Below are 288358 nucleotides of genomic sequence, written 5' to 3' on the forward strand. Positions count from 1 at the left end.
GATTGATAGACAGAAGTCATAAAGAGTGTAATTACCATCTCCAGAGGCTGTTCCCACCCCCTGACTGATGTGTGGGGATAACCAGCTGGGCTCAGACACACCAAACACACAGGGATCCCTCAGGAATGAAGAATCCCATGGCTGCACTGAGTCCTGCAGCTCCAGAGCTGCCCTGAGAACCTTTCTGCTCCTTTCTGTAAGGTGAGTGGGGAGCTCCAGCTGCTCATCTGAACTGCAGCTTTGCCACCCACTGCACGTGTGCGCAGCAGGCTGGGTGTGCTGCCTGAGGGACACCCCACTGGGAAAAACCATAAAGTACCCAAAAAATAGTCACTATTTAGAAGTATTTAATCATAGGAGGTATTATCTGAGATAAAGGAACACATTGCTCATTAATATTCTGACAATAGCAAAGAATATTAAAAAAATCTTTTTCTTTTTGAATCACCAGCTCTGTGCCCTTCTCCACACTGCCCCTGTCACACCTCTCTGCACTGCCTGATCCTGTCTGTGGGGCAGCAGTGCAGCCCTGCCTGTGCCCTAAGGATCTCCCTGCTCCAGTTACCACTGGGAATGCAGCAGGAACTCCAACACCTCGGTGTGAGCAAACCTGCAGGCTGGTGCAGAGCTAACACCCCTCACACACCCCTCCTGGAGCTGACACCACACCCACACCACAGCTTTGGGAGGGTGATGAAACACTGCAGTGCCCCTTCCCCAGAGTACCCACACGGGCAGACTGAAGCTGAACATCCCTTCCTTCCACAGGAAACCACCACAGACTCCACAGACCAGGAGCTGCAGGTTTCTGTACATGTAAACATCACTTCTGTTCTGCTGGGAAACCAATCCCTGCAGTGTGGCTCAGTGCAGCTTTCCTTAGAGGAATGTGAGGATTTTCTGCTGACACCTTCACAGAATGTCAGGCTGGAAGGGAGCTCAGGGATCACCTGGACCAAGCCCTGCAGGTAATGCTGCAGTTTGTATCAGACACCTCAGCACCCTGGAGAGCTGAGACTTCAGAACTTGCTTGAAACTGAGAATCTTACCAGTCCTTTCCTCCAGCTTGGCATACTTGGGCGTGTTGCACATGTTGCACTCTGATCTCCTGGCCCAGTTGACATTACCACAGCTTCAGGGGCAGAAAAGAACAAGAAAGAAAGAGGAAACATTTTCCTTCCCATCAAACAGCTCAAGTGTTGTGTTGCAGAACCAGCATCCCAGTGCTGCCCAGCCCAGCCCAGGGCAGAGGAGGAGGAGGAGATCCACCAGAAACAGCTGAGGTTTGGGGACAACCCCAAAGTGTGCCAGCAGCTGGGTGCCCTCTGCTGCCACCCAGCCTGAACACAGCCCCAGAGCCACCCAGGTGCCACCCTCAGACACCCCAACTCCACCCCCAGAACCTGAAACCTTCCCTGTGCTGCACAAAGCTCCCTCCATAAGGCAAAGCACCCAACCAAAGCTGCCCTGTCCTGCTTTAGGTCCTGAGATCCTTATCTGCCAGCTGGCAGAGACACCACGGGATTTAACAGTAACTGAGCACACTGCAGCAAACCTGTGACTCCTACCTACTCCTTGCTCCTGAGCTTGGGAAGTGCCTCAGCTCACCAAAGAACACCAGGAGCTGTTACCTCTCTAGTCTGGGATTTGTCTCCACTCATGTTCATTCCCAGCCATGCTAATTAGGCAGCTGCTGCCCAGCACACAGGAGTGAGCAGTGTCCTGGCAGCAGAGCACTGCTGATGGGGCAGCTCTGATGGAAATCCTCTCCTCTCCCTCTATTCCCTCTCCTCAGGTCCCAGGGAATTCCAGCTGCCAGGCCACCCCAGGGAGCAGTGTGTGAGGCTCTGGGCAGGCTCTGCCCTCCCTGGTTCCTACGTTTTACACTGCCAGTCGTTTGCACTGAAGAGGCCTCGGCTCTTCTCAGCCAGGGTCTTCCCTATTTCAGTGCCTCCAGCTTTCATCATTTTGGCCTCCGTTGTTTTTTCTGGAAAAACGGACAAAAACAACAAGTCAAACCGCGGCTCTCCCGATGACTCAAAGGGTTTAATGCTGTTTTGTCTGGCAGAGGCAGGAGCAGGCAGGGATCCTCACCTCTGCCGCATCTGTTGCAGCTGGTTCTTCTGGCGAAGTTCACATTCCCACACCTGCGAACACACAGAAACAGAGGGAAAACGCGAGTTAACACCGCGCTGGGGGGGAGGCACGCAGGGAACCGACAGAAACCCCCTTTTCTGTGCCACAGCGACTCTGCCGGGGATCATAACGCCGGGTTCCTCAGGAGGGGGCCGGGAGATGGGGAACCGCGCGGGGCAGGGACAGAGGGAGGGCGGGCAGAGGCCCCCGGGACCCGTGTGGCGCGGCCCGCCGTGCCCCGGCGGTGTCCGTGGTGTGTGTGGCGGGGGTGCCGCGTGTGCCCCGCGTGTGCCCCGCGTGTGCCCCGCGTCCCCGCTCACTTCTTGTCGGGACAGATCCAGTCCCCGTCGCTCACGCGGAAATTCTTGGTCGACATCTTGGCCCCGCCGAGCCCGGCCCAGCGCCGCACACACACAGGACCCGGGGCCTGCGCCCACAGGGCTGCCCCGCCGCGCCTGAGCCCTCAGCAGCACCGACACGGGGCGGCCGCCGGGCAGGGTTTTCGGTCAGGCAGCGACGCGGACGCCTCGGCCCGGGAGAAGGATGGAGGCGCCAAGGGAGCGCGCCCCCTAGCGGGGGGAGGAGGCCGCGCGCGTGCGCAGTGCGAGGAGGCGCCGTGACTGAGGGGAAAGGGCGGGAAGGGGGAGGGAGAGGGAGCGCGGACACGCGGACACACGGACACACGGACACAGCCCACGGGGGACATCCTGCCTGCCTGCGAGTGGGGTGGGGTGCAGCCCGTGATGCGGGTCTGTTAGCCCAACGTGGCCGGGCTGGAGGTGCGGCCCAGGAGGGGACCTGAGGTGGATCCGGAGCGGAGCAGTGCGTGAGGAGCCGGGGAGGCTCTGAGGGGAGCTGAGGAGCCTCTGTGAGGGGAGCTGAGGAGCCTCTGTGAGGGGAGCTGAGGAGGCTCTGTGAGGGGAGCTGAGGAGCCTCTGTGAGGGGAGCTGAGGAGCCTCAGTGAGGGGAGCTGAGGAGCCTCAGTGAGGGGAGCTGAGGAGCCTCAGTGAGAGGAGCTGAGGAGCCTCAGTGAGAGGAGCTGAGGAGCCTCTGTGAGGGGAGCTGAGGAGCTTCAGTGAGGGGAGCTGAGGAGCCTCTGTGAGGGGAGCTGAGGAGCCTCTGTGAGGGGAGCTGAGGAGCCTCTGTGAGGGGAGCTGAGGAGCTTCAGTGAGGGGAGCTGAGGAGCCTCTGTGAGGGGAGCTGAGGAGCTTCAGTGAGGGGAGCTGAGGAGCCTCTGTGAGGAGCCCAGGAGCTGAGGAGCCCAGGAAATGAGGGGCCCAGGAGCTGGGTGTCTGTGGAGCTGAGGATCTGTGGAGCTGAGGATCCCTCCTCCCCGGGCGGGAGGGAGATTCCTTCCCTCAGGCCCGAAGGTACCCCCGCAGGACTACCCAGAGGCTTTTAAATACCAATAAGGCAGAGCGTGGGTATAATTGTTAATGTTAGGGTGTGCAAGGGAATCCGTTATTTAACAAACACACAAACTTTATGATGCCAAAGCCCCCTGGCTTGCAGGTGGGCTGGCAGGGCTCTGGCTGCCATTCCCCATCCCTGCTCTTGGCAGCTGCTGCTCCACACCCTCAAACCACCTTTTCTTTTCTTTTCTTCTCTTTCTGGACGGGCAGTGCTCTGGTGAGCTCTGTGGCACTCAGGTTGATCAGCACTACCCAATTACCTGCCTGCAGTATGTGTGTTTATAGCAAATGTTACTTTCCTGGCAGTTCTGATTCCCTCTCCTGTGCTGTAGACACATCCTGTGGAAAAAATCATCTGGATCCTGGCTTGGGGACTGGTTTTTATCACATCCACTCTCCAGTTTGTGAGCAGTGTTGCTGCTGTTTATTTATAAAAGTATAAAGCAGTGTGAGCACACTGGAAAGATGGCTCTGGTTTGTCTGCCACAGGAGGTTGTGTGCAGATCCCAGTTCTGAAACGTCCAGAATCATCAGAAAGGACTAAACCTGCATGTTTCCTGCAGCTGGAAGAGATCCCAGGTGAAGGGCTGGGCTGGAATTCTGAACGAGGGCTGTGAGAAATAGCAGGGTTTCTGCCCCAGGATGAGGAGAAGTGGGAAGTACCAGATGGGAAGGAGATGGTAGCTGGGCAGCAGCTCCAGGCTCACCAGCTGGGACTGCAGCAGTGCCCAGGCTGGGGCAGGAGTGAAGCCTTGGGAAGCTTTAAACCTCAGCTGGCAACTTTATTTGTTTCTCCCAGTGACATTCCTTCAGCGCACTGCCCCACCAGCCTAGGATTAAATGAGATCTCAGAGTCCTCCTGCTCTAGCAGAGGGCAACAAATCTTCCTCAGTCACTTTGTCAGCACGGATCTGTAAAAGGAAGTAAATAAAAAGGGCTTGAAAAAAGCTGGAGATGGGGGCTGCCTCCTGGAGAGCCTGGAGGAGCCTCTCCTGCCATCCCGTGCTGTGCAGGCAGTACAGCAGGTGGCACTTCAGCAACACACATTTCTCCAGGTCCTGTTGATGCAGATTAAAAACTTTTTTTTTTCTTTTCTGTGGAATTCAGAGGAGATATTTAAAATATCAAGGTATTGATAACTCTGCTGGAAAAGAAAAAAAACACCAAAAAAGAAGGCAACAGTATCACCATGCCTGACTGCACTGGAGAGTGGATGGGAGACTGGTTTTGAGTTGTAGATGGACCCAAGACCAGAGCAGGTGGTTCCTTCCTGTGCCCTTTGGGAAGGAGCCTCTCCTGAGGAGCAGGAATATCAGTGACATCAAGGGAGACAAAACCCTCTCCAGACCCAGGGCACAAATAAATGGATGAGTGATGGAAAGTTTTCTTCATCTCTGCATCCACCATGCAAAGGAAGGGTGGCAGCAGAACATCAGTGCCTGCTGGCTCTGGGAAGGATTGTGTTGAAGCTCAGCAGGCTCAGGAGAGGCATGGATCTGGAATCCTGGTTCCTGTGGTGACCATGGAATGAATTCTGATAGTCCCCAGGGTTGGGTCTCTCTCCTGTCTGCAGCCACCCCAGGAGGGGCAGAGCCTGTGCTGAAGATTCTGTGGCCTTTGAGGGGCATCTCTGGGGCTGCAGGGATGGACTTGGACAGGGTAGGGTTAGAAGGAGCTTGAAGGGTGCCTCCCTTCACCTGGAATGAGAAAATCCTCATGCTGTTCAGGTCAAAAAAACCCAACTGACCAAACAACCAACAACAACCCAAACCCCACACCATTATTGATGATTCCAAGGACAGGAATTAATTCATAATCCCTGGGTTTCTCTTCAGGGAGCACAAGACAGAAAAAGTTGCTTTTTGCCTTAAGATATGGAAGAGCACATGCACTGTTTTAAACATAAGCAGAGGTAAAACTGTAATTCACTGGAAAATAATTTCAGGCTTAAATATTTGAAAGGCTGCCTGGTTAGAATGAGAAGAATATTAATGTGGTGCTGCTTTCCTGCTGGAAGGAACCCCCAGAGGAGCCCTGGCCCCCACCTGCAGCCCCAAGTCTGAAGCCATCACCTGCACTTTGCAAGCTGGAGTTTTTCCTGTCTGGGCAGAGAGAGCATTTCTGGAACTCCCCTTTGTTCAATTTACTGCAAAAAGTGGATATATTAAAAGCTGGAAAAACAAGTGGGGACTGGAAAAAAAAGTAGAATTATCTTTTCTGAATAAAAGCAAGGCCTGAGGGAACAGTGGGAGGACACAGCCTTGTGTGCCACTCAGGGAGTGTGTGGGATGTGCCCTGTGTTTAACAAACCAGCAAGCTCCACTGGAGGGATTTCCCAGACTCTGATCTGCTTTCCCTGTGTCTCTCACAAAAAGTTTTGTTTCAATATCTGCTCCCCACCTCACGACAGCTTATGGAGAATTTCACTGGATGCCTCTGCAGCTGCAGCTCTGGGCAAGGAGCTGGCAATACCCAAGTAAAGGAGCAATAAATACATCACCATCATGGTGACATAATGGAACTGTGTGAGAACCCTCTCATTGCCCTGTCTCTGCACAGCCAGTTCCTCCCAACAAGCCCAGAAAATCAGTGTTCTGAGGAGAAATGAAGTGGTACCAAGGGCAGCCCAACCCAAGCCAGGTAATTGAGTGAAGGTTTCCTGTGCTTCCTGGCTCTGCTCTTCTCATTCCCCTCTCTGGTACCACAGCTGCTCTTTAGTCAGCACCTGGGGACCCTGAGAGGATTTTCAGCATCACTTAGGACAGTTTTGGTGCTTTGCAAGACATCAGAGCCAAACCCATTCCAGCTCTAGGAGTTCTGGCTGCTTCCCTCAGATGCAATCTGTGTGGGGGTGATGGGACACACACTACAGCACACCCCCAAGGAGTGTCAGACTGCTCAGAGCACATCACAACCTGACAGGCTGGGTGAAACAGGAGTGACTGTGTGTTTTGTTAAAAAGTGCAGCTGCTGTGCAGCCCCCAGGCTGCCCCAGAGAGCACAGGGAGTGCTGGAGAGCAGGGCTGGGATGTGCCCTGGCCTTTCCCTTTGTCACCTGGGACACGTGTGGTGATGGACACTGAGGTGTCACCCAGGCTTTGGAGGTAAGATCTTCAGAGTGTGGCCTCTCCAGAAGGTAAGACACTGCCTGTCATCCCATAATTTAATGGTTATTGAACAATTCGTGTGCAAGAGGACATAAAATCATGGAATAACTGCTTCAGGTAATAGTTTAAATACCTTTGTTTCAGTAAGAGCAGAGTTGGCAAATCCAACTGATTTAATCACTTCTCTTAGAAACGTGGATTCACCAATCCTCTTCAGAGCTGGGATTTTAAAAACTTTCCTCCTGGGCCTCCACTGGATCTCCATTGCTGCTGTTGCTTGGCCCCTGGCTGTCCCCCCTCCACCCCAGAGGGCTGTGCTGGCTGTGGTGGCTCTGGTGGCTGTGGTGGCAGTGGCACAGGACTGTTGGTGCTTTCCTGCAGGGCTGCTCTCTGGCCATGCTGGATTTTCCCCCAGGGCCTCCCCTTGTGTGTCTGTGCCCAGCCTGTGAGTGAGCAGGGCTCAGGGCTCAGGGCTTGCCGCAGCCCTGCTGCTCCTGCAGGAGGTCACCAGTCCAGGCTCTGTGTTGGATTCCTCTCCTCAAAGGATTCCTGATGCCTTGCAGGTGATCTGAGGCAAAAGTTCTCTAAGCAGCAAGGTAATTCTGCATGTTCAGCCCCTCTTTCAGATGCCTTTCGATTTGCTCTGTGATTCAGTCTGGATTTTGTTTCCTGCCCCTGTGCAGGGAGTGTCCCAGAGCCAAGGTGACAGGCTTTGCTCTAGTGAAGGCACATCATGCCTGGCCATGGCTCCTGAATGGGCTGGAGGGAGCTGTAACATAATGTGTGCATGTTCTATTCTAGAAAAGCCTCTTCTCTTTTTTGGCACTCTGTTATTTGCTGTTCTGCCAGACACTCAATAATTTTACATGTCATTAGTAAGGCAGTGACAGGAAATATTTTGCCTAAAGAGCGTGTGGAACCACCTCAGGTCTGAGAGGAAAAGTGTGCATTACCTTTCCAGCCTGCCCACGTGCTCTGCACGAGGCCCTGCCTTCCCCTCCCAAGGTGTAATTTAGAAATAGCCTGGAGTTCCAGTTGTCAGACCTGCAGGGACAATGAAAATGGATCCTATTTCATCATTACCTTTTTACTCCAAAACAATAACAATACATTCTCTAACCAAGCTCAGTGTTGTTGACAACAGCCTTTGTGATATAGGAACATTATTTTCTCCAGCAAATTTTACCTGTCAGACAGTTGTTTTAGTTCTAGTGCTCCTTCTCAGAAATAAATAAGGGCTCATGATGCTCTTCACTCTCTTGACAGGAAAATCCAAACATGTATTTGCCCACAATTTAGTTGACATTTGCAATCCAGGTTTGGATTTTCTTTTAGAGCCACAGGAGATCTGCTTCAGGTTTTTAAACTTAACCTCCAAAGCAGATGTAAAATAAAGTCATTTTCCCCATCATTTAGGAGAGGCAAGAAGAGAATGGTGAATGGCAGTGAAGGATCAGGGCTCTCTGAAGCCCTGGGGGATAATGGCCAGGACCAAGCAGTTAAGAACAGATTGTGAAAAAGCTGAGATAGAAATCAGAAAATGGGGTCTAGGCATGCAGGAAGGAAGGTCTGTAATGGTTTCCCAAATAAAAGGGAGGAGAAGGACTCTTAAGTAAGATGAGGTGGAGAGGGTTGTTTGATTTACCAGAGGACTTGCTGGAAAGGGAAACTGGTGCCTGTGCTGTGAGAACTTGTGAGCATCACAGACACCCACTTCTCCTGGGAATTTGAAAGGGGTTGGATCACTGTTTTCCTACACTGTGCTGCATCAACATGATGCTCAGGGTCACCTGTGGAGGTCCTGGAGTACTTTTTGTCCTCTGGGCAGGAGGGATTCCAGGCTGTTGCTTCTCCCAGCTTTCTGTGATGAGCTGATGGTGATGCTGAGACCTGGAGTCAGGGGGAAAAGCTGCTTGGTTCACTTCTGGGCTTGCAGGGTTGCTCTGTGTGCTCTCACCACCAGACATGGTGGGATGGCCAGCTCATCTGTGGGCCACCCTAAGGGCTTGGGCCTGGGATCAGCTGCAAAAGTTCTTTCAGCTCCCATAATTTACAGCACGTGTTTTTGTTGGGATACGTACTCAGAAATCTATAGCAATGAGGAAATCTTTTGTCGGTGCACCTGGAAGCCCACCACCCCCTGCATCCTGCCAGGCTTCCCTGTTCCCAGCAGGACACGTGCTGTGGAAAGGGGCAGCTTCTCCCATGGGTACCCAAGAAACTGCTCTGCAGTTGCTGGATTTCTCTCACTTTTTATTCTGCTCCCCTCTTCTATTTTTTTTTTTATTTTATTTTTTTCTGACTCGTCTCACCGTTGCTCAGGAAGGGTGGCAAGGATTCCTCTCTGGAATCAGAGGACTCTGTCAGACAAGAACAACCCTAACAACTTGTCACTTGTTCCTGTTCCTTGGCAGATCATTATGTGGGCATCCTTCCTCTGGCACCTCAGTGTCTCAGGGAAGCAGAAAAGGCATTTCCAGTGCTGAGACGTGGGGAGGAGGTGTGCAGGGGCCAGGGAGGTGGTGGCAGGTGTGTGGTGCTGGGGAGGGAGGATGGCTAATGGGCTCTGAGCAGGGAGAGCTCAGTGCTCCTGAGGCACTGCGAGAATAACAAGCTGGAAAAGCAGGGATGTGCTCCAGACCTGCTGCTTACAGCAAGGGGATGCCTTGAGGAAAAAGAGCCATAAGGAAGCCAATATTTCTCATTTTCAAAGGGTATCTCAGAGGACTGTGTAGGTGAGGTGCAGAGTGACTAACACCCCAGTGCCTGTAATTACCATTGTTCCAAAAAGCTGATTTTATTTGAGCATAAGGCACTTAATGGGCAAGTGCAGGGGAAATAAAGGCAAGGCATGTAAAAAGGAGATCTAATATAGATATATATTTTAAAAAGCCGTGTTGGAAAGGGCTCATCCTTTAAGGAGTCATTGTCAAGCAAAACAAGATGTGAGTGACCTTTCTTCTGCTCATCTCCCTCTGCTCTCCTGGCTCTGTGTGCCAGCAGTGATAATTAGTGTGGGGCTGAAGGGTCCCTTCCATTTCCTCAGCTCACCCTCTCCAGGAGCATCTCTTGCCGTGGCACCCCAGCAGCAGCAGGGGCTGGGGCTTCCCTCAGACCTCCCTGGGGGGCTTCAGAGCTTCCCCAGCTCTCTGGGGGCTGTTTTGTGGCCTCCCCAGAATCTCCCGAGCTTATTCACAGACTGTCCACAGTGGAACCAGCAGCACTGCACTGCAAACTTGGGCATGGAACTAGTGAACCCTTCCAAAGCAGTTCTTTTTGATCAGTAGGGTCTGATGTCTGCCTCTGCATAGGGGTGTTGGCCAAATTATCAATTACTTTGCCATTTTGTCCCTAAAACCCGAGCCATACAGTGCATTCATGTCCCAGGTGGAGGCAATGTGCCAGTACTGTATTTAAAGGGCAAGGAAGACTTCCAAAAGAAACTGAACCTAGAAGGTTTTGCACTAACTTTTCAATATTTTGATATGTATTTTTGTTAATGGACATGGAGTTGTACAGGCTTAGGGCTCTGTGAATCCAGAATCAGTCTCCTCTGGTTTCTGAATGGTGTCTTTACAGCTGCAGTTCAGTTTTGCTCTGTTTTTTGCATCACACTGAAGTTGCTGCTTCTCCAAATTCTCTTTTGCCATAATAATAATAATTTTAAAAATTAATAATTTGGTTCAGGTAAGGAGCTGAAGACACCCATGGGCTGAGCAGCCAGGAGGGTCCTCCAGGGTTTGCTGGGTCATTTCCTAGAGGTGCATCCCTGCAGCCTGATCCTCAGGAGGTCCAAGGATGTCCAGGAGTGTTCCCTCACTGCCAGAGAATCTCTGAATTCTCATACACTGCTGCTTAACAGCCAGAATGCAAAAGCAATTTCATGTCCTCATTTTTAAAGCCAATTCTGCTACAAATTTGCACATTTCAGTGAAGACAGTCTCTCTTTTTGCAGAACACTCAATTACAGCAACATCAGACACAGAAAGTCATTTTGACAAGTGTCCTATTTACAGAGAAATGAATGCCCACAAAGCAGAAAAATTCTTTTTTTCCCCCCCTCTTCTTTATTCTATTGTAGAATAGAACTCTTGAGTAAACTTTATTTTTCCTTGAATTCATACTGCAATTTCCCTTCACACCATGCTTGGAACCAACATCCCATGCCAAACCAAACCAAGCCAAGTGAATCCTGGCTCAGAGCCCACTGCAGAGAGGTCTGGGGCTCCTGGTCAGAGCCTGGAGGGATTTCAGTGGGCTGGAAGTGCTCTGCACCTCCACAGGAGAGAGCTCTTGTTCCCCCAAAGCATTCAGAGATGTGTTAATCACACTGTTCCAGGAGGTTGGGTCAGATCTTGGGTTCAGACTTGCCTTACAGGTGCTGTTTGCCCAGCAGTGAGCCCTGCCCATCCCACCCAGCCTCCTCTCTGGGCTCCTGCACCTCCAGATTTCCCTCAGCCAAGAGCTTTTGCTCTTGTTCAACACACCCAGCTCTGTTTCATGCAAGTAGAAACAATTTTTGTCCTTATTGTGCTAGCAACTCTGCTTTTTTTGTTAACAAGAGCAACGCTGAGTGCTGTGCAAGATCCTGCGTTGCTATGGTTATAGGAGAGCCATTCCCCACATCTCCCTGAAGTAGCTGGAAATGAGGAAAATCCAAAGGACACTCTGGAAGTAATTCCCAGTTACACGAGGTGTTCAGATGCTTCTCCTGCTGTCAGGAGGAGTATGAAGGTGGCAAACTGGCTTAGTGCCACCCTCTGCCTTCTTAGTAATAGAAAATTCATTTGCAGCTGGAAACTGTTCAATGAGAATGACCTCCCAGGAGGCAGCCAGCTGGCAGCTTGGGGCTTTCATTTCTGCCTGCATGCAGGTTTCCCCCCCTCAGGCTAAAGCCATCCATGGATTCCCTTATCTCCCCTCTTCACTCACTGCTTTTCACTCTGCCTGCTCGTAGCCTTCTCTGGCTCTTTCCCAGCTGTGAGGACAGTCCCCCAAAGTCCCCAGAGTCCTTGTTCCCAAGGAGGCTCTGAGGTCCCTCCACACTGGGCTGTGACATGGCTCCTGTGGTTCCTTGGGTGAGGGACCCTGTGCCCATCCCCTCCCACCCTGTCCCTGTCAGCAGGACATCCCAGGCCACCAGACTGGGCACTGCTGGTGCCAGCTAATGGTGAGTGACAATTCCATCTTTAAGCCATTTCTCTGTTGGTGCTCTGCACATCAGGTGTCACAGGAACATGACAACTCTTGTCAGGGAAACGAGAGGCCTGTGACAGGCTTTCAATTGAATTTCTTCACCCAGCACTCCCAGCATTAACACTGTTGAAACAACTTCATTCATTATTCAAAAAAGGGGAAAAAACCTCACCCCGGTGAGATCCTGACAAAATAGAGAATTTTTTTTTTTTTTTTGAATCCTAAAACTGCACCTGATCCTTGTTCTTCAGTGCCTTCAGAATAACCTGCCTGGGTTCATTAAGAACCTCTTTATTTGTTGCCAGAGAATAAGCTAACCATGGGTCATCTTGCCAACCTGTGGGAGTCACTTGTTTGCTATGAATGATTCATAACTCAGGCTGCCTTTTAATAAAATGCTCCTGTTAAATTCTACATATGCTCAGAAGGAAGAAATAAAAATTCCTCTCTATATTTTCACTAGAATTTATAATAAATGACAGCCTGGAGATTTATTTTCCTGCCTGCATGTCCCTTCTGCAGAGGCACCACACTTGTACACAGGCTCCTCTTGGCTGCCCACCAGCCCTAAAATCACCTGCAGAGGTTCCTCCCATACCAACGTTTTACAGTGACAGTTAAGTCTGACTTTTATCCTGTATTTTAAAATATACTGAAAGGGAAGAAGAGGAAGTGAAGGCTCCAGGAGGTGGCATTGTTCCTGTGCCTTCTTCCCTGGGAAAGAGCAGCAGCAGCAGTAGTGGGACGCGTGCCTTCTCCCCCTGCCAAACACAGTCAGTGGAGCTGGGGAGGGCACTCTGTGTGTTCAGGAGGAGACTGCAGGAGCTGGGGGTGTCTGGTTATCAGGGATAACTCCAGCCTCCTCCCAGCTGCCCCTGGAGCTTTCCCAGATGGGCTGGGGGAAGGTGCTCACACAAAGCCTCAGCAGTGGCAGTGCCAGAGCCTGGTGCCTTTGTTTCCTTCTGTCCCTCAGCTGCACAAATGTCCCCTCTGCCACCCTCAGGACAGAGGGCTCAGCATCCTCTCCAGCAGGGGCATCCTGAGTCTCCTTTGCCTTTCAGTATGGAATAGTTTTGGAATAGTTTGTTCTGCACCTTGTACTGTACCCCTCTGGTAAAGCCAAACATCAGCTGGGTGAGCAGAAACCTGCTTTTCATTTTAATAAATCTCTTATCTTCAAGGCAAAGGTTTTCTTGAGGAGTATTTTTCCCCGTGAGGACAGTCAGACCCTGGAATGGTCTCCCAGGGCCAGCGGTGGATTCCCCCACTGTGGAGAGTCTGGAGTCTCAGCTCAGTGGGGTGCTGGGACACCTCACACCAACAATCATCAGAAGGGTTGGACCAGTTGCTCCTCGAGGTCCCTCCCACCCTGACACTCTGTGGTTCTGTGATCCATGCACCTTCTTTTGTGAGCCCTTTCCCCAGCACCTCATCATGAGAAGTTCAAAGCTGCAGTTAGAGCAATGGCTCAGGTACTGGTGGGACAGTGGGGACAGCAGAACCACAGCTTTTCCTTCTGCCCCTTCAGCACAGAGAACTGGCAGGCAGTGTTGGCTCTGCCTGTTCCATAGATCAGCTTTATGCAGAATTAGTATTCTGCATGGGACCACAAACCAGAAATTGCTGTGGCAGGTCCCCAATTAATCCTCTGTGGAGCAAAACGTACTGTGCTTGAACTGTCTGCTTAAAGCCCCAATTAACAAATTGGTACCTGCTCAGCTGAGAGTGCTGAGTGATGGGGTACAGAGCCTCTTTGGGAGCACGAGGACAACAAACAGCAGAGCTTCACACACTGCAGGTTGCCCAGGTCTCTGCTGAAATAATTAGCTCCCCTTTTCTCCTATGTTTTTAATTTTTAAGACTTTTTCTCCTGCAAAGATTTTGGTCTTTGCCTGCGTGCTGCCCAGAATTTGATTTTAATAAGGATTCACCCCTCTTGCTCTGCCACTGCTCTCCAGCTTCACTCCTGGCCACGAGGGTGCAAACAGATGCCCACAGATTCCTGCATCTCACCTGAACACTTTCTTCAGGGTTGCAATTCTTTGTGAAAAGATACCCAGTCCTGACTTGCAGGCCTCTGGGGACAGAGAATGAAGCACTTCCTGCTGCTCTGTTTTCAGTAGTTGTCTTTTTTTAAGAAGTGTGTACAATCCTATATATAGTTTGTAGTTATTTGGGCTTTATTTTTTGCTCATTTGATCTAGATATCTCAGAAAACAATTTTTTCTCCCTGAAGCCCCTGTGGGTCTCCTTGGTTAGTGTGGAAGGGTGCTGTAATGTGGATAAAATAGGAATCAAGAGTACTCTAGAGAATTAATAACCACCCTAAGTGCTGGTCTCATTCCACTGCCTGCAATCCCACTGCTGAGGAGAAGTGACTAGAAAGGAAAGGTCAAGGTGTTGTGGCTTGTTTAAAAGTAAAGAGCTAAATAGAATACAGGTAGATGGGAACGAGGTCATTCCAAACTGATTTGGAGAGCCAGGAGGAAGGGAGCTGGGTGGAAGTTTCATGGAGATGCTTGTGAGGGAGCTGGTGCCTCCCCAAGTTGCATGGCAACACGCTCAAGACAAAAATAAAGCATCCATATGGCTTTGAAAAATCTGATTTATTTCTGAGGTAAAAGAGGGTGGGTTTTTTTCTCTTTGTTTAAGGTTAAAGTCTCCTGAGCAAAATGAGTAAGTCCACTGACAGTGGAAAAAGTTACCAAGCTCTGAATCTTTCAAGGATTCCTATGAATAGCTGGTGCACTCCTGTTCCTGCTGCCTCTCCATCTGCTCTGCTCTGCACTGACCACTTCCCTCCCAGCTTGCACACACCTCAGCCACCTCCTGGTGTAAGCCATTCTTTCAGATCTGGGGGCTCTTTTCCTATTCTGAATTACTGGAAATGAAGAAAAACACTTCCCCAGCTCCTTCCTGTGGAGATGGGCTCTCAGGGCATGGTCTGATGCCAGCGGGCTCCTCAGGACACAGCTGGGGTTGTTGGTACAGTTCCTGCAGCATGAGGAAAACATGAGATGTCCCCTCACCCCAGGCTGGTGTGAGCTGGTGTGGTGTCACAAGGGACTCCTGTGCCTGAGACACTGCAGGCTGCCAGCAATAAGAGCTGTGAATCATTCTGCTTCCCCCCTGGGACTGTCTGGGCAAACAGCTGTAACAATGGCAGTGCTGGCCTTGGACAGGACGAGAGGAGCAAAAAGACACAGCAGCTCGTGGGGAGGGGAAGTGTGAGCCAGACCTCCATCTCAGCACAGAGACAGACAAGGGTGGATGTCAGGGTGGGGTTTGGGTGGTACCATCCCCAGGGACTGGCAAGCACCCTGCTGGCTGCATGGACATGAGAAATTCCCATCTCATTCCTGAGGCTTGGAGCTGGGCAAGCTCATGGACATTGGAGGTTCACAGGACTGCCCTCAGCTTCCTGCACAGGGTTTGGTTCAAGGGGAGGACCTCTTGTCCACAAGCTGTCTTTGGGCACTTGGGATGGGGATACATAAGGAACATTAAGGTGGTTATAAGTACCTGCTGGATGTCTTGCTGTGTGTTGAAGAATCACAGAATCAGCAAATGGTTTGGGCTGGAAGGCCCAAATGCCTCTGAAGTCATCTAGTCCAGTCCTACTGCCAGAATCAGGGACATCTTCAACTGGATCGGGTTGCTCAGGGCCCCATCCAACCTGACCTGGATTGTTTCCAGGGATGGGGGGCACCTCCCAGCTCTCTGGGCAGCCTGGGCCAGGGTCTCACCACTCCTCATAGGAAACACTTTCCTTACTCCAGTTATCCTTTGTGCAGGGGGATGGAGGTGTTGCTGCTGCCGGGGTCAGGTGCTGGTCACCCTTGCAGTGGGTGTCATGGCCATGCTGTGACTGTCCCCTCCAGCCCTGCCTGCACAGCCACTGATGGACCAGAAATATTCAGTACAGGATACTCTGAGCTGTGAAGCTGCAGGTGCAGCAAAGCTGTGGGGAGGATCCGTGTAAGGGCTGAAGGATTCAGTATTCTATCTACTGAGCAAACAACTGTCTATAAAAACTCCATCTGTAGCTTTTTATGAGATGTTGGGTTGGTTTTTTTTTTATTTTAAAACCACTGGTTTGAAAAGTACAGCTACTCTTGTTGTGGAAGATGGCTTCATACAATTAAATGGCAAAGTGGATTAAGCCATTGATAAAAATGTAAATATTTGAGTAATTTTAGGTTTCATCTGAGAACATTCAGGAAAAAAACCCAAAACCTTGTCCCGTGCTGTTCTTCATGTTCCATTCCTTATGCTAAAATGCTTGCCAGTAATTACTCTTTTTCTCTTGGCCCATTCTTCCTTTGTTTCCATTTCCCCTCTCCTTTCCCCCAGCTCCAATCCCTCCTTATGTTCAGCAGCAGCTCTTCATCTGAAGGGGAGATGCTGTCACATCTCGCTCTGAGCCAGGCACCTCATCAGCTTCCAGCACTATACTTTACTGGAAAGCATGCCTACTATTTCCTTTTCTCCCTCATAAAGGCTTTACAACACTCCCCAGTGCTCATCTTATCTTTCCTTGGCTGCAGTTTGTAGGATTCTTGACATTTAGGCAGTAAAATTCCAATCTTTAGATCAATTCGTGCTTCACAGATCTTATTAAATTACCAATGAAGTCAATGAATGGCTTGACTTCTGCTAGAAGCTGTCACACTGACCCCATTTTTCTTTCCTCCAGATTTGTAGCGGCTGCGATTTTATAAACAGATGAAATTTTATCTTTTTATTTTGATCAGAAGCTATGTAATGAAAATAATTTATTTTGGCTGTCTCTGGCAGTAGGCAGGGCAGGGACTCCGTGGGCTCCGAGCTTCCGAGGAGAAGCCAGGCAGAAGATGGCTCCTGCTGAGGGATGCACTGGGGGCTCTGAAGGGGCTGAGGGGTGACAGGAAATCTGGCTCGAGGGAGGCAAAGCAGTGGGAGTGACAGGGAATTACTTTATTATTCACACTTGGGAGGAACTTCAGACCTGGCCCTGACCCATCTTTGATAAAAGCTGTTGTATTTCCCCGAGCCATCTGCTTCTGCAGATCAAACCCTCTGTACTTGATCTCAGACAACAGGAACTGACACTTAGAAAGTCAAATAGTCACCATTTTTCTACAGCCCGTGCACCACAAGTGAACTCCATGCTGTTGAAATGCAAAGATAAACTTGAAAAGAATTATTTTCAGCATAACTCTAGCCTAAGTGAAGTATTTTCAGCCAGAAGTATCCTATGTACTCAGCCTTTTGCTGTGGACAGTTTGAGTTTTTGTACCTTGCTGTGTAAACTCACTGCATATCATCTGGGTTCTTACGGGGTGAGCCTGGGGCAGAGCAGCTCATACAGATGTGGGCAAAGGTTATTTAGGGAGACTTTTTGTAAGACTGGCTTGGGTTCCTGTTGCATTAGGGTCCCTTTCCATCAGCAGATCTGTCCCTCTTCTCCCACAAAAGCTCGGGGTTTGCCGGGGCAGCGCTCCCTGTGTCGGTGCAGACAGCACCAGTCCCTGCTGCTGATGCAGGAGACATTTCTGTTCCTCATCGTGGGCTGTCAGATCCAAGGCATCATGCAAATGGAGTGGGGCTCAGCAATAATTCTCATCTAGCTGGAGCAGAACTCCCAGAAATATTTATCTTGCTAGGAAGAAAACACAGCAAATGATGTGGTCGCTGCTGCAGAAGCAGTGAATGTGTACTGGGGTGTTAGCTGGGACTGCTCACAGAGCTGACTGATTGCTGTGCCCACTTGGTGCACAAGGGTGTTGCTGGGTGTTCAAGGGAGCTGTCTTGATACAACAGAATTTTGCAGATATATACCCTGTAATTAACTATTATTATGTATACCAATACATACTGATCATTAATTACTCTTTCGGAGGAGATAACAATCACAGCCCTGATTTAAGAGCATGTCTGTTTCTCTGTGTTTTCTCAGTGACCTCTGATATTTCAAGGCATTAAAATATTGATGTTCCAGTAATTGGCTGTTACTGCTTTGCAAACCCATTAGCTACTTGATTATGGTCAGGAGGGTGAGGGGCTGAGTCACAACTGAGAACAGGAAAATATATTTGATGCACTCGAGTCAGATGGGTTGAACTTTGATTATGCATCATCATTTGCAGTTGCTACTGGTAGCATTAACTTTGGGAATCATTCTGTTGCCTAGAAATTAGTAAAAACAATGAAAATAAATGTTGTTTCCAGAAGACCCTAAGCGGAACTGGAAGGGTGGAAACTGATACATAAATTGTCAAGTTTATGAACTGCTGGTCTGAAAAAGATGGTGTAAGGGTGAGTTCCAGGTCTGGAATCCACTCCGAGTTCAAGCAGGGTGTGGGGGTCAGTGCACACAGCAAGACCTGCACTGCTACCTGCTCAGCCAAGTCTGCTCAGGTTTTGAAAACTTTGTAAATTTATTATTCTCAGCCCTAGCTCAAACACAACAGTAGAAAAGCCATTTTCTGTGCATTAGCTGCTTGCAACAAGCTGCTGTATGTTGATTGCATTACAGGTGAGATTCAAACAGCAGTGAATTTCACTTGTACAGGGAAAGTCTTTTAGGAATTAATTAGGGAAAGTCTCAGGATGTGTTGAAAGGAGTTAAAATGAATAATGAGTTTATTTTGAAATAATGTGTTGATATTTATCATAAACTGAGGGCTTTCCTAATATAGGAATATAGAATCAGGAGGGTGGTGTGATATTCCTGCTCAGACTGTTTTAAGAAATCAGGTCAGAATTATGATGAACAAAGTTCCAACATGAATGTTCCCAATCAATCAGTGATCAGTTATAGACAAACTGATTTGTCCAGCTTGGATCTCTGTGGCTTACAAAGTGTTTTAAATCCAACCTCTTTCCATTTGGCTACTCGTGAGGTTCCTTACAGCACAAGAGGGTAAGTTTGGAAGTTTCCTTACAGGCTGAGGTGACAGCAGTGGCCAACCTGGCCGACTGCTGGAAAATGGATATTTCTGTCCCACCATGCTGAGACAGAACTCTTCATCTCACCAGATGAAGCAGCTCTGAAGAGCAAGTGATCAGTAGTTAATCCATTCCCCAGACTAAATCTGCTGCTTTGGGCTTCTGAAAAGATGCCTCAGAATGTTTATTAATTTTCTTTGCTATGTGTTACATTCTTGTTGTTTCGTTTTATCTGTATTTTTTTCATTAAAATGAAACTCATCTGCATATCCTTTCTTCCAGGATTAAGCTCTTTTTATTTTATTTTCCCTTCAGACTGATTGTCAGTTATGTTTCAACAGCTCCAACCACTGATGGATTTCTGCTCAGCTGCCTGGGCATCTGTGGCAATGAAATATGAATGTGTTTAAACAAAATCCAAAGGCTCCTGCTAGGGTGGCAGATATCCATGAGAAGAGTGTTCTGGAAAATGTTTGCCTGTTCTTCAAATGTAGCCTGACAAATGATTCAAGCTAAAGATCATTTATCCCCCAAGAAACTGCAGACATTATTCTTTGGGTCTTAGTGAGGGAAAAAAAAAATCCTCCCTTCAAAAAATCTTTATATTTTGAGCTTCATTCTCACAGGAGTCAGAAGATACAAATCTGGAGACCTGTAAGAAGCAAAAAGTCCTCCTGCAAGGCATGACAGACACTGGCTGGTTCTGAGCTCAGGGAGGGGAGGAAGGGCTGAGGAGGGGAAGGGATTATTTCAGTGTGTTTTGGTTTCAGCTGCTTATGATTTAGTGCTCTGTGCATGCACAGCAGATACCTGGGGGTGAGAGACTCTGTGAATACTTCTAGAGATTAATGTCCACATCAGGCTAATACAGGTAAAGTGAAGCCTTTTCTTTTTGCTGAGAAGAGATAGAGTAGCTCCCTTCCAACCCAGCCCACCCTATGATTCAGGGATTATAAGGCTAATGTAGGATAAGAAAAGGGTTTTTCTGAAGAAAATCCACACTCCTGTGCTTTCTGGAATGCCAGAGCCTCAGAAGACACCGACAGAGCTACAAACTAAATTGTGAATTCATCATCCAGCTCACTCCATAGTAACATTATCATGGAACAGCTGCTTTTAATGTTTAATAAAAGGTATTTATAAATTACTGTAACAAAACTGCTTACTCTGGATGACCTCTCATGGCCTGGGTCATTAGCTGTCATTAGAAGCAGTTCACAGCACCCGTTTGGCATGCAGAAATGCTGAGCAATGCTCTGTATTCAGTCCCAGCTCAACTTCAGCTGCTCCTTTCCACCTTCTCCTTCTTCCCCACCCAACTCTCAGAACTCTCCAGCACAGGAGGCCTGTCACCAGGTGCCTCATTCCCTCACACTGTACTTCCTATAGCTTTTAGAAATTACAACAAAAAATCAATGAAGAGCTAAAAAATACATGGCATTTACCAGCCAGTACTCTCCTTTATTTCACCTTTTAATAAGAGACTACCAGATTCCTCTAATAAGGTATCATGTTCCTGCAGCCAGTGCTTTGCAACACCAGCTTGTAATTTTACTCATGTTGTGACCTTCTGTGCCAAATGGGGAACAACTCCTAAGCCTCCTCTTGCCCTGCAGGTGGAACTTGTCTCATTAATGCCCTGTGGCAGCCTGGAAAGGACAGGCCATGCCCTACCCCAGGCTCACATTCAGCACCGTGATGGTGTTTGTAGAATGCTTTTAGAACACCAGTGCTTTAGAACACTAATGGTGTTGACTTGGTGGGGTGCTGGGTGCTTTTGTGTGGTTTTCCCCACCAACACAAGGCCTGGAAGAGCGGGAGAACCAGAAATGTTAACTCAAGGTGATGATTTACAGCAGAGAAGGATGGCAAACATGTTTATCCCATGCCTTCCCCCCCGGGACTGCTGCCTCCTCTGACACGGCTCTGGCTGCACGTGATGACAGAGCTGCCACCACCTCCAGCCCGGATGCAAAGCAGGGATGTGTGAAGATCCCAGGCAGAGGATCCAAAGTGGGGAGGGACAACAGGGGGGGTTGCATGCAGGAAGCATGCAGCATGCAGGAAGCATGCAGCTTGCAGCAGCAGGCCGAGCAGCAGGGCTTGCCTTGGGGACAGCGCTGATCTGGGGCATCTTTAGTGGCAGGAGCATCACAGAATGGTTTGGGTCACAACAAACACTGAGCTGGCAACTGAATTAGTTTATGTTTTAATCTAGGAAACATATTTTTCGACGAGGCAGGATCTAGGCGAAAGGCTCTGAATAAATTCAGTGTTTGTGTGTTGCCAAGGCTTCAAGAAGGCTTCAAGAAATCCGAGTGAGAAAAAGAGGAAACATTTTGGGGTAGGCAGCTCCCAAAACATTCACAGCAAAATGACAAGTCAGGCATTTCTTGTCTGCACTCCAACTGGCCAAGGACAGATATCTCAACAGAGTAAGTGTTCCTACCAGCTGGCAGGAAAGGCAAAACCACGTTTCCCTTTGCAGGGGGACAGACCTTGCCCTGCCTGAGGATGGCAGCTCCTGGCCAGGCTTTCCATCCCCATCCCTCTGTGCCTTCTGCCCACAAGTGCCAGGGTTGCAGAGCAACTTTCTCACTTTTTTTTTTTTTTTTTTTTTTTTTTCCCATTTGGAGGAAAGCCTCCACTCCATCCCAGTAGCAACAACCCATCTAATCTCATTCAGGATTTAATTTATGACATTTAAACCAGAGGATGCAACTTGCCCAGGTGTCAGGGTGAAGGACATAACCAGTGCACTCAGACATTCCTGATGGAGGATGAAGCCAGAAGGCAGCATTCCACAGCTCTGCCCCTCGTCTTCCATCCCTGCTGGAAGAAAACCTTCAACTGAGGGTTTGCTCTGGCTTCATGGTGAGACCAAGAGGAGTCCTGTCCCCCTGTCCCCCTGTCCCCCTGTCCTGGCAGAGGGGAAGGTGGGATGAGTGGAGCTGAGGGAGAGGTGTGTGCTGGTCCCTGGGCTAACACTGCCTGCTCTCACCTGCCCAGGTAACCAGCCTCGGGGCACCAACTCTGCAGAACTGCTGCTTTGTATGGAAGTAACAACCCACAAGCACCTTTGCAATGCCAGCTCCCAGGCTGGTGTATATTTATTCATTTTCATATTTAAAAAGGCACTGAGCCCCCGTGCCAGGCACACCACCAGCCAGTGCCTGTCTGTGCCCCTCCTGCAGCGTGCCAGGGAGAGCAGGAAGGCTCTGGGTAAATCCAGGTCCTGTTAGACACTTCACAGCCTGTGTGCTCATTGTACAGCACTTCACCAGGGCTTTATCTTAAAAAGAGAATGGAACACAACACTCAGGAAAATGGTTTGCTTACAATCAGCAGAGAATTACTATTCTGGTGCCGTGCTAATACATTGTCATACAAATGCCAAGGCAGCCTGATAAGAGTTCCACTGTTGAAGTTGAAGGCTTCTGTTCTGTCTTGAGATATTTGGACTATATTGTTATTCTTAAATAATTTCTATTTATAATATGGAGAGCGGGTCTGAATTGAAGACAATCTTATGCTTTTTTTTCTTCTTCTTCTGTTCTGGTTCTAACTGTTCAAGGCCATTTCCAAATGTGTAGTTAATTAATATAGTCTGAATAGTTGGTATTTTTCAGTAACCAAATCCAATCTTCTAGTGGGTTTCAGTAAATCATCCCTGAAAGCTTTTTTTTTTTTTTATAACTTAGATACTGGTTTTGCACAGCATCAATCATTCCACTCTTTGACAGGAAAAAATGTTTTCTGAATCTGGCTTGCTTTACTGTTCTCTATTACATAAATGAAATGATTAATGGAGCAAGAAAAGGAAAGCAAGAGGGAGGAATTGTCTGGTATTTTTTAGAATTATTTTTTCTTTATCCCAAGATGCACATTCTTTGGTTTCTTTCTCCTGGATTTGTGCATGCAGATTCATTGATGGCACTGGCTCGGACAGCCAGGTGGCAGAGGGCCACAGGAATCCTTCATCAGGGTTTGCCTCCAGCTCTCTGCAGCTACAATGGAGTCAAAGATACTCAGAGAAAAGGAAAAAAACCAAACCTGTAGCAGACTCTGGGCTGTGAGCTCTGGCTGCCACGCAGGGCCTGTGAGCCCACAGCACATTGGTGTAGTTGGGGTTCTGGTACTGGCCTTACACCACCTGCTGACACTACAGTTTTGTGGGGCTTTTCAGTGTAGACTCTTAAAACAAGCAGGCAGCACCAAGTGTTGATGTCTTGCAGGACAAGCAGCGTGCAGAGGAGCATGGCTGGTGGTATCTGCTGGAGAGAAAAGGTCTGGAGGAGAAAAATCTTAAAAGTAACAACTGGCTTTGGTATAGCATCTTTTCTGGGCCAGCATCCCTATTTATCATAGGGATATTCTTGAAATATTCATAGAAACAATTTTTCAGCTGTGTGTTATCTATTGCTGCTCCTTTTATGTTTTTATTGCTTACTGTGAGCTGCTGCTCAAGAGAAAAGAATTAAGTACATGGCAGAGTGATTGGAGCCCTACACACAGTTCCTGTGTGATACACTGCAGTATTTTATGATTCCTCATAAGTATTTCTAAATATCAGTGCCTTGCAGGCTGACTAAGAGAAACTGGGTTTGCTTTTGTTGAACAGGAGTACATCCACATTATAGAAACGGAGGAGCAATCATATGGGTGTGGGGAAAACTTATGAAGTCTGAAGGCAAGGAGCAGCCTGCTGTGCTTTTTAACCCTCGTGTCACCACAGCTCAGAAACAGAATGCAGGATGAGAAGCCAGAGGTGAATGCTGCTCACAGCCTGTGGCTCAGCCTGACCTTGCCCTCATCTCCTGGCAGAGCAGGTTAAACCTTTCCTCCTCGGAGCAAAGCAGCAGTGGCAAAGGCTGTCCCCGTTTGGTGGGGAAGGGAGGGCAGTGCTGGGGTGCTGCAGGGGGGCAGGAGCCTGTCCCACACTGGAGATGTTTTGTCTGTCCAGCCTCCTCCTGCCAGTGCCTGGGGTTTATCCCTGCAGCCACGGGGAGGGGGGATGCAGAGCAGGAGGAGCTCTGGGACCCAGCACCAGGTCTCTGAGGTTTGGAGCCTGAATTCCTCAAGGCTGACCCAAGATGCAGCAGAGGGGAGCAGAAACTCCTCCCTCGGCCTGGTAGGAGCTCAGCAGGCACCAACCTTGGAGGGCTTGCCAGAAGCTGCCGCTTTTCAGGGCAAGCCTGAGGAGCAAAGCTGATGCTGAGCAGAGGTTTTGTTTGCTGTGTCCCAGCTGCTCTCTGGAGCAGACACTGAGGAGCATCTCAGCTCCTCCTGCCCACCCTGCACTACCAGGAGTGGTCTCTTCAATTCCTCAGTTGTGGCTTTTTAGAGCAGCTCTGTTTAACACAAAATTGTGATCAGGGACCAGTCCATCTGAAGGGAAATCTGAATCTTGGGCAGCCGGGATGAGGAAGAGGAAAACGTTCTCTGATGGGCAGCCCAGTGCTGTACACTTGTAACACTTGATTAGGAAATGTACTGTGCTCATGTATGAGTCTGAAAAAAGAAATTCCATTTCTGGTTGTTGTCAAGATAGAGAGAGAAAATCCTTTTCTGGAACAAATGAACAAAAGAAAACAAAAACCAAGGTCACAGCTATCTATAACAGGAAAAAAATAAAGCAAGCAAGTCCAGTAGGCATCAAGTAGCTGTTTGGATACAGTAATGTAATGAAACCAGTTGTGCCCGACCTATTATTCACTATTCACTATTAACATTGTGAAAATCTCTTCCAGGTTTTGGAATAGGAACAATTTCATCCTTTCTGACCAATCTGCCAGGAGAGGCAGAGCCTGCAAAGCCAGGAGGTTCCTCTTGCCTCTTGTGAAGTGGTGGATGTGGTTTGAAAAGCAAGGTGATGGCTTCCATTTCACCTTCAGCCTTTTGGCATATGGAATCTGGAGAGAAAAAAATCACTAATGGAAATTCCTGGGCTGTCAGCTGAAATAAAATGAGAGGCAGAATATGAAAAACATCAGGAATTTTCTTAATGCTGAATATAGATAATAATAAGGGGGAGAAAGTGCTAGTTAACAACTGGGCACTTCAGATGAATGTCACCTAGGTTGTGGGCACTCATTTGCTGCACAGATTGTTCTGACAAGTCCCATTCTGGACAACATGTAAGAGCAGGGACTTGTGCAGTGTTTCAGAGCTCAAGGTGCATGGGCTGGGCTGGGAGTCCTTGTAGGTGCTTTGGCTCTTGTGAGATTGGGACTTGAAAGTGCATTTGTTTATCTTCAAGCACTACACAGGGCAGGGCCCCATAATTTGCATTTCAAACTTGGCAGAAGGAGAGGAATAGAAATATATAAGGCAAATTTTACCATTATCTCTGCATTTCTGTGGTTTTATTAGCTTTACTCAGTCTGGAGTGTCTCTGCAAGGCTGTTTTTCAAAGATAAAACTAGGAATTCAGATTGCTAAAGCAAAATGTATTGATAAAATAAGGGAAAAAGTAATTGGAGGAAAAGCACATAGCTGTGCATTAAAACAGCACCCCAAGACTATGAGCACAAAGCATGTATTCTTCATTGTGGGGAACACTTCCTGATGAGTCAGTCACAGTTTTTATCAGTCTAAGACTGCTTCTTGTTACTCCTATCTTGTGTTGGAAGTAAATACCCCTCTTCTGCTCTAAGAAAAGAGCTTTGAGGTGTTTTTTAATCCATGGCAGAGGGGTTACAAACGTGTGCATGGGCTCTGAATCCAGTTGGTGTCTCCTCCTAAAATTCTTTCTAAGGACAGTGAACGTTCCTTTTGACTCCTCTGCCAGCTTTAGCCATGTCCAGGTGCATTTAGGTTTACTTAAAAGTAAAGCAAAGTTTACTCTGCACTTTCAGGAAGATTCTGGGGTGTGTAGGTTCCTCAGTGATGAAGCCTGAGAAGTCAAACATCTCTCATACTCCTCCACCTTTGAAATTTCACTCCCTGGAACACATCTCCTGATTGGCATCACAAATCATTTCTGAAGCTTTTCCATTAATTTCTGTTATGAATTTCACATGCAGATCATGCAGACACAGATCAGTATTTTGGGAGTAAAGTGGCTTGAGCAAAAGCCTGACTAATACCCCTTCCTTCCAGAAGCTGAGATAACTCCTACCACACCAGACCATCCCTCCTGCCCTCCACACATTCCTCTTCAGCTCTTCAGGGAAAGCACCATTTTATTTGAGCTGATTCTTTCACAACCTAGAGAGTATAAAACTTGGTCTGCAGTGGGAGAGAGAAGGAACAAAGTCTCAGTTATTTTTCTCCTTGAAGCTCACAAAGCTTTTTGTTAACAACACACTTTTATTTGGATAAGGGATCTTTACCCTTTTATAGGACAAACCTGTTCTGTTCCCATTTCTCCTGCAGCAGAGGGGCTGTGTTCCATGCTGGGAGGACACAGCACACAGCAAGCACAGCATGGAGACACCAGAGGGCAGGAATCTGGTAAAAGGGTGAGTTTGTGGTCACACTGAGACCTCCCCACCCTCTACAGAAAAGTAGAACAGTAAAATTCTCTTCTCAGTCCCAAGTTTGCACTGGGGGCTTTCAGCCTGTTCAGCCTGTTCTACTTTCTTTCAGCAGGTGAAGAAAATCAAATTAATTACCTATAGGTGCCCAAGTGTCTCAGGATGACCCTAAGCTCTCCTCTCTGAATATTCTTTAACAGCTCACAATGATTTAAGAAGATGCCCAAGAGCTGGGGCAGCTGGGGCAGCAGGCTGGCAGGGATGTGAAGGGGTGAGGAGGTGCTTGCTTACCCAGCTGAGGACAGTTACACAAATTAGGGGCTTTGTGCAGGTGCAGCTCATAGAGATAAATGGCAAGAGGCTGATTGGGGCCAGTCCTGGGGAGTTCTGGGGCTCAAAAGGAGGAGAACTTGAGGAAGGAACAGGCACCTTCCTGCAACTGCTGGTAGGATTCTGATTTTTTTTTTTTTTTTTTTATTTATTTATATGATTTTTCCTAGTGAATTTTGGTGAATATTTGGGGTTGCGTGCTGCTGGTTTGTGAAGGGTTTTGCTTTCTGACCACTTCAGCTTGGTTATTTTATGTGTTGGTGATTTTGTGTTTATTACTTGAGGGAGCTTTATTGGGGTGGTTGAAGCAAATGCTGTTTATGAACTGGGTCATGACTGTGGCCTTGAGAATGAAAACAGAAGTGTTATGATTTAATAAGAAAAACTGTCATTAGGAAGTCCTCTGTGTTGCTTTAGTGTTTAAAAAGGAGAGGTAAAGCATTTCTAGGTTCAACAGAGCTCTTTGTTTTCTCTGGCTGCAGTGGGGCTGGGTGGGAAATGGGGGCTGGTGTTGAGAGATCTGCTGCTGCTCCCCTGAACTGGGGAGCAGCTCTAACACCAAACCGTGGGAGCCCTCCCCAGAGCATCCTCCTCCTTAGTGCTGTACTTCCCCCAGAAGCACAGAGACCTTGCTGTGGGTGTGGGGAACGTGTTGAAGTGAGGGGCTGCTCAGTACTAAACCCGCTGGGCTGTTATCCTGAGCTTGGTAAGGGCAAACAGTTTGCAAGTTCAGGTGCCTCCTGCTTGGGCTGCTGCCTAGACCTGGGTCTGAGGCAGGTAATGTGGAACCTGAGCACACCAGCTGGGCTGACTCTTCATTTTCCTGTGCTCACCTTTTGCTGCAAGCACAGGAGCTGCAGTGAGAAATTCTCAATGTAGTCCTCAGCTAAAACACAGGGGAATATCTTAAAGGGTGATGGTTTCCTGGCATGATGCCCTGCCTGGGGCATCCTGGGTGTCACCTTTTTAGCTCATCTTGGGTCTGAAAGTGGTGGGGGGGAGGAGGCCTGAGCACAGGTGAGTGCAGCAGAGAACTCTTCACCTGCACATGGCCCAGCACAGGAGGGCCCCCCAAAACTGGATCCTATGTAAATGTCAAGAAGTCAGGTAGAGGATCTGGTCCAGTTATGCCTAGAAAATTACATGAATGTGTATTTGGAGAGATTGTCTTTCCCAGGCAGGAAAATGTCTGCAGGGGAGGTCAGTCAAGGGGCCAGCAGGCACTCTGATTTTTGTTGTGTTTTTCTTCTGAAGTACCAGCACTTGTGTGCTGATTCCTGCCTGGGTTTTGGGAAGCAGTTGGGTGAGGCAGAGCTGTGGGTTCTGCTTTCCATGCAGTGCTGCAGGAGACATTGGGTTCATTTCCCCAGGGCCCAGGTAAAGTGTAGCAGAGGTGGAAGCAGTTGGTACTGACCCAGCTGGGGTCCTGGCTTCATCTGGAACCTGGTTATTGTCAAGGTGGGACTGCTGGAGGGTCAGAACTCCCTTGGGTCCATTGGAGCTAGGAAGGGGCAGGTTCAGTTGTGAGACACCCAGCAGGTGGGATCCTTCCCCAGATTATTGCCCAATGAGTAGAGAATTAATGCTTTGGAAAGTGAAACTGTGAGGGCTGCTGCTCTGGGATGGCTGCAGCAGAACTGCTTCAGTTCCCTTTGGGGCTCCTGGGGATTAGCTGATGCTGTGTTATTCCCCAGGGATACACACTGTATTATTTATTGCTGTCATCAGGAAGGTTCTAGTGCCATAAATAACTTCGCTTTGTTTTCTGGCTCCAGATTAGCACATTAAATTAGATTTCACTGGAGATTGCTTTTCTTGCAGTGTGTCCAGAGAACATGTGTGTAAAGAGGCAGCTGCTTGGATGACCTTGTGTGTGAACTTCTTTCTTCTTTGCAAAAACCCTCAAAAAGTGGTTTTATAAAGAAGAGCATAAAGTAGGTTCATGGAGGACACAAAGCAATATGAGGCTGTGTTTCTTTCTTGAAGGCTCAGGTGGTGAACACCCCCAGCTTTTGTAGTCCTACTGCCTTCAGCTGAGTGGGAGCAATCTCTAACAGGGCAGGCAGGGGGCTGAAACTGCTTCTGTGGAGATCTGGTGCAGGTGAGCACCCTGCAGAGCTCTGCCTTGCTGGGACGATGGGCAGGCTGCTCAGGAGCCTGATTTTTCCCAGGGCTGTGGAATTGCCCCAGTGTGGGTTCACCTGGGGTCCCCATGTCTGAAACAGGGTCTGTTCTTGGTGCCTCAGCCTGGCAAGGGAGAGGGACTCAGCACTGAGGAACAGCTGCCTCAGGAATGGTCTTGTGGTAAAAATGATGGTGATGAATTAAGATCTGTTATGAAACTACCTCAGGGGACACCTCCCCCAGCCCAGGGTGCTCCAAGCCCCATCCAACCTTCAACACTGCCAGGGATGGGGCAGCCACAGCTTCTGGGGGCAACCTGGGCACCCAGGGGCTCAGCACCCTCACAGCACAGAATTTCTCTCTGATCACTCAGGGGTGTGGTGGTTCAGATGCAGAAAAGTGAGCTCATTCCCAGGGTGCTGATGGGTGTTGTGGCTCCTGAGTCAGCCTGGAGCTGTGCCAGGAGGAGCCATGTGGGGGTGTTGGTGCCAGAGCCCTCCTGTCAGCTCAAATCCCAAGTGCTGATAACTTGGAGCCTTGTGTGGTCTCATGTGACAGCTGCTTCGTGCTGGTGCCACCAGTGTGTGACACTGGGAGATGTGGTCACCTCCTTCTCCTCCCAGCCAAGGAAGCCCTGAACTTGTGAGCCCTGGGGATGCCCCAGGGCTACTGCAAAGCAAAAGTGCCAGGGAAGGGCAAGAGATGTTCCCAGGTCGGGGCCTGGCTGATCCTCGTGATGGATGGGACTGGCTGCTTGTCTGCTTGTGTTCAAGGGGTGATGTAAATGCACAATCCCACTGGTGTTCTCTGCAAAACAGACCCCAAAGGCTGCTTGCAGTAAAGAACTTTCATCCTTCTCATCTTTGTCCTACAAGGGAGAGCTCCCATTTTAAGAGGCAGTTCCCTGGCACTTGTGCAGGACTGGAGGAAGGTGGATGTTGGCTTGGTGGTGAAGTGGCTGAGCACTGGGGAGCTGCCGGGGTCCATAAGGCACTGGAGAAGGGAAGATGCTGTCCAGAGGTGAGCTCTGGCACTGGGTGGCAGAGAGGACTCCTCAGAACTCTCCCCTGCAGTATGGGAGGTGTGATGACCCCCAGAGCAACCTTTGATGTCTCCTGTCTGACAGGAGGGGTTCTGGGCTACCCCAGCATTACAAACAGTGACTGGCATTGTGGTGACCTCAGAAACAAGGCAGCTCAGCAAGACAGTTTGTTTTGTGCTTTTTGTTCTTTCACTTTCTATGCTTAAAAAACCCCACTACTCTTTCTGCTTGGTTATCTTAGAAAAATGAGTGTTTCTACCAACAAAGTTAAAAATGGAGTGGGGTATATAAGACATCAGCAGATTTTTATTTTTCTTTTAAGAAAGAACAAGAAAATGGTGTAGCAGCAAGATTTGTGCTTATTAACAGATAGTACCAGGGCTCCAGGCTGCATTTATCAGGCACAGTGACAAAAGTCTCGTGTGGGATTTACCACTGCCTCTCACTGGGGAAAATAACCAGCAGCTAATGAAGCCTGAGTTTGTTGAAGCAAATCAAATATCCCATAAAAGATCCTAGTTGGCATTTCCAGGTGGATGTGAGGCTGGGAACCAGATGAGACATTAGGAAGAATTTCTTTCCTGAGAGAGCAGTGGGTGTGGGAGCAACCTGCCCAGGGAGGGGCGGGAGTCACCAGCTCTGGTGGGATTTAAACCCCGTGGAGATGAGGCACTTCAGGACATGCTCCAGAGGGCATGGTGTTACAAATACTTGGTTTTGTTTTGGTTTTTTTTTTGGGGGGTGGGAGTGATATTGACTGTGGGACGTGGTGATCTCAGGTATCTTTTTTAACCATGGCAATTCTGGGAACTTTATTTTAGCCTAAATCTGCTATGGGATGTGTTTTGGGAGAGTTTCCTCCTCCATGTCTGGAAACTCCTCTGTCCTGTGACACCCCATGGAAGCAGATGGAGCCTGTTGTCAGCATTTAACTCGCTCTCAATCAAGGTGTTCAAACTACTGTATTTTAGCTATCACCACTAAAAATCCTCAAAGCCCCCACTGCCATGGGTTGTCTTTTTATTCTCCATTTGCAGATATCTTTGAGAAAAACCAAGGCATAAATTTAATGTTTAGTAAGGGTAATAGTTAGGATGCTTTAGTAAAAGATGATGATTGAAGTGTTCCTGCACACTTCTCCCTGCCCCAGGACTGAATGTACAAGTTGTTGTCTCTTCCTCACAATGTGCAAGCTCAGGGGTGAGGAGTCTGTAAGAGATGTGAAGAGTAAGTGTGGGGGGGACACACAAAAAGAGGTTGCAGGCTAGTCTTTAATCCACTGGGGACATGGTTTTAAGGTGACATTCTTTGCTTTCCATGTATTAATTAAAGCATAAACTGGCTGCTGAGCTTATCTTTACCAGTAGGAACTATTAATATTCCTTTTTTTTTCTCTTATTGGTTTTTCAGCTAAGGCACAGAAATGCCAGCTGAGCCAATTAGCTTTCTAAAGTTTAAGGCTTATTACACATGCTAAGAAATGAAGTTCTTGAATGTACAGTAATGAGCTACCTTAAAATGCAAGAGAGTGGGCAGGTGCAATCAATCAAAATAAATCCATCAGTGTTACTGTCTTTAACATTTTATTGGTAACTATAAAGTGAAAGGAAAGTGGCAGTGATCAGAATAGAAACCTTCTGATTAAAATTCAATTTGTTTTGCCTTGCTGTAGTTGAGCAGACTCCATTCAGCAGGTGAGGGTGAATGCACTCTGGGAAAAGCAAACAGAATTAAATGAAGACATCATCTGATTCAGATCCGGAAAATAAACCTTGTGCTTCTCCCTGAAACCAGCAGCCTGACACTACCCATTAGCATGGGGAAAGGAGTGAAATAAACCTGACAATGGGAGAGATTGGGTGTTTTAGATAAACATTTTTGTTGTTGCCCGTGACAATATATTTTTTTCTCCTCATTAACCTGCAGACAGAAATTAATTCTTGGGGCTGCTGTAATGCTGTTAGCAGGAGTGCCTCTGGGATTCAGCTCCCCAGCCCTTGGCAGCAGTGCTCCCAGGGTGCTGTGTGTGACACAGCATCAGCTCTGCCTGGGGTGGCCAGGGAGGAAGCTGAGCTGCCTTCCTCAAGCTGATTCCACCTCCAGGTGTCTTCACCAGGTGACCTTGTCCAGGCAGAAACTGTGATTTGATCCAGGGAAGCCTCTTTCCACCAAATGAAGATTTTAAAGAACCCCCACTGGCATCCCCATGATTAATATCTCTGCTTCTGATAAATCTTCTTAAAGAGAGGCATTGGAGTGGGAGCTGCTCTGCCACCAGACTTGGTGCAGGAACCCCTCAGCCTTCTGAGGCAAGGCCAAAGATGCTGCAGGGAGGAGTGCTGACAATTTTGTGTATCATTTCCCAGATGTAATTAATGCTATGTTTCATGGCATAATTAATGCTATAATGTCATCTATCAAACGTAGAACTGCTTGGGAAAGTGCAGCATCACCACCTTCAGATCCTGTGCTGATCCCTGTGAGTATTTGTGTTGGGTTTGCCTCTGTTCCCTCTCAACTACCCATTTATCAAGCCAGACTCATTTGGGATGCAGCTGCTCAGCATCTCCTGGGGTCCTGCAGATCTCAGTGTGCAGCCTCATTCCCACATCTCTGCCATCAGCTCCCACCAGAGCAGTGTGCAGTTATTGTGATGTTCCTCATCATGTCCCTGAGCTGCCACTGGGTGCTCTCTTCTTCTCCAGTTAATGTCTTTTACCCCCCAGGCAGCTGCAGTTCAGTGCCAGGTGAAGCAGTTCCTGAGCATGCAAATGTTTCTACAACAGTTTTAGACCCTCTTGAAGTGAAAGTGGCTTCCTAAGACCTGTTATGTTGTTATTCTGCTTCTGCAGAAACATTCAGATCTCTTCAGTTTTATATCCTTCCTTACAGAAGAACAATGTCAGAGAAAAAGGCCATGATGGCTTAAATGCCCCCATCACCAGAGCACTGCATCTCATCTCAAGTTCTGCCTCTGCAGGGGACCCTTCACTGGGTCCTCTGAGGCCTCTTAGCCTTATTCTCCCAGAAGCTCTCTGCTGACAGCTTGTGCTCTTCAGCACTTTGCTGTTTAATGGTAAGAAAAGCAATGTGCAGAAAACAAGTGGACTATCACCCAGGGATACTGGTTAATTCACTACAGGCACCACCCAGGAAATTCAGGAATTCCTTTTTTCCCTGAATACAGTACATGAGTGAGAAATAAATGCCCTTTCCCCCTTTAAAAAAAAAAAAAGTAACAGTTAGGAACAATACAGCCAAAATGTTTTATTTGGGCAATACAAATACAATCAAATCAAAAATATCACAGATTTTCATACATTAGTAAGAAGTTACTGTACACTTGAACAGTTGCCATTTTTACAGCTAACAGAGCTTTACCTTTATTAAAATGTATTTTCCTCTCACATAAAATATACACTTTTCACTGACGTATTTTACATCATACACCTCTCTGGGATAAGAAACAGTTCACACACAATGCACGACAGAGGCCATCTTCTCTAACCCCATACAAAATATTACATAGAAGCAAGAAACACTGGTATATCCTACTAGGCTGCAGCCCTCAAATGCCATAGTCTGTTGCTACTAAAAATACTACATGCATCATCAAATGCTGTACACCCTTAGGAGTTTGGCCTTGGCAGGTCTGTCCTGGTTCCACTCTGGGGTGAGTGGCAAGCACTGACTCATGGCTGGCTCTCCCCTTGTCTTCACATCTGCAATTAAACCCCCTGGAAGGATCTTCCTGCAGCCAGGACAAAACCCCCATGGCTTGGCAGTGGGACCCCAGGGCCACCAGCTCTTGGCCCTGCACTGCTCTTACATTGCCCTCCCAAGCAGTACCAGGGGAGGAGAGGGGGGAAGGAAAGTTGTGGGAAGGAAGGAGCCCTCCAGGTGCAGGCACCACTCCTGCCCCTGCCCATGGGAGCTTCCCCAGGGAATACCAAGGACCCTTTGTTCAGCAGAACAGAGGCAGGGAATGAATAACTGGTCCCTCCAGGCTGGAGCTGAGGTTTGGAAAGCATTACAGACTCTGTTGACTTCAGGTTGAACTAATTTTAAAAAGGTAGGAAGATATCTTTTAATCCTGGGAGAAGTTCTGGTGTTGACCTAAGGAACAAAGTGGTGGAAAAGTGCTTTTCTGCCTCCCATTGGACAGCAGTAAGGTTACAAGGAAGCTACTGAGCTACTTCAGAAAAAAAAATCCCTCTATTTTAAAGAGGCTTTTTCTTTAATTGCAAAGAGGAAGAGCTGCCCAGGTACTGAGACACAGACTCCATGTGCTGCAGCATTGTTCTGCTCATGTTCTTCCCTCCTGCTGCCCAGCCCCGTGGCTCCCATGGGACAGGGAGCTGCTGAGGTTCTGGAGGAGCCAGCCCAGCCCTGGGGTCCAGGAGCATCCTCCCCAGCCTGGTATCCTGAGGCTCCTTTCAGCTCCTTTTGCACAGCTTGTCCTATCCTGCTGCCAGGACACTTTTCCACAAACCCCCTTCCTCCCAGGAGGGCATCCCCTGCCAGCATTTCTTCTGGGACATGTGGAGAGAGGGTGGTTTCTCTCCAAAAAAAAAAAAAAACCAAACCAGTCCTCAATAAATAAGGCATCTGTTTAATCTAGTTACTGTAAACCACTTGTTAAAAACTAAACCCTTGCTGTGTCCTGTCATCTCCAGATGATTTATTTAGAAATGAATAAACAAGAGTAATATATATATTTATATAAGTATCCCTTTCTAAACATAACACAATGTACAACCTTGGCAACCTGATTCTGGAAGAAAATACAATCCTTAACAGAAGCAATGTGAACGTAGGGAAAAGCAATTCAATCATCTCCCCTTTGTGCATTTACTGTCAGAGATGGCTTTATCTTCTCTGGGGCTAGTGGCCACCCAGAGGGGAAAGGCCACGGTTTGCCTTACACCCAGCCCAGCTCCTGGGGTCCTCCTGGACCCCCCAGGTGACTCTGTCAGGCTTGGAGGGGCTGGATGGGATGGGGACAGATTTGGGGTGAGGGATGCTCTGACCTGGCTGCTGCTGGAGCTGGGGCTGTTCCCAATCCCTCAGCCCTGGAGCAGCTTTAGGAAAGGGCTTTCTGTGCTCTGATGGATGATGCTTAAAGGGAATTTGATGCACTTGGGTTCACACTTGTCACGGGAATCTGTTTGGTGGTTTGTGGTTTGGTGTGTTTGTTTTTGGGTTTTTTTTTCCCCAGCAGTGCAGGGGTGAGCACTGTGCTGTGATGAATTATGTTTCCTTGGATTCACTTGGCTTATGGTGCTATCAGCTCTGAGCAAGCTAGAAAGCAAACAAACCCAGGAGCTGATCTTTTGACACAGGTGCTGTGTGCTGGGCTCCAAGCAGAAATTTCATCAGCAGAAGACAGATAAAGGTGTGATGGGTGTCATCCATAATGTGAAATCTGGCTCTGAAATTCTGTGAATGGCACATTATACAGGAGCACTTCCAAGTTCTTGGATTTACTGTGTAATTTAGGCAACAAACTGATTTGTGAGAGCTGCCCATGCACAAACACGGGCAGGAGTTGGCTTTTACCTACTTGCTACTTGGTTTGGCATAAAATCCAGTGTTATTTGCTGACATTTGCCAGTACCTCAGCTAAATGTTCACCCATTACAAGTAGCTTGTCAGGGCTGGGTTTTGCTTCAGTCTGATCATCAGTAAAATCAGAACAAATTTATTTAATCTAAACTAAACTGAGGTTTGGGGCCCTTGTATGAAAGGGCTGATTTCTGGAGCAGTTGGGGTGAGTGTCTGGGTACCCTCTGCACACACAGTCCTGTCTGGAGGCTTTGGTTTCCATCCTGTGTGTCCGAGGAGGGGAGCAAGCAGTGTGTGCCTTCCCTGCAGCCAGGGCTGCTCTTGGCAATGCTTTAGCATTTCTTACTGTGAACCTCTCTGTTTTACTGAGCCCCTGAATGGGAGTCCAACACCTCCCCTTGCAGGCTAACTAATCCTCTTTCACATATTTTCCAGTAATAGTTTATTTTGCAATAGAAAGAATAGCTGTTGAAAAATCTTTGCTGAATTGCAAAAAGTTCTTGGTTCTGTTTCGTTGGTTTGTTTTTATTTTTTTTAACATTAAAGACACTATAATGAATGGAAATCCATTTGTTTTCATTCATCAGTGTTAGGCAAAATGGACCCCCCTCAGATTTTCAAAGGCAACGTGATATAAAGGGGTCCCATCAATCAACAGAAGGGACAAAGCCTGACTACCCCCATCCTGAATTCTTTCCACCTGGCTTTTCTTTGCTTTTTTTTTTTTTTTTTTTTGGTTATTGTTGTTGTTGTTGTTTTAAGGCCTATTTTAATAAAGACTCTTTCAGTTCACGTTTGCTCAGACTCTTCTGCCTGGGAGTCCCATGGGCTGTGCTGCATCAGCAGGAAAGCTCCAGCTCCCTCTGTCAGTGTGCAGGGACTTCCACTGCAGTTTGTCAAACAGAACCTCAGAATAATTTGGGTTGGGAGGGACCTCTAAAGCTCACCCAGTCCAACCCCTGCAGTATCAGGGACACCCTCACCCAGATCAGGGTGCTCAGAGCCTCCTCAAGCCTCACCTTGAACATCTCCAGGGATGAGGCCTCAACCCCCTCCCTGGGCACCCTGTGCCATTTTTACCCTCATGGGAAAGAGTAGGAACACCAAACAACTCTTCCCTCTGCCCACAAGGGATGAGGTGATGGAGTTGGGGTCTCCAGCCCAGGTGTCCCTGATGGGGTGGAATTGCAGGGCTGGTGCCTGGGGACAGTGTCACCCCAGAAGGCTCTGTACCCCACCTGTCCCCTCATCTCCCACCTCCCCAGAGAGGAGGTGTTACCCCAGCAGTGGTTCCCTGGCACTGATCAGGTTTCCATGGGTGTAGGATTGTCCAGATGTACTTTACCTCCAGCAGCTGACATGGAAGCTTTCTGTTCTGCATGGCTGAGTCCTGCCAGGCTTCTCCTCCCTGCTCCTTAATGTTTTTTTTGACCTTATTTGCCTGCTCAGTGGCTTTTCCCACCAGAGCTGGGATCCTGCTGCTGAGTGCTGTCTGGGTGAAGGAGGAGGAGGATGAGGATCCCTGCTGGGTGATCCCTGCCAGCCTCCAGCTCTCCCCTCCCCAGCCCTGCTGCTTCCAGCCTGAGGATGAAACCCCAAACCTCACACCAGGTAAAGGTCAGACACATCAAACCTGTCCAAGCAGGGGCCCTGCCTGCCTGGGACTGGGGAGAGGAGACCCCAGTCAGCATGGCTCAGCTCCATCCCATGGCTCAGCCCAGGAATCAGGCCTGCCATGGGAAGCACCCAGGGTGCTGCTAGGATGGAGCTCCTGCACCTGGCTTGGGATCAGCTTTAGCTTTGTAACCTGCAGCAGCTCTGCTCCCAGCTGCATTCATTTTTCTGAAAGGGAGGCATTAGCACCACTGTGACTTTGCTTCTGCCTCTGCTTTGATCTTGTTTTTTGAGCCGTGTAATCGAGAGCTGGAGCCTGATAGCTGAGATTGGGGTTTATCTGTCAAGCTTTTTTTTAAGCTCTTAGAAGCTAACAGGGAGATTAGGTTGTGAATATGGGCTTCATATCCTAACCCCTTATGCAAATCAGTTTAACACAGATGACAAGGCTGCTCCCTGGGTATAATGCAAAACACACCATGTTATTATATATTAGACCTGCTCTGTAACACAAAAAGAGTTAGAGGAGCTTTACTGTGTCCATAAGTGTTCAGAATTCATTCTTCTTGTCCTAGAAATGAGCTTTAGCCTGTCTCTAACAGAACTCATCCTGTCAACTGCTTGTTTTGCATAAGCAGAAAGAATTTAGACCTTTTCCATTGATTTGCTACCCCAGTTTTTATTGGAAATGCCTGGGCTGATTCTTACAGGATCACAGAATGTCAGGTTGGAAGGGACCTCAAGGACCATCTGGTCCAACTTTCCTAATGTTATCATGGATGTGAGGTGTCCCAGCACCCCCTCGAGCTGAGACTTCAAACTTTCACAGTGGGGGAATCCCCCATTCCAGGCCTGACTGTCCTCATGGGGAAAAACTTTCCTCCTGTGTTCTTGCTTCATTCCCTTCTCCTGGAGTTTGGCCCCTGGTCCACAGAGCTCAAATCGAGCTGCAAACCCCCCAGCTGGACTGGCATTGCATTTAAATCTGGGCATCTCAACCTGGTGCAGGTGGCTTTGCCCTGCACACAGGAGGCAGATGAAATGCAGCAGGGAGGTGCTGGGTGGGTGTACCTGAGCCCCCTGTGAACACAGCTCTGGCCTTACAGGGTCCTCCCCAGCTGGCTCTGCCTTGGGGGGGTGGCTCCCATCTCCATGGGGTCCCCCAAATACTGCATTTTGTTGTTGAAGAAGAACTGAGAAGCAAGTATTGTGCAAAACCTTGTTTGATGATGCTTTAAGATAGTGGGGGGGTTGTTTTGTTTTCTGTTGGGTAGGGTGCAGGACTGAACGAGCCACATTTCCCCAGGTGCCAACACGTGGGGTGTGACAGAGCAGGGGCTCCTCTGGTGCCAGATCTTTATCTGTATTTATCAAAGGGGAGATAGAGGAGTGGAGCACATTGTTTGACTCACTATGGTGGTGATGAAATACAAAAATGGTAACTGCTGAGTAAATGTTAATAGACAGCTGTGTGCTGGGCATGGTGAAAGAGCAGTACCCATTAAGGAAAAAGGAAAAAAGACATCAAATCCCTAGGAAAGCTGTTTTCCCTCTTGTCATAATGACCAATGCTGGTAACAGGATTTCTAATGGATGTTTTATACTCTCCCCTGAAAGTATCTTCCTAATGAAAGTCTCCCTCTGTCATATTTTATGTATTTATTTTCAGCATATAAAAATGTGGCAGGCATCCTGTCTGCTGAAATGTGCTTGTAATTGAGCTTCAAAAGCCTGGGCAAGCTGCTTCACAAAAGGCACTGATGACAATTGGCAGCCCAGCCCCTTGGAGCTCCAGCACTAAGTATTGACATGAGATGGAGAGGAGAGTTAATTCTGAGAGGAGTGGGGACACATCTCCAGCTCCCCTCCTCAGCCAGGGGAGGGCCCAGCTCTGCAGCTGCCTCTGCTGCTCAGCCCCAGCACTCAAACACTCTGAGCCCTGCAGCCCAGCCCAGGAGGGAGCAGGAAGGTGGCACTGAGCCTGCCAGCAGAGCAAAGGCTGTAACTAAGGGTCAGCCCTCTGCAACACTCCAAGTGGTGTCTGGCCATGTGGGCTGTGGAAAGCCACCAACCAGCACATCACAACTGAACTTGGGCAGAGTTTGGTCTTGTTTTGTTCTATTTTTTTAAACTAAATTTCAAACGAAATAGGCAGGCACAAGGCAGCTCCATGGAGAGCTCCAGGGTGCTGCCACCCAGGCTGGCTCTGGGGGGTCTCAGGCAGGGATCTGCTGGAAGAGAGAAGGAGGACAAGAGGAGCTTCATTCCCTCTGTTGTTTCACATGGGAGGAAGTTCTGACTGATAATCTCATTATCCACAAACACCTTCCCTGAGAGGGCTGCTCTGGCCCTGCAGCTCCTGCCTGGGAAGGGGTCAGTGGCTCTTGGAGCACCCAGCCTGGAGCAGCACCCTCCCTCTCCCTCCATATTCACAGGGTTCCATTCTGTACCCTGCCTCTTTTGTTACATAGATTAAGGTTTCATACAAAATCTGTCCTTTAGCTCATGGACCTCCCTTGGCAATCAGTGGGCATGTTATACAGACAGGTGGGCTTAGAGCAAGTTATTAATGCAGCAATATTATTTTATTTATTCCAATTTCACTGCTCGTAGCTCTGCACAAAGCCAGGACTGCTTCATAGTTCCTAATAAATCACCTTAAAAACATGCTTTCATTACTTGTCTGGATGTACTTTTGTTTTTCTACTCTATTTTTAGCTCTAATATATGCAGTATCACTCTGGTGTTATTGCCATCTTGGCTTTTTTTTAATACTGAGCTTTATGTTGCAGGACTTATTTATTCTTTTAAATTGTCTTATCATATGATAATGTACTGAGCCTTGTGCTCTGGATCACCAAGGAAAATATATTTGTGGAAGGAAGAACAGATGGTGCTGAACCAAGGCGTTTTTTGGGGTGCTGCTGTTTACTGCTCTGCAAAATCCTCCCTGCATTAGCAGAGGAAGGGAAATTGAAGTTAGATGCACCAGCAGCCTGGGCACTTCTGCTCCAGGCTCCGTATCATCCTGTATCCCTTAGGCTTCCCAAACACTGCAGTGTGAAACGGGAGAGGAAAAAGCCCAAGTCTGTCAGGGAGAGGGATAATCAATAGCTGCAAGCTGTCTGTGATTACCAAAGCCAAGGACCTGCTCAGCCCTGTCCCAGGGAAGGTCAGAAGGATCTGGGCAGCCCATCCCTGGTGCCTGGCTGTGCTGGGGACAGTGACCTCCTGTCCTGCCCTGTCCTGACCCAGGCTTGTCCTTTCAGAGCAGTTGGCCAGGGTGTAAGAGGTGTGGAGCACCCCGGGCTGGGGCAGGGGGGTCTGCAGGCTGCAAGGAGAGGGCCTGCCTGCCTGTCCCCAGCCTGTCCCCAGCCTGTCCCCTGCCTGTCCCCAGCCTGTCCCCTGCCTGTCCCCAGCCTGTCCCCAGCCTGTCCCCAGCCTGTCCCCTGCCTGTCCCCTGCCTGCCTGCTGGCACCCCAGGCTGCTGAGCCCAATGGGAGGTTCCAGCCCAAGGCCCTACAGCAGCTGTGGGGTTTGGCAGCCAGAGGAGCCCCGTTCTGGCTGTCACTGTGTTGTTCCCATGCTCTGGCACCAAGCACCAGCATAGCAGCCCCAGCAGTGCAGGGGGCACGGGGGCTGGCAGGGATGGTCAGGTCAGTTTTGAGGCAGAAGTGCTGTGGAACTGAACTCTAAGCTAATTTAAGTGCTAGGGGTTGGTTTAACTCCAAGCTGTTCTGTACTTCACCTAACTTTTCATCCCAGCCCAGGGCTGATGTGTTACATGACCCTGGCTCCACCAGGGCAGCCAGCTGGGACAGCACAGACAGACTGACTGCTCCCATCCTGCCACCACCCTGCCAGCTGTACCATGGTTTTTCCATGCTGCTATCACACAAGATGCTGCAGAACAACAGCCCTGGCTCTTCAGCTTGCACCTCTTGGATTATTTCAATATTCACATCACCTCTTTATCCTACTACATTTTAAGACTCTGTTTATGGAGAAGTGCTCACAGGATGTATTAGCATTTGACCAGAATAGGGTATTTAATTCAGCATGCAAGCCTTGACAACGAAGCATATATTATGCCTCCTACACAGCAGTTACTGTCATTATAGTCGCCTACAATATATTAAGTTATTTTGTTGATGATTATGGATGAATATTAGTGAAAGAACTTTGTGCAAAATAAAACCAGAGTTGCCCACCACCCGGGAGCCAAGGAGAAAGGGGCATAAACAAATGGCTCAGCTCACAAATGATAAACTCTTTGTTTTGAAGCCAATTTTAGGAAAATGAAGGCTCAGATCAAGTCATCTGTTACTTGTTGCAGCATGGCATAATCCTGATGCCTTCGAGGTTTTCTTCTGCTCTGATTTCTGCCTCTGCCCCTTTCTGAAGGCAGCCCCAGAGGAGGGACTCAGACCAATGCCTTTTCCAGCCCATGTCAGTCTCTTGACTGAGTCAGCAGGGTAAAAGATCATGTCATTTTGTAGGGCTGCTGCCTTTGTCAGACAACTGTTTTCTCACTCCCATGGCTCACGAGGGATGAATTAATTCCCCACAGTGTGCAGATGGCACCCTGTGGGATGGGACCGCAGTGGCTGCTGTCCCTGTGCAGTGCTGGGGTTGTCATGGTGCTGCCCGGGCTGTTTGTCAGCACTCGTGGCATGGTGACAGAGCCCTGGGCTGTGGGGAGGGTACTGGGGACAAACTGGGGAGGCTCTGGAAGATTCACCACCAGCCTGCTGGGTCCTTGGTTGACTTGATCTTCTGTGGTCCTCATCAATGAGTCCTGAGGTTCCTGCCAGGGTGACAGCAGTCCATGGTATTACAATCCCAGCCTGGTGTCTCTCTGGCTGGCTGGTTCTTGTGGCCTGACATAAAACTGAGCAGAAATTAATGCAGGGAGCTGGGAGCCGGGAGCCAGGTGCTCCTTCCCTGCAAACCAGGAGTCTCTTGTGCTTTCTGACTCCATTGTCAGCCCCACTTGCACACCTGCCATGCAGAATGATTTTTCTTCCATTCCTTACCCCATTTGGTTTATCCCTTCTCTTCCCCTCCAGCCCTAAGCTGACATTTTGCTGAGGTGAACCTTGCAGTGCCTGAGCAAACCCCAAAAAAACAGTCCTGTAAAGCAGCAGAAATCACCAAAACTCCTGTCCTGGGGCAGGGGGTGCTCCCAGGTACCCCCCAAGCTGCAGCACAGGAACTGGAGCCCTGGTGAAGTTTGGAGGGCAGGTAATTATTCAGTGTCACCCATGACAAGGCTGGTGACTTTCTTTACTGTTATTAATTCAGTGATTTTTCTGTGGGCATTTGCTGCCACCAGAAAACTCTGAGCCTTAACTTAGAGTCTGTGCCACTGACCTTGCTGCCTCTCCTGCCTCTCTCTGGGGATCAATACTCCACTTTGGGAAGGCAATTAAAACCTTCACAGTGGTTGAAGGCAAAACCCAACTTTTTCTATTCCGTTTCCTCTGATCTCTGATTTCTACAGACACAAGAGGCTTCAGCTCAGGATCCCCCTTCTCTGTATGTGGGCTGGGCAGCAGCATGTGTGCAGCACATCACTGGCTTTATTTTCTGTGCTCAGAGCACTAAAAGTTCAGGATACCACTGACTTGAAGCAACTTTCCATTTATACAGACGTGTACCATGAGAAGAATCAACTCTATTGCCTATACACTGCTTTACATCTCCCCCAAGCACGTGGCAGCTGGATCTGTTCCAGCCCTGGGAACTCAGGTGGAGGGAGAAGGAAGTTCCCTAAAGCTCTGTCCCTGGGCACTGTGCTCAGCCCTCACCTGGCTCAGCTTAATTCAGGAGCTCTGCTGCAATCCATCCCTGGGAGACAGCTGCCCAGGGAAAGGTCAGCAGAGGAGACTGAGCCCTTCCCCATCCCCCTGGCTGTGTCCCCACCATCCCATCCCCACCGTGCCTGGCTGTAGAGGTTGTCTTGGAGGAGGTGGAGGGGGACAGGGTCTGGCTGGAGGAGAAGGGATGCTCGGGGAGGAGGGGCATCTGCTGGTGCTGCTGCTGCTGCACTGAGCCTGCAGCTAAGCCAGGAAACACCTCTTCACCATCTGAAGTGCTGGCTTTTCACAGAATCACAGAATGATCAGACTTGGAAGGGACCTCTAGAGATGATCTGCTCAGCTCTCCCCCCAAAGCAGGATCACCCAGAGCACATCCCACAGGAGTGCAGCCAGGCAGGGTTTGAGTATCTCCAGAGAAGGGGACTTACATCTTCTCAGACCAGTTCAGCACTGAGTGGTTTCCCAAGCTCAGACATCTTCCTTTGAATTGTTCTGTTACCTGCTTTACAAATTTCCCTTCCCCCCAGCTGCCCTGAGATGCTGGGCAGAGCTCTGTCCCCAAGCTGCCCACGCACACGGGGTCAGGTGTGAAGTTTCAGTGGGTGTGCAGGTTGCAAACAAAGGCCACTGTGTGGGTCACAGGTTTTTCCAGGTAGCTCCTCATATTCTTAATGTGTTAATTACTAAATCTTCCATATTAAATATTCAGGGACACTTATTTTTGAATACCTCAGGTTTAATTTTGGTTCTTTGAAATTTTAATGTCTTGCTTTAATATTTAATGCTGCCCTGACACGAGTACAGAAATCTGAAGTCTGTTCTTTGAATGAAACAAGTCCTGAACTTCTTTATGGGAAAAGCTGAGACAGAGAGGTGGGGAAAGGCTCTGTCTTAAAAGGATGGAGCTCTCTCCCTGTTTTCCTCTCTGTGTCAGGCATTGCAGTGTTTCCAAACAATTGTGTTCTTTGTGCAGCAGGCAGAGGAATGCAAAGCATTTTTCTGTCTTCCCTGCTAATTATCAAAAAGCTCAGATCAGTCTGGGTCCTCTGCATCCCCCTCAGGCCCTCAGTGCAGGGGGATGTGATGCTGGGGGCAGCAACAGGACAGGAGCCTCTGGTCCTTGGGTGCCTGCTCAGTGCTCGTACCAGCTCTCATTAAAGCCTCTTCATTATTAAAAGATCTTTAACATGTATTACAGTGTAATACCTTCAAATGAGAAGCACTAGAAGTTTTTTTACTTTTTTTTTTTTTTTTTGGTGGGGATTTAACTGCCTAATCACCAGGCACCATTAATTTGTGAGCTGCATTTGAAGTGAAATGAGCAATACAGGCATTGGGAATATTCTAAGGATCTCCATTAGAGTCAAGATGCATAAAACCACTTGGAAAAAAAAAAAGCTGCTGGAGTTTAGTGTTTAAAAGATACAAGAAAGGCTGTAGCTGGGTGAAAACTGCATTTGTCTTTGGGTTCATTCTGAGGACAGAGTCTGAGACTTGCATGGAGGATTTTGCTGCTGTCTTATTTACAATGCATGGGGAAAAACACCAGCTGAAGGTGATGGAGCCAAGTTGCTGGGTGCTGAGTGTCAAAGAGCAAGGAGAGAGGTGTGACCATGCAAAATGATTCCCACCAAGGCTCTCTGGGAAGAAGAGGGGCATATAGTGGGGCTGATTGGGAAAAGCAGTTTTGTCCAGCTCTATGCCTGCAGTTTGACCCCAGCTCCCTGTGCATCCCCTGCCCCTCTCCTGCTGTGCTCTGACACCACCAAACAGGGGGCACAAAGTTCAAAGCAGGTACAAGGAGTCTCCTGGCTCTGCTGGTACCACCTGGGCTAGACCAGGACATCACCCCTGGTGCCCAAGTCTCCCTCTGTGCTTCCCCATCCCAGTGACACCAGGGTATTAGTTATGGTTAGGAGGACACAGGGTCACTGGAGGCCCTGGAAATGCTGAGTGTCTGCACACACCCTCCCAGCATGGGGGTGGTTTGTAACCACTCCTTGGCAGTGCCAACAGATTTTAAGGGTTCTTTGTGGCCTGCATCTTTAGTGCTGGACTGGATGATGGTTGCAGGTCCATTTCAACTGAAATAGAAGATTCCTGTCTTTATTAATTGAGAGGACATGCATCCTGTGGGACTGATCTGGTGTTTTCCTGGAGCTGTGGTGGGAGGGGAGAGGAGAGGAGAGTCCTGAAGACTCAAGTGCCCTGGTTAGGTGCCTGCAGCAGGCTCTGCAGCCAGGCCTGAGGTGGGGTAAAGCTCAGCTTGGCTTTTAGAGCATGAAAAAAGTGATGGTGTAATGAAACTTGAGCTGAACTCTGCCCCTGTGTCAGCTGTGATAAAGGCCCCTGGGCTGGGGATTTGTCCCTGTGAGAGGAGATGGAGTTTGGAAAGTGAGGCCAGGTGGGTAAGAGAGAGATGAAGGCCTGAGGAGGTTCCAGAGTGGGGGCTGCTGCTGGGATTCATTACCTCCAGGCTGAATAAGTGACTGTGATTCCCTTTGAATGCAAGAGCTCTGCCAGCTTGCAAAGGAGCAGATGTGCACACAAGATGGATGGTTTCAAATAGTCAAAATACTGTTTTTTGGGGGCTTATTTTACTTCAGTGATTATGTTTTTTCATCTAAAATAAATCCAGATTGTGCATAGTCTGGAAAACAAAATAACAATATTTGGAGAGTGGGAGTGTTTATTTAACAGGTGGCTTATTTAGCAAATGGTTCCCTCTTATAAAAATAATATTCCTGTAGTTTTCTGCAGCAGTGACTCAGAACATACGAGAGCAGGCAGGCAGTGTTGGGGGTTATTACTGGGTGTGGGTTTGGGTTAGGTTGGTTTAAGGCAGAACATCTGCAGGAGGGGTTTGGCTCTGGGCATTTGCAGACATCACTGAGTCAGAGCTGGGTGCTGCTCCTTGGGGAGCTGTTCCCCTCCCTCCTCTTGGGGATCTGGTGATGAGTTTGCAGGGACATGGAGCTGCCTGAGGAAGGGGTGTTGGTCCTGGATCAGAGGATGCTGAGGGGAGAGCTTCTGGCTCTCTGCAACCCCCTGAGAGGAGGTTGGAGCCAGGGGGGGTCGGGCTCTGCTCCCCAGGAACAAGGGATGGGACAAGAGGAGCTTTTGGCACAACTCAAGTTGTGCCAGGGGAGGTTTAGGTTGGAGCTGGGGAAGAATTTCTGCCTGGAAAGGGTTGTCAGGGCCTGGCCCAGGCTGCCCAGGGCAGGGCTGGAGTCCCCATCATCCCTGGGGGGGTTTCAGACCCTGGGGATGAGGGACATGGGGCAGGGGTGGCCTTGGCACTGCTGGGGGAAGGGTTGGACTCAGTGATCCCAGAGCTCTTTCCCAACCCAAATGGTTCCATGGTTCTGTAACAGGATGTTATTCCTGCTATTCCCAGGATGTCTCCCGGGGGGCAGGGGCTGAGCATGCCCCCTCCCAGCCCTTCCCTTGGCTCATTTTATCAGCTGCCTGTGGTCTCACCAGCCCTCACACCTCAGCTCTGCCAGGGGCTGTGGGTTTGCAGCCAAACCCGTGTCCCCTGTGCCTGGTGCCAGAGGAGCTGCCATCCTCACCCCCAGGAGCACAACCACCTTCCACTCCAGAGTCAATAAATATTCTTTCAGATCCCCCAGGCTGGTGCCCCAGCTGCACTGAATGGAGCTGGGAGTTACTTTAGTAGCAATATTTGGAATAGCAGAGGGAGAATCACCCACAGATTTGTCTCACTACCTCCAGCAGGTGTGGGTTTTCTTTTCAGGTGGCTTCTCCCTGTTTCTGACAAATACAAACTGCTCTGTGAGGCTTTTCTCCTGTACTTGTCTCATTCTTATTAACCCTTCCAAGGGCTCTGGTGCAGTGCTGTGCAGCTGGCCTGGTTCTGAACAATACCAGCACCATAAGTGGGGGTGGTAGGGGTTGGATTTTGGGCTTTTCTGCCTAAAGAAGGTGGGAAGGGGTTTATTTCCAAAATATTTTTAATTTGCTGGAATAATAATGAACTTTTCACAACACTCAGGTGTTGCTAATAGTGTGAGCTTTAAGTTCAGGTAAAATGCCTTTAATGAGGAAGCAGTCATTTAAATTGATGAAACACACAATTATTAAATAATTATTAAACTGTAAGAGCCCTGATTCTTGGCATTGATTTTAAGGCCCCATCCCTGTATTTACTGCTGTTCTTTGCCATGTGCAGCAATGGTGTAATGGTGTCTGGGTGGGAGAGGAACTACAAGTTGAGTAAGTCTTGGGCAGGGGAGATGTTGGTTTGTTTTGTGTCTGAATTGGCCAGATCCCTGGTTATCAGTGCTCAGGAGAGAGAATTGTGCTCAAGGGGACAGTGCTGGGATGCAGAGCCTGACAGTGATCACTGCACATTGCACCAGATGGGAAAATAATTACTGTCAGCAAGCAGCAACTTGATGAGGAAGCAAAAAAAAAAAAAAAAAAAAAAAAAAAAAAAAAAAAAAAAAAAAGAGAGAGAAAAAAATTGTATTTCAAGATCAGAGTTTGTCAGAAAAATGAAGAGCCTGAAGCCCTGAGAGGAAGGTGCTGGGCTGTGCTGGGCTGTGCTGGGGCTGCCAGGGGCCCTGGCACACGGGGACAGTTCCAGCTCCTCACCTGGCACCTGCCTGGCCTGCCCAGACACCTCCACGTTTCAAAGCCCAGTGCAGAAGGATTTCAGTCAAAAATTCTCTGTTCTTCTCTTCATTAACCTTTACCAGAGTGCTAATTCTGTATTCAAATATAAGGTCAAAGCCCCTTAGCTGAATCTTTTTCAGAAGACCCAAGTGTCTGAGCTGGAGCCTGCTGGGGAGCAGTGCCAGCCCAGGAGCACTCCCTGGTGCCTCCCTGCTGCACCTGCCCTGCTGAGGGACTCAGGGTCATTAACTGGGGGAAATTAATTTTTAAAATGTACTCTCTTACGCCGTGGCCTTTCGCAAGAAGGGTGCTTAAGGCACTGAAACAAAGACCAAGCCACTCAGCAGAGCTCCCATGAGACAGATGGATGTGCAATGAAGTCTCGGGTGTCTTTTCCACTCCATCTCATGTGGTGCAGGGAGGGGAACCAGGGCTGGGGCACTTCTGCTCTGCTGTGTCTGGAGACACAAACTCCAGCACCACCTGCCAGGCTCAGGGATGGTGCCAGGGATGTGTCCAGCTTGGGGAGGAGAGTTTTCCTGGGTCAAAAAAGTCCTCCCAAAACTTTCAGGTTCTGGCCCTGTTTGAGCAGAAGGTGGGAGCTCGGGGCACAAGGTGTAACTCACTCCCCATCTGTGTCCCCTCAGCTGGGTGCTGTTTCTTTTAAGGTCCTGTGGGTTAGGGGCTCAGTCTGAGGGCTGCACCCTCCTCCTCTTCCCACCCCCTGGCCTCTCCCTTCCCCATGGCTGGGGAGAGAAGGAGATAAAGAGATGGGGACCAAGGGATGGGGCCAGCAGTGTGCCACCCCCAGGGAGGGCAGAAAGTGCCAAGTTGTGCTGATGCCTCGATGGGGATGATGATGATGATGATGATGGGGCAGCAACCAACCCTCTGCCAAGGATGGAGCCTGACCCTGAGTACTGAGCATCACCTCCCCTGTGACAGCACAGCTGGTTTGGCAGCCTTGGAATTAAATTAACGTGAGAAAAAAAGCCCTGACAAAACTAGAAAAAGGCACAAATAGCAGAGGAGGATGCTACTTGTTCACTTTTCCAGGGTACCTGGAGGAGGGAATTGCCACCTTCCTGCATGGGGTTGGTGCTCACCAGCAGCCAAAGCACGAGGCTGCATCTGCAGAGACTTAAAAGATTGATGCAAATCACCCAGCAGCAAACTTCCAAAGCCTGTGACAAGCACGTTGTTTAATTTAGCTCAGAATTGCCTCAAACTCCACATGGATGCCTCAGCAGCTTGTGTTCTGCTTACTGGGAGCAGGATGGGAACCAGAGCCTGGCTCCAGGGAGCAGCCCAGGGGAAGATGTCCCAGCCCAGTTTTCTGCTCCTAATACCCAGGTAGGAAGGAAGGAAGAACACGTGCACCCAGCTTGCTACATGCAGTTTAGAAATGATTCATAGGGACTATGATCCTTAATTTTTGGCAAACAAATGTTAAATCCTCTTTATAGAGAAAACAGCAGCAAATGAGATGCACTGTTCCCCTGGCCCAAACTCCCAGGCTCCCTAATTTTAAAAGCTCAGAAGGAGTGAATTTGCAGCAAGTTACTCCAAAGTACCTACTTTTCTTTTTTTTTTTTTTTTTTAATTTGCCTTAATGTAATAAATGCCAAAAGGTCAAAGCTAATGAAGAAAAGAGTGAGTCCAGAGTTCTGTGGAAGAACAACCCATTGCTTTCAGCAATCTGCTCAAATGAGAGAAGAAACCCAGTTCCTGAGCACTTTAAAGCTTTCATAGCCTAATGAACCGTGCAGCCTCCTGTGGCTTCTCCAGAGCCCAGATCCCTGCTGGCTGCTGGCCCTGGGAGCAGGACCTCAGCTCAAGTGACATCTCAGAGATGATAAGCACCTCTTGAATGGCTGCTCCTCCCCAGCCACCCTCCAGAAGTGGCAAAGTCTATTTTTTTTTTTTTTTACATGAGAAATCACAACAGAGATGAGGCAGGGAAGAAGTGTCCCTGGCAGCTCCCCGTGAGCTGCTGCAGGGCTCAGGGGGATGCTCACTCGGGGTCCCCATCAGGTGTTGGGGTTAGTGGCAGCTGTGGGCTCATGGCCAGACTGGTTTGCTAAGAGGCAAAGCTGATGGGATTGCACATAAACAGCTGTGTGGAACGTGCCAGTTGGGTTTGGGCTGCAAAGATACCATGGGGATGGATGGATGGATGTGTGTTACAGAGACCAGATTTCACCCTCTGGATACCAAGTACAATGTATATCATCATTTTAGGCTTTTAATTTTTTTTTTTTTTTTTTTTTTAAATCTGGCAGCATGGAATAAAAGCAGAAAGGGGTAGTGGAGGAATAACAAGAACTTTCATTCTCAGCAGTAAGAGTGGAAACCCGTGTGGCTGGAGCCCGTCCCCTCCTGGCCTGTCCCTGCTCTGCTGGCTGCAGAAATCACATTTCTTCTCCTAACGGGGCCGAGGTTTTCCTGCCCCGGGGGCTGAGGGGATGGAAAGGGCTGGGAGGAAAATGACTCCCAGCCGTGCTGCTTTTCATCCCTGTTTGCGGGTGGGTTCCAGGTTCCCCGCCTGGGAGAAGCGATGCTGGAGCCCGAGCAAAGGAGGGGTGGAACCCTGCTGCACCCCTCCCATCCCCGGGACAGCCATCGATTCAGGGCATCACTACAGCAAATTCTGGGGGTGATGAGCAGGGTGCAGCTCTGCAGCCCCCCCCCCAGCTCGGATGGAGCCCAGGGGGGGTCAGGCAGGGCAGGGAGGGGTTTGGTCCCACAGCTCATCCTGGGGATGGGGTTTACACCCCCCAGCGCCTTCAGGGGAATGGCTGAAAGCAAAGTTCCCGGGAAGGGGGAGATCTGCTCAGCTCTGGGGTTTTTAAGAGGGGACTGCCTAATACAAAGGGACCTTGGAGCTCTTCCTGAATGAGGCATGAAGCCGGCAGGGAGTGATAGGAACAAACAGGGATGGGCTCAGTGCTGCCCTGATAAACCCTCCCCACCCTTGCTGCTGCTGCTGAAGATTTTTGGTGCAGAAAATCCCTTCCTAAGGACCCTGAGTGCCTCGTGCTGCCCCTGGATTTGGCTCCTTGCAGCTGAGGAGGTTTCTGGCCACAGCATCACTCCCTCCCTCCCTCCCTCCCTCTCTGCTCCCAGAGACACAAAAGAGGAGTGAGAAGCCCTGCCCCGGCTCCCAGGCAGCTCCTCCCTTCCCTGGCAACCCTGGTTCCTCTACTCTCAATATTAAGGCTGAATGGAGACATTTTAATTCCTGGCTTTTAAGATTAATAATTCTCTATTTAACTATTTTCTTGTTTTAAAGAGTTTAGTGTTGCAAGCTGTAGCCTGGCCAGAGAGGTGGGAAAACCCCTTTCTTTTCTCCAAAGAAACAAACCCTCTGTGGCAGGCTATGAAATATGGATTATTTACCTCCAGACTGGGCACGGGCTTGGCCCAGTCTCAGAAGTAAATGCATATTTAGTCTTTAAGGCATATTGTTTTATCCATGGAAATAGTTATTTTGGTATATGCATCCTTTGTAACACAGTTACTAGGGACTAAGGGAAGATTTTGGTAGGCATCGTGCTTGTCATTGTTGGTCTGGAACGTTAGCTCTGAAAATGTGCAAATCAACAGCTTTCACTGGTGATGGTCTGTAACACTCCTGTGTCTTAAAAACAGCATGGTTTCTAAAAAAATATATAATTAAATAAATACATATATTGAAAAAATTAAAAAAAGCTGTCTGGCTATGAAGGATACATTTCCTGCCAGGCTATAAACCCTCGAGGAGCTGCATTTGCTGAAGAAGCTGTGAGGCATCCTTAGTTCTGTACCAGATCAGACCAGGACCAGCAGCTCTGTCCCCAGCTGCCCCTGTGCTGTGGCCCCTGCAGACCTCAGTCACTGCACCAGCTCAGGGGGTGACAGGCTCTGGGGGGCTCCCCACAGGGACAACAACCTCAATATAAATATTCAGGTGTACTGCTTGGAGCTCAGCCATTTATTTGTCACGTTTGAAAGGTGGGAATAAATATAATAATATTTGCCCGACAGAGATGAACGCTATGGGTTAAATCCTTTGAAGAAGCATAGGACATACCTCAAACAGTTGCCTAAAGCAAAGACACCCACAAATTAAAGGGCAGGTAGGGTTTGTAAGATGCTGTGTTCAGTTTGCAGCAGTCTGCACCGTCCCAGCAAGGCCCAATCTGCACAATTCCCAGTTCCCCCCATGGAACAGATTCACCAAGAACCAAGTTTCTTTATTTGACCAACACCACCTACAGCTCCAAACCTGCCAAAATTCAGGCTGTTCAGCTCTCTCTCCTCTGCCTGTTGGGTTAATGGGTGCCTGAGGCTATGCACTGCTCTGTCCCTGGGGGCAGAGGGCTGAGCCCCCAGGGCAGCTGAACACCCCCCCTCCCATCCCATCCCACCACCCTGAGCCCTGCACACACACACCCCCCACCCCTCCACACTCCACACCCAGGCCTGACCCAGGGCAAACACTGACTTTAGCTAAGGAAACACCATTGGCACCTAGAGATGTCTGTGGGCTTTGTTCTGTTCCTTTTTGGGCTCAAAAATAAGGCTGAAAGGTTGGACCAGGGGGTCCTTGAGGGCCCTTCCAACCTGGTGTCCTGGGGTTCTGTCAATAGTAATGTCCCCCCAAATTGGAGTCAAAATTCAGAGATGGGACTGAATGTCTCATCCATGTTATCCACTGTCTCTACCTGGTACAAATGTAAACAGTCAGTTATGTTCATTCTATTCTGTTGCTGGCCACACCAGGTTCCAGCTGCCAGGAACCCCTGCCCTGAAATATGGCATCAAAATCCAGAACCAGATCCAGCCACAGCATAGAAAGAGCTCTTGGTTTGAGATGAGGCATCTGAGTTGGGCTTTGTGTATCCTCTTTCCTTTCCTTTTCTTCATAAAACTGCACTGCCACGATGCTTCCTGCAGCACCACTGTTTCTAGCCAATGGATTCTAACACAGAGCACTTTAAAGCTGCAATACAAGAGAGATCGGAGTGAGCAGGGCTGGGAGCAGTGTAATTTGGGTGGGGTTTAGTCTGTCTCCTCAAGGAATGGATCTTCTCATGCTATTCCAGGTTTTAAAAAATGCCACAGTTCTGAAGAGTGACTGCTTAGCACATGGCTGTAAAGAACAGGGTAGGAACAGGGCAGTCTGTCACCAACCACACCCAGGGGGGTGACGGGTGTGGTCTGCAGACAACAGGTTTTGGCTCACACCCTTGCCCTGTAGCTACACCAGACTGACTGTACCTCAGCTTGGGAAGGGAAGGGAAGGGTGTGTGGAGACTGGGGAGCTCAGCCCCTGCCTTGCCAAAAAACTGGGGAGTCCCTGAACTGAACTGGAAGCTGTGCAGTGCCCCTGGGGTGTCCCTGGCCACAAGCACCTGGGTTGTACTCTAACTGTTCTCTAACTGTACTCATTGTGTCACCTGATGGAGTTTGGATCCAAACCACGGGGCTGATACCATTGGTGATGGGTTTACTGGCTTTGTCACCAGTAGCTGTGCTGTAAGGAAGGTTTACTGGGGTCCCCAGGACAGCTGGCACCCAGAGGCTGTTTGGCACAGTGGTGCCCAGCACTTCACACTCATGGTGTTGGTAATTCAGGTGTAAACCCTCAGCAGCCTTTGGGTGTAACCACCACCTGGGGCTCTCTCAAACACATCAGTGGTGTTTGTTCTGTGCCATCCTGATCCTCCCCTGAGGGCCAGGGGAGAGATCCTGATGGGCTGCAGGACCAGGGCATGGAGTCTGGGGCCTGAGCTGCCCTGGAGACAGGGTTGGGCAGGGTTAGTGCAGCAGGAGGGAAGCCCTGCCTGGGGAGATGATTCCATCCTGGATGGCAACATGCACTTCAGTACAGTCATTGGAGCAACCTCGTTTTAATATAGATATATGTATTTTTATATATATATATGTATATATATAAAATTCTGCTCGATACTTAATGTATTTTCAGATATCTAATATTTAAAAGCATCCTTTATCATTGCTAAATTAGCCAAACCAGTACAAAATTAAGTGCAAGAAAAATAGGGATTCACATAGTTTTTGCCAGTCATACAAAAGGGAGGCTTGAGCTTCTCACATTTACAGCCAGTTAGGAATTTGGATTGAGGATGACTAAAGGACTTGCTCCTACATTCAGAAGATGTCTCAAAATAATTCCTGTGCTCTGCTTTGCAATGGGAAAACCAGTTGTGACAGAGGTCAGCTCCTGGTTAGTGGTGGATGGAGAACAGAGGAAGGAGTTGGTGCTGTCCTTGACTGATTGATTGCCTGACACTTAAGTCTGAAGCAGGTTGATGACCCCCTGGAGGTGGCAGAGGGTTTTTTTTTTTTTCCTTTTAGCCAGTGGCACCTTTGTCCTCCACTAGAGATTTCTTATGCTCAAAAGGATGCGTTAGCATTTCCCAAAAACATTCCAGATTGGTTGGAGAGGAAGAGGAAAGGAGTGTTTTATGAAGGCACACCCATGCTGACTTTGCAGGAGAAAGGAAAGAAAACCAAAAGCAGTACTGCACAATGCAGTTATAATACAAGGCTCATTCTTGAAACCTGAATATCATGCTAGAAGAAAATCTAGATATGTGTAATATTTTGAAGACATTTTTTGAAGGCAATAGTATTTGATTTTTTTTTTTATCAAAAAAGAAAAAATGCTTTCGTGTAAATGTGGATAGAATGCTGTTTAAGTAGGGAACTGAATATTTGTATTGCAGCCTTAAAGAAGCACATTTTTACTGCAATATATCCTTTTTTTTTGTAAACTACGGCCTGCCCCTCGGCAGCCCATGACTGAATGCTTTTGAAAACGTGTAGATTACAAACATGAAATCACAATTAATATCCTCTAAAAGTAATTTCAGAGCTTTTCACGTCTTAAAAAAGGACAATGTGTACTGCTTCACAAGGTAATGCAGCTAATCAGAAAAAAAAAAAAAAAAGGAGTAGAATTAAAGTATTTACATAATGAGCAATTCTACAGAAGGCGATCATCCCCGTGTAAGCACCGCTGATTATATCCCACGCTGCTTTTAACAAACTCTACCAGATTGGATCCAGTCATCAGCACTTTCAGAGAATCCTTAAAAGCCTTTTATGGGTCTGTACACTTAGTGCAGAATGATGTTCTTCAGGTAGAATATGCTGGTGAGGGAGGACAGTGTCAACACGAGGTACCAGCAGGAGAAGAGGACTTCGGCGTCACCGGTGATCCCGTACTGGGCTGTACTGGGAGCTGCAAAGAGAGGAAAAAAAAAAAAAAAGGGTTAAGTGAAAATTCCCACTCCTAGACCTCCACATTCTTCATCTGCATTACTTGTTCTAAGAGGACAATTAGGGCAGCAAAATCCTCCCTCTGAAAAACAGAGGGAAGGCTGGAAAGGCAGCCCAGCCCTCCTGCTGCCCTGCTGGGAGGCTCTTCTCTTCCCTTCCCATCCCTTCCCCTCTAGAGAGAAGTGGTCATTACTGCAAACATTTAAAAATGGGAGCCCTTAACATCAGATGAGCACTTCACATTTAAACATCTGAATAATTTATCTGCTTCAAAGTTACTGAGCATTAAGATCCCCCCTGAAATCAATGAGAGGTGAATATATTTAGACCTTTGAGAAAACAGCTGGGTTTCTGTCTGACTTCAGAAGCCAAAGTTTGACAATTTTGCTTAGCCAAGGAGGTTCATATTTATTTTCAGTCTCTTTAAAGAAATTGTATTTACTTGCTTTAATACAAAGCCTTGCTCAAATTCCTGAGTACATATTACACTAAGTACATAGGAAAAAAAAAGTTGTAAGAAATCAGGGAGGAGCAACAAGTGTGGAGACAGTCACTGGCAGCACCTGCTGGATGTCCAGGAGCTGCCCAGGGAGGAAAAGGTGATTTTGGTTTGGAAAAGCCCCAGGCAGGAGAAGGCAAAGGCCAGAGAGCTCTCATGTCAGCCTGCACTGAGCTGAAGCTTTAGATGATGCTATTGGGCTGTGCAGCTGCTAAATAAACCAATAAATAAAAAGATCAACACCACAGGCTTGCTTTGGCTGGCAGATTTCTATACAGAATTTCTCTCAAATCAAATATTTTTCTTGTAGCTGATGCATGAAACCCTCACCTCTCACAGATGTGTGCAGCACCCTGTGCTCTGTGGCTGCACACTGGCATCAGAGCTTGGACTTCCCAGACTACATGAGTTTAACAGAGATTATTCTGACCCATAATCTCTGGGCAGGTCTGGTGCCAAGTGCCCTGTCTAGGAGCAGATGTTGCTTCTGTCCTGGGCACTTTATTGAGATACAAGTTGCAGAATTTGGATTTTCTTTTTACTAGACTGAGCCAATATCAGAAACATGGTGGATGCTGAGCAAGACTGAGGCAGCTTAGTGCCCACATCCTGATGCTCAGGGCCCTTCCCTGCAGAGGACAGAGGTGCTGGAAAGGCAGGAGAGGAACAGAAATTTCCAAGCTCCTTCCTAATGACCCATCTTGGGTGAGCTGGGGGTGCTCAACCCAAAGCCTTGGCTGCAAAAGGAAGAAACCACTCAGGTGGTGACTTTGAAAAACAGGTGAGAAGTGTGCAGAAAGAGGGGAGGTCACCTCAGAGCTCAGGGCTGGTGAGGGGTTGGATCCCACGTGGAGGATCCTGCCTGAAAAATAAAGAACTAAAGCAGCATCCCTGAGGGCAGGCAGAGGGATGGAGGGTGTGGGTCAGGTGCCAGGGGGAGGATTGCTTTGGCAGGTTGCAAATTTCAGGTCTTGAATTACAAGCCTTGAATTTCAAGTCTTGTTCAGCTTGAACACTGAACCATGAACATCCCTTCACTTTCTGTACAGCAACCCGAGCTATGTGCTACCAGGTCCTTTTTCAGCACCTGCCATTTCATTAGGCACAGAGTGTGTGATAATATCAAACCCCATTCATTCTGCCCCTCCCTGAAAGGTTCAGGTAACAACAACAAAAAATTAAATTGTAAGATGAAGTTTAATTTTTGAAGCTTAATTTAGTGACTTATAACCATGACTAACTGCAGGACAGGGCACTCTCTTCCCATTAAAAAGGAACTTTCTGTGATAAGTCAGTATGACAAATCAACATTTAATTTGTTATGAAAGCCTGGCCAGCAAGCTGAAGCCTGGCATAGGTGGTATTTCATTTTATCATATTAAAAGTTTCCCCAACGTAAAGATAATTCCAACTACAGTGGCTGTAAATGAGAGTGGAAAATTATGTAAATCTGCTTTCCTGTGTGTGAACCAGTCCTATCTTCCTAAAGCTTATTAAATCATATCAGGATTGTTCCAGCACAAAGGCACCAGGTGAATTAATGGGGGGAAAGACACAGCCTTGGGTTGATAATACAAAGAGTTACAGCTCCTGAGCTGCCTCACCAGAAGTTGTTGTGAAAGAAACCTGGAGGAGAAGCAAATCTGGACCAGTTTAAGTGACTGAACATTTCTGGGTTTGAATGAAGTGCCCTAAGGGCTGAGCTCAGGTGGCACAGAGATGCCAGTGGAGGGCACGGTCTGGTTTTGCTCATCCATGGGCAATATATTGCCCCCCACTGAGGAGCCAGGGTGTGGGTGCTGTGGCTGGGCCTGAAAAACAAGATTTCAGTACAAAACTGTAATTTAATTAGCTCTCAGAGATCCTTTAAACCTGCCTGTGGCCTTACAGTAAGGAATGAAATCCATCTGTGCTGCATGGCTGCCAGGGTCACTGAGACTCTGAATGGGCCTGGGCTGGGCTGGGGAATTATTCCCCATCCCCTCCCTGCCTGCTCAGAGAAGAAATGGTTGAACTATAAAGGAAGATGCAAATGGAGCAATGGGATGAGGGGGAATGGCTTCAGACTGCAAGAGGGGAGATGGAGAGGAGCTGGGAGGGAGAAATTCTGTGCTGTGAGGGTGCTGAGCCCCTGGGTGCCCAGGTTGCCCCCAGAAGCTGTGGCTGCCCCATCCCTGGCAGTGTTGAAGGTTGGATGGGGCTTGGAGCACCCTGGGCTGGGGGAGGTGTCCCTGACCATGGCAGGGGGGCACTGCAGGAGCTTTAGCTCCCTTCCAACCCAAACCTGTCTGGGATTTTGCACCATGTGCCCATGAGCAGTATCAGATCTCCCTTAATACACTGAAATTAGGGGTAGATCTTTGTGAGCAGCAGGGAACATGAGCCCAGCAAAGGTGCCAGGGGGGGTGAGAGATGGACCTGGTTGTGTGGTAACTGATGGGACACAGGGAGCTGCAAGGCAAAGGGGACAAACAAAGCAGAAACTTTCTCCACATGTCTGTGGCCCACGTGTCAGGAGGGCAGTGCTCAGCATCCTCCCCAGCTGTCAGAGCATGACCAGTGCTCCAGGCCCCTGGGTGTGTGCCTCTGGAGTCCTCAGGCTCTTATCGACCTCTCCTTTTTCCTTCTAATTTAGTGATTATGCTCCATAATCCTGATGTTTTACAAGAGGCAGCAGTTGTGAAAATACTGGCGTGCGTTCCCAGCCCCGATCGGATTATGCTGAGACGCCTCTCCCGGTGGTGAGCAGAAAGGAACAAAGTAATATTGTATCACTATCTCTAATTAATACAAGAGATTAGGAAGAGTACTATGCAGAAACGTGCAAAGCAACATTTCCTCACGCCGAGGACTGCATTAACCAGAAATAATTATAAGCTTTAGTGCTGATGCCGTGCAGACAAAAGCAGGGACCCCTTTAGGTTGTCTGAATAAGCAAGACTAATTCTGTTAAATGGATTATGCAGAGAGATGTTAATAAGCATTTCATTTAACTGTATTCAGGTTAATGATTTATTATGGGAAAAGACTTAATATATAGGGTTTTGTGCAACGTTTAAAATATGCAGAGCGGGAAGGAATAAACTGACTCAAGGTCAAAGCAGGAAGGGAAAAAAAGACGAAAAAAAGCTTGGGCTGTCAAAAATTATTTTTTAAAAGGAAAGACTGTAAGATAATGGGGCTCTGAAGGCTTGGTTGAGTCCTGCAGATAACATCTCTAAATATTGTTAGACTTGAAGCTCGCTGGGGATTTATAGTGCTGGAGGAATGGGTTGACAGTCCATAGCAGACTGAATTAGGGAGCAGTGGTTTGTCCTAGGGGAGGTGATCTGCCTGAGGAGCTGGGATGAGCTCACCAGGATGGTGACCAGAGGCAGCTTTGTCAAGAAGAGAAACCTCACTCTGTGCCCTGCAGGCCAGGGCTGGAAGAGAGCTTGACCTGGGGAGAACAAACCCTCCCTCTGGGGTGTCAGCAAACACCCACTGGTGTAGCCTGGTGCAAGTGCACCCAACCTGGAGGGGAAAGGCACAGAGGTGGGAGATGCATGGGGGATGCTGAACAGCTCAGCATGAGAGGGGAGCCCCTTGGGCAGTGTGCGCCACATGGAGACTGTGACCATGCTGATAGCACTTGGGTGGTGCTGATCATTTAGAGGGATGTTGGAATGTGTTTGGAGTGGGTCTGTGGCAGCTGGGAGATTTGCTTCTGCAGATTTTTCTAGCCTAGAGTTGAGACAAAGATAGCTGAAACCCCCTGAGGAAGGAGACAGGGAATGGTGCAGAAGTTGTCCATCTCTGCTGGGATGGATTTATGCAGCTGCTTCAGCTCCTTCGAGGGGAGAGCTGCAGAGGACCCAAAGAGAGGTCCTTAGAAAGGTGGCTTTGGTGTTCTCTGTGATGTGAGCTGGGCAGCAGACTGGGCAGATGAGAGCCCCCCAGCTGGGTGGGGGGGTGATCCACAGGAGGCTGCAGGAGCCCTCCAGCAAATGGCTTATGCTGATTTCTTTTTCTCATTTCTAATTGAGATGAATAATGCAGTGTTTTTTGAGTCTTAAAATAGGAATACAGAGAATAAAAGATTATTGCTTTAGCTGCAAAAGCAAAACCCAACTATTTGTTGCACTGAAATATTAAAGCTTGTATTTTAAATATTTGAGAGCTGTTCCTCCAGCAGTGTCTTGCAGTGAAATGTTACCCCTGTCTGTATGCACAGACACTAAGTAAGAACCAGTAACATCCCAGTCATAAAGGCCTTGGCTGTGATCAGCTCAGTGTCTAACCACAAACTGGTTCTTTCCACTGATCCTGAGTTACACTACAAAATGGGATATGTACAGGACTGAAAAGGAAGTGAAGCCAGACTAACCCAGGCACCCAGCATTTCCTAATTGTGGGGATCATTGCCTGGGAGCTGGGGTTCCCTGGCTGTGGGGACACCCATCCAAGGAGGCAGGAGAAGGGACACTCTCCCCTCCCTGCCCTTGCACAGGCAGAGTCACCCTTCCCATTCCCCCCTTCCACAATAACAAATAACTCATGCTAACTATTGGCAACAGCCAAGTTCTAATTTAACACCAGCTAAAAATACACCCAGTAAATGTAAATATTAAGCAAGATGATTTTTTGCTTGCTTATTAACGTGATGGGACATGCCAGACACATCCTGCAGTTGTTCAGAGCAGACCTGCTCAGAGAACACTTAACAGCTGCATTTCATTAAGCTTCCAGAAAAAGCCAGAGCAGAACTGATGGAGGTTGTTAACCATGTGCAAAAGGTTCTTCAGTGTCTGAATTTCTGTGTTCAAATAACTCTCTGGAACAAAGCATTTCCTAAGTCAGCAACTTCTCAGGAGTTCTTGGTGCAGGCATCTCCATGCAGATGGCAGGGGATGGAAGCACCTCCAGCCCCCTCCCCAGCAACCTGCTCTGTTGCCAACAGAGCTGCTCCCAGGGCTCCCCAGGAGTGTCCCATGCTGAGGCTCAGCAGGAGCCAGCTGGAGATCTGACCATCAGTTCCCATCAGGGAACCCCAGAGTACTTTGGGTTGGAAGGGACCTTCAGGGTCATCTCCTTCCATCCCTGTGGCCATGGGCAGGGACACCTCCCACCAGCCCAGGTTCCTCCAAGCTCCTTGTTATTTGAGGTTTTACTTAAAAAACCCCAAATGTGGCAATGTTTGTAATGTAATGTGTGTAAAGTTACAGATGGACTGGCAAATCTGGGCAGGTTCACTGAGAGAGGGTAAGATAAGCTTTTAATTCCAGTGAAGTGAAGGCTGTTGCCAGAGAGTACTGCAGAGGCCAGGAAAGAACCCTTCTCCAGGGAGGGAGGCACAGGGGTGGGGTTTTACTTCTCATGCCAGAGGGATGGCTCTGGTCCTTGTGTTTCCTGAAGCAGTTCAGCATCTGGTTAGAGCCCTCCCGAGGCTGCTAACATTTTCTGTTCAGCACACACCCAGCCCTGAGGTGTGAGGAACCAGGCTGGAACTCCCAGCACCACATCTGAATACAACTGAGTGCAAGCACTTTATACTGCTCCCGTTTCACAGCCAAGAAAAAACATTGTTAAAACTTTATTACCAAGGTGTGATTTGTTTCCAAACTCCCTTTTTAAAGCCTGGCACAGGGCTGCCAGTGGAGAAGTCCCCATTTACAGGCAATTATCACAGAGTGGTACCTGAAGTCCCTGTAGTTACTGCTCACTGCAGTCAGGAGGAATTGCTGCTGCTGTACTCAGTGTCTGTCAGGCTTTCCCACTCCCTGTTCCTGCATTTCCACACTCCTGGATTCAGGGACCCCATGAAAAAGTGGATGCCTCTGTCCAGATGAGAAGTGCCACCACATGGGAACGAATCCAGTGTCTTTGGGAAGTACAGAAGGCTGGCTGGTGGCCTCAGCCTTGTCCCTGACAGAGGGGACACCAGCCCTGGGGGGAACCTTCTGCCTCCAGGGATCAACACCTGATCCCTGCCTTCAGCTGGAAAGGACACAGGGGACATCAGCTGAGAGCTTTGGGCATAGAGCTGAGGGGTGGCCCAAGGAAGCTGTGGCTGCCCCATCCCTGGAGGTCAGGATGGAGCAACCTGGGCTGGTGGGAGGTGGAACTGGATGGGCTTTAATATCCCATCCATGATCCTCTTGTGTCTGCAGAGGCAGAACAAGGTCAGGAGGTCTGAGCTGCACCAGGTGGGACCCAGATTGGCCACGGGGTCAAACTTGGCCCTGGGTTGTGTGGGAAGGATGAGGATTGAAGAGCAGAGGGTATAAATATCTGTCACAAATAACACTGGACACAACTTCTTTTGCCCGTGGGAGGAGGTATTTCTGTGTGTTCTCTGTGGGTCTTTAAAAACACTGACTCCAGGAATGCAGCATAAATGGCAGTGATGGAAACAATTCCTTGCTGGACTCAGAGCTAGAAGGGGTCCCACGTGGGGAGCAGGAGAGGCTCCTGGAGCTCCCCAGCACTGCAGGGCTGCAGCTCACATCCAGCCCTCTCCTAGGAACTGCCTCTCAGTTCTTTCCTCTGGCTCAGGGACATGCCTGGGGTATGCAAACCGCACAGAAAACTTTAAACAGATCTTTAATTCTCAGAGAAAAGCGAGCAGAACCTATAATTAGCATTTGCCTCTTGGCTTATCAAACCCAGCTCTGCTGCACCCTGCCTTCTGAGGCCCCTCATAAATATTTTAAGCTATCTCTCAGAAGCAGTTGGTTGTCTTGCACTGGGAGCAGCCAGGGGAAGGTTTCTCTACAGCTGCACTGCTGAACAGGGAGGAAGTTTCTTATTCCTCCTTGGGTGAGCTCTGTCTCCTCCTGGATCTCCCTGCCCTCTTTCCACAGGCTCTGGTTTCACCTCATTACACCAATCACCACCACCTTCTCCTCTCCTTCCTCTTGTCTCTTTGCGTCACAGAACAACAACAGATCCAAACAGTTTACCTAAACTTGCAGTTTTGACCCACACCAGGGCTGTTAATAGTTAAAGGGCACTGATATTTCTAGGGCTTGAAATAAAACCTGAGCTCCATTTTCTTTGAGTTTGCCAACTTCTTCTCCCTCTTTAGATGTGCTTAAAATAATTTACCAGAGGATTATTAAAAAAAAAAAAAAAGTAGAGATTTTTAAAAATATTATTTCATGTTTTATTGCAGCAGTAATCTCTTTCATATGGTTATCTCCAGCGACTCAAATAACTTTGCCTTTAAATTAAAATTCTTACTTAGCCCAAAGGCCAAGCAAAGAGTGCTTGCTGGGATCAGATCCACCCTGCCTCTCTGGAGCAGAGATAAGAGAAGCTGAATCACTGCACACCTCACAGCACCAGGTCCCAGCAGCCACTCTGGGATCAGCCAGAGGCACTGCCTTAGAAGCCATTAGCAGAACAGGACAACACCCCAGGACATGGTGACAGTTCCAACCCAGGAACCTCCCAGGGGAGCAGCACTGCTGTGTCCTCTGCTGCCAGGGAGGGGGTTCAGCAGTGCAGCCCAAACCCAGGCTGGAGCTGTTCCCACCAGAGCTGTGCTCAGCAGGGAGGGAGGGATGGATGGATGGAGGGATGGAGGGATGGAGGGATGGAGGGATGGATGGATGTCCCTGGGATGTCCCCAATGCAGGGAGGGGTGACATCTCTGCACTGCCCTGCTGCTCCACACCACATCCATCCTCACCTCAGACACTGCCAGGGATGGGGCAGCCACAGCTTCTGGGGGCAACCTGGGCACCCAGGGGCTCAGCACCCTCCCAGCATGGAATTTCTCCCTCCCAGCTCCTCTCCGTCTCCCCTCTCCCAGCTCCAAACCCTTCCCCCTCATCCCATCCCCCCAGGCCCTTGTCCCAGGTCCCTCCCAGCTTCCTTTTAGCCCCCCAGGCAGGTGTCTCTCCCTGGCAGGTAACCACCCTCAGGTGTAGTTTCTGAGGCTGATCAGTTCTGCAGCAGAGCCCTGGAGTGGGCAGGTGAGGAGCTGAGCCCAGAGGTTGGGGGCAGAGCCCTGTGCCTGGGGGGGCTCCTGAAGGGAACTCTGGCAGCCTCCAACAACTGCTGCTCTGACAATGTTGGCCTCATTTGTAAGTGTCACATTTGAGAAAAGGAAAAGCATTTTAATGAGACAGAAAAATTTGACTTGGGAGCTAATTACTTTAATTTGACAGAATTTTTGGCTCATCTGCATACTTGACAATTATTTACAAATTACATTGGTAATTAGAGGCTGGGTCCTGTGCTGAAAAATTGTAAATAGCTTTGAAGACACTTGCTGATCCTTCCAACTTTTAGAGGAAATGAATTTATTAGTAGTTAATATGTAAAATATTTGTACTTCTGACCTTTTGTAAAACATTCTTTCTGTATTTTAAATGACTGGTTGTCAGAATCATTTTCCTGAGAATGAAGTGTGACATTGTAAATAAGCTGGTGAATTAAGCAGCATATTAAATCTATGTATTCACTGGCAACCTCTCATACTTCTCATATATCATGAAGGTTTTGTTGGTTCTGCTGCACTGAGGCAATGTCATACAACATTGTGAATGTTCATTTTTTTTTCACTGAACTTTACAGTTTCTGGACGGTTTCAGCATCATTCTTCTGATCCTGACAAAGGATATTGAGTTAAGCAGGTTAGTACATGATTTCTTGCCTTTTTTATTTTTTTGGTGAGTGTGTCTGAAAAAGGAACTTTTTTTTTTTTTTGCTGGAGGAGCTGACAACCTTTAAGCAAACCTTTCAGTGAGGTGGCTGGCTGATGAGTTCTAAAACTGCTTTTTTTTGTTTTGTTTTGTTTTGCTTTTTTATTCAGCTCTTCTGCTGATTTTCTTAAGCATCTCTCTGGGGTTTCTCTTGGTGATATTTCTGCACAGTGTCTGCACTGCTCTTGTTTCACAGATAAATTAGAAAAAAGGAACCCGTGGCAGTCTACTGCTGAACCCAGCTAAGAGCCAATCACTTAATCATCAGCAGAGATTTTATTGTAATAAGGTGAGGGATGAAATAAATAACAAAGTGGAACAGTTTACTAATTCTGGCAGAGTTAAGGTATGGTGCCACCTTGAATCACAACTGCCCAGCCTGGGCTTATCTCCTGAGCCTCTCTTGTATGTCAATACTGCTTAATCTTGCTCTTTGTAACAGAGCACGTCTGGAACAGAAGGACACTGATAAGTCAGATACATAAATCTACAGCTTGCTGGCATGTGAAATTCCCTAATATATATTTTTATGAAGCTCCCAGCACATTATGTGCTCAGCAGCATAAATAAAGGAGCATGTTACCCCAGCAATTTTACATTTACTGCATTAGTTAGTAAGTGCAATGCCCACCCTTGCTTTCCTATAATAAAACCTGCTGAGCCCTCTCATGAAAGATGATTGCAATTTCCACTGGCCTGGGTACGCCGTGGAAAAACATCACTCATCAAAAGCTCAGCTATTTGCTCTTAAGATACATGAGTGTTTTTCTCCAACACTTGACGTGACATTAACAATTCATGAAAGCTGAGAGTGTTCAGATGCTGCCTGAGTAAAATTGTTCCCACTTTTCAAGTTGATTGAGGTCTGTTCTGAGCTGGACTCTGCAGCAGAAGGGCTCTCAGGGCCTGAGCTGAGAGCTATGGATGTGCTGGGAAGTTGGGTTCCTCCTCCCAGACTGACTGAGAACCTCCCCCGTGGGGGGTGAGCAGTATTTAACTGCTTGTGAACTTTAATTAAATGATTTCTCACTCCCAGCACATGGTTTGCCATCTCACAGCCAAGTCCTGTGTCTTTCCCAAGGGGTGGCTCAAGGCACCCATCCCCTGTCCCCACCACGGCCACCAGGATCAGTGCAGTCCCTTCCTTTTGTCATGAGCATCCCCTGACTGTAACAAATCCTTTCCCCAGCAGCTCTTAGCAAAATGGTTTGCTGTTTGGTTGGGGTTCTTTTGTTTTTGTTTTTTTTTTTCCCTTCCAACAACTTCCACGTTCCTTTTCCATGCACAAATGCCACCTGTAGCTACTCTTACTCTGCCACCCCAATACCTCCTCTGTGCCCACAGTTCTCCCAGGTGCCAGTTCTAGCAGAAAGCAAGGACAAGCTCCCCAGCCATCCACACCTCCCAAGTGACTGTAGAAACGAGGCTTTATTTGACTTTGTGTGTGACTGCACAGCTCTTCCCCTCCTTTCTGTGAGCCTCAGCACAGCCTGCTCAGCTCAGGAGATGCTCTGCAGGTTCCACAAGGCCCATGTCAGGGTAGGAATTTATACCCATCCTCTGCTGCCCTGAGAAGGATTAATCCTGAGGCAGGGAGCCTCCTGCCTGGGCAGGGCCATGAGCTGCTGCTCCAAAGCTGCTGCTTCCATCCTGGGGCCACCATTTGGGAGCTCAGAGCCCTCAGTGAGCACCAGGTGAACTCCAGCCACAGGACACACCCAGCACCCAGACAGCATCTTTGGGACTTTGTTCCTTTTCATTAATGTGCAGATTTTTTTTTTCCCAAAGTGCTTTCAGATTCCCAGCCTGAAGCAAGGGTATGGGTTTAGAATGCACAGTTCCAGTTCTCTTTATCTGCAGTTCCCTACAGTGATGTTTTTGGAGGGGCTTTTCTGCAGAGCCCAAAGCTCTGCCTGCCCCGTGCTGCTGCTGCCAGAGGAGGATTGGTGCTCAGGAAGCTTTGCACACACCAACCTTCCCCACCCGCTTTTCAGCTTAAGCCAGAGGATTTGGGAAACATTATGGCTCAGCTTTGCATATATTATTAAGCAGAAGAGGGGGGAAAAAAGCCCAAACCAACACATCAGCTGAGCTTTTTTCAAAGCTGCCTGGGAGCTTTAGTTGTGAAACTCCCATTAAGACTCATGGCTTTGAAAATATCAATTAGTAAATAGTTTGGTGGAGACAGCACAAGTGAAAATATGAAAGTGTAGAAACTCTTTGGTGTGAGGGTGCTGAGCCCCTGGGTGCCCAGGTTGCCCCCAGAAGCTGTGGCTGCCCCATCCCTGGCAGTGTTGAAGGTTGGATGGGGCTTGGAGCACCCTGGGCTGGGGGAGGTGTCCCTACCATGCTCATACCTGCCCAAAGAGCTGTGCTTTTGGGGAGACCAAGAGGTGCCTTTAAAACCACCTCTGGTATTCTTTGAGACATGGGAGAAAACCCTTTTTCCCCCTACTTTGCACAGTGTGTAACATTTAACTACCAAACTCCTGCAAGTTTCTACAGAAAGAACTTTCCAAACCACGACAAGAGCCCTGGGCAGGGCTCAGCTGCACTTAACAGGCTGAGGATTTTTTTTTTCTCTCTTATAAAAGGTGGCTCCTTCTGTAGTGTCCCATGAACCACGGGGGGGTCTGTGTGCTGGGGGGACACAGGAGGCTGCAGGCCAGGAATCCTCCCAACTACAGCACAGGCACTGCTTACTCCTGACATGTCTCTATAACCAGAGAGCTTTTGCTTTGCCAGGTCACTGCACTGCTCAACTCTCTGTTTGCCTGTTACCAAATCCAGTCCCTGTGAATTCCTGTGCCTGCAGAACCCACTTGTTCCCTGGATTGCCTCCACATGGCAGAAATTTCATCCAGTGTGGGTTTATATCCTGTGTTTGTTGAATAAGGAGGCTGAATGGAGGCAATCATTTCTGCTGCAATCAGGGATATTAAGAAGGGTAAGTTCTACCAATTTATTTAGTTATTTATTTCCCCCCAGATTCAAAGCTCTGTATCCCTGAAGGGTATAAGCAAGACAGAAATGGAAGCTGAGTCATGGACCTTGGACAGTCAGAAGCAAGATGTTAAGGTCAATCATCTCATCCAGGTGAGGACTGAACATCCCTGCATCACCCAGTGCTGCTGAAGCCAAGAAGGTGCAATACAGAGGTGGGTAGGTCTTCTTCCTAATGCCAAGAGGTTTTTTTCTTACAAAAATGTCAGATTCAGGTGTTAAAAAATGGTAAAATGTGTTGCAAAACTTTCACCTTAATGAAAAGCATCTTTAAAACTTTAACCAGATGGCTCCACAGGTTTTTTTGGGTTTGTTTCCTTTTTTTTTTTTATTTTGTGGCACTGTAAAATTCAGAGGCTCAGTTAAAACCAGGACTTTATGAAAATCATGCAGAGGAACAGGTGCCAAAGCAGGGGAACAACTACAGAGTGCCCTTTCCTTGTGAACTCCCCTGGATTAGCACATGGCAAGTGGGGTCTGAGCTGTTCACGTCTCTGTGTCCTCAGGAGGTGTGAGCTCCATCTGAAGCCTTGCTGCTCAGAGCTGCAAGCTCCTGGTGCTGCCACCCTCACCCTGAGCACTGCCCCTTGACAAGAAGTTGTTTATTTTTACATTTTTGACATTGGGGTCATAAAGTCTCACTGGCAGCTGTGCCTGGAAGCAGAGAGGTCAGGGTGCAGCAGAACACCCTGCAAGTGTCTCCAGTCCATGCTATAAACATGGAGCCTGGCATGGAGCTGGGAGCAAACCAGCTTGGGTTTATTCATCACTCAGCTCCACAACCAACCTCTGTCTGCTCCTGGTCTGTTCAGGTCACCCTGGGTGTCCAAGGACTGCTGCCCTCCAACTCCCCTCCAAAAGTATTTCCTAGCCTGAGCAAGGGCTTCAGCAGTTGTTGGTCCTGCCCAGCAGCAGCCTGAAGCCCAGGCAGCCCTGGCCACTCCTCAGCAGACACCACAGAGCTCTCTGTAAACCTTCTGTGCCTGTGACCCTGAAGGACGAGGGCTTGGCCCAGCTGTGTTTTTACCCACAGATTTTTGTTCTGTTCTCTTTGCCCCAGAAGAGACTTTGGGAAGAAAAACCCAACATAGAGTTGTTCTTGGGTTGATGGCATGCTGGAGAGCAAAGCTGGACAGCTGAACAAAGGCCCCAAACCATTCTGAAAGCCCATTTGGTGGGGTATTTAGTGAGGAAAGATGTGGCTGCACAGAGCTGCTTTGAAGCTGAGATCCATGCCAAGGCAATGCCTGTCCCTGGGGAGCTGGTTTGCAGCCCTGGCTGGAGGGATGATGCTGGCAACCCCATCAAAATGTCCACCTTGCACAGCTACTCCTGCTGCAGCTGGCAAGAAGCTGAACTTTCCAGTTGGTGAGAAATTCAGACAGTGAAAAGACAAGAACAGAAGTGTTGCCTGGAATGAGATGGGGAGCCTGGAAGGAAGCCAGGGTTTTTTTTTTCTTTTTTTCTTTCTCCAACTCAAAACTCAACAGGCTTTTATTTGAATTTCTTTAAAACTGACATATTCATGGAGATTTCAAATAGGCATTTTCTGACAAGTCCCCTATTCCCCCAAGCCTTAACAACCCAAGTTAGTCAGATCCCTTCCAACCAGCTGTAGCTGGAGGCTCTTTCATACTCTGCACAGATCTGGGACCCTCCCTGAAGTTACAGCTATGTACTTATATATACATTTTCCATTTCTGCACATGGCTACAAAGCTCATCTAGATGGATATATGCATATTTATTCCTGTAAGAATTACTGCAGGCAGCCAATTCTGGCTGATAAAAACCTTCACATAAAACATATCCTTATGTGATAAATAAAAACAAAGACTGCTCTCTTTTTGCTAATGAATCACTCTCTGGAATCTCCTGCTTCTCTCAATCAGAACGTGTCCTTATACACATCTTTTAGAGCAGCTTTGCCATGTCCTGCAGTGGTGCAAGCTGGAAGCTTTGCACTGGGGGGGTTTCTTGCTCTTAGGACAGCAGCAGGGCCTCAATCCCAGGGCAGATCCATCTGGATGCTCCCTGTGTGACAGTTCAGATATGCAAACATCTGATTTCCTGGCAGATGAAGAATCCACCTGGATTCCATGACCATTCTGTGACGTCTCTGGATCACTGCCCCCAGAGCAGACACTCCCAGGGTGTCAGGTATTATCACCACCCCTGCCCAAAATGGGGAGATGACTCCAGGACATGGACTGAGATGGTCACTCATATTATCTAGCTTGATATTCAATAATCAGAGTGATAAAAACCATTATCTGTCTTTTTTTTTTAAGCTAAGGCTAATGGTAGGGAGCCAGCCCTGTGCTGAGCAGAGCTTTTCCTTGCTCCCTGACACAAGTGGAAAGCTGGTGCCATCTACACCCTCAGGAGTGTTCAACACAGAGCCCTGGAGCCAGGCAGTGGGAGCATCCCCAGGGAGGGGGCAGAGCCAGGGCCTGGGGTCCCAGCAGTAACCTCAGCACCTGCCCACCCAACCTGTTGGGCTAGAGCTGTCCCTGTCACTCCGGGCATTTCTCAGGAGCCCTGGAACTGTGGAGTCTCAGCAGAGTGAGCAGTGTAACACACCCTGGGACACCCCAGCAGTGCTCTCTGTGACACCCTGGGCTTGGCTGGGGGAATGAATCAGTGGCTGTCAGAGCAGCTCCTCCTCTCAAGAGGGCTTCTTGGATTTGTGGGAAAACTCATTACTAGTGAAATCCCCCAAGCCAGAAGGCATGTAGGCAATAACAGAAAAAAATAATATTCTTGTGTTTTACATACTAGTTTAGAGAGCAGGAATCAATGGACTGAAAATGACCTATTTCTAATCCTATTCTTTTCAGCTCTCTTGATATTAAATGATGCATCTATTCAGCAAGCAGTGAATAATGTACTTATGATTTACTGTGTTCAAACAGTCTTCTGAAATGATACAGTCTTTAAATATTGCAGAATGTCACTGAGCACACCCTGGGAGTTATTTGCAACATGCCTTTTTACTTAAACAGGAACATTTACCTAATTCCACAGCTTTTTACTTTGAGGCTGCAGCTTCCACAGAGTGATTTAGAGATGTTCACTTGTTTGCACCAGCAGCTGAGTTAATACTTTACAGGCAGTCACTTCCCATAGTGCAGCTGGTGTGCAATTCCAACCAGTCCTGGTGTGAGCCCCTGCCCTGCTCAGGCAAGGATGCAGAAGGCTTCCCCAAGATAAACTCATTTTTTCCCAGCAGAGAGAACTCTGCTGGAGTTCTGCAATGCATCAGGAATGTCCAGCATATGTTAGGAACATAAAGCTTTGAAATAATTAACAAATAAAATTGGTATATTGATCTTCCTTTAGAGACTAATTAGCTGTTTGCTGCTTACCTATCCCCAGCATGTAACCTCAGACATGCCTTCTGTCCCTCAGCTGGACAAAGGAACCTCTGGGGTTTCTTCAGCTGGGGGTTGGAGAGCAAGACCCCTGCCCAGGGTGGGGGTTTGGGAGGCAGGGAAGCAGAGTCAGGAGTCAGAAGCTCTTTGCACAGACAGACATCTCTCTCTCTAATGCAGTTCAGAAGTTACACCTGCAATGATCCAGGATCTGTTATCCTAGACCTTGGTGATCTTTTTTGTAGTTGTTTAGTTTTTTTGAAGAAATTCCACAAATTAGGGAAAAAAGAAAACCTTTGGAGTGTTGGCTGATGCAGAGGAACCATCAGCTGTTCCTCAAGGCTTGTCACCCTCTGGTGCCTCAGGCTTCATCTCTGCTCCAGTCTTTTCTGCACCAATTTATTTCCTATCCAGATGCAAAATCTCTAGCTTGAGGCAGGAGAGGCTTTCATCATGTAAACAAAATTAATGGCAAGAAATAATGCCATGAATTCTGAGATTCAGAGCCCAACCCTGTGGATATTCCTTCTGTAAATCATTTATTGATTAAAACGGGAATTGCAGCTGCCTAAGAATGGAAAAACTGGGGGGGCTGGCATGTTCCTTGTGAAAAACATAGAGCTTGACAGGAGGGAGGGACCCTGTGGTGTTGTGGCAGAGTAAAACACAGAGGATCTGCAGAGAGCACATTAGGGAGAAGTCACTGAGGCTCAAGGAGTTGTCCAGCATGCCCAGGGTGCTCATTTAAACCCAGGCTTTGGTTCCTGAGAAAATGAAATAAGTGATTAAGTCCTTCCTGCTCCACCCCCAGTTTTTATAAATGTTCCTAATAATGTGTGGAATCATTAATTAAAGAAGATTCCTCAATTTTTCTCTCTGACCTGTCACTGTTCCTTGTTTAGTCAGTGTTAAACATTCAGCAGCATCTTCAAAGGCATTTCAAGGCACCACCTGTGAACTAATTACAGTAAGGGATGAAAGATTTAAAGTAACTACAGCTCCTGGCAGTGGCTGACAAAATAGATACCAGCTGTGGCCCCAGTTTTTAACTTTTGCAGCTAATTGTACAGGCTTTAAGCACTGTCACTTGGAAGTGAAAGAATAAGCTCCCCAGAGCAAGCAGCAGAGGGGGACAGGATGCAGGGCTGGGTTTGCAGTTTAATGGTTTAAGTAGTTTGTCACCTGTCTGCAAGGGGAGGAATCCTTAAGGGCCTTTTGTGTGTGTGTGTGTGTGGGTTTTTTGGTTTTTTTTTAACCAAAGTGGTCTTGGTAGGTGAGATAATGTTGTCATGTGGCTGATGAACATCTAGAAAATGTCACAAAACATCTGTGCTGAAATTCTGCACATGCACCTGATAAATAACTTCTAACAATAGAAGGTCAAAACAGTTGATTGGAGTAATTATCCTGAAGATGAGCAGGGAAATGAAAGGTGAGATGAGAGGGCTTTTGTATGCAGCAGTTTCTGAGCTGACAGAGTTTGCACACAGAGCAGGAAACATTGGGCCCTCCTCACCACCTGCCTGGGAGTCAGGGATATCCCTGGGTGAACCAGTGACAGCAACAGGGGCCTCAGGCAGCACCAAGCCCAGGTTTAAGCATCTCAAGGTGTCAGTGACAGTTTCCATTTACACTCCTGCCTCCATACACACTCAGGTGTTGTATACACTAAAACCAATTCAGAAAAGAAATGCTGAAGGTGGTTTGGGGACAGGGTAACGACTGTGTATTCAGCAGAAAGGGGAGGGGGGCTCATCTTCAGGATTACTACAGCTTCTTCATTTTCTAAAAAATAAGAAAAAAAGACAGAAACAACTTCCTAGCCTGGACTTTAAGAAAGATCCTGGGAAACCTCACCAGTGATGCCAGTGCTGACCACCCCATGGGGCATTTTTACCTGGATTTGTGGGAGCCCCTGGGCCTGCAGTTCTCCCTCAGCTTTCTGCAGTTCCATGTTGCCTCAGCTTGGGGTTTTTTTCATAACCTGTGGCTCAACACTGAAACACTGGAGGAGGATCTCTCCTTCCTGCAGGAAAGCCTCCTGGGCTGCCCTTAAACCAAGTTACAAATCTGATTTCACTGCCATAAGCAGCTACTGACAAATAACCTGGCATTTCAGCCCAAATCTGCCACCTAACACACTGTCTTTCTGCTGGTGCTGCAGCACCCATGGGACTCACTTTCTGGCACTGGGGAAACTTCTGAGTTGCCTCTGCAGCTGCAGAACTTCACAGCCCTCGTGCTGGCTCTGCCCAGCCCTTTGCCAGGCTGCAATCAGACAAGAGGGTGATCAGAGCATCATTTAATGATGTCAGGCAAAGGGAACATTTCCCTGGCAATGCCACTGCTGCCACCACTGCTGAGCTCCAGGAGGAAGGACTGAAGCCTAAATTTTTATCCATTTTGAGAGCTTTTCTTTAAAAATAACCCTTCCTGTTGTCTCTCAGGAACAGATGTTTTTCATTTGCAAACTGATCTCAGAGTCCTTTCCTCAGTCAGTTCAAGTTGGATTAGCTCATGTAGTTTTCATCTAGTGCAACATCAGCTTCTTCTCATTTTTTTCCTCTTGTGTGTTCCAAGCTTTCCATGTTCTCAGTTTCAAACTCTACATTAGGAAAGGTTTAACCTCTCAGTTTAACCCCGTGCTCTGAGAATTGAGGCAGGGAGCATTAGAAAAGGATGGTATTCCTTTCCACCCCCCCCATCTCCATCCTGCTCCCAGAAATGACACAGGGTTTTGCTCATTTGCCATGAATTCCTACAGACAGCAAGAAGCCCAGTGCCTGTTGGAGCCATGTCACCTGAAGGTCAGTTTGTTCAGGTGTGACCAGGCTGTGCCCCTGTGCTGTGGCACTCAGCCCCTGTGTCACTGAGCCCAGAGAGCAGAACCCATCCTTCCCTGAGCAGAGCCTGGGACACCATCAGCCCATGGGCCTCTCCAACCACACCACTGATAAACACCCCCAGGCTGAGGTCCTCCTGTCACCACAGCCACCACAGCCACTGCTCTCTGCTTCTTCCTGGCTTCTGCTGCCTACAAACCCATCCCTCAGCTTGCTGCTGGGGTGTCAAAAGCAACTGTGAGAGGATACCAGGGGGTGAAGTGTTCTTACAAGCACTGTCAGCTCAGCCCTCCCCTCTGTGAGAGGCAGAAGCCCTCAGAGCCCTTTGGAAAGCTGAGTGCAGGGGAAGGGCAGGCAGGCAGCCTCTCTGCAGAGGACACCAGGGATTGCCCTTCCTAAGCCTTTTAATTAAAAGCACAGAAGATTTATGCACTTGTCTATTCTGCTGCTGTTAGGTTCTAAGGTGGGTGGATCATCTGCCTTGTTTTCCTCTTGTAATGCTCTGTTTAATCTGCATTTTCATCTGGGGAGTAGGTGACCTCAGTCCCTCTGGCCTCCCCATGTATCCTTTTTAATTCTCTCTTAATTTGCAAATAAAGGTTCACTCCAGGTGCAGGTATTGCTAGAGGACAACTCTGCTTTGTCTCACAGAGGATCCTGACAACACTTCCAGGACTCCTCTTCTTGGAAGACACGTGAGCTCTGCACACCTTATCCCATGCATGGGACAGACTTACCCCTTCCAAAGCCTCTGAATCCCAGACTGGTTTGGGTTGGAGGGGACCCTGTCCCATGGGCAGGGACACCTCCCCCAGCCAGGTTCCTGACAGCCCCGTCCAGCCTGGGCTGTTGGTACAGCCTGGCCCAGGGCCATCCTCTAGCAGCTCTGGGCAGGGCAGCCCCTGTGTGATGGCTCCACCAGGGGTGTCCTGCTGGGGGGCAGCAATGGGAAACCCAATAAAAAATGAAAATGGGGAACCATCATGAATGGCCAAGATGTCTTCCCAGCCCCAAGCAGAAGGGCAGGCTTGTCAGCTCTCCAGGAACACCTTCTGGCACCCTGAAATGAGGGGGACCTCAGGAGGAGGTCTCAGATCCATCCTAGGGATCTTTGAGTGATGAGACAGCAAGAGAGAGTTGTAAGATTCAAAGCACCACTCACACCTACAGCACCACTAGGGAGGAGTCAGGTCACCAGGAGCAGCAAACATCCACAGCCTCACCCTGGGGCAGAGAATGAGGAGGAGAGAAACAGAGGTCTGGGGAGGGGTCTCTCAAAAGGGGAGAGTTAAGAAGAGGACAAGATGTGAAGCCTGGAGGGAAGACAAAACCAATGGAAGCACAAGACAGGGAGGAGACACTACCACAACCAAGCTGCCCCTTGACATGGCACCGTGTGAGTCCCTGGGGGAAGTACCCAAACATACTTCATGAAGGTATGTGGATACTGACCTGGGCTTGAGACAGGACTAGAGGTAGTAGGCTCAATAATTTCTACAAAAAGGGAAAAGGGAGAAAAAAAAGAGAACATTTGGGAGTTAATCACACATGGAAGACAAATACAGAATGAGACAGCAAACAGTCATGCAACAGACAGGACAATTTCAGCTCCAGACTGGGCTGGCCATGGTGACAAGGATGCAGCTGGCCATGCTCAGTGCCTCTCTCTCAGGACTCCCCACTACACCATGGCACCAGGACAGGACAGTGGCACCACCACACTCCCAGTGTGCACACAGCTTTGCAAAGCCACCCTTGGAGTGCTCAGAAACATCTGTCCTGGCAGCTGCTGAAACCTGCCCAGAAAAAGGGCTTTCTGCTCATTTCATGGGATGGAGTTGCTCAGCATGACAGTAAGTCAAGGTAATGATTTTGAACAAAGAATGGTTTTAAGAAACAGACTTGTGCTTTAGCAAGCATTTGGAAACGTGTGTCTTTCTAATTATTGAAGTCTTTCTAGAAGAAAACATTTATCAAAAACATCAAAAGCATCTTGAAGATGTTTACTTCACCTGGGGCAACCAATACAAACAACAGGGAAAGTTAGGAGAAGAGCACAATTCTCCTGCATTCAGCCTAATGAAAAAATCACCTGTGGCTTTTCATTATAATTTGACTTTAAAATTCATTATTCTGTGCCTTTTTATTATCTTTGAATAGTCCCATGCAAAATGAAATACTGGCCCCAATCAATCTTGCACAGAAGCAAGCGACCATCTCAATGGAGCAATTCAATACTCTTAATAAAGGAGATTTAACAGAATTACCAAGCTCAAAAGACCATTGACCATATCTTGACTATAACAAGAAACTAATGGAAAAAAAATATGAGCATGGTGACAACAGTGGATGTGCAGGTAGGAGCTGAGCACGCTCACCACGAGCATCCCATTTGGCACTTTTCCCCTACAATTACTTTTTCAGGTTAATGGGATGCAAAAAATGATTCCAAGTGAAATAACAGCTAAATATTTACTCACACAGAAAGTTATGAAGTTTCTTTACCAAACTACTGGGAATTCTGCTATTACAGATAAGTGTTTCCAGTCCTAAAACATTCATTTGCCACACATACAACATCGTCCCTGGTAAATCCAAACCACGTTTTAAAAATAAAATGGAATCTCAATGATTTTACTCCAACTTCACCATGTTATTTGAAATGTCAAACCCATGAAGGCTGGTGACCTCTTGAGCAGTCTGTGACATCAAAAAGCCCATGACTGACTGCCCTGCAGCCTGGGTATCCTCCTGGTGCCTTTCACAGACATTAAACAAAATGGCAGAGAGGGAGGGAAATGAGCACACGGTGCAGACTGGAGGACTGAAGTGGTTTCAACAAGACTGAATTTTTAAAACAACCTCCCAGGCTTTGTTACACGGGCATGGATTAGGAAAGTGCTGTAGCCATAGGGATGTGTCTGTGGGGTTTGGATCCATTTGCTCAGGAGAGAGGCAGAGGAAGGGTCCTGGCTGCTGCTCCCTGCCTGGGGAAGGGGCTGGGCAGAGCAGCCCCCCAGGGCACAGCTTTAATGCCTTCCAAATCTTTGTGTTCTGAGGAGCTGATCCTGCTCCTCATGCCTAATCACTGCCTTTGCTTCCCTGCACAATGAAGTTGTTTTTCTGGCTCCCCTCAAACAACAGGATCTGTTTCTTGTGAGTTTAGGAGTCAATCTCTCTTGTTGCTATGGCTGCCTATAAAGGTTCCTCTTGCTGCAGAACAACAACATTCTTTGCAACAAGAGAGTAAATTATCATAATGGGTACAATTTTTCATTAAAAGGCAAAATACCATCCCCAAACCAGCTGGGAGTTCCCTGGGATTGTGCTGCTTCTGCAAACATGGGATCTGGAGTGAACTGTGGGTGCTTAAGGTAGCAGCAAATCCCACACTCAGCACCACTGAGGCTGGAAGCAAAGGTGGTAACACCATGGATTATTCTTGCAAAAATCTCTTTTTTTTACATGCATTATTATCAAGGAACTGATATAATTCCAGTTTTGAGTTCTAAAACTCTTCCTAAATCTTTATTCATTAACTTGTTCAGGTCTACAGAGAGAAAACAAAACCAGCTGGTTTCCTTAGGAGCACACCAGGCTGATTCATTAAAATTAAACTATATTAATGACTTCTGAGTAAGACTGGGAGGCAGGGATGTGCAGGGAAGAGTGGCTTTATCTCTCCTTCATTTTCCTGGGACCCCACTCCTACCACAGCAGGACTGCTCAGATTTTCAAGGGTGGTTGTGGGAGAAAACCCAAACATGAAAGTAGAATAGAAAACTTGATCCCCAGACTTCTCTGGGAAGAGGGGCCAGAACAGCTCCAGCTGAGCAGCACACTTTGGGAAGAGCTGATAAAAGAGAAAGTTTAATTTTTTCCAATGTGTGTACAGGCACACCTTTTCCTGACTGCCTTTTAAGGTTCAGGCCTCTTGACTAGCACTCTCCCCACCCTGCCCACCCCAGGACATCTTCTCTGTGCAATTTCTGAGGATGTGTCAAAAAAAAAAAAAAAATTCTAAGGAGATTCTAAGAATCTAAGGAAAACATATTCTAAGGAGAGCATTTTACAGGAGCAGGAGAACACTTGTTTCATTTCAGCCTACATCAGTAATATTTCAAGTTGGCTGTAATAATATTGGAGGAATTAATAGTACATTGTACAGGGAACAGTGTTGGAGGAATCAACAACTGGTCCAAAATGCAATTGGCAATTAAACGTAAACACATTAGTTTAAAAAAATTATCCTTGTAACTGGTTTTATTTATGACCTTTGATAAGTAAGCAGGCTCATTGAATCTAATCTCCCCTGGGCTTTATCAGCTTTGTTCAAGATTAACGATTTTCTTCTCTTAAATGAAGGGCTCTAAGCCTGGGTAAGCCAGAGGGGGTCTGAGCAAAATGGCAAAGGAAAAACATATTTAATAGTGAATCTTTGGATGGGAGGTGGAAGTTGATTGGGGAGAGACCTGACCTTGATTTATTCTCTGTCTTTAACTCACCATTTATACCCTGCAATTACAATCTGAGTTGTTAAATCTTAATTGCTGAGTAATGGTTTATTTTATTTAAATGGTTTGTTCCTTTATTACAAGATGATCAGTATTTAATAGCTTTGTGTCTAGGAGACGATAAAAAAAAATAATAATTATTAACCTTGAGCTTGAGACCTGAAATTGCTGGGTAGTTTATTCACCCCATCCCTCAGCAATCCTCACTGCTCCACACCTGCTCCAGTTTGGGTTTGCTTGAGAGCAGGAGATTTTTAGTAACTGTTCCAAAGTTTTGAAGCCTGTAGGAAGGACAGTGTAGGAGTGTGTTCTTGTGAAAGTCCAGTGCATGTTATGTTTCAAGAGGACTCAGTACAATCCATGTCTGTGGAGTGCCAGACCCCAGCACCACTCCTGTTCTCAGCTGGCACCTGGGAGAGTGATGGGAGGAATTCAGTCTTAATAAAAATTCCAATGGAATTTGATTTGCTTATGAAAAACCAAAGAAAGATATTAAGATGACACATCATTTAAACTCTGGAGTCCCCTAAACTTCACTCATCTATCTATTTATCTACCTACCTACCTACCAACAGTATGAATCATATTTTATGTAGGATGAACTCATTTATAGTATGAAAAAAAAAAAAAAAAAAGAAATGTAATTTGACTGTGAGGGGTGTGAACCACTTAGAAGCAAAAATTCTATTTCCATTGCAAACATCCCAAATAATATTTAAAATAAAGGTCACACATTTGATATTCTTCTCAGTAAGAGCACACAGATTCTGTCCCCACTGTCACAACCATTGCCCTCCTATTTCCACAGCAGTGCCTCTGCTCTGAGGCAGTGAATAAACTTTATACATTTATCCTGAGCAGAGGGCTTCTGGCAGACACCCCCATTCATGTTCCAGTTTGCTTTTTGAGTCTCACAAACATCTAAGGTCCCAACAGTTGGGGGTTTTTGTTTGGTTTTGGGTTTTTGCTGGGTTTTTTTCCCCCAAGAAACTGAGGCCCTTTCAAATGCAGAAAGAGATGTTTAAAGCACCCTGTTCCCAGCCCAGGGAAACCTGCTGCAGTTTCCAAAATGCCACAAAAACTTTTGCAGAGAGTGACAACCTCCCACAGCACTCGGGCACTCTGAGGGATCCCCCAAAAGGGCAAAAGGAAAGAGCTGAGTCCTGCTCCAAGACACCTGGGAGTATAATCAAATATAAAAGATACTGAAAAGCAAAACCAGTTTGCCATCTCCACTGGCACGGGTCAGAAAACACCCAAACCCCCAGGGACCATCAGTCAGGGTGTAGGAACCAGCCAGGAAGACTGCTGGGAAAAAAACCCCAAACAACCTTAAAATAAATGGCATGTTTTAAATTAAACAGAAATGGAGGAAAAGGAGCAGCTCTGCTGACGTCAGAGAAAGAAGAACATTTCCTGAGTTTTCTGAAAGCATTTCTCTAAATGCTTCATCAACCCAGCCTGCCCTGAACCAAGGCAAGAGCTCAGCTCTGCATCCCCGGGCTGCAGCAGGGACAGGGACAGACACCCTGCACCTGTGTCCTCCTGCTCCTGCCAGGGGCCTAATGATGCTGCTAATGAGCAGGGCACAGCAGACAGAAACTGCTGCCTTCCCCTCTCCCAGCCACCTTTTAATTGTGTTTACATCCCAGGAGCTGGGGGACATACAGTGGTTGCATTTAGCTGTTGAAGTCAGGGTGTTACAGGGGATGAACTGTTTGCTCCTTAGTCCTGATTTTCTGTTTCAGATTTTTTCCAAAGAAAACCAATGCTTTTCTGATTCTTACAGCTCTTGAGACCATAACAAAGTGTAGGAAAAGTGCCAAAGTAGCCCCATCCTTCCAGCCTGCTCTGTCATTCCTGTGTGTAAGGAGCTCATGAATAATGTAGACCTAGAAATCTGCTGGTGTTTTTGCTGTTCAGAAACATATGATTAGCATTGCTCTGGCTCCCAGTAATTATATTCTTGTTCTCAGAGGTCATTCTTTAAATCTGCACAACTGCCACTGTATTTCTGGAAGTAAATAAGGCAAAACAGACATTAGAGCTGGGACACGAGGAATGGCACTGCTCTGCCCCTGAGCCTGCTGATGCTTTTTAAACAACACTTTGGCCAGGTTCATGGTGACAAACAGGTCTGTGAATTTTCTCACACTTGTGCAGATGCCCAGCTCCAAAAACCAGAGCTTGGGTGCAGGGAATCTCCTGGCAGAGCCTCTCTCTGCCAGCGTGCTGCTCATCCATGAGGCTGGAGAGCATCACCCAGTCATGCTTCAGCTTCCTGGGAACACCAAGGGACAGAGAAAGAGAAGCTGTGGCTGTCCCACCCCTGCAAGTGTCCTGTGCCATGGTCAGGGACACCTCCCCCAGCCCAGGCTGCTCCAAGCCCCATCCAACCTTCAACACTGCCAGGGATGGGGCAGCCACAGCTTCTGGGGGCAGCCTGGGCACCCAGGGGCTCAGCACCCTCACAGCACAGAATTTCTCCCTCCCAGCTCCTCTTCATCTCCCCTCTTGCAGCTCCAAACCCTTCCCCCTCATCCCATCCCTCCAGGCCCTTGTCCCAAGTCCCTCCCCAGCTTTCCTGGAGCCCCTGGAAGGTGCTCTGAGGTCTCCCTGGAACCTTCTCTCTCCAGACTCCCCAGGCCAGGAGCTGGTACCTGTGCAGTCAGGGTCCAAGACACCCTGGGTCACAGCTCACTGAGATGCTGTCCCTGCCCAGATGGAACCAGTGGAACTTGCCCTGCCCACCTCCAGTTTCACCTCCTCAAGGCTTTCCCAGCTGAAAGTCTGATTCTTGCAGCTCTGGTAGTCCTAGCACAGACAGCTCTTTGCAAAAGAAAAGTCTCATTTTCATTTTGGTGACATTTTTGCCTGCTTTGTGCATCACCCCTGTGCTTAGAGTAACCCTCCCCTTCTCCACAGCCCTCATAGGTACGAGACATGCTGAGAACCAGACACTGCTCAGCTGCTCTGGTATTTGCTTTCCCTGGCACAGCAATTTGTGAAGAAGTTATTTAATAATTACTACGTAATTATAGTTCTTCTGATCCCTGATGAACTGAAATCTGCAGACAATGCCTATCAAATGAATCATTACCAACCTCTATAAAATACAGAGTGAGATGTGCCAACGCCGTGATGGAATTCACAAAAACATCTACAATTTCTGTAGAAAGAGACTTAATTACACAGGAGCCATGGCTGCACGGCTCCATCCAGAGTGGAGGGAGGGGCACAGGATTGGATGTGAATTCAAACTGTCCAAGAGCAAGCAAGCCACAAAATGCTACTAATCAGAGGGAAAAATAGGAACATGGTGGTGAATCTTTACATGTATTATTCCCCTCACAAAGGACTCACAGAGAGGCACAACTGGTTTTCATCTGGTGGGACAGGAGCTGCCCAGTGCCTGGCCAAGCCATAGAAGTCCCAAGGGAAGGAGGCAGAGCAGGGGAAGCATTATTGCCTGGGGAGCCTGCAAAGGCTGAGCCCCAGGAGCTGGCTGGGGCACAGGGCAGCCACACACCCCCTGATGGTTTCAGATACACAACCTCTGCCTCTCAGAGCAGGGGAGTCAGGTGTATCGGACTGGGAGAGCTCTGCCACAGTCAAAGTACCTAAACAAAGATGTCAGCAGAGCAGTCACACTATCAGATGACTGACTGTTAACATGTTGGGGTCAGCTCCCTGCCAAGGGCAGAGAATCATCACATCCTTTGGCTTGGAAAAGAACTTTAAGGTCATTGAGTCCAAATGTTACCCCAGCAGTGCCAGGGCCACCCCTCAGCCATGGCCCTAAGCTTTGTCATGTCCCCCAGACAAGGCAAGGCCACCTCCTCATGCAGCAGCAGCACAGCTCTGCTGTTGTTCTTCAGAATGCCAGCCACTTACTCATTAATTACATTATTCAGCTAAACCAGCCCTACTGGATGCAGCAGACTGCTCTGAGATGAGCAGGAATCCAGTTTTTAAACTCAGCTCTGGATTAAGAAGGTGAAGAAAGATCCAGAAACACCTTCAGCTGTAACATCACAGCTTGGAAAACATTTGAGTCTCTTGACTCAGAGAAAATGTTGTTAGATCCTTACCCCAGAGTGGATTTCTGCAGCCTGACAGACATTTCCTTAGTTCCTTGAGGACAGCTCAGCAACAGCAGCAGTGGAGGAAAGGGGCTGGTGCCAGATGGACCTTTTCTTGAGTGAATAAACAAAAGCTGTACACATCCTCATATCCCCAGCAACTGAAAAAACATTTTTCAGGATAATGATTCCCCTGAGTGATCAGAATTTAAATGATCAAGTTCTCAGGTTTGTGTTTCACCTGTGAATAACTTCTGTGAAATCTAAATACTTCCTAGTTGAAAAATCTGAATGCATTTTCCAGGCCAGTGCCTGAGAGAAGGGTCTGGAGCAGTGAGAGCTCCTCAGCCCCCAGCAGGATTCAGATGGCTGTGGTAGGTGCTTGAAGGTTTCCAAGTCAAGGTTGCAGCTTTGTTTCCTGTGACAATTTGCTTGGGATGAAGGGATGCTGAAAAACCCAGCATAGATCTGAAAAGCTGAAACACATGGCTGCAAAGTGTGTCCAACACTGCAAGCAAGCCCTGAGCACCCCCTGCCAATGGTTTGCAAACTCCTGTGCTCAGTTTGGTGTTTACAACCCAGTCACAACCTCGACACAGAAACCTGTAGGTGGAGTTAAGGATAACCTGAGTTCCCTGTTCTGGATGCTCACTGAACACCTCAGCAGTCTGTGACTCCTGTGAGTCAGTGAGGTTAATGAGTGTTTGTACTGCAGGCTCCCTGGAAAAGCTCTCACTTTGTAATCTCTGCATCTATTCTTAGTTTTCTTGCAGAAAAATAAGACTTTTTTTTTCTCTCCCAATTTTCTTCTGTTCACAAACTGTTCAGAGGCTTCAGAACATGTAGGAGCTTGCAGGAAAATGAAAATAGAAGCTTTGCAAACCATCTCTAGCTCTTTATTTTTTATTTTAGTAATCTCTAAGTTAGAGGGCACTTGGCACTGGGGAAGCACAGACACTTTTCAGATAATGTGTTTGGTTTCAAGAAACTGCTTTTGTTAAATAACCTAGAATTTATGTGGTAAATCATCTCCATTATGGCCTTCACCCACCTTTTGAACTGCCCTCTTGTCCTGGGGACATGGTGACAGCTCAGGGCTGGGGCTGCTGCCACACACCTGTGCCAAGGGGTATTCCCAAATACTTCAGTATTGACCTGTTTAGATAATGAAGTCTTGGGTTTAAAAATCTGTTCTCTGGTTTTCATGAAAATTCTTGATATCCTTGATCAATAGCTAATTCCTTTTTAAAGCCTCATGACTCCTGGTCTCAATTACTTGTTATGAAAATAACTTCTAATCTTAATAATATTTTAATAAGTGCTTTGTATTAAGTTCTAAAATTGCCACTGATTAGTGTAAGTGAAAGCTCTCTTGGGCTCGCTTTATGAGAAAACCTCCTAATGCACCTTCTCAGGCTAACCCGAATTTCAGAAAGCCTCTTTGCCTTTAGCAGATAGGCAGAAATCAGCATTAATCTCTTGACATGGGAATTTCTTCATCCTTTGTTTCCTAGCACCCCTTTATGGACCTCTCCCCCACTCTGCAGAACTGTGGGGGCCCAGGCTGAAGGCTGTGTTCTGGATGAGTTGTGAAAAGCATTCACACCATTCCACTGCAGCACATCCACTTTGCATCCCATTTGTTACCCGTGGTGTTCCCTGGCTTTCCAAGGTTGCTGAAAGGTTTCTTGACCTCAGGGTTTTCTACCCCTTGAAAAGCCAAGAGCAAGGAGAGCCCTGCCCTCTGGGGGCTGGGGCACAGGCAGCTGCTGCAGTAAGTTCCACCAGCTGACCTGGAATGTTTTAATCATCCCAATTACCTGCTGCCCAGGATGAACATGAAGACATCCTTTAGCCTGGCTGCCTCCTGCTCTGCAGCAGGAACAGGGCCTGAATGCTCTTGGCTACACTTGTAATCACACAGCTGGAGGAGAAAAACACCATGTACCAAAACCTGAGAAAAGGCAATCTGAGTAAGGATCCACTGGGGTTGGGTTTGGAAAACCAGAAAAAAAACAAAACCCAGAAAACCAACAAGCCCTCAAATATACATGGGTACACTCTCAGGCTTTTAAACTTCCTTCTAAATGTCAAGGAGAAAGCAATGTTATGGGCTGGCTCGGGTTCTTCCTACCTGGTTCCAACTCAGTGATGGCTACAGGAGAATTTCAGCTTGATCAGAACCTTATTAAATCAGTAAATATCTTTCCAGCTGGCTGCAGCAGTCCTTGAATAGGCTCCTCATAAGTACAGGAAATATCATTTTAGTTTTTATGTGTATGTATATATCTCTGTATCCTTTTTTTTTTTTTCATGGTGCAGAGCAGCCCTGCTGGCTGAGACATAACAGAACTATGAAAATCTGTTAGCTGTGCTTTGCAGGCCAGTGTTGGAGAAATAAAACAGTAAAAACCTTTCCTGGGTAATTGGAAAACTGTGGACACAAAGGGGATTTCCCTGGAGATACATTTCTCTCTAGAAATGTCCAATTTGGAAGGTCAGGCAAAGCTATTGAGCAGCAACCTGTCACCCCCCACACCCACTGCCACACCACTCCTGTCAGCAGGATGGAGCTGCCAGGGGCACCCACGCTGGAGGAGCAGCTGATGATCCACCCAGGCTCTGCATGAGAGCTGAATTCCTGACCCTGCAGCAGCTCCAGCCCCGGGGACATCATCTGGGACAAGGCCCAGGGAGGTCCATGCCAGGAGAGGTGAGCATGGCCAAGCCACACAGCCCAGACCTGCACCAGCAGAACATTATTCTGGGAGAAGCTCATCCTGAGGGAGGGCTGGGAGGTGGAAGGTGCCCAAGGAGCAAGCCTGGCCACCCCATCACCTCTGCTCTCCACCCTGGTGGTGCAAACACTTGTATTTATCAGTAGAAAAAGTTAGGAACATTGGGTCATTCCTTTGCTCATTCCAGGAGAGGCTTTTATGGACTTGGAGACAATTATTTTACTGCAGCACTGCCCTTCCCTCCCTCTGCCCAGATCTCATTTCTCCCTTCATCCCCTGGTGACCATGGTGGGTGGAAACAGAAGCTTCAGCTTGGCAAGGAAACATCAGGGTTCAGGAAGGAGGGAGCTGCTCCTGGAGGAAGTGTGGCTACTGCCTGACCCCCATGGGCCACCAGAGGCTGAGAGGAGCAGGCCCAGCAGCTGCCGGCAGCTACAAGCAGCCTGTCCTTGGGCACATGGCTGAGGTGATCTCTGGAGTCCCCTTCAGCCCAAGAGTTCCTTTGGTTTTCCTGCCTTGGCACAGCAGGAAATGACCACGTGAAGCAGATTCCTGGCCCTGTGTGTACCAGGTGTGTCACAACCTGTCACAAGGTCATCACCCCCTCTGCAGGAACCTCCACACCTCTGGGGCTTTCACAGAACCACAGAGTGTCAGGCTGGGATGGACCTCAAGGACCAACTGGTCCAACCCTTCTAACATGGTTTACATGAGGTGTCCCAGCACCTCACTGAGCTGAGACTTACAACTTTCCACAGTGGGGGAATCCACCACTGCCCCAGGAGACCATTCCAGGGTCTGACTGTCCTCACAGTTCCTGTGCCAGCAGACACAGGCAGTGCTACACCAGTTGTACCCAGTGCCACAGGGAATGTGCACACACCATTTACAGTGAGTTCATTTACATATTTGAAAGATTTTTTTTTTTTTTCCTGCCATGAAAGCCAATGTGTGAACCCCAGCAGCAGAGCAGTGTCCTCAGTGCTCTGTAGGCAGGGCCCAGGACACAGTGACACGGTGACACAGTGACACAGTGACAGCACCATCAGCACGTACAACCCCAGGGCACGGTCTGGTGCTTCCTGGCCTGTAGCAATGTCTGAGACAAGATCCCAGGCATGTTGCACTAACCAGGAGTTCACAGTTGGGTGCTTATTCAATAAAGTAGCCCTGTTTATCTGCAGCAATTAAATTAGCACAGAAAACACTACCACGTATCCCCCCACACCTTGCCTGCTCCTCCTCCTCCCAAATGTCACTACTGACCTTCCCTGCCTCTCTTCATGATTATTTATGGGTTTGAGTAATTGCTGACAAAATCTCTGAGATTGCTGTGTACACCTGAACATCACCAGCACCTGTGGCTCAGGGATCAGCCAGGGAAAGGAGACATTTCTTTGGCAGCTGCTGGGAAGGGACACAGATACTTCCCCTTGGATGACAAGTTCTCTTCAGATGGATTATTTAAAGCCTTCCTAAAAATACCCAGGAATGTATCAGAGCTGCTCTTTAGAAAATAAAAATACTACCTTTCCTTGAGAACAAAGAGACAGATCTACCAAAGGCATGGTGATGGTGTTCATGCTCTCTGAGTGATGCCTTACACCACCCCAGACTTTGGTGGGTGACCAGAAGAGAGCAGGCACACAGCAGAGACTTTAAAGCCTCCCTGAGCAGTCTCTTAGGGGGGTGATGGTTTCCCAGAGGGATAATAAACTCTACCTGCTGACTACAAACACAGAGCTTCCACACCCTGCCTGAGCAGGTGCTGCAGCAGAGCTGAGCCCCAGGCCTGGCCCAGGGGCTCCCTCCAGCAGCTCCTCAAGGCCTTGTGGTGGCCACATCTCCCCCCACATCCCAGTGCAAGGAGCAGGGATGGACACCTCCACCTTCCAGAAACAGCAGGGAGAACAAACCTTCTGCCATGGCTCAGCTTTGAGAAGGGAAAGGAAGAAATTCAGTACCAAGCACAGCCCCTGGCCAGAGAGAACAGAGACACAGAGACATCCCCTGAGGATGTGGCTGCTTGAGCAGCACTGAAGCCATCTGGGTTTTGGCTGCTTGAGAAAAACTTTTGAACAAAGCCACCTTGGAGCCAGTGGTTAATGATAACTCCCTCCCCTCCCCATGGCCTTGCAGACTGGGTTGTAGAATGATGCCTTTTGTCTTGAATCAGAATGGTGCTCAGGTAAAAGCAAAACCTGCTTTATGAAACAGGGCCTGTTCTGTTCCCCACTGGCTCCTCATCTCTGGGCACACTGTAATGCCTTGTCCCCTGCCTCTCATCAATCACAGGCAAATCAAGCAAACCCACCCTTTATTTTCAGGAAAACACCACGTTCTCCTCAAGTACCAGAAATTCTGGGATGAGCCAGCACAGGCTCAAACCTCTGAGCAGCTGGGCCCATAGATGGCAGGATGGGACTGTCCAACACCACTCCTCACCTGCCTACTCTGGGAGGATCATGTCTTTCCCAGGCTTCCCCACAAAAGATCCCCAACCAAACACACAAACCCAGCGTGTTTGGCTGGCACAGAAGACTTAGCCATGAATAATTAGCAAATTGCCATTCATTATTAATTTCCTGGAAACACTGCTTCTCTGTATTCCCCCCCCAAAGGCTCAGGATTTCCATTTTACAGCTGCTGAATTTATTATTAATAGCTGGAGCTTAGACATGGCCAACAAGTCTTCAGTTAGGGATGTGATAAATTTCATTATGTTCTCAGGATCTGGGCTGCTCATAACTCCCCAGACATGAGGGTCTTATGCAAAGTAACCTGGCCATCTGTCCCAGGGACAGATGGGGCTCTGGGTGACCTTCTGCTGGCCAGTGGGCTTCTCCTGGGTGCTCTGGCCCTGGAGGAGCAGCCATTCCCCAGAGGAGGAGTTCTGCTCCCTCCTCCCCAGGGACATCTCTAGGTGCAGCCCCTTGCTCTGTCATCCCCTTTGCTGGGTCCTTGTTGCAGCCACACAGAGTCAGACACCCTGGTGCCTTTCTGTTAGCTCAGGGCTGCAGTAATGGACCACAGAATGCCAGAGCCCTTTTGGTAATAGAAGCAATAATCTTTCCTCTGGTGTCCTGGAGGATCAGGAGGCAGGCATCAGTTAGGGGGAATGTGATTTGCTCTCTCCCTGAGAAAGGCTCCCAGCTGTGCACAGCTCCACAGCCATTTGTATTTTATCCAGGGATGTGCAAAGAAAGGAAACACAGATTTATTAACTCTGCTGTAAACATTTTACAGGGCCAGGGGCTGCCCTAATGGTGCTATTCCAGCCTCACCTGGCACTGCACCAGCACCCCCAGGGGTTTAAAATATGCTGTGGAAGAAGACATCAATATTTCTCAAGCAACACGATGATAAAATTGTACTTAACCTGATAACTGAATATCAGACTTTCAACCAACCAGTAACTGCTCCCGCTGAACCAACAGAACCAAACGCATGCAGGTGTTTCAGAAGAGGAATTGAAGGGTTAAGGAGCCCAGGCTTAGTAAGTTGCTATCCTGCAATTAATTATTTTTTTCCCTTAGAGATGCTCCCTCTAGATTACACGAATGCAAACTATGAGTAAGACAAAAAACCTACACCAAATACCAAGTGATCTTCATTTCCATCTGAAATCTAGATCACCACCTTTCAGAAACCTCTCCTTGTTTTGACTAGATTAAAATAATAAATTGCAGTATAAAATGAGTCATTTCATCTTGGTCTTCCAGTCCAAGCTCTGAACTAACATCTCCCCATAACCACTCTGTGAGGTCAGGATCAGACCCACACTTACAGGATGTTCTCAATATCTGCATCTCCACGTGTGTTTCAAGGGTAGTTACAGGTACCTCAGCAATTAAAAACTGATCAAATCCTGGCAGCAACTAAGAGATTGCTCTGTTCAGAATTAAACAAAACCTCCACCAAACTGCAAATGCCCCCAGTTACTACCTCCTTCTGTAAGAATATTCCTTTCTGTTCACTTCTGGCATTTTTTTGTTTGAAGTGCAGCATTGTTTCTACTTGGCTAATTATCTCTCAAATATTAAATATAATGTCAGCTGTGGCTTCTTGCTATTTTCTGCTTACTCCATCTCTGCTGCAGTAACTGAGAACATCCTGACAACACGTGTCATGTAGGAAGTACGTGCAGAAGGAAGTTTCCTGGCTGGAAGGCAATAACCCCAGGATTTCAGCAACAGCAGATCTGCATTTCCACTCAATAAGAATATCTTTATGTAGAGAAAAGTGTGTAGGATACATTCTAAGTTTATCTTTCAGTTTTATCACTATTTGAAGAGATCAGCATCAAAGTTCAACCACAAACACCTTCAGATGCCACTGACAGATGGTTGGATATTCAGCAACGTGAAATACTACAAATTCACTGATAAAAATAGCTTCCAAGCAGGATATTTGAGACCTGGTTTAGGTAACCTCTGTGCTGCAGACCTCCATGCTTTGGTTTCCCTATTACAATCCTATTGTCTTTTCCAACAGATTTGTCCTCGAGCCCCGCGACTGCCATGCCCAGAGACCCAGGACCCACACAGAGCTGCATGCTGCCTCTCACCCCACAGCAGGTTTGCTGGTAGGGTTTTTTTTTTAAGATTCAGAACTCACTGATAGCCCCCCAGAAAAGTGTCTCCACTCTCAGACCACAAACCCTCTGCAGCCTGGAGTGAGCAGCCACGTGCTGAGGAACGCACCGGTATTTATACGCCTTGTGTAAGAAACCAGGGGGGAAAAAGAAAACTAATTTCCTTTTTTTGCTTGTTTTTTTGTTTTGGCTTTTGAGTCCATGTACGTGGAAACAAACCCCAGGAACATTTGCCACATGTCCACGTTACTTACGGTTGAGAGGCAGGCTGGCATTGGTCGTCCCTAGCTTGTTGGCAGCGACACAAGTATAGTTGCCAAAGTGCTCTTCTGTCACATTGGTAACAGTAAGAAGGGATCTTGTACTATAATTTTTAATAGTAATTCCTTGTTGACCATTGATCAGTCTAGAAAGCAAAAAGAAAATGTCTGTAACTCATCTACCACAAGCAATAATTTCCTTTTTTTTCTTCTTTTTTCTCCAATTAGTTTTTTCCAGCCCTATTGGGTAGCACGGGGGCAGAACAGCACGTGGGTAAGTCTGGCAGAGTGGGGTTTTTCCCCAGACTCCGGGGTGGCCCATGTCCTTCACCCCTCCAGCTGGAGGCAAGGAGGATGAGGCAGCCAGAGCTGTGCTAGGTAGGCAGGATTGTGCCCTGTTCCCCTTCCAAACCGCTCTGGGCAACAGCTCAGCAGTGAGGGCAGTGGTGCCCCAGCAGCACCAAGCTGGGCAGCAAGCAGGGACTGCAGGGCAGGGCAGAGCCAAACCCTGCTCTGAGCTCCCCAGCCCTGACTCCTCAGCCCTGGGCAGCTCTGCTGGGGCTCCCACTGCTCTGCTGGGGTAACCAGCCAGGCTCACAGCAGGTAAACCATGGCTGGCCAAGCAGTGAGGTGGGAACCATGTCATTAAATACTAGCTGATTACTCCTCATTCCTTTGGTTTCACTTAAAGAGCAGAGTTATGGATTAAATATATGATTTTTGTTGGCTATGTTGAAAGATATCATCATCTGTCGTGGGAATGAATGCAATTTTTCAGCATGCATTTAAGACTGGAAGCCTGTCATTAATTGCACCTGTGGGCTGACTGCTTCTCCTGGTTACACCAGTGCCTTTCTCCCCAGTTCAGCAGGAATGGGGGTTTCCTTTCCCTGCACAGCCCCTGGTGCTGTAAGGGGCTCTGCTCTGTACAGCCCATCCTTGAGAGGGGCTGTGGTACATCCCATGGGCACACAGGATTTGGTGAGAAACATTAAAAAAGGGATTGAAATGCCTGGTTGGGGCTGACTCTGGGGGGGTGGGGTGGTTAGACCTGGAAATGGTGTAACTGGCAGGGGAGAGCTGTGCACACCTAAAGCCATGGCAGGGCACCCCAGAGTCAGCACTGCTTGGCACAGACTCTGCAGTACTGAGGGTTCCATTTGCAGCTGTACAAAGCAGATGTTTTGGGGTGACCCAGTGCCCTGTGCTGCTCTGGGTGGCTCAGCCCAGCCCTGCCTTGGTCACCTCTCTGGGTGTCACCCCTGAGGCTGTCAGGACATGTTGAGCTGCCTGCAGCCCCCCTCACCTCCCTGCCCTGTACCACTGCCACGGGCACTCGGCTCCTTTTGACTCCAGAGATGATGCCTGCACAGCCAACACAGCTCCTGCACCACTGCCAGCCCCAGGGCTTCCTCCCTTTGCTGTCAGGTTTGAATATCTCCATGCTATTATCATATATTAAGCCATGATAATGGCCTTTGTTATTTCAAAACCTAAGTCCTGTTTGCTTTGTCGAGGATGAATATTTTTAGAAAGGTGACTTTTGTGGGATTCATCCCTGTGGCTGTTTCAGGCCTGAGATCTAATTTCTGTAAAACCTATGGCACAAGTCAGGAGCAGCCCAGCCCAGCCCAGCCCCCTCCTCTCCACAGGGACCCACTGAGCAGCTTTACAAGCCACACACTTTTGTCATTTTAAGATGCTTTTACTAACTTTTCCTCCAAATTTCCAGTCCACTCCCAGCTCAGGGTACCCTCAGCCCTGGCTCTGCACAGCCCCCCAGGGTTACAAGGATGCTCTTTGGACAGACAAGGTACAGAATGGCCTAGAACCTGCTCAGCCTGGCTCAGAACCCTGCAGCCCCCCTGGCTTGGGCAGGGACCCCCACAGCACAGTGTGCTTGGGAAAGCTGCCCCAGAGCAACCCCTGGGGGCTGGGCCACTGGGTTGAGGACCAGGAGCTGCTTTTCTGGTTAGGTGGAAGGGCTGCTCCACAATGAGCTGATCCCCCAGGCCAGAAAACCAGGGGTTGGGATTTACACATTTATCAGAGCAACAACAGTGCAGTTTGCAGAGCCAAGGGGCTTGTTCCAGCCACAGAACAGACCCTCAGGGTTTCCAGTCTAACACCAACTGTCCCTTTATGCAATGATTTGTCCAGATTCATTATTTTAAAAAAAAGTCCCAATCCAAGACTAACCAACAAAAGGGATGATCTCTGTTCTGTCAGCAGAGGGTACAGCAGGGTGTGCACTCCCTGCATGCACATGTATGGAGTCTTGGAGCAGGATCCTGCAGGATTCATGCAGATTCCACTCTGAACACCCCTGGGAGCCCACTGGTTGCAGTTTGGCATTAAAACAGGGACTGAGTGTCCAGGGCTCGTTCTGTGCTGGCTTTCCATCAGCCAGAGGGAATGGGACATCCTGCAGGGAACACCCAGGTGTATGTCTCTGCCTCTTCCCTGCAAGGGGGGGAGGATCTGAGACCCCCAGCACCTTTGCAGTCATCTGTCTCACACATTTGGCAATAGCAGCTTAACAGAAAAGGAGGGACTGTTAAATTTGAGCAGTAACACCACAGGGCAGGACACTTCCAGCTGATTAGAGCAAGCCACGGGGGACACCAACTGAACCAAAACACCAAAGCACAACTTCAGTGTCCTGAAATGCTCTGCTTAGCCTCTCTGGCTGCTGCTGTGGCCCTGGATGCATTCAGGAGGAAAGGAATTGGTCAATGTTATGAATAGAAAAGTGATTATTGCACTGGAAATGGCTAATTGAAGCCTGAGTGCTAAAACCTGTGCCACGACACTTTCTACATAAAACATATTTCTGCTGCAGCTGCCCCCAGACACGTGTACAACATCATGTGCATCTTTGGAAATAGGATGCTGATGGATTTTGCCAACGGAATGAAAAAAAAAAGAAAAAAAATTGCTGTTATATATAGTCAAGATCGATTAGATTGTTTGGGAGAATGCTTTAGGGCATGGTCAAAGGGCAGTAGTTATGAGGGCTCTGAAAGCTCTGGAAGGAAGATGAGCAGCTAATGCTCCTAAAGGGGAGCAGCTGGCCAGGGAGGAATGAGCTGCCAGATGGCTCTCTGTGAAAAATGGTCATTAATATTCTTGTGTCAGCTCCCAGGTTTAATGGGATGTTCAAGCTGAGAAACCCAGCACTTGGGAGCAAGGAAATTCCAGAGGCTGGAAGGTGTGTATGGACACACTATGTGGGAACATCCACTGCACAGAACCAAGCTCTTGGATATGCTAAAGCTGTAAAACTACATTGCCTATCCAAAAAGAAGAATGTCTGCCTGTTCAAGGAGCAGCTTTTTAAAATGAAGATGACTGAGAGGTGCCTGTTACCCCTGATGGCCTGAACGTGCTGCTGGCTGCAAGCAGAGCAAACCACAGGGGTGGGTTTTGGGGATGCTGTGATGTGCAGCAGCTCTGCTGGAGCCTGTGGGATATAAACCTGTGGTCCAGACCACTGTTCCCCAGACGGGTGAAAATTCCCACAGACTGAGGTTTGGTTGAATGTCATGAACCAACCTTCCCAGCCCCAAAACCCTCAGCAGGAAACCTATGTAAATGGACTTTAAAAAACCCCCACCAAGCAGCCCTTTTAGTAGACTTTTTAGTGCCTTTCTGGCTATTACACTGCAAAGGCTGTAATTACTAAAGCCCATTTAAATGTTAGGCTCATTATTGGAATGATGGCTCTCACAGCCCAGCCACACACAGCCTGATGGTGCCTCAGCTTTGACCACAGAACCTACCACCACGAGAAGACTGAGAAACTCCCCCAGAAGCCATGCCAGAGGGCTGTGGGCAGCCCATACCTCCCAGAAGCCACCAGTTAAAGCTCAGCATTCATTCCTGGCTGCCTGCTGGGCTTAGGTCACTCTCCCACCGTCCCCCACAGCAGGACAGCAGCCCAAGGGGAGCCCAAGGTTTAGCACTGTCCTCAGCAGAGTTGGGTTGATGGTTGGACTCAATGGTCTTAAAGGTCTTTTCCAACCCAAATGGTTTCCATGCTTCTGTACTTACTTCCTCTCTCCTTTGTACCACTCAAAGACCGGGGCAGGAACTCCTGCACCTTCGCACCGTATCAGTCCGTTCCCTCCAAGCATCACACCGCTGGATTTAAGTTCCTGAATTGTGGGGGCAACTGAAAAAAAAGAATTGTAAAATGGACATTGGCATCTGGACAGGCAGATCGTTCAACGCCGCTTCTCCTCGGGGCCCTCAGCCTGCTGCAGGGTTTCCAGCCTGAGTCCTGTTCAGCCACGGCTCCTTCCAGCACTGTGAGAATGATCCCACCAGCAGCCTGACACATACACATGGATTGGGTGTCTGCTGGTCTGAGACATGAAGAAGCACCAAACCCATACTCAAAAAAGCCTATTTGCCAACTCAGCTACTCAGTGTGTGTGACTCTGGGTGTTAGGGCCCTACAAGATGCATCTGAAACCTGGGAATTGGTGAAAAGCTCAGAAGGCTCAGCCCTGGGGCTGGCTCAGAGGTCACAGGTCCCACCAGGAGATCCCCCGGGGAGGAGGGGGAGGGCAGGGGACAAAGGGAACCTGGCCAGCACCTCACCTGCACTGTGTCTCCTGCCAGTGCCTGATGAAGCCACAGGCTCAGATGGCCTTTGGGATCTTGCTTTGCACATGAAAAGAACAAACTTACCTTCATAATTACCAGCCAGACATAAGCACTCCATAGCAGCTGGGCCAGTATTACACTGGGTATCCAGTGGTTTCAGTGATTTTTATAAAAATAAACATTGTAAATAGCATTAAGCATTTCCACCTTAGAACTGCAGACACCAATACAGATAAAAAGCCATTGTCAGTTCTTCCACTTGCCAGCAAAAGGCAACTATAAACTGAAAACAAACCACAACAAATTCCCCTGGGAAGAGCTCATCAAAGGGATGGTTGAACAACCACTGCCTTCTCCCTGGAATTCCTTCTACGTTTTCTGTTCTTAAACAGTAATTTATGTGCATCATAAAAATGCTATAAAAGCCCAAACACAGAACTTCTAAATACAAATCTGTTTATTATTTCCCCAAGCAGTCTTCCAGCTGTTGCTTTAAGGTGGTTCCGTGCAGGTGAAATGCTCCTTCCACCATCCTGCCTCCACGTCAAGAGATGCTTCACCTCGCATGGGATTGCCCCAGAACTGCTCCTCCCTCACCTCCTGCCCTGACTCAGACAGACAGACAGACAGACAGGGAGCAGTGTCCCACAACTGGCATCACCATCCCTCTGCCCCATCATCACAGCAATCCAAACCACAGCTTCATTAACTTTCAACCAGGAACATGAAGGTTACAGTGGGTAACAAACACAACCAGTTGGCACCACTGCACTGGAAAAACTTTGTGTTACTCCATGAAAATAAGAGGGACAAAGCAAGAGTCCCCCCCGGGGACACAGCAGGGTGTGCAGCCAAGACTTTTAAAAAGTGGCTTTGAATGAGCCTGAGACACAAAGAGCTGGAGCCAGTTCCATTTGCTCTCTGCTCCAACAGCACCCAGGGGCACCAGCAGCTACTCAGAGCACAGCAAAGCCCGTGGATATTAATACTTCTACTAATTGTGCAGCTACTGAATAATCTGATGAATCATATGATGCCTTTTCAGGCAGAAGCCCCAGGCACTGTGCTCCCAGTGCAGCTGGGAAGGGGATGCTGGCCGGATCCCAGCTACAAATCACAATCCCAGGCTTTGCTGCCTGGTGAGGCAGAGTTTTGTTTGGAAAATACTAAAAAAAAACCTTCTTAAAAGGAAGTTTTCTTAGGTCTCCCTTTCAGCTTCTGTTTGTTAAGAACAAAAATCAATACTCTCTGCTGTAGGAAATCCCCAGCTCATGCTGAGAGGCAAACCCACACTGCAGGCAGCTTAGGGTCACCTTTCTCTTCGATTTTTCATTGTCAGGTTATTTTCTTGTTTTTAGTACAAAAAGAGACACAAAGGAACATTTCTGGGCCTGGGATTAGTAATGTGCTGAGCCGAAAATCCCCCGGGCCCTCCTGTTCCCATTGGTGTGGAAGACTGAGCAGCTCCAGCTGCAATTACAGCCCCAAATCCCTGCTGCTGCCCAGGGCTGCCTCGGGAAGGGAGGAGACAAACACGTGTGCTCCTTGCACCTCCACTAGTTCATATCATTTTAAAAAATGTTTTTCCACCTAGTCAGCAAAGGCTGGTTTGGGAGGAGACATTTTAAACTGATAAGTCAGGCTGCAGCCCTGTGCTGCTGGAGCTGTGGGGCTCTTCTCTTTAAACCATTTTGAGGTCTTAGCACCCAGAACTCTGTACTGCTCTACACACACCCCAGCTGGGCAGAGGAAAGCTCACCAGGCTCACTTCAGCTCTGACATCCCAATTCCCTGATAAATGTTGGCTTCTGGTGAAGCACTTCCCAACAGCAGAGCTGTGCAAGGATGGCCAAAGCTCCCAGGAGAGGAGAGGATGGGGGATAACAACCTCCCCCAGGCTGGGGCTGCTGAGGAGAGATTGGGGAGGGCTAGAACGAAGGTACAGAAAATAACATCAGTTTGCCTCCCACACAGCACCCCAAGAAGTTGGAAAACTCCTGGAGCAGATGGGACAATGGTTCCTTCCCCCACACTGGGACTCTGCATATCCCAGCACTGACCACAAGGGCCTGGAGGGATGGGATGAGGGGGAAGGGTTTGGAGCTGCAAGAGGGGAGATGGAGAGGAGCTGGGAGGGAGAAATTCTGTGCTGTGAGGGTGCTGAGCTCCTGGGTGCCCAGGTTGCCCCCAGAAGCTGTGGCTGCCCCATCCCTGGCAGTGTTGAAGGTTGGATGGGGCTTGGAGCCCCCTGGGCTGGGGGAGGTGTCCCTGACCATGGCAGGGGGGGCACTGGGGGAGCTTCAGCCCAAAGCAGTCTGGGGTTCTATAATTTCAATTCTGCTCCATCCCAAAGGCAATCAGGTGTCCTCCAACCCCCCTGGCAGGCTCCCTGCAAGGCCTGGAGCCCCCCCAGCATCACTGCCCCCGTTGCAAGAGGTAAATCCTGCACATCCCCCCTGCAGGGCTGCTGAGGGATCAATGGCCAGGATAAATATGGGATAGATGCTGCCCATCTAGGAAAACGTTTCCATTCAGGAGTTTAATAACGAGGACTTAGGCTATTACAGAAAATCGTTTGGTGTCATTAGTGATGCAGTCCTGCCCTGCTGATGGATCAGAGAGATGCAGAAGTCCTGAGCAGGCAAGAAACTGAGCAAGGGATAACTACAGATGGACACAAGCTTGGAGGCCTGATGAAAGTATAAAAAGGTAAAAAGAGAGAACAGCTGCAATACATTTAAAATAAACTAATTACAGCTGGGAAAAAAAAAAAAGGAGAAGTTTTGGTTAAAGATTCAGCACAGGAGAATGAGAGGCTGGAGGGAGGCATGGGAAAGGCAAGGCTCCAGCAGCCCCTCCACAGCCCCCAGCAGGCTCTGCCCTCCCCAGGGGAGGTGGGAAGGGGTCCCAGAGGGGCTGCAGGGGCTTTGGGCTGCTTTGTTGTAAATAACAATAATAATAACAACAACAATAACAACAGCCACTACCACTACACAGGGGAGCAAAAAGTAACAACTGGACTCAAAGGTGCAGAGTGAATCCCTTTCTCCTGACAGAGGAAGGGGGTGATAGCACAGGGAGACCCCACAGGGGGAGATCTCAGAGAAAAATCAGAAGATGCTGCAGGAAAATGCAGCAGTGATGCTAAAAAAGAAAACCTGCTGTCAGATTAATAATTTTAAGTGTATTTGCTCTTTTTTTATACCTCCTAAATAACAGTTACATAAAATACAAGAGGAGCCCACCCCATGATTATCCCTATGCCAGCAGCACTGCCTCACGTTGGCTCCTTGCTCAATCCTCTCCCATGGCACATCCCTGTGGAGCTCAGCACTTAAAGTAAATGCTTCATTTCTGACTTGAAAATAAATTACTGCAACTTACTTAATATCAGTTTCTGAAAGACATGTGAAGTGCTTCGCTGGGAAAGGCTCTTTCCAGTGGGTGCTCCTGGGCTCAGCTGGGGGTTTGCTCATCTCATGTCTGTCCCTGCACGATGTGGCTCAGGAGGTAAAGCAGCTCCTGACCCAAAATACACATTTATTATCCCCACCAGAGGGATGTGATGGGGAGGTGCTGAACGAGGAGGACAGAACCCAGCAGGATGCAGGATGCCAGAGTTGGGTGTCCTGGGGTTTGGTTCATTTCACGGGAGTCACAGAAGCAACAAATGGTTTGGGTTGGAAGGGACCTTAAATCTCCCCCAGTGCCCCCCCTGCCATGGTCAGGGACACCTCCCCCAGCCCAGGGTGCTCCAAGCCCCATCCAACCTTCAACACTGCCAGGGATGGGGCAGCCACAGCTTCTGGGGGCAACCAGGGGCTCAGCACCCTCACTAAGAAACCTTTGGCCAGAATCTGGTTTAAATGTCCCCTCTCTCAGCCTGAAATCACCCCCCTTGCCCAGCAGGGACCCTCTGCCCCACTTGGCACCATCAGGAGCTGGGGTGCTGGTGGTCACTGCTGCAAGTCCAGCCAGCTCCTGTGCTCCTTACTGAGGGTGCCAGAGCAGCCCCACACACCATCAGGATTGAGGTGAGGGCTGTGCCAGCCCTGGGGACCTGCAGGAGCTCTCAGGATGGAGCAGCACCTCAAGCAACCTCCAGTGCTGGTGCTGAGCTCTCCCTGCACTCCACCTCTCCCTGCTGTGTCAAGGAGAAGGGTGGGACCCCAATCCCTCCCTCTGCTCCCTGCTCCTCCCATCCCACCAGCCCGGGGGGCCTGAGGCAGGAATTCTGTGCAGGAATACCCGAGTTCTCCTACTTGTGTTCCAGCCATCAGAGCAGCACTGCTGGGAGCAGGGGCTGCTGCCCAGAGACTGTCACTGTCACTGTCACTGTCACTGTCACTGCTGCTCCCTGGCTGCTCAAACCAGAGACCGAGCACACAAAAACCTCCAGCTACAACAGGTTTCATCTTTTAACATTTTAATGAGCTTCGGGACTTTTATGCATATTAGTTATGTTGCCCTAATTACTCATTATAATTCTAATGTGCATTTTATATTTAATTACAATGCTTATAAAGATTTGGTATGGATAGTAAATTATTATAACTAGCATGTGCATAATGATTGTGGAGCTGAATTTATTAACTTTTACACTAGCATTCAGGGCTGGCAACTTCCAATTTCACCTCTGTGATTACCCATATTGTCTGATTAAGCTAACATTTTTGCGGCATTAATTGTAAATGTCAAAAAAGTCTTTTATTTCCCCAGTTTTCATCAGACTTTAATTTGGCATCCTCACGTAGCTCTTTGTTAGCAAAATTGCTCTCCAGTGTGTAAAGATAAAGACTTTCAGGTAAGAGAACAGGTTTTCTGAGATCTGTTTTCTGCCTCAGAAAAACAGACACCAGCAATATTAAAATGTATTTTTAGATATTAATCCACCCCCACACAAAGGGTTTTACCCATACAGCAACTCAGCTTTAGAAGTCAAACGGTGCTACTTGTACTTTACACAATTAAGATGCTCTTCCAACAGCCCAGTTTGTTTCATTTTTCTAACTTGCTCAGAGCAGCAACCCCACCTATTCCCAAATTAAAGAGGTGGTTTAATAACCACCTCTTCACATCAGAAACTTCTCCAGTGCGTGGCAACACTGGAGATGAGCCTTCAACAACCACTGGGCTGAACAACTAATGAGCTTGGGTTTTCCCCTCTCTTCTTGATGATTTATTGAAAACAAAACAAACCAAAACAGCCTGAATTCAGTGGGATCTTGAGGGGGACACACACATAAATTTTACATGCAGACACCCGAGGTCTCAGTCAGAATGCAGCTCAGCTCCTGCTTTTCTGGATGTAACCCAGCATCTCCCTTCTGCTTTCCCTTCCCCAGTCAGGATTTGTCTTTATAAACCAGAAACCTTTAACCAGTGATGAATTAAGCAGTGGTGTGAACACCTCACACTGCCCATCAAAACCTGAGCGGATTCACAGCCTTCCCTGTGTGTAATTCACTGAATTTCCCAAACAAATCCTGCCTCTCCCCCAGCTGCACCTGATGGGTTGGGATGTACCAGCCCAGCACAGCCCCTGCCTGCTGGGCAGTTGCTGTTTTGGAATATAAAACCTGAGAGGAAAGCTGAAAATCTACAAGTAATGGTTACGTGGGAGGAAGAAAAAAAAAGCATAAAATACAGCAGCAACACAAAATAATACTTAAAAATAATAGTCTAGCAGACAGAAATTCCTCACAATGTGTTTTACAAGTGTTTGAGTGACAGGGAAGAAGAGGAATAAGCTTCATAAAATCAGTGGAGCAAACAAGAGCCCTGGAGGGAGCAGGGTAAGGAAGGGCTGGCAGGGCACCAGCAGTTGGCTCGTTGTCCATCAGGTGCTACCTTACTGCTTCATCTGAGTCATCCACCCCTTTTCCAACATAATTCTGACCTCATTCCCAAGAAGGAAGCTCTGCAGGGGTATTTTTATTCCTGATAAAGGAGCTGCTCCAGCCCAGGAACACAAACCCTCCTCTGGAGCAGCTCGTGGTGCAGGTGAGAGCAGCCATGGGCCACCTCCAGCACCCACCCCACGTTGGGCTCCCTGGGCTCCTCCTGTGTGACACAGACAGAGCCACATCACACCCTCTGCAGCCTCTTCAGACCTGGATGGAAGCAGCTTGGGGGGGATGCTCCTTCTCACCCTAACTTTTTGCAGAGGGCCTTGTCCTGTTTGATGGAACAAACCCTGCCCCCACCCAGGAATTAAGGGTATGAAGAACAACCTGGGCAGGGACCTGAAAACACCCAACAGGGCTGGGGGAGGACCCCAGGTGAGGAGCAGCCCCATAGCTGCCTTTGGCATCATGCTCACCCTTTCTGCAGGAGTGACTGAAACCTGGATGAAGACAGATGGAGCACTCCCTGCATTTACATACAAGACTTGTTGGTAATTTAGAAGGAGCAGATGCACGGAACATAAAGAGGGAGAGAAATGTTCAGTGTTTGGCATCGTTTGATAGGGTGGAGTTGGTTTTAATCATTCATGGGGCAGTGCAGCTTGATTCAGATTCAACTGAAGTTTTTATGAGGACTTCAGTGGGCTCTGAGAGATGCAAGGAGAGAGAATCTCACAGTTTGCAGAACAAAACAATAAAAGTTAAACCCCACACACACAACTTGAAAGAGCCCCAGTGTAACACAGAGAGCTCTTGTCACATAATCCCTCCTTTGTGCTCCAGCTCTTTCCCTGCTGTAATCTAAAGGAAAAGTTGTCATCCATGCTTGCTCATCAGCAAAGGATGGCCCAGAAGCTGTCATTACCAGAGTCACCAGGCTGGACTTTGATGTCTCCTGGCATAAAGGGTGGTATGGGCAGGACCCAGCAGAACCACTGAAGGGGTCTATCAGAGGAGGGCTGAAAACTGCCTGTGTCCCAGGAGACAGCCTGCAGGAGGGGCAGAGCCTATTGCTGGGCTCTGGGTGCCCCTAGGAGCTTTGTGCTGAAGGGCAGGGCAGGTCTCCTGGGCTAGCAATGGGGCAGGGAGCAGGACAGATGAGGAGAACTTGACTCCAAGCCAGGTTCCTGCTGGAGATGTCAGTGTCCATGTGCAGGAGCATGGGAACACCTCTGGGCAGTGCTGGAGGACCCAAGCTGGCCTGGGAAGGGATGCTTCCCTGTGGGACAGGGGCACCAGCATGGCAGGACATGGGGGGAAGGAGGATGAGGGGCTGCCATGTGAGTGGGCATCCCACCACAACTAGGGGCCAGCAAACCTCCCACCCTCAGCAGCTCCTGCTGGAAAAGCTTCTGCAGCCTTACCAGACCCTCACGCTCCACTGCAGCTCCTGCACCCTGCAGTTTATTCAGACGTGTGTGTGTGGAGCTGAAAGGGGAAAAAATGAGTATCAGCATCCCCAAGGGGCACTGAGGAAGGGGGAGGAGGAAAGGGGAAGCTTTCCTATGTCTGATGCCAACCCAGAAGGAAGAGTTGGCCGGCAGCCTGGGTGCGAACAAACACGCCAGCGTTTGCTGGGCTATTTCTCTCCCTCTAAGGAAGATAAAAGCAATGGACTTCAACAAATTCCAGGAATTACTGAGTAGATCTTTTGGCAGCAAAGCTGAGGAGAAAGTGAATTAAAGCAAGCTGGTAGTTTTCCAAAGGAAGAAAGTTTGAGACAGAAATGTAAGGCTTCTGGGAGTAGGTCAGAAACACGGCCAGGGGGACCTGGGCACATCCAGGAGGACAAAGCAGCAGAGCAGAGGAGGCAGGCAGGGCTGGGAGGATCCATGCCATACCTACACCAGCAGCATCACAGGAAAAAGGGACCCTGCTGCTCCCCAGACCATGGGGACACTGGTGGGGGTCAGTCTCTGGACCCCCACCCCACTGAAAACTCAGCAGGATAGTTCCAAAACCTGAACACAGAGCCAGAGCAAAGCCAGAACCCACAGCCCTAGCAAGGAGCCTTTTGAGGACCCTTTTCTATTATAATTGTGTACCCTCACCAGGGGTATTTGTTCTCACCAATGTGCACCTGCAAGTGCCAGATGTCCAAAGCTCAGGAGCACCACCACAGGACATCCTCTGCCTCCCCCAGAGACCAGTGGGCAGCAGTGAGACATCCCCTGTGTTGCTGATGGATCCGTGGGAGCTGCTGCCCTCCTCAGGTTATCTCCCAGACACAAACACGTTTTGTCCCAGTTCCAACACGTGTTGGGGACAGGAGACATGCCAGGTGACTGACAATCCCCTCCCAGCAACAGGGCTGCATCCAAGGGCTCAGAAAGGATGGTTCCATCATCCTTTGCCTTCTGTAGATCTTTGATGAAGTTTATTGTCCTCATCTGCTGATCTGAGGCAGCCACTAGCTTACAGGAGGCTGTTCCCTACCTGCTGGAGCTTTGCCTGCTCCTGGGGCTGGCAGGTGACCACCCTTCCCTTCTGCTGAGCAGGGAAGGCAGAGGGCTGGGAGGAGAGGCTCAGCAGGCACCAAACCCCTGCTCTGGGGGCAATCGTGTGGTCCCAGCTGACACTTCAGTAGTTCAGAAAAGCAGAAGGGATGGGGATTAGAGGAGCTGGAAGAGCTGATTTACTGGGGATGCAGCACATCACTAGACAGACAAGCCAGCAGGAAAAAGGAATCATCTCTTCCCCATCTCCTCTAGGGGTGAGGCAGGCAATAATCAACCAAAATTGCAGCAAGGGAGCTTTAGGTCTGGGGAGCTATTGCTGGAAGAGATTGCTAAAGGAGACTGTCAAGGTGCTCTTCCTTTTTTTTTTTTTTTTTTTTTTTTAATTTTTTATTTTATTTTATTTTAAAAGAAAAGGTTGACAAATTGAATACCACCATCTGCATCATCAGCCCAACTCCTCCATTCCTTCTCTGGGTAGAAATTTTGTGATCTCAAAGATCCTGAGATTATTAAGCATCAGAACAGTTCCTATAGCAGCACATCCCTTGACTCACTCCTGTAGCTACTGGTGTTGTGTCTAAGGTTAGATGTCATTTTATAACAGAATGAGGAAAAAAAAAGAATTTATGCTCTTTGCAGCTTCAAGAGTAATGAAATCTCCAGGCTCCTGCTCAGCTCCAAGAACAAGGTAAGTACTGAAACTGGATGTGGATTTCAAAAAAACAATTCAAAAGACAGAAGTAGAACTTTTTTGCAGAAAACTTAAGCTCATACACTTTGGATCTGATTTGCTATATTCTAGATACATAACAAAGCAGCTAGGTGTACTCACCAAAATGATAATTCTAAGGACAGAACTCATTACTACTGTATAATAAATGGAAGCATAAGTCAGAGTTAGCACTGAACAGATTGTTTGGGGTTGCAAAGACAGCAGCTGTCACAGCTTGACAGCTTTCTTGTTAGTGAATCAGCTTTACTGACAGTCTTTTTGATTGAAAACCACTGTTCACTGACAGTGTGTTATAGCTGATATACATATGTAGCTCAGGAAGAATGAGAAAGAGCCACAGAAGGGCTAGAAGCTATTGCTCTATATTAAAAAGAAGTGAAGTTTACATAAAGGGCTTCTTGGTGTCCCGTCCCTCCCCAGCAATCAGAGCAGATGTAAGGTGATGGGAACAGGACCATCTCCCCTGATGGGTGACAAGTACAGGCAGAGGCAGGCCCATGGGGGTGGTTCTAGCTGAAGGCAGCAAAGCCACAGAAATAGCTGGTTGCTTTCAAACACTCTCAGGGAAAGTTGGTTTAATTGAAAACAAAGTTTAGAAATAAAATGATGGAAATAAAAGTCAGGGCAACCCTGTCAGGGGCTTCCCAGACCCCCTGCTGGAGTCTAAAAAGAGGGATCTGTGGGAGTAGATACATCCATACCACGTCAAAACAGAACCTGCTCACTCTGAGTCACATTTTGATTTCTGACAAGCCCACCTGTGTCACTGGTTTGGACTGGCAGCTCCGTGGGACTGGGAGCCTTGGCTCTGCCTGCCACAGCACACTAAATACCTGTGCCACCAAAACCTGTGGTAGAGGAGGGAAGAGATGGAAGCAAATGAGTCTCCAGGGTCTCTCCCTCTTCCCCCACCTGTATTTATTTGTAAGATTGTCCACAGAAAGCAATTTCTTCCTGTCTGGTGCTATTTCAGCAGATAAAAGCCAATGAACCGGGTACAGTGGATGTCACCTCCTATTCCAACATCATTACTTAAAACAGGGCACACCCGGTGCTGGGCTGGGGAAAACCAAAGCTAGAAAAATAAGAGTCATTTACAAACACCAGACATGCCCAGGGCTTTGCAGTTTGTTCCTGACCATCATTTAATAGTCTGATTTCCAAAGAATGCCACGTGCTCCTCAAGAAGAGGCAACAGATCCTGGCAAACCAGCGCCTGGATGCAGCCTGACTTTGCAGAGGGAGTCTGGGGCTTCCCCACTGAAACACTGAACTGCTGCATTGAAGGATAATTCCTGATTAGCTTTTCTCCTGGAGAGTCTCTGTTGTCATTAACAATTCCAGGTGCCAAAGCAGGGAGCACCTGAACTTTGGGACATTTGCTATTGAACAGACTTTAGTTCTAAATATGCCGGAGATGGTGCATTTGGAAGGGAAGTTTTCTGAGTTGTCAACTGAATTTTTCAGTCTAGAAATGACTGTTGTGATCTCTGTGCAGAGTGTGCAACAGGCAGCAAGGCAACCAAAGCCACATGGCCCTTAACATCACTTGCCTTTGGTCTGTGGCACCTAGCACAGCCGTGCCCGCGAGGCAACGGAGATCCCATGGCAAGAGCTGCTGCCTGCTCCACAGCTCCAGAAAAGGTCACAGCAGCCTCAAAATAGTTTGTTTTCATTTGAGAAGAGGCAGAAAACATGAAGAGAAACAGCTTTATGAATTATAATGCCTGAAGAACGATGCTGGCAATTCTTCTTTCTTTTGTGTCAACAGCACAGCTTTGTTTTCAAGTAGCAAAGCAGAAATAGGGCTTCTGGAAGCTCCCCGAGCTCAGCTCTCGTTCCTACACCACACACTTGCTAATACCAGCCAAATTGCAGAAGTTATTAAAACCTAATTTAGCAATCCCACCAGGGGACAAACAAGTTGTAGCAATATCATTACAGCCTTAGCCAGGACTGGATGTCTGACTGAGGTGCTGAGCACAGCCCGGGCAGGAGCCAGCGGGGCCGTCACGGCGCGGTGCCACAGCCCTGCCCGGGCACCCACCACTCACACTAAGGGGCTCTCTTGGCACAACCATTTCAAAGCAGCAACAACTGCTGCTGGGAAAAGAAAAGTTGAAAAAACTAAACAAATAAATGGGGGAATCGAGAGTTTTGCAAGGCTGACACAGAGTTCAGACTTGCCAGTTCATGGCCCCCGTTAGTGTCACCAGCGGCACTCAGAACCCCTTTAGATTGTCACCTCAGAGGCACCATGTGTGCAAGGGAGAGGGAAGGATAAGTCTTAGGCCAGCACCACAAGGAAGAGGACAATTACCAGGAGAAATATTGCTTTACAACATGTTGACTATTATGAGAAATATTTTAAGTAATTGTTTTGCTTGAAGAGCAATCTGGGCAAGTGAACGCTCCTGGAAGCTGAAGAGCTCTCCATTAATTTTGGCTCCAGTTTGGAGCTGAGCACAGCCTGCTGTATACTTCAAATTGCTTCTTGAAATGCAGAAGCTCTTTAGAGATGAGTCAGCTTCTATTAAGACTTCAATTGCCCTGTGCTGTGTTCAGCTGGTGTTTAAAGTGGGATCACCTGGAGGCTGAGGAGCAGGGAGGAGGCTCCAGGCAGGACTGCCTGCCCAGAAGGAATGCTTCTTCATTAATTCTTATTTTTTGTTTTCACCCCACTAATTCATGACCTAGTCCCCACTCTCACCAAGGGCCAGAGCCTTTACCTGGTTCCTTTACAACAACCATCAACACCACCTCCATGAGAATTCCTGTTTGTATTAAGGAGCACTTTGTGGATGCTCCAGGATTTGTTACAGCCCAGTCTCCCAGAAGTGCATAAACACAATGAACACCATTTACTGCTACACCATAATTAAACAATATGTAGACCTGTAACTACTGGCTGAGTGTAAATACATTGCAAATTGGTACAGTTATTTTTATTTCAAGGACTCATCTTCCTGGAGACAAGGAACAGAGATTGCTTTCAAATGGGTAATCATGGCAGTCCTCAGAATTAACCACTGCAGCAAAGACAAATAATCAGCACTCACAGGCTTCTGGAGCAATAAATTCCACATTTGAATAATAGAAACAACCTTTTAATAGCAGGGCCAGGCACGCTGCTTCCTAAGAAAACAGCACTGGAAAAGGCACATGGATTAATAGCTCTGCACCTCCTCAATGTGGTTCACAGACTGGTGCTGGGGACACCCTTCAGGTAGTGAAGGGAGAACCTGAGGGGGTTTTTTTGTGTCTTAAGCCCATCATTTGCCTTTGCAGCCAGAAGCTGGGTCCCTGTGGCAGCAAGGCTGGTGTTACCCTGGTGCAGCATCTCCTCTTCCACTTGGAGGGGCCAAGCTGTGTCCTTGTCCTGCATCCCCACGTGCCACTGGTGAGGCTGAGGCCTTTGTGGAGAGAAGGGGCAGCTCACTGCCCAGCCTGCTCTCCTTACACCCCTGGCAAACACAGCCTGCAGCCCTCCATACCCCCAAAGTACCCCAAAAAGCACTTGGAGGAAAAGAAGATAATGCTGCTACTACTAAGAATAATAAAGAAATCAATTGGCAGAGTTAGGCAGAGATTTTCTTTAAGAAGCTGAAAAATGTCCTCCTAATCTGCTGGAGGGATACCTGCAGTACTAATACTCTAAGTTCTTCTGATACAAAAAATTGTTTCATGTTGCCAAAGCCCTTGATTATGTGCTGTGGCAGCAGAATGCCATCTACATGAAGGAGCATTATAATCACTTTTGTCACACCTCAACACGAGCCACATGCTTTCCAGAAACCTGCAGGAACTGTGCAGCAGTTTGCAGAACCTAACAGTAAACTATTACACAGCAGAAAGAAATCAATGTTCATTTAGGAGCCAAATTACACTCGAGCCAGAAACCTCAACTATATTGTTTTAATCTGACTCCTGAAATGGTAATAAAGATACCTGAGGGACATAAAATGGCCTTACTTTCATAAGAAGCTTCTTTCCCCACCAGAGAGGAGAAATACATTCTCACTGAATCAACAATACTCTCTTTATTTTGCACTGGTTACACCAGAGATACTGTGCTGGCAGCTCCTGGTCTGGATGGCTGCCCCCAAACCCAAACTCTGCTGTTATTGACTTAAACCTCCATCATCAGCAGAGATGAATCTCCTTTAGCAAAAGAGGGTGGCTTTGTGTTCTCCTGTACTTGCCCCACCAATACAGAAGCTAATTACAGACAATGTCTCCACCCCCAGGTGATCACTGCAGGAGAGATGTCCTCTCCAGCACACCTCTGGAGGCCTTCCCACATCTATTTCCTTCAAGTAGCAGCTGAGACACAAAAGTGATAAATACTGATCTGGAACCTCTGCCCAACACAGAGAATTTCTTATTTTGAGCTAGATTAACATGTAACAATAGCAGAAAACAAAGGCACGAGCCCCACTGATCCACTAAGAGACTCGAGTATGAAGCAGCAGTCAGATTCCCAGGAATCCCCAGTGCCATTTAGAAGCCAAAATCCCATTTTTTAGAGGTAGCCTGAGAATGGAGGAAAACGTGTTCCAGAGAAGGCACCAAAACCACACTCCGGAGTGCTTTTAGCTTCTCAGATGTAATTCTGGTCCTTCAACAGGGGATTGCAAAGTTCTGCCTTCCCAGGCTCCACACAGACATGGACCACTCCAACCAGTCAGGGGGAACTGGGACAGGAAACACATACTGATCAGAGCAGCTTCAAGTGTGAGTCTCCTCCAGCTGGAGGATAAGCAGCCACTGCACCACCACGAGAAGGTCTCTGTGTTCCATGGTCAGATATGAACACAGGACTTCAGCTCATGTGGTACAGCCCAGGCTGGCTGAAGGTGCTGGGTACATAACTGGGTACAGGAAAGCTGAACTGGTCAGTGCAGTGTTTGTGTTGGTTTAGGGAAAAACAAAACAAAACCACATTATGGATCAAAATACATTTCTGTAAACTCCAACAAAATTATTCCTGCTCTCCTAAAGCAAATGCTGACCACAGCCTCCAAATTCAGTCAGGGATACAGGCATGAATCTGTGTATCTTTAACTATTAAGAATTAAAAGACTCAGATATATTTATTTATGCTTAACAGAAGCCTCCCCTATCTTACACCAGAAACTGTGGAAACTGAAACTGAGAATTGCTCTGAGTTACTCTATACCCAAGCCAAGGAGGACTGAGACCTTCTGAGAATATTTGGGCTTTGCCTTTTTATTTCATAACCATTCACCCTGATGGAGGAAAATTTTCCATGCTGAATCCACATAAAAAAAAACCCTTGCCAAGGAAGTGTTTCTCATAGGTCAGCAACAGCTCACAGCAGGACCCTTCCTGGGAACAGCAAGTCCCAGGAACCTGTCCAGGCATCAGGAGCCCCAGCACACACCCTGTCCTGTAACAGTGCTCCCAGGAGGTGGGAGCTTACAGAGATAACTGGGTTAGAGGGGCTCGTACAGTACGTCTGAATTCAAAGTGAAATCAGAATATTATGCATAATATTATGCAAAGCACCATAGCAACAGTCAGGCAGGCTTCTAAGAAATGCTAATGAGCTAAGCTGTGCTGCCAAAACCCTAACCTGTCCATGGAAAAACTAGGAGCACAGCACTTAAAATTCATAAAAGAAACTCACACATTCCTCCTGTTAAAAAAAAACACCAAAAACCAACAAACCAAAACCCACAGCATAAACCATCTCAACTCATCAGGGCAGTAAGAAGGGGGCACACACCATCCCTTCAGCAGACACCTGGGAACCACCTGGCTGCTCCTGGGAAGCCCAGCCCTTTGGTCCCGCCAAACACAAAATGCCACAGATCCAATAACCACAGCTTAGTGACTTCTATTTGAAACACAATTAAACAATTCTTTTTCCTGTTAAAACAGGGCAATAACAACGCAGCAATACTTAAGTGCACCAAACTGATAGGCATCCAAAAATATACCATCAGTTTATGTAACTGTCAAAAAAGAGCTGGGTGAAGGAAATGCAGAGCCAGGATGTTAGTCCTGAGGTGTGGGCAGCTTCCCCCAGCCCTTCTTGGAAAAGGAGAAAGCAACAGGAGCCAGGGAATGACAGCCCAGGCCATTATTGCCAATCCTCATAAAAAAGCTGTTCAAGCAATCAAAGATGTGAAAGCATCTGGAAGATAACAAGAAGATGAACAATTGCCAATGGGTTTGTAAAGAACAGCCTGTGCTGGGTCATCACTTCCTGCAGGGAATGGCAGTGGATGCCACAGCTGCACTGAGCAGGCATTCAGCTTGGCTCAGAGCTGCCCTCAGAGATTGCTTTGGGTTGGAAGGGTCCTTAAAGCTCCTCCAGTGCCCCCCCTGCCATGGTCAGGGACACCTCCCCCAGCCCAGGTGCTCCAAGCCCCATCCAACCTTCAACACTGCCAGGGATGGGGCAGCCACAGCTTCTGGGGGCAACCTGGGCACCCAGGGGCTCAGCACACTCACAGCACAGAATTTCTCCCTCCCATCTCCTCTGTCTCACTTTAAAGCCATTTCCCTCATCCCATCCCTTCATCCCAAGTCCCTCCCCAGCTTTCCTGGAGCCCCTTCAGGCACTGGAAGGTGCTCTAAGGTCTCCCCATTGCAGCCTTTTCTTCGGGCTGAACACCCCCAACTCTCTCCCCATGGCTCCAGAGCTGCTCCAGCCCTCCCAGCAGCTCCTCACATGGGCAGACATTGCCTGGAAGGTTGTGCCCATTTCTCATGGCTCTGCTGTCCTCTCTGCTCAGCTGGACATCACTCCCGAGCCTGCTGCTGGGGGGTTCCATTAATGCCATTATCAAAGGTGAGATCCCTGAGGCAACCCTGAGGAATGGAAGACAGCACCAAAGAGCAACAGAACTGCTGCAGGCACAAGGCAGCAGCACCGCCTTCAAAGCACCCTCTGCCACAACAGCTACTTGGGGTCCTGGCTCAGGGATGAGCCCCATCCCCTCTCCTGTCCTGCCAGGAAGAGGCCAGGGCAGCCAAAGTCCCCAGCCCAACCCCACCAGAGCTCCTGCTGCCCTTCCTCAGCTCAGGAACAGCCACTGCCACCTCCCCAGGAAGTGCCAAGGAATTTGGCCTTCAGCTTGCAGCAGGATGGGCTCATAACTGGTGAAATTAAATTAGTGTCTTTTAATTGCAATGAATAGCTTTGTTCCTACCCAAAGTTGCCAGATCTGAATTCAGACAAGTCTGCAAGATCCAGAGTTGCTGGAGGTAGAGAAAACCAGACCCTTGGTGCACATCAAGTGAAGAAAGGAATTCTGCAGCACAGCTCTGCTTTACAAGTCCACACTTCCCATTTATTCAGCTGACAGGTTTGCATTTAAACAAATGAATGCCAGTTTGCTGTGCACACACATCACAGTCCTCATCTCCACACCCCTGGAGGTTCTCCCATCCAGGAGCAGCTCCCAGTGCGGCTCAGCAGGGCAGGATGAAGGCAGAGGAGAGCTGGAGAGGCTGCAGTCCCACAGGCACAGCTCCAGACCAGCTTGCAGATGACATATTAAAGCCCTGCTAATCCAGACTGGTTCACTCAAAGTGGGGTTCAATATAATCATCTATAAACCAGTATTTGCTTTATAAAGTGTAATGGAAAATCCTCATAAGATTTCCTTGTGAAATGAAATTGGATTAGAAGTTATCTATTTTAACTTGCTCTGGTACAGCATTCCTGCTGCAGAAACCACAATTTATTTCTTCCCCCACCTCCTCACAGACTCAGGCAGACAAATGCACCACAGATTCTCAGGCCACTGTTTTTAAAAGGCAAATTATGGGGAACAGATGTGTATTAAGTAGAAAATGCAGATTATGCAATAAGAAGCAGTATAAAGAAAAAAAAAAAAAACAAAAAAAACCCCAAGCCCTGTAAAGTCATTAGAGTTGTAATTTATGTGCTATACAGAAGCTGCTTGTTTATGTATGGTTGGAAGGTGCCCAGCCAAGAAACTTGAAATTCAGAAAGTAATTTAAACCTGGTAATTTTCCTGTACATGCTTGGGTGACTGAGCAGCCCCTACACGAGATGAATATCCATATTCAGAATTGTGCTGATAGCCCCCTAACTGCTCAGGGCTCATTGATACATTCTATTAACTGGGCACAATAAAAACCTTGATTTATTCTGCAGTTATCAGGTCTGCAGTAAAGAATGTTCCTGTTAATAACAGGGAAACAGCACTGAAAATGGGCAGGAAGTGGCAGTTTGGGATTGGATCCTCATCACTCCCTGTGCATGGGATGGGGTGGGATGGAGGAACACCCAGGTGGAGCAGGGATTCCCCAGCCTTGGGGGTGAGGAGATGCTCACCCACAGCAGCACACAGCTCTGCACACCCCCTGGGGACCCAGAGGCACAAAGCCACAGACATCACATCCCTGGTGAGCACTTTGTGGGGCTGAAGGAGCAGGGCTAGGACTCCTGGCCATGGCTTCACTGAGCTGTGAGCAGATGGACCAAGCCATGCAGGACATCCCTCAGCAGAAGGACTGAGGAGCACCAGGGGGGCAGGAGAGGTGGAGGCTGTGGAGCTGGTGCCCAGGGGCAGGGCCTCACCACAGGAGCTAAATCACCTCAGAAACCAGAGAAATAAACAAATGGGTTTTGGGGGGTTTTTTGGGGGGGGAGGAGGGCTGGAAGGAGAAAGCCCTGCTCCTCACTAGCTCCTTAGGCAAACAGATATTTTCTTAAAAGAAGAAACAGGACTGAAGAACATTTGACAACAGAAACTCTGCCCAGCCCAGGGTAAGAAAAGGCCCTGATGGCATCTGCTGTTATTCTGTATTTCTCGTTAAGATCTTTCCAGATTTAAAACTTTAAAATAGATTTGACAGACATTCCTCCTAACGAGTGACAAGCAGACAAGCCACAGCTCTCCTAAATGAAACGTTTAGCTTTGACTGATGGAAAGCCAGCCTGCCAGGCCAGCTCAACAGGCAGCAAACGGGCAGAACTCTGCTGGTTTGGGCACACGCAACACCCCTTTTTGAACAGGGCTGCCCAAACTGAGGTGCTGGGACAGAAAGCCCACCCCAGCAGCATCAGCCAGCTCCATCACCAATGCCAAGAGCCACTTTTCTGCATGGTCAGAAGGGATGAGCATCAGCAGCAGGGAGCAGATGTTCTGAGTGCTGCTGCACTGTGCTCATCTGGCCAGGGGACAATGTACCAAGCCAAGAGAAGTGCATTAGCAATTAGCTGACTACCACTAATCATCCACGTGTGCAAACCATTTCATGCTGTAGCCAAGATGCTAGTTTTACACCACTTGATTTTTATTCCCCCCTCCGTTTTCCTCTACTTTTAAGAGGCATTAAAAAAAAAAATTAAAATACTCCACATGTTCCCAGTGCAGGCTTGAAAGCTTGCTGGGATCTGGCACAATTCCACCTCCATCCACACTACAGCCAAGCACACTTCCAGATTGGCCTTGGTAGAGAAAGATCCACTTGGACACTTTATTCAAGTGTTCTCTGAGTCACAGAATCATACAACCCCAGGTCAGAAAGCACCTCAAGGGTCACCTGGGCCAACCACTCTTGGCCAAAGCTCCATCTAGACCAGACAGCCCAGCAGCCTGTCCAGTGACATGGGCTGGAGACCTCAGAAACCCCTGGTCAGAAAAGGTGCTAAGGCAATTCCCAAAGCAGGAACATTTACAAACCAAACTGATCCCTGAGTCAGAAGCACCTTCCCAGTGGCAAAGCCCTGAGGGGCAGAGCAGCCAGGCCCAGGTAAAGGGCCACCTCGATGGTCCCCGAGATGGCTGCAGAGCACAGAGAGCCCCTCTGGTCCCACACCAGGGAACTCCTTGGTGCCCCTCAGCTCTCCATGGAGCTCCACCACCACCTAACCCCCAAACCCAGGACTCGAGAGAGCTCCTCACCTCCTCACAGCACCCCAACTCCTCACAGCCTGCTCAGATCAGGACTCCACAGCAGCACTCCCAGGGCTGAGCCCCAGCCCTGCAGCCCAGCAATGGCTGTGCCCAAAGCTGAGCACAGGGCGGCCTCAGCCTCCATCTCTCTCCCCCTTCCTCGGGCACCTCAGCCCCACACACCACACTGACACCTCCAGGGCTCTGCCCTCTCAGCCACGAACGCCATATTTAGAGATTAAAAACACCTCAGGACTTACAGTTTACTGTCACTTTGACTTTTTTCACGTCCGGGACCGAGACGTCATTTTCCGCACTGCACTCGTACTCCCCGGCCTGGTCCCTGGTGACCCCGTAGATGTCCAGGTACTGCCCGCTCTCAAAGGGCTTGGCTGCAACGAGAGCAGGGACAGAAATCACTGGAAGCACAAAACACCTCAGCCTCACCACCAGCTGGAGGGACCTGGGGGAGCTGCAGGCCCCAGGGGCACCAGGCAGAACCCCCCGGGTTCCAGGCCAGGCTGCAGACCCCTCCCCAGCTCCAGGCCAGACCCCACACCCCTCCTCAGCCCCTGGGGATGGCCAAGGGTCCCTCCTGCCCCAGGGCTGCCACCCGGTCCTGACCTGAGGGCTCCACAGAAGATGGAGCCCAGGCCTTGGGTGCAGAGCTGCAGCAGCCATCAGGGCTCATGGGTTGCACCTGAGCAGAGAGCTCTGAGCACACAGCAGGCAGGAGCAGAGCCAGGGATTGGGCCAGGGAAAAGGAACCAGAACCCAGGGATTGGGCCAGGATAAAGGAAACAGAACCCAGTGATTGGGCCAGGGCAAAGGAACCAGAACCCAGCTGTGCAGCAATCCCCCCAGCCACACATTCTGACTCCTTTAAGGAAGCTCTGCACAACGTTCCTGTGACAGATTTGCTCCTCTAAATGAACAGTTTGTGTTCCATGACTGGTTCTGTAAAGGCAGCAACACAGCTCTTAGTCACACTGGGCTGAAGTAAGATAAAGTCACAAAACCATGGAACCATTTGGGTTGGGAAAGAGCTTTGGGATCACTGAGTCCAACCCTTCCCCCAGCAGTGCCAAAGCTGCCCCTGCCCCATGTCCCTCATCCCCACATCCCCAGGGCTCTGAAACCCCTCCAGGGATGATGGGGACTCCAGCCCTGCCCTGGGCAGCCTGGGCCAGGCCCTGACAACCCTTTCCAGGCAGAAATTTTAACATAACTTATGCTGCAAGATCCATGTGCATTTGTATAGTGCTGTAAACCCCATGTGTGTTATGCAGCTCATGAACAATTTAAAATATTAAAACTGAGCCCTTTTTAAACCTTCCCATCCCCAGAAATTTTGCACCTGGCTCACGTAAGAAAGCTTTCAGTAAATATTACAGATAAATATTTTTCTTAGGGAAAACACAAGATACCACATTTCATCTTCCCTATTTGCCTGCACAGTGTTTCATCTTCTTCAGCTTGTTTTGAGTTGTAGAGATTTCCCATGGCTGTGTGGGAGAACATAAATCGTGTCATGTAGAATATATACCCATAAGTAAATGTGAGTGTATTTAGGTTCTGTTGCATGCACATCCAGCTCAGAAAGAGGCAGTTCCTAAGCAGCAGGGAGAATAAATTGTGTCTGAAGACACTGGTGACTGAGGATAAGTGTCAGGAGCAATGCAGATTTCTCACTGTTTTTTTGGGTGATGTCCTACAGCCCGGGGTACCACACCTCCCTCTGCCCTTCTGCAGACCAGGTGCATTTTCTGGACCTACCAAGATGTCAGAACATGGCAGGATGGCTCTGCTTGCCTGAGAGACAACAAACTTACCAGACTTGGTGTCTGAGAAAAAGAAATCTCATTAGATTATCAACCAGAGGTGGGGTCAGCAAAGATCTTCCATCAAAAATGGGGAAAAAAGTTGAGTGTTTCAGAGGTGGAGACAAACAGGGTCACACTTATGTGTGGAATTTATGGGTACAGACATATGGGTTGCCTGGTGTGGGCAACGTGGGTCTCAGCCACTGACCAAGAGGCTGTAGGTTGGTCCTACAAGAGCAGGTGTCCCAGCTTGCCTCATTCCCTAAAATCACATCAGTTTCTGCCTCTGGGCAGAGCAGATACCAGGCTGAAAACGTGCTGGAGATCCCTGGTGTGCTGATGGTGTGGAGCAGTTCTGAATTCACAGACTTGATGGCAGGGTACCTGTGCTCTGCTGCCTGCAGAAGGCAGAGGCAGCAACACCTTCCCTCTGCAGGCAGCCTCCCAGCCCTGCTCTGTCCAAACCAGCTGGGGACAAGCAGGACAATGATCTTTTAAGAAGAAAGCTGCAGGATTTAAACCTCCTCTCATCTTATTTATAATTCATGGCACTTAAATGTAGGGATTTGGATGGGGATAAGTGTTTTCAGGAGGCCTGGGGTGGTTCCTGGAAGAGGCTTTGGGGGCAGGAACCCCAAGGGTTGCCCCAGGGATGTGGTCACAGCTTCTCCATCCCTCTCCTGCTGCCTGCCTGGAAGGGATGTCCCGAGAGTGAAAACAGAAAAAGGGAGCATCTTGTTGCATTTTAGAGATTATCTGTTATTTTTCTTTAAAAAATTGGTGCAAGCCCCGAAGTTTTCATGCTCTGTTCAAAAGATCAGAACCTCCCAAAATAGCTGTGAGGGACCTGACAGTAATGGAAGGGGAAAGAGGAGGAAACCACAGTGGTTTGGGTTGGTTTTGAACATTAAAGATTCTGTTTCACTGAAATATTTTCTATGATTCATAAATTGCTCACTCAGAAGTGCAATATTTCTCAAATAAAAATGATCTAATATCTGAGGGAATAAACTAAGCAAGTATTAAAACTCTAATTTTCATAGCATTTTATGAGTTATTAATGAGTTCATCTACTTTTATTGAAAAGTGAGAACTACTCTCCATTTGTTATAAAACAGTCAAAAAATCTATCCTTATTTCCCTGCAATACTTTCACATGGTTTTAGCTGGAACCTCCGTATTTTGCTGAGATTATAATTTTGCTCCCATTTGTCAGTTCCTTCAAAAGACCCAATTATGGGACCATCTTAGTTTGAGTATTGTCCTCCTGACAATGGTATTTTAACAAGAGTTTTTTCCTAGCCTGTTCAAAGACTTTAAGAAGACATGAAGATTTCTAGGAACACCTCCAGTCGTTCCTGAAGCGATGCTCAATCTTCTGGAACAGCCCCAATAAAAATGACATCTTTCTGAGATGCCTTCCTCAGAACTTCCTGACCGGACAGTGGGATGTCACTGGACCCTGAATGTCACTTAACTGGATCCTAATACATTCATATGAAATATTAACCTCCAAACTTCAAGTCCCCAGATGGCTTTAGCACAGACCAACCCATCTCCTGCTGGGGCAGGAGCCAGCAGTGGGAGTTGGTGTGTTTTGGATGTCCAGCCACCCCAGCAGAGCTGCTGTCCCCATGAGGAGGGTGCCCCAGGGATATCACCACTCTCTGCAAGAGCCCAGGGCCCTGCTGCTGGGGTTCCCACCAGGCTGGGAGATTCCCCCACTCCTGGAGGTCCCAGCTGGCACCCACCAAGCACTGGGCTTGTGTGCAGTGGTGCCTGAGCTCAGCCAGCAGTCAGGAGCTGACACCAAGGCAGGAAAGGAAGGGGTGCTCTCTGTGAACTCACTCCAGGAGCAGGATGGGGAAGCACTCTAACACACAGAGGCATCTGAGCCCTGAATTGTTATTTTTGACGAGAGTAACGTGCTGGCATCAACAGCACTGCTCCTGAAGCATCTGGTGCCAACAGCCCAGCCAAGAGGCAGCCAGCAGGTTTCTCTGGTGGCTCAGGACAGCTGTGAGCACATCCCTGTCCTTCCCTGGGACAGCAGCTGCCAGGAGCTGAGTGCAGTGCAGAGGAGCCAGCGGGAACCCTTCCTACCCCTCTGCTGCACAAATAAAAACCTCTCCAGTTCTGCTGACTCTCAGCCCGTGGCTGCTGCTGGTCCCTGCCCTGGTGTCTCCCTGCAGGTCCTGGCTGCTCTCCAGCCCCTCTCAGCTGGGCTGCAAGGAGCAGATGTTCCTGGGATGGAGCTGTTGCCTGTGAGCTGAGTGATGATGGCAGGAGGGAGCCACAGCACTGCCACTGCTCATCAGGTTCAAGTGCTGAATTCCTTCACATTCTGCTTTCCCAGCACCTAGAGGGAACCAGCCTGGCTGGCATACAGCATGGCAGCAAAGCTGAGTGGGAGAGGGGAACATCCACGCCAGGCAGCCCAGCAACCAGCAGCCACTGGTTTGAAGGCACCCAGCACAAAGCAGCTGGAGAGCAAGAGGTCTTTCTCCATGGTGGGTTGGAGGATCTGCTATTTGGGCTTTGGATTATGAAGCTGGGTCCATGGTGAGATCCTTTGGGTGCCCTGCTCAGCTCCCGGAGAAGCCAAGCAGAGAGTGGGTGAGGGCAACTTACAGGCCAAAAATGACATCATGTAAGATTGCAAAAACATAGGGGAGCAGCAGTGGTGTGACAAAACCCTCACCAGCAATGACATCTGCCAGATATTTAGAACTTAGGAGGATGAAATTAAAAGGTCAGAATCCTCTGTTCCTAAGGCTTTTAGTTTTAAAACTGTTTTGAAGCAAGAGATGGAGCATTCTAAAAGATGAGCTCACACCCTGTACACACACAAAGCCCTGGAAATCTGATAATAATTCTTGTTGGTTAAGTACTTCCAGCCTGGAAATCCAGGTGAAGAGTTCTTCCACTTGAACAAAACACTTCTTATTTCTGTCAGGTGTGGGTCACACCTGACAAACAGTGGCTCTCCAGCAGAAAGTGCAGGTGGAACACAACATTTGACATTAGCTGTGCCTACAGCAGGTGTAGTTCATTTCTCAGCATTTAGCTGGAAGGTTTCAAACAGCCTCTTTGCTCCTCCCCACACCCTGCCCCAGTGTCAGCTTTCTGGGGCCACCACCTCAAGATGTTCAAGTGTAAGGTGCAGCTTTCCTTGGGGCTACAGAAAAATCTGTTCCTTTGCATGTGCTAAAACAGTTCTTACAGGCTTTTGGTTGCAATATTCTTATTCCAATGATATTATCATCATCATCATCATTATTATTGTTGTTGTTGTTATGTTTATTATTACTACTACTACATTTTTTAATGCTTCAGCATGACTACTCTCTGGAAACAGGGCTGAGTGAAGAACAGGAGTGTCCTGGTGCCAGGGGTTTGCCCTTTCCCTCGCCACAGGATAATTTTTGTTCAGCTAAACTCATCATTTCTGGAGCCCTGCTCTCCCAGCACACTCATGCACACAGCCAGGGTCACCTCTAGGAAAATAACTCAAAGCTGGGCTGGAAGCAATGGGGATAAAAGTGTGAGAAAAGAATAAGGAAGAAGGGAAAAGAACTGGAAAAAAACAGTGCAGAATGAGCCAGGATCCAGGCAGAGGGGAGGGCCGCAGGACACAGAGATGCAAGGAAAGCAGGAGATGCCTACATCTCAATCTTTTTCATTTTTCCTTGCCTGCAGCCACAGGCTGTGATCCCAGCAGCTTTTCAAACCCAGCCCTGGAGCACACACCCGTGCAGACCAGTGTTAAAGGCTGGAGGGTTCTGTTCCAGGCAGACCTGAAATCTTTTAAAATTCTGGCTTCATTCTTAAACTATTGATGCTGCACTTTGCTCTTAAATGTCAGAACAAAATAAGTAATACCTGCAATTTATTCAGATGACATTTCAACAATAGGAGAATCTCAGATTACAAACTCCAGGCCTGTGTTCCTGCCAGTGCTGCAGGGGGTGGGCAGGGGCTCTGGAGTTCCATGAGGGGTTTGTACAATTAATATTTATCTAATGAAAGCATTTACATAATGACTGCGAGTTAAATGTGCACAATAAAGATTCCAGGCCAATAGTTTAGGTAGTAGGTGAAAAATCATCTCTGAATACATTTTTATTTCTATGAAAGGTTCATTTTTCTCCCTTGTTCAGAAAAATGGGACCCGACTTTATCCAAGGAAAATGATGCAGGTCATGATAAGCTTTTGGAACTAGTCTACACTGAATCATTTGTATTCACAGAATCCTGTTTCTTATCTTTTAGCAGCAGCTTTGACAAACTGTTTCAGAATATCCTAAATATGATTCATTAATATAATTTAGTGTTGCATTCTAGATGTGAGGCTCACACACAAGGCTCATTAGTGCCACTGGGAATTACAGGAGAAAACTGGTAGAAATTACAAAGTGCAGATGAAGCTTATGTTTAGATAAAGGTAATTTGCTGCAGACAGAATCTAAACCATTAGAGAAATCTGGTGCTTTCAGCTCTCTTGCATTTTGTTTTCTAATAAATCCAGGCTTCTTGTTTGCCAGACTGATATCTCATTGGCTTTGAGAGCCATTTCTGTCTGTCTGTGCAGCAGAACACCCACCTGAGGGTGCAGCATGACTGAAATGGAAAATTTCTCCTTTATTTGGTAGGCTGGTGCCCAGAGCACGTGCTGCAAAGTCTGTCTTTGCTTCCACCCCATTTTAGAAGATTTTTGAGCCAACAGTTATTAGGATCCAGGGTCCTCCCTGTCCTGTCCATTACTGATCAGCAGACACCAGGGCACACCCCAAGAGTGGGGCTGGGGTCCTGTACCTGATAAGGGTGTAAAGGGATCCAGACTCTCCTCAGAAGCAACAAGATCTCATTGAGCCACAGGAAATTCCATTAAAACAAGAAAAAAAAGCTTTTTTTAGTGAGTGCAATCACAGATTGCCCAGTGCCATCTCCATCTTTGGAGATATTGAAACCCAGCTGGAGAGGCTGTCAGCAGGAGCTGGTCAGGCTGATCTCCAGCCCACCTCAGCCAGGCTGTGGTTCAGTTCTGTGACTTTACCTTTTTTTAAGCACCAAATTTGTTAAGCCCACAGTTGTGTTTCATCTGACCTACTGCTCCAAGACAATCCACCAAGCCACCCTCTCAAAGAAAGCCCTCAGCAAGGGCACACCAGCATTGCACCCTGAGCCCTTGGGTTGACTCTATCCCTGGTTAGTCTGTCCCTCAAAATCTGTGCTCAGTTCTCAGTGGGGTGAATGTTAAACCTCTGCAGCTGGAGGCTCACTTTTCTCCTCTCAGTCCTCACCCTCAGTCCTTTGGTCAAGATAAAAAATACAAAATCAGTGGGGGTTCACTTGAAGCCCCTTCTCCAGCCTGAGAGCACTAACTCTCCTTTTCTGCTTTTTTTTCCTCTCCAGGAAAATTGTATCAGCTCCTTTCTGTAGACAATCTGATGCTTTAGGCTATTACTCTGAAGTATCGCCATGGTTTCCAATAAAATTTTATTTGACATTTAGTTAAAATCCATTTTTTTTTTTTGCTAGGATGGAATTTTTTTCCGTAGTCCCTTGATGGGCACTTCCAGCAGAATTCATTGTCATTGTCTTAAAGGTCAAAAGTGGTTTGGTTTTTTTCCAGATCTTGCTTTGTGAAGCAAACAGTTACTGAGGATTATGAGACACTGCTGTAGGCTGTGCCAGTCCAGGGAACTGTTCCTCCCTACCACCACACAGGAGCTGTGTGAGCCACCAGAAAGACCTTCACTGCAAACCCAGAGCACAGCCCCTCGAAAAGAACCAGCCCAAGGGCAGGTGCCTCTCCACCAAGTCACTCACCTAAAGGTCTTCCCTTATTATGTTATGAGGAATTATGTCAATATTAAAGAGAAACTGTGCTTTGAGGTGTCATTCTGTTTGCAGCTTTCCATGCCCATAATTTAATTTGCTCAGTGAAGGTGTTTTGATAAGCCACGCCGTGTTGGGGCATAAGGGTTCACTGGGAGTCACATTAAATTCAGCCACCAGTGGTTTTAACTCCACTCCTGCTTCCAGAGAGCCCTGGTGCTCTTGATTATTTCCTTGGTTTGGTTTTAAATGGAACTGTTTGATAAACACCTGGAGCCTGTTACAGCTGGCTTTAGAATACCCTCATTTGTTGGGGTGCCTGTACTTCTACACCCTCGTGCCAGAGCAGCACTGGAGCTTTCACCCAGCTCAGCTGAAAGCTGAGGAAGGATTTGATTTCCTAAAAGCCTGGTGGGGCACAGAGTTGTTAACACCAAGTGATGGAAAGAGCTGGGGGAGCTGCAGGGGTGTGGGTGCACTCACCAGAGGGGGAGATGTGTCTCCAGGAGATGGAGGGCTCAGGCTTCCCCGTGGCCAGGCACACCAGGGTCACATTGCTGCCTTCATTCACCACAATGTCGCTGGAAATGCGGAATATCTTGGGGGAAACTGGAATGAAACAAGGAGAAGGTTGTAAGGGGAAGGCTGGGGAAGGAGAGCTGGGATGCCCACCCCCAGGAGTGAGCAAACACAGGCAGCTATGGAACCAGGACCATGGCAAAACCTGCCCTGGGGCAAACACAATGATTTCCATGGGGTGTGCAGAACCCCAGCCATGGATTTCCAGTGCTACAAACAGGCAGGCAGCAGGAGTGCCTCCATTTAGTGCACAGCAAGATGTTATTGAGTTCCCAGGAAACTGCCCCTGATGGATGCTCTTCTTTAAGAGGAGGCTGAGCACCCTTCTGACAGTTTGAAAAGATGATGAAATTAAATTTTTCTTGCACTTTTAAAAAACAGTGACACCTCCTACATCCACTCTGTGTGGCCTTGGAGAGTCCTCCTGCCTCGTGGAGAAGACTGCAGCACATTTGCTTCTGGTGCTTTGGGTTTCTCTCAGGCCTGCACTACAACCCACCCCCCTCCTTCTCAGTGCCCTCTCCTCACAAAGAGCAGCAGATCACCCCTCAGATCATCCCTGGAGCCCCCCAGCACCCCCACCTCTTTCCCTCTCCCCCTTTTCTTTTAGGATGCCCACCAGCTGTGGCTGCCAGGCATGACTTTTTTTGGTGAGGGAGAGCTTCTCCAGAATGCCCCAAAGCCCCTAAGTTCTTCATCCCAGTGCTGGGCTGCACTCCCCACCCTGTTTTGCAATGATAACCTAATTTTTTTTTCCTAATTACAATTTCATAATTAAGCAATAAACGCAGCAGGGGGAGGAGAGAAGATGCTGCTCTCAGCAGCTGAACTGACCCTTTCTTTTGAACTGGAAATGATGTGCAGCCCAATCCATCTGTGCAACCACTTCTGCAAACACCAAGGTGCCCAGGGGTTTGCAAACCACACCCCAGAAGATGCTGCCTGGAGCCCCAGCAGCCTGTTCCTACAGCAGAGGGGACACAGCAGCTTGGGGCATGCTGACTCCTTCCCATAACAATTCCTACTCCTTCCCATAAATCCCAGAGCCAGACGTTGTCCCCCAGAGGGCAAATCAACACCATCAATCCTCCTCCTGCAGCTGGCTGGAGGCAGAGCACACTCACTGCCCCATCCCTACCACCCCAGCCCCCAACAGCCTCATGTAATCCCCTCGTACAAACCCTAATTCAGCATTTTGGAATGGCATTGATAAGAGACCAGACTGGGAACATAGACATCAGGCCCCCTGCATCTCATCAGGGTGGCAGAAGCTCCCCCAGCCCCACCATGGGGGGATCCCCAGCCCCTCTCCTCCCCAGCTTTCCTGCCTGGGTCTGTAAGACACAAGATTGGAGCTGTGAGTGGGAGAAGGTGGGGAATTTTCCAGACTTACAGATTAAGTGATTTTACTCTTAAGTAAATGTTCCTCTTCAGTTAGGCTTTGTTCATTTTCTAATTGATTGGGCTCTTCTTTAATCTAGGTTTTATAGCAGGGAAATTAAATAAACTCTAGCAGAGATGTCTGTAAGTCTGATTACGATGACAAGGAGCAGGCTGCACCATTTATGCATTTCCAAACTAGAATTAGAAAATAAATGAGCACAAGCCATACATTGCCTAAGATAAGAGACACGTGAAGACACCAAAGCCCAGTCCTGCTGCACAACACAATCCTCTGAAACTACACAAATAATGGGATGATCTACTACTCAGGAAAACTTGTAGATTCTATGTTTAGAAATGATTTCCTAGGAAGATGATCTATCCCATGACAGGAGCTTGGCTTCCAGAGTGTTTCTGGAACCTCACAGTTTGAGACAAAACCATTTCTGACATATTGGGATGCTGCTTGCTGACCAATAGGGATCACTGCATTCAGATCATTAAAATCTGTGGAGCTGATTAATTATGAATAGAATACAGATACATAATCACAATGGAGAGTTAATATTTAATAAGAATTAAAAATGTTCCTTTTGCATACGTAGTTCTTAGCACTGTCTCTAAAGACTCTGATCTGTGAGCGGATTTAGCCCTTAATATCTGCAGGGCTGAGCTTCCCGTGCAGATTAAATCCGTGGCAGAGCTCCTCTCCACTTTGACAGCTACAGCCTCTCACCCAGCCCACACAGCAGCCATGAAGGTCAGGAAAAGAATTAAATGTAGCAGTGAATAAATATTTATTTGGTGCCTGGATTAAAGGAATACATAAGAAATGTTACTAAACATCCTGGAGAAAAAGCTTTGCATTGCAGTGAAGCTGTGTTAGGTGTTGGGAAGGCAGCCTGTTCCATACATTGCTTGCCTAAATTTTGATTAACTGAGAGAAAAATAAGGAGTAAAAAGAGAAACGGGGAGAAGCAAAGGAGAATTCACCCTGCCAGGCAAGGCAGCATCCCCGGTGTCCCCCCAGGATCCTGGTGGGCACAACCCCTTCCCATGCCCTCCCCTCCTGCAGGATTCATTCTGTGCCAGGTTCCTGCCCATGACCAATTACAGCACAATTCCAGCATTCTCCATTATTCCCTTTCCCCAGCCCTTTGCTGAGAATACTTATGGCCCTCTGCTTTAATAAGCAATTTGTCAGCATTATAGGAGAGAAAAAACAACCCCAGGGAACACACTTTAAGAAGCTGTTTACCTCTCTGGCTTGCGTGGAGTTTTGCTGCAATATTTACCAGAGCTCACATGCACTGAATAAACACAGCCCCTTGACTGCAAGTGCCACCAGCAGAGTGTGACACCAGGGACACAGCCACGTGTTCCATTTCCCTCGGGCTGCTTAGAGCACAGAAAGAAATCTGTTTCTGTTTCTGAAAGCAATTAAAGCAAAATGGCAGAGGCAGGATGGGCAGAGAAGCCTCAGTGCCAGCAACCAACAGTGCAACAGAACCAGAACCTCAGCAATAACCAGCAGCATCTTCTGACACCAGCACCACCATCCACCCTGCTGCCACCCAAGTGCCATCATCCGTGGAACCATTCCACCAGCTCCTGGGTGACAACAACCCCAAGGCCTCCAGGACAAATGAAATGGAGACACTGGGCACTTGCTGCCCTGAAGGACCTCCCAGTGACCTTCACAGACCCTGCCCTGACCTGCAAAAACCTGCCCACAGTGGGGTCTGCCACCCAAAGTGAGGGCTGCCTTTGCTCCCAGCCTGGTGCCCCAGCCCTTGCTGTGTCTCAGAGGGAGAAGGATGGGTCAGGATGTGCAGAGCAGCTGGGGAAGCTCTGGGGACGGCTGGGTGCTGATCCAAGTGGCTTTGCAGGGTCATTTGTTACCATGAGAAGTCAGGAAAACACCACCTGGGCTGCACCCCCAGCAGAAATCCAGAAGAACCACCCAGAAGAGGAGGAGACCAGGATCTTCTGGGGCTCCCAGCCATTTCATTCCCTGGCTGGGGCGTCCTCTCTGGCACTTTGGACCCTCTGATCCCACCAGCCCACAAGAGGTTGAATGACTCCTGGTCCCTGCTGCCCCTTCACTCACTCTCCAGCAGGACCCAGGCCCTCAGCAGGAGGTGCTGGGGACATCACCCCTGTGATGGCACTAACGTTGTGACACCACATCTGAGAGCCTGTCTTTCAATGTAGATTTTCCCCCAGGTACCCAGGGAAGTTGTGCTGTTTCCTGTACACCAGCCTTACCCAGCTGTTCGGGCTGTTAACCCAAGACAAGCCCTCACCAGGGCTGATGCTCTCTAGCAATCCATCCCCCAAAGCAGGGCCAGCAGGTCCTGGCTTGGTTCCCCTTGGGTGGCCCACAGGGATGGGAACAGGGGACAGGGACAGCCCTGGCTGCTGCAAGAGCCATTCCCTGAGCTGGCCCAGGGCCACTGGTCCATCACCCTGGGCTACCCAGAGCAGGGGGGGTGCTGCCTGTCCCAGGGTCACCTTCCTCTGCATCCTGCCTTAAGGACAAACAGGTCAGGGACCTCTCTGCCCCTCCTGCCTGCTGCAGCTCCTGCAAACCCACATTAACACATTGATTTCTCTCTGCAGACAGAATAATTTATTGCTTGGCTTTCCAATCTGCATATTGATTTCATTAGCTTGCATAATATCTAGAAATCACTAACGTGACATAAGAACTGGATTATTGTTCTTCTTTTTATGGCTTGGACATAATAATTAGTTTTTTATGACAAATACATGGCAAAATTAGAACGTGCTTAGCAGGGTTATTAAAACCAGGGCTGAACTCCATTTGCCACTGATTGGGAATCCATACAAGTGTTCAGTTTGCAATCATCAGATCCCTGGCATCTGGGAAAGCTTCTGCTTTACAAATGAGCCCAGTTTCCAAAAGTTTTCACAAATTTTAGCATATGCCCTTGCATGAAGACTCCTTGTGGAAATAAAAACCTAACTTCCCATTCTTTCTTTTTTTCTGTTCTTCCTATTTGAGGCAGGAGGGTGGAGCAACCTGTGATGGCATCACCAGGCACATCCCTTACACGTGAATTGGGGGGGAAGAAAAAAAAAAAAGGAACAGCTAATCAAAGGAAAGTTTCTGTGAAAGAAAAACAATCCCAGGTTGAAGAGTGGTGATCAGGAATAGATCATAGGTGTGAACTAAAGGTGAGAAGAGGGGGTGGCATTTATGGACAGCAGGTTCTTCACAGGTGGTTTGACCATCAATACCTGTCACCAAGCAACCCCAAATCCTGAAGTGGCACCTGGAAGCTGCCAAGGCTGCTGCCAGGCTCATTAATGAGCACAAACAGATGGAGTTTCTCTCCCAGAGCTGGGATGGCTGCTGACCCCCAGCAGCTCCTCCGTGGCGGGGACCCAGCTGGAGGTGGCTGCAGGTACCTGCAAGTGTTGGTGCTTGTCCCCCACCCCCAGCCCAGCCACAGACCCATGGGGTTTGGGAGGGGACATCACACACCCAGGGGCTTCAGACTGAACACCAGAGATGGCAGATGCTGGGGACCCCAAACTACAAGCAAGAGGGTGGCAAAGAATTACAGAATCATCATGGTGGGAAAGGACCTTCAAGATCCATCCAAGTCCAACCATCAGTCCTACAGCACCTTAACCACTGAATTATCCCCCAAAGTGCCACAGCTGCCTGGTTTTTGAATGCCCCCAGGAAACCCCCCTGGCAAGGGAGCTGTGCCCAGGTCACTGACAGTCAAGTGGTTAGTGACCAAAGTCACCCCCTCACCATGCAGAATTCCAGAGTCATCACCATTGGATGCCTCAGATGCCCCAGGAAGCAAGAAACCATCTCTCTGTTTTAAAGTGCCCTGAATTTTTTCAAGATTTCAAAATGACTCATGCCTCCAGAAATCCTCCACCTCTGGCAAACCTGTGCAGTGTTCTCATCCTCAGGCCTGTAAACAAATTCCATCCCCTACACGGCTCTAAATGCCACATCTAAAATACCTGATTATAAAATGGAAAAAACAATGGCAAACATCACAGAAGAGATTTTTTTTCCAACAACATAATTCATGTAGTTGAACACATTGCACCCTAGTATTGAACTTAAAAAAAATATATAATTGTGCTTTTTAGAGCTGTAAAATAATTTGTCACCACTTGAAAAAAAGCCCTTGCTCTACTTTTACATGTTTTTTTATTTTAAGAATTCATTATTTGCTACACGAGAAAAATTACTGCCTCCTCCTCTGCTCAGCCCTGGTGAGACCCATCTGGAGGGCTGGGACCAGGAGTGGGCCCCTCCTGGGAAGAGTTTTACCAGGGTCCAGATGACACTTGCATCAAGCAACAGCAGATGAGCAAGAGCAAATCAACTGCAAAGACTTAAATCTGCTGAGCTTAAAGCAAAATTTAAACTGCTGCATCTGAAAGGCTCTGGGTTTCTTCTCAGAAACCCTCTGTGGTGCAGACTCATCCCAAGCACCTAGCTTGAGGCAAGGGCAAGGAAGGTTTTCCTTTGGGAAGATCCTGGAGCATTTCCCAGGGGTGTTTTCAGTGCAGCTCCAGGAGCAGCTCACAGATCCCTGGAGCAAGGTGGGAGCCCAGGGGGTGGGATGGTCTCACAAGACAGCAGAAAGCACACACAAAGCCCAAGCTCCAACCTGGCTCCCTCCACCCACCTCAGAAATGCAGGTAACCACCTGGATGACTGCCCAGGAAGCAGCATTGTTTGTCCAGCTGAAGTCTCCTCATTAAAATCAAATATTGCCCAAAGATAATCCACGTTTTTTGTCACGCTTAACAAAGTAAAACAAAATCATCAGCTCAATATTCAGTCAGTTATGAAATACCCCCCAAACATCCCTGAGTTCTGGAGTAAGGCTAGCAGAGGTTTGGAATCAGTCAGGACTCTCCAGAAGCAGAGAGCAGCCTGGGCTGGGGTGGCACAAACCCTCATTCAGGTGGCAATCAGTCCCCAGCTGGGAAAACTAAGAATAGGTTTGGTTTTTCTTTTTCCTTTTTCTGCATTTACATGATTAGTTCCTTATCAGCAGAGTGATTGAAGAGCAGTGCCCAGAGGTCCCCACCTCCTGCTCATTAAGCACACTCTGCCTGGTTCTCAAGGGACACCTTGGCACTGCTGCTGGGACAGAAATTACGGGTGGGCTGTGAAGAAAAATGGCTGGATCTTGAGTCATCATTTATTTCCCATTCATGCCAACACTGAAGTGTGAGGAAAGCCTCATATGAGTACTGCTTTTGGGAGGTTTTGATTAATCTCTTTCCCTCTCACCTCTTGTTAACAGCACAGCCCTGATTGGTATAAGCCAATGTAACAGCCTTTATGTTTTAACCAGAAAGTTATTGTCATTATTATCTGTTATCAGAGATCAATTTCTGCTAGACCAGCTTGAAAATCAGTCTTAGATGATAGAAAAAAGACCCTCATTGCCACAGGAACATACCAATGGAAGGAAAAAACCAAATAAACCCCATGTAAGCAAGTGTTCCAGCTCTGTATTCACTGTGCTCCTGCCAGCAAGGAGCTATCAGCTCTATCACTGATGGATTTTTCACTTATCCCCAGAATTTAGCTAGAGACTAAATAAATTGAGGATTTTTCATAGTTTAGTGACATTTAGAAAATGTAACAGAAATGAGGCTAAAATATCAGGTGGGCTTTTCATTTAATACACCCTAACAGTGCTTCTCAGGGACCATTTTACACTCTCATGCTGCTGCCCCCAGTGCTGGTGTCCCACCCAGCTTCTTCAGAGCTGGGAAGTAAAACAGGTCAGTCAGACAGTGTGTGATCTGTCTGAGAGAGCCTGGCCCCAAGCTGGAAGCAAACCACCCCTTCTCCAAGGAGGACTGAGAGGTGTCTCCAACCCAGATGCTTCTGGAAGCAGCATCCTGGCCCGAGCCCCAGAGTTTTAGCAGAAGCCCCAGAGCTTCACCCCCACCCAGGTCCTGCTCTGCCAGGTGGGCAGGACACTCCCTGATGGGCAAAACTTGTGATGATGCTGAAGGTCCTTTGAAAGACACCCAAGGCAGGTTGCTCTCTCCCAAGCAAATCGAAGGGTCTCCTTCTCTTCCCCACAGTTATTTTGTCATGCAACCATTTCTCCAGCAACGAAGCAGCAGACTCTCTGCAGATAATCATTCTTCAATTTCTGATGCCATAGATTTTCCCTGTTTTCTGTGACTCACATTGTTCACTCAGTAAATGCAGAGAGAAGGGAAAGGACAAGCACTTGTTCTCTCTGCAGCCCTTTCATCACTCTCCTACATTTTTTCATTACTGTACCCAATTTATCACTGAGAAAGTACAGAAAGAGAAAAGCCATATTCTGTGCCTCAAGATGGGTTTGTTATCAGCAGCTTGGTGCTTTGTAAAGCAGAAGAAATGTAGAAAATAAATTCGCCATCTCTATTAATTGATTTGTAAAAATCTCACTTCAAATCAGAAAGACCTTTACTGAACCAAAAGATCTAGCAACCTGTCATTTTTCTCTCAAAGCTTCATCTCCTTCCCTTTAGGCAAGGCATTCCCAGGCACACTGGCAGCAGCAGGAGCCCCAGCACCATTTCCCCCTTGGAGAGGTCTCTGGGTTCCACCAAGGGAACACTCGGAGGGGTGATGCCACCCTAACCCCCCAGGACAAGCCCCAGCTCCTCCTGCAGCCCCTTCCAAAGGCTGCTTACATGCTCACCATTCCAGCTGTGCTTTGCACACCAGGAGTTAATTAAGTCCTTTTTTGCTGACTGTGTAATTATTCTCTTTAACTTTTCTACACACAACTGAAATTGGTTGTGGTGAAAAGGAAATCACTTGATTTAGGAAAAAAAACCCCCACCCTTTCCTGATCCCTGCTACTGAGAGCACTGTGGGGCAAGGATGAGGTGGTGGTGTTAAGGCTTTGTGAAAAAGTGAAATAAAAGGCAAGGAGAAGAACAGGGCTTTGCAGGCACCCAGCCCCCAGAGCAACATGTGCCCCAGGGGGGTGGGCAGGAGGCTGCCCAGCTTCAGAGGGAATCCCTCCTCCCAAATAAAGGCTGTGTGGAAAGGGAATGCACAGGAAAAGGACACTTTGGAAAGGATTACTGTGGACATGGGGATGAGCTTTCCTAAAGCAAAGGTCAGCTCTGCTGCTGGAATGTCCTCGGGGCACCCAGAAGTTCCAGAGCAGGGCTCCCATCCCCCAGAGGTATCACAGGCTACTTTCAGCGAGCATCACTCCTCAATCAAACCACAGCTAAGGATTCAATCATGAAAATGTAAAATAAAACATGATAAAAAAAAAAAAAAAAAGCAGAAAAAAGGGGAAGAAAAAAAAAAAAAAGCAGTAGCCTACTGGCTAACAGGAAAATTTTCCCAGCTGGTGACTGATTGCTGTCTAAAGGAAAGGCCTGAGCCACAGACAGTTTTCTATTTTAGTTGCATTGTTTAAGCTAATTTAGCACACACAGATCCGAAAGTGCTCTGAAAAATCAGGGATTCTTTCCCTGTGGCTGACAGACCACTGGCTAGGTGATTAATTTAATTATTTCCTAGGCAAATGATGGCAGATTTACTTCTCATTTTGATTCTGAGAAGGATTATTCCCTGCTTCAGCCCCTCCCACACGTGCCAAGGTCCAGGGGCTGGTGTCTCTGCTTCTGGGAGAGGAATAATGTGAATAATGTGGGCTTGGGAGGGGTTCTGGGAAGCATCATCTCAGACAATCAATGCAGCAGCAGCAATCTAGTTTGATTAATGAAGTTATTCCAATCCATTAAAAATGTAACTAAAAGTTCTGTGCAAAGGTTATTCTTGAAAATCCTTTCCAGTTCAGTCAATTCAAACATCTAGTATATCCACAGCTGGCATGCACTGCCATTTTCATGCTGTGTTCTTACAGAAAATGGGTACCCAAAAAAAGAATGGTTAAACCCATGAAAATTATCAAAGGTAAAAATAATCCAGCACTCTATCTAATTTAAAGACTCCCCACTATTAACTTTGGGTGGCAGTTTGTCAGGGGAATGCTCACTAAGAAAGGACAAGAAAGGAACAACTGGGTGGGATGGGATCAACAATTATCATTTAAAACACAGTCTGAATAAACCTGCATAAACCAGAAGGTTTCAAGGTCTGTAGAACATTCTTGGTGACCTCTGATTACCCAGGCAGTGACAGGAAGAGGACAACAATGCACATCCCAAACCCTACAAACACATCTGCCCCAGGATCTGCTCCCCCTCTCACCACTGACACCCATCCCTCCAGGACTGGGTTTAACCACCTCTGCTCCGTGCTGCCTGCCTTCAGTTTTTGGAAGGGAAAGCCAGGACTGGCTGTGTGACCATCACTCTGACACCAAGCTGTGGTTCCCATCTGCTGCCTGACCTTTCCTAGAGGGGGAAATCAGGCTGGTCTTTCATAATCCTGCTTGAAAAATTAACATTGCTCGTTTGTCATCTATTGCCATTTGATTGTTTATGAGAGGCTCCTTTTTTCAGCATGTTAATTCCAGACTTTTTTTTTCCAGGGCAAAAGTTAATTTCACTCCCTTGTATTTTGCAGGCTCTTCTGTTTATTGCTTTTTAAAAAAATACATACCAAGTTTTATGTCCCCCCAGTTTTCCTAAGCAATTTCACAGAACAGAATCAGAGAGTGGCTGAGGTTGGGCAAGGCCTCTAAGATCATCAGGTTCAACCATCAACCCCACACCACCGTGCCCACTAAACCATGTCCTGAAGTCCCACATCCACAAGTTTGTGAACCCCTCCAGGGCTGGTGACTCCACCACTGCCCTTGCCAGGGTTCAGAGGTCTCTTCACTTCAGGGGGGTCAGCAGAGGACAGGACCCCCCCAGCTGCTCCTGGCCTCACCCTAGCATGGTGCTCAGCTCACACACATCTCCTGCAGCCCTGGGACAGGTTTGATCTCAATCACCATCCTGACTCACCCACCTGCTCCTGCACACTGAGCACAGACCACTTTTACCCAGGAAAATGGCTCTCTGGTGACACCAGATCTGTACTGAGCAAGTTTCCAGTGAATTGACTCAGTTCAAGTGAGTCAGGGCTTGCTCCCTGAATTAAGTCTGCTGCTGGGTATTTATTCAGTATTTATTTTTCTTCTCACTACGTCGCCTAGAAATTAGTAATGATTATCTAACATTTAAACTTGGAATTGCTTTCCAGGTTATTAATCTCATCTGCAGAGCTGCCCCGTGGCCCAGCAGTGTGTTGTGAGCACTACGATTTCATCTTCATGACGCTCCAGTGACACGGGGAGCATCAGCACTAATGGGGATTAATGGGATTATTAATATTCACATTTTACAGACAGCTAACACCAAATTAGACCCAAACTGCTACCTGCCCAACAGTTCTGGGTACCTGAGCAGAGACAGTGCAGGCAGCAGGTCCTGACACAGTGTCAGTGTCCAGCAGGACCCTGCCGTGGGCTTCAGGGGTATTTTGACATTTACACACAAAAAAAGATAAAAAATGGCCCCAGTTTCCTAACTTTGCAACGTGAGTATTATTTTGATGAGGCTTCTCTAAACAGTATCAGCAGCAAAGAAGTGGTTTGACCCGACAGCTAGAGCTGCTCCAGCTCCAAATGACCCAGAGGGCTCTGGCCAACACACTGCTGTTTGTTCAGCCGAAACAGAGGGAGAGTTCATTTCTGAGGCAGCTGCAGAGCTGCTCTGCACGTCTCCAGTATTCCTGCCCTGAGCTTCCTGCCCTTTGCTGTACTACCTGTAAACCAGGAGATCCCTTCTGGAGAAAAACACAGGGAGTTTTTCTGCTGTATCAACATGCTCAGCCCAGCGTAGCCGTGAGATGATGACAGGAGCACTCCCTGAAACAGCACTGTCATTTTAATTCAATTTACAATGTTTTAAAGCAAAGTCCTGCAGCATTGCCCAAGCATCACCTCCAGACCATTGAGTGCCAAAAGAGCTCCAGCTCCCTGGTAAGGGATTTGATTTGACTAAGAAAGGTCCAAGTGACAATTTTACCACCATTTCAGCCATGGAGCCACAGCAATGGATTCAGCTGCTGCTTCCCATGTTACAGTGACACCTCCACTGTGTCAGAGCACACAATTACCATCCTGAGTGTCTCTGCTTACAGAAATCAATAAAAATGAAAAATGTGAAAGGATTCTAGGGGCTTGTCCCTATAAATTACACTGATTGTGTAGGACTCCAATAACAATGGATAAATCAAATCTGTCCTGCTATGCAAAAGTACCACAAGGACCACAGCCACTGCAGCAGGGCACTTATTCCAGTTAACATGGACTTCCAGAGCTGAGAACTCAGAGTCCTGGTTAATTAGGGCTGCAACACCTAGCTAAGGACAGGAGGAAATCCATGAACTCCTACGTGACACAGAGGAAGGCAAGCAGGGCTTCTGTTTACCTTTTCTCATGCTACTACCACATTACATGAAAAAAAAAATGCCCTCAAATAGTAAAGCAAATTAAAGGGCATGAGGAAGAAATTAAAAAGATGCAGCATGTAAACAATGATTTCCACAAGACCTCCCAGAACTACAGAGGAAGAAGGGAAACCTTGAGTGGCAAAGCAGTCAGCACCCCCCTGTCTGCAGAGGGAAACACCATGGTTTGCCCTGGCTGAAGCTGTTCCCATGCCAGGTCCATCAGGGTGGGCAGGAAGGGACCTTCCTCACCCAGATGCACCTCTTTAATGTAAAAATGCAGATTCTGCTGCTGCAGGGTGTCTGGGGTGTGCAGACCCCCTGCATGGAGGGAAAATCCACCCTTGGCAATGCCAGGGGAGCATCCCCAGGTGGGAAGTTGGCACTTCCCTGCTTGTGTACAGAAATTAATAGAAATTCTGACTGGCAATTACTCCTGGCTCACAAGAGACTCTGTGTATCTGCTCTAAGTGGAGTCAGGATGGAAATCAGTCCCCTCAGCTGGAGGAGGGCTGGAATGTAATGCCCTAGCACAGGGCTGAGCCAGGAGCTGTAAGGCTGAACTCAGGTGGTCAGTCTGGATGAATAGTACAGGTTTGTTTAGAAGCAGATGAATTCCTAAATTTGAAAAGAAATAAAAAAAAAAAAAAAAATCAGTTCACATACAGCTGAGACGGGGACTCTTTGGCTTTGAGGATTGAAATGAAAAATAATAAAACTTCCTTGGGGAAATGGAAATGGTTTGTTCAATCTAACCCAGCCCCTGGTTTCTCTTCCAGGGTACAGAATCCTGTCCAGCTCCAATAAATGCCACCTAGAAAAGGACAACTGAAAAGCTGAAGGCAGGAAATGCTGGTGCCTGAAGAGTGACTCTGATTATCTGTTCCTGTGGGACATTTTAGGGTCTGTATCCCTGATGGCCCCTGGGGCTGCATGGTGTGATAAGTGATGATGCTGTTCAGGCCCTGGCTTTTCAATCTCAGCACTGACTGCAACGGGAGCACAACTTCAGAAACTGCTGTAAAAACCACATTCTTTTTGACAAAAAGGACCCAGTGCCTACAGTGAAACCTTCCTGGCTTCACCTTATTGTGTCAACCTCAAACTTAATTCCTGCTTTTCCATCTCCCCAGTCTGGGCCAGCAGACCCACCTGTGTTTTGTTCACCAGCACTATTAAAACATTCCCTGCAGTGTCCCAGGGACAGACTTCCCATTTCTTAACATCATTTAAGCTACAGAGGTGGCTTCTGTAGGAAAGCTTGTTAGACACAAGATATCCACCACGTGGAGTCATTTTTATTTTAAACCAAGCTTCTATACCCTGGGGATGCCTGATGGTAGAAATAACCAAAATCTGAGGTCTCTGCCATTCCTGGGGAGAGGCCACAGTGGAGAAGAAGCAAATCAGCACCTTCCAAGGGCTGAGTTCAACACAGTGTCAGGAAGGAAACTGCAGCAGCACCTGAAGCAGAGAGCAATGGATGCTGAGCTGGGACTGGGGGTGTTCTGCAGCTGACTGGCACTGAAGAGCCACACTGCTCACACTGCAATAGGTGCCCTATGACCTCTGCTAAGGAGTCATGATTAATATTTACAGACTGGCACTATCCCTCCATTCTGTTCAGCCTGTTTCACAGCAAGGGGCACGAGCTGTTCAGGACAAGACTTCTCTGGCCTCATATTTAAAAACTGTCTTACTGGAACAGACTGGTTCAGCTGGACACCTTCAGCTCAGCATCCTGACCAGCAGCAGGCACCCCAGAGGCAGGAGCAACAGCAAACACTATTTCATGCTATCTTTGCACGGGAGTGATGGAGAAGGGGCTCTGCAGAAAGCAGTTTAACTTGCTGAGACCTTGTCACCTGCAAAGGGACACAGACTGAGGGCAATGAGCCTGGGGCATCACCAGGTGAGAGGCTGTTAGCACCCAGGCTGGGTCTGGGATCAATATGGGCAAAATATTTGAGTGTGCTAATTACATGCAATTCACTCTGAAAACATCTTCCCTTTGAAGTCTTTCAAACAGAAAGATTTTTTCCTATAAAACAAACCTTTTTATTGCATAATGGAACTGTTGAGTTAATTATAAGTTTTCTGCCAAAGATCTATTTTACATAAGAAAGCAAATCTGCCAACTATTAAGGAAATTTTCCAGTTTTCTCTCCCGGATGATAGAAAGGGAAATAATGTCATATTTTAAATTCAAAGTGGGGATGATTAAACTTTCAGCCTAAATAGAATAAGAACATTTCTGAATCCTGAGGACAACAAAACGAGTAATCTGCTGAGGACAATATACAACCAGCTTAGAGTCCTGTACTTTAGCTCTTACTATCACAAAGCCTTACAAGCAAGCAAAAAATTAACTATTTGTTTTGTCTCACAGTAATGTTTGCAGCAAAGTTGGCCTTTAGGCAGGTTTAAAAATCACAGGCTTTTGAGTGCTCTTGTTTGATCCAGCTCCCAAAGGGCCTTTTTATCCATGTAAATCTGGGCACTCAACATTCAAGTTCACATCTCTCTTGTGAGATTTTTGTTTAACTTTTTCCTTTTAAATGAACATATTAACCCGAAGGGATGAATGTTCAAAACATCAGACAGAAAAAAAGGAATGCTAGAAAATACAGTAAATTAACAGATTTTGTATACGCATCTCCTTGAGCACAGTTTTCAAAATGTACCCATGGGGCTCAGCTATTCTGTTTGCAAAAATCCTAAGCTTTTATCTGAATAGCTAAGGATAAAAGATCTGTGATAAGTAGGTATAATAGAAGTCAGAGTCACATTATAGGACTGTATTAACAATCAGTGCTATATGGTTTTCATTTTGCTACAGTTTTCTTGTATGGTGCAAAAGATCTTGCACCATTTATCACCCTTGTTACAGCTCTGCAAATTACAATATGCAAGAAACACAGCCCCAGGAATTTCAGCCCCCCAGCCACACATTCTGTGACTCCTTTAAGGAAGCTCTGCACAACGTTCCTGTGACAGATTTGCTCCTCTAAATGAACAGTTTGTGTTCCATGACTGGTTCTGTAAAGGCAGCAACACAGCTCTTAGTCACACTGGGCTGAAGTAAGATAAAGTCACAAAACCATGGAACCATTTGGGTTGGGAAAGAGCTTGGGGATCACTGAGTCCAACCCTTCCCCCAGCAGTGCCAAAGCTGCCCCATGTCCCTCATCCCCACATCCCCAGGGCTCTGAAACCCCTCCAGGGATGATGGGGACTCCAGCCCTGCCCTGGGCAGCCTGGGCCAGGCCCTGACAACCCTTCCCAGGGAGAAATTGTTCCCCAGCTCCAACCTAAACCTCCCCTGGCACAACTTGAGTTGTGCCAAAAGCTCCTCTTGTCCCATCCCTTGTTCCTTGGGAGCAGAGCCCGACCCCCCCTGGCTCCAACCTCCTCTCAGGGGGTTGCAGAGAGCCAGAAGCTCTCCCCTCAGCATCCTCTGATCCAGGACCAACACCCCCAGGGCCCTCAGCTGCTCCTGAGGGGTAATTCAAATGCTGAGCACTATCTGGTGAAAAGACAGCTGTGAAGACAAACCCTTTAAGAATCAGAATATTCTACCAAAGTAAGGAGGGGCAAACACATCAACCATGACTCAAGGAAAAAAAGAAACTCTGAATTTTTGCTTTGTAACCAAACACATTTTGCAGGGTATTTTAAATGGAAGTGCCACAGAAGCATAACAGCAACTTAAGACACTGCTTTGGGTCTGGATGAATCCCATGGTTTTCTCCTCCTGCCTTTCCCCCATCTATCCCTGGCTGGCAGCTTCTCCCAGTCCCCATGGTGATTTCCACTGGTCACCAGCACTCCTCCCTGGCTGCCTGCTGGGAATCCCAAAGGGATCCCAAAGTCTGCAGCTGTAACTGACCCACATGTGGGGGTTATTGAACAGTTCCCACTCATCACTCCTGTTGCTGAAAACACACTTGTGTAACTGGATGAATAACAGCTCATGGAAAAAAACCCCAACCCCACCAGCTCAGGAAAGTCACTGCCATGCCAGACACCCAGCTCTGCTGCCCTGAACTGTGTGTAAGACGTGCAAGAATGCTGTAAAATTAAGCATTTGGAAAATGAGCACAAGAACAGCATCTTCCTGCCTGTTTGCTTCAAAGGATGCTCTGATTTTCCTAATTGCCTGAAAGAGGGCTTCGATTTACTGTTTGCTCCAAACACTGCTCTAATTTAGTTTACCCTGTGAGTCTGCAGCTGTGCTGGGGATGCTTGAGCTGTTCTTCTGCAATTCATTCCCTCAGTTCCTCACCTGACATGGTTTATGTCTTTGTAGACTGGACTCAATACCTTGCACTGGATGAAGACTTAGACATACTGACCTTCAACATAACCACATCTCCTGGCTGGAAACCCAAAAACACTTTCTTTGTTAATCTATCCTAAAAATCTGAATCATCGCTGTAATTATCAATTAGGTTGGAGAAGGATAATTTAGATTTCCCTATGCCATAAATATTATTTTTTTCTAAAAGTGAAGAGAGAAGCATAGTTCTAGGACAGCTCCAGGAGCTGCTTGAAGCATTGCCAGCAACACGAGAAGCAACTTGACTTCTTTTTTCAGTTTTACTCACAAAGCCAGGGCTAGCTGATTATGTCTGGTGCTGTAATTAACCCCTGATCCATCTGCTGATTGAAGACCACTGACTCCTGACCAGCAAGACCCACTTTGTCACTTTTGGGTGCTCATGCCTCCTGGGTGGGATGTAATGTCATCAAAGTATTAACAGATATTAATACTTAGTTATCCATTAGAAATACTTTTGGTCTGTTCTTTCCTTCACGGGATTTCAAATTAACTCACACGTTCAGTCACCACCAAAGTGCTCTAAACAACCTGTTAGTGATGTGGCAACTACTGCTTCACGTACCATGCCTGGGCAATTCCCAGATGGAAATTGCAGCTCCTCAATGACACCAGGTGAGCCACTAGAAATGGGATATTCTGGTCCCTGTCCTACAGCTAAGGGCTCCCATGCCATCCACACACTGTCCCAACCCTGGGGCACTGCCCTGCAGCAATTCCCTGGTCCTGCAGCTGCTGCTCAGATCAGCTGCTGTAGGACACCCCTTGGGGAGGGCTGGGGAAGAGGCTGGAATCCTCTCCCCACAACCACTGCCAAGGGGCAGCCCTCTTCTGACAGCCCAATTCCCAAAACCAAAGTCTGAGAGATAAAACCTCAGTGTGATGGTGTTTAATGACAAAAGGGGGAAGAGCAGCTTCCCTGCTCCCCCCAGCCCCTGCCAGTGCCTCGGGTTCGGGCACCTCTGCACTCCCTGTCCTACAGGCTTTTCAGATGTAACAGCTGAAACAGTTCCCTTTACATCTTTATGAAAGCTGCACAATCAAAGCTCAATTTTTTTCAAATGGAGATTTTCCAGGCAGGAAACATTTAATCCACATCCTTTAAAGCTTTCTTTCAAGTTTCTTACAATTCACTATTACAGTCTGAATCTGCCACTTCACTTTCCCCTTGCTTTAAACCCTTTCCAGAATATTTCCTGAATTAGCTCTGCAAGTTCTTTTTAAAAAAACTGCATTTAATTTTGCTCTTTCCAACCGGTGGATTTTACTGCTTGTGCATACCAGATATTGTCATCATCCTCTCTTACCCCCTCCTAAGCTATAAAATCAAAATTAAGCTGTAGAGGATTCCGGAAAGAAGACAGTATATGAGAGGAGATGCTTTAATAAATCCTTCCCCGTGCTTCTTCATTCCTGGTAATTCTCCCATAACCACGAATCCAGCACAACTCACAGAACAAAATATTTCTCTTCTGCCAGTGCCCAGCACATAAACTCAGGAGATAGCATCCAGGAAGCTCAAAGGGAAGAATCACACCTCTGTGCACGGGAGGGGGGGATTTAAAGAGCTAAAGCACAACCCTTGTTTTTCCCTTCAGTTCATCAGCTAAGCAGGGCAGATGAAGTCTCAGCAGAAGACATACCCAGACACAGTAAATCCTTGGCAAGAGGCTGTCCTCTCTGTGAGCAATTGGCAGCAGGGGCCATTACTGTCACTGCAATGGGCCTCGCTCTGAGCGGGAATCACTCGTTACAAGGAGGAGAGGAGTGAGGACTTGGATTTATTCCAGCACTGAACCCCTTGCTGATACCTAGAGATGGTGCCTCTGGGGGAATGGAAAGAAGGTCCCACCATTTAGTACTGTGTGTTTCCAGGCAAATGCTGGGAATGTTTCCCAGTGCCTCTGGCTGCTCTGGAGGCACAGGGCTCTCCTCCTCTCACACCCAATATTCTGTCTCTCTGATGGAGCCTCTGGTTGTCAAAGTGCTGCAGGGCTGTGCACTTATTTCCCTCTTTCATCTGGCTTTCCTCATGAGATCTTTCCATCCCTTCCTGCTTATGGATTTTTATTAATGGCCTGGACACTGGAGGCAGAATATCCCTGCCTCTGGATAATTTGGTCAGCTTTGTGAAGAGCTGGGCACGCTCAGGGGCCAGGCACCAGCTCTCACTGGAGCAGAGCAGAGCGAGCTGCAGGGGAGATAAATCACAGCCCTTTGCACTGTCCTGGGTGCCAGTGCCAGCTCGCAAGGACATGGTTAATTTAAAAGCAGGTACACAAGCTTCCTTCACCATTTCTTCAGAGCTGCCTACTCCTGGCAGCCCAGCAGCAGTGGGAAATGCAGGCTGAAAGCTGAATGTGTCATGGAAGGAAATAAAAGCAAAACTGAATTCTCCTGCTGTCAGCTCCTCCAGCATTGCACATGGGAATGCAGCACGGCTCGGTTCACTGCAACTCTTCTATCAAAGTCCTCCAAAGAGCACTGCTCATCGCTGCTCACAACTCCAACTCCATTTCTGCTGCTGCTTGGCCTAGTTTCACTCCTACAGCTGAGGCTTCTTCAAAGAAAAAATGTGTGGGAAGAGGCTGACACAGAAAAATGAATAGCAGAGTATCTAAAACAAAACCAAGAAGAAGGAGCTGCTCTGCGTTAATGATATTTTATGTTCCATTACTACACTTAGCCATTTCTTACTGGCAGAAAGACATGTGGGGAATGCTATTTGCATTTTCCTCCTCATTTCATTTTACTTCATTCTCTTTCCTCTTTAGCTCTTCAATCACCACTCTTTATGCTTCTTCATCCTGGGAGGTGCTGAGTGACAAAGGTCACACTGTAAATGGAACTGCACACTTAGGACAGTAACCAGGAGTATGTCCCCTCCATCTTGCTTGTGCTCATAAAATGCTTTTTATTTCATTTACAATTGCTCATCATCTGTCTGTTAAAATTATAGAAAACCTTTTGCATTACCTGTCAGCAAGTATTTCTAATGACATCTAACATGGAGCAGAACTGCTTTGCTTCTCTAGGAATCCTCCACTCCTCTCTGAGAACCATTTCAACACAACCCAGTTTGGGTTAGCAGTGTTTCCACAGCACAAGCTACTCCCAGCTTCTGCATTTTCCAAGTGCCATTATCCTTCCCAGGCAGGTGAGGATGAGTATGATCCCCAGAGGAAAACAGGTCACAGCAGCTGGACCAAGATGCAGGAGCAAAACCAGAAGAGAAGTCAGGCTGTCTCACTCCCAGATTGCAGGACATCCTCATAATTCCACTTCCCATTTCAATAAAACTACAAAACAATTCTTTTCATATTTTCAAAAGGTGAACTGCATCAATTACTTTGAATAGATAGGAGTTATTTTTACTATATTAATATAATTGCCTGCACTGGTACTTGGAACAGTATTTCCAGTGTTTATAATTACAGTTACTTAACCTTCAAGATAGCCAGGTGAGGAGTTAAAAGGCAGCTGGAATTTCATTACTGCAGCAAAGGAATGGGCAATTCTCAAAGCTTTGCTGTTAACCAAGCAAGGTCATGTCACACAGCACAACAAAAACCAGAACTGCTTCTCTCCTGATGCTTCCATGATGCTCTTCTCTCTAGTTTTAAGAAAACTGTGAAGGGTTTGTCTGTCTTTTTTTTTTTTTTTTTCTACTCAGAAATTACCCTAATGCCTAATAGAGTTGCCCTGAAAGGGAATTTTGAATTACCAGACATTTATGTTCAAAGTCAGGCAGCAGAATTCCCACAGAACCAATTGCAATGCATTTGTGGGGCCATCTAATTGTACAGACAGTGAAATTATTTCCTGTTGGCACCCTGGAGCCTTGAAGAAGATATTTATTACTTTAAATAAATGCTTGATTCTGGAAGGGCAGAGGGAGCTGCTCCTGGAGCAGGGATGCTGCAGGGAGAGTCCTACCCCTTGGGGAACCTGGAAATTCAGCTCTGTTTCCATTGGTCTCGCTTTTTAAACATTAACTGGAGTTGACAAAAGGTTTTTATCAGATTATAGCATTTCAGCTGGGATATTTAGTGTGTCAGATGTTATTAGGTTTAACGAGGCTAAAAAGCAAGATGCTGACCTGAGCCCTTCCCGTGGAGACACAGCCTGTGCAGCTTCTCTCCTGTGGTGACAGGACACAGCCCTGCCACTGAGGAACCTCTCACGTGGCTCTCGGGTTCATTCCTCACTCTCTGTCCAGTCTGGTTTTACAGAAACACCTTTCACATACAGATCCATTTTCTCACTGGTTACAACAAACAGAAACCCTGCCATGGCATGCTGTAGTTAGAGTCTTGTGAGGAAGAATTCACTAAAAAATGTCATGTGCCAGAACTTTGACCCTAAAATAGCATGTTTTTTCCTCAGTCTTAAGAGGATCGAGATAAGGATTTCCAAAACTCTTAGGAATTCATCTGAGGATAATCAATGGTTTCACACCTCCTGAGCAAGACTTCACTAAACATTTAGATCAAAACTCTTTTTGCAAGGTGAATCCAGCATGTTCCAGATCTGCCCTGCATCAGGTGGGGAATTTTCACATTGCCTTTTGGATCTGGGTGATGAAAAAGAGGACACTGAGTAAGAGTTGCAGAGATGGCTCTACAAGGCCCTCCAAGGCTATTCAGCTGTCTCTGTTAACATCACTCCAAGCAAAAATTAGGCTTTTAAACACAGGACAGGTTTTTTTTTTTCCTCCTGACAACTGACAGTGTAACAGTACAGAAGTTGAAATAACTGGAAATCCAGTGAAAGAAGAAATCAGATAAATCACAGTAATCACAGTGATCTGTGACAGGCAGCAGAAAGCTCAGCACACAAACAGCACACGGCTTACTCAGGGCACAGAGTTCCAAAAACACTTGCCATGTGGAAACAGTGGCAAGGAACAGCAAAATAATTACTATCTGACAGCTTTCCCAAGCCAGCCCAACTGCATTTTGCAACCATAGGCCGAGGAAGAGGCGTTCAGAGAGGGAGGAACAGAGCCCCTGGTAAGGGCAGTCAGAAGAACACGTACATATATTTAACCAACCCCCTGAAAGAGTTATAAGCCAAGTTCTGTGTCTTTACAACAATACTCCTGCCATTCATCACCATTACAAAATAACATTCTGGAGGATCTGTTCCAATGGAACTGCAGTTGGGTAAAGTAATTGTAATTAAAATCTCTGCAGTGCTGCACTCCATTTTCAGAGGACAATTGTGCTTCTGAGCTACTGCAATGGAACAAACCATTCCAGTTCTCCTCTTCTGCACAAGTGTTGGCTCTCCAGTGAAACTCTCAGGATTTTTGCCAGTTTGGAGTTTGGTGGGTGCAGCCTATTCAACAGAGTAACAGATTTGATCTGAATTTGCCTTAAAACCAGCCAGAACCAGAAGGAACCCACCACACAGGGTGGGCAGAGAGAGGAAAAGTACCTAACAAACACAAAGCTCAGACTTTTATCAATCTACCCTTTTTGCCATTTGCCTTAGCTTACCTAAATTGCCTTCTTTAACCTAAATTGTTGGGGTTTTTTTTGCTCTGGCCTTTATTTTTTTCCTCTTTCTGCTTCTGGTGTTGCTGCAAGGGGTTGCCAAAAGCCACCGTGGGCTCTGCTGGACACACCTTTTGCAAGACTTTAACAGGTCATGAAACAACTCATTCAACTTAATTCAAATGTAACAGAGCTCATGTACCTCGGACCAGAGAGCAAATGATTATTTTGTGCAGATTGTCCTTTGCCTGCAGATTTCAGAGGATGGAAATTTCAGGCTTCTAATGGCAATTCCCTTCCAGCCACGGCTGAGAAGCAGCTCCAGCACTGCAGGAGTGAGAGGTTCAGAGCAGTACAGCCCTGTTCTGCTTCAGAGAAAATGGTCCTGATTTACATCCTTGTAAATGAGATCACCTGCTAACGCAAACATTTCCATGATTTAAGCCTTTTAAAGAAGGGGAAGAGCCATTCAGACATATTTTAGAGCGAGAGAGCCCCTGCAGCTCATATGAATGCTAGGAGCGGAACAGATGTGGGAGGAATCTGATGAATGGATTAAAAAAAAAAACAAAACACAAACCCAAATCCTGCAGAAAACTTTCTAGTAGGTCATTAATGATGCACTACTGACCCTGGACTCAGCCCATGGTAACTGCAAGCCCAAGAAGGGTATGAGCTGGGTGGGTGGCTGGGCTGGGGGTCTCTGCCATGGAACCAGCATCCCACAGACACCTCCACTTCCAGAACCATTCTGATCAATCCTTTTGCTGCTGCTGCTGAGCAGGGACAAGACAGTGGCTGGCACCAGCGAGTTAATTTTGTAATGAAAACTGACAACCTGCTTGAGAGCTGGCTCTTTAAAAGAGTAATGGATCATCAGTTTTAGCTGGGAAGCAGTTGTTATATGATTTTAGAAGTCTTTTGCATATTTATCTTGCCCCACTTTAAATAAATTTGGGTGAGACTTATCTCGTTAGCTCCAAATGCAAGTCCCTCTTGGCCTGATTGAGGAAACAAATTAGACTTTGCAAACATTGCAGAGACTAAATCAATACATTAATATTTAGGGGACATTAAGGAGGTTTATTAAGCAGAAAAAGGGCCTTGAGTATTACTTTGGAAATATTATCCGTGTTTAAATCAAAAAATACAGGTTGTGGTTTCTGAGGGGGTCTCTAAGAGGCATTTACACAGATAAGGGAGTGGTTTCCATGCAGGCCCTGCCAGGCCTGGGGGAGCTGCGGCCTGCAGGCCCCAGAGGGTTCCAGGGGAGGCCCAGACACCCCCAGGCTGGGACAGAAACGAAGATGTCAGGGAAACAATGTCAGACAGGGTTTGTGCCACCCATCCCCTGGGGTCAGGACTGACAGGAGCTCTGACACAGCAGGAACCAGGCTGCTGGGGGCGGGCAGAGGGTGAAGCAGAGGTAGGGGGGAGCATGGCGGGACAGGGGAATGACACCGACTACTGACACCTCCGAGTTGCATCCATGGACATCCATCACACAGAGCAAAATACAGCCCTGAAAAACCATCCCTGAGCCCAGGCTGTGGCCGCCCATCCCGGCCCTGCTGCCACCCGGAGCCCGGCCAGGCTCCTCCTGGTGAAGGGGATCCTGTCGTCAGGTCCCTCAGCCCCTCAGGCACAGCACGGACACACACCTCACCCCCAGCCCTTCCCCTCACCGCTCCTGAAAACACACCTCTGGCTCACTTGTACTTGCCTTGGCCTCTAACACTGCTCATCCTTAGCTGCTGTGCTTGGTATCTTTTTCTTAAGTCCGTAAAAATCGGATATTCACAAGAAATTCTGTGCTGTGAGGGTGCTGAGCCCCTGGGTGCCCAGGTTGCCCCCAGAAGCTGTGGCTGCCCCATCCCTGGCAGTGTTGAAGGTTGGATGGGGCTTGGAGCCCCCTGGGCTGGGGGAGGTGTCCCTGACCATGGCAGGGGGGGCACTGCAGGAGCTTTAAGGTCCCTCCAATCCAAACCAACCTGGTTAATTAATAAACATATAACTCTCCCCAAGCTCTCCCTTCAGCACATTAACCAGACCAGGCTTGCTCAGACACAGCCTTATTCCTCCCTCAGCCTGGCAGCTCTCCCTTGGCAGCCTTTTGCACACCCTGCTCTGGCCCCTATCTCCCAGGGGTCACAGAGAAGGCACCTGAGTGACCCTGTCCCTGTCACCCTGTCCCTCTGACCCTGTCCCTGTCACCCTGTCCCTGGGTGACCTTCCCGTGACTGTGTCCTGACTCACAGGGAGACTTTGGGCTCCGACCCATCACTGCCAGCAGTAATGTTGATTCTGAGGGACAGTGGCAAACACGCCTCCTTGTTTTTGTAAATCGAAAAGGAAACACAGCTGGGAGGATGCAGTTTAAACTTTGACAGAATCGATGTCAATTAGAAATGGCAGAAATTGCAACCTTTGGCTGGAAAACCTGTGAGCAGTTCGGCGTGCGCAGAGGTACTGGGTTTTGTTACTTCACTGGGACAAACATCTGGTGTTTAAATCCTCTGCAGTTCAGGACTTTGCAGGTCAAGCATCTGGCACTGAGGTAGACTGAGTCAGTTATTAACTCCTACTTTCCAAATCTTTAATTAATCCATAGTTCTTACTTCCTTTTAATAAGGTCACTGAAATAAAGTTAACTGGATTATCATCCTCTCTTTCATGTGACTTTTCTTTCACTGATGTAAATGTGGGCTTAAGACATGTCGGGCTTTTTCCTTCTTTATGAATTATTTTAATGAATGATCCTGAAGGTCTCTTTCCAACCCAAATCATTCCACAGTTCTGTGATTAATTTTCTTGGTACAAAAGGTTTTTGCTGCATAGTAAGTAACACCCTAAAAGTGCCTTGGTGTTCTTGTGAGGGGTTTGGGCAGGGATGGGGGAGACTGAAGCTCAGCTTTGACCTGAGTCTGACTGCAGTCACCCCCCTGGCCCCAGCAGCTCCCACTGCATCCCCCTGGGATGGAGAGGCTGCTGCTCCCCCTCAGCCAAGGTTAGTGCTGGGAATTCACCAGAACACAATGGGGTTTCATTCATACAGCATGTCCTGCCATGTTGCTTAAACTGCATTTTGGGATATTGTTGGAAAGAGCCAAAAAAATAGATAAGGATGGATTTATGGAGTGTACCATGGGAACTGCCAAGGACAAGCAGTGGCCAGGTACTGGCTGAGCCAGGGAGGCTGGCAGAGGTGTCCAGCCTCTTCACTTCTCTGTGCTTTACTCATGGAAAGTGAGGCATCCCTGTCATAGTATAATGTATTTATTCTCTGAAACACAAGCCCTCAGCCCAAACAGCAGAAGAGGATATTCAGGATGACAGCTGGCTGTGTGTGTGCAGAAGGAGCTCATGCACACACCACAAGAGCTGGATTTACACATTTACACAGCTTTTCAACTGGAGCTCACCATCAGCCTCCACTCATTTAATGGGTCTGAGTCTCCCTCCACAGAGCACAGCCAGCAGGGCAGGGGAATGGGAAAGGGCCAAGACTTTCTTTCCAAATTGCCTTTTCCTTCTGTTTTTTTCCTGTGCTGCTCTAGGTCTGCTGATCATCATTTATTCATGATGTAAAGGGAAACCCATCCCTTTGTTGGAATGATTTTACTTTGGCAAAAAAACCACTCTTCCCTTCATTTCCTTTCTCCCCAGTAGCAGTTGTTGTTTCTAACCCTGAAATGCAAAGTCATGATCACAACTAAAAGGAAACATAAAATTGCTTCCATAAACTGTTCTTGTGCTGCCCCTGCAGCAGGAAGGGCTCTACCAGCAGGTGATGACAGGGGAGGAGTGATGTGCTGAATTACCCTGCAAAACCCAATGCTGACCAAGGTGGGAGCCCACCTGAGTGGGATGAACCATGGGAGACTGATATCTGACCTGCCTGACCCCCCTGCATGCCTGGTAATTATTAATATCTATAATAATAGCTGCATGGACAGAAATGCTCAGTCATCACCAGGGGGATGCAGCATCCTCCTGTGGACACAGGACCCTTCTCTCCAGGGAGCTCAGCAGCTTCCCTGTCACGCTAAATGCCAAGAGAACTAGACTGGAAAAACTCAGGGGTAGTGATTTTTTTTTTTTTTTTTTTTCCCAGTTTATCTTGGAAATGGCTCATTTGTTCTGCCTGTGCTTCACAGAGCTGGGCTTTGCTTCCTACACGAAAGGAAACTGAAATAATACTGGAGTAGCTGAATCTATGTATCTATACCATGGCAGTCGTGGTTGATGCAGTCACTTCCCTCCAGCTTCCCAATCCAGCAGCACACAAACCCTTCTGCAGTCCCTGAACAAGCCCCCCAGCACACAGGACATTCATGGGACTTCACACAACCACCCCCTGAGGAAGCTTCTGGCTTACAGAGGCTGTAGAAATGGCTGTACTAATAAAATCATGATCTTCATGCACCAAACACACTCTGCTCCCACAAAGCAGCAGTCTGACAGTCTTACAAACCATCGGGGTCTAGAGGTCCAGTGGTTAAGAATAATTAGTTTGAGAAGTGCTTCACACAGGTAATTTGTAAGGGATTGTGGTGTGCCATAGGAATTAAGTTTGCCATTTAAATTCTTCAGGTTTACATCCACTGCTTTAGTACTCACAAAAATGCAAAAGAAAATGTTAATGATGATTACACCAAAGACTAATAAGTTAAAGCCTTAGGTTACGCTTTGCATTTCTGCAGATATAAATGCAGTTGCTTAATAATTGTGCATATTTTTAACTATTGCCTTAATTCTCTGTATACTTGTAGTTAGCCTAATTAATTTTAAGCTCCTGTTTATATGTCTTATATGTGCAATTAATTACCAACTTTTTTTTTTTTTTTAGCCCCTTGCACAAGGGCATTAACCACTATGGAGATAACCTAAACTAGGAATTGTTCACCCTGGAACAACAGAATAAATATCACCTCCATGTGTGTAAACTTGACTCTGTGGCTCTGCAGCACTTAAACCAGAAAACTGTATCATGGAGAAATTGTTCTGGCTAATAGTACTGGGAGCTTTCTGTGAGAAAGGAAGAAACAGCTTGTGGGCTGGAAGAAAATGGTTGTGGAGATTCTTCTGGGCTAATGATCTTGCAGAAGCTCAGAGTCAGTGGCTTGGAGTCTGTGGCTACACACGCCCAAGGAAAAAAAAACTTGACAAGGAGCTGAGCTGACATCCCCCACCCACACACCTGGATTTTTCTGACACATCTGGGATAATGCAATGGGTTCAAGCACCTACCTTGTACAGTTAAGTGCACCTGCATGGTCCTGGGGGTGTGCTGAGTCTGCACAGAACAGGTGTATGGGCCATCATCTGTCACATCCACGTCCTGGATCTGCAGGCTGTACTCCCTCCTGTTTGCTGTGGCGATGGACACCCGAGGATCCACAGACCACTTGTCACCCCCAGCAAAGATAATGCTGGAACGGTTGAGCCAGGCACCTTTGGAAGCTCCATCTTCCAAGTAACACCTGGAACAGAAGGTGAAACCATGAGAACCAAAACACAGGAACTTTGGAATACATTAACCTGCTCTTGATTCTCAGACTGAGAGCAGCTACAAGGTGTTGAGTTGAACCTCAGCACACAAATCTTTTGTTAATTCCCAAACCATCATAGAGCCAAAAGCCTGTGTTACAAACACACGATAAACTGGAATGTATTTCTCTGTCCTCCCTTTCTCATTTTCCTGCTGAGTGTCAGTGGAGCAGGAGGTAGAAATCCTTAATTATTTCTGAGCTGGACTGCATGGTTTCATGGCAGCACCCCTTCTCCCCAGCAATGGGTCAGGAGCAGCCCCCTGGCCCTGTGCAGACTTAGTGCCTTTCTCCTAACACACAATAAACTTCAGAAAACAATAATGGCAGCTTAGAACCCAAACTGATACTTGTTTTCAAAGTGCTATGAGGTTTTTCATTGCTACTGATGTCCAGGCCACCATGTTTCACACAGACCTACATGCAGTGCCCAGGGATTTCCCTGCTGGGAACAACCACAACATCTAAAGCGTAGTTCTACAAAGGATTTTTAAAAATCCCTTTCATAGGGTGGTGACTCAAACAAGGTGTATTATGCCACACTCAAGCTTTTTTATAATTAGAGCAGTAACTAAACCCAGTGGTTACTGGGGTGCAAGAGTCACCTGGGTGGAGCTGGGTGAGTAACAGCCCTGCCACCAGGAGCAGCCCTACTCCAGGCAGGTTCTTGTCCTTCCAAATGTTAGCTGAATGACATTTCTCCAGAAAGCAAAGACTGCACTTTTTAAAAATGAGTAAATAGTACAGCTTGAGAACAAACCCATGTATATCTGAGGAGTTTGACAGCATTTCTACACAAATAGCCCAGGGGTTTTAAGCCTGGCCCCGGAGATGGGAAGGGCACAGGGAGCTGAAGGTTTGGTGTCAGCCCTACAACCTCTCAGAAATGAACCAGTGGAGAAACACAGAGAACAAGGCATGCTGAAAATCTCATTTGTAACCCATTTCACCATCTGGAGGATCAGAAACCCGGCTGGAGCATTAAAGGTCACTGTTAATTGAAAATCTTCTCTGTAGATGTGCAACCAAAAAAAAAGCCACCCAGGCCCAGCAGGTGATCAGGCAGGGCAGAGGAGGACTGGAGAGAGGAGATGAGACCTGAGCAAAAGATAAATGGGGATGGGGAGAGGGCATGGGAACAGGACTGGAAGGAACAGCCTGTTTGGACAGTCCCTCTGGGTGGCTGAGAAGTGAGGGGACAAAAGGACAGTGTGAGCATGCAGGAGGAACCTCATTTCCATGAGCTGATGGAAGAGACTGAGCCTTGTCTGTGGTGAGGTTAAGGACACTGAGCTATGGCTCAAAAAACCTATGAGTTTTCCACAGAGGTGACAGCCCAGTTTATGGGAAAAGGCAGAGCAGGTAATGGAGTCAAAGGCAGAGGAAAACCTCCAGGGACTCATGCTTGAGAGCATGAAACTGCAAATCCAGGAGTATATGGGGTTTGTTTAAAAAAATCCAAAAGTGATGCTCTGGCTGGGAAATCATAACCATATCATCGACCTTCAAGAAATGTAGAGAGTGAATCAGGCAAATTTCAGGCTAAGCACCATGCCCACTATGGAATTCAAGGCTTTACAACAATGTTGAAAGTTGAAGGAAAGTAATACAAAGTGCAACAGACTAATGGGACATTTTTCTTTGATAAAAAGGGGTTTTTTTACATGAAGGAAACCCAACAGAAGAAGAGAATGCAATAGATCTCATCTCTTTGATAAAACATTAAAATAGCACAACTATGGAAACTTAGGTGGGAGAAAATGGTGATTTTGTGGCTTAGACATATGGTGGTATTGTTTAAGGGGAAAAATGACATTCCCTTTAGGAATAAGAAACGAGAAGCATCAGGCTGAAATTCTTAGAAATGGATCATGAATATAACTGTTCATTTAATTAATGATCTCGACATGAAATCTGAAAGGGTTCTAAGAGAAGCTGCATGTGATGCAGGACAAAAAAAAAATCAGAGTTTATATAGCAGAGAACTGGTATGTCACAGGCAAGCATCACTTTGAGGACCAGAGTGTGGCTGACACCTGTGAATCCCTGCAGGAAGAGTTTGGTGGGGTCTGGTCCCACTCAGAGAAGACAAGGAGCCACTTTCAAAGTCTCATGGATGTTTTCAAATCTCTTCTAATGAACAGGAGACTGGGGAGAAGCAGAGAAACCTCAGATGTTTTCTACAATGCGTTTCTTTTCTGCTGCTGTTTCTGCATCAGCTGGAGACAGTCTGTCATGAATGAATATTTTGGAAGGTAGCCTGAAGTGTCAGGGACCATTTCCCATTTTACTGAGCTCCCCCTTTGTTGGCACGCATGCACACACCAAAAAACTTGCAGGAAAGCATTAGTGCTACAGCTTCTTCCCACAGGAGAGAAAACCATCCTCCTCCTCTCCCAACACACAATCCCAGCCTCAGACTCCCTGCTCTCTCTGCAGCTTGTCAGAATAAAATCTAGCCTAGCTTGAAAACAGAAGTTGAAAAAAAAATATCATGAAAGTTGACAATTTTTGTTATTAATTAAAGACCAAAGAGGAATTGTCATCAGAAGCAAAGCAAAGCTATTCATCTTGTATGCTGGAATCACATTGGCTTCAGACAATACTGCAAAATAGGGTTCACTGAAAACAAAGTAAGCATTGTACCTCAGAGGAGCTCCTTCAGTACCCCCAGCACTCTTGTCTCTACCTTCACTCAGGGCCATGCAGGTTCCCCAGCACAGTGGGAGGGAACTGATGGGAAAATGTGGCTGAGCTGGACTGGACTGACCCCCCACATCCCAGACTCAACAGGGAATGTGCAGATCTACCCCATGGAAGCAGCAACCAAGTGCTTCCCCTCAGGAATGATCTCTCATCTAAGGAATTGAAGCCCTTTCTGCCTGCACATCACTCCTCAGTTCTGCAGGCACAGCTCCTGCTCCCAAGTGTTCTGCAGACCTTCACCCACCTCTGCTCTGCCCACAGCAGGCACTGCTTCCCCACGGAAATCAGGACAAATCAGGGGCTTTCCCCCTTCAAATGCAGGGCTGGTGCTTTGCTTTGCTTTGCTTTTTTCCCTTCTCTTTATGATTTTTTATGAAGCAGCAGTTTTTCCGTGCAGGTGCAGTGTGACAAGCCCAGGCTGCTGTGTATGGAGCACATCCACACTGCTCCCCGAGTACAGGGAATGATTCCATGGATCAGGGCACACAGATCCCCAGGAGCAGGGTATGGAGGTGCAGAGTTCTCCACAGTTGGTCACCACCCATCAATGGTGGAAATTCCAATGCAGTCCAACAATAAAAGATGTCTTACAGTATTATATGGGATTCAACTTACTGAGAAGATTATAACCTGTAAAACCTGCAAATATTGGTAGCCTTCCCTCTCCTCCTTCCCCTCTCCTTACACTTTGTTGTTTTTTAAACTTCCTGCACATCGTGGCAATGCAATTTTAAAAACCTATGCACAGGACCAGTTCTTTTTAGGAGTTAATAACAGCACCGCAGCACAATTAAAGCAGGCATTACAATCATTAACTAATATGTGACTTTTGCTCTTTTTACCTTTACTTTGCTTGGAAAAGTATTGATTAAACTAGAGCTGAACTCAGGAGATAATTATTCTATTTCTAAACTTAGAAGACTGGATAAAAGAACAATTTATTTTTTAACTGATGATTGTAATCAGAAATTCTCTACTCAACAAGCATAAAAAATAGATTTTAATGTTAGCTGTCACATCTGGCTGGAGGCAATTTATTATTTTCCTGATCATTATTAACGGGGATGAGCTTCTGTAATTTGTAAGTACAGAGAAATACAGTCTCACCCAGCTTCCTTAAAGTTTTTAATCCTCTCTTTCTGACACCTCCCACTTCCCCAGCTCTCTTCTCTATTATTTCCCCATAATTAAAGCACAGACCTATTAATCTTTGTAAAAAAAAAACCCACAACAGTTCTTCCCAGCTGCTTAATTAAAGCTGCACATGGTTTCTTCTGCTTTCTTCCCACAAGCACCTTGGTGGCACAGCCAGGGTTGGAGATACCCCCTCACTGCCCCTAAAACAACCTGTGTGGGGTTGCCCAGAAGGCTTCACCCTGTTCTAGGTGTCACGTGGATGTTTCCATACATCCCTCGGGTCTTTCCCTGCTCCACACATCACTTGGATGTTTGATGTCTGGGAACAGGGGTTCCCATGCTTGCTGGGGTGACACCTTGGGTGGGACTTCAAATGGAAATCATCTTCCTCCAGGTAGGACCAGAAGCCACCATTATCCTGCACTTCTTGTGCAGCTACTTGCTTGGCTTGGGTTACAAAGCTAAAAGGAGAAGTAAACTTTTTACTGTCTGATAAATCCATAAATTCAACCCCTGCAAACCTTTAAACCCCTCGTCCAGCCCCACGGGGTGCTCCCACCTCATCCCTCTCTGCTCCACTCCCTCCCTGGGTGGGACAGCAAGGATGAGGAGCCAGGGGCAGTGCCACCAGAGTCCTGCAGAGCCCACTCTGACTCCCTGTCCTTCACAGCACCAACCTCAGGGGGTATCACACAGGCTCCAGGGCAGAGCAGGACTCACCCCACTGTGGGATCTAACCCGTGAAACCAGTGAAGCTCTCTGAATCCCCCCAGGGTTCAGCTTAACAGTTCCCTCTCCATGGGAAGGTCCTGGAAGCCTTTCCTTCCCCTGCAAACCTGGAAGAGTTGGGCTCTCATGTTTCTGCAGCTGGGTGCCAGCAGTGCTGGGGGTGCTGTGGGTGCCCAGGGGATGGGTGGGTGGCAGCAGCCCCCGTCCTGCAGTGGGTGACTGCTTCCCAGAGCTGATGTGAAGCACTGAACAGAGCTGTTCTGCTTACTGCAGCATCTTTCCTTCTCAGTGAAATTGCTCTTGGCACTGAGTTACAGCTGCCTTCCTACACCACAGCAAACACCTGCAGGAGCCCAGCACTGCTGGGGTGCTTTCTGCTTGGAGGAAGATTGGCTCTGAGCTCAGCAGCAAGGGGAGAGAATCACCAGGGCCAGGGGTCAGCCTGAAAAACACCCTGAAGCTCAGAACACAAAAATTACACATCCCAGTGCCAGAACCAGAAAAATCACTCCAGAAACCTGCTCAGGACTCTTGGCAAAGCCTTTTTACTGCCAATCTGGGAAATGCCTCCTCTAGTTTCTTCTTACAGAGCATCTGAAAACCTGGCACACTAAGGAACCTTCTCTGCACAATAAAAACAACTCGGGTGCAATTAGAGGTGACCCTTTTACTTTTGTGATCAGCATCAGCTTCCTCACTTCTATTACAGCTCAGAGCAGGGGATTCTTACTGCATGAAAACCCAGGGAGCTGCTTATTATCATTACAGCTTTTTTTTTTTAAATTATTCCCAAAGCAGTCTCAGACCTTTGGGGGACCTGAGGCACCCATGGATGGTGGCCAGGCTGGTGGCCACTGAGCCCCAGCTGTCTCCATACCTGAAGCTCCGGATCCCTCCCCAAACGGGGTGTCCAGAGGTGTCAGGATGTCCCCAGTCAATCAGCGCTCCGCGTTCGCGCAGCTTCCGCATCCTGCGTTCTCCTGCAGAGGGAGCCGAGCGTGTGCGGATGGGACCGAGCCCCGCACGGCGGGATGAGACTGGAGGGGAGGGCTGGCAGGAGGGCTTTAACCCCAGTTTAAAGCCCGGACCTCTTGGCAGCCAAAGATCAATCGCTTTGCTTTGCCTGGCATCACCCCTCGGGGCTGAGATCCGTAGAATCGCGGCGTGGTTTGGGTTCCCCAGGCCCAGCACTCCCAGGCATTCCCAGACATTCCCAGACACTCCCAGACATTATTCCCGTGCCTGCAGCCAGGGATTCATCCAGCACCTCTGGGATTGCCCCCTTTGCATGGGGAGCTCTTCCCAAACCTCCTGCCCTCCTATCTCTCCCTGCTTCCTAAACCAGCAGCTCCGAACTGGAGATCTGCAAACTCAGGGAGAAACCAAGATAATTCTTTAAATATTTGCTGACTCGCAGGCTTTTTTGTCCACAAGAACAGATAACAGGATGAGCTTTTTATCTGCCTGCAATAGATGGGGATCCGTGCTACCTGCATTTTCATGAGTGATTAGCATAATTAACCTCCCTGATCTGCTCCAGGGGCACTTCCACCACTCCAGAGCATCCATGTGTAGTTTATTAAGCAGGAGAACCCATCAGATTTTCTGCTCTGTAGCTGGCCAGGACGAAGCTGCTGGAACAAAAGCCAAGGCAGAGGGAAAGCAGAGAGCAAAGCAACTGGAGAGAAAGCAGAATCCCTCTTCTTCCCCACCCATCCCCAGCTCTCCGGGTTTATGAACTCATCTGCCTTGAGATGCTTTAAGAAATTCCAGGAAATCTCTCTGCTGGCAAAGCATGGAAGCAATCCCTACAGCTGAAACATTTTAAATTGAAAACGAGCAGAAAATTAGTTATTAATAGCAAAATTGTTTATCGTGCTCCTTCTCCAGCATTTTAAATGCAATTTGCTCAGCAGCTGATGTTATTTGAATGTTAAGCTGTATGGGTTCCAACCTCAGCACCTGCCAACCCATCCAGTCCTTCCAGGCCTCTCACATCCATCATCTCCACCAGCCATGGCCATTATCTGTATTTCCCTCCTGCCACACAGAAATGCTTTTCTTCCATGGCAAGGACAGAGAAACCATTAGTACCACAGCTGCACTAAATTAACATGTTTTTATAATTATCTTCATATTTAAACAAACAAAGCAGTGTAACTTAAAGCTAAGGATTATTGGTTATTAATTAATCACTTCTGGGAAGCACACAATCTTTCTTCTTTGCAGGCTCAGAAACAACATCCCACAACACTATTGGTTCTGGTAGTCTTGGTTTCATTTTCAGAGAGTAACTCCCAGCTTTATCACATTATTTGAAATGTTAAAAAGGGGCTGGCTGCTTCATTTGCTGTTCCTTACTTCCTACCAATTTGTGACACAGAAACACTGACTTCCAGAAATTACGGTGGAGAAATTTGCCAGTTCCTTGGAGACAAGTCACTGCACAGTTTTGTCCTTGCTATTTTGCACTGAAGGGAGAAGGGTCTCTGAAAACCCAAGAGCCAGGCGTGTTTATTTTATAGGGAGAGGTCAGCTGTTCCTTCTGATGGTGAAAGCCAGCCCAGATGGCAGTGCTTCTCCCCATGGTTGTTTTTGCCACACAACACTGTAACACAAATTAAAGGAATAAGAAGCAACATAAGCTCTGAGACCCTGGCAAGGCAAAGGATTGTGCCTAGAGGATGAGGAAACATCAGGTCCATGGAAATACCACACTACTATCCAAATGTTCAGCAGCACAGCGTGCTATTGCAGGATTCCAGCATCCAGAAGCATAGAACTGAATTAAAACAGCCATGATACTGATTAACAGGGTTATTTTCATTGCAGAGCAGTTCCACCAGCCTTTATTTTTAATGCAAAAACAAAACAAAGGTTTCTTCACAGGCACAATAAGCACTGACAGAAAAGGAGGGCTCACAGCAGGAGGTGGTGGCAGTGACACACACCAAGGGGCAGGAATGGGCCTGGGGTGGCTGTCACTCTGCAGCCACACCAACACCCTCCTTGGGTCCCCATCCCTCCAGGTCCTTGTCCCAAGTCCCTCCCCAGCTTTCCTGGAGCCCCTCCAGGCACTGGGAGGTGCTCTGAGGTCTCTCCTGTGGGTGCTGCCTACACCACTCCAGGGACACGGTGACACAGGCTACAGCTGCTGGAGATTTATTATTAATAACAATAGTAATAAAGTAGTAATAAATAATAATAATGTTTGATGCTTCACATTTTCTTCCTGAGTAGTCTTTTTTTTTTTTTTTTTTTTTTAATTAACAAGGCTTAATGAAAAACCCTCCTTCCCAAGTGCAAACAAGTTGGGCTTTAGCATTTCCATCCAATACAATCTGCCCCAGCAGCAGACAGGGCAGGAGCTGCCTGGGTGCTGGGTGACCCTGCACTGGATCAGCACTGACCCGGGGCTCCTCTCCCAGGAGGAAACCCCAGCCCTGCCACGCTGGGTTTAAGTAAAATAATAGAGCTAAAGGCAGATGCAAAGCTACCTGGAGAGGTGCAATTCATCACCGAGTGTTTCGTGCCATTATCTTAAAAACATACAGTGTAGTAATCACTTGAAGTAGTGATAACACATAATTGTATGCTTCTCATAAATTATAGGTGAATGGGAGTTTCAGCTAATGAGTGCCAAATAGCAGCTCAGGAACAGCAGTGATTACAGAAGATGCGGTGATGAATGCATTTATTATTGGGGTATTACAAATCTTTTTATAGCAAGAGATGGCAAGTTTATAAATAAATAACCAGCCACAGAGGTACCTGCACATCTAACCACGGCAACTAAGTTATCACCCTGCAGCTTAACCAGCCTGCTGCACAGAAACGTTTTAAAGCAGAGCCAAACCAAAGAAAACTGAAGCCCTACCCAAACCCTGGCACCCCCACACCCCTGGCACAAGACCCACTGTGGGAGGACTCAGCAGCAAAGCAGATTTCTGCGGGGTTCCTCGTGGGAAAGCATCCCAGCCTCAGGAAATGCTGTCCCTTGGGGCTCCTCCCAGGGAGTGGAGCAGCCCTGATGCTGGGGGAGCTCCCTGAGCCCCATTTCTGGGGGTCACCTCCTCCCACAGCCACCCAGCCCAAACCAGTAAACACTGAGGATGAAGACACAGATGGGGAAAGGTCCCTGGTGGGCAGGAGCATTTCCAGTGGGCCAAGTGGCCCAGGCTCCTGCTCCCCAGGCAGAACCAGTTCAGGAGCATGGGGCAGTGCTGGGTTAACAGCTGGACCTGAGCATCTTACAGGTCTTTCCCAACCCAAAAGACTCCATGATTCTCAAATGTTTCTGCCAGTGAAGCTGCTGCTTAGAGCCCACCCTTACAACTGGGCTATGTTTGGACTCACTTCTCTTTGCACACTCAGCACAAGAGGAACTGCTCAAAACCCAAGCAGAAACAAAGCAAAAATCAAACAAAAACATTGATACCATTGGAGTGTACACAGCAGTGGCTCCCCTCTGCCCACCTGGAACTGCTGTGTCCTGGGGGTCCCTGAGCCCCCTGCCCAGGTGCTGCCACTCCGGGTTCGCAGGGTTGGATCTCAGGGTCCCTGCCCCATGGTCCCTGGGATGCTACCCCTGCCCTGCCCTGCCCCATGCAGCAACCCTGGGCAGTGGGTTGGTGTTTGTGTGCTTGGAAGAATGGGAAGCAAATACATTAAAACATTTAAAAACCACCCAAATGGAAACATTCTGGCATTCTGTACTGCAGGTTGGCACTTGGACAATGAACCCCTCTCCTGGCAGCTGCTGCTCTGCAGCCTGAGCAGGGGTGGGGATTTCATCCTCCTGAAGATCAGGGCAGGGGCAGGGGCAGGGCAGGCACCCTCCATCCTCCTGAAGGTCCTGACAGGAGCTCAGCCCAGGTTTAACTCCTCCTCCAGACTCAGGAGGATTTCTGGCTGAGGTCCCTGCTCCTGCCTGGCAGGAGGGGTGACACATGCAGACCTGCAGCTGCCAGCCAAGGCCACTTCCACAATTCCATTGTGAAAATATTTGAGCAGGTACCTCTCATCCCTCTGCAGAATGAAAATAAACCTTAAAAAATCTCAAAGGCTTCCACAAAATAGAATTTCCTCCCCAAACCAATAGCTAAATAATTCAATTCATGTGACTTCTACTCAGGCTGATCCATGATTTCTCCTGTGCTTGCCTCCTGGTACATTTAGATGGCTGATATACTGCTGTTTGCAATATTAGTAATAAATTTGGGGGAAAAAAAGGCAAATTTAATTGTGCTGCAGCCCTATGGTATAATGAATCTTTCAGGATTAATAACTCCTTCCCTTTATTTAAAAGAGGAAGAAAAGGTGCTGGAAGGAGCTGTGCTGGCTGATGCAGACACAGGACCTGGCACAGAGATGTCTCAGGCTGCAGCTGCCATCCACAGCCCCTGCTCACCCATCATTAGTAGTATTATGAAGCATCTCCTAGGGCAGATGTGGGGTCTCAGTGTGGGGCAGGTACTCAGGGCCACCCCAGCCCTGCAGGGAGAGCCCTAGGAGGGGTCTTGGGGGGCTGGCAGTGCCCTTCTCCATCATAATTCCTCCTCACATGTACGTGGTGCTGGTGTAAGCAGGAAGGAACTTGGGAAAAGGCCTCACCAGCCAAGGAACCCTCCTGCTGGGCTCTGCTCAGCACCCAGGTAGATGGGAAAGTCCCCACCAGAGCTTCCCAGGGTCTGGATCTGCAGATCTCCAGCCCAAAGCCCAGGGCTGCTATCCTGGATTGTCAGCATTTAAAGGCTGTATCCTGGATTCAATCCCTTCTACACTGCTCACAGTTAAGCTTTAAGGAAGTCTCACCATGCAAGATAATGGGAAAGCTTCAGATAAAGTGTTTCCTAGGATGGCAAATTACAACAAGGAGGCTTTGAACTCGCTGGCAGACAACAAACCTGCCTGAGATCTTGGCTCAGGGGGTGCTAAGTCTCTCTAGAAGAAACCCACTGAACCAGAGGCTTCCTGCCCCTCATCTGGTGGTACCAAACGTGAGGACAGTGCTGCCCTGTGAGCCTGGGCTGAGCCAGGCAGGAGCATGGGCAGCACAGCAAGGCTGGCAGCAGGCAGGCTCTTCCTCTGGCAAAGAGATAAAACAAGAAGATTTGGCTTCTGGAGGTCTTTTAAACTGAATGGGTTGTGATAAATCTGAGAGGACGCCTTGAATATATTATAAGGTCTGCAAATGCTGTGCCTTAACTTGGTGTAGTTTTTTAAGCACTTTTGAAGCATTTTCTCATTTCTCCTGCTGGATTTCCACTTGACTCACTCCCTGTGAAAAGAAGTTCCCCAGGAGGAAGGCAGCTGCTCACACACACACTTCCCTCCCTAGTCCAGCCTGGAGAACACAGCCCACCACCCCTCAGTGTAGTTACTATGGGATAATCACAGCCACTGATCCTGACATACTGAGCATTTCTGCTAAAATCTCCCACTGTCTCCCACCAGACTGTGGAACAGGGCCACTGGACCAGCACCTTGGCAAGCCTGCTCCTGATTGTTCCTCTGGATTCTAATTTAGAACACAGAAAGAATCAAGTGGGGGAAAAGGTGCAATCTTCCTGCTTTCCCCAGGCTGCAGATGAGCTCAGCAGGGGCAGAACTTCACCCCAGAGCTACAACAGCATTGCCTGGGGGAGAGCAGCACCCAGCACCTAACACTGCCCCAGCCTGAACAGTGCCCACGGGCAGCATCCTGGCCATGGACTGCTGGACTGTCTTATGACAGAGAATCCAAGAATCCCAGACTGCTTTGGGGTGGAAGGACCCTAAACACCCTCTCCTTCCATGGGCAGGGACACCTCCCACTGGGCTGCTCCAAGCCCCATCCAACCTGGCCATGAGCACTTAGCACCGAGCAAGCTTCCAGTCAGCCTGGAAGTCATTCCCCAGAATCATCCCAGCCCAGGGTGGGAGGGATGGTGAAAGACAGCTTGGTCTAGCTTTTTGTGGGGAAGGGAGCCTTGGTGGGAAGTGTCAGTTTTATTTTAATTTCACATAAATTGAAGGTACCCTTCACTGGGTGCAGAGAAATGGCATCTGCCAGCATCCCAGGAAGGGTGAGCAGCCTCTCCAGACAGACACACACTGACTGCAGCTGTTCCCAGCATCACTGGTGCCATTTCCATCTCCAGAGGTGACCTCCCCCTGCTCCATCCACAGGGGTTTGGTGCATCCTGACAACATCTGCATAACCACTGGGTAACCAGGAACTGCTCTGGAGCACATCACCTATCAACCAGCTTTTCCATGGCAACAACCAGGGGGAATTCCTTTTTTCTTGTCCCTCCATGTTTTCCCCTTGAATTTAACATCCAGCCTCCTTATTTGTGTTCAAAATATCTCCTGTTCTTTCCCCTTGTAAAAGATATGGAAAGCCAGAATCGCATCTTTCAAAAGCTGCCAACTTCCCATCAGAACAAACAGACTTTTATCAGAGGAATCAATTATTGATAACCTCTGTCTGAGGTGTATTAAGCTGCTGAGTGCATTCACCAGTCAGGTAATGACAGTGGAGAACATGTAATGCACATTCGGATTTGCATTTAGGCAGAAGAGCCACGAACTTTTCTCTGTATGTTTTTAGCTTAAATTATGTCTTATTATGCAGTTCTGACAAGTAAAATGATTGCTGACCAGAGAACAGCCGAGTACACACTTGGTTTATAAACAGCAGCACCAGGAGCAGCACCAGGAGGCAGAAGCAGGACCTGAAATCCTCTCCCCTCTGCCTGCCCTGTTCCTGCTGGGACTGAGCAGCTCTGATGAGAATCAGGGACACTGCTCAGGGAGCAACATTACCCTGCTTCATAATTCCCTGGACACACACAAACACCTCTGTTTGTCAGTGTTTACTTAAATTAATGGCAAAAATGTGTTTCCTTCCCCAGTCTCTGGGGCAGGCAAGAGCTGGTGGCCCAGCACAGCCTTTCCTGAAGGTACTGGGAAGAATCCAGTTTGGCTCTGGGAAGTGAGCTGGATTCAGAGTGCTGGGGGTGAGAAGAAGGCAACCAAACCAACCCCAAACCTGACCACTTTTGGGGCAGAAATAATGGCAGCTCCAGGTAGAACCTCCCCATGGCACTTGCCCAGACAGATCCCTCACACCAGCTCCCTCTGACCCCCAAGCCCTGACTGAGCAGGAGCAAAGGCTTCACCCTCCTACCACCAATATTTTAGAAGCAGGCCCATTTTTCCATAAAAACCAGGGGCAAAGATTTTACCTGAGAATAAAAACAGAATAAAAAAGGTGAGGACTCCCCCCTGGCACTGCCAGCTCTGCCTGTGTGCTGCTGAGTGCACTGGAAATCCATAACTGGATTTATCAGTTGTTCCAAGAACACAATATTCCAATTGTTCCAGGTGGAATACAGCCAGCCCTGGAGGTGAGCTGGTTGGAAAAGATTTGCTCTGCACCTCTTCAGTATTAAAAAAACACAAACCAAAAGCCCAAAACATTTGGGTTGCACCAGCAGAGACAGGGGGAGGATATTAATCTGAGAGCCACACAGGAGTGAGATTAATCAGCCTGTCTCTCATAAGCAAGATCTGCAGAACAAAAACCATTCCCATAAAGAACACACACACACACACACACACACAGGCATTAACCTCTTTTCCATCTCTTAGAGCCACATCTTCATCACAAGATGTTGAGATCTGGTTCCTTTTTCAGGACAGCCAGGCCAAAGTCAAGAACTCAGGCTGATCCATCAATAGCAGAGACAATAAACTGAGGTTTCCAGGGCAGAACCCCCAGGGAAAAGCCCCTGGATGGGCCCAAAGCCAAGCACATGAGCCCAAATACCACACTTTTTTTTGCCTAAAAGGATAAAACATCAAGAGACTGGACCCAGCCCCCTTGTTACTGCCACAGACAACGTTTGTTTTCATTTTGCTCTGCAGGTGTCAGGATGATGCTGTGCTGGACAACTGGTACTGCTCAAGATCAGAACCTTCATTGATTTCACTGTAATGATACAGAGGTGGCTGCAAGAAGGTTGTGGGTTTGGCTTTTTTGGGGGGGGTTGGTTTGTTTGTTTCATTTATTAAAGGAGGTAACAAATATTATATAAAATCTGATCAACCAGAACAGGCTGTCCTCATGTTTCTGAGCAGAGACCCAAGGAGAGCCCCAGGGCTGCAGAACTGGGGGGGTCTGGGAGAGCCCTGGGGTGTGCAGGGCTGTGCCCCTCTGCCAGGGTCTGATGTACAACAAGAAAACCCATGGCATGGCCAGGAAAATCCTACAGCACCAGCTGGAAGGATGGGACCAGTCCCACAGAGGGTGGAGAGCTGGACCCTGGTGGGTTTTAGCAGTAACCATGTTTGGCCTCTTGGTTTTGTTCATCCAAGGCAGAGAGTTTAGGCAGGTAATTGCACACTAATTACATATTTGCAGATCACTGTGGAAAAATAATGACCTCACTTTTAACTGTAACACACACTCAGCTCAAATTAACAACAGTGCAGGCCCTGTGCTTGTAAGAAGGGGGGAAATTTGGCTTAATTATTTCCAGTATTTTTAATACAAATTGTGTTTGTGTGTAGAGAAGTGTATTTATGGCTATCCATGTACTGGAGGATAATGGAGGGCTGACTCTGGGCACTGCCACAGATGCCTGATTGCATATTTATCTATAATGGACACTTCAGTGAAATGACCCAATAATTCTGCTGCCCAGACTTACTGCAATATTGCGTGTTAATTGCTAGAGTGAGCTGAAAATAGATCTTAAAATAGGATGTAGGTGGTTAGCCCCGGGGGAAAAGAGGAATGAAAGATTTCATTAAAAAAAAAAAAAAAAAAAAAGAAAAGCAACAGATGAGCTGGAGAGGCTGCAGGAGTAGATGGGGAGAAGAAAAGCTGCAGGGATCTGGGGAGCTGCATTTCCCCATCCCCCTGACAAGCACTGGTGTGGTGTAAAGGCTGAGCAGCACCTGCCCCAGGGCCATGCTGCTAAAAGGACTTTTTTTTACCAAAAAATACTCTTTCTCCTTAAAAGCAGCAACAACTGCTGAACCAGCACAACAAAGACCCCACCAAAGCAGCACAAAACCCAGCTGCAGAGCTCACAGCCCAAGCAGGTCTTCCCCAACATCCCCCCCATGTTTCTGAAGGAGCCTTCTCTTAATTGTGTTCACATTTGTGGTCCAGAAATTAAATTTCTTACAGCCCCTTAGTCATGTGTCAGCATAACTAAAATTCCTGCAATATTTATTCTCCTCTCTGGATAACCTTGTCAATCTTAATTATAGCTTAGGGTAGGCAAACCAAATTGAATGCATGGCTCCAGATGAGATGTACCATTGTTCAATATGCTGCTGTAATATATTCCATACTTTTAATGCACCAAAGCATTTTAACTGCTGCTGCACACTGTGCAGACAGTCATTTGAGCTCTCAACCACATTTATTTATTTAGATTCCAGCCTATAAAACATAAAATAATACATTTCCAAGACTGTAGGTGCCCTTGACAAATAATTAAAAATGCAATTCCACAAATTCTCAAATAGCACCAGCACATGGAAAACTTTTCCCAGCACAAAACCCCAGAAACATCAAACTTCTTCACCTGAAGTTTTATTTCCTCCTGTCCCCCATTCCCACCAAGCTCCTGGCATTCACCTCACAGACTGAAATCCCCCTGGTGCCAAAGGGAGTGATGGATTCTCCATTTCCAGGAGTTTTCTGCAGAGGGTTCTGCCCGTTCATCATTTCTGCACCAGGGGGTGATGGTTTGAGGGTCCCTGCACACCCAGGCCCTGGTGCTGTGTTCCTGTGTGATGCACAGGAAGGTACCAAAGGGTCTGTTGGAGAGGACATGGACTCCCCCAGCATCCCTCCTCCCTCTCAGTGCTCCAGGACCAGCAGAGGAAAATGGAGACCAGAGAAAACAACCCAACCCCCCTCATTTCCTTCTGCTGGAGGTGACCTCATGGGCTCTCAGACCTTAACCTGTACTTCTGCACAGGACCTCTAACACTGGTGATTTCAGAGGGACCCTGTTCCTAACAAGTGCTCAGGATGTAAAAGCCCAAGCAGTGACAGCAGCCAGGCAGAAGCCAGCTCCATCTTGCACAGCATGAGCACAAGCAGGGGAAAAAATAAATACAGCAGGTAGAACAGAACAGACCCAAATGGACAGGAGATGCTACAAACATTGAAGCCATTTCCAAGCACGTGGCAGTGTTTTTATAGTGCTTAGCTATTAGCAGCATTTTTAACTATTATCAGCATTTCCCCCGTTCTTTCGTTAATTTAAGAACATTCAGAGCTGGCAATTACTATTATTTGAATTATGTGCTTCAGAAGTGCCACCTGAGTCCACCAAGAATCCTCATCTTAATCCTGACCCAGCAGAGCAAATCCTGGCACTGGTCCTGCCAAGCCCCAATTCTGGAGCACCCCCCAGATCCCAGGAGCACACGGACCCTGTCCCTTCCCTACTTCTGGGAAGTGTAGCTAAGGACATAACAAATCTTGCTCCTAAGTACCCAGCAGAGAGCTCCCTGACAGTAATACGCCAGCTCCTGAGTGCATCCCTCAGACAGGGAGGAATTAATCACACTTCAGGCATTCAGGTTGCCTCAGGATTTAAAAACCCCAGTTGTGGAGGAGGCTTCATCGAGGACAGGGTAGCACATGCTGGTGAATATTTAAAGGCTTTTTTTTTTTTTTTTTTTTTTTTTAAGGGCTTAGAGTTTGCAGCACATATTTTAGAGTTGCAAACAAACCTGATAGAGATTAATCAAGGGAATTAGGGAAATATCTCAGAGAGGCTCCTGTGCTAAGGTGAGCCCAACCACGAGGTGATGGCGTGTCTGGGAAGGTGAAGTGCTAAAAAAGTTCCTATTGCTTTAAAGACTTGATTCCTGAGGCAGCACTTCTACATAAATCATATTTTCATAACGTAGACTGGGAAGTGTGGCTGGAGCACTTTCATTTAATTTTCATAAAAAGTGTCTTGAATGAGCAAGAAGTACCTATCCTTGAATAGAGATATTTCAAGGAAATTAAGGAAAAATTGACGTCTTCGTTCAAGCTTCCCTAAGGCACCTTCAAGTGGAGAAATAGAGACTTATTTAGCAAATTATCAAGGTTGAACTTCATCTATACTGCAATACTGGGGACTATCAAGGATTTGCTCAGAGGCCAGGCTCTCACTGCCCTTTGGATTTCTAGGATACGGATGGGGAAAGGACCCGTGTGTTCCATCAACAATAAACCTCTTCCCACATGAGTGAAAAACAAATGAATCCTGGTCCATGTCAGATCTCAGCTCCTGTCACACAGCCTTTTGGTACAATAAAACAGGGAAATTCAGCACCAGTGGAGCCAGTGCCCAGGTTCCCACTGACTCCTGCTAAGGGGACTCAGCTCCCCCCCACTGCCCGTATCCTCAGGAGTCTTACAGACAATTTCCACAGGATGGTTGGGGCTGCCCAGGACCTCCAGAGCTCATCTGGTCCAACCCTGACTTCCTAGGTTTTATTAAATGATATTTAGAAATAAAGCCTAAACTGATTTCCTCATTAATTAACGAGCAAGCTGCTAGAGGAAATAGGAAATGAAATAATTATTCTAATATAGAAGGGAGAGAAATACATTTTTACTGTTTTGACCAAACTTAAGCTTGAAGATGAAAACATACATCCTGTTAAAACATCAAAACATTTCTCAGGAAAAGCAATGATGGATGAAATTCCCAAATTCCAAAGGAGAGGAAGTTACTGTCATTCCATTTGTGGGCAGCAAGCTAGTGCTGAGGAAAACAGAAAATCATGACAGACAATTGACTAGGATTTGCCAAGTAAAACCAGGACAAGGAGGTTTCCAAAGGCTTTCAAGAGCTAAGAGTTTCCTGAGGCTGTGAAATGCCTGAGGAGTGTGCACAGGTACCACCTCACAGGTCTGCTCAGGGCTGACAAGGATCTTGTTGGAAACAAAGGTTTGAAATTAGAAAATTGCTGAAAAAATTCTGCATTGAGGCAAAAAAGCCCCCGCCACCAAGGTTAAATTTGAGGATATTCACTATTTAAAAATCATGCCAAAGAATCTCATCCTCAGAGCTCAGTTTCAGTGAGAGATTTACAGAGTTTGGGTCAGAGAGCACTTGGCTGAGCCACTGCTGGAGCTCCCAGCTGGCCCAGGCAGCTCTTGCAGAAAGGATTCTGTTAGAAAAGGCAGCCTGGGTGTCACCAGAAAAACCCAGCTCCTTTCCTGGGATGGGATCCAGGTTCTTCCATCTCCCCTGGGAACCCCAAAGTGCCAAGGGGGAACTTGGTGCTCTCAGCACTGCCCAGGGACCCGGGCACAAGCTCCCATCTGCTGAGCTGCACTGCTTGGCAAGAAATCCCTATAAATGAGTTCAGTCAGTGGTTTCCAAGCTCCTGGTATTATCCCCTGGATAATACAAATAAACCTTTGGACTATGGCTGGTCTGAGGTCCAGACAAGCTCCACAAGAGCCACCCCTCATGCTTTCAGAGGAGTCAGAGGGAAAACCTGTAGTGTCCCCAGCAAGGCAGCAGCCACCACCCAGCTTTGCCCACCCTGACCCATTGATTTCTGTGCTGTGTGTGAGGGAGCAGCAGAGCAGGCCCTGAGCCCCAAGGGACAGGCACTGAGGATGAGGAGCCCTGATGCTGTGGGGGGGTTATCCCAGCAACCCCCCCTGCAGCCAGGCACAGCACCCCCTTACACCCCATCACATCCCAACACACACCCTCACACCCCACCACACCTCCATCACACCCCATCACTCATCACACCCCCTCATGCCCCATCACACCCTCACACCCTCTCACACCCATCACACCCTCACACCCTCTCACACCCATCACACCCCTCACACCCTCTCACACCCATCACACCCCTCGCACCCATCACACCCTCACACCCTCTCACACCCATCACACCCTCACACCCTCTCACACCCATCACACCCCTCACACCCTCTCACACCCATCACACTCTCACACCCTCTCACACCCATCACACCCCTCACACCCTCTCACACCCATCACACCCTCACACCCTCTCACACCCATCACACTCTCACACCCTCTCACACCCATCACACCCTCACACCCTCTCACACCCATCACACCCTTCACACCCTCTCACACCCATCACACCCTCTCACACCCATCACACCCTCACACCCTCTCACACCCATCACACCCCTCACACCCTCTCACACCCATCACACCCTCACACCCTCTCACACCCATCACACTCTCACACCCTCTCACACCCATCACACCCTCACACCCTCTCACACCCATCACACTCTCACACCCTCTCACACCCCTCACACCCTCTCACACCCATCACACCCTCACACCCTCTCACACCCATCACACCCCTCACACCCATCACACCCCTCACACCCATCACACTCTCACACCCTCTCGCACCCATCACACTCTCACACCCCCTCACACCCATCACACCCTCTCACACCCTTCACACCCTCTCACACCCATCACACTCTCACACCCTCTCACACCCTCACACCCCCTCACACCCATCACACCCTCTCACACCCTCACACCCTCTCACACCCATCACACCCTCTCACACCCTCACACCCCTCACACACTCTCACACCCTGTCACACCCATCACACCCTCTCACACCCTCACACCCCCTCACACCCATCACACCCTCTCACACCCCTCACACCCTGTCACTTCCAGCTCCCCTAACCATGTTTTTCCTCCCCTTTTCCCCACTCCTGATGCTGATGGTGTGCAGCTGCTCTGCTGCCTGCACTATGGGTTTTTACCACCAGCTCTGTAAATATCAATATTTTTGTACCTGCAGCAGAGGAACAGCAGCCCAGCAGTGTCCCCTGCCAACCCCTGGCACTCTGGAGAGAGCTGAGCCCAGCTCAGTGAGAAAGGAAACAGAGAGGAAGAAAAGGGGCTTGGAAATAGGAAAGAGGCAGTGGGGGAGGAGGTGAGAGCTCCCCTGGAAGGGAGAGAAAGAAGGGGGCAGAGAAACTGGAAGCAGGCTTTGGGGTCACACCGAGGGGTCAGAGCAGAAAGCCCCAGGGATGGAATGGGACAAAACCTCTCTTTTTTAGAAGGAAACTTATTTCAGCCAGATGTGCCATTATTACATCTGCCATTAGTTATGTCATTTACTAATTTAAACCTTTTTCCACCTACATCACACAGATTTGAGATTAAATATTCAAACGCATTCAGTGTCTGTAAAAGGGTAAATTCAGCTGTGGAGCAGAGCACATTTCCATTTTCCTAATGCTTTCTGGCATTTGCTGCTGTCCAGTTGCATTAGCCTGCTAAAACCTTTCCAGCTTTATTAGCCCCTAAGTATGTGCCAAAGCAAATGTGAATTTATAATTCTGAGTAAATAAGTCCTACACAGAGTCCTTCAAGAACTAAGAATGGGCAATAGAAGCAGCTGAGACATTTTAAATGCCTATCAACACAACTCCGTATCCAGAAGCCTGACACAGGTTCCACCAGAAAAAATTAGCTTTGCAGGTCAATCCTTGACCAGGCAAAACCTTAATAGCTTGCTGCTTTTTTTTTTTTTTTTTTCCCTGTGCTATGTATGATTTTGAAAGAGAAAACCAGGACATTTCAGACACATTATACATTTTGACGTTAAGTAACTGGCAATTAACTGAAGTACCTGAATGCATCTTAATGCAGCAAAGGGGAAAATAGGAAAAAGGTTGGGAAAAGGGTTGTAAAACGGGTGTGTGTGATGATAGCTAAAAAAAAAAAATAATAATAAAAGGAATAAAAGGAAAAAAAAGAAGAAAAGCAGAGACACTGAAATCTCTTGTAAGGTTAAAAAGGAAGGCAGATAGGATTCCCAAAGCCCAGGTTCCTTGTTCAGCCACATTGCCTCTCCCGTCCTCGTGGCCAGGCTCCCCCAGCCCCTGGACACACAGCTCCAACCCCACACAGGGAATTACTCAGCTCAGACAAATAACATTATTTCTGCCTGCTCTTCTTTGGACACAGCTTGTTCAGAGGGTTTTTGCTGGCTGCACAGCTTTTCACAGCAAGGAAAAGACATAAAAAGAGAGTTGTTTTGGGGAGAAAGAGCAAGGCAGGGCAAGAGGGGTTTGGGAGCTGTGGTGCCCCCCAGGCTGGGCAGAACTCCCCTCACCAACCTGGAACATCCCCTGCCTGCTGCCCCTGCCCAGGGTGAGGCTGGGAATAAATCCTGAAACCTGGAGTTAGGGTTAGGCTCTAATTGTGGAACTGCAGCTGGCAGGGCTCTGTTTTTCATGTTCAAGTCATTAGGGGCTGGATGCTTTTCTTTGACATCTGGGCTTGCTCAGAGTCATCAATAACCTTGTCACTCCTGCTTAGGTTATCTCCATGTGCAGAAAGACAACATCATCCCCCAGCCACCACTGCCAACTCACTGCTGGACAGAGGTCCCTCAAAAACCCAAAAGCTCTCTTGGAAAGGGCCTGGGACCTAAAAGACCCCAAAAGACCCCCCACAAAGCTGCATTTGTTGGGTGAGTGTCCCCCAGGCCAGCCCAGCCCAGTGTCTGCATGCTGGGACACCTGCGCAGAACCAGCCTCCTCTTGGATTGTTCTCTCTGGCTCTTGGATGCTTTGGGGAAGAGTTGTCCTTAATGAAGGTGAGGAGCATCTGCTAGGGATGAGTCTGTTTTAGTTACTTCAACTCGAATTTGGCACAGCTGCCATGGCAACTCTGTCCTAAGCCCACTACAATCAGAGCTGAGCCAGGGGGAGATGTCACCCAGTGGCCTCAGAAAGGGAAGGGACAGAGAGGGGCAGCAAGCTCTGCTGGATCACAGACTCCCTTGGGGTCACCTGGAGCAGCTCAGGAAACACCAACCTCAGCTCAGCAGGTGCTGAGGAGAATTCAGAGGGCACAGAAAACACACACCACTCTTTTTGGGGTCTTCAAACAGAAATGCTGCTCAGCAGGTGATGCTCCAGCAGCAGCACTTGTGTAGAGCTTGGAGAAAGATTAGCAGAGGGATAAAGAAGATAAAACCAGCCAGGTCAGAGAGGATTTTGTGGGGAGCAGGAGCCCAGCAGGGATGCCTCTCATCTTCCCCACGTGAGCTGCTCAGCAGTGATGTGCTGCTCACCCTGTGCTACCCAGGGATGCTCCAGAGTGTCCTTGATCCTGCTCACCAGGTAACTGCAGGTGTGCAAAGGGTATGGAGGAAGGGGGAGCAGAACATTCAAAAAACACCCATGGAAACAAACAGAAAAACACTGGAAAATTTTCTGTGATGAGAGGTGGTGGGGGCAGCTCAAGGTCCCATTCAGAGCAAATCTTAACCAGAGATTGAGACCCCCCCCACTGCAGGGGGATGCCAAGGGCAATGGGGCAATCCTGTCCAGGCACTTACATCTCAAATTGATAGCTGAGCAGGTTTTCAATGGGCACTCAAGGCTCTTAAGCACCTGTATACAATGAGAAATTATAATGACCAATTTTATTTTAAATAAAACTGTTCAATGGCTGAAAAGAGTTCTCATCACCAGGGCACTCACGGTCCTTTACTCAATCTTAGGAGCAAATCTTCCCCCTGCTCAGAATATTGTGACATAAAATAACATCTCTCAGCAAACTGTGTCAAAAAGCCACCAAAATACTTTAAGCTAGAAAAGACACAGCCCAGGAAAATAATATATATTCATAGGTACATTTTATCAGCAAAGCAAGCAAGGTGGTTTTGTACTGAATCCCTAATGAACAAATTTTCAAATAATTTTCCCTCAGTTACCAGGAGCTGCACATGACAATGAAAACCTGATCCTCAGGAAAGTTTCCAGAGCTGCCTCACCCTCCATCATGGTGATGGCTCTGCTCAGCACAGTTTGCTGTCACATAAAAGGCTTCAGCACTATTAGGAAAAATCTGAAACTTGCTAACGTGCTAAATCTGACAATTACAGACCTGTCCCCCATCACTTTTCACACACAAAGATTTTTTTCCCTTTGCTGCCCTGAACAGCACAGACCTCTCCCACATGTTCCCCTTCAGTGCCTGGTTCCAGGAGCAGGGTACCCCTGGGGCTGAACTCACAGCTTTATTCTGCATTGTCAAGTATCCACAATGTGCAACTCATCTGATCTGGAGGTTTTTTTGCAAAACATTGCAAATATGCCTCATTGGCAACACTGCACAGAAATAACCAGCTCCAGCCTCAGCCCTGTGGCACCTTCTGGTGCCCTGGGTACCTCCAGGGATGGTCCCTGTGGTCCTGCTTCCACCCAAGAGGCTGTTGCTAACTTTAACAGTGAATGAATCAGAGCAATCAAGTGCACAACAAGCAGGTGATGGGGTTTGGTACATTGGAGGTACTTTCATTCAAACCAGAGAAGGGTAGATTTAGCTGAGATGTTAGGAAGAAGTTCTTCCCCATGAGGGTGATGAGACACTGGCACAGGTTGCCCAGAGAGGTGGTGGAAGCCCCATCCAACCCTGGAACTTTTTAATGCCAGGCTGGATGGGGCTCTGAACAACCTGATCTGGTGGCAGGGGGGTTGGAACTGGATGAGTTTAAAGGTCCTTTCCAGCCCTGACAATTCTGTGATTCTAGTGCAGCAACCCCAAACCACAGCCTTGGGCTGGGACCTCACCAAGCAGAGGCTGAGTGGTGGAGAAGTGGAGCACTAAGCTGAAGAAGCATTTAGTTAGCACTAAACATTGTCACTGAGTTATTTATTACACAGCAAAGCTGCAGCAGCAGAGGTGCAGCTGCTCTCCAAGGAGCATCCTGCAGCCTCCCCTCCCATTCCAGTCAGATGTGCATCAGGGACACTAAGATAACATTTGCAAAGCTTGAAAGAGCCTTGGATCTTTAACAAAGGGAAAGGAGCAGGCTGGGAAAAGGTAAACGAGGTTCTGAAACACGGAGCATGAAAGACAAACAATTTGCTCAAGAAAAAGCAAGATGATTATTTCCCTGGAGTGGCTGTTACTGTCACAGGAGCCCAGGCACTGCTGGAGCTTCCCATCACCTCTCCCTGCTCTCCTGATGGCACCATAATGACACAGTCACCTTCTCCCCACCTTCCCTACAGCTCACAGCTCCATTTTCTCTCTTCCAGGACACAGCAGCAGCAAGTTAAGAGGTGGCAGACAATGAATCTCCATGAGATTATCACACTTCTCAGGAGCAAATGAAGCCAGGCAGGCTTCTCCAGTGCCACCAGCAAAAACCAAAGTAAAATACATTTTATGTTTAATTGTATTTTTTTAAACTTTCTTTCGTTATTGCTGTCTGTGCAGCAAGAGCCCCCCTTCCCCAGCCTCTGCAGACCTCAGACCCCCCCTGACAGCTGCTGCTGCACATTCACAGCTGGAAACAGAAGAAACCAAGAGGATGTATTTGGGGAGGTGAATTCTGAAGCTCTGGGTTTAGATCTCTTTCAAGTTTTTCCTTTTACGAGTTTCTTTCTGTAGAAATGGGTCCCTCGGCTCCAAGCACCTGGCTGGGCAGGAGAAGTTAGCTAACAAAATTAGCCTGAAGTTTTACAGAGGTAACAATGCCAGAGGGCAAGGGAAGCAGGCAGCAGGTGCTCAGCAGCTTGAGCAGGATGCAGAACACCACGAGGCACAAGGCAGGAGGAGATACACAACACATAAATAAACTCTGCTGCTGCTCCAGCCTCTTACCTGCTGTTCAACACCTCATGGAGGACCAGCAAGCATGTTAGTCTACTGAACAGGATTTTCACTAGAACAGGGAAGTTTTTAGCAATATGAAGACAACCCCAAACTGCCTGTCCCTGAGTCCTGATTGCAGCTCTGTCACAGGAGACTGAGCCACCTCTGAGATGCCCTCTGCATGGCCAGAGGGGAGGGCACCTTCTTTTCTCTGCAAAGTTATCCTTCTCTGCAGTTAGGTGAAAACAGAGGGAAACCCAGACAGTGTGTTCTACATGGCAACGTTACCTGGGCAGCTACGGGAGAGAAAAACAGCTCCTGGGGCTTTCCAGAAATCAAAGCTGCAGTAGGAACGCAAGGAACTGCCTTCTCAGTGGTGAGAGCAGGGCTGCTGCTCTGCACCTGGGGGTCTGCTCAGCACTCACAGCCCATCCATACCCAAAACTGCCCATACAAACCCAAACCTCAGCAGCCCCACAAGGCAGAAGGTCAGCACAGAGAGGTGATGCCCACTCAGCTGAAGAGAGGATGCAAACGCTCGCCAGCATCTCATCTCCTCTCTAATTTCTGGCATCATTATCCCACGTTAGGGAAGATGCTAATCTGAATGTCCATTTAGAGCCCTGATCAAACTGATGCCACTGCTGGAATTCAATTATCTTCTGAGGCTTTCAGCACAGCCACCTAAGGCACCGGGTGAGCCTAACACCACATCAACATCTCTTTGCATGCCGAGATAATCAGAACTGACAAGGAAGTGAAGATTTTTTTATAGAATGGGACTACCTGAAAATGGTTCTGCTTGCTGAATGCATTTTCCTAGCAACATCTGAGAACTGTGAGCCCTTCTGCCCCTGTTTCCCATCCCCAAGACCAGTGTTTGCCTTCTGCATCTGAATACCATCCAAGCAGCCCCAGTCATAGAATCATCACATGGGTTGGGTTGGAAGGGACCTTAAAGCTCCTGCAGTGCCCCCCCTGCCATGGTCAGGGACACCTCCCCCAGCCCAGGGTGCTCCAAGCCCCATCCAACCTTCAACACTGCCAGGGATGGGGCAGCCACAGCTTCTGGGGGCAACCTGGGCACCCAGGGGCTCAGCACCCTCACAGCACAGAATTTCTTCCCAATATCTCATCGATCTGGGCAGAGCTAACCCCAAAGCAACACATGCATAGAGATTTTATGACCTTTTAGACAAACTGTGTTGGTTTCCTTTTTCCTTTGAACCTGAAATTCTCAATTAAACCCAGAATGCTTTTATCTGCCCACAGAGTCTTTCATACTTACATTTATTTGTAAAGTCTGGTATTTGTTTCTATACCAAACATGAGTCTTGGACACCCTTTCTCTCTTTTCCTACCTAATTTTCCACCTAAAGAAAGGTGGCTGCCTGTACAGACTTGCCTTACTGGGAGGTTCTGAGCTGGCCACTGGCAGCACCACCAGATGCTGAAATTGAATGGTAATTGTGCTAAATATTCTCAGCTTGCTCTTCATACATCAGATGTTAACACCACATTAATAACCCAAACAGAGCCCTGGTGAGGAGCTGACCAAGCCACAGGCATCCCAAAGAGAGCAGAGCCTCCCATGGATGTGCCTCCTTCCAAGCCAGCCACTGCTGCCCCAGGGAAAAGCAGCAGAGTCCCTCTAAATAAATCCTTTTCTTGGAGCAAACATGAGCCTGCCCTGGCTGCGTGACTGCTGGTGGCTCCACCAAATGTTCTGCAGCTTCTGGTAATGGGGAGAATTAGCAGGGTCAGGGATGCTGCCCACCACCTGGAGCCTGGGATGTCAGGAGCAGAAAGCTGGGGATGAGCTGGGGGGGTTCTGTGTCTCGTAGTGCTGAGACACTGCAGCAACATTGCTGGTGGTAAAATGGGTAAAGACAATGAATTATTAATAGCTTTCAAAGGAGTAATATTAACAAACGTAGTATATGAAACGAAATGTAATTAAAATTGTGAAGGCACGAGCCTTTAAGGATAAAGTGAATTAACTAAAAGGCTTTATAATGAATTATTATAATACATGAGCTGGAATTGAAATAGATTTTATAGGTATTTTAGATAGTTCCTCTATGGAAAAACAGCAACACATGTGACTAACTTTTAATAGCTTTTCATCACTAGGAAAGAATATTTGCTGCCTTCCTTTTACTTGAATGTAATTTTTTATTTATGCATAATTATTCTCTTTTTCTAATGCTAACAGAGTTAATAGAAATTAAGTGGCTCTGCAAACAGCCTCGTTAGATTAGGTAACCAAATCCATCTCCAGGGGGCTGGGGTACCCCTGTAGCTCAGGCTGTGCTGGAGTTTGTTTCCAGCTGGGCTGAAAATCTCTCAGTAACCAGAAGTGACCCAGCACCCCCTAAGCACTGCCTCCCAACCCAGCTGAACTTCTGCCAGCCCATGGCAGGTTCTGCTTGTCCCACAGGATCTGATGGGATGGAGCACTTGTGCCTGTGCTGCTCCTAAACCATCTCCTGTAGGGCTGGCAGAGCTGCCTCAGTCTGCTGGGCTGCCTGCTGCAAGAGAGATGTGTTCTCTGGGGTCCCTCCTGCTTCCCTGGCTGATACCCAGGATATTGTGTTGTGCTGTACAGGCTGCATGTAAACAGCTGAAAACAATATAAAAGGCAATTTCACCACGACTTGATCTTAAATTCAGAAGGGGAGCAGTTGCAATTCCTCTCTGCAATAGCAAAGCAAAATATAGTCATCCTGAAACAACCAGGAGCACTCTTCTGGCTGTAAAAATGTGCATTAAATGGGAAAGTGGCAATTCCATTAGCACGGGGGGGGGGGAGAGGCAGAGAATAAAATTCCATCCCTGCAGCAGGGACAGCCCAGAGAGCCCAGAGCAGAGGATGCTGCACACTGCCAGGGCTGACCCCAGCCTCATCCCAGCCTCAGCTGGCTTTTGGGACGGGACCTTTGCCTTTGCTGGAAGGGTTTCCAAAGCTCAGCACCTCCCCACACACTGCTCACTTGTCCTGAGCCAGGACAGCAACACCCAAACCCCCCAGTGACAACAGGACAGGCTGCTTGGGTACCAAACCCCCACATAAGCACCTCAGCCTGCATCAGGGACCAAGCAGTGCAGGAACCCACACCTCTGCTGGTTCTGTTCATGGATTCCCCTTGGGTTTATAGTCATAGAAATAACTGAGGTGAGATTCTGAAGTGGAAATTCTGAGACAGCAGCTCCTGTGGGAAACCAGATAGGAAACTGCTGCTGGTGTTGGCTGCAGAATGAGGAGGGGGAGGAGGTGGAGGGTCCAACACAAAACCCAGGCAGCTGTGGCACTTTGGGAGTGATGCAGTGGTTAAGGTGCTGTAGGACTGATGGTTGGACTCAATGGTCTGCAAGGTCCTTTCCCACCATGCTGATTCTATGGAAGGTACCAATAACAATGGGAAATGTCATTACACCCAGAAACCCCCACGGGACAGCCACAGCTTGCATATCAGATGTCCTGTCCCAAAAAGGACTTAGAAGCCTCAGCAGAGGGGTGGAAAACGTGACAAGAAGGGTAAACTCATTGGCAGAGGTTCTGTTCAAAGGAAGATAAAATGAAGAACCATTCAATCTGGGGAAGAGAAGACGGTGTGGCAAAGCTACAGAAAATTATGTACAGCAGCAAAGGTGCAAAATAGCAAACAATTATTTGCTGTGTTTGTCTCAAACTGCAAGAACAAAGGGTTGTCAGAGAAGAATTAGACAGAAGGTGCAAAACAAAGAAAAGACAGTATTTTTCACATAGTGTATAATTAAACTGTGGAACTCATTACCACAGGATGCTGTAGAAGCCAACACATAAATGGATTTGAAAAGCAATTAGACGAATTAATGGAAGAAAAGTCCATCAAAGCCTATTAAACACAAAGTCGTGGGTACAACTATTGACACAACATTCATCATCAGTCACACAGCACTTCCATCCTCCCACATGGATCTTGAAAATGTCATTTCCCAGCCCCAGCAGGGGAGGCAGCCCCTCCAGCTTCTCCTCCTCCTCAGCTCAAGTCCTGCATGGACAGGGGCTCTGCTCCCCTCTGCATCCTGACCTTCCACTTGCCGACAGAGCTGGAGTTCACCTCAAAGGAAGAGAAAACCTCCACTGAAGCACCAGACTACTGACAAATTCATTACACCCACTCATAACATCCACTGGAAGCTCCAGGAGTGCAGGGCTGGGAAATACCACCCTGGTCCTGCTCAGGGATGAGCAAACTGAAGCCTTTCCTGGCTTCTAATAGTCCAGGTCTGCCAGGTAGGGAAGTCCTGGAGCCTGGCACCACCAGGTACCTGGTGTCACTGAGCTGGGAAAGGCAACCCCAGGGCTGCTCACTGGTACTTTTAATGCCATACCAATAATGCTGCTTGCATTTCTACTCAAGGGAAAAAAAAAAAAAAAAAAAAAAAGGCTTTCTGCCTGGAAACAGCATTTTGCAAAGTTTTTACATCTCTTCCATTGAGACCTTTGTAGTGCAGGCTGAGCAGGCTGCAAACCCTCAGTATGCTGACAGGGTTGTACTGAGGGGAAAAACCCCACAACTTACAGCAAGGGTTGATTTGCCAGCTTTAAAAAATCATGTGGAACTGAAAAGTGTTGTTCCTGTAATTCAGAATCCTGACAGGAATAAAATGACAGCAAGGATGAGCCCTGGATTACTGACACTGCTATGCCAAAGCAGGGAGAGCTGAATGCAAACTCCTCTAAACGCACCCATTCCATACAGAACTGCAGAGGAGCAGAGGGAAAGCCCAGTCACAGCTCCAGGAAACACTCCCCGTGGGGCTGAATGTTTCTTATTAAAGCAGACTGACTACTGGGTACTTTTATCTTCCTGTACAAATCCTAGCAGCAGGACAGGACTCTGAGACATCTGCTGGGTTCAAGAGTCAAGATGTGAATGCAGAAGGTGGTACCCAGCAAGCTGACTGCTGGTGTCAGTGGGACACAACTGATGCACTTTGCTCCTAGGAGTGACGATCAGATTTCCTGCTCTGGGACTTGGAAAGCTGTAGGATGAAAATACCATAAGGCTGTCTGGGTTTATGGAAAACCAGAAATGCAAAAGGAAGCCTAACAACTTTATTCTCTCCGACTTATTGACAATTTCAATGAAACAGAAGTTTATATTTAGGATTAGGTGTTTTATCTCACCATTTTGTGTCTGATTTTCTAAACAATTACCCTGATTCTTTTAATATCTATCTACCTAAACAAAAAATTCACACTGAAAATTATTTTTTCCTGGCACGGGGTGGCTGTGCCCCAGGCAGCTGCAGAGGAGGGAGCTGGGGCAGCCAGAGAGGGTCCTCATGTTTATACTGGGGAATAATTCTGAATCTCACCCCATCCTCCAACAAACCTCCTGTACTTAAGCAGATTGCTGGAGGGTCACTGGGGGACTCACAGCCTGAAGGTGAACACGACTTCCACAGACCCCTTCCCCTCTTTGCTCTGCTAACAACCAAACCACCTCTGTGGGAGGAGGAGTTCAGGTGAGATGTGCAGCACACACAATGGAGCTCTTGGGTTTCAGTCTGGGCTTCCACAGCTCTGTTTTGGGGTTTTTAAATCAATATTCAGACCAGCACAAGCTGTGCAGCCTCCTGGCTTTTGGCAGAACAACTTTTGTGCACAATGCTTTAAAACTTCCCTCCCTGCCTTCGTTGGGCCAGCACACCAGTAACACCCAGTACACCAGTAACACCCAGAACAGCAGGGAGTGACACCCAGTACACTAGTAACACCCAGCACAGCAGGGAGTGACACCCAGCACACCAGTAACCCCCAGCACACCAGTAACCCCCAGCACAGCAGGGAGTCCAGCTCTGCAGAATTTCCAGTTCTGCTCAGCAGCAGCAGGAGGATGGACATGGGGAAGCTGAGATGTCCCCAGCATCCCAAAGAGGCTCAGTGCAACCTGTGCCAGCTGGGCTGTGCCACTGTGCTGAGGAAGAGCTGCATTAAATTGAACTGGAGCCTTGGTGGAGGTTTCCAATAACTTTTTAATTATAGCTTAATGCTGCTTCCTAGCCCTTGCAAAATTGAAATTTCTCTTGTTATTGCTGCATTTCATATTCAGTCATTCTTTCCTTTCCCCAGGACACTCAGAAAGCTGTGAAGTTGCATCCCATCAGGCATGACTTAGCTTGGTACCTCACACCACTTCCCTGATTTCTTATAAAGTACCAACCTGCTAAGAACATGTTCCCATACCCTGCTGGAGACACCCCCATGGTGGGAGGGCTGTGTCTGCCACCCCATCAATGGAAAGGAACGTTTTGTGGGGAACCAGAGATGTCTCTGTAACCTCCACCCCCTTTCTGGGTTTTCCAAAGCAAGACAACATGGCTACATTCCTTCTTACACAGAAAAAAAAACAAACCCCAAACAAACCCAAACCCAATAAATTAAAATTCCCAGAGTGCACAGGATCTGCTCTCAGAGTGAATGAATTAATCCTGATGATAATTACTACGGACATCAAGTGGAATATTAATATGCAGGCATTTCCATGCCAGTTCATATTTCCCCTTTCAGCCCAGCACAAAGGGTGACATTTAGGGAAGACAACATACACTGTTCCAGGGCTAAATTCTTGACGTGCAGAAACTTTCTGGGTCTAAAGGGTTGTCCTGCCTGTACTCCACCCCCACAGTATCAGGCTTTAAGAGATATAAAAGATGACATTTCATTTTTGTTTGCTGGAACATTTCTGTTTGAAAGGAATTCTTTCCTAAAGAAAATACCAAAAAGAGAGGAGCCCAGATTGACATTTCCAGCACTACAAAGCTTTGATTCCAGATGCACACAACTCCAGCTCCACGTGTTGGTGGGAGCTGCCAGCCAGACCTGGGGGGCTGGGGAAAACCACCACCCTCTTTGGAAATGATCTTTCTGCAACGGCAGATTTTTTTATTTTTGTTTTTTCTCCCCCTTCCTTTCAACTGCTCCTACTGCTGTGGCCAGCAATTTCCTAGGGAGAAATTATCACACCGTTTGGAAAGGCCACTGAGCCTTTTCAGATTATTAACCCAAGCTTCAGAGAGTCAAGAGAAGCTGAGGGATTCTGCAGGCACAGAACCTCAACTAACACCCAAACCTCAGCCCTCCTGTCCTGAAAGAAGCAACTGGAATTCTGCCCCAGCCACCCGGAGCACTTTCCCTCTCCTTGCTGGTCTGAAGTCATTAGTAGACTGTCTGTGCATCTCTGCCCAGCACGAATAGATAGCTATGATAAATAATTACAATTATTAGTAAAAAAAAAAAAAGAAGAAAATGAATTGTAATGAACAATACAGTGCAGCAGGGATGCACTTTCTGTGTTCATTAGCTTGGAACTGACACAGCTCCGGTTCTAGGAGGATTACATTGACAACCCTGTCCATTAATTGGCATTTCCTCACGCCTGAGATCAAACATAAACACTGATTCATTATTTTTTTACTAAAATGTTGTCCAAAATTACCCACTGTAAAGCTGCTGCCTGCGAGAGGTGCTGGCACAGAGACTGCAGCAGGAGGGAGGGATGAGCATCCCCACGGCCACACACACATTTTACCCCCATTTCCTGAAAACCAGGGAATCCAGACCTCTCTTTTTCAACTTCTGTCTCTGCACAACGAACACTTCACTCTCTTGTCATGGGAGAATAAAACACTTGAAAGCCCTGCTGGTCTGGTCATCAAGCCAATTAATCAGCTCATTTACAGCAGCAATCAATGGGCACGAGTACATCCTAAGTGAGGAAGCAACATTCATTTTACATCACGAGGCAGCTCACCACTCTTGTGCTGCTCTTAGGGTAGAAAATACCAAAACACACCCAATAAATATTCTTGTACAGAAAACACTCCTGGCCTATGACTCTGACCCTGAAAAGAGTGGATACTGGGTCAATTCTAAACTTGCAGCCCCAAGGCTGTGCCAGGGGTCTCCTGCCTGGGCACCCATCCCAGGCACATTTGGTGTAAAATCCAAGTTCATGGGGACCTTAGGGGTTTTTTTTCAGCCTGCCCTTCTTCTCTTTTGAGGATTATTTCCCAAACCAAGAGAGCTGTTGTACCTCTTGAAGGTGGGAATGACATTTCTAAAGGAATCATCTCACAGTGCAAAGAATCTACAAGTCCTGTGCCTTTGTGAGAGAGAAATCTCAATTATTTCTGAACCATCAGATCTATCTAAATGCTGTACAAAGACACACACAGAAAAAAGACTCAGACACTCTCTAAGATTATCTGGTTCATAATTGGCTCTGGTAACAGGGACTTTTTTCCCCCCACGAGAAGAAAGCTCTAATTCTGTAATTATGAATTCCAGAAGGAACAGCTATGATGAAGCTAAACTCCATTAACAACTTGCACAATTTTTGTAGCTTGTCACACAAACCAGACGTTCTTTCCATCAACAATAACTGATTTAAAAGAAGTTTGGAACAGTCAGTGCAGCATTTGACCACCTGTAACACTTAGGGAAAAGCATTTAGCTGGCACAATAAATGTTATTTTTCATATATATTTCATACATATATCTGCCCACCTGGTACTGGTGTGTCTCTATGGGTAACTGGTTTATCTGGACTTGTTTGGTACTGTGAAAAAAAATCTTGCAAAAATGTAGAAAGGATAAAGCAGCATTCACTATTAACAACTCCCCTGTTCAGTAGTTGCTGAAATCATTTCATGGAAACCTTCAGAGAAACTGTGTACTTGAGATTGACTCTAATTATTAACCTCCCTTCCAATCTTACCATGGCTCCTGACACTGAACTCACCACTCTGCACCAATTGATTTGTCTGAAGACCTTTAGGAAATTGACATTTTATCAAATATTTGTTTGTTTGCTTGGTTTTTGTCTCCTGTAAGAACAATTGTTTTCACACTTTATGTGAAGTCTTTTGTTGCCAGACACTCTCTGAAGGTGGGATAAGATCTGGCATTTAGCTGTTTCTTTATTCAGCAGCCTCTGTTCTTGTAGCACCAAGCAGGTCTTTCCCCACATTATACATTTCACTAAAGCTTTTCCAGCCATCACCACTCAGCAGCTACCAGTGAAGTTCTGTTTACTTTCAGGTTTTGTGAGGACCCAAATAATTCATAAAACTTCCCATTCCTGTCTCCCAAGGCCAGATCTCCCTCAGCCCTGGATGTTCCCCAGCTCTCTGGGTGCAGCAGGAGCTGCTGAAGATGCCAGGACTTTGCAGTCTGGAGGTTTCAGCTCCTTTGCACAGAGACAGAAGCAAAATAAGCAAAATAACCAAATGACTTCATGTGCACACCAGGAAAAGTTACCTGGAGGGCTTCACAACCTGACCTGGCATTCTAAAGGCTGTGACTTTCTTCAGCAATGCTTTGAGAAGTGCAGGGGCTGAGAGAGGAAGAGTCCCTGTGGCATTGCCATTATTCAGAGGTGACATATAAATAAACCCCCCCACAACAAGAGCTGCCTTTTCATAGGGAGACTGAAATAATTCTCAGATTGGGACTAACTTTTTGTGAGAACTGTCATATCAATTAGAGGTTTTAAGGGAACTGAAGTCATAGATAATGTATTGAGCAGAGGAAACTGACAGCTTGATGTGCAACCTGCAGACATTTGAGAAATGACAACTGACTACAAAAAGTCCAGAAAGATATTTAAATCAGCAATGCTGAAATGAATAAATTAAACCAGCAATTACCAGTATGTTTGACAAAGCATGATATAACAATGCATTAAGCATATATTAGCTCAGCCTTTACTCACTGATCGTTATCTTCTTATAATTACTGAATTTAATTGACTAGAAGGGAGGTTTAAGAATGGCTTTTTACAAGTCAAGTAGGAAAAATATTTCATATTTGTGAGAGGAGAAGCAAAGGGAATGTGAGTGGCTTCTGAGAACTCCGGGCTGGAGCCACCCCAGATCTGTGCCAGGGAGGAAGGAGAGGAAAATCATCAACCCAGAGCAAAACCATCACCATCAAAGCAGGGAGAGAAGCACACTGAGGGGAGTTCTGGAGAAACTGATGCAGAAATAACTAACATAACACATAATCCTTCCAAAGAAGGAGCAGTAACTACTACCTTTTTGTTATTCTTTTCTTCTTAGCTTTGTTTTCAATTGTAGTTTAAATAACAACGTTTGGAGTTTCCTCTCTTTTCCACACCTGAGGATTACAGTAAATGCTGGGAGTGAGCTAAGCCTAGGACTGCCAGCTGGAGATCAGCACTGGTGCTTCTCACAGTGACTCCTGCCTTGGTGCAAGGAGCAAGGAATTTAATTCAACTATCTGTACATTCATTTTTAAATTAATACTTTTTAGGAAGGCTGAAGGTCACAGAAAGCTCCACAAATTCCCCAGCCCCAACACCAGCCTGACAGAAGGCACAGCACATACCCAGACTTTCATTACTCTCCAGATCCTGGGTGCACACTTATTTTCCTCCAGAATTTTACCACCACAAACCCTAGCAGCTGGAGATCAGCTTCTCCTAAAGCTGGGCAGAGTTTTATACCACAGAACAGCATCTCCTGGCTCCACCAAGCTCCCAGAGCAAGGTGGCTGCACCACCACCAATAATTAATTTATTCTTGCCAGATAAATTAACCAGCTAAACATCTCCCACCCAAAACCCAGAACTTCTCAGGAGTGGCTGGAAAGGACCTTTGTGAGGCAGGACAGACACCTGGATGTGTCTGGGTGGCTTTGTTGGCAGGCAGGTTTGTTATTACCCAACCACACATCCAGCATTTTAATAACCCCATTAGCTGGGCAGCTTCTGAGCATCACACCAGAGGGTCCCGGATAACAAGCTCCTATGAAAGCTCCAGTTATATTAAATATTAAAATATAGTTAAATATTAAAACAAAACTTCTAAAGGATAAACGTGAAGCAAAAGTCACAACCCAGGCTATTATTTTACTTAATTCTGTCTCAAAGCGTTTTGTAGCAGGAACAGCCCAGGCACTTAGGGAAACCAAAGGAAAATAAGAGGCACTTAATTACAGTTTAACCACAGTTTCCTCTGGACTGAGGAGAGGACAGGCCCCAATAATTCCATGTGCCTGACAAATCCATCTGCCCCCTCTCTGTTCCCCTGACTGTAACACACTCTGGACAAAGGGCAGGAAGGGGAACAACTCCTCTGATCCCCTGCCCCCAGCCTGCTCCCACCCAGGGACAGGATTTTTACTCTTTCAGAGGCACAGGCATCCTTTTATTTCTGTATGTTTAATAAGCTGACCAAACCCATGTCTACCAAACAAGGTCCCTGACAAAGAAGGCTTCACCTTCAGAGACTGGGGGGTATCCATCTCTTTATCCCACTGGTAAAGAAAGGAGAAAGAACAAGGGAGAGAGACTCACAGGAAACTCACTGGTAATTTCAGCAGCTACTTAGAAAGGACTTGGATGGGAGCAAAATTACAAGACAGAAAATTAGCTCTATCCTGGCCCAAAGCAGGACAGGCTCCATGTGGAAGAGGTGGACACAAAAAGGGAGATCTAAAAGTACACCAGAACCAACACTGGGCACCTCCAGGCCTCAGAGAACTTTGAGAAAGCATCGAGGCACAAATACTGCCAGCATCACTGCAGCAATTCAGAGTTTAATCCTCACTCCTTTATTTGTGTGGCTGTGCTAAGCTGTGCTGCCTCTCAGCAAGGCACATCCTCAGCCAAACCCCCCAAGGGCCCCTCCACCCCTCACCTTACATTTTGGGGACCCCCAGGTGCAGCTCAGGAGCTGAGTCCCCCCCAGCCTGGGAAAGCAGAGGGATGGAGCCAGGGAGCTTTCCCAGCAGCCTGAGGAAGGCTTTCCCAGGAGCCCCTTTTTAGATGCAAACACAATGCACCAAAATGAGAGAAATTCCCTTAACTGGGGTTTTGTTTGGCTGTGCAAAGACTGAGGGAAAAGCACATCTGAAGGACAGGAAGAATAAAAAATAAACATGCTCTCCAGAAGCTCTCCCAGTCACTGCACCTCCCCTCCCAGGGTAACCAGGGACAGACCTGCCAGTGCTCAGCCCACCAATTCACTCCCACCAGTCATTCCTCAGCCTGAATTACCTCTTCACAAGCAATCAGTTTGACAGCAATTAAACTATCATTAAAAATGGAAATTTTTTTTCACCTCACAAAGTGCTGGGACACGGGACATTTATGACTTTCTTCGAATGTCTGCAGGAATCCTTTCTTTGCTTGTGCAAAGACCACCAGCAGTCACCAGCACTCACACAAAATGGGGTTTTATTAAAATTACACCCACTAAGAGAAATAAAAAGCAGTGCCAGATAGCAGAGGAGCTGGGCTTGTCAGCAAGGGAGGGGGGACCCAGCAGCTGCAGGTCAGGTCTGTGTGAGAATCATAAAATCAGAGTAATTTGGGTTGGAAGGGACCTCTGAAGGTCATAGAGTCCAACCCCCCAAGATGCCAAACCCTCCTCCCCAAAACTACATCCAAAAGGGAACTCTGCCAGAGACAGAATTGTCCTTTACTGCCCAGAAAAGGATCTGGTGAAATCACCCTGAGAAACTTCAACACAGAGGCTCTGAGCCCTGCTCTTAACAGTGTTTTCTGTTATTAAGCAAACAAACAAACAAAATAGTTAGAAAATCCTCACCCCCGGGTATTATTTTTTAAATGCTTCCAATAAAAGCTGCTGGGAGCTCAGGGATGTGGGGCCAGGGGAGCAGAGCCCTCCCTTGCCTTCCAGGCAGCAGATTTAGCTTTCAACAGGGTTTTAAATATATATATATATATATATATATATATATAAACTGGTATTTTTATTGCTGCTGCATGGATGCAGGGAGACTGTTTCTAGATCCAGAGCAACAAATCTCAAAGCCTGTCCTTGTGCAGAGCCCCCATCCCTGTCAGGACACAGCAGTGATGATGTTCAGGAGATGTTTTCTGTGTTTCTGTGCAGGCAAAGCCTCGACTGCTGAGGAAGCCACAGATCCAACCAACTTCTCCCACTTTGCTGTTGCTGGGTTTCACTGTTCCAGCCCTTTCCTTCACCATTTGTACAATATGGGAGAAAACTCACCCAAAACACTCAGCTCCCCCAAACCCAGGGGTTTCTCAGAGCTCAGAGCTCTTTGGCTCCAGGGCAGTCCCCAGATGATTCCTGTAGAGCTTGGAGCACAGAAATGATCTCTGCCTGCACCCAACCCATCCATCCACATTCCTGCTGGGGGGAAACCAAACACCCCTGGGAGCCACCAGTATGGGTTTGCTAGAGTAGAAATTGTTGGTAAGGTACACACATACTGAGCTATTGTTACCTTCAGAGAAAAGAAAAAAAGAAAAAGAAGCTGAACTACAGAAGGGTCACAAACACAAAGCCAATGTATTTTATAATAAATATGCTTGAATCCTGTTACAGTGCATGGAGAGGTGCTGGAGAACTGAAAGTAGAAAGAAATATGTAGGCAATTTACAAAAAAATTATTGTTAAATGGAAAAGCATGTAAGATACTTTACCTTCCAAAATGCTTTTTATCTATGAAATATCAAGCTATTAATATCTCTCCTTGTAACACTCCTCTGCTCTTGGAGAACCATGCCTACTGGATAGTGGAGATGAGGAGAAGCAGTGGTGATTTATTGAGGACATTCAGTGCAGGTGGAGCCATAACCCGTGGCTGGGTTGGCTTCATGGCTCTTCCCTTTCTGCTGCTTTTCTTCCTAATTTCAATTTTTTTTTACTGCAGTGTCAACAGCAAAAACCCAAAGCAGCACAGCCTGAGGTCGTGCAGTCCTTATTCCATGGCAGGGAGAAAGGCCACTTGGGGTCAGAAGTCACAATATCCACCAGAAAAGCCCAACAAACCAACAAACCCAAAAGAGGCTAAAGGCACTGGTGTTCCATCGTTTTCTTAAATGTGAGGCTCTCAGAGGAGCTGTGCTTTGCCCTGAAGGGCTGCCCAGGCTGAGCAACCCTTTGTAAATCAGCACAGCAAAGGACCCACCTGTGCCACACACACAGCTCAGGACAGGGCTGCTTGTTCACAAAAAAACCCCAAAACAAAACAAAATAAAAAGAGCCTTGTGAGAGCTGGCTGGACACAGGGCAGGGCTGTGTCTGTGCTGCTCTGGGCAATCCCTGCTCCATTGCTCCCGGCATCCTGGAGCATCCATCCCAGCACAGCCCCACTGCCTGCCTGGCATCAGAGCACAGGAAGAATCCTCTTAGAAGCTCAATGCACCAGTCAGTTCCAGCCTGGTACCACAAGGCTGGTTCCACGTGGTATTTTCCTCTCATACTTTTGAGATAAAGAAAAAACCAAAACCGAGGAGATCCCCCGAGCTGAGGCGAAGCATCAAATCCCCAAATTTGTCAGTGTTAGATTAGAACCTGTCCCAGCTTGATCAAAGCAGAGCATTGCTGCTTTACCAACCAGAAATCCATGTTCCCTGAAAACACAGCCCAAGGCAGGCACCTTCCTCTTTCCAGTTTTCCTGCAAACCTTGACACGAGCACTGGGAACCTCCATGCACAGGTCCAGTGGCCACGGGTACCTTGCTCCCACTCCTTATTCAGATTTATCATCTTAAAATAGATGGAGCTGTAAACACCTTCATGTGGGATGCATTTACCTCCTAACATCAAGGCAATTAAGGTGATGCACAAATTGGCAGCAAGCAGAGGGAGCTCTGGCTCTGCTGAGAGGATGCTCAGAGCCTCAGGACAGAGCCCACGCAGAGGAGATTCCTGAGCTGCCTCTGGAGACAGAACCTGCAGGAGCAACCATCCCAAAGGAAGGATTTTAAAAGGATGGGAATGTTCCAGCCAGGCTGTCCAACCCCTTTGTTAAACACATCACCTGCAAAAGGGGACCTGATCAGCGTGTGCTGCCCCAGGGAAAATGCAGGAGATTTGGTTGCAAAGGACGAGCAGGGCTGCAGCAATCAGATGTTCTGAAAATTCACAGATCCCCCACATAAACCCTTCCTATCTGCCCTGTCACCCAAACACCAAAATCCTCACAGAGTTCCTGCAGCCCAGGTGATGGTTCTGCTGCTGGAGCTCTCTGATGGGCAAACAAGTTGTTTGCTTTGATCCCCTGCACTTCACTGTTCTGGAAAAAAACCCAACCCCACACCACCAAACAGAATCACAGGGACAAACTGCCAGGAAGCCCCTGGATAAAACTGAATTAGCTTTTGGATCAAATAGGGCAGAAAAACTGACATCTGCAATTAGTTTGATGCAATGTTTTCACTGAAGGCACAAATTAGGCAGCGTTTGAGTGTACATGAAATTGTGTAATCAGAATTATGAACCACTTTGAGCAGGGAAAAATACCCTTCCTCTGAAGGGAGAGATTCAGGGAATGAATCACAAGTTGCGTTAGGATGGCTGACTAATAGAAAGCCAAATTTTAAAATTATACCCCAAATTAAATACACGTGCTTCAATTTATCTGGGAATGCCTTTAACAATTAGTATGCCTGTAAATAATTGCTGTTTAACCTCTCCAGGCACTGGTGCTGTGCATGAACTTCCCCAAAGACAGATGCAGTGGCATTGCTCATTCTTTAGTATATATTTAAGCACTTCTTGTTTTGAACTCTGGACAACCTGAACTCAAATTAGAGTTTTCTTTGGTGTTTCAACTAAGCAGAGAAAGAAATACTTGTCATTTGCTATAGGTTATATATATATATATATAGGTTATAGGTTTTGCCAGAGCAAAAAGGCTACCAGTAGTGCTCACAGCACAGCAAATAATCACTTTGGATTAGAGAGATGAGTTCCATTAGAGCTATTACAGGACAGCTAAAGCCTCCTGAAAGTAAGACACATGCTAAAGCAACAGCTGGAGAACATCTGGCTGCTGGAAACAAGGAGTATCAAAGCAGAGTAATAAATCATGAAACCTGCATGTCTGACACACTGACTTGATCAGGAAAAATGAATTGCTGAGTACCACGTGGAATAAAGAGAGGTGCCAGGAAACAGGCATACCTGCCAGTACTGATCATACACCAGCTATAGGATAAACAATGGGAGAGGTTTCCAGACACAAAGGTAAATAACAAATCTACCTGGGAGTAGAGCTGGGGGCAGAGCCTGCACTGACTGAACTCCAACTAACGAGCTCCAGCAGCAAGCAGACTGGAAAGGGAAGATATTTTGGGTAAGCAAAATCCACAGCTCTAGTAAAACAAAACTGTAAAGCAATTCTGGTGCGTGTTCCAGAAAAATCTCTTTTATCTACAAGTACAGAAACCTGGAGGGGCTGGGGCAGGTGCTGTGCAGGGACCCAGAGAGGCAAAGCCACCCGTGTCACACTGCCAGGCAGCAGCTGCTGGGCAGTCCCCAGACACCTGCAGAGGAGGGTGCAGCAGTTTGCTGCAATGCACATTTTTGGGGTGTTTTTTTGTTTTTTTAAACTAACCAGAAAGCCAAAAGGCAGGATCCTTCTTGGGTAGCAACTGTTTGCACATGAATGCTAAACAGGGGGTGTTTGTCAGAAGTTTGAAAACGAGGAGCATCACTTACTAGTAATTTATTATTACCATGCTGTTGCTAAAAGATGTAACTTTCACATCACCACACGAGCATTTATACTTCATTATATTGAAGGGACTTATTATATTTAACAGATTATCTCCACTGCCTTGCACTGTTCAAAGCAATAAATGACTGCCAAGTTTGATTAATGGCCAGGAGAAACCCGAGGCATTTAATCAATCTCAGAGCTTTTTTTATTTATTTTTTTTTGTTGTTGCAAATATTCTACAAAGAGCTTATTCCTATTATAAAACAAACTACGGATCAAAAATAAAAGCCAAAAGCACTATTCTTCCCCCCCTATGGGAAACTGCAATTATCTTCTAACACAGTGTTGAATTTCCAAGGGATGTAATTTTTTGCTCGTGTCAAGGCATACATAAACCTGGATGTGAGAGAAAAATGCATTATAAATAAATAATTGAGTGGCACGTGTGGAAAAAAATTAACATTTAACACCTGAGGCTGAGCTTCCAGAATTACCCATGCAGAAATGTGCAGGGCAGGGCAAGGCCCCAGCTAATTACCTGATTTTAATGAAACCCCAGGCCAGCTCTGGGAGGGGCTGTAAGGGGTGGGAAGGGGCTGCCCAGCCCTGGGGACAGGAATCATTTTTAGTTTTGTGCATTTCTCAACGTTTGGGATTAGTTGTTTGTGTGTTTGTGCTGAGCTCTCAGGGAAACCAAGCCCTCTCCTCCGGGAGCTGGGGTTTGGCTTTATGTGAGATTTTTGTTTTACTTTGTCTCACTAAACAGCTGCGTTTGAGAAGCACAAACAGAAGCTGTATTTCAAAAGGACTTTTTTCCCCCTCCCCCCCGTTATAATTAATTCATTGTGTGGCACATAAAAGATAACTGGCAGTGAGGAGAAGTTATTGACCAGAAGCAATCTGAGAGTTATGCCATTAAAAATATATAAGGTGAACCTAGACAGGAGGCTCCTGTGTGAGAAGTGCCTTCCAGCAGAGGTGCCTTGTGTGGGGGCATTTTTTTGGTGAAAAAAATGAAAACCTGGAGGTGTGACTGTGTCCCAGGAGCGTGTGAGGAGCCCAGGGCTGTCCCTGCAGCAAGGCTCTGCCGGGATGCAGGATGCCAGCAGGAGGATTTCCTGTGGAAACACCAGGAAATGCAGGCCCAGGCAAGAGCTGGGCTTTAATCAATACAGACCAAGATGTCAATACATTTATTTTCTGTAAGCGAGAGCAGTCCTGCCCCTGCCAGGAGGGCTGAGATAACAGAGCTCTGTGGATCTGAGGCTCAGGGTAAATGATGGATGTGGTAGGTAAGCAGCCTCCAAACCCAGCTGCAGTCATCGATGCATTTATTGATTCTAAAAAAAATATTACTCAACTTAAATTTCCCCGTGCTGTCCTACAATCCTGCATTTTATACTTGCAAAGTACCACAGGACTCCTACAAAACTAAATCTTTATAACCAATACTCAGGCAATTACAGTGTTACCCAGTGACACTGAGGTAATAATTAGAATTAGAAGAAGGGGGAAAAAAAAAGTGAATGAGACAACAAAAAAGACAGAGCCTCATTAAAGAAGGATGAATCAACATAAAAACTCTGCATCAGCTACCTCTGAATGTGGTGGGAGAGCCAGCTTGTCACAGGGATGAAGCCATCCTTGTGAGGGATGCAGACCCATCTTCTTGAAGCATCTCTGCATTAAGAGGCAAAGAACACCTGAGCCCAATACCAGGAGTCAGCTCCAGCAGACGATCCCATGCAAGTGTTTATTTCTGCTGTGCCCAGGCTCTGCTGCAGAACACCAGGAATGGGCTGGCAGGGGAGGGAGAGGAGATGCCTGGGTTTGTGTTTGCAGCAGCAGAGCTGCCCCTCAGGTTCCTGCAGAGCCCTGAGCTCCAGAAGATCTGAAATTACTTGTGAGGGGAGGTCTGAGGGGGGGAGGTGATGAACACCTCCCTTCTCACCCCAGAGGTCACTCTGTGGCTCTGCTCTGGGTTTTTCTGACACAGAAGGAAACGTGCTCAGGAAATGCCATTTTCTAGGGTGCCTTGGTTATCAGGATTTAGATAACAGTGAGAGATGTGCTGGGGGATGTTTCCATCACTACTGAGCTGAGCCAGAGCCCAGGAGCTGAGGACACAGCAGGGATAACACCCCCTGATGCAGCTGGTAGCATTCTGCAGGGTGTCTGTGCAGCATCAGCCCTGGGCACACACAGACAAAAAAAAAAAAAAAAAAAAAAAAAAAAAAAAAAAGAAACTGGTGAAGATGAAACGTTTGAGAATGTCTTAGAACCACCATAAATATGGATTTCTGTGGATAAATTTCCCTTTCAGACTTGGATAAACCTGCCTTGCATAAAGAAAACCAACCCCACCATTGGCCTGTGGGGGTGGCTGAAGTTCCTGGTGTCAAAGAGAGGAGCAGGCACCTGGAACTGCAGAAACCTCAGACAGAACCAGCTGGGTGCATCCAAAAGCCACTTACACACACTTATAACCCAGCTGTATGCTCAGCCTGGTTCCACCTTTATGTCCCTCACCCCCCTGGAGCCCTCCTGCATCAGCTGCTCCAGACCAGCAGCACCCGGGCTGCCCAGCAGAGCATCCTCTGCAGCTCCAGGAGCATCTGAAGCCCCTGCCAGGGTCTCAGCTCAAAGGAAACCACTCAGCTAAAGCAGCAATAATACAGGGGAGTAAAGGATAATGCTGAGAACAATGTGTGGAACAGGAACATCCTCAAAATGCCAGCCTGCCCTGCCTGACCAGCACAGTTTGCTCTGCTTAATGTCAATCCTAAGTACACATCCCTGGGTTTTTATGATAAAAGTTGTCATTTTCAACCACTAGCACTTAGAGGGACGCATTTGTCACATAATTTAGCTGTGAAGTGCAATAACTGAGTGCTAACAGCTGCAGTTTTATTTCTTACCCCCCAGTCCCCAGGTACCACTCTGCCAGGGAAGGTATTTCTATGTCCAGGTGGCATCTGAAATGCTTTGGTTTGAGTCCTCGGAGCCTGTCAGCTGGATCTGCTTGTTCTCTGCACATATCAATGCTCTGATTCCTTCAATAATTTGCCTAGTTGTAATTCACATTTCACAGGCATTAGAAGTCCAGAGCTGAGTGTCTGAGATTTTCAGAATTTCCTCTGTCATTCATTTATTGTCCTTTTAATATTAATTTCCATCATCAGAGAGCCTGACACCTGTCAGGAAGAACAAGCCTTTCAACCTGGAGAGATACCATGAATTTGTAACTGACACACTTTGACTTGGGAAGAAAAAGCCATTTATTATTTTTTTTCAAGGAATGCATAATGCAAAAAAGAATCCTGGCTGAGCTTTCTCCGTTAATGGTGGTGGTTTAAGTGATTGGAATAGAAAATCTTTGCACTAACCACGTCTAAAAGTAATTGCAGAGAAAGGGAAGTGGATTAAAAGGACAGAATTTTCTGAGCCTGTATGAGGCAAATGTTAGGTCTTATTTGAGTGAGCCGCTTGATCATGGCAAATTTCACAGCCCAGAATTTCTTTTTCTGATGTTAAATATAATACTTCAAAGCACATGCATTGTGTTCGAGTCTTGCATGAGAAATCCAGTGAACTTTTGGAAAGTACCTAAGTATTGAGCAGTTCTAAATTCACTTTTGGCAGAGCAGAACAGCACAGAGCTCTGGCCAGGAGTACAAGCTGGCTCTGACACGAGGTGGTTCCACCCAGCCCCATCCTGCCAGGTGCCTGAAGCCTCAGAGGTCTGGCTCAGGGTGCTGACACCAGAACCAGCACCAAGATTCCCCTGCCCCAGGAACAGAAAAACAGGTACTCGGAAAATCAGAGCATGGAAACACCCTGCAGAGTGGTCTGCATGAGGCAGGATCAGATGGACTATCAACAAAGTTATTGCTGCTTTAAAAATCTTTCTCACCTTCTAGATTAACAGAATAAATAACTGGATTTTAGTTACTATAAACTGGAACAGGGCCAAGCCCTGCCCATCAGTAACTCCATTAAAATAGGCACGAGCCATGCAGGAAGGAGAGAGCAATTTGAACCAGCAAGGATCCTTTCCCCGTTTTGGGACGATAATAAATCCCATTCCCAAGGGAGGGCTGTCCCTCCCCACCCCTCCCCAGCAGCTCCATCTCTCCCACAGAGGTCCAACACAGATGGGGAAGGTTCTCTGTATTTCCAGACTCAAGCACAGTGTCACCACTGCAGCCAGGCCAGAGCAGCCTCTGTTCCTCTGACAGAATGCTCTCTGCTGAGACCAATCCAGACACTGAATGCACTTTGAAGAGGATTTGGTGCAAGCCTGGGCTGGAAATCTCAGCTTGGAGCCATCCAGGTTTAGCACCACGTTGTGTCTCCACTTTCAGACGGACAGTATCTTAATGCCATCATCAGTGCTTGGCAGATTTAGTCCTTGCATCTGATAATCTGTTTCTCACTCCAGACACACTTCTGTGTCAAAGAGGACGTCTTAATTTCCTTTAATATCTGCCTAATAACTCTGACTCCTCACTGTCAGACTCCTCTTTTTCCTCTCAGAGATCCTCGAGGTATGATGCTCTCAAGGGCTGAGTTTCTGTCTACCTTCTTTATTTCTGTGGAATTTCTAACAGCTTAATTCCAAAAGATAGCAAGCCATGGGGTTGTGAAGGATGGATGGAGGATAGGCAGCAGCAAGCTTTTGCTCTCAATGCCACATACTAGAGAAATCCTGATAAGTATATATATATATATATATATATATATATAAAGTGTTCACCCCAGAAAATCCAGCTTTATGATTTAACTGAGCAAATGGCATCTTGAATACTAAGAGCAGCTCATTGTAAATTCTCATATTTAAATGGTGATGGGAGATTAATAATACCTTCCAATAAAGGACAATAATTTATTGCGTGTGTCCAAACCACCATTTATTTTAAGGACATTATTTCAAGAGGAACTAAGTCAGTAATTAGTGGCTCAGTCAATAACCCAACGACAGTCAGATTTTATTTTTAATTATTAACCCTCAGCAAACAAGCTAGCTCCTAAAACTTGTGTTTCCTATGGGGGGAGCTGGGCAGGCTGCCAGCCAGGCTGTATGGCTCCTTCAGGATCACATCCTCACCCCCATCCCCAGCCAGGGGGGACCAGGACCCCCCAGGAGATGCTGATGGCAAACAGACAAAGTGTTTGCAAAAAACCCTGAAAATCTTTGTCAGCAAACCAGATTTAATTTTAATTTTTGCTATGTGTGGAAAACCAAGTATGGTGCTGCTTGCCACCCACTTCTTGTGGCCACTTCCCCAGCCCAGCACAAGAAGGGAGCAGAACCTGGAGCTGGGCTGACACAGGGGCTCTGGCCAAAGCCAAGGCCCCCATTTCAGCTGTAATTTACAAACCCCCTCTGTAAAAACAGCTCAGATGGGTTCCAGCCCTGAAGCAGAGCACCTTGGTCAACAGAGCTGCCAGGGAATACTGAACACTCTTCAGAGGGAGAAAGAGAATTTAGATTAAGCTTAAAAATTACATTTTGCCAGCAATGTAAGCCCAGTTCCTCTTTGCAGCATTTTAACAAATATTTGCCCTTTTAATATATTTAGTTAGATTGCTTTAATAAGACTGGCTTGCTCCTTACAGCAGAACCAATCCATACTTATTACTTTTCCAATAAAATACAAAGTTTTTTCCACCACTGTGCAATCACAGTCAATTCCTTGCACCTTATTTTTCAAACTAATATTTGGCTTGCACCATTGTTATATGTTTTTTAATGGAGCAGGAATAAAATAACTGGCTCTCCTCAAAGCAAGCTGCAAAAATTACCATGAAAAAGCAACAGAAAAAGGAATGAGGTTTCACCCTGATGAAGAAAAATCTCTCTGGCTACCTCTGGCTATGGCAGAGCTGTTTCAGGGTACAACCCTGGGCTGTCGGGAGGGAAAGCAAAGTCAGAGGACACTCAGGGCAGTGTTTATCTGTATTGCAATATCTGTATTCCAACACAAGCTGCTCCAAGACCCCCAGACACAGGTGCCCCCTCCCCAGGCTGGGGGATGCTCGGTGGGATGGGGTGTGAAGCCCTCAGGTTCCATTCCTGTCTGCAGCTCCTGCCACGGGTGCTGATGCAGGAACAACATTATTGCTGGAGGAACAGGGTATTTGGTGGGAACTTCTCTCACCAGGGTACCATACCAAAAAATACTCTTACATTTCCTAAAGTGTTCAGCTGGGAAAGGAAGTTAAACACCACCACCACCAAAAATTAAATTGGATTTTGAGACAGGAGAGAAGGAAATGTTTTTATTGCTGGCCCTCAGTGCACTATGGTTTCCCAAAGCTGTGATTTACCTGGGGTGCAGGGAAGGGGAGGGTTTGTGTGTCCCTGGGCTGGATGGCAGCACCATGGCTGCTCCTCTGGGGGGGTTGGGAGGCAGACACCTGGTTCCCAAGAGCAGGAATCAAGTGTGACAAGAGAACCCTGTGGGAATGCTCAGGGACACCTTTGGTTTTTAGCCATCTGGGTTTTACTCATCAGGTACCTGGGGCAGCCTCCTCTGGGGTGTGCATCCCAGGGAAAGGCACCACCCCAGCATCTCCCCCAAAGCAGCTCCCTGGGCTCCTGTCCCCCTCTGGGGCTGGAGGGGGTTGTGTGGCTGATTGTCACTTGTGGTTCCACACCAACACTCAGGTGCTACCAAATTCTGGCTCACAAAGCAGGATGGAGTCACAACCACCACAAGGGAGCTTCTCCTCCCATGTCCTGCTCACCCCTCGTGCCCATCCTTCCCCCTTTCATCCTGTCTCTTTCCCTGCACACCTTCTGGAACACAGATTCTCTCTCAGCACCCATTTGATTTTCTCTAGCATGAGCAGCCTGAATCTCAGGTTTGTTCTGCTCACTCCTAAGGCACCTCCAGCCCGTGGCCATTCCAGCAGCCCCAGTTCCACTGCTGGTTGGATGCTCCCCAGAGCAGTGACCTGTGCAGAAAGCATCACCAGCTCCACCAGAAATGCCTAAAACTGCAGAGAGCTGCTAAGAGCAAAAAATACCTTGTGTGAAGCAAAGATGCCCATTTACAAATTTATCATATTTTTCTATAATACTTCAAAGCTAAAGAGAGCTCACACTGAGGGGAGGGAGATAACACCAGACGTTTCTGTTGTCATCTCTAAACAATGATTAGGCAAGAAGTGAAAACCTGGATCAAAGTAGGAGCTATGAGAAAAGTCAGCCTGACAATCAGCAGAGGAAAACTGATCCAAATGATGTTAATACCCTGGGGGGCTCTGGGCAGCCTCCTAATTGTGCTTGAGAGGAGAGAGGAAAAGCTGCAACCCAGCGAGAAGAGGACTGTGCCAGCCTAAAACCTCCTCTCAGCTTCCCCACCAGGGCTGCCCCTGCCTACCCCCCCACCAGCCCCGAAAGGACCAGCAGGGTGAAAGTCTGAAAACACAGAAACTATCCCCAAAACCCAGCCCTGCAGAGCAGTGGTTGTGGAGCAGCTCCTGCCTCATTCTTCTGGGAGAGACAAAGGCTGGGGCTGCTGCTTCACCCTCTGAATCCACAGCACTGACAGCATTCTGGGATGGAGGGAGAATGGAGGGATGGAGGGAGAAGGGAGGGAGGGATGGGTGGATAGAGGAGAAGGAGCATTTCCCACAACTGGAGAAGCCTTGTCCCATGCTCCAAGGCTGGCAGCCCCTGTCCTGTCCCAGGATGCTTGCCTGACACTGGGGTTTCCTACTTGGAGATCCAATACAAATGGGCACAAAGCTGCCTGGGTCTCTGCCCAGGAGAGGGATGGATGCCCCTGGTGCAATATGGAATGTTTGCCTGTGTGCTTTCTGTAAATAAAATCCATCTGGAGAAGCAACATTCTGCCTCTGCTGAAGCTTCACCAACCTCAATGCCATGGAAGACAGAGTCTCACATATTTTATCTTTGCAGCTCTGTGTCTGTAAGCAACAAATGGAAAATGAGAAAAATACCTGGACTGAAACTCAGTACAGGGTTGGCTTTAGAGGTTCAGTGCAGCCCAGACTGGCTGAGGTTGGAAAAGACCTCTGGAGGCCATCTGGCCAAGCAGAGCCATCCAGGCTGCTGGGGAGCATCTCCAGAGATGGAGACTCCATCACCTCACCCTCACTGTGATCAAGTGTTGGGGTTTTTGGTTGGTTGGTTGGTTGGTTGGGGTTTTTAAAGTGTTGTGTTTGGTTTGGTTTGTTTTTTTCCCCTCTTAAGTCACAGACTGTCTGAGCCTTCCCTGGGGAGTCCTGGGGAGGGACAGGACCCCCATGGTGGCACCTCAGCTTTGGAGGTGTCCCAGCAAAGCCACAGCCCTGGCATTTCTCAGAGTCACAGAACCAAACCTGTTCTCTCCCTGACAGTGCTGCTGTCACCTGCTCCCCTGCCTTTACTCATCCATCAGTATTCCTGCCCGAGTGAGGAAAAATAAACAAGAAAAATGCAAGATCTCACCAAATACTTATGGGAAGCCTTCACTGCAGAAAATCCAGTGCTCAATCATTTCTTGAGGGGTTTGTTTCCCCAGTGTGCTCATGAACCATGAACAGTGTGTTCAGGTGACAGCACATCTTTCTGCCTCCCCCCTGGGCCAAGCTGATGGCAGATGCTGAGGGGTGAGCTGAGCATCCCTCTGCTCTGCACCCCAAATCCCTGCACTCCTGGGGCACCTTCTCCTCTCATCCCCTCACAGAACCCCAAGGACCTGAGAACTCCAGCTGGGGGTTGCTGAGGGGCTGGCACCCTTAAAGTGCCCCCCAGCTGGGAGTCCCACTCAGCTGCAGTCACAGAGGGGATGCTGATGTGCATCTCAAAAGCTGCTCCCTGCAGGAAAAATGCCCAGAGCTTCAGACTTCCAAGGACTGCCTGACAAATTACTCCAAGAAAACCAATCCTGCTGCAGTGGTTGCCCAGCACAGGAGGAGTTTGCTGGGGGGCTCAGACTTCCAGGAGCTCTTCAATCTGTTCTCTTTAACTCTGACACGAGTCAGAACTTTCCTGTACATTACCAGTGTTTGCCATCATAATTTCTATGGAACTTAGTACTGGGATAATAATTATTAAACAATTAATGGGAGATCCAGGGTGCAAGGAGAACAGGCACAGGTTTCAGTGGATTTGAAGGCAGGGCAGAGCTCGTGTCAGTGCTGAAGATTTATGTTGTGTAGAATTTGTTAGTGCCAAGATCAAAACTGACACCTGGAGTGCCTAAAGACAAACAGGGAATTTAAGGAGCAGCTACTCAGCAGTATTGACTCAGCTGTCGTTGGAATAAGACACAAAAGTTGCTCAGGCATCTGTCTTCATCCTTAGGCACTCCAGCACCTGACACCCCAGCCACTGCTCTGTATGCAGCACCACAGCAAGGAAAGTCCACAAGAACCAGGGCTTTAACAGCCCTCAGACGAGGCTATAAAAATCAATTTATCACAAGCCACTCACAGAACAGGGTGCTCACCATGTGGTGTTTTCATAATTATGCACAGAATGAGTGAAAACTCACCAGAAATACTGCAAGAGGTAACCAGGGATGTGTTTTCCTATCCAAAATCAAATCCAACTGCAACCCATCAGTGCCAGCCCTCTGAGAGCCTTTTCTGACTGAACCTCCCTCCCAGTCCCTCAATAATTCATTGTGCTGCTCTGAAGGTGGGTACAAAAAACAACCAACCAACCAAAAAAAACCAAGAGCAACCAAAAACCGAACGACTTTTTCCTCCTGTTCCTGACTTGCTTGGTGTTTGTAGTGCCAGCAGCTCTGAGGAGCATTATTCCAGCTCTCCCACTCCTCCAGTGAGGCAGAGCCCTCAACATCTTCTGGATATTTCTTGGAAAACCCACTGTGAATGTTAACACTTCAAAAGGTACCAGCTGCATATGATCTGATAAAACCTGATGCAGATGTTGTGATGCCCCTGAGCAGGCTTGGGCACCAGAGCAGAGTACACATTCAGGCTGCTAACACCTTGCTGAGCACCTAATGCCTGAAAATGAAATTAAATAATATGCTGGAGTTTGCTGGGATGGAAAGACACAGGGGTTAGGACAAGGGGGTTGGGAAGGGAGCTCTGAGGGACATCACATCCAGCTTCCCTTTACTAGGGACTAAACAGGAGGCTTATTGCAGGATGGAAGGGAAGGAGAGAAGGGAGCCCTGAGACCATCCCTCAGCTAGAGCACTTGGGGGAGCCTAAAAAGCCAAAGCCTGATCTGATCCATCTCCTGGCCATGGGACACAGAGGGTGACAGGAGATGCTCAGCCCCGTGCTCTGCACACACCCTGGGGGCTCCAGGGTCAGGCAGCCAGCAAACACTCACACTCTGTAGAGTTTCAGCATTGAAACTCTATCATTTTATCTTGGATGTTTTTTTTATCTTGAAGAAGGCAGGACAAAGTTTGGCATTTTTTTTTCTGCAGAGATATTGCAGTGCTCTGGTGCAGCCAGGGGAAGGATGACAAGGGGGAGAGAAAAACTGTGCCTTTTTCTTTAAAGACTGAAAGTCCAGGGGTTTTGAATCAAAGCAACAGAGACATCCACTACTCAAAAAAATCAGAAGCCAGAGTCCTGTCCCTTGTCATTTCTAGGGCAGCAACTTTCACCATCTTAAACCAGAAAGGGAGAAGACTTTGATTATGCAATACTTATTTTATAGCACTGACAGAAGCCCATGACAGAAACAAATTGACTCATGAACACAAACACATTTAAGTGTATTTAGTTTACAACATGAGAACCACTTGAGAATCAGTAAAGTAAGTGTGTATCAGTGACATTTCTTTTTGTGAAATGAGAAAAAAAAAAGTTTTACATACAAATATTGCAGGAGTGAAATCATCCCAGTGACTTTCCGTCTTCTGGAAGTCAAAACACTCCAGATTTTCAAACTGACAGTTTGATTAAAAATACATTACAGCTTTATAACTAACGAGCAAACATCCTTGGAGCTCTGGTAGGAGCTGCACAGCTCCTTGTCCTGGGCTGCACGCAGCTTGTTCAGCTGCAGTTGCTTTTTCTTTGACTGGAAATAGGGATTTCTGCAGCCCTGCATCTGCCCCCCACACAACAGGGCTGCAGAATCCTGGGGAGAGATGAAAACAACTTCTGCCAGCAGTGGAATTCCAAGGCATCATCTCTTGGACCCCTAGAATACCATCACCTACATCTGGGGAGGAGGGGAATCTTTAAATGACAAAAGTGCTTCAGTAAAGTGGGTCCCCCGTGTTGTAAAGAAGCCCACGCAGCTCAGAACTAAGGTTAGGAATTGATTTTTCCCATTCAGCAAACAGTAAAACATTTCAGCTGCTCAGAGCCCTAAGAAGAGCAACCTCAAAAAAGCAAGAAGGGTTCCCAAATGAGGCAAAAAAAGACAAATTACACAGGGCTATTTTAGAGATGTATTATGTCCTGTGTGTCTTTAATTACTAACACAAATCATCCCTTTTAGTAAAAGGTCAGCTGCTTTATTTGTCAGGAATGCAGACCTAAATAATATTCACTGTAAGATGCAATAATTGCACTTTTCTGCTGTGGATTCCTTCTGCAAATTACTCGTCATTAGTTCTAATGAGAAAGCTTTAAATACAAATATTTGTAGAGAAGTTGCAAAAAAATAAACAAGATGCTGCAGCAAGAGGATTTCTGTCAGGCCCTGGCTCTCCTGGCACTGTCCTCCCCCTCCAGAACACGTTTTGGGGTACACAGCCAGGCTTTGGGCCAGGCAGAGCCTGGGACCCCCAAACCTGAAGCCAGGATGGGTCCTGCTGGTGATGCTCCAAGAGCCACCCAAACCTTTCCAGCCCCCTTGATTTGTAGAGCAAAGATTTTTAGGTTCAAGGCGTTCTGTTTTGCTGGTTGGTTTGTTTCTTTTTTCTGTATTTACAACTGGGGATTGTAGGAAAGGTTTCATTCCACCCTTGGTATCCTAATGCCCTCAGGAGCTGCTCCAGCTCAGTGTGCAGAGGGTGTTCTAGGGGCTCCTTCCGTCCCTGGAGCCCCACAGGGTGCACATTGGGGCTGGATCTCACTCCACTCCATTTCCTAAAACTACCAAGGCACAGCAAAATGTCCCCTCCGTGCCCCAGAACACAGCACATGAACAGCACACTGAGTAATTGGCAGGTGCCATCTAAAGCTTGGTCACTGAACAAATAGAAAATCTTAATCTGCATTTCCAGCCCTCACCTGGAGGAACACACACACAGACTGCTGACTTCCACACTTTGTGCAGAGCTCGACTGTTGCCCAACCACTGGAAATTAAAATGCCACAGATAACAGAAACCTTTGTAAACAGATTTAGAAGTTTAGAGCAAAAACAATTGATTAATGTTTAAAAACAAACCATAAAAACCTAAAGAGTTAGGCTTCAAGAAGTCCCGGGAACAGACTGCTGAGTGCAGATTTACATTTCAGACACATCCATTCTTTTAGAAAGTCCTGAGCACAACATTTATATTCATTTTGTGGCACTGGCAGTGCTGATTGATGTGAGTCTATTCATATTTAGATAACCTATGAATCAACAAAATAAAAGTTCTCCTATCAAGAACAGGGAAGGAGAAGGAGAAGTCTTCATCTTTCCCAAGCCACTGCCAGCACTCCCACATGGGGAGCTCTCTCTTGGCGTTCCTTTTGCCTGGACCCTGAGCTCCAGGGTGAAGCAGCCACTGATGGCCATGGCCAACATCTTCCTAACCCCATTCCCACCTTGGGAGGAAGGAAAATTGCCCCCTAGAAACACAGGGCCATAACAGCAATGTTGGCAAGGGTCTAGCTGGAGATGGGAGGCAAGATAAAAGTCATTTAGACAGGAGTGATAAAAATGAGAGTGTGATACAAAATATTCACTGGAGACTGAATTCTGTTGGGGAACTGGAGCAGGCACATGGTTTGCAGAGAAGCCTGGATTTAGGAATCACTTAAGGTTTGGTAATTAGTTTAGCAAGGTGCTCTGTAGCAAAAAAGCCCCTGCTTACATCTCCAAGTGTTTAACTTGTTGTCCAAGTGCTTGATGGAGAGAAAGAAAAGGAAGAAGGAATTTTGTTGGTTCGCATCTACTCTGTGCCCTGCAGCCCTGGGGAAGGCAGCAGCAGCCTCGCAGACACTCATTGCAGATGAAGAACAAGATATTTCTGCCCAGGGTACCTGGGGCAGAGATCCCTCCCCTTCCTCCTGCGAGAGCAGCACATCAGGAACCAAACCAGTCCATGCCAAGAGGAATGAGGATGAGAGCAGTCCTTAAAAGGCTCCCACGGGTGGCAATTTAGTGCCACCAGCTGACAAAACCAGCAGTCCTGCTTCTTTCAGAGGGCAGGGGCAGGCTCAGAGCTCCCTGCTCATCAGAATGCTGCCTCCCTGCCATCCCAATGCACTGCTGGGAAGGGAAGGTATCTGCTCTCCCTTCCCATCCTCCGCTCCAGCTATTGACTTGATTACTTTTTAATATACTGCTGGGAAGGCAAAGCAGACACTTAGAGATTGCTGAGGTCAAAGGAGGCTGAAAGCCTTGGGGAGATGGGGCTGGAGGCCCTGGGCAGAAGCTGATGTGCTGAGACAAGCTGCTCCAGCCCAGAGTCACTGCTCAAACCCATCCCTAAATCTGGCCCTGAGCAGGGAAGCATGGAGAGGGGTTTACTTTGTTTTTTTGTGGTCTTAAGCCTTCTCCAGAGATGTCCTTGGCTCAAATGTGAGCATTATCTTCTAATCACAGGTTTATGAAGAGCACCACAAATGCAGCTGTCAATGCCATCCAGCTGTGACTGGCAGAAATCAGTGTCTCATGACTGCCATGAGTATTTCTCTCTAGGATTAATTTGTATTACCAGTCTGAACCTTTTATACAGTTTCTGTTGATCTGCAGGAGCTGCTTGCATTTGGCATCACAGCTGCATTGCTGGTCACTGGTGATTCAATGCCCTTTGCCCTGTCACTGCTCTCCTGTGGTCACCAGGAGAAAGCTCAGTGCCCTGAGCCTGTTCTGCCAGGGGACAGCATGACTTCACCTGGGATGTTAATAACTGGCTTTTAAAAGCCATGTGCAGGGTGGAAAGCAGGCTGCACCACACAGAACTGGAGGGTGCTTGAAGGGCTTTGCTGTTTAACAACCTAATTCCTGCAGCTCAAGTGGAACTGGACATTAACAGGGGTTCAGCAGCTGAGGCATCCCTTAAACGGAGAGTAGGGCTGGGGAGTGAAGGGACAAGTAGTTTAAACATCTTCTAAATATTGCTTTTGGAAAATAAGTGAGCTAGAGGAATTAAAACCAGGCTAGAAATTGAGTTCCATCCCTCATTCACTAGGACTTCAACCTCTTCATTAACAAGAAGAAATGAATAGTTATGCTGCCTGCTAGGAGGAATCATTCACCACTGTCCTCAACACCCCTGTGTTTTGGGCTCATCAAGTATGACCTGCTGAAGATCTCCTGTGTCTTCCAACCCAAAGCCTTTGTCTCCCAGGACCAAGATCTTGTCTCCCTGGCCATGGCCAGGACCCCGAGGGGCTCTGCAGGAACAGGGGTAGGTAGAGATCCAAGCTTCCAAGCAGCTCTGATCTCAGCCTAGGAGAGCATCAAACCTCCCTATGCTCCTAACCCTCTCCTGTCCCTCCCCTCCCTGGGCATGAAGCACTTTACATACAAAGATTCTCCCTAACATCCTCACTGCTGGAGCTCACAGCCACCTGGCACCCTCTTCACCTTCAAAGGAAGAATGAAGTGAAAGAAAACACTTCAGCATCTTCTGGGAGATCCGAGGAAGCTACAGACCCCTGAACACACTGCTCTCAGTTCCAGGCTTTCAGCATTTCCACATCTCTGCCATTTCCACACCTTTCAGCCTCTGCAGGGAGGGAATTCAGACACTGAGCCAAAAGGGAGCTGCAAGAAGTTTCCTTCTCTCCCCCCCAGGTCCCGGCTGTGCAGAAGAGCTGGATCTGCTGCCAGAGCTCTGGGCTCTGCCTTCAGCCTGCACACACCCCAGCAGCTCCCTTGCCTTTTGGTACCACCTCATGGTTACAGCTGCACTTGATAAAAGTTTCTTAGAGGCAGAAAAAGACCCCCTAGAAGTGTCTGTGCTCTGGCTCTCGGGTTCTGTGTTGGGATGGGTTCTCAGGGGGCTGCAGAGGGTCCCAGCAGAGCCTGCTCTGGCCTCACAGCACCCAGGCCAGCAAACCCCCTGACTGACTCCTGGTTTCCCCTTTAGACACCACACACACACACACACACACTTTCCCCATGTTCATAGCTCTGCTATGCTGATTTTCCTATTAAACTTTTGCTTTAGTAAGACAAACTGCTTTAACACACTTGGTTTTGTCAGAGTAGCTCTGTCTTGTATACTGAAAAACAAGCATTAAAAGTGTTTCTCTCCTCCTCCAGGTCCCCATGCAGATCTCCAGATACAGCATTCCTAACAGAAAACACATTTAAACGTGTAGCAACATCAGGTACTTCTGTGTACTGAACCAGCCAGACAACAGAACAGACACAATTTCCCCTGCTCCTCAGCAAAACACTAATTTGAGAAATCCTACATTTCATGTTGTAGAAGAAACAAACAAACAAAATTAATTTCTGCTATCCCTAACTGTACCTACATGTTCTCATTCCATAGTTCACTGCTTGCTTCCACGTGAGAACAGACAGCCCTGGGTAACAGGGTTTTGTTAAGCAGATATGGGTCACATTTTAACAATGCATTTATCTGTAATTGTGTTTGCTGATAAACAAGGAAAAACAAGGAAAAAAGCTAAAGAAGGCATATCCAGTGCTTTTTCACATCAATTTGTTGAACGATCCCTCAGGATCCCAGCAGGTTCCTGCTGCTCCCAGGACAGCATCCTCCAGCCTCCTGCTCACATCCCAACTCCTTTCTGATTCTCTGGTGTAAGGGGTGTAAACTCCTCAGCATTCCCTTACCCTCCTGTGAAAACCAACAATAAAACTTTACGTGCCTGAAATTACCTCTGCATTGTTGGAGGACTTGTCTAGCATCTCGTTAGCAGCTTCCCTTCATCTCCCAGCTTTAATTAGCAGCTCCAGCCTGGGATTTACCTATGACTGTCATGGGTGAAGAGCACGAGCTAATGAATTATTCAAAGTAAATTAAGAGACTGAGGGAGTTCTCTACCCGGCTAAGACGAATACACACTTCATTAGCAAATATTTTCACCTGTGACAGCCCCAGGTACCTCTCAGACTGAATTTCTACGCTCACCTGAAATGGATTCTGCCTGCGTCCCTGTTAATGTCAAACCCAGAGTTTTACTTCTGTAGAGATTACATTAACAGTGACAGTCAGTAAATTGGCTCCTCCAGATTAGAGGATATCTTCATTAAACCTGGGCACGGTGGGAATGGTTAAGCAGGCAGCCTTGTTCCACCCTCAGAACACCCCAGAGTCTCTTGTCAGGATCCCACGACATGATTTATCACTGCCACCACAGCCCTGCTGCTGGATCACCTGGAACTTCCTGAAAACTTTTAGCTGGGTTTTTAACTCTGAAAAACAAGCTCCAAGCCTGACCCCTGGGCCACCTTCACCACAGCCCCTTGCCAGCCCCATTGTCACCACTGCAGTCCCCTCAGACCCAGCAGCACCCCTGCCCATGTTCATCACCCAGGCAGGTGAGAGAGGAAAGCCTGGTGAAAAGAGAGCCCAAAAAAGAACACAAAAACCAGAGCAGTGGCTGCTGCACCAGACATATTAATTTTTTTTTTAATTGCAATACTTTAGATATGCTTATGGGATTGGAAATATTCCTACAAACACCCTTGAGGATGCTGAGCAGCAGGGAACCATCCCCACTGCCAGGTTTTCCTGATGCTGTTGCTCAGGAATAGAAAAGCATCACGTGGGTTTTGCTGATGGAAAACACTGGTTCTAAGCAGTACTGCCCTTCCACAAGCTCAAGATAAAATTGACTATTAAACCCAAATTGAACTATTTACTTATAGAAAAGACTTATCAGCCAGAGGACATATGAAAAAAATTATTTGCCAAATAACTGTGGGGGGGAAAAAAGGCAGAGAAATGCTTTTAGTTTACCAGGGTGACTCCTGAGGCAGCTCAAATCAGTTGCACTTAGCAACCCTGTGCTCCAGGTGTGATGAAGACAAGGCAAAGGTCAAGCATCTCTTCAGCATGCACTTTTTACAGTGCTAGCAATCTACATTAAAATATTCACAATCACACTCCTGCACTCAATGGATTTTATTTAGGTCTTTAACAAAATTAGGTTTTTAACATTAAAATTAAATATTAATTTAACGTCTCTGAAGGAGCTGAATGAATTGCACTGGAACTGAAGGAAAGGTTCAGCTACAGGAGATTTTCAAATGAGCAAATGATAGCTCTGTGCTTGGGCTGGACCCAAGGTGCTGGGGAGGTTCAGAGAATGGTTCCCCCCTTCTGCCTGGGTAAAAGGGAATCTCTCCCATAATTATGCTGAAGGAAAGAACCTTCCTGACATTATTCAGCTCAACAAAGGGCCTGAGTGTATCTGCTGGAGAGGCAACCAGCCACAGTACAAGTCCTCTATTTCTTTACAGCCAATTCCAGTAGTTAATTGCCTATAAAACACTTGCTTTGCATTTATGTTGAAATTGTTCATTTTCAGCTTTAAGTCATTAGTTTTCATTATGGTTTGGGTTTGGGTTTTTTTATTTTTTTTTGCCAAGACTGAATTTTCTGAGTCTTTTGACACAAAACCATTTTTTACACAACGAGGTTGCCTGCTTCCATTCTGCTGAACTAATTAGCCCGAGTCCTTTAATCCAGCCCATAGAAATATTTTTGCTTTCCTGTATAACATTTTTTTCTCTCTTCTGCCATCTTTGTTACTCCAGCATCTCTGAGGAAACATGCCCAGAGCCATACATCACACTTTCCTGCCTGTCTCAGCACTTGTATCCCAAACACTGCACACACCTCTGCATCCTTAGTGTGGATTTGGCTGCAGGGTCACATTAGGACCCAATGTAAACTCAATCTTTAGACTGGATCCAGCTTATTGAGGAGTTCCTTTCAGCAGCTTTCCTCTTCATTATATCCTACTCCACTCATCACTGTTATTTTCAAATTTTACCAATAATTCTAGATCAAACTTCACACTATTCCCACACACCCCACGCAGATCTGCACCCACTGCTCCGTGCTGCAGTCCCACAGAAACACCCTTCCCACCCACACCTGGTTTGGCATCCACACCAATGACTTTTCTCTGTTAACTATCCAGACCTTACTCCACTTACCACACCTCACTGATATTTCAGCTTGTATTTTGGGGTTTGTTTCTCAAGAAGGGCTCTGCAGAGCTGAGCCCAGCAGCAGCACTGGGCAGTGCTGACTGCACCCAGCCTTCCAGCAACTCTCAAGAGCTTGTAATAGATCTGAAATAGTTCCTTCCTCACGAAAGAACTCACCAGGAATTATTCTGAATTGGCTTTTTTTAACCACTTCAGTCTATTGTATTTCTCAGCACAGCACTTCAGGTTGTTTCTCATATGGAACACCACTTGTGGACTGGTGACCTTCTCCCCCAGTCCTGGAGCACCCCATGGGCAGAGCATCCAGATCTGCTGGCTCACAGCTGGTCACCTTCACAGCCCAGGGTGCAACATCTGCCTCCAGAACCATCTCATGATTCCATTAGATCTGACCCACTGCTACAGCTCCACAGATGTGAACACCACCAGGGTTAAGTGACATCTTCTGCTTTCAGACACATAACACAGCACTTGCCTCATCAAGTGTAAGAAAAATATTTCCATACTTATTTATTTACACAATAATAGAATGTTAAAATGCTCTGGTAATCATTACATAAAGATCAAATGTGAAACCTTATTATAGACATCAGGAAAAATAGCTTTCTGATGAAATGTGGTGTGACTTCCAACAGCAGAGCCTATTTTCAGCCATTCATGCATATATTCATAAATTTGGAAATTGTAAATTACATCACAAGATGGATTCAGCCCCAGTTAATGCAGAATTCCATCTTCCCCTTACCCACATCTATCACCACAACTTTTTGCCAGCACACCCATAGTATTTCCCTATGAGGTGTGGGTGGGTTTTCACATGTGACTACGATTCAGATTCAAAAGTGGAAGTGATTTAGGACATAAATTATCTTTTAGTAGTTTGTTTAGTGCCACATCCTGGTCCTCTCATTCAGATGTAAAGCATTCTCCTCTCTGCCTCATTTTCCAGTCCATAATGGCAAAGGCCACAGTTAAAGCTGGGGATGAAGAGCTCTGGAGTGCTCCTCTCCCCAGCCTGGGCACTGAGCTGGCTTTGTCACTGTCACACCCAGGGCAGGGGACAAATTAAAGACATTCATTTCCATGGCTGGTTATTATACCTGGTAACCCAAATGTTCACACACATACATTATCCCTGGTGAGATGGAGAAGCTGCAACCAGAAGGAACTAAAGCAGGATACCAAGGGAATGTCTGGAGAAAAAAAATAACGTGACTGAAAAACCAGGTCTGATTTTCAGGGGCCTGAAAAATGTCCCAGTGGAGGATGGCACATGAGAAACATGATGTGCTCTGGTGAAACCCCTGCATGTTCACCCTCAGTGCTGCCATCAAATGCTCTGAGTGACTTGTCCAGATAATATTCAGTGCAGCTGAGATTTTTGTGTCTGCCATACATCAGCCCAGAGGATATAATTTTCTCCAAAGTGGTTTTATGGGTCTAGGATTAGTTCGTGTTGTTTAGACCAACAATCACAGAGGCCATAAATTAATAAATACTTTCTTGGGCTACAAGTTATTTCAGTGCAGTGACCCAGACCATCCCACCCATCACAAGACACTGATAACCAGATTTCAGGGGCTGAATCACCCTCTGCTTTCCCTGCTCTTTTTTTCCTTCTCAGAGAAGCTAAAGCAGCAGGTCAGGGTCCTCAGCTAGGAAATGTAATTAATCTCCAGCAGTGAAGCAAGGTGAACCCACCCTGATCAAATATTTCATATAACACATTACCACGAATATCAATCACATTTCACAGCACATCTGGTGTCTATATTTTGTTATTACTTTTACTGCTTCTGAGGGAAAATTACCATGCACAGAGAAAAACCAAAGCCAGACACCAGAACTCGACATACCCAGGGTGCTTTCCCCAGCTAAAACTCATTCCTGCCTTCAAGAAATCCAAAGTTTTCAAATTTTTTTTATATTTTATTTTATACAAGCCTTGCCCTGGCAAGATAAGCTAATTAAATTAATGTAGAAATAAATTCTAGAAGCTGTTGGCAGAACCCTGTTCTGCAGGACTGGGTACAAACCCAACCACCCCTCCCCACCTGCAGTGCCAGGACCACCAGGACCCTCCCAGCAGTGGGTGAGAGATGCCATCCCGGGGACACTGACACCAGGCTGTGTCCTCACTGCCTCTCTTCCTCTTTTTCTTCTTTTTGAGCACCAGCAGGACCCCAGCTGGTGTCAGTGCCATTACCTGTTCAACACAACCCTTCCTGGCACCCTCCCAGGCAATCCCAGCCCAGCCCCACAGCCAAACAGCATTTTTCTCTTGCAAACGGAGCCCACTTGAGGCTCTGTAAAATGTGCAGTTCAAGCTTGCCTTTTCGGGTTCATTTCTCCCAGAAACCACATCGTCAGGAATATATGTGGTTATCTGAAATACCTAGTGTGACATGGAGCCAGATTTGCAGCCCAGCTTCTGCTGAAGTTGGAGACCATGAATAGACCTAATGCTTCATTTCATCCTGCATCCCACTAACAGCTCCAGCAAGGCTTTAAGCTGCTGCAAAGTTCTGTTATTTATAACCACTTCAGATGATTTTATGGTATGGATGTGAACTTACACAAGCGAAGATAATAGCATTTATTTATTTTTTTTTTTACTAAATAATCTAATCAAGCTAGTCAACTAATTTAAAATTAATGGGATGGAATGAAAACGTTGGACAGTTTCAAAATAAATTAAGTGTGGAACCAGGTTACGTTTAATCAAGCTGTCATGCAAATTAGCAGCTTCACTCAGTAAGTACTATTAAAAGAACTTCTTTGGTAGTGACAATGTTTTTGGAACCATTACAGGAACTATCTACTTTCTGTTAGAGAGATGAATGCTAAGAAGTACAGCTCCCCCAGTACCCAGTTTGTAATTACATTATCATAAAGCTTTGCTTGGCAGGAAAGCTGCAGATCAGTCTGCTGGGGCCAGGGGGTCAGTGACAGTAAATATTTTCAGAAAATCACTCTTAATCTGCAACGTTATACACTGCTGCCAAAAAAACCCCAAAACAAAACACCACAAACCAACAAAAAAACCCAAATCAAAATACAAAATAAACTCCCCCCAAAAACAGCCAAATGAGATTATACAGATGTATGGCTGCAGAGGGAAGAGGCATGCAGGGAACATCCCAAACATCCCTTTCTGCAGGGAATAAAGGTGTAAGAAGGGAAAATCCCCCCAAATCCCAGGTGCAGACAGCAGTGACCCCAGGCTGCCTCACTCCCCGGGCTGCCTTTAAGGCCTGGAACAGCCCTATGGAGGCAGCACCTATTCCTATGGCCTCTGTTAATTAGGAGATGCTCCTGATTACTGCCTAATGAGGCAACCTCAGGCCAGGGCTGGCAATGCCAGGAGCCCCTCCAGGTAAGGAGCCAGAGCCCTGATCCTGCCATCCCCAGGGATGGATGCAGCAGGAACAGCAGCACCTGGAGCCAAGGATTCCTCCCCAGGAGAAGGGAGCCTTTGCTCTCCCCTCTGAATATATTTCTATTGATCTCCTGCATCCACACTCTGCCAGCAGATGTGCTTTGGATGCTGTAATGGAGCTGCTGCTAACTGAGGAATTGTGTGCCAAGTCCTCTCCAAAGGCAGCAAACCTTTGCAGAGCAGCTGCATTCCAGGTCACAGACACTTTGATCAACAGGAAATAATACTGCACATCATTTGCTGCCATAAAAATAATATCACTTTGTACTACTACAGTGTTCTACCTTCCATCTGAGAGCATGGAAGCCTTGCAGAGAGTGTTGACACCCTCAGCTTATTCCACACACACACAGCTGCAAGGACTGCACTCCAGAATTCCAGTTATCACACACCTTTACCTTAGGGAGGGACTGGGTTCCCTTTCCTTTCTGTAACATGAGGAGAGGTCTGCTGCCCATGGGCTGGCAGCCAAACACCACTGGCACCCCACAAACAACTTTCCCCCACTCAGTCAGAACCTGGGGCTGGGCTCTTCTGGGAGCTCCAAAGCCCCAGCTGGCAGGGATACAAGTGCTGGCCCAGCCCCAGTGCCACCTCACACAACCAGGGTTCTGTGAACACCTCAAAATTCCCTCTGATCCTTCACCTGGGTGACCCTGGGGAAAGAAAATGCGTTTGGATGGGGCTAAAATAATCAAAAACTCTGCTTTTCAGGGCACTCGTTCCAGAAGTGGTGTATCTGAATAAAAAATAAATGTTGTTGTATACAATCTCTGTAATTCCTCACTTTACCTAGCTAATATATATATATATAAAAAAAAAAAAGCAGGGATCAGCATGGTTTGTTGGAACTGTGATGTTTCAAGAACTGAGTGGCAAATAGCTATGCGATGCTCAGAGTTATTACTGTCCTCATGAACAGAATAATGTGTTCCCTGGGCATGGATCTCTTCATTGCAGCAAACTCTGGCTCTAGGAAAGGCAGAGAGGGAAAAGTGAGGAATTGAAATGCTGCTGGGGACAGAAAGAATGACCAAGGAGGGGTAGAAGTGCCCTGGTAGAGGCAGCAGCCCAGCCCCAGCCTGGGCATCCCAGCACAGCAACCACACAGCCACACTTGAGCCTTATTGGTATTTATCAACGAATGAATGTTAATTTGAAATGTTTACACAAAACTCCTGCACTCAAGAAGATGAGTAGCACCAAAAGTGCTCTTTACGCCTCCAAAACCAGGATTCATTTTAAATCCATTCCCCATTGACAAAATCAATACAGGGATGAATCACAAGTGTGTTAGGGACAGGAAGAAAAAAAAAAAAACCAAACGAATTCCTGACCAGGTATTTGGGTATAATGCATGAAAAATGGAGAGAAAAAAACCCAACCCAAATGCTGTGATGGGCAGGAACCAGCCTGGCCCTGCGTGGGGCTGGTTTGATAATCCTCTGGCAAGGGCAAGCAGCAGCTGGATATAAAAAACATTTGCAAGATGTATTTTATCCTTAGCACATACACCTGCATACTACCAGAAATGTAACAGAAAGAGGGTAAAAAAAAATAAATTCATAAATCAAATACAATTAACTAAATTAATTTTAAACTAATTTCCAGCCTCATGCAAGCTGCTGTTAAAAAAAAAAAAAAAAAAAAAAGTAGCTGTGACAAAAGATATATTTTGTTCTTTTTCCTCTGCTACTTAATAGTCTCAGAATGAAAAGTCAAGTACAATTTTCTGGTCCAATTGTTCCAGCCAAGGGGAAAACTGCTTGTCATAATTAGGCCACTTTCATAAGATATTTACTCATCAGCCAGCCTCCTGCCCTGTCCTGTCCTGGGCTTGTCCTGAGCTGCTGACTGCTCCTGCCCCACCATCCACCCCCTGACTCTCATCTGTATCTCTCTCATCTGGGGTGATGCCCTGGGCTGGGACAAGGCTCTGATCTGCTCATTTCCAGGGAATTCCCAACTCCAGGGCTCTCTCTTTCTCCAGAAACAGCCCCAAGGGGCAGCCAGAGGATGGGGCAGGATGGAATTCCACACCCCAACATCTCCTGAGGAGTTTTCCAGGATTACCTGGACAGGGACACTGTGGTCCTCGTCCCACTGGGCACATTGACACCCTGAATGTCTTGAAAAAAAAGAAATTCAGAAGAATTCAAGTACCCTGAATGGTGTGGGCTGGGGGCTGCCTTGTGGGGAGGACTGCAATCCCCATTCCTACAGCACAGAAATGCAAGCTGCCTTTCAGGAGGGGTTTTGCCACACTTAAAAGATTCTGGAGGTCACAGTGGCTTCCCACAGCCACTGCCCACAGCTCCTAAAAATCTATTTACACATCAAAAAACCAAGAACTGCCATGTGAGAGACCCTGAGTACATGAAAGAAGAACTTCAACTCAGTCTTTTTTTTTTTTCTCACTGTTTATATTAACATTTCAATGACATTTTAATAATTAATTTTAGATTTACTTAATAACTGACTTGAACAAGAAATATAAGAGAATTACACTGATGAAGTGGGAGCATGATTAGAGGTGGCCTGGGGAGCCCAATCACACCAGGCATGCCTGGAGTGCTGCAGTACCATTTAACTTGCATCCAGGAGACCCGAGGCAGCAGCTAGGCAGGGAAACACACTTAAAAGTAAAGGATTTTGATGATTTTGCCATTTTACTGATTTAATTCCCGTGATAAGTTGAGGATAATTGTGACATAACACCGAGATAAAAGCACACGTACTTTGAATAAATTAACCTATAATTTTGTAAATATTATACCACCATAGATTTATAAACAAAATATTTAGCATGAGTGTTACACAAGGATGGTTTCATTAGTGGGTATCATGCATTATTTCATTCTATAAGCAACACTGCCTGCAAAACTGCTGCACTTGGAACTCCCACTGATGGGAGACTTTTCATCCCTCCTAGGAAAGGACACAACTGAGCTAACTCACTGCTTCATCAGCACCAGTCCTTGAGTAACTCACTTTAATAATACAAGTCTTTTCTGAGACCTTCATAAACAGTTATACTCATTTTTAAACTAGTCTAGTTCATCTGGTCCAACCCCCTCATTAAAACCTGCTGTACTATGATGGGTATGAACAAGATAACTGAAATAATTGCTGTTAGATGAGATGGAGACACCTACTCAGAACCACACACAAAAAAGCTGGGTTCATTTCTCTTGCAGAAAAGCCCTGAGCCTTTCTGATCCTCTGACACAGCAGACAGACACAGCAGAAACCACTTTTGTTTATCTATTTATTTTTGCCAGGACATCCATTCTTCTTGCTGCCTTTGGAAACTCATTATTGCCTCAGCTCAGGATACCAAATTATTTGGGGATTTCACTGAGACCTGCAGTCAGTCTCCCAAAGACTAAGAATTCAAAACAGGGACAATCTCAGCTGCAATTTATTTCACAGGGTGCTGACACTGTCCAGCCTCTCTCAGGACCATTTCCCCATTGCTGTTATTTTTAAGCTACCAGCATTTTGTCTCTCTAAACATCTGGTAAAGCCTTAAGGCACCTGCTCCTTAAGTTTACCTTCACTTAATAGGCATTTCACTGGAAATGCTGACACAAGCAGCATCTGAGCAATGACACAAAGATGAGTCAATACAGCTTTTAGAATATTAAAAACCAAACCAAACCACCCGGAGCTCTTGGAGAGCTGTGTTACTCAAACCTTTATTTTGGTTAAACTCCAGCTCTGTTGGCTCAGCTCAGCACCCACCCCCTGCCCACCCTGCAACACGTGGCACTCAGCATCTCAGCTGAGCCCCAGTTACACCAGTAATAACAACATACCCTTTATGTTGAACTGTGTCACAAACATGAGATGTGTCTGTGCCCAGACTGCCACTCACCCAAAGCCCTGCCTGTGGTGCTGAACGTTTCCCTCTTCCCCTCACACATTCCCAGCTCTGGTTTCAAATGAAGGGACACCCCAGTTTGCTGCAAGCCGAGGTGACTCCTGGAGCCCCCGTGTCAAGTGGAACATCTCCATGGGGAGCATCAGGCACAAAACCCAGGCCAGCACCATGTGGTCAGTTACACCCCCACCCTTTAAACTCCCTTCTGATAACCATTACAAGGAAATTCCCTGAATTAAAACACCAAAACCTGCAGAGATGGTTCCTGTGCTCCAGACCCTGAATGTAGGAAGAGCTCTAATGTGTCCGCAGACTTCCCTCAGTGTTATTAAACCCCAGAGCCAGCAAACTGGTAGCAAAACCTCTCCATAGACATCTCAGCATTTGTGCTGGTAGCTTATTAAAAGCTGCTGAACGAAATTACTGGAGCTTTCAGACAAGTGATGTGCTGGACTGCTGGATCTTAACTGCACTCAAACCCAACAAACTTCTTTCCTCCACACACAGTGTCCGGGGACATGGACCATCATGCTGCAACAGGGAGAAAAAACAAGTGGGAGAGAAAGTTTGGGGCAGCCAGCACAGCCAAGCAGAATAAAAAATATGGGAAAAATGGCCTAGAAAACTACAGCTTCATTTACTCCAGTGAATTCTTTGTTCCACAGCAGCACAGAACAATTCTTCTGCACCACTTCCCTGCTCTCACCCAGCATCCCCCAGGCAGCTGGGCTACCACAGCAAGACCCAGGTAGCCCCTTCCAGAGGGGGCCAAGGGGCTGAAGGAAGGAGCCTGTGCTAATTCCATGTTTTTCTACAGCTTCTACACAAAATGAACAGCTTTAATATATATACAAACCCAGCATAGTCTATGAAAAGTACATATATGTGCCTGTACTAGTAAAAAAATCAACTACTGTGCTGCAGAAAATGCAATGGTTCTCCTCTAAGCTGATAGCTGCCAGGGATGGAGACCCATTTTTCACCACATACTTAGAAACGTAGCAAAATCAATGCAGAGAGCCCCCAGATTGCCACTGCCCTGTGCAGCCTCCTGGACACCAGCCAGGGCTCCTTGGGCTGGGCCAGGGCAGGACCTGCTGCAGGAGCCCAGCTCTGCCTTACTGGGACAAGCTGGAGTGGAACTGATAGTTACTGTTACATAATCACACACACCTTAACCACAATAAATCACCTAGAACTCCATCTGAAACTTCCTCTCCCCTTCTCCCATCACGTTTCCTCCCTGTCACTCCTGCTGCATTAGGGGCTCTCAGGCTGTGATGGCAGCAAAGCTCCAGCACACCTCCAGCCCTCTGCTTTAGGGATGTTCCCCTCTCCAACCAGTAACAAATGGGAGGGGAATTTCAAAGCATTCTTTTCTTCCTAGGCTGGCCCAAAATGCATTTCAGAGAAACAAACACCTGCCCCAGGTGAAAATCAGGTGGTTGGAAAGGGAGAACTTCATCCTCCAGTGCTGCTCTGTGCTGGTGAATTACAGTCTGCTTAAAAACATTTTTAACATGAAGCCAGTGAGATATCAAAGGCATACAACTGTACAGTAAATTATGTATGCCCATGTTTTGTAGAGGGAATAAGGTTCCTGCCTACTTTTGACAGAACTGCAGTGTGTAAATTTAGCAGGCTTAGCACAGACACAACTCCAGACTGGACACTTACTGTCATCCTGGGCATTTACATAACTACAGACAAAAATGCAGCATCTATAGATAAACATATGGAATTTCCTTCATTGACACTGACATCTGCATGAGTAAAATTACTGGAATTTCTGCAGGAAGGATTGTATGCTAATGAGATTTTTTCAAAGACAAAACTGTTAGTGCTAACAGTTGGATTCTCCCTTTGTTTTAATTATGCATGACTAATGATAGCTGTTTGGCTGTCTGACCACCAGATTGTGTGCTGTTGCCAAGGGAAAGATCTTTTAAAATAGACTGACTGTTCTGCTGCTATAAACCAGAGCATGTGCTACTTCATCTTATACTTTTTAGCAGGTTTGCAGGTATGAAAATCAAAACCTGGGCTGAACTCACCAGTGTGTTCATTCTCCTGTGCAGGTCACCCTGTGTCTGCTGGCAACAACCAGTGAGACACTGCACAAAACCAGAGCTGCTGCAGACATCCACTGCCACAGCTTCTGGGGGCAACCTGGGCACCCAGGGGCTCAGCACCCTCACAGCACAGAATTTCTCCCTCCCATCTCCTCTCCATCTCCCCTCTTGCAGCTCCAAACCCTTCCCCCTCATCCCATCCCTCCAGGCCCTTGTCCCAAGTCCCTCCCCAGCTTTCCTGGAGCCCCTTCAGGCACTGGAAGGTGTTCCCCAGATATAGATAGAAACATTTAATAGATATAAAGTAGGTGGATTTTGTACTGATCACCCCTGCTCAGGGAGAGCCATGGCTGGAGAGGACTCTGCACACCTGCCAGCACCCAGCACTGCCCCACCTGGGGGGTATTTCACCAACATTTCTCCCCGTGTTGCTGGTGAGGAGGAACAGCACCCACAGAGCAAGGTAAAGTTTCTGTTTCAGCCTTCTCTTTGCAGGTGGCTCTGGGTGGAAGCTGAAGCAAGGCAGAGGAGCTGGCAGCCCTGGTACCCGAGTCCTGCAGAGGGACACAAGCCATTAACCTGCTGCATCCCTGCAGTGCTGCCTGCACAATCACACTGAATACACCCAGGGATGGGGCCAGCTGGACTGACCACCCCTGGCTTTCACCCAGCTGCTGCCTTGGATTCCTCTACTTCTGACAAAAAGTCATTTCTTGCCAGGTCCCTGCCCCAGCCGGGCGTGCAGAGGGGTGGCAGGGAGGCTGCCAGGCATCCCTTGGACTTTCTCCTGCCCTCACCAGGAAGAGAGGGTCCTGGGAAAGGATGCTCCTTGATGTTAAAACACTGCAGGATGGGCAGGTGGCACTGCTCAAAGCCATGCCAGGGAGAAGGAGCAAGGGCTGAGTGCTGCTGAGCCTGCCCAGCCCACCAGGCTCTCCACAGCATCCCTCATCCCTCCTGCAGGTCCCACAGAGAGCTGGCACATCCCTGGGTCAACTCCCTGCTCCTCTGCAGCACAGATTTTCCTTTCCCAGCCCAGCCTTGGGTCAGATTTCTGCCAGGAGAAGAGGTGGCAGCCAGTGCCACCACTCAGCTCAGCCTGGGCTCTTTTCTGGGATCTTGGCTGCATTCAGCTCTGATGCAAGATGACAACAAGAAAAGTAATTTAAGTCGCTGTTGGGCTTTTTTTGGTTTTTTTTCTCCTAAACAGAACAGCCCTTTGGAACAAATCCTGTTTTTCATTCCTTACTGATCACTGGTTTTGTTAGTTCCTCTGCATAACATCTGAAACACTCACGATCGTTTAAAATGATAAATTATTTTAATTTACTCTGGATTTATTTATTATTATTAGCACACAGACAACAGGCAAGATCCATAATGTGCACGTTAAATAATTGGCAGGGGTTTGGGGCGTGAAAGCCTTACCCAAACAACTTAATTTCATGTGGGAGTGTGCACGGAGGTCTGCAGGTACCACAGCCTCATCCCAGGGAGTCAGGAACAAAGCTTCACACAGAAACAATAATTTAGGATCCTGAACTGCACAAGAATACCAAGAGTATGGAAGTCAAGAAAGATACCTTTTAAAATCACAAAGGAAATCTGTACATTTGTGGTGATAAAGGGCATCTTTTCTAGGAGGAGAATGCAAACCCAGCAAGTCCCAGTCCACAAGAGTCACTGCCCCTCCTCAGCAATTTAAATATTAATTGGGCATCCAGAAGCCCCTGAGGACCTGAACAGCTTTGGAGTGGGAACCTTCTTGACCTTCCCCATCACACAGAAACTGAAGAGACACAGGCCCAGAGCAGCAGGATGCTCCTCAGGGCCATTGATCAGAGAACACATGGTTCAAGAAGTGCTGGCAAGGAGCCCCCTCTAAATGAAACCCAGGATGACCATAATATTGCAGTATCATTGAGTGCCTGGAGTCTGAGGAAGCAGGGACTGGAAACAGTCCCAGCAAGGTCTCATTTGGCCAGCACTCCCCTGTGCTCACAGAGAGGCACTTGAGTGCTTTACTGGGAAAGGTGAAGTCTGTCTGAAAATCAGCATGTTTGGAAAGCCAGAGAGGCAGGAGACACGGGTTAAGATGCTGCTGCCATACTTCTCCTGCCAAAACAGAGTTCATGCCCATGTCAGGCTGATTGCAGAGCCCCTGCATTTGGACATCTTTGCTCTGAACCTTTAGCACTGAGCAGAGGGGAGAGGTGGAGGAGAAGAGGAAGATCCCATTCCCAAGATGTGGAAAGAAGACACAGCTGGGAAAATAGTTTCCAATAGATGGAGAGAACTGCCATCCCTGGGAAGCTGGAGGGAGCCAGGGGAAGCACTGGGTCACCAGCAGCATTTCTCCAGCACACTGCCTGGAGAGCTCCTATGTCCCCAGAGTGTCACAGCCCAAAGGCTCTGTACCTCCCCGGAGAGGGAAAGTCACCTTGGACAAGTCTGGGGCAGTGGCTCTGGCAGAGAAGGAAACCAGGAGACAGGCAGGAGGCCAGGAGCTGCTCCTCCTGCTCCCCAGGTGGAAAATCCTCCCAGCATACAGGAAAGATGCTGAGTAACTCTAAATGCAACACCAAAAGAGGCACTTCATCCCAGATCAGCTGTCTGCTACATGTCCAAACCTTCTAATACCAGCAGAAACATCCCAGTGAGACAACCCCTGGGCAGTGTTCACCACTCACACAGCCCAGCCCAGCCCATCCTGCTTGCTGGGTCACACAAAGTGTTTGGTGGCCACCTCCAGTCTGAGGCAGGGACGAGCCCTGGAGCTCAGCTCAGATTCTAAGGGATGGCCAAAAGAGATCCTGTGGTGACAAACAAACACGTGGATGAGGTTCAATCCACCTGTTAAACAAGGCTGGCCCAGCACTGACCCTGGTTTTCCCAGGCTGGACAAGATCCAACATCCTCCCTGTACTCACAACCCACACCATTATCTGCTTTACAGCTTCCACTGCCTCTGCCCTTTCCTGGCAGCCTTTGGGAACCTCCAGTGGATCCCCACTCAATGTGTAAGTATTTGTAGTGAAAAAATCATATTATTTTATTCCTTGCAGAGCATATACTTCATACATTATTATCACAGAGTGGTAAACAAATTTTTACTTTTTTTTTTTAAAAAAAAAGCATTAACCTCTAAAACTTAAGTTACTGTGATTGTATGAATGCAAAAGTACTACCACATAAATTCATTCATTATCCAAAGGTTTTAAGAGAAATAAAAGACGAGATAAAGTCTGGTTGCTAGAGAAAGCCATTTGGCTCCCCTACACATGGGTACATTCAGATATCTAAGGGGTTTGATTTCCAAACTGTGGATGAGGTTTGTAGGAAGTGCTAAGACACATCCCTGCTCGCTTGCCTATATAAAGCCACAGGGGCCACAGGCACAGCTCAGCCATAACCTAGATAAGCATCAGCACAGAAAGTCAGAGAGAAATTCTCTTTTCCTGCTCAGGGCAGCAGAAAGGCCTGGGAGCTGCAGCCCTGGTGGGGAGCTCTCTGAGTACCCTCCCCAGGGCAGGTCACCCCCAGGATGGGACAGAGCATCCCCTGCCCAAGCAGAGGTGCCCTGGAGCACAGGCAGGGCTCAGGGGGCAGCCACGGGTCACCCTGCCCGCCCCCAGCAAATTGCTCTGCATTTGTCACAGCTCTTAAAATGCTCCTACTCCCCAAATTGCCACTTCTGCTGTCAGCATTACAGACGTGCTGCAAGCCCAGGGTGATCTCTCTCCTTGCAGGAGGTCTGCAGAAGGGTCACTGGAGAAATCCAGTTCTGAACATACAGACTCTTCTCCGTATTTCTAGCAGCTCACAACACAGCAATTTATTCTTTTAATAAAATAAGGCTTTTAGAACTTCCTCCTTCCTCGTGTGTTCTCATTAAACCTTAGCTCGTTGCCGGGGACGAGCGCAGAAAAGACGCAGGGACAGGATTTATACTTCTGAAAATAAGGGGCTGCCCAACATTATTCTGCCATACAAAGCAGCTGCATTATTGATCTGGTTTCATACCACTTCAATTACCAGTGGCACGGTGTTGGGAGCATGGCCACCCCGTGCCAGGCTGGGGGGCTGGAGCACTGCACACCCCGGGTGCTGGGTGATTGATCACCCTGCCAGGGGAATTAACTGCTGTAAAACGAGGGAGCTGTACTGCTTATTGCACTTGGTGTTAACACCAAGAGGCTTTTACTGGAAAGCCTCAGCAGCTAAAGGAGCCTCTGTTCCTCATCTTCAGTGCAGGCAATGAGAACTTAACGTGAGAGCCAAGCCTGGCACTTGGCTGGCTCTGTCTGCCACCCCCTTCGTGGAACCAGGGGATGCACTTTTTCCCCCTAACATTTCAGCTCAAAACCAGGCTGGCCAGTGAAAGTTTCTCCTCAGTCCAGCCCCAGTGACCCCGTTTCTTCACACTGCTTGCAGCCCCCAAAAGGTGGGTCAGTGGGGAACAGAACCCTGGGGACCCCTGAGGAGCAGCAGCCCAGGGCAGTCCCGCAGCACCCCGGTGTTAGGGGACACCTCCACCCCAGCCTGAGCACACAAATCACCCCAGTCTTCCTGCAGTCAGAAAACTGCTGACTCAAAGCCACGGGAATCACTCCCATATTCTAGCATGAATTATTAAAAAATGGAATGCAGATGCTGTAGGCTGCTGGATCCCTCCTTGACAGAGTGCAGCAAGAAGGGGAGAAGCCTGGAGCTGGGAGGGAACCAGCAAGAAGGGGAGAAGCCTGGAGCTGGGAGGGAATCAACATGTGCCAGGAGCAGGGAGCTGATGGCCATCTTGCCATGGGAACAGCAGCCAACTTCAGAGCCTGACAGGGACAGCACTGGGAAGGGCTACAGCCAGGCAGCCACGGAGCTGGGGGGAAAAAACTCCTTTTTCTGACACCCAGATGGCTTTATCCAGCTCACAGGATTTTGTATTTAAAGAGATCACCAGCTTCCAATCCTAAGGGTTCCAGTAGCAACGATGTGCACTGAAATCCACTGATGTTAGGACATGCCAGGGAGGGAGAAGTCGGGAGGAGCAGTGACAGCGTGGAGCCAGAGACTCCAGATAAACAGCTCTGCCCCTCCTCTCCCTGCTCCTTTCAAAGTGTTTTCCTACTGCCAGCCCACGTCTCCCCTCTCAAGCTGCAATACCAGCTGAAAACAAAATAAACTCTGATCTGAAAGCAAGCCTACAAAAGGCATATGAAATGAAAGAAGCTGATCCCAGAGCGGGAGGGATGGAGGGACAGATGTCACACACCTCCTGTCACCATCTACTCAGCATCCTTCCCTCTGGCAGCATCCTCAGAACAGATACCTCCCTCCTCACACAGAAGTAAGCTTTTAATCTTAGAGCTCTTAATTTTATTTATGTAACCTGTCCAGCTGCACAGGTACCAGGTCCCCCACACGATCTCAGGCCTAGAAAGCTGGATGTATTCCAGTTTCACATGTCACAGTGTTGTATAAGGTAATTCTAAACATATTTGCTTATGCCCTAATAATATTTAGTACTGGCCAGGTATCTGTCTTGGCTGCCCAAGAACTCATCATCAGGTTATCTTCTTTACAACAGCAATATCCCCAGCAGCTCTAACAAAATAACCTCTTTTAAACATTTCCTTTCATTCCCCAGTTCCACAGACAGCAAGCCCGAGCACTTGAGTACAATTCAAAATACAGAGTGTAATTGAGGTACACATGAAAAATACTTGTCAGCTGCCCTACATAGACATCTACTGTATTTTCAGTAGCTACTACACCAGAAGCAGGCTGACTCGCTATAAAACGAGTCCAAATTCTCACAGAATATCCAGCACACTATTTTACATCCGGTTGTGGGATCCTTATTAAAAAACATCAAACAGCTAAAATACTTTGTAATCTGGAGACCTGACACCCCAACAACAACAACAACAAAATACAGCACTTCACAGCTTAAAAACACTGCCAAGTAAATCAGATTTTATCACAAGCAAGGAGGTTCAAGCCACTGCAATCGTGTTCCAGAGGATGAGAAATTGTATTTTTTTCTGAACTGTAGCAAGATCAAAATGAAAGTGCAATGCACAAATGAAAAGTTAGCATCGGGGGACTTGGGAAATATCAAATCAAACCCAGGAATGAATGAACACGAATCAGAAAGGAGGAGTGAAGCAGATTAAGCATCATGTACAAGTACTGGTAAACAGATTTTTCTCCAGTCAGCCGGACAGAAGGTATGGGGAGCACAAAGGTTCCTTAGGGGAAGCAACAGCACAAGCATGTAATCCCCTGATGCACAAAGCTAGCTTGCCACGTACATCTCTGGGAAATATAGGAAACAAGAATATATTCAGCCAACACAGATACTTCTGACGGGGCATAATCCCCAAGCGCTGCATTCCAGCCCAGACGTGCTCACACCAGAGCCCCAAACTGGTGTCAGGAGCCCCAGACTGGTGTCAGGGTCCCCTAAACTGCATCATTTCCCCAGCAGCCTATTCCCAGCCCATTCCCAAACTTCTCCCAACAGATCCAGGTTTACCAAACCAGGAAAACCGCTTCCAATACACTCAGCCAGAGCACTGCAGCATCCCCAAGAGCGGGCAGGGGTTTGTTGGGGGCTTCTCCCCGTGCCCCCCAAGCCCCCCCTCCAGGTCCCCCCGCCCCACGGCACCCCCTTTGGCATCCTACCTAAGCACCGCCGTGTCCCCCTTCCTCACCACCAGATTGTCCACGGTCGCCCCGGGGAATTCTCCCCCGGGAGCTGCGAGTCTCCCGGTTGGAAGGAACCAGCAAAGGCCGAGGCAGAAAACAATCGGCAGCCACTGGTGGGAGCCCCCGGCGCTCCGCACCAGCGGTACCATCTCCGCTCCGCTTTCCCCCGGGCTATGCAGAGCTGCCCCCGCCGGTCCGGGCGGCCGGATGGTGATGAGGAGGAGGAGGAGAAGGAGAAGAAGAAGAAAGGGTGAGAGAGAGCGGAGCGTGGGTTGCTCCCGGGCGGCCTCCGCAGCATCTAGCGCGGAAAGGGCAAGGCGCCCGCTCGGCTCTGCGCGGCCGCGGATCGGCGGAGCGGCTGCGGCGGGCGGGACCCCGCTGCCAGCCCGGTTGCCACGCAGCCGTCGCCCTGGCAACCGTCCCGGCGGCAGAGGGATGCGCTTCCCACCCCCCTTTCCTCCTTCATCCCACCCCCCCTTCCCTTCCTTCATTCCACCTTCCCCCCTCCCTCCCTTCCTTCGCTCCCCCTCCCTCCTCCTCCCTCCCAGCTCCGCCCCTCCGTATCCCGGCTGGATGGACAGAAGGATGGACGGAAGGATGGATGGATGGAGGGATGGATGATGCCGGGGAGCGCAGGGACAGCCCTCCCCCGGCCGCTCGCCACCACTCGCTTTCCTCACTCCGACAGAAATGTTTATACCCCCCCTTCGGCCAAAGGAGAATCCGGAGCGGTTGGAAGGCAGTAAAAAGGGCTGGAAAATCGGCCCCGAAAAGCTCTGCAGGGAGGATGCCTGCATCCCCAGGGAGATGCTGAGGCTGCCAAAGCAGCACACGGCTGCCTCAGTGCCACAGCAGCCAGCCAGGCACTTCCACAATATTTGCTCAGCCACTCCAGTACTGGGGCTCCACTTCCTGACGTTCACAGAGTGGTTTGGAAAGGACCTCAAAGATCATCCAGTTCCAAACCCCCTAAATAAAAGATTCTGAGAAATAAGAGACCCTGAGTTATCTGAAAAACAAGCTTGCTCTTTGAAAAAAGCTTCTGATGTACCTGTGATATCAGCACCAAGCAGGCTCACACTAGTCTGGCACATACCAGGCTGCTCCAAGCCCCATCCAACCTTCAACACTGCCAGGGATGGGGCAGCCACAGCTTCTGGGGGCAACCTGGGCACCCAAGGGCTCAGCACCCTCACAGCACAGAATTTCTCCCTCCCATCTCCTCTCCATCTCCCCTCTTGCAGCTCCAAACCCTTCCCCCTCATCCCATCCCTCCAGGCCCTTGTCCAAAGTCCCTCCCCAGCTTTCCTGGAGCCCCTTCAGGTCTGGGAACATTCTACCAGGATATCTACAGGCACTCACCACTAGCAGGGGAAAAAAAAAGAAAAAAAAAGAGGAAAAAAAAGCAAAAAAACCAACAACAATAACCAAACCACTGTCAGCTTATTTCCCTACAGACACTCAGAACCAGCAGTCTTTTCTTCCTCCTGCATGTTAAACACATGCTCAAAACATCACTAGTCTCTGCCAAAGGCCTCTGGGTGAGGAGCTGTGTTTGCTGCCTCAGTTTCCCTCACCACCCACTCCCCAGGCTCCCCACTCCCCATGGATGGGGCCAGCTCCCTGGCAGGAACATCTCCTCTCCCCATGGTTCAGCTCCAGAGAGTTGCATCACCCCACAGGGTTGTGTAACAGGCATTGCGTGGCTGCTGGGGCCTCGGGGACAGTTTTGGGGAGTTCTCACGTGAAGTTCAGGCACATCTGGCCCCTGCCCCTGTTCCCCTGCACTCTGCCAGCCCATGGCATGGCACACCCTGATTTTGTCCCCGTCCCTCCCATCAGCTGCCACACAGCACAGATTGCTCCAATGCACCATTTTTTTTTCCTGCTTGTGAGTGGCCTCAGAAGAATTTAACAGTAAAATGATCCAAGTAAAAAAAAGAAAAAAACCCAACAGAAATAACACCACAATCTTTAATAATTCCCATACTTGCAATGGTCACACACTTTTGATAACCTATAATGCTGTGAGCTTTACCCTTCCCTCCTGCAGCCCAGACCTTTGCATCTGCCTAAAGAAACACAAGTGCACCCAGAAGGGAGCTCTTCCTCCACACAGCACTGCAGAGTTTCCTTGGCAAGAGAAGAGAAGAGAGGGGGAGAGACTGGCTCAGAACCCCTGGCCCTGGCTCTGACCATCAGTGCTGCTGCTGACACAGCCACAACTTGGGAATGTCCCCAGCCAGACCAGGCATCCCCTGCCAGCACACAGGTGTCCCCAGGGGGAACACCACAGCAGGAGCTTCCTGCAAGCAGAACTTGGACATCCAGGGTCAGAAACATTGTCAGGAGTATTCCCAGGCAGCCTCAGCCTCTTGGGTTGGGCTGCCAAGAGGAAAGGCTCCAGCTCCAAGCCTTGGATGCTCTCCTAGCAGGGACTTGTTACTGGCAGGTGGAGCTGTCCCACGTCTCACACTGTCACTACCCCACACTCAGAGATCTACAGTAACCTCCTGCAGGACCTTTCCAGACATGGAACCACAAAACATCACACACCAACAGCTCTAAGTGTCCCACCTGTGAAGCTCTCAGGCATCATTTTTACCATCACTCACCAAGTTCTGCTGTCAGCAGTGTCAGAAGGCTTCTCTGCGTTGCTATTTCTTAGGCTTTGGGGGAAATCCCTTCCCAAGGCAGGACACAACTTTTGCAAACATGTAGTGTTGGTATCCAGAGGAAGAGGACATGTAACCCCATGGAATCAGTTTTGTGTGGGGAAAACTGCACACATCTCTCCCATGTGAGAAGGCCTTGGAATGCTCTGGAGCATGAAGTACTCAGATCATCCAGGAGAGATGTGATGGTTAGGATCTAATTTGAGGGAGAGCTCTGTAACCTTTAACGAGTCACATGCTGCTGCTTCTACCTGACCACAACAATCAAATAATTTGCTCCTCTTCCAACAACAAGGACAAAACACATCTCCTCAACAACATTCTATTAATTCCACACCAGATCGTATAAATTTCAACAACAATAGCCAAGATGAAGCTTTTTATTCTGTTTTGTTCATTTTTAGATTCGTATCCCTGGCTTTCCTGCTATTTGCAGATCAATGGGAAGAAGAGCAGGTCAGGAGTCAATAGCAGTTATGCCAATCAGTGTTGCTCTAGAGACTGGAGTCTTTCATCTGAATCTTCCCCACCTCCTCCCAAGTCGGGGGAGCTTGGAGGGGAAAAAAAAGGTAAAGAAAAAAAAAATCTCATACCAGATGTGCACAAACGTAGAAAAATCATTTCTATGGAGGGAGAGCAGAAATCTCCCACATTTGGCACTTGGCTCTGAATTGCACTTGGTTATTTTTCAGCATGTGTCACCTGCCAGAGCAGCTCAGACAGGGCCCTGGTGAGCACACGTGGCATCCACATGGGATTCAGCTTAGGGCTGTTTAGAAAACCTGAATTTATTTGTTGTTTGCAAGTATTTGTTTAACAGCTTGCACAAGTATTCCGGACTAATGGACAAACTTCATACCTGGCTTTTTGCTTCCTCTGCCTCTGTGTCCAACCCTCCCCTCCTGCCAGCACACTTCTCCCTGGGCTTTGCACAGTGCTCCTGGGTCAGCCCAAGGAGCAGCTCCAGCTCTCCAAGCTGTTACACCTGAGCAGCCTGGTCTGCTGGGAGCTGTTCCTGCCCAGGCAGGGGGCTGCAGCTGGATCAGCTTTAGCATCCCCCTTCCCACCTAAACCAGGGGCAGGGGTGGGGAGGACATTTGGGACATAAATGGGACATGACCAAGAGAACAAAAAAAAAAAAAGCAAAGCTCTTGCACTTTTTCAGCATCATGTTTTGCCCAGGTTCACAGAAACACTGGAGTTTTGAAACAATTTTACGATGGGCAGAGAGTGATAGAAATAGAGAGGTCACGAATGAAGCATTCCCAGAGGTAAAACTAGTTTGAAAAATTTCAAGAAGAAAAAAAGAGTTAAAGTTTTCATTAGCTTTGGAATGGCCAAGTAGCTGATACTCCCAGGTAACATTCTCCAGGTATCTATCTCTGCCTTTCTCTCCTGAAGCAAGAACATCCCACGAAGGAGGACAATGCTTCATTATCATGCTGTGGTGCAAACCCTTCCAAGAAACATCCAGCCACTGCTCAACATTCTTTAAAAAGTGTCTCAAGTGGCCCAGAAGGTGAGCAAACAACCCAAGGCATCCCCATAATTTATCAGTTTGAGCTTCCAGAGAGCAACTTCTGATGTTCCTGCAGAGCTGCTGTGTAAAGGAGCTCATCCAGACCAACCCCCCCGGATCACCAGCTGCACTGCAAAGAGGCTTCACAAAATGCATTCCCAAAAATTCCCTTTGAAAAGGGGTGAAGATAAGTGGAGGAAGGGATGAATCTCTGAAAACACAGACACAGCACTTTCACATTTCCAAATGAAAAGTCTTTTGTACGTCTCCTTGCCAGCATCTACTTTTTTTTTTTTTTTTCTTTTAAATCTCTTCTACATAAAAATGGAAATAGTGTTTTTGTAAAGTATTGATATCATCAGAAATGTCCTTTTAAATAATTCTCTCTTTCACAGGTAACTTCAGAATCCAGGGCACTGTGGTGGGGGTTTTCACTAATAGGATTGAAAGCAAATGCTGAAATCACCATCAAGTGCACTTCCCATTTTCTGCAGGGGCCTTTACCTGGAAATGTGCAGAGGTGCTCAGGGAATACTTTGGGAAGTTATTTCCCATGCTTCCAACCCTGGGAGAGCCCCAGTGTGCTGTTATCTCAGCTGGCACCTACCAGCAGCTCAGGGAGCTCCAGAATTAATGGAATCCATGTCCATAGGTTGGAGTCCTCCTCTTACTGGAGTTTTTCACTTGTCAGAACAAGGCTGCAGACCAAGCTCAGCCCCCACGGGACACCAGAAAGTGCCCAGAATACAGAATTCTGGCAGGACGAGCCCTGGGTGCCTATTTATAAAGCTCTAGTGACACCTTTCCCAGACATCAGGTGCTCAGGATGTCACTTCAGCAGCCAGCCAGCCCACCCCAGCACCATCCACACCCAGAGCATGTGCCACAAATTGTCCCATCTTAGAGCCATCACTCCCCCAGGCACAAAAAAAGAAAAAAACATGGAAGAATCTCAGAATGACTGAGGTAGGAAGGGAGCTCAGAGCTCACCTCCTCCAAGCTCATGCCATGGGCAGGGACACCTCTCATCCAGCCCAGGTTGCTCCAAGCCTCATCCAACCTGGGCTTGGACACCTCCAGGGAGGGGGCAGCCACTGGGACAAGTTGCCCAGAGTCTCACCACTCTGGTACTGCCAGGAGGAATCCCTTCCTCAGATCCTGTCTGAACCTCTTCTCCTGCAGTTCCAATCCATTTCCCCTTGTCCTGTCTCTGGACACTCTGATGAAAAATCCCTCTCCATCCTTCCTGGAGGTTCCCTTCAGGGACTGGGGGGCAGCCCTAAGGTCCCCCTGGAGTCTGAACAATTCCAGCTCCTCAGCCAACCCCTGGATCATCTCTGTGGCCTCCTCTGGACACATTCCAACAGATCCACGTCCTCCTATGGTGGGGACACCAGAGCTGGCTGCAGTGCCTGGATGAGGTGGGGGTCTCACAATTTCTTCTTTAGGATCTGCAGGAGGAGCAGGGGTGACCCGTCAGCCCCTCATCCATCAGGGACACCCATCCAGGGGGACAGGAGCTGCTCCCCTGCAGAAACCATCCCTCCTGAGATGGGCTCTGGGTTCTGGGTTGGCTTCCCCAGCCCTTTGTGGGACAGGATGTGGGATTGCTATCAATAAAGCTGCAGTCCTATGTGGGTGACTGAAAACATTTTCCCCACCATATGGTGTAGGATGGGAATAATTGCCAAGTGCCAGCAGCTCCTTCAGAGTGGTGCCAAACACACGGGCAGTGCTGGCAGCCCCTGCCCTGCACACCCCCTCCTGGGGCAAGGCAGGGGGGTGAGGATGGTTGGAAATCATCCCTGAGCACCTTCAGACTGAGGACTCAGCCAGGACCCCGAAGCAGCAGCCGTGGCCAGGGCTGGGGCTGTCACACTGCTGGGGTGCCCTGATCTGGGGGCTGCTGTGCAAAGAGGGAGCTTGGAATGCATTTCAATAAAAACAGGGTAAAAGTGACAAGGCACGAGCACCCTGCCTCCCCAGAAATCACATCTTGTGGGTTCTGCTCTGTGCTGAGCAAACATCCTCCCCGTCGGGTCTGGAAGAGGAGCAGAGGGAGGAAATCTGGAGTTTGTGGTGTGGCAATTCACAGCTCTCCATGCTCCAGACAAATCAAGACACTTACTTCAATAGTGTGGGTAATGCTTGCAAACAAAATGCTTTTTTAGTTTTAGGCAAGCACACAAACAGTTTTTCAATGCCTTTGCTGCTAATAGAAGACCATTTTGAGCCTAAGGATCACATATGCAGCGTATTTCAAGCTCAGAAAAAACCCAAAACAACAACACAGTCATTCCTCTGCTGTTTTTCAGACAGGAAATCTGCAGCATAATCACTCCCAAACTATCAGATTTTGAATCACATCTCCTACACAAGATATCTGTGTTTTACCATGGCTTTTTTCCCCATACTTACATGGTGTGGGGGTCCCTCACTGGCAGTCAGAGTTCCTAGCCTGGACCATTCAGGGAGAGGAGCAGAACCAGGACACCTTTCCTGGCATCACCACTGCTGGGTACTGGTGGCAGGGCAGGAAGCACCCACCCTGGATTAACCAACCCCACCCTGGGTAGGGCAGTAAGGGGACACCACCTATTTACTGAAAAAAAAACCCCAAACAAAAGAATATAAACCAAAACTGCAACAAAAACCAAACCAAAAAACAGACCAAAAAACCCCACACAACATAAAGGATTTTTTTTTTTTGTATGCAGCACACTGGATGGAAGCTATGAAGACACAGCCCATCAAACAAACCAACCCAATAAACTGATGAATGTGCTGACTTCATGTTATCCTACCCTCTTCTCTATTTGATTTATATGTATAATTTAGCCTCCTCATTTAATCTCATTAATAGAGCATCAGATTGGAAGCCTGTGTGGATCTCCTGTGTTCTCCCCAGGTACTAAGATAAAAACACGAGGAATCTCCAGGCAGTGACTGTGGAAATCTCCAGGTGATGATGCCCAGAAATGCCTTGCAGCACTCCCACCACTGGCTGGGACCACAGCCCAAAGGGCTCTGCAGGAAAATATTTGCACATCTGTAATTTCTTTTGCCCAGCCCCAGGAGCTGCAGGATCTGTGAGGAGTGGCTGCAGGGGGAGGCAGCAGAAAGGCTGAACAGGGCCCTGAAAAATCCCCCTCACCTCCTCAGGGGGTGCTCAGATGAAAACAGAACTGTGCCCGTGGGGGTCAGTAACAAACAGAGGGCTGTGGCATCCCTAGCAAAAACAGAGGAATAAAACAGATAAAACAAAGTAAAATTTGGCTGTGCTTAAGGGGGAGACTGGAAATGGGATTTCATGGTCACATTAACAGAGACCAATTGTCCTTTAATGTTAAAGAATTCTTATGAGAGGAGAGGTAGCAGTGGACCAGAGCCCCCGACTCCTCACCAGGAACCCTGGTTCCTCTCTCCCATCTCAAGCGAGCAGCATGGCTCATTTTTCAGTGTTCACACTGCCTCCCTTTAAAAAGATTCTGTATCTGTCAAGTAAATGGAAGTAACCACAAGAAATGAGCCACAATCTGCTAGGATATGGTAGGCTTACAAAATAAGCTTAATTTGTCAAAGAAGTGTTGGGTGGCAGTGCCCACACTGCTGCTTTCCCCTGCGTCACACAAATAAATACCTGCTGCATGCAGACAGCCTCGAAAGCCCCAGTCTGAATAAACTGGGTGCCAGTGCTACAGGGACACCACTGGGGAAGGTGATGTAGGTCAGGAAACCTGTTGGAGAGGCTAAAGGCTGAAGAGCAGCCACCCAACAACAAGAGAGTGATGATTCTTAGGTGTTCCAAAACCCCCTCTGTACACCTGCCAGGGAAAGGCTCCTCTGCACCTTTGTAAATGGGGAATTCAAATTAAAAATAAGAGTAACTTTAAAAGGCTGAGTCAGGAGTAACTGTCCTAAAAGTGAGTGCCCTTGCCTTACACAGAATGTTTTAATTACTATTTTTTAAACTGAAATATCAATAAAATGCCTGACCATAGCACCACAAAACATTTTACAAAAGGCACAAACCTGTTTAAGCTTTAGCATATTTTTTTTTTCCTGTTGGTTTTTGGGTTTATTGCTGTGGGATTTGGGGTGGGGGTTGGTTTGTGTTTGGCTTGGGTTTTTTTGTATTGTTTTGGTTTCTTTGGGGGGTTTTGTGTGTTTGGGTTTTGGTTTGTTTTTTTAATGAGGCTTTAGTCACCAGAGGTGTTTGTGTTTGTGTACCTGAGTCTTGTCTGATTTCATCACATGAGACACAAAGACAGAGGTCTAAGTGACAGAGGGTTCCTATGAATATTCTGGAGTTAAGTGACCAGAGGCTCCATTAGTGCCCCTCTCGAGAGGAAAGCTGCAACATGAGCCCCTCTCCTTCAGACACCAAGAATTCCATCTTGAAATGCAAAGTCACTGCTTGGCTAAAATGAAATTAAAACTTGATTTCAAATAAATGAACCAGATCTGTACATCTGAGGAGCTCAGATACCCCTAGATGGGTCACTCCAACATTTCCAGGGATTTTCTGGCCACTGTTCCTGCTCTGCCTTTCATTAAAGGCTCCTGGTACCCTCAGCAATCCTGCCCATGGCAGCTGGTAGGCAGTGAGCAGCTTTTCACCTTTACCTCTAAGCCTGTAGCTATAAAATCTGTTTTTCAGAGTCATTCTGTGCCACAATTTTTCTTAAATATTTCCAGGTTTTTGGTGTTTAACTATAAAACCCCCTGACCTGGGGCAGCCTCAGTGCTGCTGCCTCCCAGCCCACCCATGCACCCAAGGATGGGTGTCCCGTGCCAGCACCACCTTGCTTTCCTCACACATTTATCCACCTCTGTCAGAAAGGATCCTCAAATCCAACATCAGCCTCTTTGTCTCTAGGAAATAATTATTATTATTATTATCATTATCCCTGCCTTCCACAGCTCCTGGGTTAGGGAGGCATCACCACAGGAGGCTGAACTTGGAGCAGAAATAGTAAACTCTAACACACAGGTGAGCTCAGCCCAGTCAGGGATAAACCCCAAGCCCTGATGCCAGGGGTAAATTTTAGCAGCAACAACTTTCTGCCCAGGCAGAGACATTTTGCTTGTGCACAGGACTGAAGTATTTGAGTCTGACAGATCAACAAGAAAACAGCCCCTTTAAACAACGTAAAATCATTTTAAATTACTTGAACATCATTTCAATGGGTAACTGAAGTCCTAGAGCTGCTTGTGGCTCCTCTGGGTACATGGAAAGGCAGAAGAATGAGCAATGAGCCCAGCAGCATTTGTCCCCCTCCAGGAACCAAACCATATTTATGGTTTACAAAAAGTGGGCTTGCCCAGAGCAGACACTGGGAAATGATGCTCAAATTCCCATCATTTGTTAGTAATTAGTCACAGTGGTCTGAAATAACATCTCTGGCACAAAAGCAATGATGTCTCATCCACACCCCATTCCCAGAGGAGATGATGGACCCCAAGTACAGGAATCCCCTGGCACTGGATGAGGTCTGGAAGTGTTTACTGGTGAAATCCAAACAGAAAGTGACAGCCCTGAGAAACCCACAGACTGGGTGGAGATGAAATCATTCCTGTGGCAAGGGAGAGGATGGAAGGCAGGGGATGGGGTGCCCAGAGCTGGACCCAAACCCATCTCTGCATTCCCCAGGGATGTTCCACAAGGATTCTCTGTGCTGACTCCACAGAAACCATCTCCACATGTGGAGCAAAGGGAGTCCTTGCACAAAGCCAGCACCAGCAAACTTGCAGATTTTAAGAGTGTGACTCTATAAAGAACTGACTCGGATGCTACACAATTGCTGCTCTTATGTAGATGAAATGTTCTCTGCTAATGCATCTCCTGCAGGTCATGTACTGGGTGGTACACAAAGAAAAGATGGTGACCAAATGGGGTACAAAACCTTGGGGGACAGTGAAGAGCACTGAAATAAGAATGAGACACTGTAATAAATATATCATGCTACTAAATAATGCAACTGCAATAATTTAACTCACCAAACCAGAAAAATGTCAAGTTTCAGCAATGGAAACACATAAGGTTAACTGGAAGCCTTGATACAGCACAGAGGTTGCCAAAGCCCTGCCCCAACACACAGCAATCTAAAGGAGGAGATATAAAATGCCACAAAACGTTTCCCTTCCTCAGAGAGGAGCAATAATGCACAGACTGTTGTTTGCAGTGAGTGTACCAGGCTGGGCTTTCCTGCCACACCTGCACTTCAGTTCAAACATACAAACTCCTTTTACAGCTCAAAACAACAACAGCAATCCATAAACCCCTCATTCACTCATGCTGTGAAAGTGTACACCTTGTCTGCATGTTTGTTCCCTTTGTTATTAATCAAGTTGTTCTCTCTCCTTTTCTTAAAAAAAAAGAGGTGATTGTCTGAAAGGAGAAATTTCATTTTTCTCCAGGGAAGTCCCAAAGTCCCACCACATCCCTGCACCATCCGAGTTCTGCTCCAGCAGAGCCCAGAGAGCTTCCAGGACCTCACCAGGGGTTACCCCACCACACAGACCTAATTTTCACCCCAAGCATCACAGGGGTAGAGAAGCATTCCCTGGGGGCACTGCCCTGAGCAGGGATTACACATCACTGAAATGTTTCATTTCTAAGCAGGTAAACCAAGGCTGCTTACCCCCTCAGCAGCTGGAGCAGGCAGGGTCTCTTCCAGGCTGGTCAGAAGCGAAGCAGAGGAGCAGCCCCTCCGGAGCCAGGAACACTTCTGGCCACTGCATGGCCCCTTTGGTAGCCTTTCTGAGGTCACTTTGGTCATCCTGACAGACACTGCTCCTCTGGCAGCAGGTCTGGCACAGAGCATCACCACCCCACATGGCCAAGTCCTTCCTCCTCTTCCTCTTCAGTACCTGTGCAATGAGCACCCATGAAGAAGGGTCCATGCCCATGGAAGAAGGAAGGGTCCATGCCCAGCCCCCTCCATTTGGTGATGGGCACCTGATGTTCCCTTTCTCAGGCTGTTCCTCCAGGAGGTGTTTGCTGTCTGAGCACTGCCAAGGAGCCAAACCCCCATTCCAGCTGGGAGCTGAGGGATGCTGGAGCACTCAGTGCACTCTGCAGCTGGAGCTTCAGGCTGCTGACAGCCCAGGATGGAAAATGTCCTTCCCTGGGCTCCTTCCTGCTGCAGACACACACAGAGCACCAGGGCCTTGCTTGTCCTCAGAGGTGTTGGCCAAGCTTCTCCAAGGAGGGTTGGTGGGGAGCATCCCTCTGTGGGGCTGAGCACTGAGAGCCATCCCATGGACAGTTCTGCCTCTGCCCAGGGGCACTTCTTACATCCCCCACTTCACATTATCCTCCAGGTGAAGCAGATGACTGAACCAGGAAAGGAGCACTGAAGCATTTCCCAGTTTAGGAGACACTGGGACACCTGGGAAAGAAAGCAAAGGTTATCAGGCTATGTATGGCACATGTATCCTAACAAACCACACCTTCAGTGCCCATTGAAATAACGAGGGAAAAAACCATCTTCATTTGAGTAAAAACCAGCCTGAGAAGGTCATTTCAACAGGCACACTGTTGCAACAACACATTTTCACAAGTTTTCCTTCAACACCTCAGTTTCCATCATCCCTACAGATTTGGGGTTTCAGAGGTCCCTGTGATCCCATCACCCTGGCACACGTTTACCTCTGCTTCTGCATGCTTACCCCTCCAGTTCTCCATGTAAGTGACCCTGGAGAGTGAGCAGAGGGAGGGGAGCACAGAGACTGAGCAGCACCCATAAAAATAACTCTGCTTTTGGCAACCAGCTGGAGGAGAGCAGTCAATATTCCAGCATCCCCCAAACAGCCAGAGCCTACCCAGTCACCTGCTGAAGGAGAACTGATCAAACAAATTTCTGTTCCCTTAATCCTAGAACAAATGAACCTTTAATAAAAAGCAGTCTCACTTCTACCAGGACATGGCAAAGGGAAACTCCTTCCTGCTGAGGGCAAGAGCACCCAGCACCCCAGGAGGGGCAGGGTGCAGATGCCCTTCACCTCCCTCACTTTATTGATCAGAAGGAGCAATGCCCAAACTCTCAGTGTTGCTGCTGTGTCCCCAGGGGAAGCCCAAGCTGTGCCACAACCATTGTCCCACCGTTTGTGCCCAAGATCACTGGGATGGCAGCAGCCATCCCCTCCTGTTTCCATCCCCAGCTCCATGGGACAATTCACTTGCATCCTGACAGTGCCCAGGGGGGCTCTGGCCAAGGCTCTCCTGGGGGAACAACTCCCCCCAGCTCCAGAGCTGTGGCTGCAGGAGCTGCTCAGGTCCCTGGGATCAGGCACCTTCCTGGAACCTTCCTTCCCTGCCTCCAAAGCCCAGATGCAAAAGGAACAGCACTTGGAGTTTACATTCTGGTGATGACTCACTCAGGAGAAGAATATCAATCACACATAATTAACTTGTCAACCCTTAATTTAGGGTGCTGTACTAAAAAAAAAAAAAAAAAAAGCAAATATAAATACCAAAGCAAAGTGACAGGAAAAAGAAGAGAAGATGTCTAGCTACAATTTTTTATGGTCAGGGAAAAACTAGACCTCTTCATTCAGGCTACACTAGTCCTTATTCCAGTTAAAACTGAAATTCAGCTGTTTAATATTTCAGCTGAATAAATCTCAAGCCTGTGTGAAGGCAGAGATGGAAATCTCCCACTTGTCAGCAGGTAGCTGACCCTTAGCAGGAGGTGCCCACCACCCTGTGCCCCTGGAGCACAGCCCAGCCAGGGCTGCCTGCAGAGGAGCAGGAATAAAACCTCTGAGCAGGGAGCAGGGAGGGGAAATCAATGGCAATGATTAGAGGAGGGGAAGGCAGGGCCAGCACGGAGCAGAGGTGCCTGGCACTGCTATGGAAAAGGACTTTTAACAACAACAACAGCAACAAAACGCTTTGATGAAGACTGTTTCAGATTTTTGTGGCACTGGTGGGAAAAATGTGATAATTCTAAGTACAAAAACGTGTTTGGGAGGTTGTGACATTGGTGTAAATGCTGACCACGCAGCCCCTTGGTCCTCCCCCCTGCTTGCAGACCCCCAGGGACACCCCACTGGCCACAGCCTCTTTCCCTGTCCTCAACACATTACAGTTTGTGTTGGCCAATTTAATTTGCTGTAGGTTATCAGCTCCCAGCATACACAGTGTTTTATTTATTTACTTCCATTCAGAGCCTGAGTGATATTTTTCTGGCTGGGATCTGATGAAGTAAGCTGCATTGTGCACCCATGAATAGGATTTTCTTCCATACAGTCAACATGATCTTTTTGCTGGCTTTACGCCCCATCAGTCTTATTGCTCTTCTTGCAAGAGATCCCTTGCCTGAGGTTTCTAAACAGAAAAAAAAAAGAAGAAAAAAGAAGAAAAAAAAGAAAACCCAGCATGCTTTTTGTTGAAAATCTTGAATTAATGAAAGTGAGAAGACAATCGCAGCAAGACTGACACAAAGAAAATGTTTTTCTGTTCCAGAATAGGGCATTCATGCTTTCTGCCCAAAGCACAATGATCATATCCCTTTGGAAATCAGAATTACTACACAGGATACATGGATAAACCCACAGCTCTTGAAACGTGGGAAGAGAGATGCCCCAGTGCCTCTGGGAGCAAGGGGATTGCTCCTACCACTCCCAGGTGCCATTTATGTTAATATCAAATTAAAATTTCATAAGTCTTCAGGATCCCACAAGGTAAGAATGCTTGACAGATGAATTTCAAAATGGATTTTTTTTACCCCCTCAAATTTCAGAAAGATTTTGATCTTTGGCATCAATATATATTTCAAATATGAATAAGTGGCAAGATCCATTCCAAAAATCTATCATTTAATAAGCTAAGTGACAGGTTATTTCCTTCCCGTGTAAGTTTTCCATCAAAAGAAAAAGTGTTTTACAAAAAAGTAGCAATAAATACGCTGCTACAGTAACTTTGATCAGGGAAGAATCAGAGTGCATTTTCCTTAATATTAAGCACCACCTTACTTGGGAAGTATCCCAATGAGGCCAAGCTAAAAATAGAGCAATTAAGCCCAACATTCAGTTCAGTAATTTGATTGGTGATCTTTTCATTGCAGGAACATCCAATACATAAACTTAAGGCAATCGATATGGAATTGAATTTTTTTATTTTTTTTTTAAATTTTTGTTTTGAAAGAATGACTTTTGAAAAGAGAAGCACAGCTTTGCTCATGGCCCCATCTCTGAGGAGCACACAACCAACCTGGCAGAAACTGGGGAGAGCAGGGAGGGTCCTGCAGCTGCCCAGGGGAACACAGCACAGCAAAGGGGCAGGAGCACAGCAAAGGGGACAGGAGCACAGCAAAGGGGACAGGAACACAGCAAAGGGGACAGGAGCACAGCAAAGGGGACAGGAGCACAGCAAAGGGGACAGGAGCACAGCAAAGGGGACAGGAGCACAGCAAAGGGGACAGGAGCACAGCAAAGGGGACAGGAACACAGCAAAGGGGACAGGAGCACAGCAAAGGGGACAGGAGCACAGCAAAGGGGACAGGAGCACAGCAAAGGGGACAGGAGCACAGCAAAGGGGACAGGAACACGGCAAAGGGGGCAGGAACACGGCAAAGGGGGCAGGAACACGGCAAAGGGGGCAGGAACACGGCAAAGGGGACAGGAACATTTCTTTCAGAACCCAAATGAGAGGGGATGTCACTGCAGACACTGCCATGGGTTACCCCCCACCAAAGCAGCCAAGCTGGGACCTGCTCTCTGGTGTATCAGATATCAGAAATTACTGCTGAAAAAGACTGGGATGGGATTTCTCCTGATCAACAAGCAGCTGTCAGGTGGGGGGTTGCACAACTGACTTCTCACCAGTAACTCTCTTGCAGAAGGCAGCAGACATCTTATCTACACCAGAGGCACTGGGGGAAAACAAGATACTCATCTCTTGGCAGGGCAGCTGCTCCCAGCAGCCAGGTTTGTCCTGGCAGCTGTGTCCTCACATCATCATCCTCATCATCAACAGGAGCTGAGCTTGCTGTGACAAGAGGAAGGGTTTCTCATCAAAGGCTGACAGGGACACACGTGGGGCATCACAGCTACAGCTCAGCCTCTGCTCCACCTTGTAACCAGGGACCTTGCCCAGGCAGAGCATCTCCTGGGCACATCTCCAGGTGTGGTGGCCATGAGGACACACACACACACCCCTTCTGTCCCTTGGCTGGCTCCAAGTGTCCCTCAGCCCAATCCCACCCATTTTCTGCTCCTCTGTGACCATGCCAACCTTCCCAACGTGCTGAGTGTGTCCCTGTGTTCCTGCTGTTCTCCCTTTCTAACTTCCAAGGCACCAATGACCCTGTCATCCCAGCTGCCCACCCAGCAGCAGGGTCAGGCACAGGGCTCAGGAGGCCTCCAGCAGGGTGGTTGTGCTGCTCTGCAGCAGTGGCAAACCAAACACCTCCTCAGAACCTTGATGCACTTCTCTGTATGATAAATCACCTTCTCTCCTGGAAGCCAAGCTCATTACCTGCTCTGATGCTATCAGGACTCAGCAGAGTGCTAACAGATCAGCTTTAGCAACCAGACTGCCTTCATGTTAGGTGTCTGCATGGATAAAAGCAAAAAACCTTACATATTTACCCGAAGTATTAATAACTCTGCATGCCTTTAGTGTTGACCCATTCCAATACTGAAGCTGCATCAATTCTATTTAAGAACAATCTGGGTGGCTTCTGCACTGCTGCAGGTTAGAAGCATGTCTCCTCCCAGGATTTTAATATATCTTTATTAAAATGAACAGAAACGTACACATTTTTCAACTGCCTCCATGCAGCTGGATACCAGATGGTAACAATAATGCCTTGTTCTCCAGCCCCAGGTACTTGAAGTGCTCCTGGCTGTGACTACAGCTCCTACATTGCCAAGTTGTGCTCTGTTTCTGTGCCTCAGCACCCCCAGAAAGTGCTCCCAGGAGCCAGAGCTGCCCCCCAATGCAGCTGGGAGGGGACATGGGGCTGAGCACAAGGGGAACAGCAGTTTCTCTTCCAGCAAAATCACCTTGAAGATGTGTCTGCAGCTCAGTTCCCCTGGGACCTCCACTTTAGATCTGGAATAGGTGAAAAGCCAAATGAGACAAAGCAGGGTTTCAAGAGCTGGAGGGAAGGAAGAGGAGCAGAGCTGTTTTCTATCAGTGGTTCTGGATGGGTTCGTTCATTCTGGATTTTAAGCCCCTGCTGAATCTAAGCAATAGTGAACGATAACACTGCCAGCTCTCTGCTGCCCAGCAGCTCAGCCTGGACATCCAAATGCACCCAGTGTACAGAGAGGCAGGGCCAGGCTGGATGAGACCTTCTGGGCTGTGGGAGGGGTCCCTGCCCAGACAGGGGATGGGAGCTTGATGGTCTTTAAGGTCCCTTCCAACCCAAACCATTCTGTCCTTATCCCAAACAACCATTACAGCAGTAGTCATAACAACCAACCCCAACATCAGGTGCTGGAAACCAGAAATAAGGCTTTGCATGGTACACCCAAACTTCTTGCAGAGAGAGCTGGTGAAGGAAAATTGTTTGGACACCAAGGCACAGCCTGGTGCAGCAAACCCTGACACATCTGCTGCCTTCCTGTCCCCCCCAGCCCAGCAGCCTTACACACACAGCCTGCAGGAGCTGTATGAATGCAAACAGCCCTTGCAGAGCTCAGATCTTCTCAGTGCACTAAATAACTATGAAAACCTCTTTAGATGGCCCCTCAGTGACAGGGACACAGCTGAGCTGCAGAGCTCTCTCCAGACAGCACAAAGCTCTTTGTCACCCCCCTGCTCTGCTGTCCCCAAGTTTATTGGGGTTCCTCTCCCCCTTCCAGCCAGCTCAGCCCCACACACCTCAGGGGCTGCAGCAGATTCCAAAGAAGGTCCTTGGGAAGCAGAAAGGAAACCATGACTTCAGGCTTGGCTCTCCAGCAGAGGTGTTTGCTGGTACTCACATAACATCAAACACTCTTGGCAGAAGAGGAGGAGTTGCCCCAACCCCACTCTGCAGAATGTGACAAAGTTCTCACTTGGCCAAAGCAGCTGCAGAGCCTGGGTCAGCTGGAACTACAACTCCTCACAAAACACAGCTCTTAGTCATCAAATCCACAACTTTATTCAAAATATACTCAACCAATTTTTCTTTTTTCTTTTTTTTTTTTTTTGCAAGCAGGTGCATGGGCTAGAGATCTTTTTAACAAGCTAGATTTGAATTTTTTATTCCAAAACACACTGTAAACCTCTTATTTTTGCCACAGACATCGCTTCTTTATCTGTGTGCTTGTTAGTGACTGGTAAGTGACTTTTCCTTTAAAATCATTTTGCTTGAAGTATGCTGTGAATACTTGATTAGTTGTAGGCAGATTGACTTGCAGACTTGTTCTGTGCTACCTGCTTAAAATATTATGTACCCCAGAAACACATTTGCTAGCCAGAGGCAATTCAATATGTGCACATTTCATTTTGCCTGCAGTAACACTACAGCTAGACAGTTAAAATACATATTTTAAAGGAAAAAAACCCTCCTAATAAGCAGCTGTGTTTCTGCCTCCTAGATTGGGATGATTTTGTTCATCTCTCCAAAAACCATCAATATTTTGTTTTTACTTGAGGACTGACACAAAGAGCTGTGACACAAAACGTGACAACAGACTTTTCAGGAGGGGGCTTTGATCACTCAGAGCCCTGAGCGTACTCACGCTCTCTCTACAACATTTATCTCCCAGCTCCTTCCCTCTCTATGAGCCCTAACCAGAGCCAGACTTCCAAGGCTCAGAACTCAGCCTTTTTCTAGGGCTATTCACTTTCCATTTGCAGTAAGTAGGGTTTTAAACTTTGATTCACTCGTTTCATGGGTCTGGACGTGCACTTGTGCTCCTGTATTTTTATTTTATCTCTTATTTAATGACACCAGGGCTGGCAGCTGGGTGCTAAGGCACTGACAGGCTCTGTTTTGGGGCAGGAGGGGTGGGGGGAAATCAAACCCTGGCTCTGTTTTTCAGCTGAGCACAGACACAGAGGAGCAAACCAAAGAAAAAGCCACCTGAGCTCAGCCAGCACTCTGCAAATCCATCTCAGGAAAGCAGAGGGGCAGTGAGCATGCAAACAGCAAGCCAAGAGCTGGAACCTGGGGAGCAAACAAGCCACACCAGCAGATTTTTCAGGAGGAGCAGCCAAGCAGCCAGTGAGATGAAAGCCTCAAGCTGGCCATCCCCAGGCTGCCTGCAAAGAACCTGGACAAACTGCCCAGAAAATTGTCTCCATCTCTGACCTGGCCTCCATCACTCATCTGAATCCCAGACAGATTGCTTCAAGTCCTCAGTTCCTTCTGAGCCTCCACCAGGCACTTCAGCTTTATCTTCTCAAAACACCCAAGTACTCAAAAAAACCCCAAACAAACAGCTTCTTAAATGATTCCTGTGCTTACACACACAGTGCTTCCCCTTTATCTCTGGTTTCCACCTGAAGAGAAGCAGCACTGGAAAGCAGATGCTGAGCAGGAGCATCTCAGCTCTCAGAGGGTGAGCTGATTCTCAGCAGTGTCCACGGCACAGGAGAAAACCAAAGGGGAAGCCCAGTGAGGAGAGAGACTGATGGCTGCTGACCTGAAATGGCCAAAATTAGCCCAAGTCAGGATGCACACCCATGGAAGTTCTATCCTTTCCCACACAGAAAAAAAAAAAAAGCATGCTAGGTATGAAAAAAGAAAAGGACTTAAAATATATTTATGTTTTCAGGAGTGCTTTCAGCTGGAGAGAGTTCTTGCTCTTCTCCATCCCAGGAGCAGAGGGGGCAGAACACAACTGTGCTGCTGCTCCTGCTCAGGGTTCCAACACCACCCCACGAACCCATCACAGGGATCCCATGAGAGGCCACAGAAATAGGATTTTATTCAAAGTGTTCAAAAGAAGAAAACCGGGAGTGACTCATATAAAGATGTGCAGGAGGAAACAGAGCTGGCTTGCTGCTGGTTTGCTCTTGGTGTTCAAAATAAAGCCCAGGAAATGCACAGGGAGCAGAGGAACTTCTGTTCCTCAGAATATCCCTTCAGCTGGTGGAGGTTATGATTTGGGTTGATTGTTGGCAGCAGCAGGGATTTCTTAAACACAAAATATAAACCTGTGAATGCCTTTCTCTCCTCCCCACCTCCAGATTTGGAGCAGCAGATACCATACACTGCTAGCATTACCTTTCCTTTCTGAAAGAGACATTAAGAAAATATTTCTCTTAGAGCAAATTAATTATTTACTTCCTAATCCTAATGCATGCCTTTGCCTTCCTGCTTTGTTTTGTCTTGTCTTGTTTTGTTTCTCATGGTGCCTCCCCCATGGAATGAGGCTAAGTGATCCATATCTGCACAGGCAAGAGCAAACCTGCTGTTTTCTGATCACCCACATGTGGCTCTGCTCAGTGGTGACAAAAATGCCAGAGGAATCACACCCTTCTTGCACCTTCCCCTGCACCAGGGCTTCCCCCCCAGCCAGGGAAAAGAGGGGAAAAGACCCTTCCCCAGAGGGAAAAGACCCTTCTCTTCTGCAGCCTGAGACACACTGGGGGGAACAGATAGGAGTGCTGAGCAACATGTAAGTGATAGTAATTATCATTCAAGAGAACAAACAAAAATACTCTTTCCAAGTATAGGATAATGTGCAATCAGGGAAATACTGTAAAATTACACTGGCACCGTAAGGCAAGGATTTGAATCTTGTCACATTTACATAAATTGTTAGGAAAAGAAGAAAATACAGCTCTCGCTGCAGATGAGAGGCCACAGGCCAGGCATCACTTGTGGAAAAGTTTTAATGCTCTGCAATACTTTTTTTTTTTAATATTTAACTGGCACCATATGATTATTATTTTAAACTTGAAAGCCAATTGAACTGCCCAGAGTGAGCTTGTTAATAAGCTACATCACTAAAGAGATGGGAGCCTTCATGCAAGAGCATCCCTGCTCCATCCCAACGGGACTGCCCTGGGGGCAAATCAATCCCTGCTGGCCCCTAGAGAAACATGGCTCAAACCTGCTGAAACCTGAGGGGTCAGGCCCTGGTCTGACAAGTGCTCAGGCAGGACAGCAAAGGGCCAGGGAGGTCCTGGGGTTCATCCCATAGGACCTGTGCCAGGGCTGAGGAGGTGGGAGCTGCAGGAAGGCAGGAGCAGCTCCCAGCCCCAGGAAATCTGCTCTGGGCACAGGGAGGATCAGAGGGGGGAAATCCAGCAGGATTTTTCAGTCTCCCTTGGGCAGCTGCAGCCCAGCCCAGATGTGCACAGTGTGCAGGAGACCCAAAGAGCTTTTCTGCCTCCTGGTACTGTGCTTTTAAAGCATACACGGACATGCTATCCATGTATTCCTCTGCTGCTGCCAAGAGCCTGTTTATTACCTAGGAGAGGGGAGTGCTGGCACATAAGCAGCTTTTTTAAGCCACTGATATTTCTGTCTCTCCCAGTTTCAGACCTGGAGGATTTTTGGTGTGTGTTGGGAGTGCAGACTGACTCTGCTGCCTCGACTGCTCCATTGCAAAGCAGAAGTCCCCTGGGAGTCTGAACTGCAGAGGAACCAACCCCTTCTGGGTTTCTCACTGAATTCACAGTCTCAGATCCATAAGCTATTAAAAAGTCAGGAACTGATGCTCTTGTCATACCTTGATGCATGTTAGACATGGAAAAATTGCACAGGGCATTCCCACTGCTACAGCTCAGCTCTCCTGCTCCAACATTGCTCCTGAAGCCACAGGAAATAACATCTTATGGTCCTGGAGTAAATTCACCCACCCTCAGACTTCAGCCCTTGGCTGGCTCATGCACAGAGCTCGGGAATTCCCAGCCCACTGGGGCAGGAGTTAGAGGATGGAGACACAAAGTTATCAAACAGCTCCCTGAAAACAAAGAATTATTTATCAAAGCAACGTGACAGCAGCACAGCAGAGCTGTTCAAAGCCTGCTGTGTGCAGAGCTGCAGAATCTGCCTGGTACACAGAGCCTCCCCAGGGCAGGGTCCCAGGCAGGTTCAGGTGTTCCAGCAGCCAGGACATCCCAGCCTGGCTGCCCTGTTGCTTCCCATGGTCCTGTTGATGGGTTTTTCCCCTCTTGACTGATCAGCTTCAGCCCCTGGGGATGTGCCAGGGTGGGTGAAGGTGAATCAGGGTCCTGGGGACCAACCCAAGAACACCCAGAGCTGCCCCTCACCCAGCAGCTGGTGGCCATGGAGAGCACAGAAGCCACATCCCTTCTGTTCCCTGCTCTTTCCAAGTTAAAAGGAAAAAAACCAAACCACAGAGCCCCTGCCCTGTACCTGGCAGGCAGCAGGACAGCTCCTCAGCTCCCAGTGAGCTCTACCTTGCAGGAAGGGCTTGAGAAACTCCCAGCAGTGACAACATTCCTAGGAGCATTTAAGCTTTGCTGGTGTCATTTGTTCAGGTTGAAACTGAGATTATTAACAACAAATTATTTGCTTATTCATTCCTTAATAAGGAGGTCATTTGGACCTCCTGGCTGAGCTGGGTTGGAGTTCTTCACTTTTGGTAGTCAAGGAAAAAACCATTTACTGAGTCAGCCCCCCCAGCTCCAGGAGGGCTCAGTCCTGCAGAAGCTCTGGGGGTTGGGCAGGAAAGGAAAAACCTGCAAATGGGGCTCAGGACTTGGATCACTGATCCAAGAAAACCCTTTAAATTACACGAGGTCTTAACAATGCAATAGGGAACATGGGTTTTTTTTCAGGCTTTCCTCTCTCCCATTCCCTGCTTTCTTGGCTGATGGCTGTGCACACAGCTATGGGAGCTGCAGATCCACGAAGTTCAGGGACACCAGGACCATGCCTGGCTGAGAGCCTCAAGCCCTGTGGGTGACTGGAAGGGATCAAACAGGCAGCAGCATTTGGATCACAGATGCTGCAGAATGTTTTTACAACTACAGCTGATTTACTGCGAGATAAACAAGGCTTTAGAGACACTTTAACATCTATTGATTCCTATGAAAAGGTGTCTATATAAAAAGATTTATTTAATTGCCTCTGCACTTTAGAAGTGCAGGTGACAGCAATTATCCACCCCAGCAGCCACGAGGGTGTCCAAGGGATGCAGGAGGTGTGGGTGTGCTCTGCAGGGGAGCTTCAGAGCACAGGTCAAGTGGGACCTGACATTTACACTGAAGTTTGACACTGAATGTGATGACATTTGTTACCAAAGCACTGAGTGGCACCCTTGAGGAACTTAGGAATAGGCACAAACACGCATGGGAAACACCAACCATGCCAGTGGGCATCCTCCTGGCCACCCCCCCTCCAGGAGCCCCCAAGGAAGACCCCTGGGCAACCTGTGCCATTTTTCCACCACCCTCACGTAAAGAACTTTTTCCAAACATCCAATCTAAACCTGCTCTTCTCTGATTTAAAAGCATTGCCCCTGGTGTTGTCAGTCCAGGCCCTGGCAAGCAGCATCCCCAGGGCAGGTGATGGCTGTGGGCAGTCCCTCCCCGAGCTCCTGGCAGAAGGGTCAGGGCACAGCAAGGGTTAAAGGCAGCTGAAGCTATGCCCTGGTGGCTGGGCTTTGGCTGCTGCCAGCCCTCCCCACAGAAAGTGGGTCAGGGAACAAGCCCCATCCCTGTCAGGACCATCTGGCTCCTCTCCAGCCCAGCTGGAGCCTCCCCCTGCTGCAGGTGTGCCCGGAGCACACAGCCTGGGCCTGGGCACCCAGGACACCTCACCACTTCTGCAGCTCTGTTCTCTGTGCCAGATATGCAAATTAACCTCAGTCATTAAACCTCAGCTATGGCAAACCCTGCTGCATCCCTCCCGTGACACCCGGGGGGGTGGCTGAGCAGCCTCCTGCCCCCCCATCACACGTTTGCCCCAGGGAGCAGTGGCTGCTCCAGAAAACACCAAGGGCAACTCCTGATGTGCTTTCAGCAGCCAGTCCCGAGCTTGCACCATATGCAAAATCAGTATTATTATTATTATAGGTCTCATCTTGTCACAGGGCTGCTGTGCTTGACTCCCAGCAGCAGGTATTCCCTTATCATTTCACCCAAACCAGATTTAAAATAAGCACACGGGGTGGGGTGGGAAGAGATTTAGGACTCCAGGTATTTCACACCACCTCTAACTGGGAATTGAATGTCAACATGAATACAGATTTCAGGGCTGCTTGCTTCACTCCTCTGCATTTGTGACAGCCCTCACCTTTCTCCTAACGACTGGAATATATTTCTAGTTAAGTCAAAGCAGTGGATGTGCAAAGATGCAACAAAGAAAAACAAAACCTTTGCCCAGTGAACCCCATTTTGTTGTTATACTTGAATTTTAAGTAGCTTGAATGCTTAAAAAAATAAATGAACTGAAAGCCCAGACTGTGGCCCCTTTTTGCTGCCTTTGGTATCCCTTTTCAGCACAGAACTGTGGTGAGAGTCTCCATGATGATGGAGTCAGCTCTCAAGTCAAATCCCTTTCCATCCACAATGCTCGGTTAACAGGACTCAAATCCCACACTTGCTGCCTGCCTGACCCTCCACACACCTTTTTTTTTGTTTTTTTTTAAATAAAAACCTCATTTCACCTCCCCTCCAATTTTTCCCATTGAGCAAAGCCAGCAGGCACAGGATGGAGCATGGGGAAGACTTGTTCTTCTTACATGTATTCAAATATTATGCAGACAAATAATAAAAAGCTTTCCCCTGGAAACTGCACTTGAGAACTGCAACACTCACAGCAGAAGTGGTTTTATCACACCAATCTTGTCATCACACAGGCATTTTGTACCTTTTCCCATTCCCTCCCCCCCCCGTCTTCATAGAAGCAAACCAAAATTAGCATCACTCCCCACCCGTGCTGGCAGGAGGGTGCTGGGGGTGACCCCAGGCAGGCAGAGGGATGCTCAGGGAGGAGAGCCCAGACCCCCAGCATCCCTCCAGATGCCAGGGTTCAGGGGTTCAGCAGCCACAACTCCCGTGGAGCAGCAGAGGAGATTGACTCTTCTAAACGAGGAGGCCGTCCTGATGAGCCGTCTAATCTGCTCTATTAATAACAGCAGAGCAAGCCCTTCTGGTGCAATTCATTTCTCACTTCCCCTTTCAAGTGGTCTCTAACTAGGAGGAATCCTGCCTGCCCAATTAATCACAGTGCTGAGCATCTCCACTACCTGGGGAGAATGCAAACACACACCTACTGGAACATTTAAATTAAAACACTTGAGACAAATTAAAGAGTGCTTTACCGAGCAGCGGCATGGTCCGGCAGCAGGTAAGAACTCATCTCCAGGCTTTTTCTTTTTTTTTATTTTTCTTTTTCCTTGACATTTTCCTGACAAAGGGAGAAGCAGATTGTCGGCTGCTCTAAGGCTTCCCGAGCCCTGCCGATGCTGCACTTCCCGAGCAGGAAAGCGGGAGGAGAATGAAGCCCACTGGTAAATGCTGAGGTTCCAGACTATTTTAATTTACACCCCGGTGACACAAACAGGCTCTCGCATATGGTGCCAACGTGTTAACTGCGCTTTCTCCACCTTCTCCGATTTCAGCAGAGGCCCGGGAAGCAGCAGCTGAATGCAACAGACCCCGAGCATCCCCCACCCGGGAATTCTCATCCTGCATCTGCGGGACTGCACTTTGTAAGGAGTTGTCAAGTTTAATTGGGAAGTTCACACAGCCCCAGCTCCGGGCTGTGATTTATCCAGCAAGTGTTTCTCTTTTATCACTTTACACGAACTCGCAGATCTAAATAAAGCCATCTGTGAACAAAGCCGGTGGAATTAGGCAAACAGCTCCGAGTACATCGCTTCTCCCAAGGTTTAATCCCTGTGTTTTGTCATCTGCTGGATGCTTGGTTGTGTTTTCAGCTTCTCCTCAGAGCCGGTGTTTGGTGGGGTGGGTGGGGATGGCTCCAGGCTAAGGATGCTGGCCCAAGACACCTCTGCCCTGGCACCCTCCAGGGCACTGTCACGACATGAGCCTTTTTGAGCCACCTGCCCAAATTTTCCTGCATCCCCGGGCATGAGAAACCCCAGGAACCATGCACCTGGAGGAAGATGTCCCCTCCCTGACCTCCTGTCCCCAAGCACGGAGGGAACAGGCCCTGCTGTCTCTCTGCCGGCACCTGAAACCCCTGACACCCCCTGAGGAGCCCCCCAGGGTCAGCACCCCCACACACATCCGCATGCAGAATACACCTCCTGTTTGCAATGGTATTTCGGGGACTTCAGGCCCTGGAGCTGAGCAGCCCAGGGACAAGCTGGGACCAGTGGAAGTCAGAAGGCACACAGGTGGAATTGTTTTGGTATCTGAGGCACTTCAACAGCTCTTAGGAAAACGAGCTGATGTTGGTTTGCTCTGCCCATGGCTGAAGGGGACAGCAAACCTCACAGGGCCATGAGAAGTGTGCCCAGTCCCACCTCGGGGCAGGGGGGCTTTAACAGCCTTCTGACCAGCATCTGCAAGACATTGATAGGAAAGAGTTCCCGGCCTCCTAAGTGCCAAGAGGACTAAACCCGGAGACAGGACGTGTGCCAAAGCCTTACGAAACGAGTCATGATTGCTGCAATTGTTCCCTGGAATTGGTTTGAATAAGTTTCTCTGTTATCAGCAGACGTGACCCAACTGATAGGAATCTCTCCAGTTCCCACCGAGGGATGCAATTCTGCTCAGAAATCCCATCCAGCTCCTCACTCAGCCAGCAGCAGCCCCGGGGTGGGGATGGATCCCGATGATGCTGATGCTGGGGAAGGTCCCTCCGGCTTTGGGAGCCACCTCAGCTCCCTCCCCTCCAGCACCCACCACCCCTTTGGCTTTGCCCCCACCACTCACTCCCTGCAGCTTGTAAACTAACACTGAAGTGTCAGAGAGATGGCTGAGCTAGGAACTGAGTCATAAAAGACTTTTGCAGCACTTAACCTAAGGAAGAAAAAAAAGCACAAAGCCCACCAAGGCAACACGTATATCCTCCCGTGAGCTTGCAGGTCCTGGGGGGTTAACCCTTGGCTGTGCAAGCATGGCAGTAAACAGAGAGGGTGTGCACAGGCTAAAAAATGCATTTACAGGGAAAGAAACTGCCCTTAGAAATGTAAAGTAAGCTGTTTTAGTCTATCAAGGATTTAGAGCTCTCATTTGGTACCTATTTATTCTACTTCCCTAGAAGCAGTGCCCTGAGAAGTGGGACACTAACCCATGAACACCAAAATGGCAATTCCATCCCATTTCTGCTCCTAAAAAAATAATGGAAAATCCCGATCAGGTGTGCAAATTATTTCTTCGGTATAAAAACTTGTATTTAGGGGAAAAAAAAAAACAAATACAAAGAAAAATATCTTACCCATGCCTTTCCAAAGCCCCCTAAAAACAGGTATCTGGCCTCAAACGTAGGGATAGGGAGGACTGGAGGATTTTGTATGATAGCTGAGATTCTCAAAGATCCATCAGCTCAATTAGATCTGATCACGCCTTAGGGCTACACCAGGTCACCTCAGGCTTATTTTCTGTGTTTATTATGCACAGCTCATGCGGTCCAAGTGTTCTCTCTCATTAACACCAATTTAGAAGAGCTGACCCACTCTTGGTCAAGTGCTCAGTTTGCAACAGAGGAAATTATACACAGACTTTTTTTTCCAGCGAACTCCTAAAATTTCAGATAACTGGCAACCTTCCATCTTCATCTTAATTCACAGCTTTAAGCCTACAGAAGTTGAGATGCTCAGCCCAGTGAATTGCACATCACAGAACCACACAGCTCACCCTGCAATCCGGATTGCTGTTACTGACACAAATCTGTATGTATTTTTCCTTAGAATAAAGTCACAAGGAATAATTTTCTTCGCCAAAATACTGGCTTTAGCTAAAACGCATCCAAGGAAGAGCTCTCCTCCTGTGACACGTTCTCATTTGTTAACACAATTTTGACAGCCCTATTCCTGAGTGCAGCAGCCTGAAGACGTAGATGCTAAGCAGGGCTATAATTAGCGCATCATTTGCTCCGAGCTTCCCCCTCCAAAACAACGAGACACACCCATGGCCAAGCGGCGTGGGGACACCAGGGACCCCCTGGGTACCCAGGTCTGGGGATTTGGGAAGCCCCCGGGAGCTGGAAGAGGTGTTGTTCCCCACCCCGGGGACTGCTCGGCTCTCAGCTCTCTCACAGAAACCACAGCCTCGGGTGATGCTTCCACGCAGAGGACCCGGGAGCTGCAGGACACCCAACAGAGCTGCTGCTGCTGCTCCTGCAGTGCCTTGGGGATGGAGCAGGAGCCGTGACCTCCAGCAGGCTCCGAGCAAGCCCAGGGATGCGGCACAGGACGCTGCATTTGGGAGGAAAACAACCCAAAGAGTTTTCCCCCTTCTCCCTCCTGACCCAGGTGCTCTGTGCAGAGCTCTCAGGAGGGCAGGGGAAGGGCAGCTCATGTCCGAGCAGCCTCTGGGGGGCTGTTTGAACACTGGAGGTTCCACGAACACCGCAGCACTCGGGTTTCACCACTAACGTGTACGCCCCTCCGAATTCCACGGGAATTCCGCTAATTCGGCGAGGCGGGCTCTGAAGTGTCACCAGGGGGTGTCCGGGAAGGGTTAGCCCCCCCTGCAGTGCACAGGGGCTCTGAAGTGTCACCAGTGGGTGTCCGGGAAGGGCTAGCCCCCCCTTATCCCCCCCTGCAGTGCAGAGGGGCTGCACCACACCGGGATCCTCATCCTTTCCTTCCGCGACAACAGGGGACCCCGAGCAGCGGTGTCCCCAAAGCCCAGAGGTTCTCAGACGAAGCAGCGAAGGTTATCGGGTGCCCCCCTGGCCTCACCCGAGGTTTTGCTGCCGAGAAGCCCCCCCCGTGCCCGGGGCAAGCCAGACCCCTGCCGCAGCCCTTCCGAAGAGCTGCCCCGATTTTATTCGCATCAATGCGCACGAGAGAGGAAAAAACCAAAAAATGGTTCGAGAGAAGGAAGATCCAAGCAGAAAATGGCTTCACGTGCAATGCTTTAGTTTCCACACCCCAGCCCTGCCCTGTTCTGCACCGAGCCCCATCCGCAGCTGTGAACAAAAGGCCGGGGGGTGACTTGTTGCACCCCGTTCCCGATCAATCCCGAATCCATCAGCTTCACCTTAGTTTTTTGTCCTTCGACGTGCTCGCAGTACGGACTGAACCCAGCCCATACCACATGCAGACGTGATTCCCGGGCTGTACACCACTCCAAATCAAATCAATAAAACTCCCTGAATGCCACCGGGTTAAGGCAGGAGAGCAGCAGCCCAGCATTTCACCATCTTTCCAGCAAAATGAACAATCTCCCAGCCAGCACACACAGCACAGCCCCCAGATGCTTATGAAGTTATATTCCAACACACAACCTTGATCCTACCTGATTTTTAACCTAATTTTTTTTAGTTATAACCCTTATGCAGATACATTGACAAAGCCGTCACTTAAACAAGGAAAAAAAAAAACAACCAACACTTTGAACATTACTTATAGTCCCCCTGAGCCCCCAGCTCAGTCACCATTAAAAAATCCAAATAAAATAAAAAAAAAAAATTATAATCGTGCAGCACTCACCCTCCCGAAGTCCTGAGCAAGTCTCCTCACCTTGCAGCCTCTGTCTCCACTGCCCCGTCCTGCCCCAGCACAACCCCCACTCATTACCTCTCCAATTAGCACTAATGCCCCACAGCTGAGCCCCATTAAGGCTGGGGAGGGCAGAGCAGAGCTCCCCGGGCCCTCCCCAGCCCCAGCCCAATCAGCCTAATGCACAGCACCTGGGCACACCCGGGATGGGACCTCCTGGGAACACCTGGGATGAGTCCAGCTGGGGCAGCTTGAGCTTGGTCCTTGGGTCCCCATGTTGGGTGCCAGGGCTGCCACTGCTCACCTCAGCCATTTTGGGGACAGCAGGCAGGGAGCAGGAGATGTCACCACCTCTGGCTGGTGGGATGGTGGCCCTGGGTCAGCTGCTAGGAGGAGGAGGAGGGTGAAGGCCCATCCAGGCAGCACAGGGCTCCTCTTTGGAGAGCAGGAGCAAACCAAGGGTGTAGGCAGAGGAAAGGGTTAACCAGGAGCTGCTGATGGCTGCCCTCCAGTATGGATCCTGGGGTGATTGAGAACCCAATTGCACCTGCAAGGCACTGGAAAAGCTGCTGCCTGAAAGGCTCGGGTTGCTGGAAAAATAATTCAGTCAAGAGCTGAGCTGTCTCTTCCAGCAGAGCAGAGCCCCCAGCAGTGGCTCAGCCTCAGTCCCCTCCATGGGACACTGGTGCCACCCCCTCAGGACCCCCTGGCTCTGCTGCTGAGGGTGGCAGCCAGCAGGGCCCACCCAAGGGTGCCAAGGTTCCCCCAGGATCATGATGGGAGGGAGATCAAACTCTTGTTCTGCTGTGGCCCCACGAGTTACCACCTAAACTGACATTTAAACCTGTCCCTCTCAGCTGGGTGACAAAAGCAGTAGTCTCTGGGTGACAAAATCAGAAGTCCCAGGCTCTGGTGACTTAGAACCATAGAATCACTTTGGTTGGAAAGGATCTTTAAGATCAAGACCAACCAAGGACTGGACTCCACCTGGCCCCAGATGTACAGCACAGTGCAGTCTGTGTCTGACACAAAACCAAAATAGGACTTTAAAAGCTGCTCCCTGTGCATGGCTTTGCAGGCAGCAGGAGGTGGCTGTGGCTCCTGTGCCCCAGGGGATGGGCAGAAGCTGCTGGTCCCTGGATGGAACCTGGGGAAGGTGGCATCACCCTCCCCTTTGTCATCACCAGCACTTCCCGGGCAAATCAAGAGATTGTTCTCCAAAGACAGGCAGCTGAGTAAATGTCAAGAGCTCAAAAAGTAAATTATAGTGCAAACAGGTTTGATATTTCTATGAAATGAAAGTTAAGCATATTTCTTTTTAAAACAGAGTTTTATTTAAAGCAAGTGGGAACCTTCTACTGCGACCTTTATGAGATTCCAAACAGTGACGAATTTGGTCATTACAAATAACCTTTTCCTAGCAAGAACCTCACCAGTGGGGACTTCCTGGCAGTAATATATGTAAATTAATTTCCACCCAGAAAACAATAAATGATATAAAAATCTTTTATGATGCCTGATGTACAGTAAAACATGAAGAATGAGAAAGCAAGGAGGAAGGGAGAACCCCTGCCAGGTGCCACTGGGGATGATTCTGGTTTGCACCACAGCTCTCTGGGAACCCAGCTCTGCTGCTCCTCTGCTGCCTCTGAGGGGGCTCCAGGAAAGCTGGGGGGGGCTTGGGACAAGGGCCTGGAGGGGTGGGATGAGGGGAATGGATAACTTCAGATTGGAAGCTTAAAAGCTTTAAACTGGAAAAGGACAGATTGAGAGGAGATGGGAGGGAGAAATTCATTGCTGAGCCCCTGGGTGCCCAGGTTGCCCCCAGAAGCTGTGGCTGCCCCATCCCTGGCAGTGTTGAAGGTTGGATGGGGCTTGGAGCACCCTGGGCTGGGGGAGGTGTCCCTGACCATGGCAGGGGGGGCACTGGAGGAGCTTTAGGGTCCCTCCCAACCCATTCCATGACTCTGATTCTCCAGTATTTCAGCAGTGAACACACATTCCAGGATTTGCCTCTCTGTTTGTCTGTCTGATTAACCCAAAGGTGAGAGGGAGATCATTAACCTGGGATTATTGCACAGTTAGAGCTCCCATCAGGCCTGTAGTGCCTTGTTAGCCAAACTAAAAATATACCCAATTTTTCATTTTCCTATCAACTTCAGTCTGACAAACATTATTCTACACATGGAAATTAGAAAGAAAAATCAATGGTCACTAAATGAAACCTGGGACTCTGAGTAATTGACCCAGGGAGCACCAAACCCTGTGTTCCAAGCCAAACCTCTGCTCCCTGGCTGGTTGTCACACTCAGGGGGGCTTTGGGGTCCCCATCCCAGCCCCATGCATTGCATCTGTCTGCTTAACCCCTGGGGAGAGCAGCTGCTGGGACAGGGACAGGGAGAGGGGAGGGCAGACAGATGAATTTATTTTCCTCCACGGTGGTCCCTGCAGTTGGAGTGTCATGCTGTCTCTATGCTGTACTTTGAAACCACTTTCATCAGTCAGGATAAAAAAACACCAACCAAACAACCTTGTCTAAACGTGACAGCACATTTAAAAATATTGATAACAAACTTTTGTCTTTCATACTGTGTCACAGGGACAGCCTGGGCCTCACTGCCCTAACAAGATGTAGCACTTGCTGCTTAATTACATCTGCAATGGGAAATGCAGTATCTGTTCCATGATTGAAAAAAAACCCAACAAACAACAGGATATAATGAAGACTAGCATGCTGGCAAGTTGCTGTAATAATTAAACATTTCAGCTTAGCCTGATTTAATTAAGAAATGCAAAGGCTGCCACTTCAGACAGGAAGATCCCCTGCTTCTGTGAAACCAGCAGGGCAGACGGTCAAGGGATGGATCCAAACCAAGGCCAAACCCCTTCCCAAGATCTGTAGGGTCTGGGCACTGGGGAATAAACAGGTTTCTGAACCCAGGGAAAGGAAAGGTTCGCCAGGACCTCCAAAGTCCCCAGCAGAGTTTCCCCAGCACAGCCATTGGAACAGGACCCCTGGCACTGGGATGCAGAGGGAATGTCTGCAGGAGCCTGGCACAGCTTGGATCCATGCAGCTCTGCCAGGGGCTCTGTGAACAGGAGCTCCTTCAACACATAAGATGAAAGAAGTAATCAGTGCATAAATCTCCTTACACCAAGACATCAGAGGCAAAATATTTATTAAAGGGTAATATAGTTTTCTAGCTAGAGATGATGCATGGTGCATGGAAGGCATCACTTCAATAAACACTGCAGCAGCATCTGCAGAAGCAACATGATCACCATCAATCTGTATTTCAGGAGAATGAGCAATGCCTCTCTGGCCAGGTGTTCCTGCTAATAAGAAATCCTTCTGTGCAGCATTAAGTTTAAAAATAAATATTGGGACATTTACATCTGTGTGTTTCCATCAGACAGGAAAACCAGGAATAAGTAAGAGTGGCAGAGAGGACCAGGACCAGCAGCAAGTGGTGGAAAAAAAGGCCCTGGAAAGCCTGAAGTTCTTGTGCTTGTAGGGATGTGGAGAGCCCTGGACAAGGAGCCCTCGGGGAGCTGCATTACCTGAGCTCAGTGTGGAAAATCCAAACTGAGAGCAGGTAAACCACCTGCACCTTGAACCCCTGCAAAGAGAAAGCCCTGCAAGAGCTGCTTGCCTTCTCCTGTCTGCTGTTCCAAGTCTGCCAAGCCAGGAGCTTCAGTGTCTTTTTTACAGCTGGATTTCAGAGAAATGTTTCAAAATCTATGAGTCCCAGTTTTCCCTTTTGGAGTCCAACCATCAGGGCACAAAAAGTTCAGGATAAAGAAGCCTGAGAGCAAAAAGCAATTGAAATCATGTTCAGGGGGGGAAAAAAAAGCACAAAACCCACCCAGACAAACAAACACCAACCAAAAATGACCACCTCTTTTAAAGCAGCCTAATTCCTGCCTGCTGGGGCTGCAGCATTGATCTCTGGTTGTCTGAGCCTCCCTCCCATCAGCTCTGGTCATTCCTGCCAGGGGCTGGGGCCAGGCTGGATGGAGGGCAGGAGGCACCATCCCTGTTCAGAGACTGCTCCCTGCTTCAGGAGTGCTGGCAGTGCCCTTGAAGCTGTTCAGAACCAGAGCCACTTCCTAAACCCCCCAAGCTGTGCATTAGTTGAGGAGGAAGAGGATCAGGGGGTTCCCAGGCACCCCAGAGCTGCTCCCTGATCTGCGCCGGGAGCACTGAGGGGAAGCAGAGCTGAACCACAGCCCTGCACAGAATAAAGGACCTGTAGACAGGGAAAGGGTTGCCTGGCTCAGCTCAAGGGTCAGCTGGTTTTGCTTCTCCTCAGGAATATTTTTACCCCCACTTAAGAACAGCTGGAGATGTCTCCTCTGCCCCCTTTTCCTTCTTCTGTTTTCCCCTTAACTTTTTCTTCCTCTGTTCATCACAGTCATTGTGACAAATGGAGTTTTACAGATTAAATTGCTTTTCTTGTTATAATTCCAGTGCCATAAGAATGTTAATTAGGGTTGCTTATGTTTCAGTAGCTATTTAAAACCTGCTGTAAGATCATCCACTATTCTTCACCTCAGTACTCAGCTCCCACCAGTGCTGGTACAAAAAGAAGTCCCAAAGATTTGAAGAATGGGGCTTTTTTGTTTGTTTGTTTTTTTGTTTTTGTTTTTTTTGTTTTTTTTGTTTGTTTTGTTAATATGGGTAGCATAAAAAGAAAACAAAGTTCAGCTTTCCAGCTTCGGGTCTGTTGAAGTGCCTCTGAAAGTCACAGGCACAAGAAGATCAGCTCTTCCCACAGCTCTGATGGGAATTTCCATCCCTGGCTGGGGCTTCTTGTCTCCAGAGGTTCTGTGGATAAAGGCAGGAGAGGCAATTCCAGCCTGCCAGCTCCTGGACTGTTTTCTCAGGAGGAAGGGTCAGCTTTCAGGGATATTCACTCCACAAAAATGCCCTGTGCCAAAATAAAGCCTCTGCCTGCCTTTGAGGGGAAGGGACTGCCCAGTGGGTGTTCTGGGGTCTGGGGGATACAGAAGCCTTTTTTCCAGGGTCAGGAGCATCTGACCCTCATGGCTCTGCTCTGCCTGCCCCCATCCACGGGGGACATAACCCCCCAGCTGCCTTGACCCCGAGCAGGATGCTGTTCATAGGGCAGGAATCTCACCATAGAGTTGGTACCAATCTTCCATCAGTACCCCCAGGAGCTCTGGGCAGAGCCTGCCTGCTCAGGGGCACCTGGGGCAGGGGAGGAGAACTCCTGAGTTAGAGATAATCCAGAAGAAAAGAGCTCTAATGGCAGAAAGTTAATTAAAAGGACACCCAGACACTTCTATGGGATGGAGTAGAAGGGAGCAGGAGTGCATCTGCTGTCAGAGGCACTGGGACAGCAGCACTCCAGCAGCTCTCACTGCACCTGGCACTGGTACCAAAACACTGCCTTGAGGAAATCTGCTGGGAATTGTTCCTCTCGAGTGGGAGAGAAGAAATATTCACCTAGTTTCCTTTTTTTTTCTCACCCTCCTATTTCTAAGAACACAGAGCAGTGTTGGATGGAGAGGATGTTACTATGGCACTGCTGACATGTGCTGAAAAAAAGGGACATCTTCGTATAAATTATTTATGATTAATGTGTTATGTGTTACCAGAGATTCAGAGAGATTTCAGTAGTCCTTAGCATTATTATGGAGGTGTAAAAAACCATTAGCAGCAAATATCTGCTGCTAATCATCAGGTGGAGCACAGAGAAAGTCTGTTTGGGTGAAAAAAGGAGGGGATTAGGGAAGGATGGGGACATGGCTGCAGGATCCGTGGGGTGGCACACCAGGGGACACTGGCTCTAACACCCAGCTGCCCAAACCCATCCCCATTCCTGCTCTGGAGCTGCTCTTGGGTAAGTGTAGGTATTCCCAGCAGCTGAGAGGGTAAGAGAGCTCCTGGTGACACTGAGTGAGTTTTCCAGCAGATAAAGGTATGCAGGGGAGTTGGTGATCTCTGAGGTCCCTTCCAAGGTAAGGCCAGCCTGGCAGGGGAAGGGAGAGCATCCCAGGGGGAAGGAAGGGAGAGCATCCCTCTCTGCATGGCCAAGGGGTCCAGGGGTCACATCACACAGGGCTGAGGATGGCCCCACAGAGGTCAGCTCAATCCTCTCCTGCTCCTGCCACAGTTTCTGCTGGGTGCAGGCCTCAGGAAACCCTCATTTCTTTCCCTTTGGAGATTCCACATCTCCAAAGCAGAAGCCAGTCTGGTTTCTGTCTCTCCTGGCCCCAAGTGGTGCTCAGGTCCCTGTGGGTCAGGAGCAGAGGCACCAAGGCCACCCCAGAGACATGCCTGGAGAGGAGCAGGCTCCAGGGCTGTTGTGCTCCATCAATTCTCCCAATCACTTCACCCAATTACTGCTGAGGAGTTTTTGATTAAATTTACATAAAATGCTCCCTCCCTCCATGGCTTGTTACAGCTGCTGCAGTGTTACCACTTCTTGCACACCCCTTCCTGGGAGCAGGGATGATCTCCAGCCACAGAAGAACCTATCCTTGCCTTCAGAAAGCCTTTGGAAAGCCCATGAGGATGCCAAGGTCCCAGGTTTCCCCCTCCTCCAGGAGGATTTGTAGGTCCCAGTCTGCAGGGAGCCACTGCCGGGTTGGGAGACAGAACCTCAGGATGGTTTCATACCTCTCTGAGAGGAGGGATGAAAGAGCCATCCTACTCCTTACCATATTCCTTCTTTCCCCTGGTTTTATTGCAGGGTTGCACATCTGTATGGGCAGGAGGAACCAGGGGGGAGAGGGGCACCAGAGCTCCCAGGCAGCACTGAATGCAGGGGCTCCAGCACCCTCATGCACTTAATAAATAAAAATAAAATTTAAAAAAAATCACCAAACATGATATTAAGTGTAGTTTGGCCAACTGTGACCCCCTTTGAAACAACTCCCAACATTACTGCCAGCTGACACCAGTCACATTTTTAATTTTCCCTGTCCTGGCTTGTGATGATTTAATAATGTGCATTGTCAAACTCTGTCTTCAAATTTTAATTGCTAAAATTCATCTTTGAAGATTATTTTTCAGCATCAAGAATGTAAATAGAAATAGGGGTGAACAGGAATAATATGAATAATTCAGCCTTACAATATGCAAGTTTTATACTTGGAAATGAGTGATTCACTCCTACTGTATATTCAGTCATCACAAAGTGGAGACATTAAAATGTGGGAAAAAATTGTGAATAAGCCATAATTATTGAACAGCGTCATAAGATTGGAAATTTTTTAGATTGTATTTTAATTATAACTTACTTTTCAGCATAGATTTTATGTCCTGAGTTTATGAAGTGGGACCCTGTGGCAGTGTGGGTGTTTCCCAGGGGATTTGCTGCCTGGAGGTGCCCATCAGAACCTGAGTCTGCTGCTCCCACTCCAGCACAAAATGGAAAGTCATGGAACCCCAGAATGGTTTGGGGTGGAGAGACCTTAAAGCTCCCCCGGTGCCCCCCCTGCCATGGTCAGGGACACCTCCCCCAGCCCAGGGGGCTCCAAGCCCCATCCAACCTTCAACACTGCCAGGGATGGGGCAGCCACAGCTTCTGGGGGCAACCTGGGCACCCAGGGGCTCAGCACCCTCACAGCACAGAATTTCTCCCTCCCAGCTCCTCTCCATCTCCCCTCTTGCAGCTCCAAACCCTTCCCCTCATCCCATCCCTCCAGGCCCTTGTACCAGGTCCCTCCTCTGGGAGTTCACCTGGGCTCCAGGTGGGCAGGATAAATAACATGTAAAGAACAGGTACAAGGAGGGGTTTATACCCAGGACACGTTCTCCATAAATCATTAAATGAACATAAAACTGAACTTCAAAGACCCAAACTGGGTCTTTGTGTGAAAATAAACTTTGAGGGTACTCTGGAAGAGTAGCAAGAGAAGTTAGAGACAAGGGTCTGTCCTGAACAGAAATAGTTATAAATAACAACAAAATTCTAAACATATGCACCCCGTTTTCCTACAGAAAGGAAGAATCCATGCATTTCCAGGTAATTGGATGTGTCCAAGCAGCACACTGCAACTGGGAGACCTCTGGCAGGGTCTGAGTGCCCCAGCTTTGGGCAGTAACCAGGGGACAGATGCTCTGTCACTCCCCAGTGCCCTCCCAGGGGAAGATGAAGATGGGAGTCAGGGAGAGAGACTTTAAGGCTGGAAGGAAAAGCTCAGGGAGGTTTCATGGGGTACCATAGCTATGTACACAACTGTAAATAAATATAATTAATGAGAGCTCACCCTGGTAGTTATTTCCCAAGCAGAACAGTCCCACACTGGCCTGGGCAGCAAATGGGGGTGCCCAATTCCAGGGGTCCTACTGACAGTCCACAAGTCTCAGAGCTGGTCCTGTCTAATTCTGTTCTTCTGGGGTGAGGAAAGAAGGGGCAGACAGACAGACCCGAGAGCAGGCAGTCCCAGAAGGAGCATTTTTGTACTGAGCCCAGAGGCAGGAGCATGGAGATTGATCATTTGGGGTCACCTGGCCCCAATCCTCTCCTCTCCTCCCAGAGCTCAGCTGCTCTCCATCTCACTGCCCCCCCAGCAGCCTGGCACCTCCTGCTGCTGTCCCAGCCTGGTCCTCCCAAACCAGGACACCCAGCAAACACAGCTACAGGCCTGGGGGGTCTTGCTGCTCTCATCATGTCTCTGGGCACTTCATATCCCCAAACAGCAGAAGCTGAAGTTAGGCACAGCCCAGTGAAACCTGGTGGTCCCCATGGCCACCCTGGTGGCTGTCCCTACAACTGTGATCATCCTTGTGGCCATCTGCCTCCCTTGCTGTCCCCATGGCTGCCTGTGTTCCCATGGCCATCTCCATGGCCACCATCATAAATGTCCCTGAGCTGTCCCCATGCCCATCCTGGTCCCCATGCCCATCCTGATCCCCATGCCCATCCTGTCTCCATGGCATGCTCTCGGGGGACTCTCCCCATCCACCCCTCCTCCCCAGTTCACTGTGCAAGGCATGCTGGATACCTGAACAAAAAATGGTGGTAGAAGCTAATCAAAAGACTATCAGAAATTAATTGTTGCCCTCTTTCCTCTACAATAGGGAACTAATTGCTGCTGGGGCTCCCAGTGTTTCACAGCACGTCTGAGTGAGCAGGCACCCTGATAGGCAGATGTCTGATGGCAAGTTACAATAAATATTCATATACGTAGTTAATACTGAAACATTTTCTTCTCTACCACTTCCAATTTACTTCTTTCTAGTTGCTGGGAAGCAAACATATTAGAATATTAATTTTCCGCTTTACTGGAATGATTTGGGAGTCAAGTGCTGCCAGAGTGCCGGATGCAAATGTGAGTGGAGGGGGTGTGACTGGCACTAATCCCCTTCACTGCCTCCAGAAAAAATAACAGTTTACTTATTTGGCTTTTCTTTTTTGAAGACTTAAAAAAAATAATTCTCTGGAGCAGGTTTAAGGCCACTGTGTATGGCAGAGGCACATCCCTCCTCCCAGGCAGCAGGTGGAGGTGAAGGTAAAGGTGAGGGTGGAGGTGAGGGTGGAGGTGAAGGTGAGGGTGAAGGTAAAGGTAAAGGTGAAGGTGAGGGTGGATGTCAAGGTAAAGGTGAAGGTGAGGGTGGAGGTGAAGGTGAAGGTGAAGGTAAAGGTAAAGGTAAAGGTAAAGGTGAGGGTGAAGGTGAAGGTGAGGGTGAGGGTGGAGGTGAAGGTGAGGGTGAAGGTGAAGGTAAAGGTAAAGGTGAGGTTGAAGGTGAAGGTGAGGGTGGATGTCAAGGTGAGGGCGGAGGTGAGGGTGGAGGTGAAGGTGAAGGTAAAGGTAAAGGTGAAGGTGAAGGTGAAGGTGAAGGTGAAGGTGAAGGTGAAGGTGAGGGTGAAGGTAAAGGTAAAGGTGAAGGTGAGGGTGAAGGTGAGGGTGGATGTCAAGGTAAAGGTGAAGGTGAGGGTGGAGGTGAAGGTGAAGGTGAAGGTAAAGGTAAAGGTAAAGGTAAAGGTAAAGGTAAAGGTAAAGGTAAAGGTGAGGGTGAGGGTGGAGGTGAAGGTGAAGGTGAAGGTGAAGGTGGGGCAGCAGCTCTGGGGCCCTGTCACCAGACACCACCCTGGGGTGTTTCCTCCTGCTGGGAAAAAGGAGGAGTTTCTAAAGGCCTTGCTTAGGAAGGCAGCAGAATGCTGTGGGTAGCAATAATGTTTAATTTCAATGAGATGCTGATATTCCAGGAGCCAGGCTGGGGTTTCCCACAGCTGCTATTGGCAGTTTGCTCATTTGGTGGAATTCATTTTGCAATTGGAGGCTGAGCAGGGGAGAGGGGTCTGCAGTGCTGTGTCAGGTAGAACATGCTGTCTCTCTTCAATAACTCCAGTCCAATCGTTATTAAATCTTTTGGCAAATATCATGAAGAAACTAGGTCTCCCAGTGTTTGTGCTCGTGGATCACGAGGAGAGAGAGATGGAGTGAGGTGGCTCTCAGGTAAGCCAACAGAGAGAGTTTGTTACTCCCAGTCATGGGCAGAGTCAAACCAGAGAGGACAAACAACAGCCACAGCCACACACACATCCTCCCAGATCCCACACGGAGTGAGGAACAACACAGGCACTGCTGGAGCTCTGCAGGAACCACCAGGAACACCCCAAATCCATCCTCACCCTGTGGGGCCAGCACAGCCCCTCAGCCCCTCCCTGGGACAGGGGGACACAGGGGACACAGGGGGACACAGGGGACACCCCACTGCAGCTCAGCTGGGATGGGGGCTGCACACCATCCCTGCAGTGACCTTGGGACAACTTTGCTGTCAGTGAGACATTCAGCCTCAGAGGGGCATCGTGCAGCAGCTCTGCCCAAGGGATGACTGCAGGAGTTGCCCCCCTCCCAGCCATGGCCTGGACACCCCCTGGGAGCCACATTTCACTCTGGGGTGCTTTGCTCTGCACTCAGGCTGGAGGCTGAGCAGACACCGAGGCTGCTGACAGTCCCTGCCAGGACTCCTGCTGGACACGGGCACATCCAGCTCTCACCTTATCCCTGCAGCACCTGCTGGGATGCCCAGGGATCCTGGTGCTGGGAGAGGTGCCAAGGGACATGATCCTGACACAGCCATCCCAGCAGCTCTTTCCTTGGGTTAGCAGGATCCCCAGGGATGAGTTTTCAGAAGATCCCTGTGGGCAGGGGACGATGCCCCACAGCAGCCCGGGCACTGCCAGCCCCCACCTCCCCAACCAACTCACTTCTCTGCTTCTCTCCCTGGGCAGCAGCAGGGCAGTCACTCCCCATTTGTCACTCCCCATCACTTGCTGCCCTGGAGGGAGGCACCGAGGAGCCCCCCTCAGCCCCAGCCCCTCCAGTCCCAACAGGCAGAGACATTTCCAGCACCAGCACAGGAGTGACCCAGCACCTGACACAGAGGGCTCCAGAAGAAATCTGCTGCTATTATAAGATCACATTTAAAATTTTGATATCTGCTTTCAAAGGGCAAACTCGGGCAGCTGACAAACAAGAAGTGGCCCTTTTGTATTCTGTTCCATTCTTCCCTATTTCTCATGCATTAGCAAAGTGAAGCTTTCTAATCAAGGAGAAGTAGCATGGGCAAGTGTAGATAATATATTTTGATGGAGGTTTGTAATGAATATGGTATTTATTAAGACACAAGTCATTAAAAAGAAGCCTTGCATGGTTGTTGCACATTATATTATTGATTTTTTAAAGTGCACGGATCAAGGTGAGGATTATACTTTACAAGAAACATTTCTATTTCTAATCTTTAATTTGATAATGCATCTCTGTATTTGTTGATTTGTGCCATTTAAGGTTCTGTAGGGTTGTTGGGTTTTTTTTTTTTTGGCAGCATGCTGTGAATTTTAAACTCAGGGCAAGGTTTGAGAGGGCTCGAGCTGCAGAGAGTAATGCTGGAAGTTTGGAGAATGGGTTGGGGTCATTCCTTCTCTTTTAGTTTGGAGAATGGGTTGGGGTCATTCCTTCTCTTTTAGTTTGGAGAATGGGTTGGGGTCATTCCTTCTCTTTTCAATCTTTTACTCAGCTCTGTGGGTGTGGGGTGATCTGACTTCTGCTGAAGTCAATTATAAAGCTGCTCTTTATTGCAGCAGTGAGAGAAGAAGTTCCTCCTGGACAGATGTCAGATGGATGGTGCTGGGGGATGAGGGATCATCTTTATCAGGAGCAGGAAGGCAGCCTGGGCAGCAGCAGAGAGAGCTCCTGCCAGACCCTTCCCATCAGGGATTAGTCACAGCTGGAGCCAAGGTGTGGGGTGGGACATCCCCTGGGATAATCCTGGGGGACAAAGCTCATGGAACCCCCAGTGTGTGGATTGGGCTCGTTTATCAAGCAGGCAGGGGCAGCTGGTGCTCAGCACCATCAGTCAGTGCAGGGGCATTGCACACAGTGACTGCCTGCACTTGGCAGCACAGCCCCTCTATCAGTTGTCTCCCTTTATATAAAAAATAGGTATGCACTGATTTAAATGCAGTATGTATTATCATACAGCTAATTATTATTATTATATTACACAATTTGAAATGGAGTAGTTAAAAATAGATGATTGTTTTCTATATCAGATCAGGGAAGTATGGTATAAACAGGCTTTTTGTGAATGAAGGCAGAAGAAAAGAAGTGTCACTCTAATTCCTTCTCAGGTCAGAATAAACTCTCTCTTGATAGGGATGAATCCCAGTTCAGTGCATGTTTTGTCTGTGGCTGGAAATAACAGCAAGCTTTCCACCTCTGCTGGGCTCAGAGGGCAGGGACAGAGGAGAGAGGGAGGGATCCCAGCACAGAACCACAGAACCATGTCAGATGGAACAGAGCCTCAGGATCATCCAGTCCAACACCCAACCCAGCTCTGCCAAGGCCAGCACCAGCCCCTGGCCCTCAGCACCACACCACACAGGGGTTCTGGTACCGCCCAATGTCCCTGCAGCTGGGACTCCACTCCCAGCCCAGCACAGCAGCTGACAGGTCCCATCCCTGGAAAAGTGCCTCAGCATTCCAGTCTCTAGAGCCCTTCTAGGATTTTCTGAGGAGACAACAACCCTCCCCACCACCTCTGCTGCCAGGCAGGGATGTTCAGGTGTAAGGTGAGGCTGGGGGGATGAGCTGGGGTCCATCTCACAGCCACCAGCAGCCTCTGGGACCTCCTCCCTGGACCATTCTCTTTTTTCTTAGGACCACCAGTACAGGACAGACCCAGACTGGAGTGAGGGGATCCAGCTGGATGAGGCAGTGCCTCCTCTCCTGCTCCATGCTGTTGCCTTCCCAGCAGCATCAATGTAATTTCCAATGAATTTTCATGAGACAGAACCTTCCCCACTCCCCATTGCACTCAAACAAAATTCCTTTGGGTCTGCAGTGTCTGGATTAAAACCCAGGTGCCTGCCGAAGCCCCGGGGGTATTTCAGGATAAAAAATAAGCTGCCTGGTTTTGTCTTGGGAGCCATTATCCTGATGATGCCTGAGAACTGCCTGTTAGCTCTGGGGTTTGTGCTGCTGACATCCCCCTCCCAGTTATTATTATCCCTGAGTGGGGGGGTCAGAGGAACCTGGATCTCTTGGAGCATCTCTGGACGTGGGACGTGGTTCCCAGGGTCTGCAGCCCCCAGGCTTTCACTCCAGTGCTCTGACACCCAACTCTGGTTGTCTGAACCAGCTCCCACCTCCAAGCTGTTCTCTTCAACACCTTTGCTCAGTGGATTTTATTTCCTCATTCCAAAGAAATACCCACTTTTTTTGGTTTTACTGTTTTTAACTGATTGTTCTTTTGTTGTGCTCCCATTATTAATGTGCTCTCTGCTTTACACTCCTCAGCCTCCCTCTTTTGAATATTCAGGACAACAAAGTGTTAAGCTGGGGCAGGTCACTGGCTCCAGCAGACTGAATTCTGCATTGTTTAGGAGCAAGTAATACTTTTCAAATCATGGATACGATTTCTCCTCACAGCCTCTGTTATTTCTCACAGGAGCTCCCCCATCTGATACCCATTTACCTCCACCAATTCCTAATATTTTTTAAAATAACCTTTGAACTACTCATCACTTGAACTTTTAAGACACTTTGGTGCCTTCTTTGTGCTGTACATGTAAATCTGTCCAGATACAGAGTTGGAGGGATGCAAAGAGCATCCCATGGACTGGGGGCTCTGCAGGGCACCCCAGGGAAGGGGATGTGCAAAAACTCTCTGAATCCTTCAGAAGAGCCAGGGCAAGAAAGGTAAGGGCAGAGTTGGAAGCAGCCCCTGCTGTGGTGTGGGATGTGCTGTCCTGAGCCCAGAGTGAGCTCATGGGAGTCTGTGGTCAAACACTGAGAAATTATATTGTCAAGGCAGCAAATGCACCAGTGGGATTTCCAATTTTACCTGGTGAAATTGCATTCATAGCTGGGAGAGAACAAACTCCTGGTGGGGGGAGGCATCTGAGCTGAGCACACAGTGCCCACACCCCAGAGAAACTGCAGCTTTCTCCTGGCCCTTGCTCCACAGGGAGAGCCAAAAAACCCTGACAGATGCCTCTGAGCTTGGGCTTCACCTTTCCACATGGGCTGGTCAGGACCAGGGCTGGTTCTGAAGCCTCATGGGCAGAGGAGGAAACACCAGTGTCTCCTGGGCTCTCAAACTGGGCTCTTACTGGTGTGAGTGGGGAGTGATGGCAGCAGCAGAGGAAAACTGCTCAAGGGTTTGGGGACTTCCTTCTCCTTTCTTGTGCTTCCTTTTTCTTTCATTTCTGCCTTCCCCTGGGAAGGTGCCCAGGCCCAGCAGTGCCATAGCTGCATCACTGCCTGGCAGAGGGGAGCAGGAGCTCTGCATTTGCTCCCCTGTGCTGCAGACACCTCCACCCCTCCCAGCAGCCTGGGCAGGTGAGGAAGTTCTGCTGGACCTTTGGACCCTGACTGCAAGAACCACCCAAATCCCTGCTTGGAAGGGCTGCCTGCAGAGCAGCACCAATCCTTGTTGGTCTCCTCTGCTTGTGGCATGTGCAGCAAGATATTTCCTATAAATCTTGAAGCTGTTAAAACTAATTTTTATTATGCTATATGAGTTGGGAAGCTCTGCAACTGCATTTTAAGGAGGTTCTAAAGTGGGAGAAGTAGCCCAGAGGCAGACAAGCCATCTAATCAAGGTACACAATAGAAAAGTTAATTAAGGAGCCTCAGAGAGGAAGATAAAGGAGATGGTTTAATCTGCAGCATCACCAGGTGCTCCCCACAGGTGGGATGGAGCTCCAGGGGGGCCAGAGGAACAAGGGGGGTCCTGATGCCTTGAACCCCCCCAGCAGCACACTCTGGCTGTTTAGGGGGCTCTGTTTCTGACTCCAGGGCAGGAACTTCACCTCTCCTCTGCCCACAGCCAGCAAGGGCTTTCCCTGCCCTCCCAGCCCAAGCTGTTCTTCCTTCAGCAGAGCCCAAAAAGAAGCCCTGGTGCACCACTAGAAATTGATTTCTCATTGATCTGATTTGGACAATTTACTCATCTGCTGTGGTTTTTTATTTTATTTTTTTAACCAGGCAGCCTTGAAACTGGCCTCACCATAGCAACACACTTCATTAGAGCACACCCTGAACCAAGCTCATCTGGTGGAGGTGAGCACAAGGGGCAGCTGGAATTCACTGGGGTTCATCTCCCCAAACCCCAGCAGACTCAGCAGCCTTGGCCAGGGCAGGAGCTGCTGGGACTGTCCCCTGTCCCCAGGTTGTCCCCTCCACCCTCATCCCCTGAACAGCTCATCCCACACAACCTTCCCTTCTCCCTTCCTGTCCTTATTCTGGACTCCTGCTGGGAATTGTGTTCCTAGGGGCTGAAAAAACTGCCTTTTCTGCCTTAGTTCCCATTTTATCCTGGGTAAGTCGATGTTTGCCACAGGGGACTCAGAACAGTAACAACACACCTTGCCTGCCTTTGGGTGTGACATTTTGGGGCGTTTCCTGCAAGTTCTCCATCAAAGAGCATCAGGCAGATGCCAGCACCCCAGGCCCATGCTGGAGGAGGAACATCCCCATCCCTGAGAGCTCAGGGCAGAGGAGGAGCAGGAGAGGAGGCAGAGGGCAGGCAGTGCTGTGTCCAGGCATCTGCTCAGACAGCAATTAGAGCTGTAAAACACTGCAGGAAGCAGGGAGCTGCTGCTGCCTCCAGAGCTGCAGAGGCTTTTGAGGCTTTTGCTGCCCAGGGTCCCAGCTGTGACCCCCCCAGTCCCAGGGTTGGGGTGGGCAAAGGGCTTGGTCTCTGCTGGCTTTTCCATTCCTGCTTCCAAAGGCAGCTCCAGACCCAGCCCCAAGCAGTGGGAGCAGCACCTATCACCACGCACATAAAGATGATTTTATCCTTTTGGTGAATTTCCTCTAATAGGTTCTGGCATTTCCCTGGTCATTTTACGAGCATTTTCACAGCTCGTTTTATGGTTTTTTCTTCAGATGTTTTTCTCTGCTCTGAAGAAAAAATAAAACATCTTTGGTTTTGATTCCCAGGGATCCAGCCTCCCAGCCTGTCCCTTCCAGCCCTGGCTGTCTCAGTGCTGCACATCCCCAGCCTGTGCTGGCAGGACAGAGCAGGCAGTAAACCCACAGCTCCCACCTCCTCCTGAGCAGAGCAGCACAGCTGGGGGGGGGGTTTTATTCCACAGAAATCCCACATTTTCTGGTACCACCTTAAGAAGCCGATGAGCTTCAGGTTTTCTACTTGAAGGGCTGGAAATTGCATTTGGTTGTTTTGGCCTTTTCTGCTGTCTTCCTGGGAAAAAGCATCGACGTGATTAATCTTTGAACAGAAAACTGAACCTTTGCTTCAGAAATGCTCAAAATGAAGTGCTGGGAGTTCCAGAGGAATATCTACCCATGGAACTGCTCAATGAGAAAATGAAAGGAGCAGAAACTGTTGGGCATCTTTAATTTGCGTGTCCTCAGGAAACAGGGAGGTGACATTATTCACCATGGGGCAATGCCTCATTTCCACCTGGCATTTTGCTAAAATTAGATTTTTAGGGCCTCCTGCTGCCATTTGGTGTAACTGAGACTTGAAGGAATTTTTCACATTTGTGTTGCAGGCTCAGGCCTGCTCTTAGAGGATTTTCTCTACTTACTTTTCTCCCAGATTATTCTTGAACTTGTTATGCATCATCCCAGAACATCTCCTTCAGAAGATGTTCTGCCCCAAAATAGCCCAAGAAGCATTTTTTAAAAAGTTCTGTTGTCAGAGGGATGAGCACTCTAAAGAGGGACACCTCAGAAACAGTTGGATCAAATTGTTATGGTAATAGGATTTTTAAAAGTAATTAGATCACAAAGATCCTTTTGTCTTCTCTCCTTCAGAGCATGGTATGACACTGCTAAACAAATTATTGTGAAAATAATAACTTGTTTATTTTAATCAGATATTGTCATTGGAATACTTTATCAGTTATCTTACAATTTTCCATCATGTTCACACTGCAGAATTGTCTCACTTGATTCTTATCAGCTCTGATTAATCTAATTTTCTGGGCATTTCACTTGAAGCTCCTTCCCTGCCTTCTGATCAGCTGCAGGGGTGAGTCTGCTTTGATGTCACACAGCTCCAGAGAAAGCCAGGCTTTGAAGGGGGATCCTCCACTGGATTAAACCACAGATTTCTGAGAAAGCCCTGTTTGAACCTGCTGAAACACAAACCCAACTTCTTCCCAACAGCTGTCTTCTCTCCTCATGTCCTTTTTATGTATCCAAAAGACTTCCTGTCCTTGTGCAGGTTTCTGGTGCTTTTGCATCTCTGCAGGACCAGGGGGAGAAAACTTCCCAGGGAAACATCCCAGGTGCTGCAGGGGGGCTGGGAAAAGAGGTCACTGGTTTGTGACCTGCTGCACACACATCTTGGAGAAGTGTCTGGCTCCATGTTCCCTTTAATAAACCATAATATTGGAAGGGTTGGACAAGAGGATCCTTGAGGTCCCTTCCAAGCTGACACTCTGTGATTCCTTAGGGTGTCCAGGTTGCTGGGAGGTAGCTGGGGTGTCACCCACAGAGGTGGGAAGCAGAAATAGGTTTCACACAGTTCTGAGCAAACAGTATTTTTTTTTTTCTGCTCAGTAGTCAAATGAGAAACCCTGATTTAGGAAGAAGTGAAATGGATCTGCTTTGCTTTGGGTGAATTCAGAACACTTCACTTCATTTACTCCCTCATTAAGTAATTTTCTCTTGCTTTAATTCACTGCAAAAAGTCAGCAAAAACTTTCCATGAGGAACAAGAACCACTGACCTGTAGCACAAGACCTGAGGGGTGACCTGATACAGACATCTCCCTGACTGCTGCCTTCCTGCAGGGTTTGTACCCGTGGTACCAACACAGAGAAACCAGATTTACTTTGGAATTCAGAAGAAAAGTATCAGGGCTAAAGACAAGGCTTACAGAAAAGCTGAGACCCCCACGATGGTCTGTGATGTCCTGGTGGCAGCATTAAGACTGCTCTGCAGTGCGAGCTGCAGGTTGCTATCACACCATCCCCATAAATCCATCACTTTGCACACAGGTTCCCAAGGGCTGAGGATTTCCACCTCCTTCTCCCAGGGGGTCTCCACAGCCTGGCTGCCCCCTGCTCAGCCCTGCCTCAGCACCAGCAGCTCCACAAACCTGCTGGGAGGGGGGATATTGGGGGTTTGATTTCTGTTTGCTTCGCCTGAAGCAGCTGCAGGTTGGTGGAGGGGAAGGGGTTGGGGTCTGGCCACATCCCCCTGCCTGGGTGAGGCCAGCAGAGATAGCAGGGTGCGGGTAATGAGAGAACTGGGGTCCCCCTGAACCCCCAGGATGAGCAGGGAGGACCCTGCTGGGAGGGAGAGGAGCTGGGCAGCATCCTGAGCCCTGCTTTGTGTCCTTCTGCTCTGGCTGCAGCAGACAGACAGATGGGCAGGCTGTCTGTCTGAGCACCAGCCCCTTGGTGCACACCTTCCCAGATCCCTCAGTCTGTGCATCCCTGGGAGGATCCCAAGCAAACAGCCCAAGCTGTGTGCATTAGCTGTCAACACTGAAGCAGCCCCCCAGCCCCTGCCACATATGCTCTGTATTTTTGAGGACAGGGTGAGTGAGATTCCAAGGGAAAAAAAAAAACCAAACTTGCAGCCACCCAGAGATCCCCCTGCCTGCCCAATTAATATTCTCTCTCATTAAAACTGCCATTAACCTGGCTGCTAAATTACCATGTTTATTAATAAAAATACTAAAACACACACATGCCCTGTAATGACAGTGCATCAAATGAGAAAAAAAATGCTAATTTCAAGTGAAAGTGATAAGAGGTCAACAGTATTTTATCCTGTTATTACTGCCTCCTCCATATGGTTATATTTTCCATTTTGTTTTTTCTGTGACAAGAGGTGAAGACCCAGGAATCCATGAACATGCTTAATTATTTGCAGAAAAACACTTCAGAAACTTCTAAATTTTAAATGGAAAGGGAAAAAAATCCCCAAACCACAAGAGTGCCTTTCCAGAAGCCATGGAGAACCAGGAGGTAAGAATGCACGTTGTGAGAACAGAGTTTTGTTCTCTTCCCTTAGCGACAAGGCAGAGAAAGAGCTGAGAACAAGTTGCAGCACCCAGACAAAGCTCCACAGGTTCAGTCTCAATAAAGGGATGGTTGAGCTCTCCCACCCCCTGCAGAAGGTGCCAGGTGAGCTCCTACAGTCTGTGCCTGCGCCATGAGTCTGGGTTCTCTCTCCTTTCCCCAGCACCATTCCAGTGTTCACTGGAGTTATTTCAGCTACACCCAGAATTTACTTTGATTTGTTGAGACTCCTCCTGTTACAGCCCAAACCCCAGAGATGCATTTTCCACCTCACTGCCCAAGCTGCACAGCCCAGCAGAAGTTCTTTCCATCCCAGTAGATGTTCCCTCATCCCCTCCTTCCTCCCAGATGTTCTTTCCCCCAGGGAATAAACCAGACCCAGCTGGGGGGTGTCCCCAGCCCATCCCCAAGCCCCAGACCTCAGTGGGGCTGCTGGAGGCAGCGTGGGGGGCACTGAGCTCAGCACCCCCTGGGAAGTGTCCCCCCATCCTATGGACACAAGGAGCAGCATCAATCCCACCCCTGCCTGCCATCCTCACACACCCTGGTGAGCTCCAAGTGCACGTCCCAGCGAGAACACCCCCACCCTGAGAAACTGGGTCCTGTTTTCATCATTAGTCTGTAATTATTATCAACTGCAGGAGATGTATTTCCATAGTAAAGAAAAACACCACTGGCACTGGAGGACTTTTTGTGTGCTCGGGTTTAGCTGGCATAATTTTTCAGCAAGACACATAAAAAGGCTGCCAAAAGGAGTTGGGAATAACAATAAAACCCCTTTCATTCTTTGTAGCATTGCATAGCACACATAATGCAGTACATGCATTTCTGTGTAGGAACTTAGCATTTCTTTTCTGAAAGAGAGTTTTCCTCCACCTCATAATCTCAGCACACTGCATTTCCTGTACCAACCCAGTCCCACTCACCTCAGTCAAACTTTGTCATATTTAATGATATTAGATATAACACTGAGAATGGAAACCTGCTCACATGTGCTGAGTAGTGCACTGAGAGGTGTAGGAAACCTTTGGGGAATGCAACCTAGAAAGTGGAGCCTCGCTGGGAAGTGTCAACAGAGAAAAGGAACACTGGTGTGTTTGTGTAAAAGAAGTTAATTTGCTCTATAAACGAGGCAGAATAAACACATACAGCAAATGCTATTATTTCCATTGACAACAAGGTTAAATAAGTACTTGAAGGGTAGTTCTCAAAGGCAGTTGTGTACAGGAGAGATACTTATCACAGTGCATGATGGTTACGTATGGTAATAGAATTAAAACGAATTAAAACTCAGCTGTTATCTGTATGCAGGGGAAAAAGCCCAAGATATTAAAGCAAAGAGGATCAATTTATGCCTTGCTAATTGGAAAGTCTTAGTACGAGTGAAATTATGCAAAATTCACTATTCTCTAATTTTCTTTGGTGTTCAGTACTGCGGAGATCCAAGAAGCTCAAGTCAGATGTAATTTCAGCTGCCAGAGTTAGGCAGGAAAATTACTGCTGAGTGAAAGAAGAAGAGGACAAGCCAGCACCCGAGCCCACCTCCAGGTGATCATTCCCAACCACTGCTCAAGGTTGCAGGAAAACAAATTCTCCTGCTTCATGATTAATTACCAGCAAAGGTCAGGAAGGAGCTGGCTCCCTCCCAGGTTCTCAGTCCTTGTTTCCCAGCTGACAAGGAAGAGAAGGCACTGCAATTAATCCCCAGACCCTGCCCTCCTGGGGGAACCAGGCACAACACACAAACTCCTTGCAGGCAAGGGGAGAACTGTTCCAGTTAGAAAAGACCTTTAAGATCATCCAGCCCAACCATTAACCCAGCTCTGCTGAGGCCACCATAACCCATGGCCCTCAGCACCCCATCTCCACGCCTGAAATTGCTGGAGGATTTCTCTGGAATATATTTGCATGATGCTGAGGACTCCAGAGGTGACTGCAGCCCTGCAGAACTCCCCTGTTCTTGGTGGGAGCACAGGAAGGAGGAACCATCCTTAGGAGCCAACCCTAAGCTGGATTTCAAGGTGTCAAAGTCTGAGTTATAACAGAGAAGACACAGGTGCTGTCTCATCAGGTCACATCAGAGCAACCCAGGAATAATGTATTTTTAAAAGGTTTTTTTTTCATACCCTGCTAGATGTGTCGCTGATTAAAAACCACACTTAGTCTCCCAGTTTTTCCTCCTTGAAGCAGAGATAATAACCTACCTATTGAACAAAATATTGACACACTTACTTGTAAGAAGAAGTTCCTTATTCCACCCCAAGTCTAATTGTAGGCTTGATTCCTTTTGCAGGCAGTGAGTACTATTAGGCTGCGAGGTTACTATAGTAATTATTCTTGTTCTTAAATAGTAGAATAAGAGCTAGAGCCAGAGTCTATTTAAAGTGAAAATCAGATCCACCTCCTGCCTGGCAGCATTGAGTGAACAACTTTTTATCCTGATGTTATCATGAATTTGATCTTACTTGCCTCCTTTTTGTCATGCTTCCTCATTTTCCCAGAGTTTTAATTTTCCCCACAGGAAAATGAAGCCCTGATGGGGCTGGACAGAACATCTTTATCTGGACAGGGGATCGTGGGCCATTCAGGATCATTTTGGGTAGGCAAGGAGTCTGTTTCTGCTGGGACAGTGCACCAGGGCTTCCTCAGAGCTCTGAGAATAAGGTAGAAAATACGTCAGGAAATGCACCCTGACAGGGGCTGGGTTCTCATCTCATTGAGAGCATCTTGGTGGTGTGGGCCTGGACCAGGCTTCTCTTCTGCAGGGAAGCAATGATGGAACGGGTGGATTTGTCCCCCAGGAGGAGGATAATTGACTGTTCTGATGGATTTTTGCCCCTCGAGATGAACACACACCTGTGCAGGTATGCACAGGGAGATAGGAAGGGAGAGTCTGCAGCACAGTGCAGGATCCCAACCTCAGGAGCAGAACACAGACCCCATGTATCAATTACCAGCATATTAATGTCATGGGGAGACACTCTGGGTTGTTTGTGGTCATCCTTAATCCAATAAATTCGTCTGGGGTTTTATCTAGGAATTGAGAATATGATAGAAAAACGACTTCAGGAAATGAAGATGAAAGGATTCTTTTTTTAGCCTGTCTCCAAGCTGCATATCAAATCGTTCGGGGTGGAAATCAGAAGATGTTTACTTCTGCCAGCCTTGCAGATTCAGGTCAAGCTGTGAAAGACCAAGTTATCTTTTTACTGGCTGTGTGATGAAAGGTAAGATAAAAGCATAGCAGAGGCAGAGCTGAAAGCTGCCCTGGGTGTGCAGAGGGCCAGCACTCCCCACAGCCTCAGCCAGCACTGGCTGCCCCGGGGAGGATGGAGGAGCCAAAGCCCGGGCTGCCCGGGGTGCTGGGATGCTGCTGCCTCTGCCAGGACCCTGCCCCAGCTGGGGGAACCTTTTCTGCTTCCCAAGGAGCCCCAGCTTTCTCCCACACCCGTCCAGCTCAGCATCCCAAGTGCTGGATGCTCTCAATGCTCTCTCGTAGCAAGGAGAAGCACAAACTTGCAAAGAAACACTTGGGTTTAGAATTTTAGTTTACTGTCTCTCACCCTCCCTGAATCTATATTTATCCCTGTAAGTGAGAAAAGGCAATCAGCAAGATCCTGCCTACCCAGACACCTGGGGGGAGGTTTGGTTTGTGCCAGACCGAAGGGCTCGGGGGGGTCTCTCTGGAGGTCACTGCACACCCCAGCTCTGCTGTCCTCAGATTCTCTCCTCACTTCTGGTTCCTCCCTGGGACCAACCCCTGCCCCACCTGCACCCCCACCATCTCCAGGTGCCTCACTCCTACATTTGCGTTTGTTCTTTACAGAAGGGTAAAGCCAAGAGCATTTCTCTTTATGTTCTGTTTCTCTCTCTCTCTTTTTTTTTTCCCCATGTTTTTTACCAGAAGAAAAGCAAGGAGAGATGGGGGTGCTCTGAGGGATGCGGTCACCCTCCAGCTGCATCTGGGGCTCAGCTAATCTGAAACAGCCCATGAAATGCCCCCATCTTCCCAGATGCTCCAGAAAGTGGAATGAAAATTCACACTAATTTATATATATATATTTATAAATTGAAATAAGAAAAGAGTCAGTAGTGTCATTTATGTTTCCTTTCTGCCTACAGGTTTCACTACACAGAACCAGAGGCAGGACACAGGTCAGAGGGTTCTGGTGCTCCCCAGGACATCCATCACCCCAGGATGGAAGCTGGGCACCCAGAGCCTGCAGCCTGTTCCCCCTGCACCCCTGGGATGTCTTCCCAGGGCCACTGTGTCCCTCCTCCAGGGCCATGGGACCTGGCACAGGGCTGCCAAGCTTCTTCCAGCCCTGCCCTGCTCTGCTCAGCTGCATTCATTGAGTCACAGCATCATGGAATCAGTTTGGTTGGAAAAGAGCTTTGAGGTCCTGGAGTCCAACCAAAGCCACCTCTAAGCCCTGGCCCTCAGCACCACATCTCCAGACACTGAGTTCATCCCCAGTGCTTCAGGACATCTTGGGAACCCTGTGCCACAGTTTGTCCCCTCCTGCACTGGCAAGCAGCAGATTTCCCCTCCATGCTCCCTCTTTCCATGCCAAAGCCATCACACAGAGCTCTAAAGCAGCCCTGGGGAAGGTCCCTGGTGGCTTCGTGTCCTCCCAAACCTGCTGGTGCACCTCAGCCTGCCTGAAGGGAGGGAAACACTTTTACAACCAGAAACAACATTTACATGAAGTCACCTCCCAGCTGGACACTTGAACTATATAATCCCATCTTGAAACACCTCATGAAGCTTCCCCCCAGTGTTAAACCCACTTTAGTGCTGTAAGGGAGCTCAAGTATTCTTAATTTTTGGAAACTCACATATATCCTACTGGTTGATTTTTATGGTTGAAAAAAACAAAATCTTGCAGCAGTCACCTCCTTGGCCCCAGCCAGAGCAGCACACGTTACCCCAACAAAACAAACCCACACTCTCCCATCATTTGCCACATTATTAATAGTGCTGCCAAGCTCATTACAATCTAATTTAAAGACAGCTCTTGCACACAGACCTGTGAAGGATGATCTGAGCTCAGGGCCTGCAGCAAATTGCTTGAATCTTGATTTAATTACCCCAGAAGTGACAGAGTTACCAAGCCTTGCAGGGAACTTTGTAAAACCATCCTGGGCAGTGGCAGAAAACCCAGGGGATGGGACACCAGAGATTTGAGCTCTCTGCCTTCAAACACCTGGGGGTCAATGATCTGGGACCCCCAAGGTGTCCCCCAGGTCGTGTCCCCAGCATGCAGAGCTGTGTGACAGTGTCCCATGATTATTCATGCCTCAGGTCCCACTGTATTTTAAAGCAGCAATTGAACTGTTTGACCTCCACCAAACACTCTGCCTGGCTGAGAACTGTGAGAGGGAAGATAAATCCACAGGCATTTGAGTCTTCATCACTCTAGGACCCAATACATAACTGAATATTGCTCTTAATTAATGAGACAATTAGACTTTGATTATGGCACTACAGCACCCATTATCATTTTTATCTATCATGACCCTCTCGTACAAAGCATCCACATTTCCTTACATGCTGCTCTATTTCTGTCTGGGATAACACTGGAAAATAAATGACATAGTGGCAGGGCCTGGAGGAGCATCCCAAGTGCTGCCCTTAGGATCTGATTAGGTGGGATAAGGAGCAGCCAGAATGGCCCAGAACTGAGCCAGGGGCTCAGCCCCCCCTGGAAAGGGGCAGCAGAAAGAGCTGCTCAGCATTGCCAGGGAATTGTCTCCTGCCCCCACCCTGCATTTTCCCTGAAACAACCTCAGCCCCATTTCCATGGGGAGTGCAGTGGCCCTGGGGACAGCCGTGCCCCCAGCACCCCCCCCAGACTTCATGGGAAGGCTCCTAAACATAGCACCAAGGGAGAGATGTGTAAATAAATTCCAGGGCACAACTAAATTCTAATGTATAAATAATTTCCAAGACATAAATTCCAGTGATAAATGCATTGCAATGCATAACTAACCCCAGTGTGTAACTCCTGCCTCACACCACATCCTTTGAGCCACCCCAATGGGTGCCACACGTGTGCCAGGCCCTCCCTATAGCTCTGGGGAGGAAAGGGAGGTTTCAGCTGACATGTAGATTTGTGATTCCTCTGTGAACCCAAACATTTGCTGTTATAATTTTTCTTGCCTCTGCAGCCCAAGAAAGCAGAGAATTCAAAGTGCCTCTCGATTAATATTTCTTGGGTTCCCAAATGCTCACAGGAGACCAAACCCTCTAACACTGAACCACCTGAGGCTTTCACTCAAGGCAGATTTTTATTCAGCAGTTCAAGTGCACCCAGCAGCATGCCCAGCAACCCTGGAATAGCTCAGTGGGAAAGGGCAGGTAACACCCAGCTGTGTGGAGCATCCTCCCTCCAGATGTGCAGATATTCTCTATAAAGCCATCTCTGATATCAGATTCCCAGCACCTAAAGTATCACACCCCCTGCCAAAAGCACTGGTGGTGTTGTACACACTGCTGTGCCATTTTACAGCTCTGCAAACGTCTCCCTGCTCCTGTTTAACAGGAAAGATGTTCAATCAGCTCAAGGAAAAAAAAAAAAAACCCTCTGATCCTCACAAAGGCACTGCTTTTAGCTGCTGCTTGACAAAACCCAGAGAATGGCAGAACATTGTACTTCAGCTAGGAGGAAAAACCCACCCCCTCCCCTGACAAGTGTATTTGATAACCCTGGCACTCAGGGCTGCAGCTGGCAGCAGTGGCCTGACAGCCTCCTGGGGAGAAATAATCACATTTCTCACAAAGTTCATTTTAAGGTGGGGAATTATTTCAGCCCTGACTTTTCCTGCCTCCAGAGAGCTATTCCCTCAGACACAGCCAGAAGAAAAGCCTTCCCTCCCCTTTGCCAGCCCCCAGAGAGCTGCAGCAGACAGGGCAGTGGCTGTGATGAGCCCAGCAGCCAGCTCTGGGCTGCAGAGGGGGAAGGCAAATTCCCCCCCAGCATTTAGCAACGAGGATCTGGTGGTGAGCAGGGTCAGGTCCCTGGGCATGGAGGTGGCTGTGCCCCCATCACCCTGAGGAGGTGGGTGCAAGCTGAAAGGAAAGGCACAAAGCAGCACAGGGCCCCAGGGCTGTCAGAGGGGACACCTGGGCAGGCAGGAGGCAGGGGCTGGGTGGGTGAAACTGTGAGGACACTGCTCCAGAAGGTGTGACAGCTCCAGGACATCTTGGCACTGTGTGGGCTGTGTCAGCTGGAGAGGAAATCTGCCTGCACACTGAGTCCTGCCCAGAGGAAGAGGCTGAAAGGAGAGAGGGAGCAGCCCTGGAGGGGAAGGAGGGTCCCAGACTGCTGCAGAGGATGCTCAGCACATCTGTGTCCCCAGGGCTGCCCTGAGACCCAGGCCCATGCAAACCAGCCTGGAGAAGAGCAAGAGGAGAAGGTGGGTAATAACATTGTGGGAGCAGCATGGCTTTCAGAGTGATGAAGGATTTGGGCAGCAGTTTGTGGGGCATTAGGAGCAGCACAGTGCAGCTCAGCACACTGCCTCTCAGGGTGGTGAGAGCTGTACCTGAGAACTGAGGTGTTAATGTGCTCCTCCTGGCACTGATCCACTGATCCATAATGGTTTGGACTGGCAGGGTCTGCCTGTGGCAGGGCTGTCTCCTGCTAGAAACAGCAATAACCAAGCAAAATACATGCACACTCACATTCCCAGTGTAAGTAACTAAACTGTGCTCAGCAATTTGTAGATCTGAGCTACAAAGCAAGAGGCCAGCTGCACTCCTCCCATTTTCTCATTTCCTTTCTTTTACAGTTCATTATGATTTGGGCTAAAATGGCTTTGGATAGGGGCCATGGCAGCAGTTTACCGAAGTACTTTGAGGCACAAAAATACTTTCAAAATCCCTGTTCAAGAACCTTTCAAGACACCAGTTTGCATCTTTTTGCACTTTGGGGAGCACAGGCAAGGATATTTGCCAGGATGTGATGGGCATAACCCACTTTTCTTTTTGTCCTTCTCCCACCTAGGCTGTGGCTGGCACAGGGTCCCTTGGCACTAAGAGACATGAAGAGCAAGGGGCTGGGGAGCATTTGGGACCCTTGGGGTCAGCCTGCCAGCAGAGCCCCAGCTCAGCCCCAGCCACCTCCAAGTCTGTCTCACAATGGCCCTTGGGCTTCTGCCTTCAGGTTTCTGGCCTTGAGCAGGATTTTGTGGCCAGGCTGTGCTGCTGAAAACATCTCTGCCCGGGGCTTGTCCTTCTCCAGAAGCAGCACCCATCAAGTCCTTGCAAAAATCACCTCTGTATTGACACGTTCTCTGCACTGAGGAGGAGAAAAGTGTATGCAAATATATGCAAACTACCAATTGCTGGTGACCTCGCAGTTGTCAGGAGCAATGCTATTTGTCAGGCACATATTTGTCAGATTTAGCTGAAATCTCTGCTCAAAAGTTCTCCAGCTCTAGTCCACATTTCCAACCATGTGCAACAAGGGTGGGAGCTCCATTGCATCCACCACCTCAGCACCATCCTCCCATCCTCTGCTCTTGGAGCTGCTTCCCTACCTCCATCCCATGGGAGATGCAGAGCTGGGCTGATTCCTGACAACGTGGCAAATCCCAGCTCCTCACTGGGATCCCCGATGGATTCCAGGGTTAGAAAGTCTCCGAGCCTGCCACCAGTTCTTCCACAGCAAACAAATTTAAAAATGTATCAGTGACAATTTATTTCTATGACATTTTTAACACTTCTGTCAAGCACACGTTTAAATTAAAAAATGAACAAGGAACTCAAATAAGAGGCAGGGTGAACTGAACAGATCAAAGCTCAGTCCTTAAGCCACTGCTCCAGCTGTAATTCCCTGTCCTGTGACAAGCACTAGTGCTGAGTAAAAGCCTTTGAGATCTCTTGATATTTCCAAGAACAAGTTACAGGTCTAGGTTGTAGAATTTCTTTGCTATTTGCAGTTTTGGTCAATTTTTTTCTTTGCTTTTAGGGTATTTTTGAGATACTTGTGAGAGAAAACCCACACATTATCTAATGGGATTCTGGGATTTATTTGGTGGTGATGGGGTAACTGCTGTCAGAAGCAGTAACACAGTAATGAAGGTGCTGCTCATTGTCTTTAAGTACATCTTAAGTACAGTCATTACATATTGAACGTACATAATTCCATCCTTATTGACTGGATTTTTCATTTTGCCTCTCCCCCACTTCACAAGAGTGATACTGAGCTAATTCAGCCCCTCCTGCAAGTGGAAGGCATTGAGAGCAGGAAAAAAAGATTAGAGAGAACACGGGGAGAAGATGGGAACAGGGAAAATGAGAGATGTTCAAACAGAAGAACATGTCCTTGGCTGAACTACATTTTTCCCTCCTGATCTCCTCCAAGAGCTGCAGAACATGTGTGGGCACAGGAAGGAGCTGAGGCTCCAGCTTTACAAGTAATAGAGTGAATTTTCTCTTAGAACAGTACAGCCCTGTACAGACCATTTACTGGCATGAACCTGGCAAAGACCCCTCATGAACCAGCACTGTAATGACTCCAAAGCCTTTTTAAACTCAATTTTTGCTGGATTTTTACAAAGCTCATGCTATATTCTTCACTCCAGTACTCAGATGTGCTGCCATCCACAGAAATTATTATTATATCTAAACACTGATGTGTTAAGGGCTGCCACACCAGACCATGCAGAGCAGCACATTCTACCCTCTCTGTAAATGTTAATAACTTCATTATAAATAACATCTAATAACTTTCCCACCATTTTGTACCCACACATTTCATACGTGAGGAATAATTTATGAGTTTACTCAGTGCAGCAGAGAGGTGTTTATGTATGTACCCAGAGTCAGAACTCACAGCTGCATGGAAGGGAATAAGTGCATTAGGATTGATCCTCCCCGAGCAGCTCTGATTCTCATTCCTCCTGCGTTTTCCATCAGGAAGCAAAGCTGTTTGCTCTGCTGGCCACCAGTTTGCCTCTGGGGGAAGGGAATGGGGGCTGGGTTCCTCCTGCCTGACACCCTCTGCCATCTCCCCACGGTTTTAACCTCAAAGTGCTGCAGGTTTAGGGGAGCAAAATTGGTCACAGGTGATTTCTGCCTGGTCAGCACCAGCCTGAGGGCACATGGGCTCTGCCCCAAACCTCTCACAGGAATTGAACCAGCAGCATTTCCCAAATAAAACTCCTGAATATTTGGGATCAAAGGAGAAGCACTCCTGGCCATCCCTGGTAAGCAGGAGCTGGCACCAGGCAGCTCATTCCACACAGACACCTCCTCCTCAACACCCCTACCCAGCACTCAGCAGCACACAGACCCATTCCTTCCCCTGTTCTGCCATATCAGTATCTAGTGCACATATCAGAAATTAAGATGCATTTCGGCTGGTCAAACAAGTAGGATATTCCTGGTGCCAAACTGCATTTCAGTTCCCAAAGAGGCTCTCTGGGAACACTCTGTGGGAACTGGGACTACCTGAAACAAGCCAGGAATCAGTTCCTGCTTTAGCACGAGACCCCTTGATCCCTGTGTACTGGAAGAACAGCCCAAGCCCCATGGCCCTGTGACCCCCAGCCTGGGGACAGGCACAGCACCAGGTTTTTAGGTCCCTTTCCCCCCTAGGCAGGGAGATGATGGGTAGGAGAAGCCTCTTGCAGCCCTTCAGATCACCAGCACCATCCATAACCTGCACACCCCCTGCAGAACAGAACATTTCTTCTTTTAACTGGGTGCTGTTCTAAGATATTTGTTTGTACCATAAGAAAAGCAAAGCTGCTCACTTAAACCCAAAGCATCACATGAAAGAGGAGGAGGATGAACAGAGGTGTGGCACATTGCATCCCGTAGCCCCAGAGGTTCATCTTGCTGTCCTGGCCAGAGTCACTCCTGAAAAATTAAACTCTGTCTGCATTTACCCCATATCCTCAGTTCTGTCCCCAAAAGCTTGTGGTAAATAATGTTTTCCAAGCAGAGGGGAGGTTGTGCTCCCTGTCCCAGGCCAGGTGACTGATCCTGGCCCAGGCAGTGGGGATCACCTGCCAGAAAGAGCACTGCAACCATTCCAATATTCTCCTAGAAGCAGTGCCAGTGCTGGCTGCCTGGGAACCTGTCCCAGGAGGGAAGGGCAGAGATCAAGGAAAGTATTCAAGAGGATAATTAAATATTTAATAAAAGCCATTAAATATTGTGGGCAAGCATTAAGGGCTGGCATAAATCAAGAGGACTTTATTGGTGGACCTGGGCTGCTTTCTGTCAGGCAGAAGCTGCTGCTTTGGGGTGGTTTTCTAAAAGCTGCTTACATTTTCTGGTGTTATTAAGATGTCTCCTACAGCCAGGACAGCATCAGAGTCACTGTATTTCAGAGGCACTAATGAGGTGATCAAGCTAAAAGTGTTATTAAAGGTAAAGGATTTTCATGAAGAAAAAGCTGTTTAAAGAAAAATTAAAAATGCAGTGCCCCAGACTGTACACCGTGTGCCTGGTGCTGCTCCCAGACCCTGCATTTCACCACATTTCTGGGAGGGAAAGAGGCAGAAATGGTTCAGCTGCTCCATCTGAGCCCAGGGACCCCCAGCAGAGCCTGCCTGGGGCAGAGCTGCTCCTGCCACCAGCCTTGGCTGAGGGCCACCAGCACCATCAATGTCCCCACTTTGTCCCCAGGACTGTGCCCGAGCTCGAGGCAGTCCCTTCCCTCATTGACAGTCTGAGCAGCACACCCAGGAGCTCCAGCTTGGCAGGGATAACAGTGCTGAGCTGGACACAGCATTCCCAGATCCCCCCCTCTGCCTCCCCCAGGCCCCGTGGCAGCTCCAACCCACCAGCACACAGAGGGCAGCTGGAATTATCCTTCATAATATTGCAGCTTGCTTTGTAAAACAAAGAGCCAAATGCCAAGGTGAGGTGTAATAGGAATAAGTGGGTTTAATTGAGGTCAAACATGTCCAGGAGCTCAATGAAGTTTAAAGTGGGAGATGGCTGAGGTTAACTCACACACCCCTTCAAGTTGTGTTTCATACTTTTTTCCCCCCTTAATTTTATCAAATTACTCTGGTTTAGATCCAGCAGGGCAAGCTGGAGACTGATGCACAGGGAGTGAGCTCGTGCTTTGGGAAATGAGTTTGAGACACATGCCCTGAACACAAACCACACAAAAACTTCCTCTGCTCCCTTCTGAACTTCACCTTTTTCCAAACGGAACCAAAAACCCCAAACCTGTCAAACAACCTGAAAAAAGGAGTTTTGCTTCCTTGACATGGGCAGATTTGCACTGATTCTTACCATCACAGAGGGATTCAGGTGAGTCCTCCTGCCACCAACCAGGGCTTCAGCCCGTGCCTGAAATGCATTCAGAATTCCAGGGAAAGCTGTGCCCAGTGCAGCCACCGAGACTTGAGTGTATGAAAAATGGGTTTGCTGAATTAGGGTGAAAATAGAATTATGCTGGTCAGCCCCTAAGCCACAAGTGAGCTAGTTAATAGTGAATGAGTTCATGTAATGTGTACAGGAAATAAAATTTGACCTTGAAATCGCTGATTTTCAGAGAACAAGTGTAAAGCTCTTGAAAATTGAGCCTTTGGAGGCGAGGAAGGGATGACATCTATTTATAGCAACACTCCCCATTCCTGTCAAATGCTCTGAGTTATTTAAAAGCCAATGACAATGTGTCTGCTTTCCTGAGGGAGACGTTTCCTCAGGGTGAGGTCCATCAGAACCAGAGGACTGAGGTCCATTCCCAAGACGAAGCAAGGGGAAGCCTTGCCTGGATGGAACATAACAAAGCTCTCTAATAGAAGAGTGCTGGACAACTAAACATTGCCCCAGGATGTCAGGGAGGAACGAGCAGCAGGAATGTGGGAACTCCTCCTAGCTCTGCAGCACATCGGGAAGCAAAGAGGCTGGAAAACATTCGGATGAACGTGGCAATGGGACTGCTCCAAACCAGGAGTTTCACCACAGGATGCTTATTGGGGCCACACATGAGGTTCCCCCTCTCTGGCCTCTCTCTGGAGGTGTTATCCCCATCTCTGGGCAGGTTCTCCCTGCTGGGGACACCTGACAGGACCCGGGACAGATCTGCCTGGGAACACGCGGCACTGCTGAGCCAGGCATCCCAAACTCTCTCCTTTCACATGCCAGCACCTCCTCCCCTCCTCTTTTTGTTTGTTTGTTTTCTAAATATAGGCTCCCCATCTGCTCCCTTTTACACCCAATCTGCCTGCTCTCCTTCTCTCTCCTTACAGCAGGCTCACTCTTGACACCAACAGACCTGCACTCCCCTGGCACGAGGTTCCAGGGACACTCCAGACCCTGGGGATCACCAGAAGGATCCCCACAGGGACACGGGTGTCCCCATCCCATCTGCCTGGCCAGGGGACCACTGGGGACCCCACTGCCCTTCCAGTAGCCCCTGCCCCAGGCAGGCACCAGCCAGTCTCAAACAGAAGCTCTTTTCTCTCAGCCTCTTCTCAGGCCGAGGCCATCCCCAAGGGGTTGCTGTGCCCAGTTCCAGCATGGAACCATAGCCCACATCACCCACACCTGAAGGGATTCAGAATCCTGGTGGCATTTCTTTCTCTAATTACCTTCATACAGAAGCCCTTGCACACTTTTCTCCCTAAAAAGTCACTTGTTCAACTTGCTTCCCTTGACCTGTTTGCCCCTCAGAGCCTCCAGGGCCTTTCCCTCCCCAGGGCTTCCAGGAGCACTGGTTCTCCTGGCATCAGATCAGACTTCCTCACCACCCTGCCCCACAAACTTTTATCTAAAATGGACAAATTTGGGGTTTTGACAGATGTCACAGCTTTACCCAGTACCCAGGTGACAGCTGCTCCCTGTTATTCCCCTACTACCCTTCCAGGGCACCATGAGGAAGGGAACAAGAGAGACTTTAAGGTTGGAAGAGGAGAGGTTTAACAAGGTCATAATAGTGACAGTGAACTACAAATATATATATTAAAAAACCATAAATATGGAACTCACCCTCCTCAGTCCTGGCTTTCCTACTCAGAACAGTCCCAGCAGCAGATGGGGGTGTCCAAATCCAGGTTCTTCTCCCATGAGGAACCAGGCAGGAGCAGTAACAAACACAGAGACCCCAACCCACCCAGCACAGCAGCCAGGGAAGCCACCAGAGCTCTCTCTTGGGAGCCATTTTATGCTGATCCCAAGGCAGGGGCACTGATTGATCAATCTGTGTCACCTGTCCCCTCCCCTGCTCCCCACAGACACAGCTGCTCCCCATCATCATCATCATCATCACCAACACCTGGCACCTGCAGGGCTTCCCAGGCACCTCTGGGTCAAGCCTCAAATCCCCTCAGCCCAGGGCAACCAGGAGGTGGTGCTGACAATGCCATAAACTTGCTCCAGCTTTTCTGAATTTTTGCATGAGGAAAACATGATGTTAGACCAAAACTTCAGAACTTAACTTCTGGAGTCATCAGCAAGATGTCTGCTTTCTGGTTTTAAGTAATTTCTGCTTATATTTTCATTGTTTCAACTAAGAAATGTCTTTCAATGTCTTTTAGTTTTAGAGGCAAATGCTCAAGGAATGCTTAAAAAGGCAATGAAATATTTAAAGAGTATCAAAGGGTTAAATGAACCATTTTATTTGACCTGAAATGACTTCTGGATTTCTTGGAACTGCCAGAACATTGAAAAGTCATTTATTTGCACAGCTTTAATTAAGCAACTGCCTCCAGTTATGATTTATGCTGTCATTCAGACAATTAGACCTTCACACTGTGCTTAATTTTTTGCCACAGTCCTTAAGGACAGTGTTTCTGAAGATAAGCTGTGCTTCGGGGCATTCCAGCTTTTAGATGCCTGGCTTGGAATGATTTCCAGACTTCCAGAGCTGCCTCCGTGCAGGAGGTTTGAGCTGGACACCCAAACACCAGGGCAGAATCCCTGCTCACCTCCTGGAAATCCCGGGCTGATTATTTTTTATGGCAGTGAAATACTCTAAGCTGCATTTTGGTGAAAAGTGGCAGGTGTTCCAGGCTTCTTACAGCAAGGGACATTCCAGTTTCAGAACCATCTTCCAGCTTCAAGTGTCAGAACCTGGATTTTTATTGCAGGGTCTCCTGTGCTGTGGCTGTAATGAAGAGCTCCTACACCTGCAGAAAACTTCCCGTGCATCCTTTTCTATTTGCTGTATTGTGTTAGAAGGAGACAAAAGTGTCAGTTCTGCTTGAACTTTGTTATTTGTGCTTCTCATGAAGCCTGCAGGGCTGCTCAGGTGCTGAGTGTTGCCATCAGTATCAGTGGGTAAGGCTGTATTTATATATTTACACACATGTGTGTGTCTGCATTTAGATATAAACATAAAAAAGCCTTCAGAAATGGGGAAGGAGAAGGCTGGGGTATGTCTAATGGATTGCCATAATAACAGATTCAGATTGATACTCATCACCTGAACACATCCAGCCAGAAGCTGCAACGACTTTACATCAATCAAATGCCAAATGAATATGTTATTAAGGATATTGCAGAGTATCCAAATAACTGAGTAAGAGCTGCCTGCATTCAACACCTCTCCTGGATAGTGGAATGTTGTACAATAAGGGTCACTGCCTAAAATGAGGGAAACCAAAACAAACAGAGCAAAACTAGCAGCACCAGCATTTCTCATATGTTCTTCTCTCTCCTGTTCTTTATCCATTCCACGTTATGGTTTGCTGCCAAGGAAAACAACTCCCCCTTCTACCCTTGGTTCTCAGCAGCCAGCAGAGCCCATGCTTCCCTCTCCTCTTGCAGACACTGCCCCAGCCTAAATTGCCTAGAGTAGGAAGAATCAGATATTTATGGTAATAGTGGATCACTTAACACACTGGGTAGAAGCTTACCTAGAGCTATGGCACAGACGGTGGTAAAGGGTTTATTAGATCAGGTAATACCTGGACATGGAGTCATTTATGGTATCAACTCTGACCAAGGCACACATTTTATTTCAAAAATAATTAAATTACTGTGCAAATCTTTGGGCATCCATTTGGATTATCACACTCCTTGGCACCCGCAAAGCTCGGGCAGGGTGGAGAGAATGAATCAAACTATTAAGCAACAACTGGCAAAACGAATGGTTGAAACTCAAATGCCTTGCAGAAGATGTCTACCATGGGCACTTTTAAATATAGAAACAAAACCACAAAGTGAAACTGGGTTATCACCATATGAAATGTTATAAGGGATGTCTCATTGTTGGGGAATGCCAAGGGAACATGATATAATAGAGAAAATACATAGAAATTTTGGGAAAATGGTTAAGTTAAGGGAAATGGGAATGTTGGTGCAAACACCCCCCTGGGATTTGCAATACATCAGAAGAAAGCTTATCCCCTCTCTGGGAAGGACCTTTTCTTATTATCTACAGATACTGCTGTCCAGCCAGCCAGCCCAGCACCCTGGCTCCTGCAGGCATCTCCAGCCCTGTTACCCCCAGCCCCTGGTGACCCCCAGCCCCTGGTGAGACCCCCCAGCCCCTGGTGACCAGCCCAACACCAACCCTCTTCTCCCCCTCCTGATGCCCCCAGCCAGGGAGGTGCAGGCTGGCAGGAGCAGAAAGGGTTTTTTGGCTTCTGAGCAAGGCAGCAAATCCCAGCAGCCTGTGAGAGGATGGAGATGCTGAGGACTCCAGGCTGGCAGCAGATCAGAGAAACTGAAGTGATGCAGGTGTCAAGATAGATGGGAAGCTGTCAAGTT

At 48.0% G+C, this 288358-nt stretch overlaps 2 protein-coding genes across 2 annotated transcripts in view; both read right to left on the reverse strand.

Moving 5' to 3' along the window:
- The window catches only part of ZRANB2 (zinc finger RANBP2-type containing 2), a 10462-nt gene extending 7925 nt beyond the window's left edge, over nt 1–2537 (reverse strand). The window contains exons 1-4 of the mRNA XM_030455407.1: nt 2457–2537; nt 2095–2147; nt 1879–1987; nt 1050–1132 (exon numbers count right to left, since the gene is read on the reverse strand). Of these exons, the coding sequence (XP_030311267.1) occupies nt 1050–1132; nt 1879–1987; nt 2095–2147; nt 2457–2512 (301 nt within the window). The 5' untranslated portion in view covers nt 2513–2537. The remainder of the gene's footprint in view (nt 1–1049; nt 1133–1878; nt 1988–2094; nt 2148–2456) is intronic.
- A 51497-nt stretch (nt 2538–54034) lies between these two features.
- Nucleotides 54035–223629, reverse strand: NEGR1 (neuronal growth regulator 1). Its single transcript, XM_030455185.1, has 7 exons — nt 223457–223629; nt 148055–148287; nt 121039–121164; nt 113152–113283; nt 93334–93454; nt 89275–89426; nt 54035–54646 (listed from the first exon to the last, which is right to left on the reverse strand). The coding sequence occupies exons 1-7, from the start codon at nt 223627–223629 to the stop codon at nt 54522–54524; spliced, it is 1062 nt and encodes a 353-aa protein (XP_030311045.1). The 3' UTR covers nt 54035–54521.
- Between the last annotated feature and the right edge of the window lie 64729 nt (nt 223630–288358).

This window comes from Calypte anna, chromosome 8, assembly GCF_003957555.1.
Source record: "Calypte anna isolate BGI_N300 chromosome 8, bCalAnn1_v1.p, whole genome shotgun sequence".
Lineage (NCBI taxonomy): Eukaryota > Metazoa > Chordata > Aves > Apodiformes > Trochilidae > Calypte > Calypte anna.

What these genes read in the sequence shown, in the direction of transcription:
- NEGR1 (XM_030455185.1), bottom strand. Translation starts at nt 223,629, where the DNA reads ATGGTACCGCTGGTGCGGAGCGCCGGGGGCTCCCACCAGTGGCTGCCG. An exon ending in GGGGACACGGCGGTGCTTAG is followed by an intron (nt 148,288 to 223,456) that starts GTAGGATGCCAA and finishes CTTCTGTTCCAG; the next exon opens with GTGTTACTTGGAAGATGGAG. An exon ending in AGTCAAAGTGACAGTAAACT is followed by an intron (nt 93,455 to 113,151) that starts GTAAGTCCTGAG and finishes CTTTTTTTTCAG; the next exon opens with TTGCCCCCACAATTCAGGAA.